General features: G+C 44.1%; 1 long non-coding RNA gene across 1 annotated transcript; it reads right to left on the reverse strand.

Moving 5' to 3' along the window:
• Positions 1-20,218: 20,218 nt before the first annotated feature.
• Positions 20,219-236,236, reverse strand: LOC307181175. The gene is made up of 3 exons (XR_013826069.1): positions 236,181-236,236; positions 132,900-132,985; positions 20,219-20,299 (listed from the first exon to the last, which is right to left on the reverse strand). It is a non-coding gene; the product is annotated as an uncharacterized lncRNA (long non-coding RNA).
• Between the last annotated feature and the right edge of the window lie 52,122 nt (positions 236,237-288,358).

Raw genomic sequence — 288,358 nt, forward strand, 5'->3', positions numbered from 1 at the left:
ACGAAATGGACTCAACACCGCATATTAAACGCCTAAGAATGTACCTGACTAGTAAGTATCTTAAAAACCTATGGATTGCTATGTCTCCGAAAGAGAATCAAGCATGTGTACAGGGGCATAAACGCAGCAGTGATAGGATTGGAGAGGTTCGGTGAGCAAATGAAGACCCTTTGAAGTCATATTGCATGGTATCCATTCCACGGGTCTTAACTCTCCAGGTTTAAGGTATTCTTCCTTCAGCTAAAACATGCATGTGGAACCCAAGTATGGTCAACCATGTGAACGGGAGACGTGTTCAAATATGTCTCAGTTTTCCTCCCCTGGTACTCGGGTGCAACATTCCAGACGCTTTACTAACACTCTCCCCAATTGGAGAGTCAGCGCCTTTAACCTCCTGTTTGGCCCAGTTTGCAATTTCTGCGGAAGATGAACAGGAATAGCGAGAACCAATGAGAGACTAGCTGGAGGTGTCTGGACGGGCAAATTTAACTCTCATTTCCCACCAGGAAAAGGAAATAACCAAAGGCTCAGCGTGCGGTGCCGGAACCAGATTAGGGCCTGAAGCCATCCTGCGGTGTTGCGGCCAGGTCACAAGAAAGCAAGTTGAAGAAAGGAGCTCAGGGGCACTGTAATGCACAAACCTGCAGAGTTATAAATGACAGCTATCGTCCAAAAATAGACTGAAGTAAGGCTGCCAAGAGGACTTGAAAGCGGGGCAGAATTGCAGGAAACCGATTTCAGGAGGTAGACTGGAATTGCATTGAAAGCATAGGAAAAGAGGCAGAACGTCCACAATGATGCACTTGGCCAAAAAGGGCGTATGCGTTTTTTCCTGAATATATTCAGGAAAAAACGCATACGCCCTTTTTGGCCAACCAAGCAAGCTTGCAAAGGAAATCTGCACTACAATGAAGTCTCACTTCCCCCCGGTCAAAAGGGCCATCTAAAAAAAGTGTAAAATCCAGAAAGGCAGGACAGGCCATTGAGAACTGGGAGCCTTGTTATGCTGATGGGCGGGATGTAAATTGCCAACAGACACTCGGGAGAAGTGTATGGTGTTTCCTGAAACATCTAAAAAACAAAGCAACAGAGCCTAGGGCACTTCCACTTATGGTCCTATAGCTTAGGGAAATTAAAATCAAAAAGACAAAGCCAACCCAAAGTTTGGAACGGCTCTGTTTACAAGAACCTCGTTTACAGTACAAGTTCAACATCGCAGAAAGTGAAAAATGGATAAAGAAGTTGTGGTATTTACTTACAAAGCAATATCACTCAGCAATGAATTCTATGTCATCAGGCCCTTAGCATCACAATGAGTGGATTCAGGTATGATGATTCTAACTGAAATAAGTCACACAGAAAAAGAAACATCATAAGATATCAGTAATACACGGAATGTAAACTTGGCTACACAGGAACTGAATTACAGAACAGAACAGGGTCTCAAATTTAGAAAACCAACTTATGCTTGCTTAAGGGGAAAGGTGAGTTGGGGTGCTGCATAAAACCAGAGATTGAAATGAGCACAGATAAAGTTCCTTAAGCCAAATATGGAATAGACAAGAGCTACTCCTTGCTCAACGAAATGGACTCAACACCCCATATTAAACGCCTAAGAATGTTCCTGACTAGTAAGTATCTTAAAACCTATGGATTGCTATGTCTCCGAAAGAGAATCAAGCATGTGTACAGGGGCATAAACGCAGCAGTGATAGGATTGGAGAGGTTCGGTGAGCAAATGAAGACCCTTTGAAGTCATATTGCATGGTACCCATTCCACGGGTTTCAACTACCCAGGTTTTAGGTATTCTTCCTTCAGCTAAAACATGCATGTGGAACCCAAGTATGATCAACCATGTGAACGGGAGACGTGTTCAAATATGTCTCAGTTTTCCTCCCCTGCTACTTGGGTGCAACATTCCAGACGCTTTACTAACACTCTCCCCACTTGGAGAGTCAGCGCCTTTAACCTCCTGTTTGGCCCAGTTTGCAATTTCTGTGGAAGATGAACAGGAATAGCGAGAACCAATGAGAGGCTAGCTGGAGGTGTCTGGACGGGCAAATTTAACTCTCATTTCCCACCAGGAAGAGGAAATAACCAAAGGCTCAGCGTGCCGTGCCGGAACCAGATTAGGGCCTGAAGCCATCCTGCGGTGTTGCGGCCAGGTCACAAGAAAGCAAGTTGAAGAAAGGAGCTCAGGGGCACTGTAATTCACAAACCTGCAGAGTTATAAATGACAGCTATCGTCCAAAAATAGACTGAAGTAAGGCTGCCAAGAGGACTTGAAAGCGGGGCAGCATTGCAGGAAACCGATTTCAGGAGGTAGACTGGAATTGCATTGAAAGCATAGGAAAAGAGGCAGAACGTCCACAATGATGCACTTGGCCAAAAAGGGCGTATGCGTTTTTTCCTGAATATATTCAGGGAAAAACGCATACGCCATTTTTGGCCAACCAAGCAAGCTTGCAAAGGAAATCTGCACTACAATGAAGTCTCACTTCCCCCCGGTCAAAAGGGCCATCTGAAAAAAGTGTAAAATCCAGAAAGGCAGGACAGGCCATGGAGAACTGGGAGCCTTGTTATGCTGATGGGCGGGATGTAAATTGCCAACAACCACTCGGGAGAAGTGTATGGTGTTTCCTGAAACATCTAAAAAACAAAGCAACAGAACCTAGGGCACTTCCACTTATGGTCCTATAGCTTAGGGAAATTAAAATCAAGAAGACACAGCCACCCCAAAGTTTGGGACGCCTCTGTTTACAAGAACCTCGTTTACAGTACAAGTTCAACATCGCAGAAAGTGAAAAATGGATAAAGAAGTTGTGGTATTTACTTACAAAGCAATATCACTCAGCAATGAAATCTGTGTCATCAGGCCCGTAGCAGCACAATGAGTGGATTCAGGTATGATGATTCTAACTGAAGTAAGTCACACAGAAAAAGAAACATCATAAGATATCAGTAATACACGGAATGTAAACTTGGCTACACAGGAACTGAATTACAGAACAGAACAGGGTCTCAAATTTAGAAAACCCACTTATGCTTGCTTAAGGGGAAAGGTGAGTTGGGGTGCTGCATAAAACCAGAGATTGAAATGAGCACAGATAAAGTTCCTTAAGCCAAATATGGAATAGACAAGAGCTACTCCTTGCTCAACGAAATGGACTCAACACCGCATATTAAACGCCTAAGAATGTACCTGACTAGTAAGTATCTTAAAACCTATGGATTGCTATGTCTCCGAAAGAGAATCAAGCATGTGTACAGGGGCATAAACACAGCAGTGATAAGATTGGAGAGGTTCGGTGAGCAAATGAAGACCCTTTGAAGTCATATTGCATGGTACCCATTCCACGGGTTTCAACTACCCAGGTTTAAGGTATTCTTCCTTCAGCTAAAACATGCATGTGGAACCCAAGTATGATCAACCATGTGAACGGGAGACGTGTTCAAATATGTCTCAGTTTTCCTCCCCTGGTACTCGGGTGCAACATTCCAGACGCTTTACTAACACTCTCCCCACTTGGAGAGTCAGCGCCTTTAACCTCCTGTTTGGCCCAGTTTGCAATTTCTGCGGAAGATGAACAGGAATAGCGAGAACCAATGAGAGGTTAGCTGGAGGTGTCTGGACGGGCAAATTTAACTCTCATTTCCCACCAGGAAGAGGAATTAACCAAAGGCTCAGCGTGCCGTACCGGAACCAGATTAGAGCCTGAAGCCATCCTGCGGTGTTGCGGCCAGCTCAAAAGAAAGCGAGTTGAAGAAAGGAGCTCAGGGGCACTGTAATTCACAAACCTGCAGACTTATAAATGACAGCTATCGTCCAAAAATAGACTGAAGTAAGGCTACCAAGAGGACTTGAAAGCGGGGCAGAATTGCAGGAAACTGATTTCAGGAGGTAGACTGGAATTGCATTGAAAGCATAGGAAAAGAGGCAGAACGTCCACAATGATGCACTTGGCCAAAAAGGGCGTATGCGTTTTTTCCTGAATATATTCAGGAAAAAACGCATACGCCCTTTTTGGCCAACCAAGCAAGCTTGCAAAGGAAATCTGCACTACAATGAAGTCTCACTTCCCCCGGTCAAAAGGGCCATCTGAAAAAAGTGTAAAATCCAGAAAGGCAGGACAGGCCATGGAGAACTGGGAGCCTTGTTATGCAGATGGGCGGGATGTAAATTGCCAACAACCACTCGGGAGAAGTGTATGGTGTTTCCTGAAACATCTAAAAAACAAAGCAACAGAACCTAGGGCACTTCCACTTATGGTCCTATAGCTTAGGGAAATTAAAATCAAAAAGACACAGCCACCCCAAAGTTTGGGATGCCTCTGTTTACAAGAACCTCGTTTACAGTACAAGTTCAACATCGCAGAAAGTGAAAAATGGATAAAGAAGTTGTGGTATTTACTTACAAAGCAATATCACTCAGCAATGAAATCTGTGTCATCAGGCCCTTAGCAGCACAACGAGTGGATTCAGGTATGATGATTCTAACTGAAGTAAGTCACACAGAAAAAGAAACATCATAAGATATCAGTAATACATGGAATGTAAACTTGGCTACACAGGAACTGAATTACAGAACAGAACAGGGTCTCAAATTTAGAAAACCAACTTATGCTTGCTTAAGGGTAAAGGTGAGTTGGGGTGCTGCATAAAACCAGAGATTGAAATGAGCACAGATAAAGTTCCTTAAGTCAAATATGGAATAGACAAGAGCTACTCCTTGCTCAACGAAATGGACTCAACACCGCATATTAAACGCCTAAGAATGTACCTGACTAGTAAGTATCTTAAAAACCTATGGATTGCTATGTCTCCAAAAGAGAATCAAGCATGTGTACAGGGGCATAAACGCAGCAGTGATAGGATTGGAGAGGTTCGGTGAGCAAATGAAGACCCTTTGAAGTCATATTGCATGGTACCCATTCCACGGGTCTTAACTCTCCAGGTTTAAGGTATTCTTCCTTCAGCTAAAACATGCATGTGGAACCCAAGTATGGTCAACCATGTGAACGGGAGACGTGTTCAAATATGTCTCAGTTTTCCTCCCCTGGTACTCGGGTGCAACATTCCAGACGCTTTACTAACACTCTCCCCAATTGGAGAGTCAGCGCCTTTAACCTCCTGTTTGGCCCAGTTTGCAATTTCTGCGGAAGATGAACAGGAATAGCGAGAACCAATGAGAGACTAGCTGGAGGTGTCTGGACGGGCAAATTTAACTCTCATTTCCCACCAGGAAAAGGAAATAACCAAAGGCTCAGCGTGCGGTGCCGGAACCAGATTAGGGCCTGAAGCCATCCTGCGGTGTTGCGGCCAGGTCACAAGAAAGCAAGTTGAAGAAAGGAGCTCAGGGGCACTGTAATGCACAAACCTGCAGAGTTATAAATGACAGCTATCGTCCAAAAATAGACTGAAGTAAGGCTGCCAAGAGGACTTGAAAGCGGGGCAGAATTGCAGGAAACCGATTTCAGGAGGTAGACTGGAATTGCATTGAAAGCATAGGAAAAGAGGCAGAACGTCCACAATGATGCACTTGGCCAAAAAGGGCGTATGCGTTTTTTCCTGAATATATTCAGGAAAAAACGCATACGCCCTTTTTGGCCAATCAAGCAAGCTTGCAAAGGAAATCTGCACTACAATGAAGTCTCACTTCCCCCCGGTCAAAAGGGCCATCTGAAAAAAGTGTAAAATCCAGAAAGGCAGGACAGGCCATGGAGAACTGGGAGCCTTGTTATGCTGATGGGTGGGATGTAAATTGCCAACAGACACTCGGGAGAAGTGTATGGTGTTTCCTGAAACATCTAAAAAACAAAGCAACAGAGCCTAGGGCACTGCCACTTATGGTCCTATAGCTTAGGGAAATTAAAATCAAAAAGACACAGCCACCCCAAAGTTTGGGACGCCTCTGTTTACAAGAACCTCGTTTACAGTACAAGTTCAACATCGCAGAAAGTGAAAAATGGATAAAGAAGTTGTGTTATTTACTTACAAAGCAATATCACTCAGCAATGAATTCTATGTCATCAGGCCCTTAGCATCACAATGAGTGGATTCAGGTATGATGATTCTAACTGAAATAAGTCACACAGAAAAAGAAACATCATAAGATATCAGTAATACACGGAATGTAAACTTGGCTACACAGGAACTGAATTACAGAACAGAACAGGGTCTCAAATTTAGAAAACCAACTTATGCTTGCTTAAGGGGAAAGGTGAGTTGGGGTGCTGCATAAAACCAGAGATTGAAATGAGCACAGATAAAGTTCCTTAAGCCAAATATGGAATAGACAAGAGCTACTCCTTGCTCAACGAAATGGACTCAAAACCCCATATTAAACCCCTAAGAATGTACCTGACTAGTAAGTATCTTAAAACCTATGGATTGCTATGTCTCCAAAAGAGAATCAAGCGTGTGTACAGGGGAATAAACACAGCAGTGATAGGATTGGAGAGGTTCGGTGAGCAAATGAAGACCCTTTGAAGTTATATTGCATGGTACCCATTACACGGGTCTCAACTCTCCAGTTTTTAGGTATTCTTCCTTCAGCTAAAACATGCATGTGGAACCCAGAGTATGATCAACCATGTGAACGGGAGACGTGTTCAAATATGTCTCAGTTTTCCTCCCCTGGTACTCGGGTGCAACATTCCAGACGCTTTACTAACACTCTCCCCACTTGGAGAGTCAGCGCCTTTAACCTCCTGTTTGGCCCAGTTTGCAATTTCTGCGGAAGATGAACAGGAATAGCGAGAACCAATGAGAGGCTAGCTGGAGGTGTCTGGACGGGCAAATTTAACTCTCATTTCCCACCAGGAAGAGGAATTAACCAAAGGCTCAGCATGCCGGGCCGGAACCAGATTAGAGCCTGAAGCCATCATGCGGTGTTGCAGCCAGGTCACAAGAAAGCGAGTTGAAGAAAGGAGCTCAGGGTCACTGTAATTCACAAACCTGCAGAGTTATAAATGACAGCTATCGTCCAAAAATAGACTGAAGTAAGGCTGCCAAGAGGACTTGAAAGCGGGGCAGAATTGCAGGAAACCGATTTCAGGAGGTAGACTGGAATTGCATTGAAAGCATAGGAAAAGAGGCAGAACGTCCACAATGATGCACTTGGCCAAAAAGGGCGTATGCGTTTTTTCCTGAATATATTCAGGAAAAAACGCATATGCCCTTTTTGGCCAACCAAGCAAGCTTGCAAAGGAAATCTGCACTACAATGAAGTCTCACTTCCCCCCGGTCAAAAGGGCCATCTGAAAAAAGTGTAAAATCCAGAAAGGCAGGACAGGCCATGGAGAACTGGGAGCCTTGTTATGCTGATGGGCGGGATGTAAATTGCCAACAACCACTCAGGATAAGTGTATGGTGTTTCCTGAAACATCTAAAAAACAAAGCAACAGAACCTAGGACACTTCCACTTATGGTCCTATAGCTTAGGGAAATTAAAATCAAAAAGACACAGCCACCCCAAAGTTTGGGACACCTCTGTTTACAAGAACCTCGTTTACAGTACAAGTTCAACATCGCAGAAAGTGAAAAATGGATAAAGAAGTTGTGGTATTTACTTACAAAGCAATATCACTCAGCAATGAAATCTGTGTCATCAGGCCCTTAGCAGCACAATGAGTGGATTCAGGTATGATGATTCTAACTGAAGTAAGTCACACAGAAAAAGAAACATCATAAGATATCAGTAATACACGGAATGTAAACTTGGCTACACAGGAACTGAATTACAGAACAGAACAGGGACTCAAATTTAGAAAACCAACTTATGCTTGCTTAAGGGTAAAGGTGAGTTGGGGTGCTGCATAAAACCAGAGATTGAAATGAGCACAGATAAAGTTCCTTAAGCCAAATATGGAATAGACAAGAGCTACTCCTTGCTCAACGAAATGGACTCAACACCGCATATTAAACGCCTAAGAATGTACCTGACTAGTAAGTATCTTAAAAACCTATGGATTGCTATGTCTCTAAAAGAGAATCAAGCATGTGTACAGGGGCATAAACGCAGCAGTGATAGGATTGGAGAAGTTCGGTGAGCAAATGAAGACCCTTTGAAGTCATATTGCATGGTACCCATTCCACGGGTCTTAACTCTCCAGGTTTAAGGTATTCTTCCTTCAGCTAAAACATGCATGTGGAACCCAAGTATGGTCAACCATGTGAACGGGAGACGTGTTCAAATATGTCTCAGTTTTCCTCCCCTGGTACTCGGGTGCAACATTCCAGACACTTTACTAACACTCTCCCGACTTGGAGAGTCAGTCCCTTTAACCTCCTGTTTGGCCCAGTTTGCAATTTCTGCGGAAGATGAACAGGAATAGCGAGAACCAATGAGAGACTAGCTGCAGGTGTCTGGACGGGCAAATTTAACTCTCATTTCCCACCAGGAAGAGGAAATAACCAAAGGCTCAGCGTGCCGTGCCGGAACCAGATTAGGGCCTGAAGCCATCCTGCGGTGTTGCGGCCAGGTCACAAGAAAGCGAGTTGAAGAAAGGAGCTCAGGGGCACTGTAATGCACAAACCTGCAGAGTTATAAATGACAGCTATCGTCCAAAAATAGACTGAAGTAAGGCTGCCAAGAGGACTTGAAAGCGGGGCAGAATTGCAGGAAACCGATTTCAGGAGGTAGACTGGAATTGCATTGAAAGCATAGGAAAAGAGGCAGAACGTCCACAATGATGCACTTGGCCAAAAAGGGCGTATGCGTTTTTTCCTGAATATATTCAGGAAAAAACGCATACGCCCTTTTTGGCCAACCAAGCAAGCTTGCAAAGGAAATCTGCACTACAATGAAGTCTCACTTCCCCCCGGTCAAAAGGGCCATCTGAAAAAAGTGTAAAATCCAGAAACGCAGGACAGGCCATGGAGAACTGGGAGCCTTGTTATGCTGATGGGCGGGATGTAAATTGCCAACAGACACTCGGGAGAAGTGTATGGTGTTTCCTGAAACATCTAAAAAACAAAGCAACAGAGCCTAGGGCACTGCCACTTATGGTCCTATAGCTTAGGGAAATTAAAATCAAAAAGACACAGCCACCCCAAAGTTTGGGACGCCTCTGTTTACAAGAACCTCGTTTACAGTACAAGTTCAACATCGCAGAAAGTGAAAAATGGATAAAGAAGTTGTGGTATTTACTTACAAAGCAATATCACTCAGCAATGAATTCTATGTCATCAGGCCCTTAGCATCACAATGAGTGGATTCAGGTATGATGATTCTAACTGAAATAAGTCACACAGAAAAAGAAACATCATAAGATATCAGTAATACACGGAATGTAAACTTGGCTACACAGGAACTGAATTACAGAACAGAACAGGGTCTCAAATTTAAAAAACCAACTTATGCTTGCTTAAGGGGAAAGGTGAGTTGGGGTGCTGCATAAAACCAGAGATTGAAATGAGCACAGATAAAGTTCCTTAAGCCAAATATGGAATAGACAAGAGCTACTCCTTGCTCAACGAAATGGACTCAAAACCCCATATTAAACCCCTAAGAATGTACCTGACTAGTAAGTATCTTAAAACCTATGGATTGCTATGTCTCCAAAAGAGAATCAAGCGTGTGTACAGGGGAATAAACACAGCAGTGATAGGATTGGAGAGGTTCGGTGAGCAAATGAAGACCCTTTGAAGTTATATTGCATGATACCCATTACACGTGTCTCAACTCTCCAGTTTTAAGGTATTCTTCCTTCAGCTAAAACATGCATGTGTAACCCAGAGTATGATCAACCATGTGAACGGGAGACGTGTTCAAATATGTCTCAGTTTTCCTCCCCTGATACTCGGGTGCAACATTCCAGACGCTTTACTAACACTCTCCCTACTTGGAGAGTCATTCCCTTTAACCTCCTGTTTGGCCCAGTTTGCAATTTCTGCGGAAGATGAACAGGAATAGCGAGAACCAATGAGAGGCTAGCTGGAGGTGTCTGGACGGGCAAATTTAACTCTCATTTCCCACCAGGAAGAGGAATTAACCAAAGGCTCAGCGTGCCGTGCCGGAACCAGATTAGGTCCTGAAGCCATCCTGCGGTGTTGCGGCCAGGTCACAAGAAAGCGAGTTGAAGAAAGGAGCTCAGGGGCACTGTAATTCACAAACCTGCAGAGTTATAAATGACAGCTATCGTCCAAAAATAGACTGAAGTAAGGCTGCCAAGAGGACTTGAAAGCGGGGCAGAATTGCAGGAAACCGATTTCAGGAGGTAGACTGGAATTGCATTGAAAGCATAGGAAAAGAGGCAGAACGTCCACAATGATGCACTTGGCCAAAAAGGGCGTATGCATTTTTTTTCCTGAATATATTCAGGAAAAAACGCATACGCCCTTTTTGGCCAACCAAGCAAGCTTGCAAAGGAAATCTGCACTACAATGAAGTCTCACTTCCCCCCGGTCAAAAGGGCCATCTGAAAAAAGTGTAAAATCCAGAAAGGCAGGACAGGCCATGGAGAACTGGGAGCCTTGTTATTCTGATGGGCGGGATGTAAATTGCCAACAACCACTCGGGAGAAGTGTATGGTGTTTCCTGAAACATCTAAAAAACAAAGCAACAGAGCCTAGGGCACTGCCACTTATGGTCCTATAGCTTAGGGAAATTAAAATCAAAAAGACACAGCCACCCCAAAGTTTGGGACGCCTCTGTTTACAAGAACCTCGTTTACAGTACAAGTTCAACATCGCAGAAAGTGAAAAATGGATAAAGAAGTTGTGGTATTTACTTACAAAGCAATATCACTCAGCAATGAATTCTATGTCATCAGGCCCTTAGCATCACAATGAGTGGATTCAGGTATGATGATTCTAACTGAAATAAGTCACACAGAAAAAGAAACATCATAAGATATCAGTAATACACGGAATGTAAACTTGGCTACACAGGAACTGAATTACAGAACAGAACAGGGTCTCAAATTTAAAAAACCAACTTATGCTTGCTTAAGGGGAAAGGTGAGTTGGGGTGCTGCATAAAACCAGAGATTGAAATGAGCACAGATAAAGTTCCTTAAGCCAAATATGGAATAGACAAGAGCTACTCCTTGCTCAACGAAATGGACTCAAAACCCCATATTAAACCCCTAAGAATGTACCTGACTAGTAAGTATCTTAAAACCTATGGATTGCTATGTCTCCAAAAGAGAATCAAGCGTGTGTACAGGGGAATAAACACAGCAGTGATAGGATTGGAGAGGTTCGGTGAGCAAATGAAGACCCTTTGAAGTTATATTGCATGATACCCATTACACGTGTCTCAACTCTCCAGTTTTAAGGTATTCTTCCTTCAGCTAAAACATGCATGTGTAACCCAGAGTATGATCAACCATGTGAACGGGAGACGTGTTCAAATATGTCTCAGTTTTCCTCCCCTGATACTCGGGTGCAACATTCCAGACGCTTTACTAACACTCTCCCTACTTGGAGAGTCATTCCCTTTAACCTCCTGTTTGGCCCAGTTTGCAATTTCTGCGGAAGATGAACAGGAATAGCGAGAACCAATGAGAGGCTAGCTGGAGGTGTCTGGACGGGCAAATTTAACTCTCATTTCCCACCAGGAAGAGGAATTAACCAAAGGCTCAGCGTGCCGTGCCGGAACCAGATTAGGTCCTGAAGCCATCCTGCGGTGTTGCGGCCAGGTCACAAGAAAGCGAGTTGAAGAAAGGAGCTCAGGGGCACTGTAATTCACAAACCTGCAGAGTTATAAATGACAGCTATCGTCCAAAAATAGACTGAAGTAAGGCTGCCAAGAGGACTTGAAAGCGGGGCAGAATTGCAGGAAACCGATTTCAGGAGGTAGACTGGAATTGCATTGAAAGCATAGGAAAAGAGGCAGAACGTCCACAATGATGCACTTGGCCAAAAAGGGCGTATGCGTTTTTTCCTGAATATATTCAGGAAAAAACGCATATGCCCTTTTTGGCCAACCAAGCAAGCTTGCAAAGGAAATCTGCACTACAATGAAGTCTCACTTCCCCCCGGTCAAAAGGGCCATCTGAAAAAAGTGTAAAATCCAGAAAGGCAGGACAGGCCATGGAGAACTGGGAGCCTTGTTATGCTGATGGGCGGGATGTAAATTGCCAACAACCACTCAGGATAAGTGTATGGTGTTTCCTGAAACATCTAAAAAACAAAGCAACAGAACCTAGGACACTTCCACTTATGGTCCTATAGCTTAGGGAAATTAAAATCAAAAAGACACAGCCACCCCAAAGTTTGGGACACCTCTGTTTACAAGAACCTCGTTTACAGTACAAGTTCAACATCGCAGAAAGTGAAAAATGGATAAAGAAGTTGTGGTATTTACTTACAAAGCAATATCACTCAGCAATGAAATCTGTGTCATCAGGCCCTTAGCAGCACAATGAGTGGATTCAGGTATGATGATTCTAACTGAAGTAAGTCACACAGAAAAAGAAACATCATAAGATATCAGTAATACACGGAATGTAAACTTGGCTACACAGGAACTGAATTACAGAACAGAACAGGGACTCAAATTTAGAAAACCAACTTATGCTTGCTTAAGGGTAAAGGTGAGTTGGGGTGCTGCATAAAACCAGAGATTGAAATGAGCACAGATAAAGTTCCTTAAGCCAAATATGGAATAGACAAGAGCTACTCCTTGCTCAACGAAATGGACTCAACACCGCATATTAAACGCCTAAGAATGTACCTGACTAGTAAGTATCTTAAAAACCTATGGATTGCTATGTCTCTAAAAGAGAATCAAGCATGTGTACAGGGGCATAAACGCAGCAGTGATAGGATTGGAGAAGTTCGGTGAGCAAATGAAGACCCTTTGAAGTCATATTGCATGGTACCCATTCCACGGGTCTTAACTCTCCAGGTTTAAGGTATTCTTCCTTCAGCTAAAACATGCATGTGGAACCCAAGTATGGTCAACCATGTGAACGGGAGACGTGTTCAAATATGTCTCAGTTTTCCTCCCCTGGTACTCGGGTGCAACATTCCAGACACTTTACTAACACTCTCCCGACTTGGAGAGTCAGTCCCTTTAACCTCCTGTTTGGCCCAGTTTGCAATTTCTGCGGAAGATGAACAGGAATAGCGAGAACCAATGAGAGACTAGCTGCAGGTGTCTGGACGGGCAAATTTAACTCTCATTTCCCACCAGGAAGAGGAAATAACCAAAGGCTCAGCGTGCCGTGCCGGAACCAGATTAGGGCCTGAAGCCATCCTGCGGTGTTGCGGCCAGGTCACAAGAAAGCGAGTTGAAGAAAGGAGCTCAGGGGCACTGTAATGCACAAACCTGCAGAGTTATAAATGACAGCTATCGTCCAAAAATAGACTGAAGTAAGGCTGCCAAGAGGACTTGAAAGCGGGGCAGAATTGCAGGAAACCGATTTCAGGAGGTAGACTGGAATTGCATTGAAAGCATAGGAAAAGAGGCAGAACGTCCACAATGATGCACTTGGCCAAAAAGGGCGTATGCGTTTTTTCCTGAATATATTCAGGAAAAAACGCATACGCCCTTTTTGGCCAACCAAGCAAGCTTGCAAAGGAAATCTGCACTACAATGAAGTCTCACTTCCCCCCGGTCAAAAGGGCCATCTGAAAAAAGTGTAAAATCCAGAAACGCAGGACAGGCCATGGAGAACTGGGAGCCTTGTTATGCTGATGGGCGGGATGTAAATTGCCAACAGACACTCCGGAGAAGTGTATGGTGTTTCCTGAAACATCTAAAAAACAAAGCAACAGAGCCTAGGGCACTGCCACTTATGGTCCTATAGCTTAGGGAAATTAAAATCAAAAAGACACAGCCACCCCAAAGTTTGGGACGCCTCTGTTTACAAGAACCTCGTTTACAGTACAAGTTCAACATCGCAGAAAGTGAAAAATGGATAAAGAAGTTGTGGTATTTACTTACAAAGCAATATCACTCAGCAATGAATTCTATGTCATCAGGCCCTTAGCATCACAATGAGTGGATTCAGGTATGATGATTCTAACTGAAATAAGTCACACAGAAAAAGAAACATCATAAGATATCAGTAATACACGGAATGTAAACTTGGCTACACAGGAACTGAATTACAGAACAGAACAGGGTCTCAAATTTAAAAAACCAACTTATGCTTGCTTAAGGGGAAAGGTGAGTTGGGGTGCTGCATAAAACCAGAGATTGAAATGAGCACAGATAAAGTTCCTTAAGCCAAATATGGAATAGACAAGAGCTACTCCTTGCTCAACGAAATGGACTCAAAACCCCATATTAAACCCCTAAGAATGTACCTGACTAGTAAGTATCTTAAAACCTATGGATTGCTATGTCTCCAAAAGAGAATCAAGCGTGTGTACAGGGGAATAAACACAGCAGTGATAGGATTGGAGAGGTTCGGTGAGCAAATGAAGACCCTTTGAAGTTATATTGCATGATACCCATTACACGTGTCTCAACTCTCCAGTTTTAAGGTATTCTTCCTTCAGCTAAAACATGCATGTGTAACCCAGAGTATGATCAACCATGTGAACGGGAGACGTGTTCAAATATGTCTCAGTTTTCCTCCCCTGATACTCGGGTGCAACATTCCAGACGCTTTACTAACACTCTCCCTACTTGGAGAGTCATTCCCTTTAACCTCCTGTTTGGCCCAGTTTGCAATTTCTGCGGAAGATGAACAGGAATAGCGAGAACCAATGAGAGGCTAGCTGGAGGTGTCTGGACGGGCAAATTTAACTCTCATTTCCCACCAGGAAGAGGAATTAACCAAAGGCTCAGCGTGCCGTGCCGGAACCAGATTAGGTCCTGAAGCCATCCTGCGGTGTTGCGGCCAGGTCACAAGAAAGCGAGTTGAAGAAAGGAGCTCAGGGGCACTGTAATTCACAAACCTGCAGAGTTATAAATGACAGCTATCGTCCAAAAATAGACTGAAGTAAGGCTGCCAAGAGGACTTGAAAGCGGGGCAGAATTGCAGGAAACCGATTTCAGGAGGTAGACTGGAATTGCATTGAAAGCATAGGAAAAGAGGCAGAACGTCCACAATGATGCACTTGGCCAAAAAGGGCGTATGCATTTTTTTTCCTGAATATATTCAGGAAAAAACGCATACGCCCTTTTTGGCCAACCAAGCAAGCTTGCAAAGGAAATCTGCACTACAATGAAGTCTCACTTCCCCCCGGTCAAAAGGGCCATCTGAAAAAAGTGTAAAATCCAGAAAGGCAGGACAGGCCATGGAGAACTGGGAGCCTTGTTATTCTGATGGGCGGGATGTAAATTGCCAACAACCACTCGGGAGAAGTGTATGGTGTTTCCTGAAACATCTAAAAAACAAAGCAACAGAGCCTAGGGCACTGCCACTTATGGTCCTATAGCTTAGGGAAATTAAAATCAAAAAGACACAGCCACCCCAAAGTTTGGGACGCCTCTGTTTACAAGAACCTCGTTTACAGTACAAGTTCAACATCGCAGAAAGTGAAAAATGGATAAAGAAGTTGTGGTATTTACTTACAAAGCAATATCACTCAGCAATGAATTCTATGTCATCAGGCCCTTAGCATCACAATGAGTGGATTCAGGTATGATGATTCTAACTGAAATAAGTCACACAGAAAAAGAAACATCATAAGATATCAGTAATACACGGAATGTAAACTTGGCTACACAGGAACTGAATTACAGAACAGAACAGGGTCTCAAATTTAAAAAACCAACTTATGCTTGCTTAAGGGGAAAGGTGAGTTGGGGTGCTGCATAAAACCAGAGATTGAAATGAGCACAGATAAAGTTCCTTAAGCCAAATATGGAATAGACAAGAGCTACTCCTTGCTCAACGAAATGGACTCAAAACCCCATATTAAACCCCTAAGAATGTACCTGACTAGTAAGTATCTTAAAACCTATGGATTGCTATGTCTCCAAAAGAGAATCAAGCGTGTGTACAGGGGAATAAACACAGCAGTGATAGGATTGGAGAGGTTCGGTGAGCAAATGAAGACCCTTTGAAGTTATATTGCATGATACCCATTACACGTGTCTCAACTCTCCAGTTTTAAGGTATTCTTCCTTCAGCTAAAACATGCATGTGTAACCCAGAGTATGATCAACCATGTGAACGGGAGACGTGTTCAAATATGTCTCAGTTTTCCTCCCCTGATACTCGGGTGCAACATTCCAGACGCTTTACTAACACTCTCCCTACTTGGAGAGTCATTCCCTTTAACCTCCTGTTTGGCCCAGTTTGCAATTTCTGCGGAAGATGAACAGGAATAGCGAGAACCAATGAGAGGCTAGCTGGAGGTGTCTGGACGGGCAAATTTAACTCTCATTTCCCACCAGGAAGAGGAATTAACCAAAGGCTCAGCGTGCCGTGCCGGAACCAGATTAGGTCCTGAAGCCATCCTGCGGTGTTGCGGCCAGGTCACAAGAAAGCGAGTTGAAGAAAGGAGCTCAGGGGCACTGTAATTCACAAACCTGCAGAGTTATAAATGACAGCTATCGTCCAAAAATAGACTGAAGTAAGGCTGCCAAGAGGACTTGAAAGCGGGGCAGAATTGCAGGAAACCGATTTCAGGAGGTAGACTGGAATTGCATTGAAAGCATAGGAAAAGAGGCAGAACGTCCACAATGATGCACTTGGCCAAAAAGGGCGTATGCATTTTTTTTCCTGAATATATTCAGGAAAAAACGCATACGCCCTTTTTGGCCAACCAAGCAAGCTTGCAAAGGAAATCTGCACTACAATGAAGTCTCACTTCCCCCCGGTCAAAAGGGCCATCTGAAAAAAGTGTAAAATCCAGAAAGGCAGGACAGGCCATGGAGAACTGGGAGCCTTGTTATTCTGATGGGCGGGATGTAAATTGCCAACAACCACTCGGGAGAAGTGTATGGTGTTTCCTGAAACATCTAAAAAACAAAGCAACAGAGCCTAGGGCACTTCCACTTATGGTCCTATAGCTTAGGGAAATTAAAATCAAAAAGACACAGCCACCCCAAAGTTTGGAACGGCTCTGTTTACAAGAACCTCGTTTACAGTACAAGTTCAACATCGCAGAAAGTGAAAAATGGATAAAGAACTTGTGGTACTTACGTACAATGCAGTATCACTCAGCAATGAAATCTATGTCATCAGGCCCGTAGCAGCATAATGAGTAGATTCAGGTACGATGATTCTAACTGAAATAAGTCACACAGAAAAAGAAACATCATAAGATATCAGTAATACACGGAATGTAAACTTGGCTACACAGGAACTGAATTCCAAAACACAACAGGGTCTCAAATTTAGAAAACCAACTTATGCTTGCTTAAGGGTAAAGGTGAGTTGGGTTGCTGCATAAAACCAGAGATTGAAATGAGCACAGATAAAGTTCCTTAAGCCAAATATGGAATAGACAAGAGCTACTCCTTGCTCAACGAAATGGAGTCAACACCCCATATTAAACGCCTAAGAATGTTCCTGACTAGTAAGTATCTTAAAACCTATGGATTGCTATGTCTCCAAAAGAGAATCAAGCATGTGTACAGGGGCATAAACGCAGCAGTGATAGGATTGGAGAGGTTCGGTGCGCAAATGAATACACTTTGAAGTCATATTGCATGGTACCCATTCCACGGGTTTCAACTACCCAGGTTTAAGGTATTCTTCCTTCAGCTAAAACATGCATGTGGAACCTAGAGTATGATCAACCATGTGATCGGGAGACGTGTTCAAATATGTCTCAGTTTTTGTACCCTGGTACTCGGGTGCAACATTCCAGACGCTTTACTAACGCTCTCCCGACTTGGAGAGTCAGTCCCTTTAACCTCCTGTTTGGCCCAGTTTGCAATTTCTGCAGAAGATGAACAGGAATAGCGAGAACCAATGAGAGACTAGCTGGAGGTGTCTGGACGGGCAAATTTAACTCTCATTTCCCACCAGGAAGAGGAATTAACCAAAGGCTCAGCGTGCCGTGCCGGAACCAGATTAGGTCCTGAAGCCATCCTGCGGTGTTGCGGCCAGGTCACAAGAAAGGGAGTTGAAGAAAGGAGCTCAGGGGCACTGTAATTCACAAACCTGCAGAGTTATAAATGACAGCTATCGTCCAAAAATAGACTGAAGTAAGGCTGCCAAGAGGACTTGAAAGCGGGGCAGAATTGCAGTAAACCGATTTCAGGAGGTAGACTGGAATTGCATTGAAAGCATAGGAAAAGAGGCAGAACGTCCACAATGATGCACTTGGCCAAAAAGGGCGTATGCGTTTTTTCCTGAATATATTCAGGAAAAAACGCATACGCCCTTTTTGGCCAACCAAGCAAGCTTGCAAAGGAAATCTGCACTACAATGAAGTCTCACTTCCCCCCGGTCAAAAGGGCCATCTGAAAAAAGTGTAAAATCCAGAAAGGCAGGACAGGCCATGGAGAACTGGGAGCCTTGTTATGCTGATGGGCGGGATGTAAATTGCCAACAACCACTCGGGAGAAGTGTATGGTGTTTCCTGAAACATCTAAAAAACAAAGCAACAGAACCTAGGGCACTTCCACTTATGGTCCTATAGCTTAGGGAAATTAAAATCAATAAGACACAGCCACCCCAAAGTTTGGGACGCCTCTGTTTACAAGAACCTCGTTTACAGTACAAGTTCAACATTGCAGAAAGTGAAAAATGGATAAAGAAGTTGTGGTATTTACTTACAAAGCAATATCACTCAGCAATGAAATCTGTGTCATCAGGCCCGTAGCAGCACAATGAGTGGATTCAGGTATGATGATTCTAACTGAAGTAAGTCACACAGAAAAAGAAACATCATAAGATATCAGTAATACACGGAATGTAAACTTGGCTACACAGGAACTGAATTACAGAACAGAACAGGGACTCAAATTTAGAAAACCAACTTATGCTTGCTTAAGGGTAAAGGTGAGTTGGGGTGCTGCATAAAACCAGAGATTGAAATGAGCACAGATAAAGTTCCTTAAGTCAAATATGGAATAGACAAGAGCTACTCATTGCTCTACGAAATGGACTCAACACCGCATATTAAACGCCTAAGAATGTACCTGACTAGTAAGTATCTTCAAACCTATGGATTGCTATGTCTCCGAAAGAGAATCAAGCATGTGTACAGGGGCATAAACGCAGCAGTGATAGGATTGGAGAGGTTCGGTGAGCAAATGAAGACCCTTTGAAGTCATATTGCATGGTACCCATTACACGGGTCTCAACTCTCCAGGTTTAAGGTATTCTTCCTTCAGCTAAAACATGCATGTGGAACCCAAGTATGATCAACCATGTGAACGGGAGACGTGTTCAAATATGTCTCAGTTTTCCTCCCCTGGTACTCGGGTGCAACATTCCAGACGCTTTACTAACACTCTCCCCACTTGGAGAGTCAGCGCCTTTAACCTCCTGTTTGGCCCAGTTTGCAATTTCTGCGGAAGATGAACAGGAATACCGAGAACCAATGAGAGACTAGCTGGAGGAGTCTGGACGGGCAAATTTAACTCTCATTTCCCACCAGGAAGAGGAAATAACCAAAGGCTCAGCGTGCCGTGCCGGAACCAGATTAGGGCCTGAAGCCATCCTGCGGTGTTGCGGCCAGGTCACAAGAAAGCAAGTTGAAGAAAGGAGCTCAGGGGCACTGTAATTCACAAACCTGCAGAGTTATAAATGACAGCTATCGTCCAAAAATAGACTGAAGTAAGGCTGCCAAGAGGACTTGAAAGCGGGGCAGAATTGCAGGAAACCGATTTCAGGAGGTAGACTGGAATTGCACTGAAAGCATAGGAAAAGAGGCAGAACGTCCACAATGATGCACTTGGCCAAAAAGGGCGTATGCGTTTTTTCCTGAATATATTCAGGAAAAAACGCATACGCCCTTTTTGGCCAACCAAGCAAGCTTGCAAAGGAAATCTGCACTACAATGAAGTCTCACTTCCCCTCGGTCAAAAGGGCCATCTGAAGAAAGTGTAAAATCCAGAAAGGCAGGACAGGCCATGGAGAACTGGGAGCCTTGTTAATCTGATGGGCGGGATGTAAATTGCCAACAACCACTCGGGAGAAGTATATGGTGTTTCCTGAAACATCTAAAAAACAAAGCAACAGAGCCTAGGGCAGTTCCACTTATGGTCCTATAGCTTAGGGAAATTAAAATCAAAAAGACACAGCCACCCCAAAGTTTAGAATGGCTCTGTTTACAAGAACCTCGTTTACAGTACAAGTTCAACATCGCAGAAAGTGAAAAATGGATAAAGAAGTTGTGGTATTTACTTACAAAGCAATATCACTCAGGAATGAAATCTATGTCATCAGGCCCTTAGCAGCACAATGAGTGGATTCAGGTATGATGATTCTAACTGAAATAAGTCACACAGAATAAGAAACATCATAAGATATCACTAATACACGGAATGTAAACTTGGCTACACAGGAACTGAATTCCAAAACAGAACAGGGTCTCAAATTTAGAAAATCAACTTATGCTTGCTTAAGTGTAAAGGTGAGTTGGGGTGCTGCATAAAACCAGAGATTGAAATGAGCACAGATAAAGTTCCTTAAGTCAAATATGGAATAGACAAGAGCTACTCCTGGCTCAACGAAATGGACTCAACACCGCATATTAAACGCCTAAGAATGTACCTGACTAGTAAGTATCTTAAAACCTATGGATTGCTATGTCTCCGAAAGAGAATCAAGCATGTGTACAGGGGCATAAACGCAGCAGTGATAGGATTGGAGAGGTTCGGTGAGCAAATGAAGACCCTTTGAAGTCATATTGCATGGTACCCATTCCACGGGTTTTAACTACCCAGGTTTAAGGTATTCTTCCTTCAGCTAAATCATGCATGTGGAACCTAGAGTATGATCAACCATGTGATCGGGAGACGTGTTCAAATATGTCTCAGTTTTCCTCCCCTGGTACTCGGGTACAACATTCCAGACGCTTTACTAACACTCTCCCGACTTGGAGAGTCAGTCCCTTTAACCTCCTGTTTGGCCCAGTTTGCAATTTCTGCGGAAGATGAACAGGAATAGCGAGAACCAATGAGAGGCTAGCTGGAGGTGTCTGGACGGGCAAATTTAACTCTCATTTCCCATCAGGAAGAGGAATTAACCAAAGGCTCAGCATGCCGTGCCGGAACCAGATTAGGGCCTGAAGCCATCCTGCGGTGTTGCGGCCAGCTCAAAAGAAAGCGAGTTGAAGAAAGGAGCTCAGGGGCACTGTAATTCACAAACCTGCAGAGTTATAAATGACAGCTATCGTCCAAAAATAGACTGAAGTAAGGCTGCCAAGAGGACTTGAAAGCGGGGCAGAATTGCAGGAAACCGATTTCAGGAGGTAGACTGGAATTGCATTGAAAGCATAGGAAAAGAGGCAGAACGTCCACAATGATGCACTTGGCCAAAAAGGGCGTATGCGTTTTTTCCTGAATATATTCAGGAAAAAACGCATACGCCCTTTTTGGCCAACCAAGCAAGCTTGCAAAGGAAATCTGCACTACAATGAAGTCTCACTTCCCCCCGGGCAAAAGGGCCATCTGAAAAAAGTGTAAAATCCAGAAAGGCAGGACAGGCCATGGAGAACTGGGAGCCTTGTTATGCTGATGGGTGGGATGTAAATTGCCAACAGACACTCGGGAGAAGTGTATGGTGTTTCCTGAAACATCTAAAAAACAAAGCAACAGAGCCTAGGGCACTGCCACTTATGGTCCTATAGCTTAGGGAAATTAAAATCAAAAAGACACAGCCACCCCAAAGTTTGGGACGCCTCTGTTTACAAGAACCTCGTTTACAGTACAAGTTCAACATCGCAGAAAGTGAAAAATGGATAAAGAAGTTGTGGTATTTACTTACAAAGCAATATCACTCAGCAATGAAATCTATGTCATCAGGCCCTTAGCATCACAATGAGTGGATTCAGGTATGATGATTCTAACTGAAATAAGTCACACAGAAAAAGAAACATCATAAGATATCAGTAATACACGGAATGTAAACTTGGCTACACAGGAACTGAATTACAGAACAGAACAGGGTCTCAAATTTAGAAAACCAACTTATGCTTGCTTAAGGGGAAAGGTGAGTTGGGGTGCTGCATAAAACCAGAGATTGAAATGAGCACAGATAAAGTTCCTTAAGTCAAATATGGAATAGACAAGAGCTACTCCTTGCTCAACGAAATGGACTCAACACCGCATATTAAACGCCTAAGAATGTACCTGACTAGTAAGTATCGGAAAACCTATTGATTGCTATGTCTCCAAAAGAGAATCAAGCATGTGTACAGGGGCATAAACGCAGCAGTGATAGGATTGGAGAGGTTCGGTGAGCAAATGAAGACCCTTTGAAGTCATATTGCATGGTACCCATTACACGGGTCTTAACTCTCCAGGTTTAAGTTATTCTTCCTTCAGCTAAAACATGCATGTGGAACCCAAGTATGATTAACCATGTGAACGGGAGACGTGTTCAAATATGTCTCAGTTTTCCTCCCCTGGTACTCGGGTGCAACATTCCAGACGCTTTACTAACACTCTCCCCACTTGGAGAGTCAGCGCCTTTAACCTCCAGTTTTGGCCCAGTTTGCAATTTCTGCGGAAGATGAACAGGAATAGCGAGAACCAATGAGAGACTAGCTGCAGGTGTCTGGACGGGCAAATTTAACTCTCATTTCCCACCAGGAAGAGGAAATAACCAAAGGCTCAGCGTGCCGTGCCGGAACCAGATTAGGGCCTGAAGCCATCCTGCGGTGTTGCGGCCAGGTCACAAGAAAGCGAGTTGAAGAAAGGAGCTCAGGGGCACTGTAATTCACAAACCTGCAGAGTTATAAATGACAGCTATCGTCCAAAAATAGACTGAAGTAAGGCTGCCAAGAGGACTTGAAAGCGGGGCAGAATTGCAGGAAACCGATTTCAGGAGGTAGACTGGAATTGCATTGAAAGCATAGGAAAAGAGGCAGAACGTCCACAATGATGCACTTGGCCAAAAAGGGCGTATGCGTTTTTTCCTGAATATATTCAGGAAAAAACGCATACGCCCTTTTTGGCCAACCAAGCAAGCTTGCAAAGGAAATCTGCACTACAATGAAGTCTCACTTCCCCCCGGTCAAAAGAGCCATCTGAAAAAAGTGTAAAATCCAGAAAGGCAGGACAGGCCATGGAGAACTGGGAGCCTTGTTATGCTGATGGGCGGGATGTAAATTGCCAACAACCACTCAGGATAAGTGTATGGTGTTTCCTGAAACATCTAAAAAACAAAGCAACAGAGCCTAGGGCACTGCCACTTATGGTCCTATAGCATAAGGAAATTAAAATCAAAAAGACACAGCCACCCCAAAGTTTGGGACGCCTCTGTTTACAAGAACCTCCTTTACAGTACAAGTTCAACATCTCAGAAAGTAAAAAATGGATAAAGAAGTTGTGGTATTTACTTACAAAGTAATATCACTCAGCAATGAAATCTGTGTCATCAGGCCCTTAGCAGCACAATGAGTGGATTCAGGTATGATGATTCTAACTGAAGTAAGTCACACAGAAAAAGAAACATCATAAGATATCAGTAATACACGGAATGTAAACTTGGCTACACAGGAACTGAATTCCAAAACAGAACAGGGTCTCAAATTTAGAAAACCAACTTATGCTTGCTTAAGGGGAAAGGTGAGTTGGGGTGCTGCATAAAACCAGAGATTGAAATGAGCACAGATAAAGTTCCTTAAGCCAAATATGGAATAGACAAGAGCTACTCCTTGCTCAACGAAATGGACTCAACACCGCATATTAAACGCCTAAGAATGTACCTGACTAGTAAGTATCTTCAAACCTATGGATTGCTATGTCTCCGAAAGAGAATCAAGCATGTGTACAGGGGCATAAACGCAGCAGTGATAGGATTGGAGAGGTTCGGTGAGCAAATGAAGACCCTTTGAAGTCATATTGCATGGTACCCATTACACGGGTCTCAACTCTCCAGGTTTAAGGTATTCTTCCTTCAGGTAAAACATGCATGTGGAACCCAAGTATGATCAACCATGTGAACGGGAGACGTGTTCAAATATGTCTCAGTTTTCCTCCCCTGGTACTCGGGTGCAACATTCCAGACGCTTTACTAACACTCTCCCCACTTGGAGAGTCAGTCCCTTTAACCTCCTGTTTGGCCCAGTTTGCAATTTCTGCGGAAGATGAACAGGAATACCGAGAACCAATGAGAGACTAGCTGGAGGAGTCTGGACGGGCAAATTTAACTCTCATTTCCCACCAGGAAGAGGAAATAACCAAAGGCTCAGCGTGCCGTGCCGGAACCAGATTAGGGCCTGAAGCCATCCTGCGGTGTTGCGGCCAGGTCACAAGAAAGCAAGTTGAAGAAAGGAGCTCAGGGGCACTGTAATTCACAAACCTGCAGAGTTATAAATGACAGCTATCGTCCAAAAATAGACTGAAGTAAGGCTGCCAAGAGGACTTGAAAGCGGGGCAGAATTGCAGGAAACCGATTTCAGGAGGTAGACTGGAATTGCACTGAAAGCATAGGAAAAGAGGCAGAACGTCCACAATGATGCACTTGGCCAAAAAGGGCGTATGCGTTTTTTCCTGAATATATTCAGGAAAAAACGCATACGCCCTTTTTGGCCAACCAAGCAAGCTTGCAAAGGAAATCTGCACTACAATGAAGTCTCACTTCCCCTCGGTCAAAAGGGCCATCTGAAAAAAGTGTAAAATCCAGAAAGGCAGGACAGGCCATGGAGAACTGGGAGCCTTGTTAATCTGATGGGCGGGATGTAAATTGCCAACAACCACTCGGGAGAAGTATATGGTGTTTCCTGAAACATCTAAAAAACAAAGCAACAGAACCTAGGGCACTTCCACTTATGGTCCTATAGCTTAGGGAAATTAAAATCAAAAAGACACAGCCACCCCAAAGTTTAGAATGGCTCTGTTTACAAGAACCTCGTTTACAGTACAAGTTCAACATCGCAGAAAGTGAAAAATGGATAAAGAAGTTGTGGTATTTACTTACAAAGCAATATCACTCAGCAATGAAATCTATGTCATCAGGCCCTTAGCAGCACAGTGAGTGGATTCAGGTATGATGATTCTAACTGAAATAAGTCACACAGAAAAAGAAACATCATAAGATATCACTAATACACGGAATGTAAACTTGGCTACACAGGAACTGAATTCCAAAACAGAACAGGGTCTCAAATTTAGAAAATCAACTTATGCTTGCTTAAGTGTAAAGGTCAGTTGGGGTGCTGCATAAAACCAGAGATTGAAATGAGCACAGATAAAGTTCCTTAAGTCAAATATGGAATAGACAAGAGCTACTCCTGGCTCAACGAAATGGACTCAACACCGCATATTAAACGCCTAAGAATGTACCTGACTAGTAAGTATCTTAAAACCTATGGATTGCTATGTCTCCGAAAGAGAATCAAGCATGTGTACAGGGGCATAAACGCAGCAGTGATAGGATTGGAGAGGTTCGGTGAGCAAATGAAGACCCTTTGAAGTCATATTGCATGGTACCCATTCCACGGGTTTCAACTACCCAGGTTTAAGGTATTCTTCCTTCAGCTAAAACATGCATGTGGAACCTAGAGTATGATCAACCATGTGATCGGGAGACGTGTTCAAATATGTCTCAGTTTTCCTCCCCTGGTACTCGGGTACAACATTCCAGACGCTTTACTAACACTCTCCCGACTTGGAGAGTCAGTCCCTTTAACCTCCTGTTTGGCCCAGTTTGCAATTTCTGCGGAAGATGAACAGGAATAGCGAGAACCAATGAGAGGCTAGCTGGAGGTGTCTGGACGGGCAAATTTAACTCTCATTTCCCATCAGGAAGAGGAATTAACCAAAGGCTCAGCATGCCGTGCCGGAACCAGATTAGGGCCTGAAGCCATCCTGCGGTGTTGCGGCCAGCTCAAAAGAAAGCGAGTTGAAGAAAGGAGCTCAGGGGCACTGTAATTCACAAACCTGCAGAGTTATAAATGACAGCTATCGTCCAAAAATAGACTGAAGTAAGGCTGCCAAGAGGACTTGAAAGCGGGGCAGAATTGCAGGAAACCGATTTCAGGAGGTAGACTGGAATTGCATTGAAAGCATAGGAAAAGAGGCAGAACGTCCACAATGATGCACTTGGCCAAAAAGGGCGTATGCGTTTTTTCCTGAATATATTCAGGAAAAAACGCATACGCCCTTTTTGGCCAACCAAGCAAGCTTGCAAAGGAAATCTGCACTACAATGAAGTCTCACTTCCCCCCGGTCAAAAGGGCCATCTGAAAAAAGTGTAAAATCCAGAAAGGCAGGACAGGCCATGGAGAACTGGGAGCCTTGTTATGCTGATGGGTGGGATGTAAATTGCCAACAGACACTCGGGAGAAGTGTATGGTGTTTCCTGAAACATCTAAAAAACAAAGCAACAGAGCCTAGGGCACTGCCACTTATGGTCCTATAGCTTAGGGAAATTAAAATCAAAAAGACACAGCCACCCCAAAGTTTGGGACGCCTCTGTTTACAAGAACCTCGTTTACAGTACAAGTTCAACATCGCAGAAAGTGAAAAATGGATAAAGAAGTTGTGGTATTTACTTACAAAGCAATATCACTCAGCAATGAAATCTATGTCATCAGGCCCTTAGCATCACAATGAGTGGATTCAGGTATGATGATTCTAACTGAAATAAGTCACACAGAAAAAGAAACATCATAAGATATCAGTAATACACGGAATGTAAACTTGGCTACACAGGAACTGAATTACAGAACAGAACAGGGTCTCAAATTTAGAAAACCAACTTATGCTTGCTTAAGGGGAAAGGTGAGTTGGGGTGCTGCATAAAACCAGAGATTGAAATGAGCACAGATAAAGTTCCTTAAGTCAAATATGGAATAGACAAGAGCTACTCCTTGCTCAACGAAATGGACTCAACACCGCATATTAAACGCCTAAGAATGTACCTGACTAGTAAGTATCGGAAAACCTATTGATTGCTATGTCTCCAAAAGAGAATCAAGCATGTGTACAGGGGCATAAACGCAGCAGTGATAGGATTGGAGAGGTTCGGTGAGCAAATGAAGACCCTTTGAAGTCATATTGCATGGTACCCATTACACGGGTCTTAACTCTCCAGGTTTAAGTTATTCTTCCTTCAGCTAAAACATGCATGTGGAACCCAAGTATGATCAACCATGTGAACGGGAGACGTGTTCAAATATGTCTCAGTTTTCCTCCCCTGGTACTCGGGTGCAACATTCCAGACGCTTTACTAACACTCTCCCCACTTGGAGAGTCAGCGCCTTTAACCTCCTGTTTGGCCCAGTTTGCAATTTCTGCGGAAGATGAACAGGAATAGCGAGAACCAATGAGAGACTAGCTGGAGGTTTCTGGACGGGCAAATTTAACTCTCATTTCCCACCAGGAAGAGGAAATAACCAAAGGCTCAGCGTGCCGTGCCGGAACCAGATTAGGGCCTGAAGCCATCCTGCGGTGTTGCGGCCAGGTCACAAGAAAGCGAGTTGAAGAAAGGAGCTCAGGGGCACTGTAATTCACAAACCTGCAGAGTTATAAATGACAGCTATCGTCCAAAAATAGACTGAAGTAAGGCTGCCAAGAGGACTTGAAAGCGGGGCAGAATTGCAGGAAACCGATTTCAGGAGGTAGACTGGAATTGCATTGAAAGCATAGGAAAAGAGGCAGAACGTCCACAATGATGCACTTGGCCAAAAAGGGCGTATGCGTTTTTTCCTGAATATATTCAGGAAAAAACGCATACGCCCTTTTTGGCCAACCAAGCAAGCTTGCAAAGGAAATCTGCACTACAATGAAGTCTCACTTCCCCCCGGTCAAAAGAGCCATCTGAAAAAAGTGTAAAATCCAGAAAGGCAGGACAGGCCATGGAGAACTGGGAGCCTTGTTATGCTGATGGGCGGGATGTAAATTGCCAACAGACACTCGGGAGAAGTGTATGGTGTTTCCTGAAACATCTAAAAAACAAAGCAACAGAGCCTAGGGCACTGCCACTTATGGTCCTATAGCATAGGGAAATTAAAATCAAAAAGACACAGCCACCCCAAAGTTTGGGACGCCTCTGTTTACAAGAACCTCCTTTACAGTACAAGTTCAACATCGCAGAAAGTAAAAAATGGATAAAGAAGTTGTGGTATTTACTTACAAAGCAATATCACTCAGCAATGAAATCTGTGTCATCAGGCCCTTAGCAGCACAATGAGTGGATTCAGGTATGATGATTCTAACTGAAGTAAGTCACACAGAAAAAGAAACATCATAAGATATCAGTAATACACGGAATGTAAACTTGGCTACACAGGAACTGAATTCCAAAACAGAACAGGGTCTCAAATTTAGAAAACCAACTTATGCTTGCTTAAGGGGAAAGGTGAGTTGGGGTGCTGCATAAAACCAGAGATTGAAATGAGCACAGATAAAGTTCCTTAAGCCAAATATGGAATAGACAAGAGCTACTCCTTGCTCAACGAAATGGACTCAACACCCCATATTAAATGCCTAAGAATGTACCTGACTAGTAAGTATCTTAAAACCTATGGATTGCTATGTGTCCAAAAGAGAATCAAGCGTGTGTACAGGGGCATAAACGCAGCAGTGATAGGATTGGAGAGGTTCGGTGAGCAAATGAAGACCCTTTGAAGTCATATTGCATGGTACCCATTCCACGGGTCTCAACTCTCCAGGTTTAAGGTATTCTTCCTTCAGCTAAAACATGCATGTGGAACCCAGAGTATGATCAACCATGTGAACGGGAGACGTGTTCAAATATGTCTCAGTTTTCGTACCCTGGTACTCGGGTCCAAAATTCCAGACGCTTTACTAACACTCTCCCGACTTGGAGAGTCAGTCCCTTTAACCTCCTGTTTGGCCCAGTTTGCAATTTCTGCGGAAGATGAACAGGAATAGCGAGAACCAATGAGAGACTAGCTGGAGGTGTCTGGACGGGCAAATTTAACTCTCATTTCCCACCAGGAAGAGGAATTAACCAAAGGCTCAGCGTGCCGTGCCGGAACCAGATTAGGGACTGAAGACATCCTGCGGTGTTGCGGCCAGGTCACAAGAAAGCAAGTTGAAGAAAGGAGCTCAGGGGCACTGTAATTCACAAACCTGCAGAGTTATAAATGACAGCTATCGTCCAAAAATAGACTGAAGTAAGGCTGCCAAGAGGACTTGAAAGCGGGGCAGAATTGCAGGAAACCGATTTCAGGAGGTAGACTGGAATTGCACTGAAAGCATAGGAAAAGAGGCAGAACGTCCACAATGATGCACTTGGCCAAAAAGGGCGTATGCGTTTTTTCCTGAATATATTCAGGAAAAAACGCATACGCCCTTTTTGGCCAACCAAGCAAGCTTGCAAAGGAAATCTGCACTACAATGAAGTCTCACTTCCCCTCGGTCAAAAGGGCCATCTGAAAAAAGTGTAAAATCCAGAAAGGCAGGACAGGCCATGGAGAACTGGGAGCCTTGTTAATCTGATGGGCGGGATGTAAATTGCCAACAACCACTCGGGAGAAGTATATGGTGTTTCCTGAAACATCTAAAAAACAAAGCAACAGAACCTAGGGCACTTCCACTTATGGTCCTATAGCTTAGGGAAATTAAAATCAAAAAGACACAGCCACCCCAAAGTTTAGAATGGCTCTGTTTACAAGAACCTCGTTTACAGTACAAGTTCAACATCGCAGAAAGTGAAAAATGGATAAAGAAGTTGTGGTATTTACTTACAAAGCAATATCACTCAGCAATGAAATCTATGTCATCAGGCCCTTAGCAGCACAGTGAGTGGATTCAGGTATGATGATTCTAACTGAAATAAGTCACACAGAAAAAGAAACATCATAAGATATCACTAATACACGGAATGTAAACTTGGCTACACAGGAACTGAATTCCAAAACAGAACAGGGTCTCAAATTTAGAAAATCAACTTATGCTTGCTTAAGTGTAAAGGTCAGTTGGGGTGCTGCATAAAACCAGAGATTGAAATGAGCACAGATAAAGTTCCTTAAGTCAAATATGGAATAGACAAGAGCTACTCCTGGCTCAACGAAATGGACTCAACACCGCATATTAAACGCCTAAGAATGTACCTGACTAGTAAGTATCTTAAAACCTATGGATTGCTATGTCTCCGAAAGAGAATCAAGCATGTGTACAGGGGCATAAACGCAGCAGTGATAGGATTGGAGAGGTTCGGTGAGCAAATGAAGACCCTTTGAAGTCATATTGCATGGTACCCATTCCACGGGTTTCAACTACCCAGGTTTAAGGTATTCTTCCTTCAGCTAAAACATGCATGTGGAACCTAGAGTATGATCAACCATGTGATCGGGAGACGTGTTCAAATATGTCTCAGTTTTCCTCCCCTGGTACTCGGGTACAACATTCCAGACGCTTTACTAACACTCTCCCGACTTGGAGAGTCAGTCCCTTTAACCTCCTGTTTGGCCCAGTTTGCAATTTCTGCGGAAGATGAACAGGAATAGCGAGAACCAATGAGAGGCTAGCTGGAGGTGTCTGGACGGGCAAATTTAACTCTCATTTCCCATCAGGAAGAGGAATTAACCAAAGGCTCAGCATGCCGTGCCGGAACCAGATTAGGGCCTGAAGCCATCCTGCGGTGTTGCGGCCAGCTCAAAAGAAAGCGAGTTGAAGAAAGGAGCTCAGGGGCACTGTAATTCACAAACCTGCAGAGTTATAAATGACAGCTATCGTCCAAAAATAGACTGAAGTAAGGCTGCCAAGAGGACTTGAAAGCGGGGCAGAATTGCAGGAAACCGATTTCAGGAGGTAGACTGGAATTGCATTGAAAGCATAGGAAAAGAGGCAGAACGTCCACAATGATGCACTTGGCCAAAAAGGGCGTATGCGTTTTTTCCTGAATATATTCAGGAAAAAACGCATACGCCCTTTTTGGCCAACCAAGCAAGCTTGCAAAGGAAATCTGCACTACAATGAAGTCTCACTTCCCCCCGGTCAAAAGGGCCATCTGAAAAAAGTGTAAAATCCAGAAAGGCAGGACAGGCCATGGAGAACTGGGAGCCTTGTTATGCTGATGGGTGGGATGTAAATTGCCAACAGACACTCGGGAGAAGTGTATGGTGTTTCCTGAAACATCTAAAAAACAAAGCAACAGAGCCTAGGGCACTGCCACTTATGGTCCTATAGCTTAGGGAAATTAAAATCAAAAAGACACAGCCACCCCAAAGTTTGGGACGCCTCTGTTTACAAGAACCTCGTTTACAGTACAAGTTCAACATCGCAGAAAGTGAAAAATGGATAAAGAAGTTGTGGTATTTACTTACAAAGCAATATCACTCAGCAATGAAATCTATGTCATCAGGCCCTTAGCATCACAATGAGTGGATTCAGGTATGATGATTCTAACTGAAATAAGTCACACAGAAAAAGAAACATCATAAGATATCAGTAATACACGGAATGTAAACTTGGCTACACAGGAACTGAATTACAGAACAGAACAGGGTCTCAAATTTAGAAAACCAACTTATGCTTGCTTAAGGGGAAAGGTGAGTTGGGGTGCTGCATAAAACCAGAGATTGAAATGAGCACAGATAAAGTTCCTTAAGTCAAATATGGAATAGACAAGAGCTACTCCTTGCTCAACGAAATGGACTCAACACCGCATATTAAACGCCTAAGAATGTACCTGACTAGTAAGTATCGGAAAACCTATTGATTGCTATGTCTCCAAAAGAGAATCAAGCATGTGTACAGGGGCATAAACGCAGCAGTGATAGGATTGGAGAGGTTCGGTGAGCAAATGAAGACCCTTTGAAGTCATATTGCATGGTACCCATTACACGGGTCTTAACTCTCCAGGTTTAAGTTATTCTTCCTTCAGCTAAAACATGCATGTGGAACCCAAGTATGATCAACCATGTGAACGGGAGACGTGTTCAAATATGTCTCAGTTTTCCTCCCCTGGTACTCGGGTGCAACATTCCAGACGCTTTACTAACACTCTCCCCACTTGGAGAGTCAGCGCCTTTAACCTCCTGTTTGGCCCAGTTTGCAATTTCTGCGGAAGATGAACAGGAATAGCGAGAACCAATGAGAGACTAGCTGGAGGTTTCTGGACGGGCAAATTTAACTCTCATTTCCCACCAGGAAGAGGAAATAACCAAAGGCTCAGCGTGCCGTGCCGGAACCAGATTAGGGCCTGAAGCCATCCTGCGGTGTTGCGGCCAGGTCACAAGAAAGCGAGTTGAAGAAAGGAGCTCAGGGGCACTGTAATTCACAAACCTGCAGAGTTATAAATGACAGCTATCGTCCAAAAATAGACTGAAGTAAGGCTGCCAAGAGGACTTGAAAGCGGGGCAGAATTGCAGGAAACCGATTTCAGGAGGTAGACTGGAATTACATTGAAAGCATAGGAAAAGAGGCAGAACGTCCACAATGATGCACTTGGCCAAAAAGGGCGTATGCGTTTTTTCCTGAATATATTCAGGAAAAAACGCATACGCCCTTTTTGGCCAACCAAGCAAGCTTGCAAAGGAAATCTGCACTACAATGAAGTCTCACTTCCCCCCGGTCAAAAGAGCCATCTGAAAAAAGTGTAAAATCCAGAAAGGCAGGACAGGCCATGGAGAACTGGGAGCCTTGTTATGCTGATGGGCGGGATGTAAATTGCCAACAGACACTCGGGAGAAGTGTATGGTGTTTCCTGAAACATCTAAAAAACAAAGCAACAGAGCCTAGGGCACTGCCACTTATGGTCCTATAGCATAGGGAAATTAAAATCAAAAAGACACAGCCACCCCAAAGTTTGGGACGCCTCTGTTTACAAGAACCTCCTTTACAGTACAAGTTCAACATCGCAGAAAGTAAAAAATGGATAAAGAAGTTGTGGTATTTACTTACAAAGCAATATCACTCAGCAATGAAATCTGTGTCATCAGGCCCTTAGCAGCACAATGAGTGGATTCAGGTATGATGATTCTAACTGAAGTAAGTCACACAGAAAAAGAAACATCATAAGATATCAGTAATACACGGAATGTAAACTTGGCTACACAGGAACTGAATTCCAAAACAGAACAGGGTCTCAAATTTAGAAAACCAACTTATGCTTGCTTAAGGGGAAAGGTGAGTTGGGGTGCTGCATAAAACCAGAGATTGAAATGAGCACAGATAAAGTTCCTTAAGCCAAATATGGAATAGACAAGAGCTACTCCTTGCTCAACGAAATGGACTCAACACCCCATATTAAATGCCTAAGAATGTACCTGACTAGTAAGTATCTTAAAACCTATGGATTGCTATGTGTCCAAAAGAGAATCAAGCGTGTGTACAGGGGCATAAACGCAGCAGTGATAGGATTGGAGAGGTTCGGTGAGCAAATGAAGACCCTTTGAAGTCATATTGCATGGTACCCATTCCACGGGTCTCAACTCTCCAGGTTTAAGGTATTCTTCCTTCAGCTAAAACATGCATGTGGAACCCAGAGTATGATCAACCATGTGAACGGGAGACGTGTTCAAATATGTCTCAGTTTTCGTACCCTGGTACTCGGGTCCAAAATTCCAGACGCTTTACTAACACTCTCCCGACTTGGAGAGTCAGTCCCTTTAACCTCCTGTTTGGCCCAGTTTGCAATTTCTGCGGAAGATGAACAGGAATAGCGAGAACCAATGAGAGACTAGCTGGAGGTGTCTGGACGGGCAAATTTAACTCTCATTTCCCACCAGGAAGAGGAATTAACCAAAGGCTCAGCGTGCCGTGCCGGAACCAGATTAGGGCCTGAAGCCATCCTGCGGTGTTGCGGCCAGGTCACAAGAAAGCGAGTTGAAGAAAGGAGCTCAGGGGCACTGTAATTCACAAACCTGCAGAGTTATAAATGACAGCTATCGTCCAAAAATAGACTGAAGTAAGGCTGCCAAGAGGACTTGAAAGCGGGGCAGAATTGCAGGAAACCGATTTCAGGAGGTAGACGGGAATTGCATTGAAAGCATAGGAAAAGAGGCAGAACGTCCACAATGATGCACTTGGCCAAAAAGGGCGTATGCGTTTTTTCCTGAATATATTCAGGAAAAAACGCATACGCACTTTTTGGCCAACCAAGCAAGCTTGCAAAGGAAATCTGCACTACAATGAAGTCTCACTTCCCCCCGGTCAAAAGGGCCATCTGAAAAAAGTGTAAAATCCAGAAAGGCAGGACAGGCCATGGAGAACTGGGAGCCTTGTTATGCTGATGGGCGGGATGTAAATTGCCAACAGACACTCGGGAGAAGTGTATGGTGTTTCCTGAAACATCTAAAAAACAAAGCAACAGAGCCTAGGGCACTGCCACTTATGGTCCTATAGCTTAGGGAAATTAAAATCAAAAAGACACAGCCACCCCAAAGTTTGGAACGGCTCTGTTTACAAGAACCTCGTTTACAGTACAAGTTCAACATCGCAGAAAGTGAAAAATGGATAAAGAAGTTGTGGTATTTACTTACAAAGCAATATCACTCAGCAATGAAATCTGTGTCATCAGGCCCGTAGCAGCACAATGAGTGGATTCAGGTATGATGATTCTAACTGAAATAAGTCACACAGAAAAGAAACATCATAAGATATCAGTAATACACGGAATGTAAACTTGGCTACACAGGAACTGAATTACAGAACAGAACAGGGACTCAAATTTAGAAAACCAACTTATGCTTGCTTAAGGGGAAAGGTGAGTTGGGGTGCTGCATAAAACCAGAGATTGAAATGAGCACAGATAAAGTTCCTTAAGTCAAATATGGAATAGACAAGAACTACTCCTTGCTCAACGAAATGGACTCAAAACCGCATATTAAACGCCTAAGAATGTACCTGACTAGTAAGTATCTTAAAACCTATGGATTGCTATGTCTCCGAAAGAGAATCACACATGTGTACAGGGGCATAAACGCAGCAGTGATAGGATTGGAGAGGTTCGGTGAGCAAATGAAGACCCTTTGAAGTCATATTGCATGGTACCCATTCAACGGGTTTCAACTACCCAGGTTTAAGGTATTCTTCCTTCAGCTAAAACATGCATGTGGAACCTAGAGTATGATCAACCATGTGATCGGGAGACGTGTTCAAATATGTCTCAGTTTTCGTACCCTGGTAATCGGGTGCAACATTCCAGACGCTTTACTAACACTCTCCCGACTTGGAGAGTCAGTCCCTTTAACCTCCTGTTTGGCCCAGTTTGCAATTTCTGCGGAAGATGAACAGGAATAGCGAGAACCAATGAGAGACTAGCTGGAGGTGTCTGGACGGGCAAATTTAACTCTCATTTCCCACCAGGAAGAGGAAATAACCAAAGGCTCAGCATGCCGTGCCGGAACCAGATTAGGGCGTGAAGCCATCCTGCGGTGTTGCGGCCAGGTCACAAGAAAGCGAGTTGAAGAAAGGAGCTCAGGGGCACTGTAATTCACAAACCTGCAGAGTTATAAATGACAGCTATCGTCCAAAAATAGACTGAAGTAAGGCTGCCAAGAGGACTTGAAAGCGGGGCAGAATTGCAGGAAACCGATTTCAGGAGGTAGACTGGAATTGCATTGAAAGCATAGGAAAAGAGGCAGAACGTCCACAATGATGCACTTGGCCAAAAAGGGCGTATGCGTTTTTTCCTGAATATATTCAGGAAAAAACGCATACGCCCTTTTTGGCCAACCAAGCAAGCTTGCAAAGGAAATCTGCACTACAATGAAGTCTCACTTCCCCCCGGTCAAAAGGGCCATCTGAAAAAAGTGTAAAATCCAGAAAGGCAGGACAGGCCATGGAGAACTGGGAGCCTTGTTATGCTGATGGGCGGGATGTAAATTGTCAACAGACACTTGGGAGAAGTGTATAGTGTTTCCTGAAACATCTAAAAAACAAAGCAACAGAGCCTAGGGCACTTCCACTTATGGTCCTATAGCTTAGGGAAATTAAAATCAAAAAGACACAGCCACCCCAATGTTTGGAACGGCTCTGTTTACAAGAACCTCGTTTACAGTACAAGTTCAACATCGCAGAAAGTGAAAAATGGATAAAGAATTTGTAGTATTCACTTACAAAGCAATATCACTCAGCAATGAAATCTGTGTCATCAGGCCCTTAGCATCACAATGAGTGGATTCAGGTATGATGATTCTAACTGAAATAAGTCACACAGAAAAAGAAACATCATAAGATATCACTAATACACGGAATGTAAACTTGGCTACACAGGAACTGAATTCCAAAACAGAACAGGGTCTCAAATTTAGAAAACCAACTTATGCTTGCTTAAGGGGAAAGGTGAGTTGGGGTGCTGCATAAAACCAGAGATTGAAATGAGCACAGATAAAGTTCCTTAAGCCAAATATGGAATAGACAAGAGCTACTCCTTGCTCAATGAAATGGACTCAACACCGCATATTAAACGCCTAAGAATGTACCTGACTAGTAAGTATCTTCAAACCTATGGATTGCTATGTCTCCGAAAGAGAATCAAGCATGTGTACAGGGGCATAAACGCAGCAGTGATAGGATTGGAGAGGTTCGGTGAGCAAATGAAGACCCTTTGAAGTCATATTGCATGGTACCCATTCCACGGGTTTCAACTACCCAGGTTTTAGGTATTCTTCCTTCAGCTAAAACATGCATGTGGAACCCAAGTATGATCAACCATGTGAACGGGAGACGTGTTCAAATATGTCTCAGTTTTCCTCCCCTGGTACTCGGGTGCAACATTCCAGACGCTTTACTAACACTCTCCCCACTTGGAGAGTCAGCGCCTTTAACCTCCTGTTTGGCCCAGTTTGCAATTTCTGCGGAAGATGAACAGGAATAGCGAGAACCAATGAGAGGCTAGCTGAAGGTGTCTGGACGGGCAAATTTAACTCTCATTTCCCACCAGGAAGAGGAAATAACCAAAGGCTCAGCGTGCCGTACCGGAACCAGATTAGGGCCTGAAGCCATCCTGCGGTGTTGCGGCCAGCTCAAAAGAAAGCGAGTTGAAGAAAGGAGCTCAGGGGCACTGTAATGCACAAACCTGCAGAGTTATAAATGACAGCTATCGTCCAAAAATAGACTGAAGTAAGGCTGCCAAGAGGACTTGAAAGCGGGGCAGAATTGCAGGAAACCGATTTCAGGAGGTAGACGGGAATTGCATTGAAAGCATAGGAAAAGAGGCAGAACGTCCACAATGATGCACTTGGCCAAAAAGGGCGTATGCGTTTTTTCCTGAATATATTCAGGAAAAAACGCATACGCCCTTTTTGGCCAACCAAGCAAGCTTGCAAAGGAAATCTGCACTACAATGAAGTCTCACTTCCCCCCGGTCAAAAGGGCCATCTGAAAAAAGTGTAAAATCCAGAAAGGCAGGACAGGCCATGGAGAACTGGGAGCCTTGTTATGCTGATGGGCGGGATGTAAATTGCCAACAGACACTCGGGAGAAGTGTATGGTGTTTCCTGAAACATCTAAAAAACAAAGCAACAGAGCCTAGGGCACTGCCACTTATGGTCCTATAGCTTAGGGAAATTAAAATCAAAAAGACACAGCCACCCCAAAGTTTGGAACGGCTCTGTTTACAAGAACCTCGTTTACAGTACAAGTTCAACATCGCAGAAAGTGAAAAATGGATAAAGAAGTTGTGGTATTTACTTACAAAGCAATATCACTCAGCAATGAAATCTGTGTCATCAGGCCCGTAGCAGCACAATGAGTGGATTCAGGTATGATGATTCTAACTGAAATAAGTCACACAGAAAAGAAACATCATAAGATATCAGTAATACACGGAATGTAAACTTGGCTACACAGGAACTGAATTACAGAACAGAACAGGGACTCAAATTTAGAAAACCAACTTATGCTTGCTTAAGGGGAAAGGTGAGTTGGGGTGCTGCATAAAACCAGAGATTGAAATGAGCACAGATAAAGTTCCTTAAGTCAAATATGGAATAGACAAGAACTACTCCTTGCTCAACGAAATGGACTCAAAACCGCATATTAAACGCCTAAGAATGTACCTGACTAGTAAGTATCTTAAAACCTATGGATTGCTATGTCTCCGAAAGAGAATCACACATGTGTACAGGGGCATAAACGCAGCAGTGATAGGATTGGAGAGGTTCGGTGAGCAAATGAAGACCCTTTGAAGTCATATTGCATGGTACCCATTCAACGGGTTTCAACTACCCAGGTTTAAGGTATTCTTCCTTCAGCTAAAACATGCATGTGGAACCTAGAGTATGATCAACCATGTGATCGGGAGACGTGTTCAAATATGTCTCAGTTTTCGTACCCTGGTAATCGGGTGCAACATTCCAGACGCTTTACTAACACTCTCCCGACTTGGAGAGTCAGTCCCTTTAACCTCCTGTTTGGCCCAGTTTGCAATTTCTGCGGAAGATGAACAGGAATAGCGAGAACCAATGAGAGACTAGCTGGAGGTGTCTGGACGGGCAAATTTAACTCTCATTTCCCACCAGGAAGAGGAAATAACCAAAGGCTCAGCATGCCGTGCCGGAACCAGATTAGGGCGTGAAGCCATCCTGCGGTGTTGCGGCCAGGTCACAAGAAAGCGAGTTGAAGAAAGGAGCTCAGGGGCACTGTAATTCACAAACCTGCAGAGTTATAAATGACAGCTATCGTCCAAAAATAGACTGAAGTAAGGCTGCCAAGAGGACTTGAAAGCGGGGCAGAATTGCAGGAAACCGATTTCAGGAGGTAGACTGGAATTGCATTGAAAGCATAGGAAAAGAGGCAGAACGTCCACAATGATGCACTTGGCCAAAAAGGGCGTATGCGTTTTTTCCTGAATATATTCAGGAAAAAACGCATACGCCCTTTTTGGCCAATCAAGCAAGCTTGCAAAGGAAATCTGCACTACAATGAAGTCTCACTTCCCCCCGGTCAAAAGAGCCATCTGAAAGAAGTGTAAAATCCAGAAAGGCAGGACAGGCCATGGAGAACTGGGAGCCTTGTTATGCTGATGGGCGGGATGTAAATTGCCAACAGACACTCGGGAGAAGTGTATGGTGTTTCCTGAAACATCTAAAAAACAAAGCAACAGAGCCTAGGGCACTGCCACTTATGGTCCTATAGCATAGGGAAATTAAAATCAAAAAGACACAGCCACCCCAAAGTTTGGGACGCCTCTGTTTACAAGAACCTCCTTTACAGTACAAGTTCAACATCGCAGAAAGTAAAAAATGGATAAAGAAGTTGTGGTATTTACTTACAAAGCAATATCACTCAGCAATGAAATCTGTGTCATCAGGCCCTTAGCAGCACAATGAGTGGATTCAGGTATGATGATTCTAACTGAAGTAAGTCACACAGAAAAAGAAACATCATAAGATATCAGTAATACACGGAATGTAAACTTGGCTACACAGGAACTGAATTCCAAAACAGAACAGGGTCTCAAATTTAGAAAACCAACTTATGCTTGCTTAAGGGGAAAGGTGAGTTGGGGTGCTGCATAAAACCAGAGATTGAAATGAGCACAGATAAAGTTCCTTAAGCCAAATATGGAATAGACAAGAGCTACTCCTTGCTCAACGAAATGGACTCAACACCCCATATTAAATGCCTAAGAATGTACCTGACTAGTAAGTATCTTAAAACCTATGGATTGCTATGTGTCCAAAAGAGAATCAAGCGTGTGTACAGGGGCATAAACGCAGCAGTGATAGGATTGGAGAGGTTCGGTGAGCAAATGAAGACCCTTTGAAGTCATATTGCATGGTACCCATTCCACGGGTCTCAACTCTCCAGGTTTAAGGTATTCTTCCTTCAGCTAAAACATGCATGTGGAACCCAGAGTATGATCAACCATGTGAACGGGAGACGTGTTCAAATATGTCTCAGTTTTCGTACCCTGGTACTCGGGTCCAAAATTCCAGACGCTTTACTAACACTCTCCCGACTTGGAGAGTCAGTCCCTTTAACCTCCTGTTTGGCCCAGTTTGCAATTTCTGCGGAAGATGAACAGGAATAGCGAGAACCAATGAGAGACTAGCTGGAGGTGTCTGGACGGGCAAATTTAACTCTCATTTCCCACCAGGAAGAGGAATTAACCAAAGGCTCAGCGTGCCGTGCCGGAACCAGATTAGGGCCTGAAGCCATCCTGCGGTGTTGCGGCCAGCTCACAAGAAAGCGAGTTGAAGAAAGGAGCTCAGGGGCACTGTAATTCACAAACCTGCAGAGTTATAAATGACAGCTATCGTCCAAAAATAGACTGAAGTAAGGCTGCCAAGAGGACTTGAAAGCGGGGCAGAATTGCAGGAAACCGATTTCAGGAGGTAGACGGGAATTGCATTGAAAGCATAGGAAAAGAGGCAGAACGTCCACAATGATGCACTTGGCCAAAAAGGGCGTATGCGTTTTTTCCTGAATATATTCAGGAAAAAACGCATACGCCCTTTTTGGCCAACCAAGCAAGCTTGCAAAGGAAATCTGCACTACAATGAAGTCTCACTTCCCCCCGGTCAAAAGGGCCATCTGAAAAAAGTGTAAAATCCAGAAAGGCAGGACAGGCCATGGAGAACTGGGAGCCTTGTTATGCTGATGGGCGGGATGTAAATTGCCAACAGACACTCAGGAGAAGTGTATGGTGTTTCCTGAAACATCTAAAAAACAAAGCAACAGAGCCTAGGGCACTGCCACTTATGGTCCTATAGCTTAGGGAAATTAAAATCAAAAAGACACAGCCACCCCAAAGTTTGGAACGGCTCTGTTTACAAGAACCTCATTTACAGTACAAGTTCAACATCGCAGAAAGTGAAAAATGGATAAAGAAGTTGTGGTATTTACTTACAAAGCAATATCACTCAGCAATGAAATCTGTGTCATCAGGCCCGTAGCAGCACAATGAGTGGATTCAGGTATGATGATTCTAACTGAAATAAGTCACACAGAAAAGAAACATCATAAGATATCAGTAATACACGGAATGTAAACTTGGCTACACAGGAACTGAATTACAGAACAGAACAGGGACTCAAATTTAGAAAACCAACTTATGCTTGCTTAAGGGGAAAGGTGAGTTGGGGTGCTGCATAAAACCAGAGATTGAAATGAGCACAGATAAAGTTCCTTAAGTCAAATATGGAATAGACAAGAACTACTCCTTGCTCAACGAAATGGACTCAAAACCGCATATTAAACGCCTAAGAATGTACCTGACTAGTAAGTATCTTAAAACCTATGGATTGCTATGTCTCCGAAAGAGAATCACACATGTGTACAGGGGCATAAACGCAGCAGTGATAGGATTGGAGAGGTTCGGTGAGCAAATGAAGACCCTTTGAAGTCATATTGCATGGTACCCATTCCACGGGTTTCAACTACCCAGGTTTAAGGTATTCTTCCTTCAGCTAAAACATGCATGTGGAACCTAGAGTATGATCAACCATGTGATCGGGAGACGTGTTCAAATATGTCTCAGTTTTCGTACCCTGGTAATCGGGTGCAACATTCCAGACGCTTTACTAACACTCTCCCGACTTGGAGAGTCAGTCCCTTTAACCTCCTGTTTGGCCCAGTTTGCAATTTCTGCGGAAGATGAACAGGAATAGCGAGAACCAATGAGAGACTAGCTGGAGGTGTCTGGACGGGCAAATTTAACTCTCATTTCCCACCAGGAAGAGGAAATAACCAAAGGCTCAGCATGCCGTGCCGGAACCAGATTAGGGCGTGAAGCCATCCTGCGGTGTTGCGGCCAGGTCACAAGAAAGCGAGTTGAAGAAAGGAGCTCAGGGGCACTGTAATTCACAAACCTGCAGAGTTATAAATGACAGCTATCGTCCAAAAATAGACTGAAGTAAGGCTGCCAAGAGGACTTGAAAGCGGGGCAGAATTGCAGGAAACCGATTTCAGGAGGTAGACTGGAATTGCATTGAAAGCATAGGAAAAGAGGCAGAACGTCCACAATGATGCACTTGGCCAAAAAGGGCGTATGCGTTTTTTCCTGAATATATTCAGGAAAAAACGCATACGCCCTTTTTGGCCAACCAAGCAAGCTTGCAAAGGAAATCTGCACTACAATGAAGTCTCACTTCCCCCCGGTCAAAAGGGCCATCTGAAAAAAGTGTAAAATCCAGAAAGGCAGGACAGGCCATGGAGAACTGGGAGCCTTGTTATGCTGATGGGCGGGATGTAAATTGCCAACAACCACTCGGGAGAAGTGTATGGTGTTTCCTGAAACATCTAAAAAACAAAGCAACAGAGCCTAGGGCACTTCCACTTATGGTCCTATAGCTTAGGGAAATTAAAATCAAAAAGACACAGCCACCCCAATGTTTGGAACGGCTCTGTTTACAAGAACCTCGTTTACAGTACAAGTTCAACATCGCAGAAAGTGAAAAATGGATAAAGAATTTGTAGTATTCACTTACAAAGCAATATCACTCAGCAATGAAATCTGTGTCATCAGGCCCTTAGCATCACAATGAGTGGATTCAGGTATGATGATTCTAACTGAAATAAGTCACACAGAAAAAGAAACATCATAAGATATCACTAATACACGGAATGTAAACTTGGCTACACAGGAACTGAATTCCAAAACAGAACAGGGTCTCAAATTTAGAAAACCAACTTATGCTTGCTTAAGGGGAAAGGTGAGTTGGGGTGCTGCATAAAACCAGAGATTGAAATGAGCACAGATAAAGTTCCTTAAGCCAAATATGGAATAGACAAGAGCTACTCCTTGCTCAATGAAATGGACTCAACACCGCATATTAAACGCCTAAGAATGTACCTGACTAGTAAGTATCTTCAAACCTATGGATTGCTATGTCTCCGAAAGAGAATCAAGCATGTGTACAGGGGCATAAACGCAGCAGTGATAGGATTGGAGAGGTTCGGTGAGCAAATGAAGACCCTTTGAAGTCATATTGCATGGTACCCATTCCACGGGTTTCAACTACCCAGGTTTTAGGTATTCTTCCTTCAGCTAAAACATGCATGTGGAACCCAAGTATGATCAACCATGTGAACGGGAGACGTGTTCAAATATGTCTCAGTTTTCCTCCCCTGGTACTCGGGTGCAACATTCCAGACGCTTTACTAACACTCTCCCCACTTGGAGAGTCAGCGCCTTTAACCTCCTGTTTGGCCCAGTTTGCAATTTCTGCGGAAGATGAACAGGAATAGCGAGAACCAATGAGAGGCTAGCTGAAGGTGTCTGGACGGGCAAATTTAACTCTCATTTCCCACCAGGAAGAGGAAATAACCAAAGGCTCAGCGTGCCGTACCGGAACCAGATTAGGGCCTGAAGCCATCCTGCGGTGTTGCGGCCAGCTCAAAAGAAAGCGAGTTGAAGAAAGGAGCTCAGGGGCACTGTAATGCACAAACCTGCAGAGTTATAAATGACAGCTATCGTCCAAAAATAGACTGAAGTAAGGCTGCCAAGAGGACTTGAAAGCGGGGCAGAATTGCAGGAAACCGATTTCAGGAGGTAGACGGGAATTGCATTGAAAGCATAGGAAAAGAGGCAGAACGTCCACAATGATGCACTTGGCCAAAAAGGGCGTATGCGTTTTTTCCTGAATATATTCAGGAAAAAACGCATACGCCCTTTTTGGCCAACCAAGCAAGCTTGCAAAGGAAATCTGCACTACAATGAAGTCTCACTTCCCCCCGGTCAAAAGGGCCATCTGAAAAAAGTGTAAAATCCAGAAAGGCAGGACAGGCCATGGAGAACTGGGAGCCTTGTTATGCTGATGGGCGGGATGTAAATTGCCAACAGACACTCGGGAGAAGTGTATGGTGTTTCCTGAAACATCTAAAAAACAAAGCAACAGAGCCTAGGGCACTGCCACTTATGGTCCTATAGCTTAGGGAAATTAAAATCAAAAAGACACAGCCACCCCAAAGTTTGGAACGGCTCTGTTTACAAGAACCTCGTTTACAGTACAAGTTCAACATCGCAGAAAGTGAAAAATGGATAAAGAAGTTGTGGTATTTACTTACAAAGCAATATCACTCAGCAATGAAATCTGTGTCATCAGGCCCGTAGCAGCACAATGAGTGGATTCAGGTATGATGATTCTAACTGAAATAAGTCACACAGAAAAGAAACATCATAAGATATCAGTAATACACGGAATGTAAACTTGGCTACACAGGAACTGAATTACAGAACAGAACAGGGACTCAAATTTAGAAAACCAACTTATGCTTGCTTAAGGGGAAAGGTGAGTTGGGGTGCTGCATAAAACCAGAGATTGAAATGAGCACAGATAAAGTTCCTTAAGTCAAATATGGAATAGACAAGAACTACTCCTTGCTCAACGAAATGGACTCAAAACCGCATATTAAACGCCTAAGAATGTACCTGACTAGTAAGTATCTTAAAACCTATGGATTGCTATGTCTCCGAAAGAGAATCACACATGTGTACAGGGGCATAAACGCAGCAGTGATAGGATTGGAGAGGTTCGGTGAGCAAATGAAGACCCTTTGAAGTCATATTGCATGGTACCCATTCCACGGGTTTCAACTACCCAGGTTTAAGGTATTCTTCCTTCAGCTAAAACATGCATGTGGAACCTAGAGTATGATCAACCATGTGATCGGGAGACGTGTTCAAATATGTCTCAGTTTTCGTACCCTGGTAATCGGGTGCAACATTCCAGACGCTTTACTAACACTCTCCCGACTTGGAGAGTCAGTCCCTTTAACCTCCTGTTTGGCCCAGTTTGCAATTTCTGCGGAAGATGAACAGGAATAGCGAGAACCAATGAGAGACTAGCTGGAGGTGTCTGGACGGGCAAATTTAACTCTCATTTCCCACCAGGAAGAGGAAATAACCAAAGGCTCAGCATGCCGTGCCGGAACCAGATTAGGGCGTGAAGCCATCCTGCGGTGTTGCGGCCAGGTCACAAGAAAGCGAGTTGAAGAAAGGAGCTCAGGGGCACTGTAATTCACAAACCTGCAGAGTTATAAATGACAGCTATCGTCCAAAAATAGACTGAAGTAAGGCTGCCAAGAGGACTTGAAAGCGGGGCAGAATTGCAGGAAACCGATTTCAGGAGGTAGACTGGAATTGCATTGAAAGCATAGGAAAAGAGGCAGAACGTCCACAATGATGCACTTGGCCAAAAAGGGCGTATGCGTTTTTTCCTGAATATATTCAGGAAAAAACGCATACGCCCTTTTTGGCCAACCAAGCAAGCTTGCAAAGGAAATCTGCACTACAATGAAGTCTCACTTCCCCCCGGTCAAAAGGGCCATCTGAAAAAAGTGTAAAATCCAGAAAGGCAGGACAGGCCATGGAGAACTGGGAGCCTTGTTATGCTGATGGGCGGGATGTAAATTGCCAACAACCACTCGGGAGAAGTGTATGGTGTTTCCTGAAACATCTAAAAAACAAAGCAACAGAACCTAGGGCACTTCCACTTATGGTCCTATAGCTTAGGGAAATTAAAATCAAAAAGACACAGCCACCCCAAAGTTTGGAACGGCTCCGTTTACAAGAACCTCGTTTACAGTACAAGTTCAACATCGCAGAAAGTGAAAAATGGATAAAGAAGTTGTGGTATTTACTTACAAAGCAATATCACTCAGCAATGAAATCTGTGTCATCAGGCCCTTAGCAGCACAATGAGTGGATTCAGGTATGATGATTCTAACTGAAGTAAGTCACACAGAAAAAGAAACATCATAAGATATCAGTAATACACGGAATGTAAACTTGGCTACACAGGAACTGAATTACAGAACAGAACAGGGTCTCAAATTTAGAAAACCAACTTATGCTTGCTTAAGGGTAAAGGTGAGTTGGGGTGCTGCATATAACCAGAGATTGAAATGAGCACAGATAAAGTTCCTTAAGTCAAATATGGAATAGACAAGAGCTACTCCTTGCTCAACGAAATGGACTCAACACCGCATATTAAACGCCTAAGAATGTACCTGACTAGTAAGTATCTTAAAACCTATGGATTGCTATGTCTCCGAAAGAGAATCAAGCATGTGTACAGGGGCATAAACGCAGCAGTGATAGGATTGGAGAGGTTCGGTGAGCAAATGAAGACCCTTTGAAGTCATATTGCATGGTACCCATTCCACGGGTTTCAACTACCCAGGTTTTAGGTATTCTTCCTTCAGATAAAACATGCATGTGGAACCCAGAGTATGATCAACCATGTGATCGGGAGACGTGTTCAAATATGTCTCAGTTTTCCTCCCCTGGTACTCGGGTGCAACATTCCAGACGCTTTACTAACACTCTCCCCACTTGGAGAGTCAGCGCCTTTAACCTCCTGTTTGGCACAGTTTGCAATTTCTGCGGAAGATGAACAGGAATAGCGAGAACCAATGAGAGGCTAGCTGGAGGTGTCTGGACGGGCAAATTTAACTCTCATTTCCCAACAGGAAGAGGAAATAACCAAAGGCTCAGCGTGCCGTACCAGAACCAGATTAGGGCCTGAAGCCATCCTGCGGTGTTGCGGCCAGCTCAAAAGAAAGCGAGTTGAAGAAAGGAGCTCAGGGGCACTGTAATTCACAAACCTGCAGAGTTATAAATGACAGCTATCGTCCAAAAATATACTGAAGTAAGGCTGCCAAGAGGACTTGAAAGCGGGGCAGAATTGCAGGAAACCGATTTCAGGAGGTAGACTGGAATTGCATTGAAAGCATAGGAAAAGAGGCAGAACGTCCACAATGATGCACTTGGCCAAAAAGGGCGTATGCGTTTTTTCCTGAATATATTCAGGAAAAAACGCATACGCCCTTTTTGGCCAACCAAGCAAGCTTGCAAAGGAAATCTGCACTACAATGAAGTCTCACTTCCCCCCGGTCAAAAGGGCCATCTGAAAAAAGTGTAAAATCCAGAAAGGCAGGACAGGCCATGGAGAACTGGGAGCCTTGTTATGCTGATGGGCGGGATGTAAATTGCCAACAACCACTCGGGAGAAGTGTATGGTGTTTCCTGAAACATCTAAAAAACAAAGCAACAGAACCTAGGGCACTTCCACTTATGGTCCTATAGCTTAGGGAAATTAAAATCAAAAAGACACAGCCACCCCAAAGTTTGGAACGGCTCTGTTTACAAGAACCTCGTTTACAGTACAAGTTCAACATCGCAGAAAGTGAAAAATGGATAAAGAACTTGTGGTATTTACTTACAAAGCAATATCACTCAGCAATGAAATCTGTGTCATCAGGCCCTTAGCATCACAATGAGTGGATTCAGGTATGATGATTCTAACTGAAATAAGTCACACAGAAAAAGAAACATCATAAGATATCAGTAATACACGGAATGTAAACTTGGCTACACAGGAACTGAATTCCAAAACAGAACAGGGTCTCAAATTTAGAAAACCAACTTATGCTTGCTTAAGGGGAAAGGTGAGTTGGGGTGCTGCATAAAACCAGAGATTGAAATGAGCACAGATAAAGTTCCTTAAGCCAAATATGGAATAGACAAGAGCTACTCCTTGCTCAACGAAATGGACTCAACACCGCATATTAAACGCCTAAGAATGTACCTGACTAGTAAGTATCTTCAAACCTATGGATTGCTATGTCTCCGAAAGAGAATCAAGCATGTGTACAGGGGCATAAACGCAGCAGTGATAGGATTGGAGAGGTTCGGTGAGCAAATGAAGACCCTTTGAAGTCATATTGCATGGTACCCATTCCACGGGTTTCAACTACCCAGGTTTTAGGTATTCTTCCTTCAGCTAAAACATGCATGTGGAACCCAAGTATGATCAACCATGTGAACGGGAGACGTGTTCAAATATGTCTCAGTTTTCCTCCCCTGGTACTCGGGTGCAACATTCCAGACGCTTTACTAACACTCTCCCCACTTGGAGAGTCAGCGCCTTTAACCTCCTGTTTGGCCCAGTTTGCAATTTCTGCGGAAGATGAACAGGAATAGCGAGAACCAATGAGAGACTAGCTGAAGGTGTCTGGACGGGCAAATTTTACTCTCATTTCCCACCAGGAAGAGGAAATAACCAAAGGCTCAGCGTGCCGTACCGGAACCAGATTAGGGCCTGAAGCCATCCTGCGGTGTTGCGGCCAGGTCACAAGAAAGCGAGTTGAAGAAAGGAGCTCAGGGGCACTGTAATTCACAAACCTGCAGAGTTATAAATGACAGCTATCGTCCAAAAATAGACTGAAGTAAGGCTGCCAAGAGGACTTGAAAGCGGGGCAGAATTGCAGGAAACCGATTTCAGGAGGTAGACTGGAATTGCATTGAAAGCATAGGAAAAGAGGCAGAACGTCCACAATGATGCACTTGGCCAAAAAGGGCGTATGCGTTTTTTCCTGAATATATTCAGGAAAAAACGCATACGCCCTTTTTGGCCAACCAAGCAAGCTTGCAAAGGAAATCTGCACTACAATGAAGTCTCACTTCCCCCCGGTCAAAAGGGCCATCTGAAAAAAGTGTAAAATCCAGAAAGGCAGGACAGGCCATGGAGAACTGGGAGCCTTGTTATGCTGATGGGCGGGATGTAAATTGCCAACAACCACTCGGGAGAAGTGTATGGTGTTTCCTGAAACATCTAAAAAACAAAGCAACAGAACCTAGGGCACTTCCACTTATGGTCCTATAGCTTAGGGAAATTAAAATCAAAAAGACACAGCCACCCCAAAGTTTGGAACGGCTCCGTTTACAAGAACCTCGTTTACAGTACAAGTTCAACATCGCAGAAAGTGAAAAATGGATAAAGAAGTTGTGGTATTTACTTACAAAGCAATATCACTCAGCAATGAAATCTGTGTCATCAGGCCCTTAGCAGCACAATGAGTGGATTCAGGTATGATGATTCTAACTGAAGTAAGTCACACAGAAAAAGAAACATCATAAGATATCAGTAATACACGGAATGTAAACTTGGCTACACAGGAACTGAATTACAGAACAGAACAGGGTCTCAAATTTAGAAAACCAACTTATGCTTGCTTAAGGGTAAAGGTGAGTTGGGGTGCTGCATATAACCAGAGATTGAAATGAGCACAGATAAAGTTCCTTAAGTCAAATATGGAATAGACAAGAGCTACTCCTTGCTCAACGAAATGGACTCAACACCGCATATTAAACGCCTAAGAATGTACCTGACTAGTAAGTATCTTAAAACCTATGGATTGCTATGTCTCCGAAAGAGAATCAAGCATGTGTACAGGGGCATAAACGCAGCAGTGATAGGATTGGAGAGGTTCGGTGAGCAAATGAAGACCCTTTGAAGTCATATTGCATGGTACCCATTCCACGGGTTTCAACTACCCAGGTTTAAGGTATTCTTCCTTCAGATAAAACATGCATGTGGAACCCAGAGTATGATCAACCATGTGATCGGGAGACGTGTTCAAATATGTCTCAGTTTTCCTCCCCTGGTACTCGGGTGCAACATTCCAGACGCTTTACTAACACTCTCCCCACTTGGAGAGTCAGCGCCTTTAACCTCCTGTTTGGCACAGTTTGCAATTTCTGCGGAAGATGAACAGGAATAGCGAGAACCAATGAGAGGCTAGCTGGAGGTGTCTGGACGGGCAAATTTAACTCTCATTTCCCAACAGGAAGAGGAAATAACCAAAGGCTCAGCGTGCCGTAGCAGAACCAGATTAGGGCCTGAAGCCATCCTGCGGTGTTGCGGCCAGCTCAAAAGAAAGCGAGTTGAAGAAAGGAGCTCAGGGGCACTGTAATTCACAAACCTGCAGAGTTATAAATGACAGCTATTGTCCAAAAATATACTGAAGTAAGGCTGCCAAGAGGACTTGAAAGCGGGGCAGAATTGCAGGAAACCGATTTCAGGAGGTAGACTGGAATTGCATTGAAAGCATAGGAAAAGAGGCAGAACGTCCACAATGATGCACTTGGCCAAAAAGGGCATATGCGTTTTTTCCTGAATATATTCAGGAAAAAACGCATACGCCCTTTTTGGCCAACCAAGCAAGCTTGCAAAGGAAATCTGCACTACAATGAAGTCTCACTTCCCCCCGGTCAAAAGGACCATCTGAAAAAAGTGTAAAATCCAGAAAGGCAGGACAGGCCATGGAGAACTGGGAGCCTTGTTATGCTGATGGGCGGGATGTAAATTGCCAACAACCACTCGGGAGAAGTGTATGGTGTTTCCTGAAACATCTAAAAAACAAAGCAACCGAACCTAGGGCACTTCCACTTATGGTCCTATAGATTAGGGAAATTAAAATCAAAAAGACACAGCCACCCCAAAGTTTGGAACGGCTCTGTTTACAAGAACCTCGTTTACAGTACAAGTTCAACATCGCAGAAAGTGAAAAATGGATAAAGAACTTGTGGTATTTACTTACAAAGCAATATCACTCAGCAATGAAATCTGTGTCATCAGGCCCTTAGCATCACAATGAGTGGATTCAGGTATGATGATTCTAACTGAAATAAGTCACACAGAAAAAGAAACATCATAAGATATCACTAATACACGGAATGTAAACTTGGCTACACAGGAACTGAATTCCAAAACAGAACAGGGTCTCAAATTTAGAAAACCAACTTAGGCTTGCTTAAGGGGAAAGGTGAGTTGGGTTGCTGCATAAAACCAGGGATTGAAATGAGCACAGATAAAGTTCCTTAAGCCAAATATGGAATAGACAAGAGCTACTCCTTGCTCAACGAAATGGACTCAACACCGCATATTAAACGCCTAAGAATGTACCTGACTAGTAAGTATCTTAAAACCTATGGATTGCTATGTCTCCGAAAGAGAATCAAGCATGTGTACAGGGGCATAAACGCAGCAGTGATAGGATTGGAGAGGTTCGGTGAACAAATGAAGACCCTTTGAAGTCATATTGCATGGTACCCATTCCACGGGTTTCAACTACCCAGGTTTTAGGTATTCTTCCTTCAGCTAAAACATGCATGTGGAACCCAAGTATGATCAACCATGTGAACGGGAGACGTGTTCAAATATGTCTCAGTTTTCCTCCCCTGGTACTCGGGTGCAACATTCCAGACGCTTTACTAACACTCTCCCCACTTGGAGAGTCAGCGCCTTTAACCTCCTGTTTGGCCCAGTTTGCAATTTCTGTGGAAGATGAACAGGAATAGCGAGAACCAATGAGAGGCTAGCTGGAGGTGTCTGGACGGGCAAATTTAACTCTCATTTCCCACCAGGAAGAGGAAATAACCAAAGGCTCAGCGTGCCGTACCGGAACCAGATTAGGGCCTGAAGCCATCCTGCGGTGTTGCGGCCAGGTCAAAAGAAAGCGAGTTGAAGAAAGGAGCTCAGGGGCACTGTAATTCACAAACCTGCAGAGTTATAAATGACAGCTATCGTCCAAAAATATACTGAAGTAAGGCTGCCAAGAGGACTTGAAACCGGGGCAGAATTGCAGGAAACCGATTTCAGGAGGTAGACTGGAATTGCATTGAAAGCATAGGAAAAGAGGCAGAACGTCCACAATGATGCACTTGGCCAAAAAGGGCGTATGCGTTTTTTCCTGAATATATTCAGGAAAAAACGCATACGCCCTTTTTGGCCAACCAAGCAAGCTTGCAAAGGAAATCTGCACTACAATGAAGTCTCACTTCCCTCCGGTCAAAAGGGCCATCTGAAAAAAGTGTAAAATCCAGAAAGGCAGGACAGGCCATGGAGAACTGGGAGCCTTGTTATGCTGATGGGCGGGATGTAAATTGCCAACAGACACTCGGGAGAAGTGTATGGTGTTTCCTGAAACATCTAAAAAACAAAGCAACAGAACCTAGGGCACTTCCACTTATGGTCCTATAGCTTAGGGAAATTAAAATCAAAAAGACACAGCCACCCCAAAGTTTGGAACGGCTCTGTTTACAAGAACCTCGTTTACAGTACAAGTTCAACATCGCAGAAAGTGAAAAATGGATAAAGAAGTTGTGGTATTTACTTACAAAGCAATATCACTCAGCAATGAAATCTGTGTCATCAGGCCCTTAGCAGCACAATGAGTGGATTCAGGTATGATGATTCTAACTGAAGTAAGTCACACAGAAAAAGAAACATCATAAGATATCAGTAATACACGGAATGTAAACTTGGCTACACAGGAACTGAATTACAGAACAGAACAGGGTCTCAAATTTAGAAAACCAACTTATGCTTGCTTAAGGGTAAAGGTGAGTTGGGGTGCTGCATAAAACCAGAGATTGAAATGAGCACAGATAAAGTTCCTTAAGTCAAATATGGAATAGACAAGAGCTACTCCTTGCTCAACGAAATGGACTCAACACCGCATATTAAACGCCTAAGAATGTACCTGACTAGTAAGTATCTTAAAACCTATGGATTGCTATGTCTCCGAAAGAGAATCAAGCATGTGTACAGGGGCATAAACGCAGCAGTGATAGGATTGGAGAGATTCGGTGAGCAAATGAAGACCCTTTGAAGTCATATTGCATGGTACCCATTCCACGGGTTTCAACTACCCAGGTTTTAGGTATTCTTCCTTCAGATAAAACATGCATGTGGAACCCAGAGTATGATCAACCATGTGATCGGGAGACGTGTTCAAATATGTCTCAGTTTTCCTCCCCTGGTACTCGGGTGCAACATTCCAGACGCTTTACTAACACTCTCCCCACTTGGAGAGTCAGCGCCTTTAACCTCCTGTTTGGCACAGTTTGCAATTTCTGCGGAAGATGAACAGGAATAGCGAGAACCAATGAGAGGCTAGCTGGAGGTGTCTGGACGGGCAAATTTAACTCTCATTTCCCAACAGGAAGAGGAAATAACCAAAGGCTCAGCGTGCCGTACCGGAACCAGATTAGGGCCTGAAGCCATCCTGCGGTGTTGCGGCCAGGTCAAAAGAAAGCGAGTTGATGAAAGGAGCTCAGGGGCACTGTAATTCACAAACCTGCAGAGTTATAAATGACAGCTATCGTCCAAAAATATACTGAAGTAAGGCTGCCAAGAGGACTTGAAACCGGGGCAGAATTGCAGGAAACCGATTTCAGGAGGTAGACTGGAATTGCATTGAAAGCATAGGAAAAGAGGCAGAACGTCCACAATGATGCACTTGGCCAAAAAGGGCGTATGCGTTTTTTCCTGAATATATTCAGGAAAAAACGCATACGCCCTTTTTGGCCAACCAAGCAAGCTTGCAAAGGAAATCTGCACTACAATGAAGTCTCACTTCCCTCCGGTCAAAAGGGCCATCTGAAAAAAGTGTAAAATCCAGAAAGGCAGGACAGGCCATGGAGAACTGGGAGCCTTGTTATGCTGATGGGCGGGATGTAAATTGCCAACAGACACTCGGGAGAAGTGTATGGTGTTTCCTGAAACATCTAAAAAACAAAGCAACAGAGCCTAGGGCACTGCCACTTATGGCCCTATAGCTTAGGGAAATTAAAATCAGAAGGACACAGCCATCCCAAAGTTTGGGACGGCTCTGTTTACAAGAACCTCGTTTACAGTACAAGTTCAACATCGCAGAAAGTGAAAAATGGATAAAGAAGTTGTGGTATTTACTTACAAAGCAATATCACTCAGCAATGAAATCTGTGTCATCAGGCCCTTAGCAGCACAATGAGTGGATTCAGGTATGATGATTCTAACTGAAGTAAGTCACACAGAAAAAGAAACATCATAAGATATCAGTAATACACGGAATGTAAACTTGGCTACACAGGAACTGAATTACAGAACAGAACAGGGTCTCAAATTTAGAAAACCAACTTATGCTTGCTTAAGGGTAAAGGTGAGTTGGGGTGCTGCATAAAACCAGAGATTGAAATGAGCACAGATAAAGTTCCTTAAGTCAAATATGGAATAGACAAGAGCTACTCCTTGCTCAACGAAATGGACTCAACACCGCATATTAAACGCCTAAGAATGTACCTGACTAGTAAGTATCTTAAAACCTATGGATTGCTATGTCTCCGAAAGAGAATCAAGCATGTGTACAGGGGCATAAACGCAGCAGTGATAGGATTGGAGAGATTCGGTGAGCAAATGAAGACCCTTTGAAGTCATATTGCATGGTACCCATTCCACGGGTTTCAACTACCCAGGTTTTAGGTATTCTTCCTTCAGATAAAACATGCATGTGGAACCCAGAGTATGATCAACCATGTGATCGGGAGACGTGTTCAAATATGTCTCAGTTTTCCTCCCCTGGTACTCGGGTGCAACATTCCAGACGCTTTACTAACACTCTCCCCACTTGGAGAGTCAGCGCCTTTAACCTCCTGTTTGGCACAGTTTGCAATTTCTGCGGAAGATGAACAGGAATAGCGAGAACCAATGAGAGGCTAGCTGGAGGTGTCTGGACGGGCAAATTTAACTCTCATTTCCCACCAGGAAGAGGAAATAACCAAAGGCTCAGCGTGCCGTACCGGAACCAGATTAGGGCCTGAAGCCATCCTGCGGTGTTGCGGCCAGGTCAAAAGAAAGCGAGTTGATGAAAGGAGCTCAGGGGCACTGTAATTCACAAACCTGCAGAGTTATAAATGACAGCTATCGTCCAAAAATATACTGAAGTAAGGCTGCCAAGAGGACTTGAAACCGGGGCAGAATTGCAGGAAACCGATTTCAGGAGGTAGACTGGAATTGCATTGAAAGCATAGGAAAAGAGGCAGAACGTCCACAATGATGCACTTGGCCAAAAAGGGCGTATGCGTTTTTTCCTGAATATATTCAGGAAAAAACGCATACGCCCTTTTTGGCCAACCAAGCAAGCTTGCAAAGGAAATCTGCACTACAATGAAGTCTCACTTCCCTCCGGTCAAAAGGGCCATCTGAAAAAAGTGTAAAATCCAGAAAGGCAGGACAGGCCATGGAGAACTGGGAGCCTTGTTATGCTGATGGGCGGGATGTAAATTGCCAACAGACACTCGGGAGAAGTGTATGGTGTTTCCTGAAACATCTAAAAAACAAAGCAACAGAGCCTAGGGCACTGCCACTTATGGCCCTATAGCTTAGGGAAATTAAAATCAGAAGGACACAGCCACCCCAAAGTTTGGGACGGCTCTGTTTACAAGAACCTCGTTTACAGTACAAGTTCAACATCGCAGAAAGTGAAAAATGGATAAAGAAGTTGTGGTATTTACTTACAAAGCAATATCACTCAGCAATGAAATCTATGTCATCAGGCCCTTAGCATCACAGTGAGTGGATGCAGGTATGATGATTCTAACTGAAATAAGTCACACAGAAAAAGAAACATCATAAGATATCAGTAATACACGGAATGTAAACTTGGCTACACAGGAACTGAATTACAGAACAGAACAGGGTCTCAAATTTAGAAAACCAACTTATGCTTGCTTAAGGGTAAAGGTGAGTTGGGGTGCTGCATAAAACCAGAGATTGAAATGAGCACAGATAAAGTTCCTTAAGTCAAATATGGAATAGACAAGAGCTACTCCTTGCTCAACGAAATGGACTCAACACCGCATATTAAACGCCTAAGAATGTACCTGACTAGTAAGTATCTTAAAACCTATGGATTGCTATGTCTCCGAAAGAGAATCAAGCATGTGTACAGGGGCATAAACGCAGCAGTGATAGGATTGGAGAGGTTCGGTGAGCAAATGAAGACCCTTTGAAGTCATTTTGCATGGTACCCATTACACGGGTCTGAACTCTCCAGGTTTAAGGTATTCTTCCTTCAGCTAAAACATGCATGTGGAACCCAAGTATGATCAACCATGTGAACGGGAGACGTGTTCAAATATGTCTCAGTTTTCCTTCCCTGGTACTCGGGTGCAACATTCCAGACGCTTTACTAACACTCTCCCCACTTGGAGAGTCAGTCCCTTTAACCTCCTGTTTGGCCCAGTTTGTAATTTCTGCGGAAGATGAACAGGAATAGCGAGAACCAATGAGAGGCTAGCTGGAGGTGTCTGGACGGGCAAATTTAACTCTCATTTCCCACCAGGAAGAGGAATTAACCAAAGGCTCAGCGTGCCGTACCGGAACCAGATTAGGGCCTGAAGCCATCCAGCGGTGTTGCGGCCAGGTCACAAGAAAGCGAGTTGAAGAAAGGAGCTCAGGGGCACTGTAATTCACAAACCTGCAGAGTTATAAATGACAGCTATCGTCCAAAAATAGACTGAAGTAAGGCTGCCAAGAGGACTTGAAAGCGGGGCAGAATTGCAGGAAACCGATTTCAGGAGGTAGACTGGAATTGCATTGAAAGCATAGGAAAAGAGGCAGAACGTCCACAATGATGCACTTGGCCAAAAAGGGCGTATGCGTTTTTTCCTGAATATATTCAGGAAAAAACGCATACGCCCTTTTTGGCCAACCAAGCAAGCTTGCAAAGGAAATCTGCACTACAATGAAGTCTCACTTCCCCCCGGTCAAAAGGGCCATCTGAAAAAAGTGTAAAATCCAGAAAGGCAGGACAGGCCATGGAGAACTGGGAGCCTTGTTATGCTGATGGGCGGGATGTAAATTGCCAACAGACACTCAGGAGAAGTGTATGGTGTTTCCTGAAACATCTAAAAAACAAAGCAACAGAGCCTAGGGCACTGCCACTTATGGTCCTATAGCTTAGGGAAATTAAAATCAAAAAGACACAGCCACCCCAAACTTTCGAATGGCTCTGTTTACAAGAACCTCTTTTACAGTACAAGTTCAACATCGCAGAAAGTGAAAAATGGATAAAGAAGTTGTGGTATTTACTTACAAAGCAATATCACTCAGCAATGAAATCTATGTCATCAGGCCCTTAGCAGCACAATGAGTGGATTCAGGTACGATGATTCTAACTGAAATAAGTCACACAGAAAAAGAAACATCATAAGATATCACTAATACACGGAATGTAAACTTGGCTACACAGGAACTGAATTACAGAACAGAACAGTGTCTCAAATTTAGAAAAGCAACTTATGCTTGCTTAAGGGGAAAGGTGAGTTGGGGTGCTGCATAAAACCAGAGATTGAAATGAGCACAGATAAAGTTCCTTAAGCCACATATGGAATAGACAAGATCTACTCCTTGCTCAACGAAATGGACTCAACACCCCATATTAAACGCCTAAGAATGTACCTGACTAGTAAGTATCTTAAAACCTATGGATTGCTATGTCTCCAAAAGAGAATCAAGCGTGTGTACAGGGGCATGAACGCAGCAGTGATAGGATTGGAGAGGTTCGGTGAGCAAATGAAGACCCTTTGAAGTCATATTGCATGGTACCCATTCCACGGGTCTCAACTCTCCAGGTTTAAGGTATTCTTCCTTCAGCTAAAACATGCATGTGGAACCCAGAGTATGATCAACCATGTGAACGGGAGACGTGTTCAAATATGTCTCAGTTTTCCACCCCTGGTACTCGGGTGCAACATTCCAGACGCTTTACTAACACTCTTCCGAATTGGAGAGTCAGTCCCTTTAACCTCCTGTTTGGCCCAGTTTGCAATTTCTGCGGAAGATGAACAGGAATAGGGAGAACCAATGAGAGACTAGCTGGAGGTGTCTGGACGGGCAAATTTAACTCTCATTTCCCACCAGGAAGAGGAATTAACCAAAGGCTCAGCGTGCCGTGCCGGAACCAGATTAGGGCCTGAAGCCATCCTGCGGTGTTGCGGCCAGGTCAAAAGAAAGCGAGTTGAAGAAAGGAGCTCAGGGGCACTGTAATTCACAAACCTGCAGAGTTATAAATGACAGCTATCGTCCAAAAATATACTGAAGTAAGGCTGCCAAGAGGACTTGAAACCGGGGCAGAATTGCAGGAAACCGATTTCAGGAGGTAGACTGGAATTGCATTGAAAGCATAGGAAAAGAGGCAGAACGTCCACAATGATGCACTTGGCCAAAAAGGGCGTATGCGTTTTTTCCTGAATATATTCAGGAAAAAACGCATACGCCCTTTTTGGCCAACCAAGCAAGCTTGCAAAGGAAATCTGCACTACAATGAAGTCTCACTTCCCTCCGGTCAAAAGGGCCATCTGAAAAAAGTGTAAAATCCAGAAAGGCAGGACAGGCCATGGAGAACTGGGAGCCTTGTTATGCTGATGGGCGGGATGTAAATTGCCAACAGACACTCGGGAGAAGTGTATGGTGTTTCCTGAAACATCTAAAAAACAAAGCAACAGAACCTAGGGCACTTCCACTTATGGTCCTATAGCTTAGGGAAATTAAAATCAAAAAGACACAGCCACCCCAAAGTTTGGAACGGCTCTGTTTACAAGAACCTCGTTTACAGTACAAGTTCAACATCGCAGAAAGTGAAAAATGGATAAAGAAGTTGTGGTATTTACTTACAAAGCAATATCACTCAGCAATGAAATCTGTGTCATCAGGCCCTTAGCAGCACAATGAGTGGATTCAGGTATGATGATTCTAACTGAAGTAAGTCACACAGAAAAAGAAACATCATAAGATATCAGTAATACACGGAATGTAAACTTGGCTACACAGGAACTGAATTACAGAACAGAACAGGGTCTCAAATTTAGAAAACCAACTTATGCTTGCTTAAGGGTAAAGGTGAGTTGGGGTGCTGCATAAAACCAGAGATTGAAATGAGCACAGATAAAGTTCCTTAAGTCAAATATGGAATAGACAAGAGCTACTCCTTGCTCAACGAAATGGACTCAACACCCCATATTAAACGCCTAAGAATGTACCTGACTAGTAAGTATCTTAAAACCTATGGATTGCTATGTCTCCGAAAGAGAATCAAGCATGTGTACAGGGGCATAAACGCAGCAGTGATAGGATTGGAGAGGTTCGGTGAGCAAATGAAGACCCTTTGAAGTCATATTGCATGGTACCCATTCCACGGGTCTCAAGTACCCAGGTTTAAGGTATTCTTCCTTCAGCTAAAACATGCATGTGGAACCCAGAGTATGATCAACCATGTAAACGGGAGACGTGTTCAAATATGTCTCAGTTTTCCTCCCCTGGTACTCGGGTGCAACATTCCAGACGCTTTACTAACACTCTTCCGACTTGGAGAGTGAGTCCCTTTAACCTCCTGTTTGGCCCAGTTTGCAATTTCTGCGGAAGATGAACAGGAATAGCGAGAACCAATGAGAGACTAGCTGGAGGTGTCTGGACGGGCAAATTTAACTCTCATTTCCCACCAGGAAGAGGAATTAACCAAAGGCTCAGCGTGCCGTGCCGGAACCAGATTAGGGCCTGAAGCCATCCTGCGGTGTTGCGGCCAGGTCACAAGAAAGCGAGTTGAAGAAAGGAGCTCAGGGGCACTGTAATTCACAAACCTGCAGAGTTATAAATGACAGCTATCGTCCAAAAATAGACTGAAGTAAGGCTGCCAAGAGGACTTGAAAGCGGGGCAGAATTGCAGGAAACCGATTTCAGGAGATAGACTGGAATTGCATTGAAAGCATAGGAAAAGAGGCAGAACGTCCACAATGATGCACTTGGCCAAAAAGGGCGTATGCGTTTTTTCCTGAATATATTCAGGAAAAAACGCATACGCCCTTTTTGGCCAACCAAGCAAGCTTGCAAAGGAAATCTGCACTACAATGAAGTCTCACTTCCCCCCGGTCAAAAGGGCCATCTGAAAAAAGTGTAAAATCCAGAAAGGCAGGACAGGCCATGGAGAACTGGGAGCCTTGTTATGCTGATGGGCGGGATGTAAATTGACAACAGACACTCGGGAGAAGTGTATGGTGTTTCCTGAAACATCTAAAAAACAAAGCAACAGAGCCTAGGGCACTGCCACTTATGGTCCTATAGCTTAGGGAAATTAAAATCAAAAAGACACAGCCACCCCAAACTTTTGAATGGCTCTGTTTACAAGAACCTCGTTTACAGTACAAGTTCAACATCGCAGAAAGTGAAAAATGGATAAAGAAGTTGTGGTATTTACTTACAAAGCAATATCACTCAGCAATGAAATCTATGTCATCAGGCCCTTAGCAGCACAATGAGTGGATTCAGGTATGATGATTCTAACTGAAATAAGTCACACAGAAAAAGAAACATCATAAGATATCACTAATACACGGAATGTAAACTTGGCTACACAGGAACTGAATTACAGAACAGAACAGGGTCTCAAATTTAGAAAACCAACTTATGCTTGCTTAAGGGTAAAGGTGAGTTGGGGTGCTGCATAAAACCAGAGATTGAAATGAGCACAGATAAAGTTCCTTAAGTCAAATATGGAATAGACAAGAGCTACTCCTTGCTCAACGAAATGGACTCAACACCGCATATTAAACGCCTAAGAATGTACCTGACTAGTAAGTATCTTAAAACCTATGGATTGCTATGTCTCCGAAAGAGAATCAAGCATGTGTACAGGGGCATAAACGCAGCAGTGATAGGATTGGAGAGGTTCGGTGAGCAAATGAAGACCCTTTGAAGTCATATTGCATGGTACCCATTCCACGGGTCTCAAGTACCCAGGTTTAAGGTATTCTTCCTTCAGCTAAAACATGCATGTGGAACCCAGAGTATGATCAACCATGTAAACGGGAGACGTGTTCAAATATGTCTCAGTTTTCCTCCCCTGGTACTCGGGTGCAACATTCCAGACGCTTTACTAACACTCTTCCGACTTGGAGAGTGAGTCCCTTTAACCTCCTGTTTGGCCCAGTTTGCAATTTCTGCGGAAGATGAACAGGAATAGCGAGAACCAATGAGAGACTAGCTGGAGGTGTCTGGACGGGCAAATTTAACTCTCATTTCCCACCAGGAAGAGGAATTAACCAAAGGCTCAGCGTGCCGTGCCGGAACCAGATTAGGGCCTGAAGCCATCCTGCGGTGTTGCGGCCAGGTCACAAGAAAGCGAGTTGAAGAAAGGAGCTCAGGGGCACTGTAATTCACAAACCTGCAGAGTTATAAATGACAGCTATCGTCCAAAAATAGACTGAAGTAAGGCTGCCAAGAGGACTTGAAAGCGGGGCAGAATTGCAGGAAACCGATTTCAGGAGATAGACTGGAATTGCATTGAAAGCATAGGAAAAGAGGCAGAACGTCCACAATGATGCACTTGGCCAAAAAGGGCGTATGCGTTTTTTCCTGAATATATTCAGGAAAAAACGCATACGCCCTTTTTGGCCAACCAAGCAAGCTTGCAAAGGAAATCTGCACTACAATGAAGTCTCACTTCCCCCCGGTCAAAAGGGCCATCTGAAAAAAGTGTAAAATCCAGAAAGGCAGGACAGGCCATGGAGAACTGGGAGCCTTGTTATGCTGATGGGCGGGATGTAAATTGACAACAGACACTCGGGAGAAGTGTATGGTGTTTCCTGAAACATCTAAAAAACAAAGCAACAGAGCCTAGGGCACTGCCACTTATGGTCCTATAGCTTAGGGAAATTAAAATCAAAAAGACACAGCCACCCCAAACTTTTGAATGGCTCTGTTTACAAGAACCTCGTTTACAGTACAAGTTCAACATCGCAGAAAGTGAAAAATGGATAAAGAAGTTGTGGTATTTACTTACAAAGCAATATCACTCAGCAATGAAATCTATGTCATCAGGCCCTTAGCAGCACAATGAGTGGATTCAGGTATGATGATTCTAACTGAAATAAGTCACACAGAAAAAGAAACATCATAAGATATCACTAATACACGGAATGTAAACTTGGCTACACAGGAACTGAATTACAGAACAGAACAGGGTCTCAAATTTAGAAAACCAACTTATGCTTGCTTAAGGGTAAAGGTGAGTTGGGGTGCTGCATAAAACCAGAGATTGAAATGAGCACAGATAAAGTTCCTTAAGTCAAATATGGAATAGACAAGAGCTACTCCTTGCTCAACGAAATGGACTCAACACCGCATATTAAACGCCTAAGAATGTACCTGACTAGTAAGTATCTTAAAACCTATGGATTGCTATGTCTCCGAAAGAGAATCAAGCATGTGTACAGGGGCATAAACGCAGCAGTGATAGGATTGGAGAGGTTCGGTGAGCAAATGAAGACCCTTTGAAGTCATATTGCATGGTACCCATTCCACGGGTCTCAAGTACCCAGGTTTAAGGTATTCTTCCTTCAGCTAAAACATGCATGTGGAACCCAGAGTATGATCAACCATGTAAACGGGAGACGTGTTCAAATATGTCTCAGTTTTCCTCCCCTGGTACTCGGGTGCAACATTCCAGACGCTTTACTAACACTCTTCCGACTTGGAGAGTGAGTCCCTTTAACCTCCTGTTTGGCCCAGTTTGCAATTTCTGCGGAAGATGAACAGGAATAGCGAGAACCAATGAGAGACTAGCTGGAGGTGTCTGGACGGGCAAATTTAACTCTCATTTCCCACCAGGAAGAGGAATTAACCAAAGGCTCAGCGTGCCGTGCCGGAACCAGATTAGGGCCTGAAGCCATCCTGCGGTGTTGCGGCCAGGTCACAAGAAAGCGAGTTGAAGAAAGGAGCTCAGGGGCACTGTAATTCACAAACCTGCAGAGTTATAAATGACAGCTATCGTCCAAAAATAGACTGAAGTAAGGCTGCCAAGAGGACTTGAAAGCGGGGCAGAATTGCAGGAAACCGATTTCAGGAGATAGACTGGAATTGCATTGAAAGCATAGGAAAAGAGGCAGAACGTCCACAATGATGCACTTGGCCAAAAAGGGCGTATGCGTTTTTTCCTGAATATATTCAGGAAAAAACGCATACGCCCTTTTTGGCCAACCAAGCAAGCTTGCAAAGGAAATCTGCACTACAATGAAGTCTCACTTCCCCCCGGTCAAAAGGGCCATCTGAAAAAAGTGTAAAATCCAGAAAGGCAGGACAGGCCATGGAGAACTGGGAGCCTTGTTATGCTGATGGGCGGGATGTAAATTGACAACAGACACTCGGGAGAAGTGTATGGTGTTTCCTGAAACATCTAAAAAACAAAGCAACAGAGCCTAGGGCACTGCCACTTATGGTCCTATAGCTTAGGGAAATTAAAATCAAAAAGACACAGCCACCCCAAACTTTCGAATGGCTCTGTTTACAAGAACCTCGTTTACAGTACAAGTTCAACATCGCAGAAAGTGAAAAATGGATAAAGAAGTTGTGGTATTTACTTACAAAGCAATATCACTCAGCAATGAAATCTATGTCATCAGGCCCTTAGCAGCACAATGAGTGGATTCAGGTACGATGATTCTAACTGAAATAAGTCACACAGAAAAAGAAACATCATAAGATATCACTAATACACGGAATGTAAACTTGGCTACACAGGAACTGAATTACAGAACAGAACAGGGTCTCAAATTTAGAAAAGCAACTTATGCTTGCTTAAGGGGAAAGGTGAGTTGGGGTGCTGCATAAAACCAGAGATTGAAATGAGCACAGATAAAGTTCCTTAAGCCACATATGGAATAGACAAGATCTACTCCTTGCTCAACGAAATGGACTCAACACCCCATATTAAAGGCCTAAGAATGTACCTGACTAGTAAGTATCTTAAAACCTATGGATTGCTATGTCTCCAAAAGAGAATCAAGCGTGTGTACAGGGGCATAAACGCAGCAGTGATAGGATTGGAGAGGTTCGGTGAGCAAATGAAGACCCTTTGAAGTCATATTGCATGGTAACCATTCCACGGGTCTCAACTCTCCAGGTTTAAGGTATTCTTCCTTCAGCTAAAACATGCATGTGGAACCCAGAGTATGATCAACCATGTGAACGGGAGACGTGTTCAAATATGTCTCAGTTTTCCACCCCTGGTACTCGGGTGCAACATTCCAGACGCTTTACTAACACTCTTCCGACTTGGAGAGTCAGTCCCTTTAACCTCCTGTTTGGCCCAGTTTGCAATTTCTGCGGAAGATGAACAGGAATAGCGAGAACCAATGAGAGACTAGCTGGAGGTGTCTGGACGGGCAAATTTAACTCTCATTTCCCACCAGGAAGAGGAATTAACCAAAGGCTCAGCGTGCCGTGCCGGAACCAGATTAGGGCCTGAAGCCATCCTGCGGTGTTGCGGCCAGGTCACAAGAAAGCGAGTTGAAGAAAGGAGCTCAGGGGCACTGTAATTCACAAACCTGCAGACTTATAAATGACAGCTATCGTCCAAAAATAGACTGAAGTAAGGCTGCCAAGAGGACTTGAAAGCGGGGCAGAATTGCAGGAAACCGATTTCAGGAGGTAGACTGGAATTGCATTGAAAGCATAGGAAAAGAGGCAGAACGTCCACAATGATGCACTTGGCCAAAAAGGGCGTATGCGTTTTTTCCTGAATATATTCAGGAAAAAACGCATACGCCCTTTTTGGCCAACCAAGCAAGCTTGCAAAGGAAATCTGCACTACAATGAAGTCTCACTTCCCCCCGGTCTAAAGGGCCATCTGAAAAAATTGTAAAATCCAGAAAGACAAGACAGGCCATGGAGAACTGGGAGCCTTGTTACGCTGATGGGCGGGATGTAAATTGCCAACAACCACTCGGGAGACGTGTATGGTGTTTCCTGAAACATCTAAAAAACAAAGCAACAGAACCTAGGGCACTTCCACTTATGGTCCTATAGCTTAGGGAAATTAAAATCAGAAGGACACAGCCTCCCCAAAGTTTGGGACGCCTCTGTTTACAAGAACCTCGTTTACAGTACAAGTTCAACATCGCAGAAAGTGAAAAATGGATAAAGAAGTTGTGGTATTTACTTACAAAGCAATATCACTCAGCAATGAAATCTATGTCATCAGGCCCTTAGCATCACAATGAGTGGATTCAGGTATGATGATTCTAACTGAAATAAGTCACACAGAAAAAGAAACATCATAAGATATCAGTAATACACGGAATGTAAACTTGGCTACACAGGAACTGAATTAAAGAACAGAACAGGGTCTCAAATTTAGAAAAGCAACTTATGCTTGCTTAAGGGGAAAGGTGAGTTGGGGTGCTGCATAAAACCAGAGATTGAAATGAGCACAGATAAAGTTCCTTAAGCCAAATATGGAATAGACAAGAGCTACTCCTTGCTCAACGAAATGGACTCAACACCCCATATTAAACGCCTAAGAATGTACCTGACTAGTAAGTATCTTAAAACCTATGGATTGCTATGTCTCCAAAAGAGAATCAAGCGTGTGTACAGGGGAATAAACGCAGCAGTGATAGGATTGGAGAGGTTCGGTGAGCAAATGAAGACCCTTTGAAGTCATATTGCATGGTACCCATTCCATGGGTCTCAAGTACCCAGGTTTAAGGTATTCTTCCTTCAGCTAAAACATGCATGTGGAACCCAGAGTATGATCAACCATGTAAACGGGAGACGTGTTCAAATATGTCTCAGTTTTCCTCCCCTGGTACTCGGGTGCAACATTCCAGACGCTTTACTAACACTCTTCCGACTTGGAGAGTCAGTCCCTTTAACCTCCTGTTTGGCCCAGTTTGCAATTTCTGCGGAAGATGAACAGGAATAGCGAGAACCAATGAGAGACTAGCTGGAGGTGTCTGGACGGGCAAATTTAACTCTCATTTCCCACCAGGAAGAGGAATTAACCAAAGGCTCAGCGTGCCGTGCCGGAACCAGATTAGGGCCTGAAGCCATCCTGCGGTGTTGCGGCCAGGTCACAAGAAAGCGAGTTGAAGAAAGGAGCTCAGGGGCACTGTAATTCACAAACCTGCAGAGTTATAAATGACAGCTATCGTCCAAAAATAGACTGAAGTAAGGCTGCCAAGAGGACTTGAAAGCGGGGCAGAATTGCAGGAAACCGATTTCAGGAGGTAGACTGGAATTGCATTGAAAGCATAGGAAAAGAGGCAGAACGTCCACAATGATGCACTTGGCCAAAAAGGGCGTATGCGTTTTTTCCTGAATATATTCAGGAAAAAACGCATACGCCCTTTTTGGCCAACCAAGCAAGCTTGGAAAGGAAATCTGCACTACAATGAAGTCTCACTTCCCCCCGGTCAAAAGGGCCATCTGAAAAAAGTGTAAAATCCAGAAAGGCAGGACAGGCCATGGAGAACTGGGAGCCTTGTTATGCTGATGGGCGGGATGTAAATTGCCAACAGACACTCGGGAGAAGTGTATGGTGTTTCCTGAAACATCTAAAAAACAAAGCAACAGAGCCTAGGGCACTTCCACTTATGGTCCTATAGCTTAGGGAAATTAAAATCAAAAAGACACAGCCACCCCAAAGTTTGGGACGCCTCTGTTTACAAGAACCCCGTTTACCGTACAATTTCAATATCACAGAAAGTGAAAAATGGATAAAGAACTTGTGGTACTTACGTACAATGCAGTATCACTCAGCAATGAAATCTATGTCATCAGGCCCGTAGCAGCATAATGAGTTGATTCAGGTACGATGATTCTAACTGAAATAAGTCACACAGAAAAAGAAACATCATAAGATATCACTAATACACGGAATGTAAACTTGGCTACACAGGATCTGCATTCCAAAACAGAACAGGGTCTCAAATTTAGAAAACCAACTTATGCTTGCTTAAGGGGAAAGGTGTGTTGGGGTGCTGCATAAAACCAGAGATTGAAATGAGCACAGATAAAGTTCCTTAAGCCAAATATGGAATAGACAAGAGCTACTCCTTGCTCAACGAAATGGACTCAAAACCCCATATTAAACGCCTAAGAATGTACCTGACTAGTAAGTATCTTAACACCTATGGATTGCTATGTCTCCAAAAGAGAATCAAGCATGTGTACAGGGGCATAAACGCAGCAGTGATAGGATTGGAGAGGTTCGGTGAGCAAATGAAGACCCTTTGAAGTCATATTGCATGGTACCCATTACACGGGTCTCAACTATCCAGGTTTAAGGTATTCTTCCTTCAGCTAAAACATGCATGTGGAACCTAGAGTATGATCAACCATGTGAACGGGAGACGTGTTCAAATATGTCTCAGTTTTCCTCCCCTGGTACTCGGGTGCAACATTCCAGACGCTTTACTAACACTCTCCCGACTTGGAGAGTCAGTCCCTTTAACCTCCTGTTTGGCCCAGTTTGCAATTTCTGCGGAAGATGAACAGGAATAGCGAGAACCAATGAGAGGCTAGCTGGAGGCGTCTGGACGGGCAAATTTAACTCTCATTTCCCACCAGGAAGAGGAATTAACCAAAGGCTCAGCATGCCGGGCCGGAACAAGATTAGGGCCTGAAGCCATCCTGTGGTGTTGCGGCCAGGTCACAAGAAAGCGAGTTGAAGAAAGGAGCTCAGGGGCACTGTAACTCACAAACCTGCAGAGTTATAAATGACAGCTATCGTCCAAAAATAGACTGAAGTAAGGCTGCCAAGAGGACTTGAAAGCGGGGCAGAATTGCAGGAAACCGATTTCAGGAGGTAGACTGGAATTGCATTGAAAGCATAGGAAAAGAGGCAGAACGTCCACAATGATGCACTTGGCCAAAAAGGGCGTATGCGTTTTTTCCTGAATATATTCAGGAAAAAACGCATACGCCCTTTTTGGCCAACCAAGCAAGCTTGCAAAGGAAATCTGCACTACAATGAAGTCTCACTTCCCCCCGGTCAAAAGGGCCATCTGAAAAAAGTGTAAAATCCAGAAAGGCAACAGGCCATGGAGAACTGGGAGCCTTGTTATGCTGATGGGCGGGATGTAAATTGCCAACAGACACTCTGGAGAAGTGTATGGTGTTTCCTGAAACATCTAAAAAACAAAGCAACAGAGCCTAGGGCACTTCCACTTATGGTCCTATAGCTTAGGGAAATTAAAATCAAAAAGACACAGCCAACCCAAAGTTTCGAACGGCTCTGTTTACACGAACCTCGTTTACAGTACAAGTTCAACATCGCAGAAAGTGAAAAATGGATAAAGAAGTTGTGGTATTTACCTACCAAGCAATATCACTCAGCAATGAAATCTGTGTCATCAGGCCCTTAGCAGCACAATGAGTGGATTCAGGTATGATGATTCTAACTGAAATAAGTCACACAGAAAAAGTAACATCATAAGATATCAGTAATACACGGAATGTAAAAATGGCTACACAGGAACTGAATTACAGAACAGAACAGGGTCTCAAATTTAGAAAAGCAACTTATGCTTGCTTAAGGGTAAAGGTGAGTTGGGGTGCTGCATAAAACCAGAGATTGAAATGAGCACAGATAAAGTTCCTTAAGTCAAATATGGAATAGACTAGAACTACTCCTTGCTCAACGAAATGGACTCAACACCGCATATTAAACGCCTAAGAATGTACCTGACTAGTAAGTATCTTAAAACCTATGGATTGCTATGTCTCCAAAAGAGAATCAAGCATGTGTACAGGGGCATAAACGCAGCAGTGATAGGATTGGAGAGGTTCGGTGAGCAAATGAAGACCCTTTGAAGTCATATTGCATGGTACCCATTACACGGGTCTTAACTCTCCAGGTTTAAGGTATTCTTCCTTCAGCTAAAACATGCATGTGGAACCTAGAGTATGATCAACCATGCGATCGGGAGACGTGTTCAAATATGTCTCAGTTTTCGTACCCTGGTACTCGGGTGCAACATTCCAGACGCTTTACTAACACTCTCCCCACTTGGAGAGTCAGTCCCTTTAACCTCCTGTTTGGCCCAGTTTGCAATTTCTGCGGAAGATGAACAGGAATAGCGGGAACCAATGAGAGGCTAGCTGGAGGTGTCTGGACGGGCAAATTTAACTCTCATTTCCCACCAGGAAGAGGAATTAACCAAAGGCTCACCATGCCGGGCCGGAACAAGATTAGGGCCTAAAGCCATCTTGCGGTGTTGCGACCAGGTCACAAGAAAGCGAGTTGAAGAAAGGAGCTCAGGGGCACTGTAATTCACAAACCTGCAGAGTTATAAATGACAGCTATCGTCCAAAAATAGACTGAAGTAAGGCTGCCAAGAGGACTTGAAAGCGGGGCAGAATTGCAGGAAACCGATTTCAGGAGGTAGACTGGAATTGCATTGAAAGCATAGGAAAAGAGGCAGAACGTCCACAATGATGCACTTGGCCAAAAAGGGCGTATGCGTTTTTTCCTGAATATATTCAGGAAAAAACGCATACGCCCTTTTTGGCCAACCAAGCAAGCTTGCAAAGGAAATCTGCACTACAATGAAGTCTCACTTCCCCCCGGTCAAAAGGGCCATCTGAAAAAAGTGTAAAATCCAGAAAGGCAGGACAGGCCATGGAGAACTGGGAGCCTTGTTATGCTGATGTGCGGGATGTAAATTGCCAACAACCACTCGGGAGAAGTGTATGGTGTTTCCTGAAACATCTAAAAAACAAAGCAACAGAGCCTAGGGCACTTCCACTTATGGTCCTATAGCTTAGGGAAATTAAAATCAAAAAGACACAGCCACCCCAAAGTTTGGAACGGCTCTGTTTACAAGAACCTCGTTTACAGTACAAGTTCAACATCGCAGAAAGTGAAAAATGGAGAAAGAAGTTGTGGTATTTACTTACAAAGCAATATCACTGAGCAATGAAATCTGTGTCATCAGGCCCTTAGCAGCACAATGAGTGGATTCAGGTATGATGATTCTAACTGAAATAAGTCACACAGAAAAAGAAACATCATAAGATATCAGTAATACACGGAATGTAAACTTGGCTACACAGGAACTGAATTACAGAACAGAACAGGTTCTCAAATTTAGAAAACCAACTTATGCTTGCTTAAGGGTAAAGGTGAGTTGGGGTGCTGCATAAAACCAGAGATTGAAATGAGCACAGATAAAGTTCCTTAAGCCAAATATGGAATAGACAAGAGCTACTCCTTGCTCAACGAAATGGACTCAACACCCCATATTAAACGCCTAAGAATGTACCTGACTAGTAAGTATCTTAAAACCTATGGATTGCTATGTCTCCGAAAGAGAATCAAGCATGTGTACAGGGGCATAAACGCAGCAGTGATAGGATTGGAGAGGTTCGGTGAGCAAATGAAGACCCTTTGAAGTCATATTGCATGGTACCCATTACACGGGTCTTAACTCTCCAGTTTTAAGGTATTCTTCCTTCAGCTAAAACATGCATGTGGAACCTAGAGTATGATCAACCATGCGATCGGGAGACGTGTTCAAATATGTCTCAGTTTTCGTACCCTGGTACTCGGGTGCAACATTCCAGACGCTTTACTAACACTCTCCCCACTTGGAGAGTCAGTCCCTTTAACCTCCTGTTTGGCCCAGTTTGCAATTTCTGCGGAAGATGAACAGGAATAGCGAGAACCAATGAGAGACTAGCTGGAGGTGTCTGGACAGGCAAATTTAACTCTCATTTCCCACCAGGAAGAGGAATTAACCAAAGGCTCAGCGTGCCGTGCCGGAACTAGATTAGGGCCTGAAGCCATCCTGCGGTGTTGCGGCCAGCTCACAAGAAAGCGAGTTGAAGAAAGGAGCTCAGGGGCACTGTAATTCACAAACCTGCAGAGTTATAAATGACAGCTATCGACCAAAAATAGACTGAAGTAAGGCTGCCAAGAGGACTTGAAAGCGGGGCAGAATTGCAGGAAACCGATTTCAGGAGGTAGACTGGAATTGCATTGAAAGCATAGGAAAAGAGGCAGAACGTCCACAATGATGCACTTGGCCAAAAAGGGCGTATGCGTTTTTTCCTGAATATATTCAGGAAAAAACGCATACGCCCTTTTTGGCCAACCAAGCAAGCTTGCAAAGGAAATCTGCACTACAATGAAGTTTCACTTCCCCCCGGTCAAAAGGGCCATCTGAAAAAAGTGTAAAATCCAGAAAGGCAGGACAGGCCATGGAGAACTGGGAGCCTTGTTATGCTGATGGGCGGGATGTAAATTGCCAACAACCACTCGGGAGAAGTGTATGGTGTTTCCTGAAACATCTAAAAAACAAAGCAACAGAGCCTAGGGCACTTCCACTTATGGTCCTATAGCTTAGGGAAATTAAAATCAAAAAGACACAGCCACCCCAAATTTGGGACTCCTCCGTTTACAAGAACCTCGTTTACCGTACAAGTTCAATATCACAGAAAGTGAAAAATGGATAAAGAACTTGTGGTACTTACGTACAATGCAGTATCACTCAGCAATGAAATCTATGTCATCAGGCCCGTAGCAGCATAATGAGTGGATTCAGGTACGATGATTCTAACTGAAATAAGTCACACAGAAAAAGAAACATCATAAGATATCACTAATACACGGAATGTAAACTTGGCTACACAGGAACTGCATTCCAAAACAGAACAGGGTCTCAAATTTAGAAAACCAACTTATGCTTGCTTAAGGGGAAAGGTGAGTTGGGGTGCTGCATAAAACCAGAGATTGAAATGAGCACAGATAAAGTTCCTTAAGCCAAATATGGAATAGACAAGAGCTACTCCTTGCTCAACGAAATGGACTCAAAACCCCATATTAAATGCCTAAGAATGTACCTGACTAGTAAGTATCTTAAAACCTATGGATTGCTATGTCTCCGAAAGAGAATCAAGCATGTGTACAGGGGCATAAACGCAGCAGTGATAGGATTGGAGAGGTTCGGTGAGCAAATGAAGACCCTTTGAAGTCATATTGCATGGTACCCATTCCACGGGTTTCAACTACACAGGTTTAAGGTATTCTTCCTTCAGCTAAAACATGCATGTGGAACCTAGAGTATGATCAACCATGTGATCGGGAGACGTGTTCAAATATGTCTCAGTTTTCCTCCCCTGGTACCCAGGTGCAACATTCCAGACGCTTTACTAACACTCTCCCCACTTGGAGAGTCAGTCCCTTTAACCTCCTGTTTGGCCCAGTTTGCAATTTCTGCGGAAGATGAACAGGAATAGCGAGAACCAATGAGAGGCTAGCTGGAGGTGTCTGGACGGGCAAATTTAACTCTCATTTCCCACCAGGAAGAGGAATTAACCAAAGGCTCACCATGCCGGGCCGGAACCAGATTAGGGCCTGAAGCCATCCTGCGGTGTTGCGGCCAGGTCACAAGAAAGCGAGTTGAAGAAAGGAGCTCAGGGGCACTGTAACTCACAAACCTGCAGAGTTATAAATGACAGCTATCGTCCAAAAATAGACTGAAGTAAGGCTGCCAAGAGGACTTGAAAGCGGGGCAGAATTGCAGGAAACCGATTTCAGGAGGTAGACTGGAATTGCATTGAAAGCATAGGAAAAGAGGCAGAACGTCCACAATGATGCACTTGGCCAAAAAGGGCGTATGCGTTTTTTCCTGAATATATTCAGGAAAAAACGCATACGCCCTTTTTGGCCAACCAAGCAAGCTTGCAAAGGAAATCTGCACTACAATGAAGTCTCACTTCCCCCCGGTCAAAAGGGCCATCTGAAAAAAGTGTAAAATCCAGAAAGGCAACAGGCCATTGAGAACTGGGAGCCTTGTTATGCTGATGGGCGGGATGTAAATTGCCAACAACCACTCGGGAGAAGTGTATGGTGTTTCCTGAAACATCTAAAAAACAAAGCAACAGAACCTAGGGCACTTCCACTTATGGTCCTATAGCTTAGGGAAATTAAAATCAAAAAGACACAGCCACCCCAAAGTTTCGAACGGCTCTGTTTACACGAACCTCGTTTACAGTACAAGTTCAACATCGCAGAAAGTGAAAAATGGATAAAGAAGTTGTGGTATTCACTTACAAAGCAATATCACTCAGCAATGAAATCTATGTCATCAGACCCTTAGCAGCACAATGAGTGGATTCAGGTATGATGATTCTAACTGAAGTAAGTCACACAGAAAAAGAAACATCATAAGATATCAGTAATACACGGAATGGAAACTTGGCTACAGAGGAACTGAATTACAGAACAGAACAGGGTCTCAAACTTAGAAAACCAACTTATGCTTGCTTAAGGGTAAAGGTGAGTTGGGGTGCTGCATAAAACCAGAGATTGAAATGAGCAGAGATAAAGTTCCTTAAGCCAAATATGGAATAGACAAGAGCTACTCCTTTCTCAACGAAATGGACTCAACACCGCATATTAAACGCCTAAGAATGTACCTGACTAGTAAGTATCTTAAAACCTATGGATTGCTATGTCTCCGAAGGGGAATCAAGCATGTGTACAGGGGCATAAACGCAGCAGTGATAGGATTGGAGAGGTTCGGTGAGCAAATGAAGACCCTTTGAAGTCATATTGCATGGTACCCATTCCACGGGTTTCAACTACCCAGGTTTTAGGTATTCTTCCTTCAGCTAAAACATGCATGTGGAACCCAGAGTATGATCAACCATGTGATCGGGAGACGTGTTCAAATATGTCTCAGTTTTCGTACCCTGGTACTCGGGTGCAAATTTCCAGACGCTTTACTAACACTCTCCCCACTTGGAGAGTCAGCACCTTTAACCTCCTGTTTGGCCCAGTTTGCAATTTCTGCGGAAGATGAACAGGAATAGCGAGAACCAATGAGAGGCTAGCTGGAGGTGTCTGGACGGGCAAATTTAACTCTCATTTCCCACCAGGAAGAGGAAATAACCAAAGGCTCAGCGTGCCGTGCCGGAACCAGATTAGGGCCTGAAGCCATCCTGCGGTGTTGCGGCCAGCTCACAAGAAAGCGAGTTGAAGAAAGGAGCTCAGGGGCACTGTAATTCACAAACCTGCAGAGTTATAAATGACAGCTATTGTCCAAAAATAGACTGAAGTAAGGCTGCCAAGAGGACTTGAAAGCGGGGCAGAATTGCAGGAAACCGATTTCAGGAGGTAGACTGGAATTGCATTGAAAGCATAGGAAAAGAGGCAGAACGTCCACAATGATGCACTTGGCCAAAAAGGGCGTATGCGTTTTTTCCTGAATATATTCAGGAAAAAACGCATACGCCCTTTTTGGCCAACCAAGCAAGCTTGCAAAGGAAATCTGCACTACAATGAAGTCTCACTTCCCGCCGGTCAAAAGGGCCATCTGAAAAAAGTGTAAAATCCAGAAAGGCAGGACAGGCCATGGAGAACTGGGAGCCTTGTTATGCTGATGGGCGGGATGTAAATTGCCAACAACCACTCGGGAGAAGTGTATGGTGTTTCCTGAAACATCTAAAAAACAAAGCAACAGAACCTAGGGCACTTCCACTTATGGTCCTATAGCTTAGGGAAATTAAAATCAAAAAGACACAGCCACCCCAAAGTTTGGAACGGCTCTGTTTACAAGAACCTCGTTTACAGTACAAGTTCAACATCGCAGAAAGTGAAAAATGGATAAAGAAGTTGTGGTATTCACTTACAAAGCAATATCACTCAGCAATGAAATCTATGTCATCAGGCCCTTAGCAGCACAATGAGTGGATTCAGGTATGATGATTCTAACTGAAATAAGTCACACAGAAAAAGAAACATCATAAGATATCAGTAATACACGGAATGTAAACTTGGCTACACAGGAACTGAATTACAGAACAGAACAGGGTCTCAAATTTAGAAAACCAACTTATGCTTGCTTAAGGGTAAAGGTGAGTTGGGGTGCTGCATAAAACCAGAGATTGAAATGAGCACAGATAAAGTTCCTTAAGCCAAATATGGAATAGACAAGAGCTACTCCTTGCTCAACGAAATGGACTCAACACCGCCTTTTTAACGCCTAAGAATGTACCTGACTTGTAAGTATCTTAAAACCTATGGATTGCTATGTCTCCGAAAGAGAATCAAGCATGTGCACAGGGGCATAAACGCAGCAGTGATAGGATTGGAGAAGTTCGGTGAGCAAATGAAGACCCTTTGAAGTCATATTGCATGGTACCCATTCCACGGGTTTCAACTACCCAGGTTTAAGGTATTCTTCCTTCAGCTAAAACATGCATGTGGAACCCAAGTATGATCAATCATGTGAATGGGAGACGTGTTCAAATATGTCTCAGTTTTCCTCCCCTGGTACTCGGGTGCAACATTCCAGACGCTTTACTAACACTCTCCCCACTTGGAGAGTCAGCGCCTTTAACCTCCTGTTTGGCCCAGTTTGCAATTTCTGCGGAAGATGAACAGGAATAGCGAGAACCAATGAGAGACTAGGTGGAGGTGTCTGGACGGGCAAATTTAACTCTCATTTCCCACCAGGAAGAGGAAATAACCAAAGGCTCAGCATGCCGTGCCGGAACTAGATTAGGGCCTGAAGCCATCCTGCGGTGTTGCGGCCAGCTCACAAGAAAGCGAGTTGAAGAAAGGAGCTCAGGGGCACTGTAATTCACAAACCTGCAGAGTTATAAATGACAGCTATCGACCAAAAATAGACTGAAGTAAGGCTGCCAAGAGGACTTGAAAGCGGGGCAGAATTGCAGGAAACCGATTTCAGGAGGTAGACTGGAATTGCATTGAAAGCATAGGAAAAGAGGCAGAACGTCCACAATGATGCACTTGGCCAAAAAGGGCGTATGCGTTTTTTCCTGAATATATTCAGGAAAAAACGCATACGCCCTTTTTGGCCAACCAAGCAAGCTTGCAAAGGAAATCTGCACTACAATGAAGTCTCACTTCCCCCCGGTCAAAAGGGCCATCTGAAAAAAGTGTAAAATCCAGAAAGGCAGGACAGGCCATGGAGAACTGGGAGCCTTGTTATGCTGATGGGCGGGATGTAAATTGCCAACAACCACTCGGGAGAAGTGTATGGTGTTTCCTGAAACATCTAAAAAACAAAGCAACAGAGCCTAGGGCACTTCCACTTATGGTCCTATAGCTTAGGGAAATTAAAATCAAAAAGACACAGCCACCCCAAATTTGGGACTCCTCCGTTTACAAGAACCTCGTTTACCGTACAAGTTCAATATCACAGAAAGTGAAAAATGGATAAAGAACTTGTGGTACTTACGTACAATGCAGTATCACTCAGCAATGAAATCTATGTCATCAGGCCCGTAGCAGCATAATGAGTGGATTCAGGTACGATGATTCTAACTGAAATAAGTCACACAGAAAAAGAAACATCATAAGATATCACTAATACACGGAATGTAAACTTGGCTATACAGGAACTGCATTCCAAAACAGAACAGGGTCTCAAATTTAGAAAACCAACTTATGCTTGCTTAAGGGGGAAGGTGAGTTGGGGTGCTGCATAAAACCAGAGATTGAAATGAGCACAGATAAAGTTCCTTAAGCCAAATATGGAATAGACAAGAGCTACTCCTTGCTCAACGAAATGGACTCAAAACCCCATATTAAACGCCTAAGAATGTACCTGACTAGTAAGTATCTTAAAACCTATGGATTGCTATGTCTCTGAAAGAGAATCAAGCATGTGTACAGGGGCATAAACGCAGCAGTGATAGGATTGGAGAGGTTCGGTGAGCAAATGAAGACCCTTTGAAGTCATATTGCATGGTACCCATTCCACGGGTTTCAACTACCCAGGTTTAAGGTATTCTTCCTTCAGCTAAAACATGCATGTGGAACCTAGAGTATGATCAACCATGTGATCGGGAGACGTGTTCAAATATGTCTCAGTTTTCCTCCCCTGGTACTCAGGTGCAACATTCCAGACGCTTTACTAACACTCTCCCCACTTGGAGAGTCAGTCCCTTTAACCTCCTGTTTGGCCCAGTTTGCAATTTCTGCGGAAGATGAACAGGAATAGCGAGAACCAATGAGAGGCTAGCTGGAGGTGTCTGGACGGGCAAATTTAACTCTCATTTCCCACCAGGAAGAGGAATTAACCAAAGGCTCACCATGCCGGGCCGGAACCAGATTAGGGCCTAAAGCCATCCTGCGGTGTTGCGGCCAGGTCACAAGAAAGCGAGTTGAACAACGGAGCTCAGGGGCACTGTAATTCACAAACCTGCAGAGTTATAAATGACAGCTATCGTCCAAAAATAGACTGAAGTAAGGCTGCCAAGAGGACTTGAAAGCGGGGCAGAATTGCAGGAAACCGATTTCAGGAGGTAGACTGGAATTGCATTGAAAGCATAGGAAAAGAGGCAGAACGTCCACAATGATGCACTTGGCCAAAAAGGGCGTATGCGTTTTTTCCTGAATATATTCAGGAAAAAACGCATACGCCCTTTTTGGCCAACCAAGCAAGCTTGCAAAGGAAATCTGCACTACAATGAAGTCTCACTTCCCCCGGTCAAAAGGGCCATCTGAAAAAAGTGTAAAATGCAGAAAGGCAGGACAGGCCATGGAGAACTGGGAGCCTTGTTATGCTGAAGGGCGGGATGTAAATTGCCAACAAACACTCGGGAGAAGTGTATGGTGTTTCCTGAAACATCTAAAAAACAAAGCAACAGAGCCTAGGGCACTGCCACTTATGGTCCTATAGCTTAGGGAATTTAAAATCAAAAAGACACAGCCACCCCAAAGTTTCGAACGGCTCTGTTTACAAGAACCTCGTTTACAGTACAAGTTCAACATCGCAGAAAGTGAAAAATGGATAAAATTTGTGGTATTTACTTACAAAGCAATATCACTCAGCAATGAAATCTGTGTCATCAGGCCCTTAGCAGCACAATGAGTGGATTCAGGTATGATGATTCTAACTGAAATAAGTCACACAGAAAAAGAAACATCATAAGATATCAGTAATACACGGAATGTAAACTTGGCTACACAGGAACTCAGTTACAAAACAGAACAGGGTCTCAAATTTAGAAAACCAACTTATGCTTGCTTAAGGGTAAAGGTGAGTTGGGGTGCTGCATAAAACCAGAGATTGAAATGAGCACAGATAAAGTTCCTTAAGCCAAATATGGAATAGACAAGAGCTACTCCTTGCTCAACGAAATGGACTCAACACCGCATATTAAACGCCTAAGAATGTACCTGACTAGTAAGTATGTTAAAACCTATGGATTGCTATGTCTCCGAAAGAGAATCAAGCATGTGTACAGGGGCATAAACGCAGCAGTGATAGGATTGGAGAGGTTCGGTAAGCAAATGAAGACCCTTTGAAGTCATATTGCATGGTACCCATTCCACGGCTTTCAAATATACAGGTTTAAGGTATTCTTCCTTCAGCTGAAACATGCATGTGGAACCCAGAGTATGATCAACCGTGTGAACGGGAGACGTGTTCAAATATGTCTCAGTTTTCCTCCCCTGGTACTCGGGTGCAACATTCCAGACCCTTTACTAACACTCTCCCCACTTGGAGAATCAGCGCCTTTAACCTCCTGTTTGGCCAAGTTTGCAATTTCTGCGGAAGATGAACAGCAATAAGGAGAACCAATGAGAGACTAGCTGGAGGTGTCTGGACGGGCAAATTTAACTCTCATTTCCCACCAGGAAGAGGAAATAACCAAAGGCTCAGCGTGCCGTGCCGGAACCATATTAGGGCCTGAAGCCATCCTGCGGTGTTGCGGCCAGCTCAAAAGAAAGCGAGTTGAAGAAAGGAGCTCAGGGTCTCTGTAATTCACAAACCTGCAGAGTTATAAATGACAGCTATCGTCCAAAAATATACTGAAGTAAGGCTGCCAAGAGGACTTGAAAGCGGGGCAGAATTGCAGGATACCGATTTCAGGAGGTAGACCGGAATTGCATTGAAAGCATAGGAAAAGAGGCAGAACGTCCACAATGATGCACTTTGCCAAAAGGGCGTATGCGTTTTTTCCTGAATATATTCAGGAAAAAACGCATACGCCCTTTTTGGCCAACCAAGCAAGCTTGCAAAGGAAATCTGCACTACAATGAAGTCTCACTTCCCCCCGGTCAAAAGGGCCATCTGAAAAAAGTGTAAAACCCAGAAAGGCAGGACAGGCCATGGAGAACTGGGAGCCTTGTTATGCTGATGGGCGGGATGTAAATTGCCAACAGACACTCGGGAGATGTGTATGGTGTTTCCTGAAACATCTAAAAAACAAAGCAACAGAGCCTAGGGCACTTCCACTTATGGTCCTATAGCTTAGGGAAATTAATATCAAAAAGACACAGCAACCCCAAAATTTGGGATGGCTCTTTTTACAGAAATCTCTTCTACGGCACAAGTTAAATATCCCAGAGAGCAAATAATGGATAAAGAAGTTGCGGTACTTATGTACAACAGAATACCACTCAGCAATGAAATCTATGTCACCAGGCCCGTACCAGCATAATGAGTGCATTGAGGCACGATGATTCTAAGTGAAATAAGTCACACAGAAAAAGAAACATCATAAGGTATCACTAATACACGGAATGTGAACTTGGCTACACATGAACTGAATTACAAAACAGAACAGGGTCTCAAGTTTAGAAAACCAACTTATGCCTGCTTAAGGGGGAAGGTGAGTTGGGGTGCTGCATAAAAGCAGAGTTTGAAATTAGCACAGATACCGTTCCATAAGCCAAATATGTAATAGACAAGAGCTACCCCTTGCTCAACGAAATGGATTCAACAATGAGGTATCACCTCACACCTGGTAGAATAGGCATCATTGAAAATCTACAAACAAAAAATGCTGGAAAGGGTGTGGAGAAAAGGAACCCTCTTCCACTATTGTTGGGAATATAAATTGATACAGTCATTATGGAGAACAATATGGAATTTCTTAGGAAACTAACAATAGAATTACCATATGATACAGCAATCCCAGTACTGGACATATACCCAGACAAAACCATAAATCAAAAAGAGTCATTCACCGCAATGTTCATTGCATCACTATTTACAATATCGAGGTAATGGAAGCAACCTAAATGCCCACAGACAGACGAATGCATAAAGCTGTGGTACATATATAAAATGGAATAATACTCAGCCATGAAAAGGAATGAAATTGGGTCATTTGTAGAGACGTCGATGGATCTAGAGACTGTCATACAGAGTGAAGTAAGTCAGAAAGAGAAAAACAAATCTTGTATATTCATGCATATATGTGGAACCTAGAAAAACTGTACAGATTAACCATTTTGCAAGGCATAAATAGAGCAACAGATGTAGACAACAAACGTATGGACAACAAGGGGGGAAAGCTGTTGGGGGGGTGGTGGTGGGAGGAGTTGAGAGACTGGGATTGGCATGTATACATTTATATGTATAAAATAGATAACCAATAAGAACCTGCTGTATAAAAATATAAAATAAAATTCAAAATTAAAAAGAAGTAAAATTTAAAAAATAAAACAGAAAAAACAATTATTCCCTGCACATACATGTATTTATATGAATAAATTATTTCCATGCTTATATCTGTAAATACAAAAAAGAGGAATAAAATCTACCTTGAACCAAAAACGAAAAAGAGAAAAAAAACACAGAACCCACCAGTTCCACAGAGGAAAACTGTATCAGGGCACTTGCTCCAGTTGTAAACAATTCTGAAGTTGGTCAGTGGTGGGGAATCGTCTCCCATTCAGCCAGCAGCCCCCACGCAACAAGCGTCCTCATTGCAAAGCTGGGGCACCGTGCCGAGGCATCTGTGAGTAAACGTGAGCTGAGCCCCAGGCCAGTTGCTGCTGAACTATTCCCACCCGTCCCAGGTAAAACACCTGAATATATACAAGGACTTGAAAGCCTAGAGGAAGGGCCATAGAGCCACACGAGTGACAGCATGCCGGCCGACTTGGTGCCTGCAGGCCAGCCAGGATGGTCCTGGCCCTGGGTGCTCTTCTGGAAGATTTCCATTTCCCTGCCTGAGATACCCGTCCTGTCCCTGCCCCCACTGCTTTTTTCCTTCCTCACCTCTGCCCAGGGAGAAATTCCAGCAGCAGGTATGGGTGACACATCCTCTTCTTTAGCAGGTGGCAGCCTGGCAACTGCTGCAGAAAGTCCAGCAGAGCCCCACTCACACTGGGCCACCCACAAAGCCGTGGCCTCTCACTCCCTCCCACCAGCCCAGCCCCGAGACTGCTGACAGGGCAGAGAAAATGGCGTCAGGCACGGCTGCAGGGGCTCTTGCTGCCTGGAGTGGTATTTATATTGATCTCAACCCAGGCACACCTGGGGAGGGCTGGCCGGCACGGTAAGGCTGCCCAGGTCAGCCAATCATCACCCCTCAGGGGCTCACAGTTGCAGAAAATGGAACTTGCTGAACCGGCCAGGTCCAAGGAACAGGTGTGGGCTCCTGAGAGTCAGGATAGACAAGGGGCTGCAGCTTTGGCTTGTTTTCTAATCATTTTATCTGGCCCATGAGTGGGAGACAACTTCAAGAAAACCCTCTCCTAATGAGAGGAACCCAGGAGTCAGGGAGAGGAGGGGTGGGTGGTGGTTGGAGACAGAGGCCTGGTGCCCCGGGTGCAGTGGAAGTCTCTGGAAGACCAGGTGGAGGGAGGCCTCACGGAGTGATGCCCAGGGTCACAGACTTGTCGCAGCTGCTGTTTGTTAGTTCAAGTCCTGCTCTGAGGTGCTCTGTGTCAGCTCTGAGCGACAGGTGAGCTGGGGGTGCTCTGCAATGAGGGCTATGTGCACGGTTCCTGTGTGCCCAGCCCTGCCACGGTACCTGCAAGGGTAGCTCTGTATCCTGGGAGGGGCCTGACCACGAGAGCCCCGTGGGCTGGGGTGGGGGTGGGGTACCTGCCCAGGTGAGCTCCATATTCTGGGATTGGTCTGACCACGAGAGCCCCATGGGCTGCTGGGGACCTGGTAAAGGATGTCAGGACAGTCAGTGAAGCCACCGAGGATATACCTCCAGTTGCTCCTAATTCCTACACCCTGCTGGTCATTCTACCAACCACCAGGACATGGTATTCTGTATTAGTCTTCAATGATGCCTTCTTTTGTATTCCATTAGTCCCAGAGTCACAAGAAATTTTGGCTTGTGAGTGGCAGGACTCAACATACAACTAAAACAATACTTCCGGGCCGTCTGGCCCCAAGGGTGCAAAAATTCCCACACCATCTTTGGGGAAAGCTTAGCTAAAGACCTAAAAGTTCTACCTCTGGAAAAGGAAACCCTCCTTCAATATGCAGACGACATTCTGATCACCAGCCCTACTAAGGAGGCCTCTGAACTACCAAGCCAATAAAGGATAGAAGTTGTCCAAGAAAAAGCTCAAATATCACAGACTGCGGTGACCTGCCTGGGCTTCATTCTCACAGAAGGTCAGAGAAGCCCATCCCAGGAAAGGGAAGAAACCATTTTCAGCCTTACCCCTTTCTAAAACTAGAAGACAGCTTAGGGGTTCCTGGGGAGGCCAGGGTTTGCTGCTTCTGGATCCCTAGCTACAGTCTACTAGCTGGGCCTCTATATGAAACACTGAAAGGAAAAGATGATGATCCTTTTGAATAGAATCCAGAAGTGGCCTTTCAAGAATGGAAAGAGCAGTCAATTCAGACCCTTGCCCTGGAACTCCCAATTTAGCTAAACCCTTTGACCTTTACATTCCCGGTGAAAGGTGAATCGCCATTGGAGAATTAGTGCAAAAACTGGGACCACTTGAAATGGAACAATGCAAGAATGCCATCCAGGTAGGATAAACTACGGTCACTAAGGGGCTTGGCCCACTGCCACATCTGGCCAAGATACTGGCGGTATCTAAAAACCTGGAAATCAGCAGCCCAAAAGGCCACCTCCCTCCTAAGGGAAAAGGACCCCACGTGGTGATCCTAACCACCAACCATGCCCTGAAGTTGCAGGGTTCGCTCCGTGGGCACACCGACCTCGAGTGAGGAGGCCCTCCAACTCCAACATCCAGAGAGATAACCGGGGGCAACAGGGCACCATGACGACTCGTGTGAACATCACTTGACCTGGAGTTTCTCTCATAAAACAACAAGAGTGTGTCCCAAAAGAGTAGACTACTGCTTGCAGGACTTACTGCACCCAGAGGGGAGCTAATAATCTTGGCGGGGGAACAGTATACCACACTGTCACCATAGAAAAGCCTACAGACACCGTGATGATGGTGGCCAATAAGACCGGCTGGACTCCTGTTTACTTCAAAAGGCTGTTGACTCAGTAGCCATCATGGTCCTTGGTCACCACTGACCCTGGACTGTCTGGGAGTTGAGCGGGCAGGGCTCTGACACCTGGTGCTGTTTGTACGTTAATTCAGGGGCCTAATTGAAGAAAGCGCAGACTACTGGTCAGAGCATCTAGGCTGGCAGAGACGGTCAGCCTAAGGTGGCCGAACAAATGTGGGGCGGGGTGAAACCGGCCCCCACAGCGTCTCTGCACATCTCTTTCCTGGACCCTTAAAGGTCATTAGAATCTATAACACTTCCAATGCTGGTGCTCAGGTGGACGAGCAGGGAGGCAGGGGTCCTGGGGACAATCAACGTCACCGGGAGGCTGCTGGGGAGAAGCTCTGACCCTCGCCCCAGGGTATGAGGGCTCCCAACTCAGCACTCAGCAGTTACAGAAGAAGGGTCTGCACCCTCAGCACTCCAAGAATGAGGAACGGGACAAAAGGCAGAGGAGGGGTTTGTCCCCAGCAAAGCCCATTAAAAATCCCTGGGAGATAAAAATAGAATCTGGGCAATAAAGTCAAGTCTAACCTTTTTTATCCTTTGTGCTTTGTCTAATTTCACGTGCTCCTAGGGTCCCGCATGCAGAGGTTCCACACCCGGCACTTCAGACCAGATTTTCTAGTGCAGAATGGCTGGGTCGACACCTCAGCTCCTGGGGCCCAGTGCAGACTCCACGATATAGAGCCTGAGCTACAGCCAACCCAGCCCTCGAGAGCTCCGCCGCCTCCCTCCCTCCCACTGACTCTGACAGGATCTCTACACAGCAGCCCAGCCCACAGCCCACGGGGTAGTGCATGCTCTCACCTCTCCATTCTCTGATCAAAATATAAAGTTTCCTTTGCTTGTGAACCAAACTCAGTCTCGATCTCTTGGCCCCAATGACACTGGGCAGGGGGACACTTGTTGGGGTCCACTCTGGAGGATCAATAACAGAAATTGAGACTATTGTAACCTCAATGAACAGATGTGTGAGCCAAACTGTAGTTAACATAGAACAGTGTATAAGGCTCGGGTAAAATAAGATGTTTTTAACACTTCCATTTGATATTTCCATCACTTTTTATAAGCAAGTTCAGTGAAAAGGTTTGTCTTATTTGTCAGGTCAATATTAGAGAAACGAAGTGATTTCTTTCCAAGGATGTACAGCTAATAATCTTGGTTAAACCTTCAATCTTGTTTTAAATGCTTTTCCATTGAAAATGATACCTCTCTTTCAGCTCCCCCATTTCTGAGAAGTATAAAATCTTATAATTTATTATTACCAAAGGGGAAAGGTGGGAGGAGGGATAAATTAACAGTTTGGAATGAACACATACACACTGCTATGTATAAAATAGATCATCAACAAGGAACTACTGTATAGCACAGGGAACTACACTCAACATTTTGCAATAACCTATAAGGGGAAATAATCTGAAAAAGAATAGATATTTTTATTGACATCATCTATCAATGACAGTTAAAGTGTAGCCTAAGGGAAGCTGGTGGTGAGTGCTTCTGACCCTGAAGACTTCAATCATCTAAAGTTTGGACTCTGCCTACTCCCCAAGGCCCTTAATGAACATATGTGTAGCCGTAGCTTAAAAACTTCCCCAGTTTGGGTTTTGGAGAGACACTGATTTTGAAAAAGCCCTGGTGTTCTCCTTACATGAATGGGACTCTTCCTACTGCTAAAACATGTCTGTCACACCCAGAGGATGGTATACCGTCTGATCGGGAAGAGTTTGGAAAAGGCATCTCATCTCCTCATCTCCTGGTGCTCGGGTTCACCCCTCCAGCGTCTTTACTAACAGTCTCCCCACTTGGAGATGTCAGCACTGTCAACATCCTGTTGCGTACAGTTTGGAATTTGTCCAGAGGATGAAGCGGAAGGATGAGGAACAATGAGAGACAAGTCCTAGGTGTTCAGACAGGCACATGTCACTCTAATTTCCAATCAGGAAGACGAATTGACCAAAGGCTAGGGTTGCCCATGGAAACAGTATAGGGCTTGAGGAAATCCCGCTGCTTTGTGGCCAGTTCCCATAAACACGAGTTGAACAATGGAACTCAGGGGCAGTAAAATTCACAAAACTGCAGAGTTGAAAATATCCATCACTGAAAAATGTCTTGAGGAAAGTCAGAGAAAAGGACTTGTAAGCAAGGGAGAATGGCAGGAAAGGGATTTGAGGAGGTAGAAAGGACTCGCCATTAAGCACAAGAAAAGGAGCTGAACATTGCCAACATTGCAGTTGGCCAAAAAGGGTGTATGCGTTCTTTTCTGTATATATTCAAGAAAAGGGCATACACTTTTTTAGCCAACCAAACAGGTGGGCACTGGAAGTCAATACTACAAAAGATATCACTTCGCATCAGTCAGAAGAGCCATCCTCATAAAGGGTAAACAACAGAAATGCAGGACAGGGCAACGAGAAGAGGGAGCCCTGTGAGACTTATAGTGGAAATGTATATTGCCAACGGCCATTCTGGAGAAGTGTATTGTGTTTACTAAAGCATCTAAAAAATGAGCTACAGAGCATAGGGCACTTGCACTCATGGGCGTATATCTTGGGAAAAACAAAAATCGAGAGGACACAGGCACCCCAATGTTTACCCCCTCTCTGTTTAAAAGATCCTCGACTAGGATATAACTTAAATGTCTCTGGAGGGAAAAAATGGATAGAGATGTGGTACTTAGGTAGAGTGGAATATTATTCAGCCTGGAAATCAATGAAATATGGCCAGTTGTAACGACTCCGGAGGAGTTACGTATGATCATTCTAAGTGACAGAATTCAAAAAGAAAAAGACACATATCATAAGATATCACTTAAAGGTGGAATCCAAAATGGCTACACATGAAATAAATTACAAAACAAAAACATAGTCAAATATGTAGAAAACACGCATAAGGCTGCTAAACGGGAAAGGTGGGGAGGGGTGAGGCATCATCCAGGAGGTTGAAATTAGCAAAGATACCATTCCAAATACCAAACTGATAATCAACAAGGCCTACACGGTAGCTAAAAGAACTGCACTCAGCACACTCAAGTCACCGGAAAAGAATATATACGACTGGTAAGAATCTGAAAAAGAATTTATTGATGTCTCTCTGTACGCGAATCAAGTGGATGTACAGCAGCAAGAAACAGAGCTTTGAAAATCAGCTGTAACCAATATAGTAATAAATTGAAAAAAATAAACGACAAAGAGACAGAGAAAACCTCTTACAACTTTTCCTCAGGGACGGTGATGCAACATGGATTGAACACATCTAGACCCACAGCAGGATGAGACATAAGGCTGGAAACTGTTTGCGCTAAGAGAAATGTGAGGTTGGGTGAGGAAATACACACCCTTTAAAGTAATACTACCTGGTACCCATTCAATGGGTCCCAAATCTGCAGGTTCAAGGGATCTTCCTACAGCTAAAACATGCATGGAAAACCCAGAGGACTGTACACCATGTGATCGGGAGATGTGTCTAAAATGCACCTCATTTATCCTCTCCTGGTGCTCCTGTTCACCATTCCAGCCACGCTACTTAGAATCTCCCCACTTGGAGAATCAGCACATTTAAACTTCTGTTTCACACATTTTGCAAATTGTGAGGAGGATGAACGGGAAGAGGGGGAACCAATGAGAGAAGAGTTGTAGGGGTTTGGACGGGCACATATCACTCTAATTTCCCATTAAGAATAAGAATTAAAGAAAGGCTCAGCCTGCCTCGCCGGAGCCAAAATAGGGCCTGAAGCAATCCTGCGGGTTTGAGGCCAGCTCACAAAAGAGCAACTTAAACAATGGAGCTCAGGGTCACTGCAATTCACAAACCTGCAGAGTTATAAATGAAAACTAACGTCCAAAAATATGTTGAGGTAAGGCAAAGAAGAGGATCTGAATGCAAGACAGAATTGCAAGAAACAGATTTCAAGAGATAGATTGGACTCGTCTTTAACGCACATGAAAAGCGGCAGAATTTCGACAATGATGCAGTTGGCCCAAAAGGGCGTATGCGTTTTTTCCTGATTATATCCAGGAAAAAACGCATACGCACTTTATGGGCAACGAAGCAAGCAAGCAATGCAAATGTGCACAACAAAGAAGTCTCACTTCCCACCGGTCAAAAGGGCCATCCTAAAAAATTGTAAAAACCAGAAATGCAGGACAGGCCATGGAGAACAGGGAGCCTTTATACGCTGATGGGCAGTGTGTGAACTGCCGAGAGCCACTCTGGAGAAGTGTATGGTGGTTCCTAAATCATCTAAAAAACAGAGCTACAGAGCATAGGACACTTCCAATCATGGGAGTATATCTAGGGAAGTCTAAAAATCAACAAGACACAAGCACACCACAGTTTAGGGCTACTCTGTTTACAAGAACCTCAACTTCAGTACACCTTAAATATCCCAGGAAAGAGAACAATGGATAAAGAAGATGTGGTACTTATGTACAATGGAATATCTCTTCACCATGAAATCAATGTAATAAGGCTAGTAGAAGGATAAAGAGTGGATTTAGGTCCGATAATACTACTTGAAATAAGTCAAACAGAAAAAGAAACATATCATAAGATATCACTTATAGAGGGAGGGTAAATATGGCTGCACAAGAAATGAATTACAGAACAGAACAGTGTCTCACATTTAGAAAACACACTTATGTCAGCTTAAGGGGAAAGGAGAGGTGGGGTGATGCATAAAACCAGAGTTTGAAATTAGCACAGATACCGTTCAATAAACCAAATAGGTATTAGACAAGATCTACACCTTGCTCAATGAACAGGCCTCAACACACCCTATACACCGCAGAGAAATATATCTGAGGAATAAGAATCTTAAAACCCATGTATTGATATATCTCCATAAGGGAATCAAGTGTGTGCAGAGCGGCACAAACACAGCAGTGAAAAGGAGCTAAACCCCATTATAGAAATAAATTTTAAAAACAAAACGCTGAAACAATGAAAGAGAGAAAAATTCTTACAAAATTCGCTCAGGGGCTGTGATGCAACCTGGATTGGCCACATATAAACCCACAGCTGGATAAGACATAAGGCTGGACACTTGGGGCTGACAGGATTGGTGAGCTTTGGTGAGCAACTGCCGAAAGTTTAATGCAATACTTCATGCTACTCAGTCCAAGGGTCCCAACACTCCAGGTTGAAGGGAATCTTCCTACAGCTAAACCATGCTTGGGAAACCCAGCAACTGGTATACCATATGATCGGGAAAGGTTTCTAAAACGCACCTCATTTTTCCTCTCCTGGGGCTCCGGATCGACATTCCAGCCGCTTTACTAACAACATCCCCACATGGAGTCAATGCCTTTAAGTTCTGGTATCGCACAGTCTGCAGTTAGTGCAGAGGATGAATGGGAATAGGGGGAACCAGTGAGAAACTAGCTGTAGCGGTTTCAATGGGCACATGTCACTCTAATATCACATCAGTAAGAAGAATTAACCAAAGGCACAGCAGGTGCCCCAGAAGAAAAATAGGGCTTCAAGGAATCCTGTGGTTATGGGGCAATACCACAAAAATAAGAGCTAAAAAATGGAGCTAAGGGCCACTGCAATTCAAAAACCTGCAGAGTTATAAAGGCCAACTAATTTTAAAAAATATATTGAGGTAAGGCTATGAAGAGGCATTGAAAGCAAGGCAGAATTGCAGGAAACCGATTTCAGGAGGTAGACTGGAATTGCATTGAAAGCATATGAAGAGAGTCAGAAACTCGACAATGATGCACTTGGCCAAAAAGGGTGTATGTGTTTTTTCCTGAATATATTCAGGAAAAAACGCATACGCACTTTTTGGCCAACCAAGCAAGCTTGCAAACGAAATCTGCACTACAATGAAGTCTCATTTCCACCTGGTCAAAAGGGCCATCTGAAAAAAGTGTAAAATCCATAAAGGCACGACAGGCCATGGAGAACTGGGAGCCTTCTTATGCTGATGGGTGGGATGTAAATTGCCAACAGCCACTCTGGAGAAGTGTATGGTGTTTCCTGAAACATCTAAAAAACAAAGCAACAGAACCTAGGGCACTTCCACTTATGGTCCTATAGCTTAGGGAAATTAAAATCAAAAAGACACAGCCACCCCAAAGTTTGGGACGGCTCTGTTTACAAGAACCTCGTTTACAGTACAAGTTCAATATCGCAGAAAGTGAAAAATGGATAAAGAACTTGTGGTACTTACGTACAATGCAATATCACTCAGCAATGAAATCTATGTCATCAGGCCCGTAACAGCATAATGAGTGGATTCAGGTATGATGATTCGAACTGAAATAAGTCACACAGAAAAGAAACATCATAAGGTATCACTAATACACAGAATGTGAACTTGGCTACACATGAACTGAATTACAAAACAGAACAGTGTCTCAAGTTTAGAAAACCAACTTATGCTTGCTTAAGGGGGAAGGTGAGTTGGGGTGCTGCATAAAACCAGAGATTGAAATGAGCACAGATAAAGTTCCTTAAGTCAAATATGGAATAGACAAGAGCTACTCCTTGCTCAACGAAATGGACTCAACACCCCATATTAAACGCCTAAGAATGTACCTGACTAGTAAGTATCTTAAAACCTATAGATTGCTATGTCTCCAAAAGAGAATCAAGCGTGTGTACAGGGGCATAAACGCAGCAGTGATAGGATTGGAGAGGTTCGGTGAGCACATGAAGACCCTTTGAAGTCATATTGCATGGTACCCATTACACGGGTCTCAACTCTCCAGGTTTAAGGTATTCTTCCTTCAGCTGAAACATGCATGTGGAACCCAGAGTATGATCAACCGTGTGAACGGGAGATGTGTTCAAATATGTCTCAGTTTTCCTCCCCTGGTACTCGGGTGCAACATTCCAGACGCTTTACTGACACTCTCCCCACTTGGAGAGTCAGCACCTTTAACCTCCTGTTTGGCCCCGTTTGCAATTTCTGCGGAAGATGAACAGGAATAGGGAGAACCAATGAGAGACTAGCTGGAGGTGTCTGGACGGGCAAATTTAACTCTCATTTCCCACCAGAAAGAGGAAATAACCAAAGGCTCAGCATGCCGTGCCGGAACCAGATTAGGGCCTGAAGCCATCCAGCGGTGTTGCAGCCAGCTCACAAGAAAACGAGTTGAAGAAAGGAGCTCAGGGGCACTGTAATTCACAAACCTGCAGAGTTATAAATGACAGCTATCGTCCAAAAATAGACTGAAGTAAGGCTGCCAAGAGGACTTGAAAGTGGGGCAGAATTGCAGGAAACCGATTTCAGGAGGTAGACTGCAATTGCACTGAAAGCATAGGAAAAGAGGCAGAACGTCCACAATGATGCACTTGGCCAAAAAGGGCGTATGCGTTTTTTCCTGAATATATTCAGGAAAAAACGCATACGCGCTTTTTGGCCAACCAAGCAAGCTTGCAAAGGAAATCTGCACTACAATGAAGTCTCACTTCCCCCCGGTCAAAAGGGCCATCTGAAAAAAGTGTAAAATCCAGAAAGGCAGAACAGGACATGGAGAACTGGGAGCCTTGTTATGCTGATGGGCGGGATGTAAATTGCCAACAACCACATGGGAGAAGTGTATGGTGTTTCCTGAAACATCGAGAAAACAAAGCAACAGAGCCTAGGGCACTTCCACTTATGGTCCTATAGCTTACGGAAATTAAAATCAAAAAGACACAGCCACCCCAAAATTTGGGACGGCTCTGTTTACAAGAACCTCGTTTACAGTACAAGTTCAACATCGCAGAAAGTGAAAAATGGATAAAGAAGTTGTGGTATTTACTTACAAAGCAATATCACTCAGCAATGAAATCTGTGTCATCAGGCCCTTAGCAGCACAATGAGTGGATTCAGGTATGATGATTCTAACTGAAGTAAGTCACACAGAAAAAGAAACATCTTAAGTTATCAGTAATACACGGAATGTAAACTTGGCTACACAGGAACTGAATTACAGAACAGAACAGGGTCTCAAATTTAGAAAACCAACTTATGCTTGCTTAAGGGGAAAGGTGAGTTGGGGTGCTGCATAAAACCAGAGATTGAAATGAGCACAGATAAAGTTCCTTAAGCCAAATATGGAATAGACAAGAGCTACTCCTTGCTCAACGAAATGGACTCAACACCGCATATTAAACGCCTAAGAATGTACCTGACTAGTAAGTATCTTAAAACCTATGGATTGCTATGTCTCCGAAAGAGAATCAAGCATGTGTACAGGGGCATAAACGCAGCAGTGATAGGATTGGAGAGGTTCGGTGAGCAAATGAAGACCCTTTGAAGTCATATTGCATGGTAACCTTTCCACGGGTTTCAACTACCCAGGATTTAGGTATTCTTCCTTCAGCTAAAACATGCATGTGGAACCCAGAGTATGATCAACCATGTGATCGGGAGACGTGTTCAAATATGTCTCAGTTTTCGTACCCTGGTACTCGGGTGCAACATTCCAGACACTTTACTAACACTCTCCCGACTTGGAGAGTCAGTCCCTTTAACCTCCTGTTTGGCCCAGTTTGCAATTTCTGCGGAAGATGAACAGGAATAGCGAGAACCAATGAGAGACTAGCTGGAGGTGTCTGGACGGGCAAATTTAACTCTCATTTCCCACCAGGAAGAGGAATTAACCAAAGGCTCAGCGTGCCGTGCCGGAACCAGATTAGGGCCTGAAGCCATCCTGCGGTGTTGCGGCCAGCTCACAAGAAAGCGAGTTGAAGAAAGGAGCTCAGGGGCACTGTAATTCACAAACCTGCAGAGTTATAAATGACAGCTATCGTCCAAAAATAGTCTGAAGTAAGGCTGCCAAGAGGACTTAAAAGCGGGGCAGCATTGCAGGAAACCGATTTCAGGAGGTAGACTGGAATTGCATTGAAAGCATAGGAAAAGAGGCAGAACGTCCACAATGATGCACTTGGCCAAAAAGGGCGTATGCGTTTTTTCCTGAATATATTCAGGAAAAACGCATACGCCCTTTTTGGCCAACCAAGCAAGCTTGCAAAGGAAATCTGCACTACAATGAAGTCTCACTTCCCCCCGGTCAAAAGGGCCATCTGAAAAAAGTGTAAACTCCAGAAAGGCAGGACAGGCCATGGAGAACTGGGAGCCTTGTTATGCTGATGGGCGGGATGTAAATTGCCAACAACCACTCGGGAGAAGTGTATGGTGTTTCCTGAAACATCTAAAAAACAAAGCAACAGAGCCTAGGGCACTTCCACTTATGGTCCTATAGATTAGGGAAATTAAAATCAAAAAGACACAGCCACCCCAAAGTTTGGAACGGCTCTGCTTACAAGAACCTCGTTTACAGTACAAGTTCAACATCGCAGAAAGTGAAAAATGGAGAAAGAAGTTGTGGTATTTACTTACAAAGCAATATCACTCAGCAATGAAATCTGTGTCATCAGGCCCTTAGCAGCACAATGAGTGGATTCAGGTATGATGATTCTAACTGAAATAAGTCACACAGAAAAAGAAACATCATAAGATATCAGTAATACACGGAATGTAAACTTGGCTACACAGGAACTGAATTACAGAACAGAACAGGGTCTCAAATTTAGAAAACCAACTTATTCTTGCTTAAGGGTAAAGGAGAGTTGGGGTGCTGCATAAAACCAGAGATTGAAATGAGCACAGATAAAGTTCCTTAAGCCAAATATGGAATAGACAAGAGCTACTCCTTGCTCAACGAAATGGACTCAACACCCCATATTAAACGCCTAAGAATGTACCTGACTAGTAAGTATCTTAAAACCTATGGATTGCTATGTCTCCGAAAGAGAATCAAGCATGTGTACAGGGGCATAAACGCAGCAGTGATAGGATTGGAGAGGTTCGGTGAGCAAATGAAGACCCTTTGAAGTCATATTGCATGGTACCCATTCCACGGGTTTCAACTACCCAGGTTTAAGGTATTCTTCCTTCAGCTAAAACATGCATGTGGAACCCAGAGTATGATCAACCATGTGATCGGGAGACGTGTTCAAATATGTCTCAGTTTTCCTCCCCTGGTACTCGGGTGCAACATTCCAGACGCTTTACTAACACTCTCCCCACTTGGAGAGTCAGCGCCTTTAACCTCCTGTTTGGCCCAGTTTGCAATTTCTGCGGAAGATGAACAGGAATAGCGAGAACCAATGAGAGGCTAGCTGGAGGTGTCTGGACGGGCAAATTTAACTCTCATTTCCCAACAGGAAGAGGAAATAACCAAAGGTTCAGCGTGCCGTACCGGAACCAGATTAGGGCCTGAAGCCATCCTGCGGTGTTGCGGCCAGCTCAAAAGAAAGCGAGTTGAAGAAAGGAGCTCAGGGGCACTGTAATTCACAAACCTGCAGAGTTATAAATGACAGCTATCGTCCAAAAATAGACTGAAGTAAGGCTGCCAAGAGGACTTGAAAGCGGGGCAGAATTGCAGGAAACCGATTTCAGGAGGTAGACTGGAATTGCATTGAAAGCATAGGAAAAGAGGCAGAACGTCCACAATGATGCACTTGGCCAAAAAGGGCGTATGCGTTTTTTCCTGAATATATTCAGGAAAAAACGCATACGCCCTTTTTGGCCAACCAAGCAAGCTTGCAAAGGAAATCTGCACTACAATGAAGTCTCACTTCCCCCCGGTCAAAAGGGCCATCTGAAAAAAGTGTAAAATCCAGAAAGGCAGGACAGGCCATGGAGAACTGGGAGCCTTGTTATGCTGATGGGCGGGATGTAAATTGCCAACAACCACTCGGGAGAAGTGTATGGTGTTTCCTGAAACATCTAAAAAACAAAGCAACAGAACCTAGGGCACTTCCACTTATGGTCCTATAGCTTAGGGAAATTAAAATCAAAAAGACACAGCCACCCCAAAGTTTGGAACGGCTCTGTTTACAAGAACCTCGTTTACAGTACAAGTTCAACATCGCAGAAAGTGAAAAATGGATAAAGAAGTTGTGGTATTTACTTACAAAGCAATATCACTCAGCAATGAAATCTGTGTCATCAGGCCCTTAGCAGCACTATGAGTGGATTCAGGTATGATGATTCTAACTGAAGTAAGTCACACAGAAAAAGAAACATCATAAGATATCAGTAATACACGGAATGTAAACGTGGCTACACAGGAACTGAATTACAGAACAGAACAGGGACTCAAATTTAGAAAACCAACTTATGCTTGCTTAAGGGTAAAGGTGAGTTGGGGTGCTGCATAAAACCAGAGATTGAAATGAGCACAGATAAAGTTCCTTAAGCCAAATATGGAATAGACAAGAGCTACTCCTTGCTCAACGAAATGGACTCAACACCCCATATTAAACGCCTAAGGATGTACCTGACTAGTAAGTATCTTAAAACCTATGGATTGCTATGTCTCCAAAAGAGAATCAAGCGTGTGTACAGGGGCATAAACGCAGCAGTGATAGGATTGGAGAGGTTCGGTGAGCAAATGAAGACCCTTTGAAGTCATATTGCATGGTACCCATTACACGGGTCTCAACTCTCCAGGTTTAAGGTATTCTTCCTTCAGCTAAAACATGCATGTGGAACCCAAGTATGATCAACCATGTGATCGGGAGACGTGTTCAAATATGTCTCAGTTTTCCTCCCCTGGTACTCGGGTGCAACATTCCAGACGCTTTACTAACACTCTCCCCACGTGGAGAGTCAGCGCCTTTAACCTCCTGTATGGCCCAGTTTGCAATTTCTGCGGAAGATGAACAGGAATAGCGAGAACCAATGAGAGACTAGCTGGAGGTGTCTGGACGGGCAAATTTAACTCTCATTTCCCACCAGGAAGAGGAAATAACCAAAGGCTCAGCGTGCCGTACTGGAACCAGATTAGGGCCTGAAGCCATCCTGCGGTGTTGCGGCCAGCTCAAAACAAAGCGAGTTGAAGAAAGGAGCTCAGGGGCACTGTAATTCACAAACCTGCAGAGTTATAAATGACAGCTATCGTCCAAAAATATACTGAAGTAAGGCTGCCAAGAGGACTTGAAAGCGGGGCAGAATTGCAGGAAACCGATTTCAGGAGGTAGACTGGAATTGCATTGAAAGCATAGGAAAAGAGGCAGAACGTCCACAATGATGCACTTGGCCAAAAAGGGCGTATGCGTTTTTTCCTGAATATATTCAGGAAAAAACGCATACGCGCTTTTTGGCCAACCAAGCAAGCTTGCAAAGGAAATCTGCACTACAATGAAGTCTCACTTCCCCCCAGTCAAAAGGGCCATCTGAAAAAAGTGTAAAATCCAGAAAGGCAGGACAGGCCATGGAGAACTGGGAGCCTTGTTATGCTGATGGGCAGGATGTAAATTGCCAACACACACTCGGGAGAAGTGTATGGTGTTTCCTGAAACATCTAAAAAACAAAGCAACAGAGCCTAGGGCACTGCCACTTATGGTCCTATAGCTTAGGGAAATTAAAATCAAAAAGACACAGCCACCCCAAAGTTTGGGACGCCTCTGTTTACAAGAACCTCGTTTACAGTACAAGTTCAACATCGCAGAAAGTGAAAAATGGATAAAGAAGTTGTGGTATTTACTTACAAAGCAATATCACTCAGCAATGAAATCTGTGTCATCAGGCCCTTAGCATCACAATGAGTGGATGCAGGTATGATGATTCTAACTGAAATAAGTCACACAGAAAATGAAACATCATAAGATATCAGTAATACACGGAATGTAAACTTGGCTACACAGGAACTGAATTACAGAACAGAACAGGGTCTCAAATTTAGAAAACCAACTTATGCTTGCTTAAGGGTAAAGGTGAGTTGGGGTGCTGCATAAAACCAGAGATTGAAATGAGCACAGATAAAGTTCCTTAAGTCAAATATGGAATAGACAAGAGCTACTCCTTGCTCAACGAAATGGACTCAACACCGCATATTAAACGCCTAAGAATGTACCTGACTAGTAAGTATCTTAAAACCTATGGATTGCTATGTCTCCGAAAGAGAATCAAGCATGTGTACAGGGGCATAAACGCAGAAGTGATAGGATTGGAGAGGTTCGGTGAGCAAATGAAGACCCTTTGAAGTCATATTGCATGGTACCCATTACACGGGTCTTAACTCTCCAGGTTTAAGGTATTCTTCCTTCAGCTAAAACATGCATGTGGAACCCAAGTATGATCAACCATGTGAACGGGAGACATGTTCAAATATGTCTCAGTTTTCCTCCCCTGGTACTCGGGTGCAACATTCCAGACGCTTTACTAACACTCTCCCCACTTGGAGAGTCAGCGCCTTTAACCTCCTGTTTGGCCCAGTTTGCAATTTCTGCGGAAGATGAACAGGAATAGCGAGAACCAATGAGAGGCTAGCTGGAGGTGTCTGGACGGGCAAATTTAACTCTCATTTCCCACCAGGAAGAGGAAATATCCAAAGGCTCAGCGTGCCGTACCGGAACCAGATTAGGGCTGAAGCCATCCTGCGGTGTTGCGGCCAGCTCACAAGAAAGCAAGTTTAAGAAAGGAGCTCAGGGGCACTGTAATTCACAAACCTGCAGAGTTATAAATGACAGCTATCGTCCAAAAATATACTGAAGTAAGGCTGCCAAGAGGACTTGAAAGCGGGGCAGAATTGCAGGAAACCGATTTCAGGAGGTAGACTGGAATTGTATGGAAAGCATAGGAAAAGAGGCAGAACGTCCACAATGATGCACTTGGCCAAAAAGGGCGTATGCGTTTTTTCCTGAATATATTCAGGAAAAAACGCATACGCCCTTTTTGGCCAACCAAGCAAGCTTGCAAAGGAAATCTGCACTACAATGAAGTCTCACTTCCCCCTGGTCAAAAGGGCCATCTGAAAAAAGTGTAAAATCCAGAAAGGCAGGACAGGCCATGGAGAACTGGGAGCCTTGTTATGCTGATGGGCGGGATGTAAATTGCCAACAACCACTCGGGAGAAGTGTATGGTGTTTCCTGAAACATCTAAAAAACAAAGCAACAGAACCTAGGGCACTTCCACTTATGGTCATATAGCTTAGGGAAATTAAAATCAAAAAGACACAGCCACCCCAAAGTTTGGAACGGCTCTGTTTACAAGAACCTCGTTTACAGTACAAGTTCAACATCGCAGAAAGTGAAAAATGGATAAAGAAGTTGTGGTATTTACTTACAAAGCAATATCACTCAGCAATGAAATCTGTGTCATCAGGCCCTTAGCAGCACAATGAGTGGATTCAGGTATGATGATTCTAACTGAAATAAGTCACACAGAAAAAGAAACATCATAAGATATCACTAATACACGGAATGTAAACTTGGCTACACAGGAACTGAATTACAGAACAGAACAGGGTCTCAAATTTAGAAAACCAACTTATGCTTGCTTAAGGGGAAAGGTGAGTTGGGGTGCTGCATAAAACCAGAGATTGAAATGAGCACAGATAAAGTTCCTTAAACCAAATATGGAATAGACTAGAGCTACTCCTTGCTCAATGAAATGGACTCAACACCCCATATTAAACGCCTAAGAATGTACCTGACTAGTAAGTATCTTAAAACCTATGGATTGCTATGTCTCCGAAAGAGAATCAAGCATGTGTACAGGGGCATAAACGCAGCAGTGATAGGATTGGAGAGGTTCGGTGAGCAAATGAAGACCCTTTGAAGTCATATTGCATGGTACCCATTCCACGGGTTTCAACTACCCAGGTTTAAGGTATTCTTCCTTCAGCTAAAACATGCATGTGGAACCCAGAGTATGATCAACCATGTGATCGGGAGACGTGTTCAAATATGTCTCAGTTTTCCTCCCCTGGTACTCGGGTGCAACATTCCAGACGCTTTACTAACACTCTCCCCACTTGGAGAGTCAGTCCCTTTAACCTCCTGTTTGGCCCAGTTTGCAATTTCTGCGAAAGATGAACAGGAATAGCGAGAACCAATGAGAGGCTAGCTGGAGGTGTCTGGACGGGCAAATTTAACTCTCATTTCCCAACAGGAAGAGGAAATAACCAAAGGTTCAGCGTGCCGTACCGGAACCAGATTAGGGCCTGAAGCCATCCTGCAGTGTTGCGGCCACCTCAAAAGAAACCGAGTTGAAGAAAGGAGCTCAGGGGCACTGTAATTCACAAACCTGCAGAGTTATAAATGACAGCTATCGTCCAAAAATAGACTGAAGTAAGGCTGCCAAGAGGACTTGAAAGCGGGGCAGAATTGCAGGAAACCGATTTCAGGAGGTAGACTGGAATTGCATTGAAAGCATAGGAAAAGAGGCAGAACGTCCACAATGATGCACTTGGCCAAAAAGGGCGTATGCGTTTTTTCCTGAATATATTCAGGAAAAAACGCATACGCCCTTTTTGGCCAACCAAGCAAGCTTGCAAAGGAAATCTGCACTACAATGAAGTCTCACTTCCCCCCGGTCAAAAGGGCCATCTGAAAAAAGTGTAAAATCCAGAAAGGCAGGACAGGCCATGGAGAACTGGGAGCCTTGTTATGCTGATGGGCGGGATGTAAATTGCCAACAACCACTCGGGAGAAGTGTATGGTGTTTCCTGAAACATCTAAAAAACAAAGCAACAGAACCTAGGGCACTTCCACTTATGGTCCTATAGCTTAGGGAAATTAAAATCAAAAAGACACAGCCACCCCAAAGTTTGGAACGGCTCTGTTTACAAGAACCTCGTTTACAGTACAAGTTCAACATCGCAGAAAGTGAAAAATGGATAAAGAAGTTGTGGTATTTACTTACAAAGCAATATCACTCAGCAATGAAATCTGTGTCATCAGGCCCTTAGCAGCACTATGAGTGGATTCAGGTATGATGATTCTAACTGAAGTAAGTCACACAGAAAAAGAAACATCATAAGATATCAGTAATACACGGAATGTAAACTTGGCTACACAGGAACTGAATTACAGAACAGAACAGGGACTCAAATTTAGAAAACCAACTTATGCTTGCTTAAGGGTAAAGGTGAGTTGGGGTGCTGCATAAAACCAGAGATTGAAATGAGCACAGATAAAGTTCCTTAAGCCAAATATGGAATAGACAAGAGCTACTCCTTGCTCAACGAAATGGACTCAACACCCCATATTAAACGCCTAAGGATGTACCTGACTAGTAAGTATCTTAAAACCTATGGATTGCTATGTCTCCAAAAGAGAATCAAGCGTGTGTACAGGGGCATAAACGCAGCAGTGATAGGATTGGAGAGGTTCGGTGAGCAAATGAAGACCCTTTGAAGTCATATTGCATGGTACCCATTACACGGGTCTCAACTCTCCAGGTTTAAGGTATTCTTCCTTCAGCTAACACATGCATGTGGAACCCAAGTATGATCAACCATGTGATCGGGAGACGTGTTCAAATATGTCTCAGTTTTCCTCCCCTGGTACTCGGGTGCAACATTCCAGACGCTTTACTAACACTCTCCCCACGTGGAGAGTCAGCGCCTTTAACCTCCTGTATGGCCCAGTTTGCAATTTCTGCGGAAGATGAACAGGAATAGCGAGAACCAATGAGAGACTAGCTGGAGGTGTCTGGACGGGCAAATTTAACTCTCATTTCCCACCAGGAAGAGGAAATAACCAAAGGCTCAGCGTGCCGTACTGGAACCAGATTAGGGCCTGAAGCCATCCTGCGGTGTTGCGGCCAGCTCAAAACAAAGCGAGTTGAAGAAAGGAGCTCAGGGGCACTGTAATTCACAAACCTGCAGAGTTATAAATGACAGCTATCGTCCAAAAATATACTGAAGTAAGGCTGCCAAGAGGACTTGAAAGCGGGGCAGAATTGCAGGAAACCGATTTCAGGAGGTAGACTGGAATTGCATTGAAAGCATAGGAAAAGAGGCAGAACGTCCACAATGATGCACTTGGCCAAAAAGGGCGTATGCGTTTTTTCCTGAATATATTCAGGAAAAAACGCATACGCGCTTTTTGGCCAACCAAGCAAGCTTGCAAAGGAAATCTGCACTACAATGAAGTCTCACTTCCCCCCAGTCAAAAGGGCCATCTGAAAAAAGTGTAAAATCCAGAAAGGCAGGACAGGCCATGGAGAACTGGGAGCCTTGTTATGCTGATGGGCAGGATGTAAATTGCCAACACACACTCGGGAGAAGTGTATGGTGTTTCCTGAAACATCTAAAAAACAAAGCAACAGAGCCTAGGGCACTGCCACTTATGGTCCTATAGCTTAGGGAAATTAAAATCAAAAAGACACAGCCACCCCAAAGTTTGGGAGGCCTCTGTTTACAAGAACCTCGTTTACAGTACAAGTTCAACATCGCAGAAAGTGAAAAATGGATAAAGAAGTTGTGGTATTTACTTACAAAGCAATATCACTCAGCAATGAAATCTGTGTCATCAGGCCCTTAGCATCACAATGAGTGGATGCAGGTATGATGATTCTAACTGAAATAAGTCACACAGAAAAAGAAACATCATAAGATATCAGTAATACACGGAATGTAAACTTGGCTACACAGGAACTGAATTACAGAACAGAACAGGGTCTCAAATTTAGAAAACCAACTTATGCTTGCTTAAGGGTAAAGGTGAGTTGGGGTGCTGCATAAAACCAGAGATTGAAATGAGCACAGATAAAGTTCCTTAAGTCAAATATGGAATAGACAAGAGCTACTCCTTGCTCAACGAAATGGACTCAACACCGCATATTAAACGCCTAAGAATGTACCTGACTAGTAAGTATCTTAAAACCTATGGATTGCTATGTCTCCGAAAGAGAATCAAGCATGTGTACAGGGGCATAAACGCAGCAGTGATAGGATTGGAGAGGTTCGGTGAGCAAATGAAGACCCTTTGAAGTCATATTGCATGGTACCCATTCCACGGGTCTCAACTCTCCAGGTTTAAGGTATTCTTCCTTCAGCTAAAACATGCATGTGGAACCCAAGTATGATCAACCATGTGAACGGCAGACGTGTTCAAATATGTCTCAGTTTTCCTCCCCTGGTACTCGGGTGCAACATTCCAGACGCTTTACTAACACTCTCCCCACTTGGAGAGTCAGCGCCTTTAACCTCCTGTTTGGCCCAGTTTGCAATTTCTGCGGAAGATGAACAGGAATAGCGAGAACCAATGAGAGGCTAGCTGGAGGTGTCTGGACGGGCAAATTTAACTCTCATTTCCCACCAGGAAGAGGAAATAACCAAAGGCTCAGCGTGCCGTACCGGAACCAGATTAAGGCCTGAAGCCATCCTGCGGTGTTGCGGCCAGCTCAAAAGAAAGCGAGTTGAAGAAAGGAGCTCAGGGGCATTGTAATTCACAAACCTGCAGAGTTATAAATGACAGCTATTGTCCAAAAATATACTGAAGTAAGGCTGCCAAGAGGACTTGAAAGCGGGGCAGAATTGCAGGAAACCGATTTCAGGAGGTAGACTGGAATTACATTGAAAGCATAGGAAAAGAGGCAGAACGTCCACAATGATGCACTTGGCCAAAAAGGGCGTATGCGTTTTTTCCTGAATATATTCAGGAAAAAACGCATACGTCCTTTTTGGCCAACCAAGCAAGCTTGCAAAGGAAATCTGCACGACAATGAAGTCTCACTTCCCCCCGGTCAAAAGGGCCATCTGAAAAAAGTGTAAAATCCAGAAAGGCAGGACAGGCCATGGAGAACTGGGAGCCTTGTTATGCTGATGGGCGGGATGTAAATTGCCAACAACCACTCGGGAGAAGTGTATGGTGTTTCCTGAAACATCTAAAAAACAAAGCAACAGAACCTAGGGCACTTCCACTTATGGTCCTATAGCTTAGGGAAATTAAAATCAAAAAGACACAGCCACCCCAAAGTTTGGAATGGCTCTGTTTACAAGAACCTCGTTTCCAGTACAAGTTCAACATCGCAGAAAGTGAAAAATGGATAAAGAAGTTGTGGTATTTACTTACAAAGCAATATCACTCAGCAATGAAATCTGTGTCATCAGGCCCTTAGCAGCACAATGAGTGGATTCAGGTATGATGATTCTAACTGAAGTAAGTCACACAGAAAAAGAAACATCATAAGATATCAGTAATACACGGAATGTAAACTTGGCTACACAGGAAATGAATTACAGAACAGAACAGGGACTCAAATTTAGAAAACCAACTTATGCTTGCTTAAGGGTAAAGGTGAGTTGGGGTGCTGCATAAAACCAGAGATTGAAATGAGCACAGATAAAGTTCCTTAAGCCAAATATGGAATAGACAAGAGCTACTCCTTGCTCAACGAAATGGACTCAACAACGCATATTAAACGCCTAAGAATGTACCTGACTTGTAAGTATCTTAAAACCTATGGATTGCTATGTCTCCAAAAGAGAATCAAGCATGTGTACAGGGGCATAAACGCAGCAGTGATAGGATTGGAGAGGTTGGGTGAGCAAATGAAGACCCTTTGAACTCATATTGCATGGTACCCATTCCACGTGTTTCAACTACCTAGGTTTAAGGTATTCTTCCTTCATCTAAAACATGCATGTGGAACCTAGAGTATGATCAACCATGTGATCAGGAGACGTGTTCAAATATGTCTCAGTTTTCCTTCCCTGGTACTCGGGTGCAACATTCCAGACGCTTTACTAACACTCTCCCGACTTGGAGAGTCAGTCCCTTTAACCTCCTGTTTGGCCCAGTTTGCAATTTCTGCGGAAGATGAACAGGAATAGCGAGAACCAATGGAGACTAGCTGGAGGTGTCTGGACGGGCAAATTTAACTCTCATTTCCTACCAGGAAGAGGAATTAACCAAAGGCTCAGCGTGCCATGCCAGAATCAGATTAGGGCCTGAAGCCATCCTGCGGTGTTGCGGCCAGCTCACAAGAAAGCGAGTTGAAGAAAGGAGCTCAGGGGCACTGTAATTCACAAACCTGCAGAGTTATAAATGACAGCTATCGTCCAAAAATAGACTGAAGTAAGGCTGCCAAGAGGACTTGAAAGCGGGGCAGAATTGCAGGAAACCGATTTCAGGAGGTAGACTGGAATTGCATTGAAAGCATAGGAAAAGAGGCAGAACGTCCACAATGATGCACTTGGCCAAAAAGGGCATATGCGTTTTTTCCTGAATATATTCAGGAAAAAACGCATATGCCCTTTTTGGCCAACCAAGCAAGCTTGCAAAGGAAATCTGCACTACAATGAAGTCTCACTTCCCCCCAGTCAAAAGGGCCATCTGAAAAAAGTGTAAAATCCAGAAAGGCAGGACAGGCCATGGAGAACTGGGAGCCTTGTTATGCTGATGGGCGGGATGTAAATTGCCAACAGACACTCGGGAGAAGTGTATGGTGTTTCCTGAAACATCTAAAAAACAAAGCAACAGAGCCTAGGGCACTGCCACTTATGGTCCTATAGCTTAGGGAAATTAAAATCAAAAAGACACAGCCACCCCAAAGTTTGGGACGCCTCTGTTTACAACAACCTCGTTTACAGTACAAGTTCAACATCGCAGAAAGTGAAAAATGGATAAAGAAGTTGTGGTATTTACTTACAAAGCAATATCACTCAGCAATGAAATCTATGTCATCAGGCCCTTAGCATCACAATGAGTGGATGCAGGTATGATGATTCTAACTGAAATAAGTCACACAGAAAATGAAACATCATAAGATATCAGTAATACATGGAATGTAAACTTGGCTACACAGGAACTGAATTACAGAACACAACAGGGTCTCAAATTTAGAAAACCAACTTATGCTTGCTTAAGGGTAAAGGTGAGTTGGGGTGCTGCATAAAACCAGAGATTGAAATGAGCACAGATAAAGTTCCTTAAGTCAAATATGGAATAGACAAGAGCTACTCCTTGCTCAACGAAATGGACTCAACACCGCATATTAAACGCCTAAGAATGTACCTGACTAGTAAGTATCTTAAAACCTATGGATTGCTATGTCTCCGAAAGAGAATCAAGCATGTGTACAGGGGCATAAACGCAGCAGTGATAGGATTGGAGAGGTTCGGTGAGCAAATGAAGACCCTTTTAAGTCATATTGCATGGTACCCATTCCACGGGTCTCAACTCTCCAGGTTTTAGGTATTCTTCCTTCAGCTAAAACATGCATGTGGAACCCAAGTATGATCAACCATGTGAACGGGAGACGTGTTCAAATATGTCTCAGTTTTCCTCCCCTGGTACTCGGGTGCAACATTCCAGACGCTTTACTAACACTCTCCCCACTTGGAGAGTCAGCGCCTTTAACCTCCTGTTTGGCCCAGTTTGCAATTTCTGCGGAAGATGAACAGGAATAGCGAGAACCAATGAGAGGCTAGCTGGAGGTGTCTGGATGGGCAAATTTAACTCTCATTTCCCACCAGGAAGAGGAAATAACCAAAGGCTCAGCGTGCCGTACCGGAACCAGATTAGGGCCTGAAGCCATCCTGCGGTGTTGCGGCCAGCTCAAAAGAAAGCGAGTTGAAGAAAGGAGCTCAGGGGCACTGTAATTCACAAACCTGCAGAGTTATAAATGACAGCTATCGTCCAAAAATAGACTGAAGTAAGGCTGCCAAGAGGACTTGAAAGCGGGGCAGAATTGCAGGAAACCGATTTCAGGATGTAGACTGGAATTGCATTGAAAGCATAGGAAAAGAGGCAGAACGTCCACAATGATGCACTTGGCCAAAAAGGGCGTATGCGTTTTTTCCTGAATATATTCAGGAAAAAACGCATACGCCCTTTTTGGCCAACAAAGCAATCTTGCAAAGGAAATCTGCACTACAATGAAGTCTCACTTCCCCCCAGTCAAAAGGGCCATCTGAAAAAAGTGTAAAATCCAGAAAGGCAGGACAGGCCATGGAGAACTGGGAGCCTTGTTATGCTGATGGGCGGGATGTAAATTGCCAACAGACACTCGGGAGAAGTGTATGGTGTTTCCTGAAACATCTAAAAAACATAGCAACAGAGCCTAGGGCACTGCCACTTATGGTCCTATAGATTAGGGAAATTAAAATCAAAAAGACACAGCCACCCCAAAGTTTGGGACGCCTCTGTTTACAAGAACCTCGTTTACAGTACAAGTTCAACATCGCAGAAAGTGAAAAATGGATAAAGAAGTTGTGGTATTTACTTACAAAGCAATATCACTCAGCAATGAAATCTGTGTCATCAGGCCCTTAGCATCACAATGAGTGGATGCAGGTATGATGATTCTAACTGAAATAAGTCACACAGAAAATGAAACATCATAAGATATCAGTAATACACGGAATGTAAACTTGGCTACACAGGAACTGAATTACAGAACAGAACAGGGTCTCAAATTTAGAAAACCAACTTATGCTTGCTTAAGGGGAAAGGTGAGTTGGGGTGCTGCATAAAACCAGAGATTGAAATGAGCACAGATAAAGTTCCTTAAGTCAAATATGGAATAGACAAGAGCTACTCCTTGCTCAACGAAATGGACTCAACACCGCATATTAAACGCCTAAGAATGTACCTGACTAGTAAGTATCTTAAAACCTATGGATTGCTATGTCTCCGAAAGAGAATCAAGCATGTGTACAGGGGCATAAACGCAGCAGTGATAGGATTGGAGAGGTTCGGTGAGCAAATGAAGACCCTTTGAAATCATATTGCATGGTACCCATTCCACGGGTATCAACTACTCAGGTTTAAGGTATTCTTCCTTCAGCTAAAACATGCATGTGGAACCTAGAGTATGATCAACCATGTGATCGGGAGACGTGTTCAAATATGTCTCAGTTTTCGTACCCTGGTACTCGGGTGCAACATTCCAGACGCTTTACTAACACTCTCCCGACTTGGAGAGTCAGTCCCTTTAACCTCCTGTTTGGCCCAGTTTGCAATTTCTGCGGAAGATGAACAGGAATAACGAGAACCAATGGAGACTAGCTGGAGGTGTCTGGACGGGCAAATTTAACTCTCATTTCCTACCACGAAGAGGAATTAACCAAAGGCTCAGCGTGCCATGCGAGAATCAGATTAGGGCCTGAAGCCATCCTGTGGTGTTGCGGCCAGCTCAAAAGAAAGCGAGTTGAAGAAAGGAGCTCAGGGGCACTGTAATTCACAAACCTGCAGAGTTATAAATGACAGCTATCGTCCAAAAATAGACTGAAGTAAGGCTGCCAAGAGGACTTGAAAGCGGGGCAGAATTGCAGGAAACCGATTTCAGGAGGTAGACTGGAATTGCATTGAAAGCATAGGAAAAGAGGCAGAACGTCCACAATGATGCACTTGGCCAAAAAGGGCGTATGCGTTTTTTCCTGAATATAATCAGGAAAAAACGCATACGCCCTTTTTGGCCAACCAAGCAAGCTTGCAAAGGAAATCTGCACTACAATGAAGTCTCACTTCCCCCCGGTCAAAAGGGCCATCTGAAAAAAGTGTAAAATCCAGAAAGGCAACAGGCCATTGAGCACTGGGTGCCTTGTTATGCTGATGGGCGGGATGTAAATTGCCAACAGACACTCGGGAGAAGTGTATGGTGTTTCCTGAAACATCTAAAAAACAAAGCAACAGAGCCTAGGGCACTTCCACTTATGGTCCTATAGCTTAGGGAAATTAAAATCAAAAAGACACAGCCACCCCAAAGTTTGGAACGGCTCTGTTTACAAGAACCTCATTTACAGTACAAGTTCAACATCGCAGAAAGTGAAAAATGGATAAAGAACTTGTGGTACTTACGTACAATGCAGTATCACTCAGCAATGAAATCTATGTCATCAGGCCCGTAGCAGCATAATGAGTAGATTCAGGTACGATGATTCTAACTGAAATAAGTCACACAGAAAAAGAAACATCATAAGATATCACTAATACACGGAATGTAAACTTGGCTACACAGGAACTGAATTCCAAAACAGAACAGGTTCTCAAATTTAGAAAACCAACTTATGCTTGCTTAAGGGGAAAGGTGAGTTGGGGTGCTGCATAAAACCAGAGATTGAAATGAGCACAGATAAAGTTCCTTAAGCCAAATATGGAATAGACAAGAGCTACTCCTTGCTCAACGAAATGGACTCAACACCCCATATTAAACGCCTAAGTATGTACCTGACTAGTAAGTATCTTAAAACCTATGGATTGCTATGTCTCCAAAAGAGAATCAAGCATGTGTACAGGGGAATAAACGCAGCAGTGATAGGATTGGAGAGGTTTAGTGAGCAAATGAAGACCCTTTGAAGTCATATTGCATGGTACCCATTCCACGGGTTTCAACTACCCAGGTTTAAGGTATTCTTCCTTCAGCTAAAACATGCATGTGGAACCTAGAGTATGATCAACCATGTGATCGGGAGACGTGTTCAAATATGTCTCAGTTTTCCTCCCCTGGTACTCGGGTGCAACATTCCAGACGCTTTACTAACACTCTCCCCACTTGGAGAGTCAGCGCCTTTAACCTCCTGTTTGGCCCAGTTTGCAATTTCTGCGGAAGATGAACAGGAATAGCGAGAACCAATGAGAGGCTAGCTGGAGGTGTCTGGACGGGCAAATTTAACTCTCATTTCCCACCAGGAAGAGGAAATAACCAAAGGCTCAGCGTGCCGTACCGGAACCAGATTAGGGCCTGAAGCCATCCTGCGGTGTTGCGGCCAGCTCACAAGAAAGCGAGTTGAAGAAAGGAGCTCAGGGGCACTGTAATTCACAAACCTGCAGAGTTATAAATGACAGCTATTGTCCAAAAATAGACTGAAGTAAGGCTGCCAAGAGGACTTGAAAACGGGGCAGAATTGCAGGAAACCGATTTCAGGAGGTAGACTGGAATTGCATTGAAAGCATAGGAAAAGAGGCAGAACGTCCACAATGATGCACTTGGCCAAAAAGGGCGTATGCGTTTTTTCCTGAATATAATCAGAAAAAAACGCATACGCCCTTTTTGGCCAACCAAGCAAGCTTGCAAAGGAAATCTGCACTACAATGAAGTCTCACTTCCCCCCGGTCAAAAGGGCCATCTGAAAAAAGTGTAAAATCCAGAAAGGCAGGACAGGCCATGGAGAACTGGGAGCCTTGTTATGCTGATGGGCGGGATGTAAATTGCCAACAGACACTCGGGAGAAGTGTATGGTGTTTCCTGAAACATCTAAAAAGCAAAGCAACAGAGCCTAGGGCACTGCCACTTATGGTCCTATAGATTAGGGAAATTAAAATCAAAAAGACACAGCCACCCCAAAGTTTGGAACGGCTCTGTTTACAAGAACCTCGTTTACAGTACAAGTTCAACATCGCAGAAAGTGAAAAATGGATAAAGAAGTTGTGGTATTTACTTACAAAGCAATATCACTCAGCAATGAAATCTGTGTCATCAGGTCCTTAGCAGCACAATGAGTGGATTCAGGTATGATGATTCTAACTGAAATAAGTCACACAGAAAAAGAAACATCATAAGATATCAGTAATACACGGAATGGAAACTTGGCTACACAGGAACTGAATTACAGAACAGAACAGAGTCTCAAATTTAGAAAACCAACTTATGCTTGTTTAAGGGTAAAGGTGAGTTGGGGTGCTGCATAAAACCAGAGATTGAAATGAGCACAGATAAAGTTCCTTAAGCCAAATATGGAATAGACAAGAGCTACTCCTTGCTCAACGAAATGGACTCAACACCCCATATTAAACGCCTAAGAATGTACCTGACTAGTAAGTATCTTCAAACCTATGGATTGCTATCTCTCCGAAAGAGAATCAAGCATGTGTACAGGGGCATAAACGCAGCAGTGATAGGATTGGAGAGGTTCGGTGAGCAAATGAAGACACTTTGAAGTCATATTGCATGGTACCCATTCCACGGGTTTCAACTACCCAGGTTTTAGGTATTCTTCCTTCAGCTAAAACATGCATGTGGAACCCAGAGTATGATCAACCATGTGATCGGGAGACGTGTTCAAATATGTCTCAGTTTTCGTACCCTGGTACTCGGGTGCAACATTCCAGACGCTTTACTAACACTCTCCCCACTTGGAGAGTCAGCGCCTTTAACCTCCTGTTTGGCCCAGTTTGCAATTTCTGCGGAAGATGAACAGGAATAGCGAGAACCAATGAGAGGCTAGCTGGAGGTGTCTGGACGGGCAAATTTAACTCTCATTTCCCACCAGGAAGAGGAAATAACCAAAGGCTCAGCGTGCCGTACTGGAACCAGATTAGGGCCTGAAGCCATCCTGCGCTGTTGCGGCCAGCTCACAAGAAAGCGAGTTGAAGAAAGGAGCTCAGGGGCACTGTAATTCACAAACCTGCAGAGTTATAAATGACAGCTATCGTCCAAAAATATACTGAAGTAAGGCTGCCAAGAGGACTTGAAAGCGGGGCAGAATTGCAGGAAACCGATTTCAGGAGGTAGACTGGAATTGCATTGAAAGCATAGGAAAAGAGGCAGAACGTCCACAATGATGCACTTGGCCAAAAAGGGCGTATGCGTTTTTTCCTGAATATATTCAGGAAAAAACGCATACGCCCTTTTTGGCCAACCAAGCAAGCTTGCAAAGGAAATCTGCACTACAATGAAGTCTCACTTCCCCCCGGTCAAAAGGGCCATCTGAAAAAAGTGTAAAATCCAGAAAGGCAGGACAGGCCATGGAGAACTGGGAGCCTTGTTATGCTGATGGGCGGGATGTAAATTGCCAACAACCACTCGGGAGAAGTGTATGGTGTTTCCTGAAACATCTAAAAAACAAAGCAACAGAACCTAGGGCACTTCCACTTATGGTCCTATAGATTAGGGAAATTAAAATCAAAAAGACACAGCCACCCCAAAGTTTGGAACGGCTCTGTTTACAAGAACCTCGTTTACAGTACAAGTTCAACATCGCAGAAAGTGAAAAATGGATAAAGAAGTTGTGGTATTTACTTACAAAGCAATATCACTCAGCAATGAAATCTGTGTCATCAGGCCCTTAGCAGCACAATGAGTGGATTCAGGTATGATGATTCTAACTGAAATAAGTCACACAGAAAAAGAAACATCATAAGATATCAGTAATACACGGAATGAAAACTTGGCTACACAGGAACTGAATTACAGAACAGAACAGGGTCTCAAATTTAGAAAACCAACTTATTCTTGCTTAAGGGTAAAGGTGAGTTGGGGTGCTGCATAAAACCAGAGATTGAAATGAGCACAGATAAAGTTCCTTAAGCCAAATATGGAATAGACAAGAGCTACTCCTTGCTCAACGAAATGGACTCAACACCCCATATTAAACGCCTAAGAATGTACCTGACTAGTAAGTATCTTAAAACCTATGGATTGCTATGTCTCCGAAAGAGAATCAAGCATGTGTACAGGGGCATAAACGCAGCAGTGATAGGATTGGAGAGGTTCGGTGAGCAAATGAAGACCCTTTGAAGTCATATTGCATGGTACCCATTCCACGGGTTTCAACTACCCAGGTTTAAGGTATTCTTCCTTCAGCTAAAACATGCATGTGGAACCTAGAGTATGATCAACCATGTGATTGGGAGACGTGTTCAAATATGTCTCAGTTTTCCTCCCCTGGTACTCGGGTGCAACATTCCAGACGCTTTACTAACACTCTCCCCACTTGGAGAGTCAGTCCCTTTAACCTCCTGTTTGGCCCAGTTTGCAATTTCTGCGGAAGATGAACAGGAATAGCGAGAACCAATGAGAGGCTAGCTGGAGGTGTCTGGACGGGCAAATTTAACTCTCATTTCCCACCAGGAAGAGGAATTAACCAAAGGCTCAGCGTGCCGTGCCGGAACCAGATTAGGGCCTGAAGCCATCCTGCGGTGTTGCGGCCAGCTCAAAAGAAAGCGAGTTGAAGAAAGGAGCTCAGGGGCACTGTAATTCACAAACCTGCAGAGTTATAAATGACAGCTATCGTCCAAAAATAGACTGAAGTAAGGCTGCCAAGAGGACTTGAAAGCGGGGCAGAATTGCAGGAAACCGATTTCAGGAGGTAGACTGGAATTGCATTGAAAGCATAGGAAAAGAGGCAGAACGTCCACAATGATGCACTTGGCCAAAAAGGGCATATGCGTTTTTTCCTGAATATATTCAGGAAAAAACGCATACGCCCTTTTTGGCCAACCAAGCAAGCTTGCAAAGGAAATCTGCACTACAATGAAGTCTCACTTCCCCCCGGTCAAAAGGGCCATCTGAAAAAAGTGTAAAATCCAGAAAGGCAGGACAGGCCATGGAGAACTGGGAGCCTTGTTATGCTGATGGGCGGGATGTAAATTGCCAACAACCACTTGGGAGAAGTGTATGGTGTTTCCTGAAACATCTAAAAAACAAAGCAACAGAGCCTAGGGCACTGCCACTTATGGTCCTATAGCTTAGGGAAATTAAAATCAAAAAGACACAGCCACCCCAAAGTTTGGGACGCCTCTGTTTACAAGAACCTCATTTACAGTACAAGTTCAACATCGCAGAAAGTGAAAAATGGATAAAGAACTTGTGGTACTTACGTACAATGCAGTATCACTCAGCAATGAAATCTATGTCATCAGGCCCGTAGTAGCATAATGAGTGGATTCAGGTACGATGATTCTAACTGAAATAAGTCACACAGAAAAAGAAACATCATAAGATATCACTAATACACGGAATGTAAACTTGGCTACACAGGAACTGCATTCCAAAACAGAACAGGGTCTCAAATTTAGAAAACCAACTTATGCTTGCTTAAGGGTAAAGGTGAGTTGGGGTGCTGCATAAAACCAGAGATTGAAATGAGCACAGATAAAGTTCCTTAAGCCAAATATGGAATAGACAAGAGCTACTCCTTGCTCAACGAAATGGACTCAAAACCCCATATTAAACCCCTAAGAATGTACCTGACTAGTAAGTATCTTAAAACCTATGGATTGCTATGTCTCCAAAAGAGAATCAAGCGTGTGTACAGGGGAATAAACGCAGCAGTGATAGGATTGGAGAGGTTCGGTGAGCAAATGAAGACCCTTTGAAGTCATATTGCATGGTACCCATTCCACGGGTTTCAACTACCCAGGTTTAAGGTATTCTTCCTTCAGCTAAAACATGCATATGGAACCCAAGTATGATCAACCACGTGAACGGGAGACGTGTTCAAATATGTCTCAGTTTTCCTCCCCTGGTACTCCGGTGCAACATTCCAGACGCTTTACTAACACTCTCCCCACTTGGAGAGTCAGTCCCTTTAACCTCCTGTTTGGCCCAGTTTGCAATTTCTGCGGAAGATGAACAGGAATAGCGAGAACCAATGAGAGGCTAGCTGGAGGTGTCTGGACGGGCAAATTTAACTCTCATTTCCCACCAGGAAGAGGAAATAACCAAAGGCTCAGTGTGCCGTACCGGAACCAGATTAGGGCCTGAAACCATCCTGCGGTGTTGCGGCCAGCTCACAAGAAAGCAAGTTGAAGAAAGGAGCTCAGGGGCACTGTAATTCACAAACCTGCAGAGTTATAAATGACAGCTATCGTCCAAAAATAGACTGAAGTAAGGCTGCCAAGAGGACTTGAAAGCGGGGCAGAATTGCAGGAAACCGATTTCAGGAGGTAGACTGGAATTGCATTGAAAGCATAGGAAAAGAGGCAGAACGTCCACAATGATGCACTTGGCCAAAAAGGGCGTATGCGTTTTTTCCTGAATATATTCAGGAAAAAACGCATACGCCCTTTTTGGCCAACCAAGCAAGCTTGCAAAGGAAATCTGCACTACAATGAAGTCTCACTTCCCCCCGGTCAAAAGGGCCATCTGAAAAAAGTGTAAAATCCAGAAAGGCAGGACAGGCCATGGAGAACTGGGAGCCTTGTTATGCTGATGGGCGGGATGTAAATTGAAAACAACCACTTGGGAGAAGTGTATGGTGTTTCCTGAAACATCTAAAAAACAAAGCAACAGAGCCTAGGGCACTGCCACTTATGGTCCTAAGGCTTAGGGAATTTAAAATCAAAAAGACACAGCCACCCCAAAGTTTGGAACGGCTCTGTTTACAAGAACCTCGTTTACAGTACAAGTTCAACATCGCAGAAAGTGAAAAATGGATAAAGAAGTTGTGGTATTTACTTACAAAGCAATATCACTCAGCAATGAAATCTGTGTCATCAGGCCCTTAGCAGCACAATGAGTGGATTCAGGTATGATGATTCTAACTGAAATAAGTCACACAGAAAAAGAAACATCATAAGATATCACTAATACACGGAATGGAAACTTGGCTACACAGGAACTGAATTACAGAACAGAACAGGGTCTCAAATTTAGAAAACCAACTTATGCTTGCTTAAGGGTAAAGGTGAGTTGGGGTGCTGCATAAAACCAGAGATTGAAATGAGCACAGATAAAGTTCCTTAAGCCAAATATGGAATAGACAAGAGCTACTCCTTGCTCAACGAAATGGACTCAAAACCCCATATTAAACCCCTAAGAATGTACCTGACTAGTAAGTATCTTAAAACCTATGGATTGCTATGTCTCCAAAAGAGAATCAAGCATGTGTACAGGGGCATAAACGCAGCAGTGATAGGATTGGAGAGGTTCGGAGAGCAAATGAAGACCCTTTGAAGTCATATTGCATGGTACCCATTCCACGGGTTTCAACTACCCAGGTTTAAGGTATTCTTCCTTCAGCTAAAACATGCATGTGGAACCTAGAGTATGATCAACCATGTGATTGGGAGACGTGTTCAAATATGTCTCAGTTTTCCTCCCCTGGTACTCGGGTGCAACATTCCAGACGCTTTACTAACACTCTCCCCACTTGGAGAGTCAGCGCCTTTAACCTCCTGTTTGGCCCAGTTTGCAATTTCTGTGGAAGATGAACAGGAATAGCGAGAACCAATGAGAGGCTAGCTGGAGGTGTCTGGACGGGCAAATTTAACTCTCATTTCCCAACAGGAAGAGGAAATAACCAAAGGCTCAGCGTGCCGTACCGGAACCAGATTAGGGCCTGAAGCCATCCTGTGGTGTTGCGGCCAGCTCAAAAGAAAGCGAGTTGAAGAAAGGAGCTCAGGGGCACTGTAATTCACAAACCTGCAGAGTTATAAATGACAGCTATCGTCCAAAAATAGACTGAAGTAAGGCTGCCAAGAGGACTTGAAAGCGGGGCAGAATTGCAGGAAACCGATTTCAGGAGGTAGACTGGAATTGCATTGAAAGCATAGGAAAAGAGGCAGAACGTCCACAATGATGCACTTGGCCAAAAAGGGCGTATGCGTTTTTTCCTGAATATATTCAGGAAAAAACGCATACGCCCTTTTTGGCCAACCAAGCAAGCTTGCAAAGGAAATCTGCACTACAATGAAGTCTCACTTCCCCCTGGTCAAAAGGGCCATCTGAAAAAAGTGTAAAATCCAGAAAGGCAGGACAGGCCATGGAGAACTGGGAGCCTTGTTATGCTGATGGGCGGGATGTAAATTGCCAACAACCACTCGGGAGAAGTGTATGGTGTTTCCTGAAACATCTAAAAAACAAAGCAACAGAACCTAGGGCACTTCCACTTATGGTCCTATAGCTTAGGGAAATTAAAATCAAAAAGACACAGCCACCCCAAAGTTTGGGACGCCTCTGTTTACAAGAACCTCGTTTACAGTACAAGTTCAACATCGCAGAAATTGAAAAATGGATAAAGAAGTTGTGGTATTCACTTACAAAGCAATATCACTCAGCAATGAAATCTCTGTCATCAGGCCCTTAGCAGCACAATGAGTGGATTCAGGTATGATGATTCTAACTGAAATAAGTCACACAGAAAAAGAAACATCATAAGATATCAGTAATACACGGAATGTAAAGTTGGCTACACAGGAACTGAATTACAGAACAGAACAGTGTCTCAAATTTAGAAAAACAACTTATGCTTGCTTAAGGGTAAAGGTGAGTTGGGGTGCTGCATAAAACCAGAGATTGAAATGAGCACAGATAAAGTTCCTTAAGCCAAATATGGAATAGACAAGAGCTACTCCTTGCTCAACGAAATGGACTCAACACCGCGTATTAAACGCCTAAGAATGTACCTGACTTGTAAGTATCTTAAAACCTATGGATTGTTATGTCTCCGAAAGAGAATCAAGCATGTGTACAGGGGCATAAACGCAGCAGTGATAGGATTGGAGAGGTTCGGTGAGCAAATGAAGACCCTTTGAAATCATATTACATGGTACCCATTCCACGGGTTTCAACTACCCAGGTTTAAAGTATTCTTCCTTCAGCTAAAACATGCATGTGGAACCTAGAGTATGATCAACCATGTGATCGGGAGACATGTTCAAATATGTCTCAGTTTTCCTCCCCTGGTACTCGGGTGCAACATTCCAGACGCTTTACTAACACTCTCCCCACTTGGAGAGTCAGTCCCTTTAACCTCCTGTTTGGCCCAGTTCGCAATTTCTGCGGAAGATGAACAGGAATAGCGAGAACCAATGAGAGACTAGCTGGAGGTGTCTGGACGGGCAAATTTAACTCTCATTTCCCACCAGGAAGAGGAATTAACCAAAGGCTCAGCGTGCCGGGCCGGAACCAGATTAGGGCCTGAAGCCATCCTGCGATGTTGCGACCAGGGCACAAGAAAGCGAGTTGAAGAAAGGAGCTCAGGGGCACTGTAATTCACAAACCTGCAGAGTTATAAATGACAGCTATTGTCCAAAAATAGACTGAAGTAAGGCTGCCAAGAGAACTTGAAAGCGGGGCAGAATTGCAGGATACCGATTTCAGGAGGTAGACTGGAGTTGCATTGAAAGCATAGGAAAAGAGGCAGAACGTCCACAATGATGCACTTGGCCAAAAAGGGCGTATGCGGTTTTTCCTGAATATATTCAGGAAAAAACGCATACGCCCTTTTTGGCCAACCAAGCAAGCTTGCAAAGGAAATCTGCACTACAATGAAGTCTCACTTCCCCTCGGTCAAAAGGGCCATCTGAAAAAAGTGTAAAATCCAGAAAGGCAGGACAGGCCATGGAGAACTGGGAGCCTTGTTATGCTGATGGGCGGGATGGAAATTGCCAACAACCACTCGGGAGAAGTGTATGGTGTTTCCTGAAACATCTAAAAAACAAAGCAACAGAACCTAGGGCACTTCCACTTATGGTCCTATAGCTTAGGGAAATTAAAATCAAAAAGACACAGCCACCCCAAAGTTTGGAACGGCTCTGTTTACAAGAACCTCGTTTACAGTACAAGTTCAACATCGCAGAAAGTGAAAAATGGATAAAGAAGTTGTGGTATTTACTTACAAAGCAATATCACACAGCAATGAAATCTGTGTCATCAGGCCCTTAGCAGCACAATGAGTGGATTCAGGTATGATGATTCTAACTGAAATAAGTCACACAGAAAAAGAAACATCATAAGATATCAGTAATACACGGAATGTAAACTTGGCTACACAGGAACTGAATTACAGAACAGAACAGGGTCTCAAATTTAGAAAACCAACTTATGCTTGCTTAAGGGGAAAGGTGAGTTGGGGTGCTGCATAAAACCAGAGATTGAAATGAGCACAGATAAAGTTCCTTAAGCCAAATATGGAATAGACAAGAGCTACTCCTTGCTCAACGAAATGGACTCAACACCCCATATTAAACGCCTAAGAATGTACCTGACTAGTAAGTATCTTAAAACCTATGGATTGCTATGTCTCCGAAAGAGAATCAAGCATGTGTACAGGGGCATAAACGCAGCAGTGATAGGATTGGAGAGGTTCGGTGAGCAAATGAAGACCCTTTGAAGTCATATTGCATGGTACCCATTCCACGGGTTTCAACTACCCAGGTTTAAGGTATTCTTCCTTCAGCTAAAACATGCATGTGGAACCTAGAGTATGATCAACCATGTGATCGGGAGACGTGTTCAAATATGTCTCAGTTTTCCTCCCCTGGTACTCGGGTGTAACATTCCAGACGCTTTACTAACACTCTCCCCACTTGGAGAGTCAGTCCCTTTAACCTCCTGTTTGGCCCAGTTTGCAATTTCTGCGGAAGATGAACAGGAATAGCGAGAACCAATGAGAGGCTAGCTGGAGGTGTCTGGACGGGCAAATTTAACTCTCATTTCCCACCAGGAAGAGGAAATAACCAAACGCTCAGCATGCCGGGCCGGAACCAGATTAGGGCCTGAAGCCATCCTGCGGTGTTGCGGCCAGGTCACAAGAAAGCGAGTTGAAGAAAGGAGCTCAGGGGCACTGTAATTCACAAACCTGCAGAGTTATAAATGACAGCTATCGTCCAAAAATAGACTGAAGTAAGGCTGCCAAGAGGACTTGAAAGCGGGGCATAATTGCAGGAAACCGATTTCAGGAGGTAGACTGGAATTGCATTGAAAGCATAGGAAAAGAGGCAGAACGTCCACAATGATGCACTTGGCCAAAAAGGGCGTATGCATTTTTTCCTGAATATATTCAGGAAAAAACGCATACGCCCTTTTTGGCCAACCAAGCAAGCTTGCAAAGGAAATCTGCACTACAATGAAGTCTCACTTCCCCCCGGTCAAAAGGGCCATCTGAAAAAAGTGTAAAATCCAGAAAGGCAGGACAGGCCATGGAGAACTGGGAGCCTTGTTATGCTGATGGGCGGGATGTAAATTGCCAACAACCACTCGGGAGAAGTGTATGGTGTTTCCTGAAACATCTAAAAAACAAAGCAACAGAGCCTAGGGCACTGCCACTTATGGTCCTATAGCTTAGGGAAATTAAAATCAAAAAGACACAGCCACCCCAAAGTTTGGAATGGCTCTGTTTAAAAGAACCTCGTTTACAGTACAAGTTCAACATCGCAGAAAGTGAAAAATGGATAAAGAAGTTGTGGTATTCACTAACAAAGCAATATCACTCAGCAATGAAATCTATGTACATCAGGCCCTTAGCAGCACAATGAGTGGATTCAGGTATGATGATTCTAACTGAAATAAGTCACACAGAAAAAGAAACATCATAAGATATCAGTAATACACGGAATGGAAACTTGGCTACACAGGAACTGAATTACAGAACAGAACAGGGTCTCAAATTTAGAAAACCAACTTATGCTTGCTTAAGGGGAAAGGTGAGTTGGGGTGCTGCATAAAACCAGAGATTGAAATGAGCACAGATAAAGTTCCTTAAGCCAAATATGGAATAGACAAGAGCTACTCCTTGCTCAACGAAATGGACTCAACACCGCATATTAAACGCCTAAGAATGTACCTGACTAGTAAGTATCTTAAAACCTATGGATTGCTATGTCTCCGAAAGAGAATCAAGCATGTGTACAGGGGCATAAACGCAGCAGTGATAGGATTGGAGAGGTTCGTGAGCAAATGAAGACCCTTTGAAGTCATATTGCATGGTACCCATTCCACGGGTTTCAACTACCCAGGTTTAAGGTATTCTTCCTTCAGCTAAAACATGCATATGGAACCTACAGTATGATCAACCATGTGAACGGGAGACGTGTTCAAATATGTCTCAGTTTTCGTACCCTGGTACTCGGGTGCAACATTCCAGACGCTTTACTAACACTCTCCCCACTTGGCGAGTCAGTCCCTTTAACCTCCTGTTTGGCCCAGTTTGCAATTTCTGTGGAAGATGAACAGGAATAGCGAGAACCAATGAGAGACTAGCTGGAGGTGTCTGGATGGGCAAATTTAACTCTCATTTCCCACCAGGAAGAGGAATTAACCAAAGGCTCAGCGTGCCATGCCGGAACCACATTAGGGCCTGAAGACATCCTGCGGTGTTGCGGCCAGCTCACAAGAAAGCGAGTTGAAGAAAGGAGCTCAGGGGCACTGTAATTCACAAACCTGCAGAGTTATAAATGATAGCTATCGTCCAAAAATAGACTGAAGTAAGGCTGCCAAGAGGACTTGAAAGCGGGGCAGAATTGCAGGAAACCGATTTCAGGAGGTAGACTGGAATTGCATTGAAAGCATAGGAAAAGAGGCAGAACGTCCACAATGATGCACTTGGCCAAAAAGGGCGTATGCGTTTTTTCCTGAATATATTCAGGAAAAAACGCATACGCCCTTTTTGGCCAACCAAGCAAGCTTGCAAAGGAAATCTGCACTACAATGAAGTCTCACTTCCCCCCGGTCAAAAGGGCCATCTGAAAAAAGTGTAAAATCCAGAAAGGCAGGACAGGCCATGGAGAACTGGGAGCCTTGTTATGCTGATGGGCGGGATGTAAATTGCCAACAACCACTTGGGAGAAGTGTATGGTGTTTCCTGAAACATCTAAAAAACAAAGCAACAGAGCCTAGGGCACTGCCACTTATGGTCCTAAGGCTTAGGGAATTTAAAACCAAAAAGACACAGCCACCCCAAAGTTTGGAACGGCTCTGTTTACAAGAACCTCGTTTACAGTACAAGTTCAACATCGCAGAAAGTGAAAAATGGATAAAGAAGTTGTGGTATTTACTTACAAAGCAATATCACTCAGCAATGAAATCTGTGTCATCAGGCCCTTAGCAGCACAATGAGTGGATTCAGGTATGATGATTCTAACTGAAATAAGTCACACAGAAAAAGACACATCATAAGATATCAGTAATACACGGAATGGAAACTTGGCTACACAGGAACTGAATTACAGAACAGAACAGGGTCTCAAATTTAGAAAACCAACTTATGCTTGCTTAAGGGTAAAGGTGAGTTGGGGTGCTGCATAAAACCAGAGATTGAAATGAGCACAGATAAAGTTCCTTAAGCCAAATATGGAATAGACAAGAGCTACTCCTTGCTCAACGAAATGGACTCAAAACCCCATATTAAACCCCTAAGAATGTACCTGACTAGTAAGTATCTTAAAACCTATGGATTGCTATGTCTCCAAAAGAGAATCAAGCATGTGTACAGGGGCATAAACGCAGCAGTGATAGGATTGGAGAGGTTCGGTGAGCAAATGAAGACCCTTTGAAGTCATATTGCATGGTACCCATTCCACGGGTTTCAACTACCCAGGTTTAAGGTATTCTTCCTTCAGCTAAAACATGCATGTGGAACCTAGAGTATGATCAACCATGTGATCGGGAGACGTTTTCAAATATGTCTCAGTTTTCCTCCCCTGGTACTCGGGTGCAACATTCCAGACGCTTTACTAACACTCTCCCCACTTGGAGAGTCAGCGCCTTTAACCTCCTGTTTGGCCCAGTTTGCAATTTCTGCGGAAGATGAACAGGAATAGTGAGAACCAATGAGAGGCTAGCTGGAGGTGTCTGGACGGGCAAATTTAACTCTAATTTCCCACCAGGAAGAGGAAATAACCAAAGGCTCAGCGTGCCGTACCGGAACCAGATTAGGGCCTGAAGCCATCCTGCGGTGTTGCGGCCAGCTCACAAGAAAGCGAGTTGAAGAAAGGAGCTCAGGGGCACTGTAATTCACAAACCTGCAGAGTTATAAATGACAGCTATCGTCCAAAAATAGACTGAAGTAAGGCTGCCAAGAGGACTTGAAAGCGGGGCAGAATTGCAGGAATCCGATTTCAGGAGGTAGACTGAAATTGCATTGAAAGCATAGGAAAAGAGGCAGAACGTCCACAATGATGCACTTGGCCAAAAAGGGCGTATGCGTTTTTTCCTGAATATATTCAGGAAAAAACGCATACGCCCTTTTTGGCCAACCAAGCAAGCTTGCCAAGGAAATCTGCACTACAATGAAGTCTCACTTCCCCCCGGTCAAAAGGGCCATCTGAAAAAAGTGTAAAATCCAGAAAGGCAGGACAGGCCATGGAGAACTGGGAGCCTTGTTATGCTGATGGGCGGGATGTAAATTGCCAACAACCACTAGGGAGAAGTGTATGGTGTTTCCTGAAATATCTAAAAAACAAAGCAACAGAACCTAGGGCACTTCCACTTATGGTCCTATAGCTTAGGGAAATTAAAATCAAAAAGACACAGCCACCCCAAAGTTTGGAACGGCTCTGTTTACAAGAACCTCGTTTACAGTACAAGTTCAACATCGCAGAAAGTGAAAAATGGATAAAGAAGTTGTGGTATTTACTTACAAAGCAATATCACTCAGCAATGAAATCTGTGTCATCAGGCCCTTAGCAGCACAATGAGTGGATTCAGGTATGATGATTCTAACTGAAGTAAGTCACACAGAAAAAGAAACATCATAAGATATCAGTAATACACGGAATGTAAACTTGGCTACACAGGAACTGAATTACAGAACAGAACAGGGTCTCAAATTTAGAAAACCAACTTATGCTTGCTTAAGGGGAAAGGTGAGTTGGGGTGCTGCATAAAACCAGAGATTGAAATGAGCACAGATAAAGTTCCTTAAGTCAAATATGGAATAGACAAGAGCTACTCCTTGCTCAACGAAATGGACTCAACACCGCATATTAAACGCCTAAGAATGTACCTGACTAGTAAGTATCTTAAAACCTATGGATTGCTATGTCTCCGAAAGAGAATCAAGCATGTGTACAGGGGCATAAACGCAGCAGTGATAGGATTGGAGAGGTTCGGTGAGCAAATGAAGACCCTTTGAAGTCATATTGCATGGTACCCATTCCACGGGTTTCAACTACCCAGGTTTTAGGTATTCTTCCTTCAGCTAAAACATGCATGTGGAACCCAGAGTATGATCAACCATGTGATCGGGAGACGTGTTCAAATATGTCTCAGTTTTCGTACCCTGGTAATCGGGTGCAACATTCCAGACGCTTTACTAACACTCTCCCGACTTGGAGAGTCAGTGTCTTTAACCTCCTGTTTGGCCCAGTTTGCAATTTCTGCGGAAGATGAACAGGAATAGCGAGAACCAATGAGAGACTAGCTGGAGGTGTCTGGACGGGCAAATTTAACTCTCATTTCCCACCAGGAAGAGGAATTAACCAAAGGCTCAGCGTGCCATGCCGGAACCACATTAGGGCCTGAAGACATCCTGCGGTGTTGCGGCCAGCTCACAAGAAAGCGAGTTGAAGAAAGGAGCTCAGGGGCACTGTAATTCACAAACCTGCAGAGTTATAAATGATAGCTATCGTCCAAAAATAGACTGAAGTAAGGCTGCCAAGAGGACTTGAAAGCGGGGCAGAATTGCAGGAAACCGATTTCAGGAGGTACACTGGAATTGCATTGAAAGCATAGGAAAAGAGGCAGAACGTCCACAATGATGCACTTGGCCAAAAAGGGCGTATGCGTTTTTTCCTGAATATATTCAGGAAAAAACGCATACGCCCTTTTTGGCCAACCAAGCAAGCTTGCAAAGGAAATCTGCACTACAATGAAGTCTCACTTCCCCCCGGTCAAAAGGGCCATCTGAAAAAAGTGTAAAATCCAGAAAGGCAGGACAGGCCATGGAGAACTGGGAGCCTTGTTATGCTGTTGGGCGGGATGTAAATTGCCAACAGACACTGGGGAGAAGTGTATGGTGTTTCCTGAAACATCTAAAAAACAAAGCAACAGAGCCTAGGGCACTGCCACTTATGGTCCTATAGCTTAGGGAAATTAAAATCAAAAAGACACAGACACCCCAAAGTTTGGGACGCCTCTGTTTACAAGAACCTCGTTTACAGTACAAGTTCAACATCGCAGAAAGTGAAAAATGGATAAAGAACTTGTGGTACTTACGTACAATGCAGTATCACTCAGCAATGAAATCTATGTCATCAGGCCCGTAGCAGCATAATGAGTGGATTCAGGTACGATGATTCTAACTGAAATAAGTCACACAGAAAAAGAAACATCATAAGATATCACTAATACACGGAATGTAAACTTGGCTACACAGGAACTGCATTCCAAAACAGAACAGGGTCTCAAATTTAGAAAACCAACTTATGCTTGCTTAAGGGTAAAGGTGAGTTGGGGTGCTGCATAAAACCAGAGATTGAAATGAGCACAGATAAAGTTCCTTAAGCCAAATATGGAATAGACAAGAGCTACTCCTTGCTCAACGAAATGGACTCAAAACCCCATATTAAACCCCTAAGAATGTACCTGACTAGTAAGTATCTTAAAACCTATGGATTGCTATGTCTCCAAAAGAGAATCAAGCGTGTGTACAGGGGAATAAACGCAGCAGTGATAGGATTGGAGAGGTTCGGTGAGCAAATGAAGACCCTTTGAAGTCATATTGCATGGTACCCATTCCACGGGTCTCAACTCTCCAGGTTTAAGGTATTCTTCCTTCAGCTAAAACATGCATGTGGAACCCAGAGTATGATCAACCATGTGAACGGGAGACGTGTTCAAATATGTCTCAGTTTTCCTCCCCTGGTACTCGGGTGCAACATTCCAGATGCTTTACTAACACTCTCCCCACTTGGAGAGTCAGTCCCTTTAACCTCCTGTTTGGCCCAGTTTGCAATTTCTGTGGAAGATGAACAGGAATAGCGAGAACCAATGAGAGGCTAGCTGGAGGTGTCTGGACGGGCAAATTTAACTCTCATTTCCCACCAGGAAGAGGAATTAACCAAAGGCTCAGCATGCCGGGCCGGAACCAGATTAGGGCCTGAAGCCATCCTGCGGTGTTGCGGCCAGGTCACAAGAAAGCGAGTTGAAGAAAGGAGCTCAGGGGCACTGTAATTCACAAACCTGCAGAGTTATAAATGACAGCTATCGTCAAAAATAGACTGAAGTAAGGCTACCAAGAGGACTTGAAAGCGGGGCAGAATTGCAGGAAACCGATTTCAGGAGGTAGACTGGAATTGCATTGAAAGCATAGGAAAAGAGGCAGAACGTCCACAATGATGCACTTGGCCAAAAAGGGCGTATGCGTTTTTTCCTGAATATATTCAGGAAAAAACGCATACGCCCTTTTTGGCCAACCAAGCAAGCTTGCAAAGGAAATCTGCACTACAATGAAGTCTCACTTCCCCCTGGTCAAAAGGGCCATCTGAAAAAAGTGTAAAATCCAGAAAGGCAGGACAGGCCATGGAGAACTGGGAGCCTTGTTATGCTGATGGGCGGGATGGAAATTGCCAACAACCACTCGGGAGAAGTGTATGGTGTTTCCTGAAACATCTAAAAAACAAAGCAACAGAACCTAGGGCACTTCCACTTATGGTCCTATAGCTTAGGGAAATTAAAATCAAAAAGACACAGCCACCCCAAAGTTTGGGACGCCTCTGTTTACAAGAACCTCGTTTACAGTACAAGTTCAACATCGCAGAAAGTGAAAAATGGATAAAGAAGTTGTGGTATTCACTTACAAAGCAATATCACTCAGCAATGAAATCTCTGTCATCAGGCCCTTAGCAGCACAATGAGTGGATTCAGGTATGATGATTCTAACTGAAATAAGTCACACAGAAAAAGAAACATCATAAGATATCAGTAATACACGGAATGTAAAGTTGGCTACACAGGAACTGAATTACAGAACAGAACAGTGTCTCAAATTTAGAAAAACAACTTATGCTTGCTTAAGGGTAAAGGTGAGTTGGGGTGCTGCATAAAACCAGAGATTGAAATGAGCACAGATAAAGTTCCTTAAGCCAAATATGGAATAGACAAGAGCTACTCCTTGCTCAACGAAATGGACTCAACACCGCGTATTAAACGCCTAAGAATGTACCTGACTTGTAAGTATCTTAAAACCTATGGATTGTTATGACTCCGAAAGAGAATCAAGCATGTGTACAGGGGCATAAACGCAGCAGTGATAGGATTGGAGAGGTTCGGTGAGCAAATGAAGACCCTTTGAAATCATATTACATGGTACCCATTCCACGGGTTTCAACTACCCAGGTTTAAAGTATTCTTCCTTCAGCTAAAACATGCATGTGGAACCTAGAGTATGATCAACCATGTGATCGGGAGACATGTTCAAATATGTCTCAGTTTTCCTCCCCTGGTACTCGGGTGCAACATTCCAGACGCTTTACTAACACTCTCCCCACTTGGAGAGTCAGTCCCTTTAACCTCCTGTTTGGCCCAGTTCGCAATTTCTGCGGAAGATGAACAGGAATAGCGAGAACCAATGAGAGACTAGCTGGAGGTGTCTGGACGGGCAAATTTAAATCTCATTTCCCACCAGGAAGAGGAATTAACCAAAGGCTCAGCGTGCCGGGCCGGAACCAGATTAGGGCCTGAAGCCATCCTGCGATGTTGCGACCAGGGCACAAGAAAGCGAGTTGAAGAAAGGAGCTCAGGGGCACTGTAATTCACAAACCTGCAGAGTTATAAATGACAGCTATTGTCCAAAAATAGACTGAAGTAAGGCTGCCAAGAGAACTTGAAAGCGGGGCAGAATTGCAGGAAACCGATTTCAGGAGGTAGACTGGAGTTGCATTGAAAGCATAGGAAAAGAGGCAGAACGTCCACAATGATGCACTTGGCCAAAAAGGGTGTATGCGTTTTTTCCTGAATATATTCAGGAAAAAACGCATACGCCCTTTTTGGCCAACCAAGCAAGCTTGCAAAGGAAATCTGCACTACAATGAAGTCTCACTTCCCCTCGGTCAAAAGGGCCATCTGAAAAAAGTGTAAAATCCAGAAAGGCAGGACAGGCCATGGAGAACTGGGAGCCTTGTTATGCTGATGGGCGGGATGGAAATTGCCAACAACCACTCGGGAGAAGTGTATGGTGTTTCCTGAAACATCTAAAAAACAAAGCAACAGAACCTAGGGCACTTCCACTTATGGTCCTATAGCTTAGGGAAATTAAAATCAAAAAGACACAGCCACCCCAAAGTTTGGAACGGCTCTGTTTACAAGAACCTCGTTTACAGTACAAGTTCAACATCGCAGAAAGTGAAAAATGGATAAAGAAGTTGTGGTATTTACTTACAAAGCAATATCACACAGCAATGAAATCTGTGTCATCAGGCCCTTAGCAGCACAATGAGTGGATTCAGGTATGATGATTCTAACTGAAATAAGTCACACAGAAAAAGAAACATCATAAGATATCAGTAATACACGGAATGTAAACTTGGCTACACAGGAACTGAATTACAGAACAGAACAGGGTCTCAAATTTAGAAAACCAACTTATGCTTGCTTAAGGGGAAAGGTGAGTTGGGGTGCTGCATAAAACCAGAGATTGAAATGAGCACAGATAAAGTTCCTTAAGCCAAATATGGAATAGACAAGAGCTACTCCTTGCTCAACGAAATGGACTCAACACCCCATATTAAACGCCTAAGAATGTACCTGACTAGTAAGTATCTTAAAACCTATGGATTGCTATGTCTCCGAAAGAGAATCAAGCATGTGTACAGGGGCATAAACGCAGCAGTGATAGGATTGGAGAGGTTCGGTGAGCAAATGAAGACCCTTTGAAGTCATATTGCATGGTACCCATTCCACGGGTTTCAACTACCCAGGTTTAAGGTATTCTTCCTTCAGCTAAAACATGCATGTGGAACCTAGAGTATGATCAACCATGTGATCGGGAGACGTGTTCAAATATGTCTCAGTTTTCCTCCCCTGGTACTCGGGTGTAACATTCCAGACGCTTTACTAACACTCTCCCCACTTGGAGAGTCAGTCCCTTTAACCTCCTGTTTGGCCCAGTTTGCAATTTCTGCGGAAGATGAACAGGAATAGCGAGAACCAATGAGAGGCTAGCTGGAGGTGTCTGGACGGGCAAATTTAACTCTCATTTCCCACCAGGAAGAGGAAATAACCAAAGGCTCAGCATGCCGGGCCGGAACCAGATTAGGGCCTGAAGCCATCCTGCGGTGTTGCGGCCAGGTCACAAGAAAGCGAGTTGAAGAAAGGAGCTCAGGGGCACTGTAATTCACAAACCTGCAGAGTTATAAATGACAGCTATCGTCCAAAAATAGACTGAAGTAAGGCTGCCAAGAGGACTTGAAAGCGGGGCATAATTGCAGGAAACCGATTTCAGGAGGTAGACTGGAATTGCATTGAAAGCATAGGAAAAGAGGCAGAACGTCCACAATGATGCACTTGGACAAAAAGGGCGTATGCGTTTTTTCCTGAATATATTCAGGAAAAAACGCATACGCCCTTTTTGGCCAACCAAGCAAGCTTGCAAAGGAAATCTGCACTACAATGAAGTCTCACTTCCCCCCGGTCAAAAGGGCCATCTGAAAAAAGTGTAAAATCCAGAAAGGCAGGACAGGCCATGGAGAACTGGGAGCCTTGTTATGCTGATGGGCGGGATGTAAATTGCCAACAGACACGCGGGAGAAATGTATGGTGTTTCCTGAAACATCTAAAAAACAAAGCAACAGAGCCTAGGGCACTTCCACTTATGGTCCTATAGGTTAGGGAAATTAAAATCAAAAAGACACAGCCACTCCAAAGTTTGGGATGCCTCTGTTTACAAGAACCTCGTTTACAGTACAAGTTCAACATCGCAGAAAGTGAAAAATGGATAAAGAAGTTGTGGTATTTACTTACAAAGCAATATCACTCAGCAATGAAATCTATGTCATCAGGCCCTTAGCAGCACAATGAGTGGATTCAGGTATGATGATTCTAACTGAAATAAATCACACAGAAAAAGAAACATCATAAGATATCAGTAATACACGGAATGGAACCTTGGCTACACAGGAACTGAATTACAGAACAGAACAGGGTCTCAAATTTAGAAAACCAACTTATTCTTGCTTAAGGGGAAAGGTGAGTTGGGGTGCTGCATAAAACCAGAGATTGAAATGAGCACAGATAAAGTTCCTTAAGCCAAATATGGAATAGACAAGAGCTACTCCTTGCTTAACGAAATGGACTCAACACCGCATATTAAACGCCTAAGAATGTACCTGACTAGTAAGTATCTTAAAACCTATGGATTGCTATGTCTCCGAAAGAGAATCAAGCATGTGTACAAGGGCATAAACGCAGCAGTGATAGGATTGGAGAGGTTCGTGAGCAAATGAAGACCCTTTGAAGTCATATTGCATGGTACCCATTACACGGGTCTTAACTCTCCAGGTTTAAGGTATTCTTCCTTCAGCTAAAACATGCATGTGGAACCCAAGTATGATCAACCATGTGAACGGGAGACGTGTTCAAATATGTCTCAGTTCTTCTCCCCTGGTACTCGGGTGCAACATTCCAGACGCTTTACTAACACTCTCCCCACTTGGAGAGTCAGTCCCTTTAACCTCCTGTTTGGCCCAGTTTGCAATTTCTGCGGAAGATGAACAGGAATAGCGAGAACCAATGAGAGGCTAGCTGGAGGTGTCTGGACGGGCAAATTTAACTCTTATTTCCCACCTGGAAGAGGAATTAACCAAAGGCTCAGCATGCCGGGCCGGAACCAGATTAGGGCCTGAAGCCATCCTGCGGTGTTGCGGCCAGGTCACAAGAAAGCGAGTTGAAGAAAGGAGCTCAGGGGCACTGTAATTCACAAACCTGCAGAGTTATAAATGACAGCTATCGTCCAAAAATAGACTGAAGTAAGGCTGCCAAGAGGACTTGAAAGCGGGGCAGAATTGCAGGAAACCGATTTCAGGAGGTAGACTGGAATTGCATTGAAAGCATAGGAAAAGAGGCAGAACGTCCACAATGATGCACTTGGCCAAAAAGGGCGTATGCATTTTTTCCTGAATATATTCAGGAAAAAACGCATACGCCCTTTTTGGCCAACCAAGCAAGCTTGCAAAGGAAATCTGCACTACAATGAAGTCTCACTTCCCCCCGGTCAAAAGGGCCATCTGAAAAAAGTGTAAAATCCAGAAAGGCAGGACAGGCCATGGAGAACTGGGAGCCTTGTTATGCTGATGGGCGGGATGTAAATTGCCAACAACCACTCGGGAGAAGTGTATGGTGTTTCCTGAAACATCTAAAAAACAAAGCAACAGAGCCTAGGGCACTGCCACTTATGGTCCTATAGCTTAGGGAAATTAAAATCAAAAAGACACAGCCACCCCAAAGTTTGGAATGGCTCTGTTTAAAAGAACCTCGTTTACAGTACAAGTTCAACATCGCAGAAAGTGAAAAATGGATAAAGAAGTTGTGGTATTCACTAACAAAGCAATATCACTCAGCAATGAAATCTATGTACATCAGGCCCTTAGCAGCACAATGAGTGGATTCAGGTATGATGATTCTAACTGAAATAAGTCACACAGAAAAAGAAACATCATAAGATATCAGTAATACACGGAATGGAAACTTGGCTACACAGGAACTGAATTACAGAACAGAACAGGGTCTCAAATTTAGAAAACCAACTTATGCTTGCTTAAGGGTAAAGGTGAGTTGGGGTGCTGCATAAAACCAGAGATTGAAATGAGCACAGATAAAGTTCCTTAAGCCAAATATGGAATAGACAAGAGCTACTCCTTGCTCAACGAAATGGACTCAACACCGCATATTAAACGCCTAAGAATGTACCTGACTAGTAAGTATCTTAAAACCTATGGATTGCTATGTCTCCGAAAGAGAATCAAGCATGTGTACAGGGGCATAAACGCAGCAGTGATAGGATTGGAGAGGTTCGTGAGCAAATGAAGACCCTTTGAAGTCATATTGCATGGTACCCATTCCACGGGTTACAACTACCCAGGTTTAAGGTATTCTTCCTTCAGCTAAAACATGCATATGGAACCTACAGTATGATCAACCATGTGAACGGGAGACGTGTTCAAATATGTCTCAGTTTTTGTACCCTGGTACTCGGGTGCAACATTCCAGACGCTTTACTAACACTCTCCCCACTTGGCGAGTCAGTCCCTTTAACCTCCTGTTTGGCCCAGTTTGCAATTTCTGTGGAAGATGAACAGGAATAGCGAGAACCAATGAGAGACTAGCTGGAGGTGTCTGGATGGGCAAATTTAACTCTCATTTCCCACCAGGAAGAGGAATTAACCAAAGGCTCAGCGTGCCATGCCAGAACCAGATTAGGGCCTGAAGACATCCTGCGGTGTTGCGGCCAGGTCACAAGAAAGCGAGTTGAAGAAAGGAGCTCAGGGGCACTGTAATTCACAAACCTGCAGAGTTATAAATGATAGCTATCGTCCAAAAATAGACTGAAGTAAGGCTGCCAAGAGGACTTGAAAGCGGGGCAGAATTGCAGGAAACCGATTTCAGGAGGTAGACTGGAATTGCATTGAAAGCATAGGAAAAGAGGCAGAACGTCCACAATGATGCACTTGGCCAAAAAGGGCGTATGCGTTTTTTCCTGAATATATTCAGGAAAAAACGCATACGCCCTTTTTGGCCAACCAAGCAAGCTTGCAAAGGAAATCTGCACTACAATGAAGTCTCACTTCCCCCCGGTCAAAAGGGCCATCTGAAAAAAGTGTAAAATCCAGAAAGGCAACAGGCCATTGAGAACTGGGAGCCTTGTTATGCTGATGGGCGGGATGTAAATTGCCAACAGACACTCGGGAGAAGTGTATGGTGTTTCCTGAAACATCTAAAAAACAAAGCAACAGAGCCTAGGGCACTTCCACTTATGGTCCTATAGCTTAGGGAAATTAAAATCAAAAAGACACAGCCACCCCAAAGTTTGGGACGCCTCCGTTTACAAGAACCTCGTTTACCGTACAAGTTCAATATCACAGAAAGTGAAAAATGGATAAAGAACTTGTGGTACTTACGTACAATGCAGTATCACTCAGCAATGAAATCTATGTCATCAGGCCCGTAGCAGCATAATGAGTGGATTCAGGTACGATGATTCTAACTGAAATAAGTCACACAGAAAAAGAAACATCATAAGATATCACTAATACACGGAATGTAAACTTGGCTACACAGGAACTGCATTCCAAAACAGAACAGGGTCTCAAATTTAGAAAACCAACTTATGCTTGCTTAAGGGGAAAGGTGAGTTGGGGTGCTGCATAAAACCAGAGATTGAAATGAGCACAGATAAAGTTCCTTAAGCCAAATATGGAATAGACAAGAGCTACTCCTTGCTCAACGAAATGGACTCAACACCGCATATTAAACGCCTAAGAATGTACCTGACTAGTAAGTATCTTAAAACCTATGGATTGCTATGTCTCCAAAAGAGAATCAAGCGTGTGTACAGGGGCATAAACGCAGCAGTGATAGGATTGGAGAGGTTCGGTGAGCAAATGAAGACCCTTTGAAGTCATATTGCATGGTACCCATTACACGGGTTTCAACTACCCAGGTTTAAGGTATTCTTCCTTCAGCTAAAACATGCATGTGGAACCTAGAATATGATCAACCATGTGATCGGGAGACGTGTTCAAATATGTCTCAGTTTTCCTCCCCTGGTACTCGGGTGCAACATTCCAGAAGCTTTACTAACACTCTCCCCACTTGGAGAGTCAGCGCCTTTAACCTCCTGTTTGGCCCAGTTTGCAATTTCTGCGGAAGATGAACAGGAATAGCGAGAACCAATGAGAGGCTAGCTGGAGGTGTCTGGACGGGCAAATTTAACTCTCATTTCCCACCAGGAAGAGGAAATAACCAAAGGCTCAGTGTGCCGTGCCGGAACCAGATTAGGGCCTGAAGCCATCCTGCGGTGTTGCGGCCAGCTCACAAGAAAGCGAGTTGAAGAAAGGAGCTCAGGGGCACTGTAATTCACAAACCTGCAGAGTTATAAATGACAGCTATCGTCCAAAAATAGACTGAAGTAAGGCTGCCAAGAGGACTTGAAAGTGGGGCAGAATTGCAGGAAACCGATTTCAGGAGGTAGACTGGAATTGCATTGAAAGCATAGGAAAAGAGGCAGAACGTCCACAATGATGCACTTGGCCAAAAAGGGCGTATGCGTTTTTTCCTGAATATATTCAGGAAAAAACGCATACGCCCTTTTTGGCCAACCAAGCAAGCTTGCAAAGGAAATCTGCACTACAATGAAGTCTCACTTCCCCCCGGTCAAAAGGGCCATCTGAAAAAAGTGTAAAATCCAGAAAGGCAGGACAGGCCATGGAGAACTGGGAGCCTTGTTATGCTGATGGGCGGGATGTAAATTGCCAACAACCACTCGGGAGAAGTGTATGGTGTTTCCTGAAACATCTAAAAAACAAAGCAACAGAGCCTAGGTCACTTCCACTTATGGTCCTATAGCTTAGGGAATTTAAAATCAAAAAGACACAGCCACCCCAAAGTTTTGAACGGCTCTGTTTACAAGAACCTCGTTTACAGTACAAGTTCAACATCGCAAAAAGTGAAAAATGGATTAAAAAGTTGTGGTATTTACTTACAAAGCAATATCACTCAGCAATGAAATCTGTGTCATCAGGCCCTTAGCAGCACAATGAGTGGATTCAGGTATGATGATTCTAACTGAAATAAGTCACACAGAAAAAGAAACATCATAAGATATCAGTAATACACGGAATGGAAACTTGGCTACACAGGAACTGAATTACAGAACAGAACAGGGTCTCAAATTTAGAAAACCAACTTATGCTTGCTTAAGGGTAAAGGTGAGTTGGGGTGCTGCATAAAACCAGAGATTGAAATGAGCACAGATAAAGTTCCTTAAGCCAAATATGGAATAGACAAGAGTTACTCCTTGCTCAACGAAATGGACTCAACACCGCATATTAAACGCCTAAGAATGTACCTGACTAGTAAGTATCTTACAACCTATGGATTGCTATGTCTCTGAAACAGAATCAAGCATGTATACAGGGGCATAAACGCAGCAGTGATAGGATTGGAGAGGTTCGGTGAGCAAATGAAGACCCTTTGAAGTCATATTGCATGGTACCCATTACACGGGACTTAACTCTCCAGGTTTAAGGTATTCTTCCTTCAGCTAAAACATGCATGTGGAACCCAAGTATGATCAACCATGTGAACGGGAGACGTGTTCAAATATGTCTCAGTTTTCCTCCCCTGGTACTCGGGTGCAACATTCCAGACGCTTTACTAACACTCTCCGCACTTGGAGAGTCAGCGCCTTTAACCTCCTGTTTGGCCCAGTTTGCAATTTCTGCGGAAGTTGAACAGGAATAGCGAGAACCAATGAGAGGCTAGCTGGAGGTGTCTGGACGGGCAAATTTAACTCTCATTTCCCACAAGGAAGAGGAATTAACGAAAGGCTCAGCATGCCGGGCCGGAACCAGATTAGGGCCTGAAGCCAACCTGCGGTGTTGCGGCCAGGTCACAAGAAAGCGAGTTGAAGAAACGAGCTCAGGGGCACTGTAATTCACAAACCTGCAGAGTTATAAATGACAGCTATCGTCCAAAAATAGACTGAAGTAAGGCTGCCAAGAGGACTTGAAAGCGGGGCAGAATTGCAGGAAACCGATTTCAGGAGGTAGACTGGAATTGCATTGAAAGCATAGGAAAAGAGGCAGAACGTCCACAACGATGCACTTGGCCAAAACGGGCGTATGCGTTTTTTCCTGAATATATTCAGGAAAAAACGCATACGCCCTTTTTGGCCAACCAAGCAAGCTTGCAAAGGAAATCTGCACTACAATGAAGTCTCACTTCCCCCCGGTCAAAAGGGCCATCTGAAAAAAGTGTAAAATCCAGAAAGGCAGGACAGGCCATGGAGAACTGGGAGCCTTGTTATGCTGATGGGCGGGATGTAAATTGCCAACATCCACTGGGGAGAAGTGTATGGTGTTTCCTGAAACATCTAAAAAACAAAGCAACAGAACCTAGGGCACTTCCACTTATGGTCCTATAGCTTAGGGAAATTAAAATCAAAAAGACACAGCCACCCCAAAGTTTGGAACGGCTCTGTTTACAAGAACCTCGTTTACAGTACAAGTTCAACATCGCAGAAAGTGAAAAATGGATAAAGAAGTTGTGGTATTTACTTAAAAAGCAATATCACTCAGCAATGAAATCTGTGTCACAAGGCCCTTAGCAGCATAATGAGTGGATTCAGGTACGATGATTCTAACTGAAATAAGTCACACAGAAAAAGAAACATCATAAGATATCACTAATACACGGAATGTAAACTTGGCTACACAGGAACTGCATTCCAAAACAGAACAGGGTCTCAAATTTAGAAAACCAACTTATGCTTGCTTAAGGGGAAAGGTGAGTTGGGGTGCTGCATAAAACCAGAGATTGAAATGAGTACAGATAAAGTTCCTTAAGCCAAATATGGAATAGACAAGAGCTACTCCTTGCTCAACGAAATGGACTCAACACCCCATATTAAACGCCTAAGAATGTACCTGACGAGTAAGTATCTTAAAACCTATGGATTGCTATGTCTCCAAAAGAGAATCAAGCGTGTGTACAGAGGTATAAACGCAGCAGTGATAGGACTGGAGAGGTTCGGTGAGCAAATGAAGACCCTTTGAAGTCATATTGCATGGTACCCATTACACGGGTCTCAACTCTCCAGGTTTAAGGTATTCTTCCTTCAGCTATAACATGCATGTGGAACCCAGAGTATGATCAACCATGTGAACGGGAGACGTGTTCAAATATGTCTCAGTTTTCCTCCCCTGGTACTCGGGTGCAACATTCCAGACGCTTTACTAACACTCTCCCCACTTGGAGAGTCAGCGCCTTTAACCTCCTGTTTGGCCCAGTTTGCAATTTCTGCGGAAGATGAACAGGAATAGCGAGAACCAATGAGAGGCTAGCTGGAGGTGTCTGGACGGGCAAATTTAACTCTCATTTCCCACCAGGAAGAGGAAATAACCAAAGGCTCAGCGTGCCGTGCCGGAACCAGATTAGGGCCTGAAGCCATCATGCGGTGTTGCGGCCAGCTCAAAAGAAAGCGAGTTGAAGAAAGGAGCTCAGGGGCACTGTAATTCACAAACCTGCAGAGTTATAAATGACAGCTATCGTCCAAAAATAGACTGAAGTAAGGCTGCCAAGAGGACTTGAAAGCGGGGCAGAATTGCAGGAAACCGATTTCAGGAGGTAGACTGGAATTGCATTGAAAGCATAGGAAAAGAGGCAGAACGTCCACAATGATGCACTTGGCCAAAAAGGGCGTATGCGTTTTTTCCTGAATATATTCAGGAAAAAACGCATACGCCCTTTTTGGCCAACCAAGCAAGCTTGCAAAGGAAATCTGCACTACAATGAAGTCTCACTTCCCCCGGTCAAAAGGGCCATCTGAAAAAAGTGTAAAATGCAGAAAGGCAGGACAGGCCATGGAGAACTGGGAGCCTTGTTATGCTGAAGGGCGGGATGTAAATTGCCAACAAACACTCGGGAGAAGTGTATGGTGTTTCCTGAAACATCTAAAAAACAAAGCAACAGAGCCTAGGGCACTGCCACTTATGGTCCTATAGCTTAGGGAATTTAAAATCAAAAAGACACAGCCACCCCAAAGTTTGGAACGGCTCTGTTTACAAGAACCTCGTTTACAGTACAAGTTCAACATCGCAGAAAGTGAAAAATGGATAAAATTTGTGGTATTTACTTACAAAGCAATATCACTCAGCAATGAAATCTGTGTCATCAGGCCCTTAGCAGCACAATGAGTGGATTCAGGTATGATGATTCTAACTGAAATAAGTCACACAGAAAAAGAAACATCATAAGATATCAGTAATACACGGAATGTAAACTTGGCTACACAGGAACTCAGTTACAAAACAGAACAGGGTCTCAAATTTAGAAAACCAACTTATGCTTGCTTAAGGGGAAAGGTGAGTTGGGGTGCTGCATAAAACCAGAGATTGAAATGAGCACAGATAAAGTTCCTTAAGCCAAATATGGAATAGACAAGAGCTACTCCTTGCTCAACGAAATGGACTCAACACCGCATATTAAACGCCTAAGAATGTACCTGACTAGTAAGTATCTTAAAACCTATGGATTGCTATGTCTCCGAAAGAGAATCAAGCATGTGTACAGGGGCATAAACGCAGCAGTGATAGGATTGGAGAGGTTCGGTAAGCAAATGAAGACCCTTTGAAGTCATATTGCATGGTACCCATTCCACGGCTTTCAAATACACAGGTTTAAGGTATTCTTCCTTCACCTAAAACATGCATGTGGAACCCAAGTATGATCAACCATGTGAACGGGAGACGTGTTCAAATATGTCTCAGTTTTCCTCCCCTGGTACTCAGGTACAACATTCCAGACGCTTTACTAACACTCTCCCGACTTGGAGAGTCAGTCCCTTTAACCTCCTGTTTGGCCCAGTTTGCAATTTCTGTGGAAGATGAACAGGAATAGCGACAACCAATGAGAGACTAGCTGGAGGTGTCTGGACGGGCAAATTTAACTCTCATTTCCCACCAGGAAGAGGAAATAACCAAAGGCTCAGCATGCCGTGCCGGAACCAGATTAGGGCCTGAAGCCATCCCGCGGTGTTGCGGCCAGGTCACAAGAAAGCGAGTTGAAGAAAGGAGCTCAGGGGCAGTGTAATTCACAAACCTGCAGAGTTATAAATGACAGCTATCGTCCAAAAATAGACTGAAGTAAGGCTGCCAAGAGGACTTGAAAGCGGGGCAGAATTGCAGGAAACCGATTTCAGGAGGTAGACTGGAATTGCATTGAAAGCATAGGAAAAGAGGCAGAACGTCCACAATGATGCACTTGGCCAAAAAGGGCGTATGCGTTTTTTCCTGAATATATTCAGGAAAAAACGCATACGCCCTTTTTGGCCAACCAAGCAAGCTTGCAAAGGAAATCTGCACTACAATGAAGTCTCACTTCCCCCCGGTCAAAAGGGCCATCTGAAAAAAGTGTAAAATCCAGAAAGGCAGGACAGGCCATGGAGAACTGGGAGCCTTGTTATGCTGATGGGCGGGATGGAAATTGCCAACAACCACTCGGGAGAAGTGTATGGTGTTTCCTGAAACATCTAAAAAACAAAGCAACAGAGCCTAGGTCACTTCCACTTATGGTCCTATAGCTTAGGGAAATTAAAATCAAAAAGACACAGCCACCCCAAAGTTTGGAACGGCTCTGTTTACAAGAACCTCGTTTACAGTACAAGTTCAACATCGCAGAAAGTGAAAAATGGATAAAGAACTTGTGGTACTTACGTACAATGCAGTATCACTCAGCAATGAAATCTATGTCATCAGGCCCGTAGCAGCATAATGAGTGGATTCAGGTACGATGATTCTAACTGAAATAAGTCACACAGAAAAAGAAACATCATAAGATATCACTAATACACGGAATGTAACCTTGGCTACACAGGAATTGCATTCCAAAACAGAACAGGGTCTCAAATTTAGAAAACCAACTTATGCTTGCTTAAGGGGAAAGGTGAGTTGGGGTGCTGCATAAAACCAGAGATTGAAATGAGCACAGATAAAGTTCCTTAAGCCAAATATGGAATAGACAAGAGCTACTCCTTGCTCAACGAAATGGACTCAAAACCCCATATTAAACGCCTAAGAATGTACCTGACTAGTAAGTATCTTAAAACCTATGGATTGCTATGCCTCCAAAAGAGAATCAAGCATGTGTACAGGGGCATAAACGCAGCAGTGATAGGATTGGAGAGGTTCGGTGAGCAAATGAAGACCCTTTGAAGTCATATTGCATGGTACCCATTCCACGGGTTTCAACTACCCAGGTTTAAGGTATTCTTCCTTCAGCTAAAACATGCATGTGGAACCTAGAGTATGATCAACCATGTGATCGGGAGACGTGTTCATATATGTCTCAGTTTTTGTATCCTGGTACTCGGGTGCAACATTCCAGACGCTTTACTAACACTCTCCCCACTTGGAGAGTCAGTCCCTTTAACCTCCTGTTTGGCCCAGTTTGCAATTTCTGTGGAAGATGAACAGGAATAGCGAGAACCAATGAGAGACTAGCTGGAGGTGTCTGGATGGGCAAATTTAACTCTCATTTCCCACCAGGAAGAGGAATTAACCAAAGGCTCAGTGTGCCCTGCCGGAACCAGATTAGGGCCTGAAGCCATCCTGCGGTGTTGCGGCCAGCTCAAAAGAAAGCGAGTTGAAGAAAGGAGCTCAGGGGCACTGTAATTCACAAACCTGCAGAGTTATAAATGACAGCTATCGTCCAAAAATAGACTGAAGTAAGGCTGCCAAGAGGACTTGAAAGCGGGGCAGAATTGCAGGAAACCGATTTCAGGAGGTAGACTGGAATTGCATTGAAAGCATAGGAAAAGAGGCAGAACGTCCACAATGATGCACTTGGCCAAAAAGGGCGTATGCGTTTTTTACTGAATATATTCAGGAAAAAACGCATACGCCCTTTTTGGCCAACCAAGCAAGCTTGCAAAGGAAATCTGCACTACAATGAAGTCTCACTTCCCCCCGGTCAAAAGGGCCATCTGAAAAAAGTGTAAAATCCAGAAAGGCAGGACAGGCCATTGAGAACTGGGAGCCTTGTTATGCTGAAGGGCGGGATGTAAATTGCCAACAAACACTCGGGAGAAGTGTATGGTGTTTCCTGAAACATCTAAAAAACAAAGCAACAGAGCCTAGGGCACTTCCACTTATGGTCCTATAGCTTAGGGAATTTAAAATCAAAAAGACACAGCCACCCCAAAGTTTCGAACGGCTCTGTTTACAAGAACCTCGTTTACAGTACAAGTTCAACATCGCAGAAAGTGAAAAATGGATAAAAAAGTTGTGGTATTTACTTACAAAGCAATATCACTCAGCAATGAAATCTGTGTCATCAGGCCCTTAGCAGCACAATGAGTGGATTCAGGTATGATGATTCTAACTGAAATAAGTCACACAGAAAAAGAAACATCATAAGATATCAGTAATACACGGAATGTAAACTTGGCTACACAGGAACTCAGTTACAAAACAGAACAGGGTCTCAAATTTAGAAAACCAACTTATGCTTGCTTAAGGGTAAAGGTGAGTTGGGGTGCTGCATAAAACCAGAGATTGAAATGAGCACAGATAAAGTTCCTTAAGCCAAATATGGAATAGACAAGAGCTACTCCTTGCTCAACGAAATGGACTCAACACCGCATATTAAACGCCTAAGAATGTACCTGACTAGTAAGTATGTTAAAACCTATGGATTGCTATGTCTCCGAAAGAGAATCAAGCATGTGTACAGGGGCATAAACGCAGCAGTGATAGGATTGGAGAGGTTCGGTGAGCCAATGAAGCCCCTTTGAAATCATATTGCATGGTACCGATTCCACGGGTTTCAACTACCCAGGTTTTAGGTATTCTTCCTTCAGCTAAAACATGCATGTGGAACCTAGAGTATGATCAACCATGAGATCGGGAGACGTGTTCAAATATGTCCCAGTTTTCGTACCCTGGTACTCGGGTGCAACATTCCAGACGCTTTACTAACACTCTCCCGACTTGGAGAGTCAGTCCCTTTAACCTCCTGTTTGGCCCAGTTTGCAATTTCTGCGGAAGATGAACAGGAATAGCGAGAACCAATGAGAGGCTAGCTGGAGGTGTCTGGACGGGCAAATTTAACTCTCATTTCCCACCAGGAAGAGGAATTAACCAAAGGCTCAGCGTGCCGTGCCGGAACCAGATTAGGGCCTGAAGCCATCCTGCGGTGTTACGGCCAGCTCAAAAGAAAGCGAGTTGAAGAAAGGAGCTCAGGGGCACTGTAATTCACAAACCTGCAGAGTTATAAATGACAGCTATCGTCCAAAAAGAGACTGAAGTAAGGCTGCCAAGAGGACTTGATAGCGGGGCAGAATTGCAGGAAACCGATTTCAGGAGGTAGACTGGAATTGCATTGAAAGCATAGGAAAAGAGGCAGAACGTCCACAATGATGCACTTGGCCAAAAAGGGCGTATGCGTTTTTTCCTGAATATATTCAGGAAAAAACGCATACGCCCTTTTTGGCCAACCAAGCAAGCTTGCAAAGGAAATCTGCACTACAATGAAGTCTCACTTCCCCCCGGTCAAAAGGGCCATCTGAAAAAAGTGTAAAATCCAGAAAGGCAACAGGCCATTGAGAACTGGGAGCCTTGTTATGCTGATGGGCGGGATGTAAATTGCCAACAGACACTTGGGAGAAGTGTATGGTGTTTCCTGAAACATCTAAAAAACAAAGCAACAGAGCCTAGGGCACTTCCACTTATGGTCCTATAGCTTAGGGAATTTAAAATCAAAAAGACACAGCCACCCCAAAGTTTCGAACAGCTCTGTTTACAAGAACCTCGTTTACAGTACAAGTTCAACATCGCAGAAAGTGAAAAATGGATAAAAAAGTTGTGGTATTTACTTACAAAGCAATATCACTCAGCAATGAAATCTGTGTCATCAGGCCCTTAGCAGCACAATGAGTGGATTCAGGTATGATGATTCTAACTGAAATAAGTCACACAGAAAAAGAAACATCATAAGATATCAGTAATACATGGAATGTAAACTTGGCTACACAGGAACTGAATTACAGAACAGAACAGGGTCTCAAATTTAGAAAACCAACTTATGCTTGCTTAAGGGGAAAGGTGAGTTGGGGTGCTGCATAAAACCAGAGATTGAAATGAGCACAGATAAAGTTCCTTAAGCCAAATATGGAATAGACAAGAGCTACTCCTTGCTCAACAAAATGGACTCAACACCGCATATTAAACGCCTAAGAATGTACCTGACTAGTAAGTATCTTAAAACCTATGGATTGCTATGCCTCCAAAAGAGAATAAAGCATGTGTACAGGGGCAAAAACGCAGCAGTGATAGGATTGGAGAGGTTCGGTGAGCAAATGAAGACCCTTTGAAGTCATATTGCATGGTACCCATTCCACGGGTCTCAACTCTCCAGGTTTAAGGTATTCTTCCTTCAGCTAAAACATGCATGTGGAACCCAGAGTATGATCAACCATGTGAACGGGAGACGTGTTCAAATATGTCTCAGTTTTCCTCCCCTGGTACTCGGGTGCAACATTCCAGACGCTTTACTAACACTCTCCCCACTTGGAGAGTCAGCGCCTTTAACCTCCTGTTTGGCACAGTTTGCAATTTCTGCGGAAGATGAACAGGAATAGCGAGAACCAATGAGAGGCTAGCTGGAGGTGTCTGGACGGGCAAATTTAACTCTCATTTCCCACCAGGAAGAGGAAATAACCAAAGGCTCAGCGTGCCGTACTGGAACCAGATTAGGGCCTGAAGCCAGCCTGCGGTGTTGCGGCCAGCTCAAAAGAAAGCGAGTTGAAGAAAGGAGCTCAGGGGCACTGTAATTCACAAACCTGCAGAGTTATAAATGACAGCTATCGTCCCAAAATATACTGAAGTAAGGCTGCCAAGAGGACTTGAAAGCGGAGCAGAATTGTAGGAAACCGATTTCAGGAGGTGGACTGGAATTGCATTGAAAGCATAGGAAAAGAGGCAGAACGTCCACAATGATGCACTTGGCCATAAAGGGCGTATGCGTTTTTTCCTGAATATATTCAGGAAAAAACGCATACGCCCTTTTTGGCCAACCAAGCAAGCTTGCAAAGGAAATCTGCACTACAATGAAGTCTCACTTCCCCCTGGTCAAAAGGGCCATCTGAAAAAAGTGTAAAATCCAGAAAGGCAGGACAGGCCATGGAGAACTGGGAGCCTTGTTATGCTGATGGGCGGGATGTAAATTGCCAACAACCACTCGGGAGAAGTGTATGGTGTTTCCTGAAACATCTAAAAAACAAAGCAACAGAACCTAGGGCACTTCCACTTATGGTCCTATAGCTTAGGGAAATTAAAATCAAAAAGACACAGCCACCCCAAAGTTTGGAACGGCTCTGTTTACAAGAACCTCGTTTACAGTACAAGTTCAACATCGCAGAAAGTGAAAAATGGATAAAGAAGTTGTGGTATTTACTTACAAAGCAATATCACGCAGCAATGAAATCTGTGTCATCAGGCCCTTAGCAGCACAATGAGTGGATTCAGGTATGATGATTCTAACTGAAATAAGTCACACAGAAAAAGAAACATCATAAGATATCAGTAATACACGGAATGGAAACTTGGCTACAAAGGAACTGAATTACAGAACAGAACAGGGTCTCAAATTTAGAAAACCAACTTATGCTTGCTTAAGGGTAAAGGTGAGTTGGGGTGCTGCATAAAACCAGAGATTGAAATGAGCACAGATAAAGTTCCTTAAGCCAAATATGGAATAGACAAGAGCTACTCCTTGCTCAACGAAATGGACTCAACACCCCATATTAAACGCCTAAGAATGTACCTGACTAGTAAGTATCTTAAAACCTATGGATTGCTATGTCTCCGAAAGAGAATCAAGCATGTGTACAGGGGCATAAACACAGCAGTGATAGGATTGGAGAGGTTCGTGAGCAAATGAAGACCCTTTGAAGTCATATTGCATGGTACCCATTCCACAGGTTTCAGCTACCCAGGTTTAAGGTATTCTTCCTTCATCTAAAACATGCATGTGGAACCTAGAGTATGATCAACCATGTGATCGGGAGACGTGTTCAAATATGTCTCAGTTTTCGTACCCTGGTACTGGGGTGCAACATTCCAGACGCTTTACTAACACTCTCCCCACTTGGAGAGTCAGTCCCTTTAACCACCTGTTTGGCCCAGTTTGCAATTTCTGTGGAAGATGAACAGGAATAGCGAGAACCAATGAAAGACTAGCTGGAGGTGTCTGGATGGGCAAATTTAACTCTCATTTCCCACCAGGAAGAGGAATTAACCAAAGGCTCAGCGTGCCATGCCGGAACCAGATTAGGGCCTGAAGCCATCCTGCGGTGTTGCGGCCAGGTCACAAGAAAGCGAGTTGAAGAAAGGAGCTCAGGGGCACTGTAATTCACAAACCTGCAGAGTTATAAATGACAGCTATCGTCCAAAAATAGACTGAAGTAAGGCTGCCAAGAGGACTTGAAAGCGGGGCAGAATTGCAGGAAACCGATTTCAGGAGGTAGACTGGAATTGCATTGAAAGCATAGGAAAAGAGGCAGAACGTCCACAATGATGCACTTGGCCAAAAAGGGCGTATGCGTTTTTTCCTGAATATATTCAGGAAAAAACGCATACGCCCTTTCTGGCCAACCAAGCAAGCTTGCAAAGGAAATCTGCACTACAATGAAGTCTCACTTCCACCCGGTCAAAAAGGCCATCTGAAAAAAGTGTAAAATCCAGAAAGGCACAACAGGCCATGGAGAACTGGGAGCCTTCTTATGCTGATGGGCGGGATGTAAATTGCCAACAGCCACTCTGGAGAAGTGTATGGTGTTTCCTGAAACATCTAAAAAACAAAGCAACAGAGCCTAGGGCACTTCCACTTATGGTCCTATAGCTTAGGGAAATTAAAATCAAAAAGACACAGCCACCCCAAAGTTTGGGACGGCTCTGTTTACAAGAACCTCGTTTACGGTACAAGTTCAATATCACAGAAAGTGAAAAATGGATAAAGAACTTGTGGTACTTACGTACAATGCAATATCACTCAGCAATGAAATCTATGTCATCAGGCCCGTAGCAGCATAATGAGTGGATTCAGGTATGATGATTCGAACTGAAATAAGTCACACAGAAAAGAAACATCATAAGGTATCACTAATACACAGAATGTGAACTTGGCTACACATGAACTGAATTACAAAACAGAACAGTGTCTCAAGTTTAGAAAACCAACTTACGCTTGCTTAAGGGGGAAGGTGAGTTGGGGTGCTGCATAAAACCAGAGATTGAAATGAGCACAGATAAAGTTCCTTAAGCCAAATATGGAATAGACAAGAGCTACTCCTTGCTCAACGAAATGGACTCAACACCCCATATTAAACGCCTAAGAATGTACCTGACTAGTAAGTATCTTAAAACCTATGGATTGCTATGTCTCCGAAAGAGAATCAAGCATGTGTACAGGGGCATAAACGCAGCAGTGATAGGATTGGAGAGGTTCGGTGAGCAAATGAAGACCCTTTGAAGTCATATTGCATGGTACCCATTCCACGGGTTTCAACTACCCAGGTTTAAGGTATTCTTCCTTCAGCTAAAACATGCATATGGAACCTAGAGTATGATCAACCATGTGATCGGGAGACGTGTTCAAATATGTCTCAGTTTTCGTACCCTGGTACTCGGGTGTAACATTCCAGACGCTTTACTAACACTCTCCCCACTTGGAGAGTCAGCGCCTTTAACCTCCTGTTTGGCCCAGTTTGCAATTTCTGCGGAAGATGAACAGGAATAGGGAGAACCAATGAGAGACTAGCTGGAGGTGTCTGGACGGGCAAATTTAACTCTCATTTCCCACCAGGAAGAGGAAATAACCAAAGGCTCAGCGTGCCGTGCCGGAACCAGATTAGGGCCTGAAGCGATCCTGCAGTGTTGCGGCCAGCTCAAAAGAAAGCGAGTTGAAGAAATGAGCTCAGGGTCTCTGTAATTCACAAACCTGCAGAGTTATAAATGACAGCTATCGTCCAAAAATAGACTGAAGTAAGGCTGCCAAGAGGATTTGAAAGCGGGGCAGAATTGCAGGAAACCGATTTCAGGAGGTAGACTGGAATTGCATTGAAAGCGTAGGAAAAGAGGCAGAACGTCCACAATGATGCACTTTGCCAAAAGGGAATATGCGTTTTTTCCTGAATATATTCAGGAAAAAACGCATACGCCCTTTTTGGCCAACCAAGCAAGCTTGCAAAGGAAATCTGCACTACAATGAAGTCTCACTTCCCCCCGGTCAAAAGGGCCATCAGAATAAAGTGTAAAATCCAGAAAGGCAGGACAGGCCATGGAGAACTGGGAGCCTTGTTATGCTGATGGGCGGGATGTAAATTGCCAACAGACACTTGGGAGAAGTGTATGGTGTTTCCTGAAACATCTAAAAAACAAAGCAACAGAGCCTAGGGCACTTCCACTTATGGTCCTATAGCTTAGGGAAATTAATATCAAAAAGACACAGCAACCCCAAAATTTGGGACGGCTCTTTTTACAGGAATCTCTTCTCCGGCACAAGTTAAATATCCCAGAGAGCAAATAATGGATAAAGAAGTTGCGGTACTTCTGTACAACAGAATACCACTCAGCAATGAAATCTATGTCACCAGGCCCGTACCAGCATAATGAGTGGATTGAGGCACGATGATTCTAAGTGAAATAAGTCACACAGAAAAAGAAACATCATAAGGTATCACTAATACACGGAATGTGAACTTGGCTACACATGAACTGAATTACAAAACAGAACAGGGTCTCAAGTTTAGAAAACCAACTTATGCCTGCTTAAGGGGGAAGGTGAGTTGGGGTGCTGCATAAAAGCAGAGTTTGAAATTAGCACAGATACCGTTCCATAAGCCAAATATGTAATAGACAAGAGCTACCCCTTGCTCAACGAAATGGATTCAACAATGAGGTATCACCTCACACCTGGTAGAATAGGCATCATTGAAAATCTACAAACAAAAAATGCTGGAAAGGGTCTGGAGAAAAGGAACCCTCTTCCACTATTGTTGGGAATATAAATTGATACAGTCATTATGGAGAACAATATGGAATTTCTTAAGAAACTAACAATAGAATTACCATATGATACAGCAATCCCAGTACTGGACATATACCCAGACAAAACCATAAATCAAAAAGAGTCATTCACCGCAATGTTCATTGCATCACTATTTACAATATCGAGGTAATGGAAGCAACCTAAATGCCCACAGACAGACGAATGCATAAAGCTGTGGTACATATATAAAATGGAATATTACTAAGCCATGAAAAGGAATGAAATTGGGTCATTTGTAGAGACGTCGATGGATCTAGAGACTGTCATACAGAGTGAAGTAAGTCAGAAGGAGAAAAACAAATCTTGTATATTCATGCATATATGTGGAACCTAGAAAAACTGTACAGATTAACCATTTTGCAAGGCATAAATAGAGCAACAGATGTAGACAACAAACGTATGGACAACAAGGGGGGAAAGCTGTTGGGGGGGTGGTGGTGGGAGGAGTTGAGAGACTGGGATTGGCATGTATACATTTATATGTATAAAATAGATAACCAATAAGAACCTGCTGTATAAAAATATAAAATAAAATTCAAAATTAAAAAGAAGTAAAATTTAAAAAATAAAACAGAAAAAACAATTATTCCCTGCACATACATGTATTTATATGAATAAATTATTTCCATGCTTATATCTGTAAATACAAAAAAGAGGAATAAAATCTACCTTGAACCAAAAACGAAAAAGAGAAAAAAAACACAGAACCCACCAGTTCCACAGAGGAAAACCGTATCAGGGCACTTGCTCCAGTTGTAAACAATTCTGAAGTTGGTCAGTGGTGGGGAATCGTCTCCCATTCAGCCAGCAGCCCCCACGCAACAAGCGTCCTCATTGCAAAGCTGGGGCACCGTGCCGAGGCATCTGTGAGTAAACGTGAGCTGAGCCCCAGGCCAGTTGCTGCTGAACTATTCCCACCCGTCCCAGGTAAAACACCTGAATATATACAAGGACTTGAAAGCCTAGAGGAAGGGCCATAGAGCCACACGAGTGACAGCATGCCGGCCGACTTGGTGCCTGCAGGCCAGCCAGGATGGTCCTGGCCCTGGGTGCTCTTCTGGAAGATTTCCATTTCCCTGCCTGAGATACCCGTCCTGTCCCTGCCCCCACTGCTTTTTTCCTTCCTCACCTCTGCCCAGGGAGAAATTCCAGCAGCAGGTATGGGTGACACATCCTCTTCTTTAGCAGGTGGCAGCCTGGCAACTGCTGCAGAAAGTCCAGCAGAGCCCCACTCACACTGGGCCACCCACAAAGCCGTGGCCTCTCACTCCCTCCCACCAGCCCAGCCCCGAGACTGCTGACAGGGCAGAGAAAATGGCGTCAGGCACGGCTGCAGGGGCTCTTGCTGCCTGGAGTGGTATTTATATTGATCTCAACCCAGGCACACCTGGGGAGGGCTGGCCGGCACGGTAAGGCTGCCCAGGTCAGCCAATCATCACCCCTCAGGGGCTCACAGTTGCAGAAAATGGAACTTGCTGAACCGGCCAGGTCCAAGGAACAGGTGTGGGCTCCTGAGAGTCAGGATAGACAAGGGGCTGCAGCTTTGGCTTGTTTTCTAATCATTTTATCTGGCCCATGAGTGGGAGACAACTTCAAGAAAACCCTCTCCTAATGAGAGGAACCCAGGAGTCAGGGAGAGGAGGGGTGGGTCGTGGTTGGAGACAGAGGCCTGGTGCCCCGGGTGCAGTGGAAGTCTCTGGAAGACCAGGTGGAGGGAGGCCTCACGGAGTGATGCCCAGGGTCACAGACCTGTCGCAGCTGCTGTTTGTTAGTTCAAGTCCTGCTCTGAGGTGCTCTGTGTCAGCTCTGAGCGACAGGTGAGCTGGGGGTGCTCTGCAATGAGGGCTATGTGCACGGTTCCTGTGTGCCCAGCCCTGCCACGGTACCTGCAAGGGTAGCTCTGTATCCTGGGAGGGGCCTGACCACGAGAGCCCCATGGGCTGGGGTGGGGGTGGGGTACCTGCCCAGGTGAGCTCCATATTCTGGGATTGGTCTGACCACGAGAGCCCCATGGGCTGCTGGGGACCTGGTAAAGGATGTCAGGACAGTCAGTGAAGCCACCGAGGATATACCTCCAGTTGCTCCTAATTCCTACACCCTGCTGGTCATTCTACCAACCACCAGGACATGGTATTCTGTATTAGTCTTCAATGATGCCTTCTTTTGTATTCCATTAGTCCCAGAGTCACAAGAAATTTTGGCTTGTGAGTGGCAGGACTCAACATACAACTAAAACAATACTTCCGGGCCGTCTGGCCCCAAGGGTGCAAAAATTCCCACACCATCTTTGGGGAAAGCTTAGCTAAAGACCTAAAAGTTCTACCTCTGGAAAAGGAAACCCTCCTTCAATATGCAGACGACATTCTGATCACCAGCCCTACTAAGGAGGCCTCTGAACTACCAAGCCAATAAAGGATAGAAGTTGTCCAAGAAAAAGCTCAAATATCACAGACTGCGGTGACCTGCCTGGGCTTCATTCTCACAGAAGGTCAGAGAAGCCCATCCCAGGAAAGGGAAGAAACCATTTTCAGCCTTACCCCTTTCTAAAACTAGAAGACAGCTTAGGGGTTCCTGGGGAGGCCAGGGTTTGCTGCTTCTGGATCCCTAACTACAGTCTACTAGCTGGGCCTCTATATGAAACACTGAAAGGAAAAGATGATGATCCTTTTGAATAGAATCCAGAAGTGGCCTTTCAAGAATGGAAAGAGCAGTCAATTCAGACCCTTGCCCTGGAACTCCCTAATTTAGCTAAACCCTTTGATCTTTACAATCCCGGTGAAAGGTGAATCGCCATTGGAGAATTAGTGCAAAAACTGGGACCACTTGAAATGGAACAATGCAAGAATGCCATCCAGGTAGGATAAACTACGGTCACTAAGGGGCTTGGCCCACTGCCACATCTGGCCAAGATACTGGCGGTATCTAAAAACCTGGAAATCAGCAGCCCAAAAGGCCACCTCCCTCCTAAGGGAAAAGGACCCCACGTGGTGATCCTAACCACCAACCATGCCCTGAAGTTGCAGGGTTCGCTCCGTGGGCACACCGACCTCGAGTGAGGAGGCCCTCCAACTCCAACATCCAGAGAGATAACCGGGGGCAACAGGGCACCATGACGACTCGTGTGAACATCACTTGACCTGGAGTTTCTCTCATAAAACAACAAGAGTGTGTCCCAAAAGAGTAGACTACTGCTTGCAGGACTTACTGCACCCAGAGGGGAGCTAATAATCTTGGCGGGGGAACAGTATACCACACTGTCACCATAGAAAAGCCTACAGACACCGTGATGATGGTGGCCAATAAGACCGGCTGGACTCCTGTTTACTTCAAAAGGCTGTTGACTCAGTAGCCATCATGGTCCTTGGTCACCACTGACCCTGGACTGTCTGGGAGTTGAGCGGGCAGGGCTCTGACACCTGGTGCTGTTTGTACGTTAATTCAGGGGCCTAATTGAAGAAAGCGCAGACTACTGGTCAGAGCATCTAGGCTGGCAGAGACGGTCAGCCTAAGGTGGCCGAACAAATGTGGGGCGGGGTGAAACCGGCCCCCACAGCGTCTCTGCACATCTCTTTCCTGGACCCTTAAAGGTCATTAGAATCTATAACACTTCCAATGCTGGTGCTCAGGTGGACGAGCAGGGAGGCAGGGGTCCTGGGGACAATCAACGTCACCGGGAGGCTGCTGGGGAGAAGCTCTGACCCTCGCCCCAGGGTATGAGGGCTCCCAACTCAGCACTCAGCAGTTACAGAAGAAGGGTCTGCACCCTCAGCACTCCAAGAATGAGGAACGGGACAAAAGGCAGAGGAGGGGTTTGTCCCCAGCAAAGCCCATTAAAAATCCCTGGGAGATAAAAATAGAATCTGGGCAATAAAGTCAAGTCTAACCTTTTTTATCCTTTGTGCTTTGTCTAATTTCACGTGCTCCTAGGGTCCCGCATGCAGAGGTTCCACACCCGGCACTTCAGACCAGATTTCCTAGTGCAGAATGGCTGGGTCGACACCTCAGCTCCTGGGGCCCAGTGCAGACTCCACGATATAGAGCCTGAGCTACAGCCAACCCGGCCCTCGAGAGCTCCGCCGCCTCACTCCCTCCCACTGACTCTGACAGGATCTCTACACAGCAGCCCAGCCCACAGCCCACGGGGTAGTGCATGCTCTCACCTCTCCATTCTCTGATCAAAATATAAAGTTTCCTTTGCTTGTGAACCAAACTCAGTCTCGATCTGTTGGCCCCAATGACACTGGGCAGGGGGACACTTGTTGGGGTCCACTCTGGAGGATCAGTAACAGAAATTGAGACTATTGTAACCTCAATGAACAGATGTGTGAGCCAAACTGTAGTTAACATAGAACAGTGTATAAGGCTCGGGTAAAATAAGATGTTTTTAACACTTCCATTTGATATTTCCATCACTTTTTATAAGCAAGTTCAGTGAAAAGGTTTGTCTTATTTGTCAGGTCAATATTAGAGAAACGAAGTGATTTCTTTCCAAGGATGTACAGCTAATAATCTTGGTTAAACCTTCAATCTTGTTTTAAATGCTTTTCCATTGAAAATGATACCTCTCTTTCAGCTCCCCCATTTCTGAGAAGTATAAAATCTTATAATTTATTATTACCAAAGGGGAAAGGTGGGAGGAGGGATAAATTAACAGTTTGGAATGAACACATACACACTGCTATGTATAAAATAGATCATCAACAAGGAACTACTGTATAGCACAGGGAACTACACTCAACATTTTGCAATAACCTATAAGGGGAAATAATCTGAAAAAGAATAGATATTTTTATTGACATCATCTATCAATGACAGTTAAAGTGTAGCCTAAGGGAAGCTGGTGGTGAGTGCTTCTGACCCTGAAGACTTCAATCATCTAAAGTTTGGACTCTGCCTACTTCCCAAGGCCCTTAATGAACATATGTGTAGCCGTAGCTTAAAAACTTCCCCAGTTTGGGTTTCGGGGAGACACTGATTTTGAAAAAGCCCTGGTGTTCTCCTTACATGAATGGGACTCTTCCTACTGCTAAAACATGTCTGTCACACCCAGAGGATGGTATACCATCTGATCGGGAAGAGTTTGGAAAAGGCATCTTATCTCCTCATCTCCTGGTGCTCGGGTTCACCCCTCCAGCGTCTTTACTAACAGTCTCCCCACTTGGAGATGTCAGCACTGTCAACATCCTGTTGCGTACAGTTTGGAATTTGTCCAGAGGATGAAGCGGAAGGATGAGGAACAATGAGAGACAAGTCCTAGGTGTTCAGACAGGCACATGTCACTCTAATTTCCAATCAGGAAGACGAATTGACCAAAGGCTAGGGTTGCCCATGGAAACAGTATAGGGCTTGAGGAAATCCCGCTGCTTTGTGGCCAGTTCCCATAAACACGAGTTGAACAATGGAACTCAGGGGCAGTAAAATTCACAAAACTGCAGAGTTGAAAATATCCATCACTGAAAAATGTCTTGAAGAAAGTCAGAGAAAAGGACTTGTAAGCAAGGGAGAATGGCAGGAAAGGGATTTGAGGAGGTAGAAAGGACTCGCCATTAAGCACAAGAAAAGGAGCTGAACATTGCCAACATTGCAGTTGGCCAAAAAGGGTGTATGCGTTCTTTTCTGTATATATTCAAGAAAAGGGCATACACTTTTTTAGCCAACCAAACAGGTGGGCACTGGAAGTCAATACTACAAAAGATATCACTTCGCATCAGTCAGAAGAGCCATCCTCATAAAGCGTAAACAACAGAAATGCAGGACAGGGCAACGAGAAGAGGGAGCCCTGTGAGACTTATAGTGGAAATGTATATTGCCAACGGCCATTCTGGAGAAGTGTATTGTGTTTACTAAAGCATCTAAAAAATGAGCTACAGAGCATAGGGCACTTGCACTCATGGGCGTATATCTTGGGAAAAACAAAAATCGAGAGGACACAGGCACCCCAATGTTTACCCCCTCTCTGTTTAAAAGATCCTCGACTAGGATATAACTTAAATGTCTCTGGAGGGAAAAAATGGATAGAGATGTGGTACTTAGGTAGAGTGGAATATTATTCAGCCTGGAAATCAATGAAATATGGCCAGTTGTAACAACTCCGGAGGAGTTACGTATGATCATTCTAAGTGACAGAATTCAAAAAGAAAAAGACACATATCATAAGATATCACTTAAAGGTGGAATCCAAAATGGCTACACATGAAATAAATTACAAAACAAAAACATAGTCAAATATGTAGAAAACACGCATAAGGCTGCTAAACGGGAAAGGTGGGGAGGGGTGAGGCATCATCCAGGAGGTTGAAATTAGCAAAGATACCATTCCAAATACCAAACTGATAATCAACAAGGCCTACACGGTAGCTAAAAGAACTGCACTCAGCACACTCAAGTCACCGGAAAAGAATATATACGACTGGTAAGAATCTGAAAAAGAATTTATTGATGTCTCTCTGTACGTGAATCAAGTGGATGTACAGCAGCAAGAAACAGAGCTTTGAAAATCAGCTGTAACCAATATAGTAATAAATTGAAAAAAATAAACGACAGAGAGACAGAGAAAACCTCTTACAACTTTTCCTCAGGGACGGTGATGCAACATGGATTGAACACATCTAGACCCACAGCAGGATGAGACATAAGGCTGGAAACTGTTTGCGCTAAGAGAAATGTGAGGTTGGGTGAGGAAATGCACACCCTTTAAAGTAATACTACCTGGTACCCATTCAATGGGTCCCAAATCTGCAGGTTCAAGGGATCTTTCTACAGCTAAAACATGCATGGAAAACCCAGAGGACTGTACACCATGTGATCGGGAGATGTGTCTAAAATGCACCTCATTTATCCTCTCCTGGTGCTCCTGTTCACCATTCCAGCCACGCTACTTAGAATCTCCCCACTTGGAGAATCAGCACATTTAAACTTCTGTTTCACACATTTTGCAAATTGTGAGGAGGATGAACGGGAAGAGGGGGAACCAATGAGAGAAGAGTTGTAGGGGTTTGGACGGGCACATATCACTCTAATTTCCCATTAAGAGTAAGAATTAAAGGAAGGCTCAGCCTGCCTCGCCGGAGCCAAAATAGGGCCTGAAGCAATCCTGCGGGTTTGAGGCCAGCTCACAAAAGAGCAACTTAAACAATGGAGCTCAGGGTCACTGCAATTCACAAACCTGCAGAGTTATAAATGAAAACTAACGTCCAAAAATATGTTGAGGTAAGGCAAAGAAGAGGATCTGAATGCAAGACAGAATTGCAAGAAACAGATTTCAAGAGATAGATTGGACTCGTCTTTAACGCACATGAAAAGCGGCAGAATTTCGACAATGATGCAGTTGGCCCAAAAGGGCGTATGCGTTTTTTCCTGATTATATCCAGGAAAAAACGCATACGCACTTTATGGGCAACGAAGCAAGCAAGCAATGCAAATGTGCACAACAAAGAAGTCTCACTTCCCACCGGTCAAAAGGGCCATCCTAAAAAATTGTAAAAACCAGAAATGCAGGACAGGCCATGGAGAACAGGGAGCCTTTATACGCTGATGGGCAGTGTGTGAACTGCCGAGAGCCACTCTGGAGAAGTGTATGGTGGTTCCTAAATCATCTAAAAAACAGAGCTACAGAGCATAGGACACTTCCAATCATGGGAGTATATCTAGGGAAGTCTAAAAATCAACAAGACACAAGCACACCACAGTTTAGGGCTACTCTGTTTACAAGAACCTCAACTTCAGTACACCTTAAATATCCCAGGAAAGAGAACAATGGATAAAGAAGATGTGGTACTTATGTACAATGGAATATCTCTTCACCATGAAATCAATGTAATAAGGCTAGTAGAAGGATAAAGAGTGGATTTAGGTCCGATAATACTACTTGAAATAAGTCAAACAGAAAAAGAAACATATCATAAGATATCACCTATAGAGGGAGGGTAAATATGGCTGCACAAGAAATGAATTACAGAACAGAACAGTGTCTCACATTTAGAAAACACACTTATGTCAGCTTAAGGGGAAAGGAGAGGTGGGGTGATGCATAAAACCAGAGTTTGAAATTAGCACAGATACCGTTCAATAAACCAAATAGGTATTAGACAAGATCTACACCTTGCTCAATGAACAGGCCTCAACACACCCTATACACCGCAGAGAAATATATCTGAGGAATAAGACTCTTAAAACCCATGTATTGATATATCTCCATAAGGGAATCAAGTGTGTGCAGAGTGGCACAAACACAGCAGTGAAAAGGAGCTAAACCCCATTATAGAAATAAATTTTAAAAACAAAACGCTGAAACAATGAAAGAGAGAAAAATTCTTACAAAATTCGCTCAGGGGCTGTGATGCAACCTGGATTGACCACATATAAACCCACAGCTGGATAAGACATAAGGCTGGACACTTGGGGCTGACAGGATTGGTGAGCTTTGGTGAGCAACTGCCGAAAGTTTAATGCAATACTTCATGCTACTCAGTCCAAGGGTCCCAACACTCCAGGTTGAAGGGAATCTTCCTACAGCTAAACCATGCTTGGGAAACCCAGCGACTGGTATACCATATGATCGGGAAAGGTTTCTAAAACGCACCTCATTTTTCCTCTCCTGGGGCTCCGGATCGACATTCCAGCCGCTTTACTAACAACATCCCCACATGGAGTCAATGCCTTTAAGTTCTGGTATCGCACAGTCTGCAGTTAGTGCAGAGGATGAATGGGAATAGGGGGAACCAGTGAGAAACTAGCTGTAGCGGTTTCAATGGGCACATGTCACTCTAATATCACATCAGTAAGAAGAATTAACCAAAGGCACAGCAAGGTGCCCCAGAAGAAAAATAGGGCTTCAAGGAATCCTGTGGTTATGGGGCAAGACCACAAAAATAAGAGCTAAAAAATGGAGCTAAGGGCCACTGCAATTCAAAAACCTGCAGAGTTATAAAGGCCAACTATTTTTAAAAAATATATTGAGGTAAGGCTATGAAGAGGCATTGAAAGCAAGGCAGAATTGCAGGAAACCGATTTCAGGAGGTAGACTGGAATTGCATTGAAAGCATATGAAGAGAGTCAGAAACTCGACAATGATGCACTTGGCCAAAAAGGGCGTATGCGTTTTTTCCTGAATATATTCAGGAAAAAACGCATACGCACTTTTTGGCCAACCAAGCAAGCTTGCAAAGGAAATCTGCACTACAATGAAGTCTCACTTCCCCCCGGTCAAAAGGGCCATCTGAAAAAAGTGTAAAATCCAGAAAGGCACAACAGGCCATGGAGAACTGGGAGCCTTCTTATGCTGATGGGCGGATGTAAATTGCCAACAGCCACTCTGGAGAAGTGTATGGTGTTTCCTGAAGCATCTAAAAAACAAAGCAACAGAGCCTAGGGCACTTCCACTTATGGTCCTATAGCTTAGGGAAATTAAAATCAAAAAGACACAGCCACCCCAAAGTTTGGGACGGCTCTGTTTACAAGAACCTCGTTTACGGTACAAGTTCAATATCGCAGAAAGTGAAAAATGGATAAAGAACTTGTGGTACTTACGTACAATGCAATATCACTCAGCAATGAAATCTATGTCATCAGGCCCTTAGCAGCACAATGACTGGATTCAGGTATGATGATTCGAACTGAAATAAGTCACACAGAAAAGAAACATCATAAGGTATCACTAATACACAGAATGTGAACTTGGCTACACATGAACTGAATTACAAAACAGAACAGTGTCTCAAGTTGAGAAAACCAACTTACGCTTGCTTAAGGGGGAAGGTGAGTTGGGGTGCTGCATAAAACCAGAGATTGAAATGAGCACAGATAAAGTTCCTTAAGCCAAATATGGAATAGACAAGAGCTACTCCTTGCTCAACGAAATGGACTCAACACCCCATATTAAACGCCTAAGAATGTACCTGACTAGTAAGTATCTTAAAACCTATGGATTGCTATGTCTCCGAAAGAGAATCAAGCGTGTGTACAGGGGCATAAACGCAGCAGTGATAGGATTGGAGAGGTTCGGTGAGCAAATGAAGACCCTTTGAAGTCATATTGCATGGTACCCATTCCACGGGTCTCAACTCTCCAGGTTTAAGGTATTCTTCCTTCAGCTAAAACATGCATGTGGAACCCAGAGTATGATCAACCGTGTGAACGGGAGACGTGTTCAAATATGTCTCAGTTTTCCTCCCCTGGTACTCGGGTGCAACATTCCAGACCCTTTCCTAACACTCTCCCAACTTGGAGAGTCAGTGCCTTTAACCTCCTGTTTGGCCCAGTTTGCAATTTCTGCGGAAGATGAACAGGAATAGGGAGAACCAATGAGAGACTAGCTGGAGGTGTCTGGACGGGCAAATTTAACTCTCATTTCCCACCAGGAAGAGGAAATAACCAAAGGCTCAGCGTGCCGTGCCGGAACCAGATTAGGGCCTGAAGCCATCCTGCGGTGTTGCGGCCAGCTCAAAAGAAAGCGAGTTGAAGAAATGAGCTCAGGGTCTCTGTAATTCACAAACCTGCAGAGTTATAAATGACAGCTATCGTCCAAAAATAGACTGAAGTAAGGCTGCCAAGAGGACTTGAAAGCGGGGCAGAATTGCAGGATTCCGATTTCAGGAGGTAGACTGGAATTGCATTGATAGCGTAGGAAAAGAGGCAGAACGTCCACAATGATGCACTTTGCCTAAAGGGCATATGCGTTTTTTCCTGAATATATTCAGGAAAAAACGCATACGCCCTTTTTGGCCAACCAAGCAAGCTTGCAAAGGAAATCTGCACTACAATGAAGTCTCACTTCCCCCCGGTCAAAAGGGCCATCAGAATAAAGTGTAAAATCCAGAAAGGCAGGACAGGCCATGGAGAACTGGGAGCCTTGTTATGCTGATGGGCGGGATGTAAATTGCCAACAGACACTTGGGAGAAGTGTATGGTGTTTCCTGAAACATCTAAAAAACAAAGCAACAGAGCCTAGGGCACTTCCACTTATGGTCCTATAGCTTAGGGAAATTAATATCAAAAAGACACAGCAACCCCAAAATTTGGGACGGCTCTTTTTACAGGAATCTCTTCTCCGGCACAAGTTAAATATCCCAGAGAGCAAATAATGGATAAAGAAGTTGCGGTACTTCTGTACAACAGAATACCACTCAGCAATGAAATCTATGTCACCAGGCCCGTACCAGCATAATGAGTGGATTGAGGCACGATGATTCTAAGTGAAATAAGTCACACAGAAAAAGAAACATCATAAGGTATCACTAATACACGGAATGTGAACTTGGCTACACATGAACTGAATTACAAAACAGAACAGGGTCTCAAGTTTAGAAAACCAACTTATTCCTGCTTAAGGGGGAAGGTGAGTTGGGGTGCTGCATAAAAGCAGAGTTTGAAATTAGCACAGATACCGTTCCATAAGCCAAATATGTAATAGACAAGAGCTAACCCTTGCTCAACGAAATGGATTCAACAATGAGGTATCACCTCACACCTGGTAGAATAGGCATCATTGAAAATCTACAAACAAAAAATGCTGGAAAGGGTCTGGAGAAAAGGAACCCTCTTCCACTATTGTTGGGAATATAAATTGATACAGTCATTATGGAGAACAATATGGAATTTCTTAAGAAACTAACAATAGAATTACCATATGATACAGCAATCCCAGTACTGGACATATACCCAGACAAAACCATAAATCAAAAAGAGTCATTCACCGCAATGTTCATTGCATCACTATTTACAATATCGAGGTAATGGAAGCAACCTAAATGCCCACAGACAGACGAATGCATAAAGCTGTGGTACATATATAAAATGGAATATTACTAAGCCATGAAAAGGAATGAAATTGGGTCATTTGTAGAGACGTCGATGGATCTAGAGACTGTCATACAGAGTGAAGTAAGTCAGAAGGAGAAAAACAAATCTTGTATATTCATGCATATATGTGGAACCTAGAAAAACTGTACAGATTAACCATTTTGCAAGGCATAAATAGAGCAACAGATGTAGACAACAAACGTATGGACAACAAGGGGGGAAAGCTGTTGGGGGGGTGGTGGTGGGAGGAGTTGAGAGACTGGGATTGGCATGTATACATTTATATGTATAAAATAGATAACCAATAAGAACCTGCTGTATAAAAATATAAAATAAAATTCAAAATTAAAAAGAAGTAAAATTTAAAAAATAAAACAGAAAAAACAATTATTCCCTGCACATACATGTATTTATATGAATAAATTATTTCCATGCTTATATCTGTAAATACAAAAAAGAGGAATAAAATCTACCTTGAACCAAAAACGAAAAAGAGAAAAAAAACACAGAACCCACCAGTTCCACAGAGGAAAACTGTATCAGGGCACTTGCTCCAGTTGTAAACAATTCTGAAGTTGGTCAGTGGTGGGGAATCGTCTCCCATTCAGCCAGCAGCCCCCACGCAACAAGCGTCCTCATTGCAAAGCTGGGGCACCGTGCCGAGGCATCTGTGAGTAAACGTGAGCTGAGCCCCAGGCCAGTTGCTGCTGAACTATTCCCACCCGTCCCAGGTAAAACACCTGAATATATACAAGGACTTGAAAGCCTAGAGGAAGGGCCATAGAGCCACACGAGTGACAGCATGCCGGCCGACTTGGTGCCTGCAGGCCAGCCAGGATGGTCCTGGCCCTGGGTGCTCTTCTGGAAGATTTCCATTTCCCTGCCTGAGATACCCGTCCTGTCCCTGCCCCCACTGCTTTTTTCCTTCCTCACCTCTGCCCAGGGAGAAATTCCAGCAGCAGGTATGGGTGACACATCCTCTTCTTTAGCAGGTGGCAGCCTGGCAACTGCTGCAGAAAGTCCAGCAGAGCCCCACTCACACTGGGCCACCCACAAAGCCGTGGCCTCTCACTCCCTCCCACCAGCCCAGCCCCGAGACTGCTGACAGGGCAGAGAAAATGGCGTCAGGCATGGCTGCAGGGGCTCTTGCTGCCTGGAGTGGTATTTATATTGATCTCAACCCAGGCACACCTGGGGAGGGCTGGCCGGCACGGTAAGGCTGCCCAGGTCAGCCAATCATCACCCCTCAGGGGCTCACAGTTGCAGAAAATGGAACTTGCTGAACCGGCCAGGTCCAAGGAACAGGTGTGGGCTCCTGAGAGTCAGGATAGACAAGGGGCTGCAGCTTTGGCTTGTTTTCTAATCATTTTATCTGGCCCATGAGTGGGAGACAACTTCAAGAAAACCCTCTCCTAATGAGAGGAACCCAGGAGTCAGGCAGAGGAGGGGTGGGTGGTGGTTGGAGACAGAGGCCTGGTGCCCCGGGTGCAGTGGAAGTCTCTGGAAGACCAGGTGGAGGGAGGCCTCACGGAGTGATGCCCAGGGTCACAGACCTGTCGCAGCTGCTGTTTGTTAGTTCAAGTCCTGCTCTGAGGTGCTCTGTGTCAGCTCTGAGCGACAGGTGAGCTGGGGGTGCTCTGCAATGAGGGCTATGTGCACGGTTCCTGTGTGCCCAGCCCTGCCACGGTACCTGCAAGGGTAGCTCTGTATCCTGGGAGGGGCCTGACCACGAGAGCCCCGTGGGCTGGGGTGGGGGTGGGGTACCTGCCCAGGTGAGCTCCATATTCTGGGATTGGTCTGACCACGAGAGCCCCATGGGCTGCTGGGGACCTGGTAAAGGATGTCAGGACAGTCAGTGAAGCCACCGAGGATATACCTCCAGTTGCTCCTAATTCCTACACCCTGCTGGTCATTCTACCAACCACCAGGACATGGTATTCTGTATTAGTCTTCAATGATGCCTTCTTTTGTATTCCATTAGTCCCAGAGTCACAAGAAATTTTGGCTTGTGAGTGGCAGGACTCAACATACAACTAAAACAATACTTCCGGGCCGTCTGGCCCCAAGGGTGCAAAAATTCCCACACCATCTTTGGGGAAAGCTTAGCTAAAGACCTAAAAGTTCTACCTCTGGAAAAGGAAACCCTCCTTCAATATGCAGACGACATTCTGATCACCAGCCCTACTAAGGAGGCCTCTGAACTACCAAGCCAATAAAGGATAGAAGTTGTCCAAGAAAAAGCTCAAATATCACAGACTGCGGTGACCTGCCTGGGCTTCATTCTCACAGAAGGTCAGAGAAGCCCATCCCAGGAAAGGGAAGAAACCATTTTCAGCCTTACCCCTTTCTAAAACTAGAAGACAGCTTAGGGGTTCCTGGGGAGGCCAGGGTTTGCTGCTTCTGGATCCCTAACTACAGTCTACTAGCTGGGCCTCTATATGAAACACTGAAAGGAAAAGATGATGATCCTTTTGAATAGAATCCAGAAGTGGCCTTTCAAGAATGGAAAGAGCAGTCAATTCAGACCCTTGCCCTGGAACTCCCTAATTTAGCTAAACCCTTTGATCTTTACAATCCCGGTGAAAGGTGAATCGCCATTGGAGAATTAGTGCAAAAACTGGGACCACTTGAAATGGAACAATGCAAGAATGCCATCCAGGTAGGATAAACTACGGTCACTAAGGGGCTTGGCCCACTGCCACATCTGGCCAAGATACTGGCGGTATCTAAAAACCTGGAAATCAGCAGCCCAAAAGGCCACCTCCCTCCTAAGGGAAAAGGACCCCACGTGGTGATCCTAACCACCAACCATGCCCTGAAGTTGCAGGGTTCGCTCCGTGGGCACACCGACCTCGAGTGAGGAGGCCCTCCAACTCCAACATCCAGAGAGATAACCGGGGGCAACAGGGCACCATGACGACTCGTGTGAACATCACTTGACCTGGAGTTTCTCTCATAAAACAACAAGAGTGTGTCCCAAAAGAGTAGACTACTGCTTGCAGGACTTACTGCACCCAGAGGGGAGCTAATAATCTTGGCGGGGGAACAGTATACCACACTGTCACCATAGAAAAGCCTACAGACACCGTGATGATGGTGGCCAATAAGACCGGCTGGACTCCTGTTTACTTCAAAAGGCTGTTGACTCAGTAGCCATCATGGTCCTTGGTCACCACTGACCCTGGACTGTCTGGGAGTTGAGCGGGCAGGGCTCTGACACCTGGTGCTGTTTGTACGTTAATTCAGGGGCCTAATTGAAGAAAGCGCAGACTACTGGTCAGAGCATCTAGGCTGGCAGAGACGGTCAGCCTAAGGTGGCCGAACAAATGTGGGGCGGGGTGAAACCGGCCCCCACAGCGTCTCTGCACATCTCTTTCCTGGACCCTTAAAGGTCATTAGAATCTATAACACTTCCAATGCTGGTGCTCAGGTGGACGAGCAGGGAGGCAGGGGTCCTGGGGACAATCAACGTCACCGGGAGGCTGCTGGGGAGAAGCTCTGACCCTCGCCCCAGGGTATGAGGGCTCCCAACTCAGCACTCAGCAGTTACAGAAGAAGGGTCTGCACCCTCAGCACTCCAAGAATGAGGAACGGGACAAAAGGCAGAGGAGGGGTTTGTCCCCAGCAAAGCCCATTAAAAATCCCTGGGAGATAAAAATAGAATCTGGGCAATAAAGTCAAGTCTAACCTTTTTTATCCTTTGTGCTTTGTCTAATTTCACGTGCTCCTAGGGTCCCGCATGCAGAGGTTCCACACCCAGCACTTCAGACCAGATTTCCTAGTGCAGAATGGCTGGGTCGACACCTCAGCTCCTGGGGCCCAGTGCAGACTCCACGATATAGAGCCTGAGCTACAGCCAACCCGGCCCTCGAGAGCTCCGCCGCCTCCCTCCCTCCCACTGACTCTGACAGGATCTCTACACAGCAGCCCAGCCCACAGCCCACGGGGTAGTGCATGCTCTCACCTCTCCATTCTCTGATCAAAATATAGAGTTTCCTTTGCTTGTGAACCAAACTCAGTCTCGATCTGTTGGCCCCAATGACACTGGGCAGGGGGACACTTGTTGGGGTCCACTCTGGAGGATCAGTAACAGAAATTGAGACTATTGTAACCTCAATGAACAGATGTGTGAGCCAAACTGTAGTTAACATAGAACAGTGTATAAGGCTCGGGTAAAATAAGATGTTTTTAACACTTCCATTTGATATTTCCATCACTTTTTATAAGCAAGTTCAGTGAAAAGGTTTGTCTTATTTGTCAGGTCAATATTAGAGAAACGAAGTGATTTCTTTCCAAGGATGTACAGCTAATAATCTTGGTTAAACCTTCAATCTTGTTTTAAATGCTTTTCCATTGAAAATGATACCTCTCTTTCAGCTCCCCCATTTCTGAGAAGTATAAAATCTTATAATTTATTATTACCAAAGGGGAAAGGTGGGAGGAGGGATAAATTAACAGTTTGGAATGAACACATACACACTGCTATGTATAAAATAGATCATCAACAAGGAACTACTGTATAGCACAGGGAACTACACTCAACATTTTGCAATAACCTATAAGGGGAAATAATCTGAAAAAGAATAGATATTTTTATTGACATCATCTATCAATGACAGTTAAAGTGTAGCCTAAGGGAAGCTGGTGGTGAGTGCTTCTGACCCTAAAGACTTCAATCATCTAAAGTTTGGACTCTGCCTACTTCCCAAGGCCCTTAATGAACATATGTGTAGCCGTAGCTTAAAAACTTCCCCAGTTTGGGTTTCGGGGAGACACTAATTTTGAAAAAGCCCTGGTGTTCTCCTTACATGAATGGGACTCTTCCTACTGCTAAAACATGTCTGTCACACCCAGAGGATGGTATACCATCTGATCGGGAAGAGTTTGGAAAAGGCATCTCATCTCCTCATCTCCTGGTGCTCGGGTTCACCCCTCCAGCGTCTTTACTAACAGTCTCCCCACTTGGAGATGTCAGCACTGTCAACATCCTGTTGCGTACAGTTTGGAATTTGTCCAGAGGATGAAACGGAAGGATGAGGAACAATGAGAGACAAGTCCTAGGTGTTCAGACAGGCACATGTCACTCTAATTTCCAATCAGGAAGACGAATTGACCAAAGGCTAGGGTTGCCCATGGAAACAGTATAGGGCTTGAGGAAATCCCGCTGCTTTGTGGCCAGTTCCCATAAACACGAGTTGAACAATGGAACTCAGGGGCAGTAAAATTCACAAAACTGCAGAGTTGAAAATATCCATCACTGAAAAATGTCTTGAGGAAAGTCAGAGAAAAGGACTTGTAAGCAAGGGAGAATGGCAGGAAAGGGATTTGAGGAGGTAGAAAGGACTCGCCATTAAGCACAAGAAAAGGAGCTGAACATTGCCAACATTGCCAACATTGCAGTTGGCCAAAAAGGGTGTATGCGTTCTTTTCTGTATATATTCAAGAAAAGGGCATACACTTTTTTAGCCAACCAAACAGGTGGGCACTGGAAGTCAATACTACAAAAGATATCACTTCGCATCAGTCAGAAGAGCCATCCTCATAAAGCATAAACAACAGAAACGCAGGACAGGGCAACGAGAAGAGGGAGCCCTGTGAGACTTATAGTGGAAATGTATATTGCCAACGGCCATTCTGGAGAAGTGTATTGTGTTTACTAAAGCATCTAAAAAATGAGCTACAGAGCATAGGGCACTTGCACTCATGGGCGTATATCTTGGGAAAAACAAAAATCGAGAGGACACAGGCACCCCAATGTTTACCCCCTCTCTGTTTAAAAGATCCTCGACTAGGATATAACTTAAATGTCTCTGGAGGGAAAAAATGGATAGAGATGTGGTACTTAGGTAGAGTGGAATATTATTCAGCCTGGAAATCAATGAAATATGGCCAGTTGTAACAACTCCGGAGGAGTTACGTATGATCATTCTAAGTGACAGAATTCAAAAAGAAAAAGACACATATCATAAGATATCACTTAAAGGTGGAATCCAAAATGGCTACACATGAAATAAATTACAAAACAAAAACATAGTCAAATATGTAGAAAACACGCATAAGGCTGCTAAACGGGAAAGGTGGGGAGGGGTGAGGCATCATCCAGGAGGTTGAAATTAGCAAAGATACCATTCCAAATACCAAACTGATAATCAACAAGGCCTACACGGTAGCTAAAAGAACTGCACTCAGCACACTCAAGTCACCGGAAAAGAATATATACGACTGGTAAGAATCTGAAAAAGAATTTATTGATGTCTCTCTGTACGTGAATCAAGTGGATGTACAGCAGCAAGAAACAGAGCTTTGAAAATCAGCTGTAACCAATATAGTAATAAATTGAAAAAAATAAACGACAGAGAGACAGAGAAAACCTCTTACAACTTTTCCTCAGGGACGGTGATGCAACATGGATTGAACACATCTAGACCCACAGCAGGATGAGACATAAGGCTGGAAACTGTTTGCGCTAAGAGAAATGTGAGGTTGGGTGAGGAAATGCACACCCTTTAAAGTAATACTACCTGGTACCCATTCAATGGGTCCCAAATCTGCAGGTTCAAGGGATCTTCCTACAGCTAAAACATGCATGGAAAACCCAGAGGACTGTACACCATGTGATCGGGAGATGTGTCTAAAATGCACCTCATTTATCCTCTCCTGGTGCTCCTGTTCACCATTCCAGCCACGCTACTTAGAATCTCCCCACTTGGAGAATCAGCACATTTAAACTTCTGTTTCACACATTTTGCAAATTGTGAGGAGGATGAACGGGAAGAGGGGGAACCAATGAGAGAAGAGTTGTAGGGCTTTGGACGGGCACATATCACTCTAATTTCCCATTAAGAATAAGAATTAAAGAAAGGCTCAGCCTGCCTCGCCGGAGCCAAAATAGGGCCTGAAGCAATCCTGCGGGTTTGAGGCCAGCTCACAAAAGAGCAACTTAAACAATGGAGCTCAGGGTCACTGCAATTCACAAACCTGCAGAGTTATAAATGAAAACTAACGTCCAAAAATATGTTGAGGTAAGGCAAAGAAGAGGATCTGAATGCAAGACAGAATTGCAAGAAACAGATTTCAAGAGATAGATTGGACTCGTCTTTAACGCACATGAAAAGCGGCAGAATTTCGACAATGATGCAGTTGGCCCAAAAGGGCGTATGCATTTTTTCCTGATTATATCCAGGAAAAAACGCATACGCACTTTATGGGCAACGAAGCAAGCAAGCAATGCAAATGTGCACAACAAAGAAGTCTCACTTCCCACCGGTCAAAAGGGCCATCCTAAAAAATTGTAAAAACCAGAAATGCAGGACAGGCCATGGAGAACAGGGAGCCTTTATACGCTGATGGGCAGTGTGTGAACTGCCGAGAGCCACTCTGGAGAAGTGTATGGTGGTTCCTAAATCATCTAAAAAACAGAGCTACAGAGCATAGGACACTTCCAATCATGGGAGTATATCTAGGGAAGTCTAAAAATCAACAAGACACAAGCACACCACAGTTTAGGGCTACTCTGTTTACAAGAACCTCAACTTCAGTACACCTTAAATATCCCAGGAAAGAGAACAATGGATAAAGAAGATGTGGTACTTATGTACAATGGAATATCTCTTCACCATGAAATCAATGTAATAAGGCTAGTAGAAGGATAAAGAGTGGATTTAGGTCCGATAATACTACTTGAAATAAGTCAAACAGAAAAAGAAACATATCATAAGATATCACTTATAGAGGGAGGGTAAATATGGCTGCACAAGAAATGAATTACAGAACAGAACAGTGTCTCACATTTAGAAAACACACTTATGTCAGCTTAAGGGGAAAGGAGAGGTGGGGTGATGCATAAAACCAGAGTTTGAAATTAGCACAGATACCGTTCAATAAACCAAATAGGTATTAGACAAGATCTACACCTTGCTCAATGAACAGGCCTCAACACACCCTATACACCGCAGAGAAATATATCTGAGGAATAAGAATCTTAAAACCCATGTATTGATATATCTCCATAAGGGAATCAAGTGTGTGCAGAGCGGCACAAACACAGCAGTGAAAAGGAGCTAAACCCCATTATAGAAATAAATTTTAAAAACAAAACGCTGAAACAATGAAAGAGAGAAAAATTCTTACAAAATTCGCTCAGGGGCTGTGATGCAACCTGGATTGACCACATATAAACCCACAGCTGGATAAGACATAAGGCTGGACACTTGGGGCTGACAGGATTGGTGAGCTTTGGTGAGCAACTGCCGAAAGTTTAATGCAATACTTCATGCTACTCAGTCCAAGGGTCCCAACACTCCAGGTTGAAGGGAATCTTCCTACAGCTAAACCATGCTTGGGAAACCCAGCGACTGGTATACCATATGATCGGGAAAGGTTTCTAAAACGCACCTCATTTTTCCTCTCCTGGGGCTCCGGATCGACATTCCAGCCGCTTTACTAACAACATCCCCACATGGAGTCAATGCCTTTAAGTTCTGGTATCGCACAGTCTGCAGTTAGTGCAGAGGATGAATGGGAATAGGGGGAACCAGTGAGAAACTAGCTGTAGCGGTTTCAATGGGCACATGTCACTCTAATATCACATCAGTAAGAAGAATTAACCAAAGGCACAGCAAGGTGCCCCAGAAGAAAAACAGGGCTTCAAGGAATCCTGTGGTTATGGGGCAAGACCACAAAAATAAGAGCTAAAAAATGGAGCTAAGGGCCACTGCAATTCAAAAACCTGCAGAGTTATAAAGGCTAACTATTTTTAAAAAATATATTGAGGTAAGGCTATGAAGAGGCATTGAAAGCAAGGCAGAATTGCAGGAAACCGATTTCAGGAGGTAGACAGGAATTGCATTGAAAGCATATGAAGAGAGTCAGAAACTCGACAATGATGCACTTGGCCAAAAAGGGCGTATGCGTTTTTTCCTGAATATATTCAGGAAAAAACGCATACGCACTTTTTGGCCAACCAAGCAAGCTTGCAAAGGAAATCTGCACTACAATGAAGTCTCACTTCCACCCGGTCAAAAGGGCCATCTGAAAAAAGTGTAAAATCCAGAAAGGCACAACAGGCCATGGAGAACTGGGAGCCTTCTTATGCTGATGGGCGGGATGTAAATTGCCAACAGCCACTCTGGAGAAGTGTATGGTGTTTCCTGAAACATCTAAAAAACAAAGCAACAGAGCCTAGGGCACTTCCACTTATGGTCCTATAGCTTAGGGAAATTAAAATCAAAAAGACACAGCCACCCCAAAGTTTGGGACGGCTCTGTTTACAAGAACCTCGTTTACGGTACAAGTTCAATATCACAGAAAGTGAAAAATGGATAAAGAACTTGTGGTACTTACGTACAATGCAATATCACTCAGCAATGAAATCTATGTCATCAGGCCCGTAGCAGCATAATGAGTGGATTCAGGTATGATGATTCGAACTGAAATAAGTCACACAGAAAAGAAACATCATAAGGTATCACTAATACACAGAATGTGAACTTGGCTACACATGAACTGAATTACAAAACAGAACAGTGTCTCAAGTTTAGAAAACCAACTTACGCTTGCTTAAGGGGGAAGGTGAGTTGGGGTGCTGCATAAAACCAGAGATTGAAATGAGCACAGATAAAGTTCCTTAAGCCAAATATGGAATAGACAAGAGCTACTCCTTGCTCAACAAAATGGACTCAACACCGCATATTAAACGCCTAAGAATGTACCTGACTAGTAAGTATCTTAAAACCTATGGATTGCTATGTCTCCGAAAGAGAATCAAGCGTGTGTACAGGGGCATAAACGCAGCAGTGATAGGATTGGAGAGGTTCGGTGAGCAAATGAAGACCCTTTGAAGTCATATTGCATGGTACCCATTCCACGGGTCTCAACTCTCCAGGTTTAAGGTATTCTTCCTTCAGCTAAAACATGCATGTGGAACCCAGAGTATGATCAACCGTGTGAACGGGAGACGTGTTCAAATATGTCTCAGTTTTCCTCCCCTGGTACTCGGGTGCAACATTCCAGACCCTTTACTAACACTCTCCCAACTTGGAGAGTCAGCGCCTTTAACCTCCTGTTTGGCCCAGTTTGCAATTTCTGCGGAAGATGAACAGGAATAGGGAGAACCAATGAGAGACTAGCTGGAGGTGTCTGGACGGGCAAATTTAACTCTCATTTCCCACCAGGAAGAGGAAATAACCAAAGGCTCAGCGTGCCGTGCCGGAACCAGATTAGGGCCTGAAGCGATCCTGCAGTGTTGCGGCCAGCTCAAAAGAAAGCGAGTTGAAGAAATGAGCTCAGGGTCTCTGTAATTCACAAACCTGCAGAGTTATAAATGACAGCTATCGTCCAAAAATAGACTGAAGTAAGGCTGCCAAGAGGATTTGAAAGCGGGGCAGAATTGCAGGATACCGATTTCAGGAGGTAGACTGGAATTGCATTGAAAGCGTAGGAAAAGAGGCAGAACGTCCACAATGATGCACTTTGCCAAAAGGGAATATGCGTTTTTTCCTGAATATATTCAGGAAAAAACGCATACGCCCTTTTTGGCCAACCAAGCAAGCTTGCAAAGGAAATCTGCACTACAATGAAGTCTCACTTCCCCCCGGTCAAAAGGGCCATCAGAATAAAGTGTAAAATCCAGAAAGGCAGGACAGGCCATGGAGAACTGGGAGCCTTGTTATGCTGATGGGCGGGATGTAAATTGCCAACAGACACTTGGGAGAAGTGTATGGTGTTTCCTGAAACATCTAAAAAACAAAGCAACAGAGCCTAGGGCACTTCCACTTATGGTCCTATAGCTTAGGGAAATTAATATCAAAAAGACACAGCAACCCCAAAATTTGGGACGGCTCTTTTTACAGGAATCTCTTCTCCGGCACAAGTTAAATATCCCAGAGAGCAAATAATGGATAAAGAAGTTGCGGTACTTCTGTACAACAGAATACCACTCAGCAATGAAATCTATGTCACCAGGCCCGTACCAGCATAATGAGTGGATTGAGGCACGATGATTCTAAGTGAAATAAGTCACACAGAAAAAGAAACATCATAAGGTATCACTAATACACGGAATGTGAACTTGGCTACACATGAACTGAATTACAAAACAGAACAGGGTCTCAAGTTTAGAAAACCAACTTATGCCTGCTTAAGGGGGAAGGTGAGTTGGGGTGCTGCATAAAAGCAGAGTTTGAAATTAGCACAGATACCGTTCCATAAGCCAAATATGTAATAGACAAGAGCTACCCCTTGCTCAACGAAATGGATTCAACAATGAGGTATCACCTCACACCTGGTAGAATAGGCATCATTGAAAATCTACAAACAAAAAATGCTGGAAAGGGTCTGGAGAAAAGGAACCCTCTTCCACTATTGTTGGGAATATAAATTGATACAGTCATTATGGAGAACAATATGGAATTTCTTAAGAAACTAACAATAGAATTACCATATGATACAGCAATCCCAGTACTGGACATATACCCAGACAAAACCATAAATCAAAAAGAGTCATTCACCGCAATGTTCATTGCATCACTATTTACAATATCGAGGTAATGGAAGCAACCTAAATGCCCACAGACAGACGAATGCATAAAGCTGTGGTACATATATAAAATGGAATATTACTAAGCCATGAAAAGGAATGAAATTGGGTCATTTGTAGAGACGTCGATGGATCTAGAGACTGTCATACAGAGTGAAGTAAGTCAGAAGGAGAAAAACAAATCTTGTATATTCATGCATATATGTGGAACCTAGAAAAACTGTACAGATTAACCATTTTGCAAGGCATAAATAGAGCAACAGATGTAGACAACAAACGTATGGACAACAAGGGGGGAAAGCTGTTGGGGGGGTGGTGGTGGGAGGAGTTGAGAGACTGGGATTGGCATGTATACATTTATATGTATAAAATAGATAACCAATAAGAACCTGCTGTATAAAAATATAAAATAAAATTCAAAATTAAAAAGAAGTAAAATTTAAAAAATAAAACAGAAAAAACAATTATTCCCTGCACATACATGTATTTATATGAATAAATTATTTCCATGCTTATATCTGTAAATACAAAAAAGAGGAATAAAATCTACCTTGAACCAAAAACGAAAAAGAGAAAAAAAACACAGAACCCACCAGTTCCACAGAGGAAAACCGTATCAGGGCACTTGCTCCAGTTGTAAACAATTCTGAAGTTGGTCAGTGGTGGGGAATCGTCTCCCATTCAGCCAGCAGCCCCCACGCAACAAGCGTCCTCATTGCAAAGCTGGGGCACCGTGCCGAGGCATCTGTGAGTAAACGTGAGCTGAGCCCCAGGCCAGTTGCTGCTGAACTATTCCCACCCGTCCCAGGTAAAACACCTGAATATATACAAGGACTTGAAAGCCTAGAGGAAGGGCCATAGAGCCACACGAGTGACAGCATGCCGGCCGACTTGGTGCCTGCAGGCCAGCCAGGATGGTCCTGGCCCTGGGTGCTCTTCTGGAAGATTTCCATTTCCCTGCCTGAGATACCCGTCCTGTCCCTGCCCCCACTGCTTTTTTCCTTCCTCACCTCTGCCCAGGGAGAAATTCCAGCAGCAGGTATGGGTGACACATCCTCTTCTTTAGCAGGTGGCAGCCTGGCAACTGCTGCAGAAAGTCCAGCAGAGCCCCACTCACACTGGGCCACCCACAAAGCCGTGGCCTCTCACTCCCTCCCACCAGCCCAGCCCCGAGACTGCTGACAGGGCAGAGAAAATGGCGTCAGGCACGGCTGCAGGGGCTCTTGCTGCCTGGAGTGGTATTTATATTGATCTCAACCCAGGCACACCTGGGGAGGGCTGGCCGGCACGGTAAGGCTGCCCAGGTCAGCCAATCATCACCCCTCAGGGGCTCACAGTTGCAGAAAATGGAACTTGCTGAACCGGCCAGGTCCAAGGAACAGGTGTGGGCTCCTGAGAGTCAGGATAGACAAGGGGCTGCAGCTTTGGCTTGTTTTCTAATCATTTTATCTGGCCCATGAGTGGGAGACAACTTCAAGAAAACCCTCTCCTAATGAGAGGAACCCAGGAGTCAGGCAGAGGAGGGGTGGGTGGTGGTTGGAGACAGAGGCCTGGTGCCCCGGGTGCAGTGGAAGTCTCTGGAAGACCAGGTGGAGGGAGGCCTCACGGAGTGATGCCCAGGGTCACAGACCTGTCGCAGCTGCTGTTTGTTAGTTCAAGTCCTGCTCTGAGGTGCTCTGTGTCAGCTCTGAGCGACAGGTGAGCTGGGGGTGCTCTGCAATGAGGGCTATGTGCACGGTTCCTGTGTGCCCAGCCCTGCCACGGTACCTGCAAGGGTAGCTCTGTATCCTGGGAGGGGCCTGACCACGAGAGCCCCATGGGCTGGGGTGGGGGTGGGGTACCTGCCCAGGTGAGCTCCATATTCTGGGATTGGTCTGACCACGAGAGCCCCATGGGCTGCTGGGGACCTGGTAAAGGATGTCAGGACAGTCAGTGAAGCCACCGAGGATATACCTCCAGTTGCTCCTAATTCCTACACCCTGCTGGTCATTCTACCAACCACCAGGACATGGTATTCTGTATTAGTCTTCAATGATGCCTTCTTTTGTATTCCATTAGTCCCAGAGTCACAAGAAATTTTGGCTTGTGAGTGGCAGGACTCAACATACAACTAAAACAATACTTCCGGGCCGTCTGGCCCCAAGGGTGCAAAAATTCCCACACCATCTTTGGGGAAAGCTTAGCTAAAGACCTAAAAGTTCTACCTCTGGAAAAGGAAACCCTCCTTCAATATGCAGACGACATTCTGATCACCAGCCCTACTAAGGAGGCCTCTGAACTACCAAGCCAATAAAGGATAGAAGTTGTCCAAGAAAAAGCTCAAATATCACAGACTGCGGTGACCTGCCTGGGCTTCATTCTCACAGAAGGTCAGAGAAGCCCATCCCAGGAAAGGGAAGAAACCATTTTCAGCCTTACCCCTTTCTAAAACTAGAAGACAGCTTAGGGGTTCCTGGGGAGGCCAGGGTTTGCTGCTTCTGGATCCCTAACTACAGTCTACTAGCTGGGCCTCTATATGAAACACTGAAAGGAAAAGATGATGATCCTTTTGAATAGAATCCAGAAGTGGCCTTTCAAGAATGGAAAGAGCAGTCAATTCAGACCCTTGCCCTGGAACTCCCTAATTTAGCTAAACCCTTTGATCTTTACAATCCCGGTGAAAGGTGAATCGCCATTGGAGAATTAGTGCAAAAACTGGGACCACTTGAAATGGAACAATGCAAGAATGCCATCCAGGTAGGATAAACTACGGTCACTAAGGGGCTTGGCCCACTGCCACATCTGGCCAAGATACTGGCGGTATCTAAAAACCTGGAAATCAGCAGCCCAAAAGGCCACCTCCCTCCTAAGGGAAAAGGACCCCACGTGGTGATCCTAACCACCAACCATGCCCTGAAGTTGCAGGGTTCGCTCCGTGGGCACACCGACCTCGAGTGAGGAGGCCCTCCAACTCCAACATCCAGAGAGATAACCGGGGGCAACAGGGCACCATGACGACTCGTGTGAACATCACTTGACCTGGAGTTTCTCTCATAAAACAACAAGAGTGTGTCCCAAAAGAGTAGACTACTGCTTGCAGGACTTACTGCACCCAGAGGGGAGCTAATAATCTTGGCGGGGGAACAGTATACCACACTGTCACCATAGAAAAGCCTACAGACACCGTGATGATGGTGGCCAATAAGACCGGCTGGACTCCTGTTTACTTCAAAAGGCTGTTGACTCAGTAGCCATCATGGTCCTTGGTCACCACTGACCCTGGACTGTCTGGGAGTTGAGCGGGCAGGGCTCTGACACCTGGTGCTGTTTGTACGTTAATTCAGGGGCCTAATTGAAGAAAGCGCAGACTACTGGTCAGAGCATCTAGGCTGGCAGAGACGGTCAGCCTAAGGTGGCCGAACAAATGTGGGGCGGGGTGAAACCGGCCCCCACAGCGTCTCTGCACATCTCTTTCCTGGACCCTTAAAGGTCATTAGAATCTATAACACTTCCAATGCTGGTGCTCAGGTGGACGAGCAGGGAGGCAGGGGTCCTGGGGACAATCAACGTCACCGGGAGGCTGCTGGGGAGAAGCTCTGACCCTCGCCCCAGGGTATGAGGGCTCCCAACTCAGCACTCAGCAGTTACAGAAGAAGGGTCTGCACCCTCAGCACTCCAAGAATGAGGAACGGGACAAAAGGCAGAGGAGGGGTTTGTCCCCAGCAAAGCCCATTAAAAATCCCTGGGAGATAAAAATAGAATCTGGGCAATAAAGTCAAGTCTAACCTTTTTTATCCTTTGTGCTTTGTCTAATTTCACGTGCTCCTAGGGTCCCGCATGCAGAGGTTCCACACCCAGCACTTCAGACCAGATTTCCTAGTGCAGAATGGCTGGGTCGACACCTCAGCTCCTGGGGCCCAGTGCAGACTCCACGATATAGAGCCTGAGCTACAGCCAACCCGGCCCTCGAGAGCTCCGCCGCCTCCCTCCCTCCCACTGACTCTGACAGGATCTCTACACAGCAGCCCAGCCCACAGCCCACGGGGTAGTGCATGCTCTCACCTCTCCATTCTCTGATCAAAATATAGAGTTTCCTTTGCTTGTGAACCAAACTCAGTCTCGATCTGTTGGCCCCAATGACACTGGGCAGGGGGACACTTGTTGGGGTCCACTCTGGAGGATCAGTAACAGAAATTGAGACTATTGTAACCTCAATGAACAGATGTGTGAGCCAAACTGTAGTTAACATAGAACAGTGTATAAGGCTCGGGTAAAATAAGATGTTTTTAACACTTCCATTTGATATTTCCATCACTTTTTATAAGCAAGTTCAGTGAAAAGGTTTGTCTTATTTGTCAGGTCAATATTAGAGAAACGAAGTGATTTCTTTCCAAGGATGTACAGCTAATAATCTTGGTTAAACCTTCAATCTTGTTTTAAATGCTTTTCCATTGAAAATGATACCTCTCTTTCAGCTCCCCCATTTCTGAGAAGTATAAAATCTTATAATTTATTATTACCAAAGGGGAAAGGTGGGAGGAGGGATAAATTAACAGTTTGGAATGAACACATACACACTGCTATGTATAAAATAGATCATCAACAAGGAACTACTGTATAGCACAGGGAACTACACTCAACATTTTGCAATAACCTATAAGGGGAAATAATCTGAAAAAGAATAGATATTTTTATTGACATCATCTATCAATGACAGTTAAAGTGTAGCCTAAGGGAAGCTGGTGGTGAGTGCTTCTGACCCTGAAGACTTCAATCATCTAAAGTTTGGACTCTGCCTACTTCCCAAGGCCCTTAATGAACATATGTGTAGCCGTAGCTTAAAAACTTCCCCAGTTTGGGTTTCGGGGAGACACTGATTTTGAAAAAGCCCTGGTGTTCTCCTTACATGAATGGGACTCTTCCTACTGCTAAAACATGTCTGTCACACCCAGAGGATGGTATACCATCTGATCGGGAAGAGTTTGGAAAAGGCATCTTATCTCCTCATCTCCTGGTGCTCGGGTTCACCCCTCCAGCGTCTTTACTAACAGTCTCCCCACTTGGAGATGTCAGCACTGTCAACATCCTGTTGCGTACAGTTTGGAATTTGTCCAGAGGATGAAGCGGAAGGATGAGGAACAATGAGAGACAAGTCCTAGGTGTTCAGACAGGCACATGTCACTCTAATTTCCAATCAGGAAGACGAATTGACCAAAGGCTAGGGTTGCCCATGGAAACAGTATAGGGCTTGAGGAAATCCCGCTGCTTTGTGGCCAGTTCCCATAAACACAAGTTGAACAATGGAACTCAGGGGCAGTAAAATTCACAAAACTGCAGAGTTGAAAATATCCATCACTGAAAAATGTCTTGAGGAAAGTCAGAGAAAAGGACTTGTAAGCAAGGGAGAATGGCAGGAAAGGGATTTGAGGAGGTAGAAAGGACTCGCCATTAAGCACAAGAAAAGGAGCTGAACATTGCCAACATTGCAGTTGGCCAAAAAGGGTGTATGCGTTCTTTTCTGTATATATTCAAGAAAAGGGCATACACTTTTTTAGCCAACCAAACAGGTGGGCACTGGAAGTCAATACTACAAAAGATATCACTTCGCATCAGTCAGAAGAGCCATCCTCATAAAGCGTAAACAACAGAAACGCAGGACAGGGCAACGAGAAGAGGGAGCCCTGTGAGACTTATAGTGGAAATGTATATTGCCAACGGCCATTCTGGAGAAGTGTATTGTGTTTACTAAAGCATCTAAAAAATGAGCTACAGAGCATAGGGCACTTGCACTCATGGGCGTATATCTTGGGAAAAACAAAAATTGAGAGGACACAGGCACCCCAATGTTTACCCCCTCTCTGTTTAAAAGATCCTCGACTAGGATATAACTTAAATGTCTCTGGAGGGAAAAAATGGATAGAGATGTGGTACTTAGGTAGAGTGGAATATTATTCAGCCTGGAAATCAATGAAATATGGCCAGTTGTAACAACTCCGGAGGAGTTACGTATGATCATTCTAAGTGACAGAATTCAAAAAGAAAAAGACACATATCATAAGATATCACTTAAAGGTGGAATCCAAAATGGCTACACATGAAATAAATTACAAAACAAAAACATAGTCAAATATGTAGAAAACACGCATAAGGCTGCTAAACGGGAAAGGTGGGGAGGGGTGAGGCATCATCCAGGAGGTTGAAATTAGCAAAGATACCATTCCAAATACCAAACTGATAATCAACAAGGCCTACACGGTAGCTAAAAGAACTGCACTCAGCACACTCAAGTCACCGGAAAAGAATATATACGACTGGTAAGAATCTGAAAAAGAATTTATTGATGTCTCTCTGTACGTGAATCAAGTGGATGTACAGCAGCAAGAAACAGAGCTTTGAAAATCAGCTGTAACCAATATAGTAATAAATTGAAAAAAATAAACGACAGAGAGACAGAGAAAACCTCTTACAACTTTTCCTCAGGGACGGTGATGCAACATGGATTGAACACATCTAGACCCACAGCAGGATGAGACATAAGGCTGGAAACTGTTTGCGCTAAGAGAAATGTGAGGTTGGGTGAGGAAATGCACACCCTTTAAAGTAATACTACCTGGTACCCATTCAATGGGTCCCAAATCTGCAGGTTCAAGGGATCTTCCTACAGCTAAAACATGCATGGAAAACCCAGAGGACTGTACACCATGTGATCGGGAGATGTGTCTAAAATGCACCTCATTTATCCTCTCCTGGTGCTCCTGTTCACCATTCCAGCCACGCTACTTAGAATCTCCCCACTTGGAGAATCAGCACATTTAAACTTCTGTTTCACACATTTTGCAAATTGTGAGGAGGATGAACGGGAAGAGGGGGAACCAATGAGAGAAGAGTTGTAGGGCTTTGGACGGGCACATATCACTCTAATTTCCCATTAAGAATAAGAATTAAAGAAAGGCTCAGCCTGCCTCGCCGGAGCCAAAATAGGGCCTGAAGCAATCCTGCGGGTTTGAGGCCAGCTCACAAAAGAGCAACTTAAAAAATGGAGCTCAGGGTCACTGCAATTCACAAACCTGCAGAGTTATAAATGAAAACTAACGTCCAAAAATATGTTGAGGTAAGGCAAAGAAGAGGATCTGAATGCAAGACAGAATTGCAAGAAACAGATTTCAAGAGATAGATTGGACTCGTCTTTAACGCACATGAAAAGCGGCAGAATTTCGACAATGATGCAGTTGGCCCAAAAGGGCGTATGCGTTTTTTCCTGATTATATCCAGGAAAAAACGCATACGCACTTTATGGGCAACGAAGCAAGCAAGCAATGCAAATGTGCACAACAAAGAAGTCTCACTTCCCACCGGTCAAAAGGGCCATCCTAAAAAATTGTAAAAACCAGAAATGCAGGACAGGCCATGGAGAACAGGGAGCCTTTATACGCTGATGGGCAGTGTGTGAACTGCCGAGAGCCACTCTGGAGAAGTGTATGGTGGTTCCTAAATCATCTAAAAAACAGAGCTACAGAGCATAGGACACTTCCAATCATGGGAGTATATCTAGGGAAGTCTAAAAATCAACAAGACACAAGCACACCACAGTTTAGGGCTACTCTGTTTACAAGAACCTCAACTTCAGTACACCTTAAATATCCCAGGAAAGAGAACAATGGATAAAGAAGATGTGGTACTTATGTACAATGGAATATCTCTTCACCATGAAATCAATGTAATAAGGCTAGTAGAAGGATAAAGAGTGGATTTAGGTCCGATAATACTACTTGAAATAAGTCAAACAGAAAAAGAAACATATCATAAGATATCACTTATAGAGGGAGGGTAAATATGGCTGCACAAGAAATGAATTACAGAACAGAACAGTGTCTCACATTTAGAAAACACACTTATGTCAGCTTAAGGGGAAAGGAGAGGTGGGGTGATGCATAAAACCAGAGTTTGAAATTAGCACAGATACCGTTCAATAAACCAAATAGGTATTAGACAAGATCTACACCTTGCTCAATGAACAGGCCTCAACACACCCTATACACCGCAGAGAAATATATCTGAGGAATAAGAATCTTAAAACCCATGTATTGATATATCTCCATAAGGGAATCAAGTGTGTGCAGAGCGGCACAAACACAGCAGTGAAAAGGAGCTAAACCCCATTATAGAAATAAATTTTAAAAACAAAACGCTGAAACAATGAAAGAGAGAAAAATTCTTACAAAATTCGCTCAGGGGCTGTGATGCAACCTGGATTGACCACATATAAACCCACAGCTGGATAAGACATAAGGCTGGACACTTGGGGCTGACAGGATTGGTGAGCTTTGGTGAGCAACTGCCGAAAGTTTAATGCAATACTTCATGCTACTCAGTCCAAGGGTCCCAACACTCCAGGTTGAAGGGAATCTTCCTACAGCTAAACCATGCTTGGGAAACCCAGCGACTGGTATACCATATGATCGGGAAAGGTTTCTAAAACGCACCTCATTTTTCCTCTCCTGGGGCTCCGGATCGACATTCCAGCCGCTTTACTAACAACATCCCCACATGGAGTCAATGCCTTTAAGTTCTGGTATCGCACAGTCTGCAGTTAGTGCAGAGGATGAATGGGAATAGGGGGAACCAGTGAGAAACTAGCTGTAGCGGTTTCAATGGGCACATGTCACTCTAATATCACATCAGTAAGAAGAATTAACCAAAGGCACAGCAAGGTGCCCCAGAAGAAAAACAGGGCTTCAAGGAATCCTGTGGTTATGGGGCAAGACCACAAAAATAAGAGCTAAAAAATGGAGCTAAGGGCCACTGCAATTCAAAAACCTGCAGAGTTATAAAGGCTAACTATTTTTAAAAAATATATTGAGGTAAGGCTATGAAGAGGCATTGAAAGCAAGGCAGAATTGCAGGAAACCGATTTCAGGAGGTAGACAGGAATTGCATTGAAAGCATATGAAGAGAGTCAGAAACTCGACAATGATGCACTTGGCCAAAAAGGGCGTATGCGTTTTTTCCTGAATATATTCAGGAAAAAACGCATACGCACTTTTTGGCCAACCAAGCAAGCTTGCAAAGGAAATCTGCACTACAATGAAGTCTCACTTCCACCCGGTCAAAAGGGCCATCTGAAAAAAGTGTAAAATCCAGAAAGGCACAACAGGCCATGGAGAACTGGGAGCCTTCTTATGCTGATGGGCGGGATGTAAATTGCCAACAGCCACTCTGGAGAAGTGTATGGTGTTTCCTGAAACATCTAAAAAACAAAGCAACAGAGCCTAGGGCACTTCCACTTATGGTCCTATAGCTTAGGGAAATTAAAATCAAAAAGACACAGCCACCCCAAAGTTTGGGACGGCTCTGTTTACAAGAACCTCGTTTACGGTACAAGTTCAATATCACAGAAAGTGAAAAATCGATAAAGAACTTGTGGTACTTACGTACAATGCAATATCACTCAGCAATGAAATCTATGTCATCAGGCCCGTAGCAGCATAATGAGTGGATTCAGGTATGATGATTCGAACTGAAATAAGTCACACAGAAAAGAAACATCATAAGGTATCACTAATACACAGAATGTGAACTTGGCTACACATGAACTGAATTACAAAACAGAACAGTGTCTTAAGTTTAGAAAACCAACTTACGCTTGCTTAAGGGGGAAGGTGAGTTGGGGTGCTGCATAAAACCAGAGATTGAAATGAGCACAGATAAAGTTCCTTAAGCCAAATATGGAATAGACAAGAGCTACTCCTTGCTCAACGAAATGGACTCAACACCCCATATTAAACGCCTAAGAATGTACCTGACTAGTAAGTATCTTAAAACCTATGGATTGCTATGTCTCCGAAAGAGAATCAAGCGTGTGTACAGGGGCATAAACGCAGCAGTGATAGGATTGGAGAGGTTCGGTGAGCAAATGAAGACCCTTTGAAGTCATATTGCATGGTACCCATTCCACGGGTCTCAACTCTCCAGGTTTAAGGTATTCTTCCTTCAGCTAAAACATGCATGTGGAACCCAGAGTATGATCAACCGTGTGAACGGGAGACGTGTTCAAATATGTCTCAGTTTTCCTCCCCTGGTACTCGGGTGCAACATTCCAGACCCTTTACTAACACTCTCCCAACTTGGAGAGTCAGCGCCTTTAACCTCCTGTTTGGCCCAGTTTGCAATTTCTGCGGAAGATGAACAGGAATAGGGAGAACCAATGAGAGACTAGCTGGAGGTGTCTGGACGGGCAAATTTAACTCTCATTTCCCACCAGGAAGAGGAAATAACCAAAGGCTCAGCGTGCCGTGCCGGAACCAGATTAGGGCCTGAAGCGATCCTGCAGTGTTGCGGCCAGCTCAAAAGAAAGCGAGTTGAAGAAATGAGCTCAGGGTCTCTGTAATTCACAAACCTGCAGAGTTATAAATGACAGCTATCGTCCAAAAATAGACTGAAGTAAGGCTGCCAAGAGGATTTGAAAGCGGGGCAGAATTGCAGGATACCGATTTCAGGAGGTAGACTGGAATTGCATTGAAAGCGTAGGAAAAGAGGCAGAACGTCCACAATGATGCACTTTGCCAAAAGGGAATATGCGTTTTTTCCTGAATATATTCAGGAAAAAACGCATACGCCCTTTTTGGCCAACCAAGCAAGCTTGCAAAGGAAATCTGCACTACAATGAAGTCTCACTTCCCCCCGGTCAAAAGGGCCATCAGAATAAAGTGTAAAATCCAGAAAGGCAGGACAGGCCATGGAGAACTGGGAGCCTTGTTATGCTGATGGGCGGGATGTAAATTGCCAACAGACACTTGGGAGAAGTGTATGGTGTTTCCTGAAACATCTAAAAAACAAAGCAACAGAGCCTAGGGCACTTCCACTTATGGTCCTATAGCTTAGGGAAATTAATATCAAAAAGACACAGCAACCCCAAAATTTGGGACGGCTCTTTTTACAGGAATCTCTTCTCCGGCACAAGTTAAATATCCCAGAGAGCAAATAATGGATAAAGAAGTTGCGGTACTTCTGTACAACAGAATACCACTCAGCAATGAAATCTATGTCACCAGGCCCGTACCAGCATAATGAGTGGATTGAGGCACGATGATTCTAAGTGAAATAAGTCACACAGAAAAAGAAACATCATAAGGTATCACTAATACACGGAATGTGAACTTGGCTACACATGAACTGAATTACAAAACAGAACAGGGTCTCAAGTTTAGAAAACCAACTTATGCCTGCTTAAGGGGGAAGGTGAGTTGGGGTGCTGCATAAAAGCAGAGTTTGAAATTAGCACAGATACCGTTCCATAAGCCAAATATGTAATAGACAAGAGCTACCCCTTGCTCAACGAAATGGATTCAACAATGAGGTATCACCTCACACCTGGTAGAATAGGCATCATTGAAAATCTACAAACAAAAAATGCTGGAAAGGGTCTGGAGAAAAGGAACCCTCTTCCACTATTGTTGGGAATATAAATTGATACAGTCATTATGGAGAACAATATGGAATTTCTTAAGAAACTAACAATAGAATTACCATATGATACAGCAATCCCAGTACTGGACATATACCCAGACAAAACCATAAATCAAAAAGAGTCATTCACCGCAATGTTCATTGCATCACTATTTACAATATCGAGGTAATGGAAGCAACCTAAATGCCCACAGACAGACGAATGCATAAAGCTGTGGTACATATATAAAATGGAATATTACTAAGCCATGAAAAGGAATGAAATTGGGTCATTTGTAGAGACGTCGATGGATCTAGAGACTGTCATACAGAGTGAAGTAAGTCAGAAGGAGAAAAACAAATCTTGTATATTCATGCATATATGTGGAACCTAGAAAAACTGTACAGATTAACCATTTTGCAAGGCATAAATAGAGCAACAGATGTAGACAACAAACGTATGGACAACAAGGGGGGAAAGCTGTTGGGGGGGTGGTGGTGGGAGGAGTTGAGAGACTGGGATTGGCATGTATACATTTATATGTATAAAATAGATAACCAATAAGAACCTGCTGTATAAAAATATAAAATAAAATTCAAAATTAAAAAGAAGTAAAATTTAAAAAATAAAACAGAAAAAACAATTATTCCCTGCACATACATGTATTTATATGAATAAATTATTTCCATGCTTATATCTGTAAATACAAAAAAGAGGAATAAAATCTACCTTGAACCAAAAACGAAAAAGAGAAAAAAAACACAGAACCCACCAGTTCCACAGAGGAAAACCGTATCAGGGCACTTGCTCCAGTTGTAAACAATTCTGAAGTTGGTCAGTGGTGGGGAATCGTCTCCCATTCAGCCAGCAGCCCCCACGCAACAAGCGTCCTCATTGCAAAGCTGGGGCACCGTGCCGAGGCATCTGTGAGTAAACGTGAGCTGAGCCCCAGGCCAGTTGCTGCTGAACTATTCCCACCCGTCCCAGGTAAAACACCTGAATATATACAAGGACTTGAAAGCCTAGAGGAAGGGCCATAGAGCCACACGAGTGACAGCATGCCGGCCGACTTGGTGCCTGCAGGCCAGCCAGGATGGTCCTGGCCCTGGGTGCTCTTCTGGAAGATTTCCATTTCCCTGCCTGAGATACCCGTCCTGTCCCTGCCCCCACTGCTTTTTTCCTTCCTCACCTCTGCCCAGGGAGAAATTCCAGCAGCAGGTATGGGTGACACATCCTCTTCTTTAGCAGGTGGCAGCCTGGCAACTGCTGCAGAAAGTCCAGCAGAGCCCCACTCACACTGGGCCACCCACAAAGCCGTGGCCTCTCACTCCCTCCCACCAGCCCAGCCCCGAGACTGCTGACAGGGCAGAGAAAATGGTGTCAGGCACGGCTGCAGGGGCTCTTGCTGCCTGGAGTGGTATTTATATTGATCTCAACCCAGGCACACCTGGGGAGGGCTGGCCGGCACGGTAAGGCTGCCCAGGTCAGCCAATCATCACCCCTCAGGGGCTCACAGTTGCAGAAAATGGAACTTGCTGAACCGGCCAGGTCCAAGGAACAGGTGTGGGCTCCTGAGAGTCAGGATAGACAAGGGGCTGCAGCTTTGGCTTGTTTTCTAATCATTTTATCTGGCCCATGAGTGGGAGACAACTTCAAGAAAACCCTCTCCTAATGAGAGGAACCCAGGAGTCAGGCAGAGGAGGGGTGGGTGGTGGTTGGAGACAGAGGCCTGGTGCCCCGGGTGCAGTGGAAGTCTCTGGAAGACCAGGTGGAGGGAGGCCTCACGGAGTGATGCCCAGGGTCACAGACCTGTCGCAGCTGCTGTTTGTTAGTTCAAGTCCTGCTCTGAGGTGCTCTGTGTCAGCTCTGAGCGACAGGTGAGCTGGGGGTGCTCTGCAATGAGGGCTATGTGCACGGTTCCTGTGTGCCCAGCCCTGCCACGGTACCTGCAAGGGTAGCTCTGTATCCTGGGAGGGGCCTGACCACGAGAGCCCCATGGGCTGGGGTGGGGGTGGGGTACCTGCCCAGGTGAGCTCCATATTCTGGGATTGGTCTGACCACGAGAGCCCCATGGGCTGCTGGGGACCTGGTAAAGGATGTCAGGACAGTCAGTGAAGCCACCGAGGATATACCTCCAGTTGCTCCTAATTCCTACACCCTGCTGGTCATTCTACCAACCACCAGGACATGGTATTCTGTTAGTCTTCAATGATGCCTTCTTTTGTATTCCATTAGTCCCAGAGTCACAAGAAATTTTGGCTTGTGAGTGGCAGGACTCAACATACAACTAAAACAATACTTCCGGGCCGTCTGGCCCCAAGGGTGCAAAAATTCCCACACCATCTTTGGGGAAAGCTTAGCTAAAGACCTAAAAGTTCTACCTCTGGAAAAGGAAACCCTCCTTCAATATGCAGACGACATTCTGATCACCAGCCCTACTAAGGAGGCCTCTGAACTACCAAGCCAATAAAGGATAGAAGTTGTCCAAGAAAAAGCTCAAATATCACAGACTGCGGTGACCTGCCTGGGCTTCATTCTCACAGAAGGTCAGAGAAGCCCATCCCAGGAAAGGGAAGAAACCATTTTCAGCCTTACCCCTTTCTAAAACTAGAAGACAGCTTAGGGGTTCCTGGGGAGGCCAGGGTTTGCTGCTTCTGGATCCCTAACTACAGTCTACTAGCTGGGCCTCTATATGAAACACTGAAAGGAAAAGATGATGATCCTTTTGAATAGAATCCAGAAGTGGCCTTTCAAGAATGGAAAGAGCAGTCAATTCAGACCCTTGCCCTGGAACTCCCTAATTTAGCTAAACCCTTTGATCTTTACAATCCCGGTGAAAGGTGAATCGCCATTGGAGAATTAGTGCAAAAACTGGGACCACTTGAAATGGAACAATGCAAGAATGCCATCCAGGTAGGATAAACTACGGTCACTAAGGGGCTTGGCCCACTGCCACATCTGGCCAAGATACTGGCGGTATCTAAAAACCTGGAAATCAGCAGCCCAAAAGGCCACCTCCCTCCTAAGGGAAAAGGACCCCACGTGGTGATCCTAACCACCAACCATGCCCTGAAGTTGCAGGGTTCGCTCCGTGGGCACACCGACCTCGAGTGAGGAGGCCCTCCAACTCCAACATCCAGAGAGATAACCGGGGGCAACAGGGCACCATGACGACTCGTGTGAACATCACTTGACCTGGAGTTTCTCTCATAAAACAACAAGAGTGTGTCCCAAAAGAGTAGACTACTGCTTGCAGGACTTACTGCACCCAGAGGGGAGCTAATAATCTTGGCGGGGGAACAGTATACCACACTGTCACCATAGAAAAGCCTACAGACACCGTGATGATGGTGGCCAATAAGACCGGCTGGACTCCTGTTTACTTCAAAAGGCTGTTGACTCAGTAGCCATCATGGTCCTTGGTCACCACTGACCCTGGACTGTCTGGGAGTTGAGCGGGCAGGGCTCTGACACCTGGTGCTGTTTGTACGTTAATTCAGGGGCCTAATTGAAGAAAGCGCAGACTACTGGTCAGAGCATCTAGGCTGGCAGAGACGGTCAGCCTAAGGTGGCCGAACAAATGTGGGGCGGGGTGAAACCGGCCCCCACAGCGTCTCTGCACATCTCTTTCCTGGACCCTTAAAGGTCATTAGAATCTATAACACTTCCAATGCTGGTGCTCAGGTGGACGAGCAGGGAGGCAGGGGTCCTGGGGACAATCAACGTCACCGGGAGGCTGCTGGGGAGAAGCTCTGACCCTCGCCCCAGGGTATGAGGGCTCCCAACTCAGCACTCAGCAGTTACAGAAGAAGGGTCTGCACCCTCAGCACTCCAAGAATGAGGAACGGGACAAAAGGCAGAGGAGGGGTTTGTCCCCAGCAAAGCCCATTAAAAATCCCTGGGAGATAAAAATAGAATCTGGGCAATAAAGTCAAGTCTAACCTTTTTTATCCTTTGTGCTTTGTCTAATTTCACGTGCTCCTAGGGTCCCGCATGCAGAGGTTCCACACCCAGCACTTCAGACCAGATTTCCTAGTGCAGAATGGCTGGGTCGACACCTCAGCTCCTGGGGCCCAGTGCAGACTCCACGATATAGAGCCTGAGCTACAGCCAACCCGGCCCTCGAGAGCTCCGCCGCCTCCCTCCCTCCCACTGACTCTGACAGGATCTCTACACAGCAGCCCAGCCCACAGCCCACGGGGTAGTGCATGCTCTCACCTCTCCATTCTCTGATCAAAATATAGAGTTTCCTTTGCTTGTGAACCAAACTCAGTCTCGATCTGTTGGCCCCAATGACACTGGGCAGGGGGACACTTGTTGGGGTCCACTCTGGAGGATCAGTAACAGAAATTGAGACTATTGTAACCTCAATGAACAGATGTGTGAGCCAAACTGTAGTTAACATAGAACAGTGTATAAGGCTCGGGTAAAATAAGATGTTTTTAACACTTCCATTTGATATTTCCATCACTTTTTATAAGCAAGTTCAGTGAAAAGGTTTGTCTTATTTGTCAGGTCAATATTAGAGAAACGAAGTGATTTCTTTCCAAGGATGTACAGCTAATAATCTTGGTTAAACCTTCAATCTTGTTTTAAATGCTTTTCCATTGAAAATGATACCTCTCTTTCAGCTCCCCCATTTCTGAGAAGTATAAAATCTTATAATTTATTATTACCAAAGGGGAAAGGTGGGAGGAGGGATAAATTAACAGTTTGGAATGAACACATACACACTGCTATGTATAAAATAGATCATCAACAAGGAACTACTGTATAGCACAGGGAACTACACTCAACATTTTGCAATAACCTATAAGGGGAAATAATCTGAAAAAGAATAGATATTTTTATTGACATCATCTATCAATGACAGTTAAAGTGTAGCCTAAGGGAAGCTGGTGGTGAGTGCTTCTGACCCTGAAGACTTCAATCATCTAAAGTTTGGACTCTGCCTACTTCCCAAGGCCCTTAATGAACATATGTGTAGCCGTAGCTTAAAAACTTCCCCAGTTTGGGTTTCGGGGAGACACTGATTTTGAAAAAGCCCTGGTGTTCTCCTTACATGAATGGGACTCTTCCTACTGCTAAAACATGTCTGTCACACCCAGAGGATGGTATACCATCTGATCGGGAAGAGTTTGGAAAAGGCATCTTATCTCCTCATCTCCTGGTGCTCGGGTTCACCCCTCCAGCGTCTTTACTAACAGTCTCCCCACTTGGAGATGTCAGCACTGTCAACATCCTGTTGCGTACAGTTTGGAATTTGTCCAGAGGATGAAGCGGAAGGATGAGGAACAATGAGAGACAAGTCCTAGGTGTTCAGACAGGCACATGTCACTCTAATTTCCAATCAGGAAGACGAATTGACCAAAGGCTAGGGTTGCCCATGGAAACAGTATAGGGCTTGAGGAAATCCCGCTGCTTTGTGGCCAGTTCCCATAAACACAAGTTGAACAATGGAACTCAGGGGCAGTAAAATTCACAAAACTGCAGAGTTGAAAATATCCATCACTGAAAAATGTCTTGAGGAAAGTCAGAGAAAAGGACTTGTAAGCAAGGGAGAATGGCAGGAAAGGGATTTGAGGAGGTAGAAAGGACTCGCCATTAAGCACAAGAAAAGGAGCTGAACATTGCCAACATTGCAGTTGGCCAAAAAGGGTGTATGCGTTCTTTTCTGTATATATTCAAGAAAAGGGCATACACTTTTTTAGCCAACCAAACAGGTGGGCACTGGAAGTCAATACTACAAAAGATATCACTTCGCATCAGTCAGAAGAGCCATCCTCATAAAGCGTAAACAACAGAAATGCAGGACAGGGCAACGAGAAGAGGGAGCCCTGTGAGACTTATAGTGGAAATGTATATTGCCAACGGCCATTCTGGAGAAGTGTATTGTGTTTACTAAAGCATCTAAAAAATGAGCTACAGAGCATAGGGCACTTGCACTCATGGGCGTATATCTTGGGAAAAACAAAAATCGAGAGGACACAGGCACCCCAATGTTTACCCCCTCTCTGTTTAAAAGATCCTCGACTAGGATATAACTTAAATGTCTCTGGAGGGAAAAAATGGATAGAGATGTGGTACTTAGGTAGAGTGGAATATTATTCAGCCTGGAAATCAATGAAATATGGCCAGTTGTAACAACTCCGGAGGAGTTACGTATGATCATTCTAAGTGACAGAATTCAAAAAGAAAAAGACACATATCATAAGATATCACTTAAAGGTGGAATCCAAAATGGCTACACATGAAATAAATTACAAAACAAAAACATAGTCAAATATGTAGAAAACACGCATAAGGCTGCTAAACGGGAAAGGTGGGGAGGGGTGAGGCATCATCCAGGAGGTTGAAATTAGCAAAGATACCATTCCAAATACCAAACTGATAATCAACAAGGCCTACACGGTAGCTAAAAGAACTGCACTCAGCACACTCAAGTCACCGGAAAAGAATATATACGACTGGTAAGAATCTGAAAAAGAATTTATTGATGTCTCTCTGTACGTGAATCAAGTGGATGTACAGCAGCAAGAAACAGAGCTTTGAAAATCAGCTGTAACCAATATAGTAATAAATTGAAAAAAATAAACGACAGAGAGACAGAGAAAACCTCTTACAACTTTTCCTCAGGGACGGTGATGCAACATGGATTGAACACATCTAGACCCACAGCAGGATGAGACATAAGGCTGGAAACTGTTTGCGCTAAGAGAAATGTGAGGTTGGGTGAGGAAATGCACACCCTTTAAAGTAATACTACCTGGTACCCATTCAATGGGTCCCAAATCTGCAGGTTCAAGGGATCTTCCTACAGCTAAAACATGCATGGAAAACCCAGAGGACTGTACACCATGTGATCGGGAGATGTGTCTAAAATGCACCTCATTTATCCTCTCCTGGTGCTCCTGTTCACCATTCCAGCCACGCTACTTAGAATCTCCCCACTTGGAGAATCAGCACATTTAAACTTCTGTTTCACACATTTTGCAAATTGTGAGGAGGATGAACGGGAAGAGGGGGAACCAATGAGAGAAGAGTTGTAGGGGTTTGGACGGGCACATATCACTCTAATTTCCCATTAAGAATAAGAATTAAAGAAAGGCTCAGCCTGCCTCGCCGGAGCCAAAATAGGGCCTGAAGCAATCCTGCGGGTTTGAGGCCAGCTCACAAAAGAGCAACTTAAACAATGGAGCTCAGGGTCACTGCAATTCACAAACCTGCAGAGTTATAAATGAAAACTAACGTCCAAAAATATGTTGAGGTAAGGCAAAGAAGAGGATCTGAATGCAAGACAGAATTGCAAGAAACAGATTTCAAGAGATAGATTGGACTCGTCTTTAACGCACATGAAAAGCGGCAGAATTTCGACAATGATGCAGTTGGCCCAAAAGGGCGTATGCGTTTTTTCCTGATTATATCCAGGAAAAAACGCATACGCACTTTATGGGCAACGAAGCAAGCAAGCAATGCAAATGTGCACAACAAAGAAGTCTCACTTCCCACCGGTCAAAAGGGCCATCCTAAAAAATTGTAAAAACCAGAAATGCAGGACAGGCCATGGAGAACAGGGAGCCTTTATACGCTGATGGGCAGTGTGTGAACTGCCGAGAGCCACTCTGGAGAAGTGTATGGTGGTTCCTAAATCATCTAAAAAACAGAGCTACAGAGCATAGGACACTTCCAATCATGGGAGTATATCTAGGGAAGTCTAAAAATCAACAAGACACAAGCACACCACAGTTTAGGGCTACTCTGTTTACAAGAACCTCAACTTCAGTACACCTTAAATATCCCAGGAAAGAGAACAATGGATAAAGAAGATGTGGTACTTATGTACAATGGAATATCTCTTCACCATGAAATCAATGTAATAAGGCTAGTAGAAGGATAAAGAGTGGATTTAGGTCCGATAATACTACTTGAAATAAGTCAAACAGAAAAAGAAACATATCATAAGATATCACTTATAGAGGGAGGGTAAATATGGCTGCACAAGAAATGAATTACAGAACAGAACAGTGTCTCACATTTAGAAAACACACTTATGTCAGCTTAAGGGGAAAGGAGAGGTGGGGTGATGCATAAAACCAGAGTTTGAAATTAGCACAGATACCGTTCAATAAACCAAATAGGTATTAGACAAGATCTACACCTTGCTCAATGAACAGGCCTCAACACACCCTATACACCGCAGAGAAATATATCTGAGGAATAAGAATCTTAAAACCCATGTATTGATATATCTCCATAAGGGAATCAAGTGTGTGCAGAGCGGCACAAACACAGCAGTGAAAAGGAGCTAAACCCCATTATAGAAATAAATTTTAAAAACAAAACGCTGAAACAATGAAAGAGAGAAAAATTCTTACAAAATTCGCTCAGGGGCTGTGATGCAACCTGGATTGACCACATATAAACCCACAGCTGGATAAGACATAAGGCTGGACACTTGGGGCTGACAGGATTGGTGAGCTTTGGTGAGCAACTGCCGAAAGTTTAATGCAATACTTCATGCTACTCAGTCCAAGGGTCCCAACACTCCAGGTTGAAGGGAATCTTCCTACAGCTAAACCATGCTTGGGAAACCCAGCGACTGGTATACCATATGATCGGGAAAGGTTTCTAAAACGCACCTCATTTTTCCTCTCCTGGGGCTCCGGATCGACATTCCAGCCGCTTTACTAACAACATCCCCACATGGAGTCAATGCCTTTAAGTTCTGGTATCGCACAGTCTGCAGTTAGTGCAGAGGATGAATGGGAATAGGGGGAACCAGTGAGAAACTAGCTGTAGCGGTTTCAATGGGCACATGTCACTCTAATATCACATCAGTAAGAAGAATTAACCAAAGGCACAGCAAGGTGCCCCAGAAGAAAAATAGGGCTTCAAGGAATCCTGTGGTTATGGGGCAAGACCACAAAAATAAGAGCTAAAAAATGGAGCTAAGGGCCACTGCAATTCAAAAACCTGCAGAGTTATAAAGGCCAACTATTTTTAAAAAATATATTGAGGTAAGGCTATGAAGAGGCATTGAAAGCAAGGCAGAATTGCAGGAAACCGATTTCAGGAGGTAGACAGGAATTGCATTGAAAGCATATGAAGAGAGTCAGAAACTCGACAATGATGCACTTGGCCAAAAAGGGCGTATGCGTTTTTTCCTGAATATATTCAGGAAAAAACGCATACGCCCTTTTTGGCCAACCAAGCAAGCTTGCAAAGGAAATCTACACTACAATGAAGTCTCACTTCCCCCCGGTCAAAAGGGCCATCTGAAAAAAGTGTAAAATCCATAAAGGCACGACAGGCCATGGAGAACTGGGAGCCTTCTTATGCTGATGGGCGGGATGTAAATTGCCAACAGCCACTCTGGAGAAGTGTATGGTGTTTCCTGAAACATCTAAAAAACAAAGCAACAGAGCCTAGGGCACTTCCACTTATGGTCCTATAGCTTAGGGAAATTAAAATCAAAAAGACACAGCCACCCCAAAGTTTGGGACGGCTCTGTTTACAAGAACCTCGTTTACGGTACAAGTTCAATATCGCAGAAAGTGAAAAATGGATAAAGAACTTGTGGTACTTACGTACAATGCAATATCACTCAGCAATGAAATCTATGTCATCAGGCCCGTAGCAGCATAATGAGTGGATTCAGGTATGATGATTCGAACTGAAATAAGTCACACAGAAAAGAAACATCATAAGGTATCATTAATACACAGAATGTCGACTTGGTTACACATGAACTGAATTACAAAACAGAACAGTGTCTCAAGTTTACAAAACCAACTTATGCTTGCTTAAGGGGGAAGGTGAGTTGGGGTGCTGCATAAAACCAGAGATTGAAATGAGCACAGATAAAGTTCCTTAAGCCAAATATGGAATAGACAAGAGCTACTCCTTGCTCAACGAAATGGACTCAACACCCCATATTAAACGCCTAAGAATGTACCTGACTAGTAAGTATCTTAAAACCTATGGATTGCTATGTCTCCAAAAGAGAATCAAGCGTGTGTACAGGGGCATAAACGCAGCAGTGATAGGATTGGAGAGGTTCGGTGAGCAAATGAAGACCCTTTGAAGTCATATTGCATGGTACCCATTCCACGGGTCTCAACTCTCCAGGTTTAAGGTATTCTTCCTTCAGCTAAAACATGCATGTGGAACCCAGAGTATGATCAACCGTGTGAACGGGAGACGTCTTCAAATATGTCTCAGTTTTCCTCCCCTGGTACTCGGGTGCAACATTCCAGACGCTTTACTAACACTCCCAACTTGGAGAGTCAGTGCCTTTAACCTCCTGTTTGGCCCAGTTTGCAATTTCTGCGGAAGATGAACAGGAATAGCGAGAACCAATGGGAGGCTAGCTGGAGGTGTCTGAACGGGCAAATTTAACTCTCATTTCCCACAAGGAAGAGGAATTAACCAAAGGCTCAGCATGCCGGGCCGGAACCAGATTAGGGCCTGAAGCCATCCTGCGGTGTTGCGGCCACCTCACAAGAAAGCGAGTTGAAGAAAGGAGCTCAGGGGCACTTTAATTCACAAACCTGCAGAGTTATAAATGACAGCTATTGTCCAAAAATACACTGAAGTAAGGCTGCCAACAGGACTTGAAAGCGGGGCAGAATTGCAGGAAACCGATTTCAGGAGGTAGACTGGAATTGCATTGAAAGCATAGGAAAAGAGGCAGAACGTCCACAATGATGCACTTGGCCAAAAAGGGCGTATGCGGTTTTTCCTGAATATATTCAGGAAAAAACGCATACGCCCTTTTTGGCCAACCAAGCAAGCTTGCAAAGGAAATCTGCACTACAATGAAGTCTCACTTCCCCCCGGTCAAAAGGGCCATCTGAAAAAAGTGTAAAATCCAGAAAGGCAGGACAGGCCATGGAGAACTGGGAGCCTTGTTATGCTGATGGGCTGGATGTAAATTGCCAACAGACACTTGGGAGAAGTGTATGGTGTTTCCTGAAACATCTAAAAAACAAAGCAACAGAGCCTAGGGCACTTCCACTTATGGTCCTATAGCTTAGGGAAATTAAAATCAAAAAGACACAGCCACCCCAAAGTTTGGAACGGCTCTGTTTACAAGAACCTCGTTTACAGTACAAGTTCAACATCGCAGAAAGTGAAAAATGGATAAAGAAGTTGTGGTATTCACTTACAAAGCAATATCACTCAGCAATGAAATCTATGTCATCAGGTCCTTAGCAGCACAATGAGTGGATTCAGGTATGATGATTCTAACTGAAATAAGTCACACAGAAAAAGAAACATCATAAGATATCAGTAATACACGGAATTTAAACTTGGCTACACAGGAACTGAATTACAGAACAGAACAGGGTCTCAAATTTAGAAAACCAACTTATGCTTGCTTAAGGGGAAAGGTGAGTTGGGGTGCTGCATAAAACCAGAGATTGAAATGAGCACAGATAAAGTTCCTTAAGCCAAATATGGAATAGACAAGAGCTACTCCTTGCTCAACGAAATGGACTCAACACCGCATATTAAACGCCTAAGAATGTACCTGACTAGTAATTATCTTAAAACCTATGGATTGCTATGTCTCCGAAAGAGAATCAAGCATGTGTACAGGGGCATAAACGCAGCAGTGATAGGATTGGAGAGGTTCGGTGAGCAAATGAAGACCCTTTGAAGTCATATTGCATGGTACCCATTCCACGGGTTTCAACTACCCAGGTTTAAGGTATTCTTCCTTCAGCTAAAACATGCATGTGGAACCTAGAGTATGATCAACCATGTGATCAGGAGACGTGTTCAAATATGTCTCAGTTTTCGTACCCTGGTATTTGGGTGCAACATTCCAGACACTTTACTAACACTCTCCCGACTTGGAGAGTCAGTCCCTTTAACCTCCTGTTTGGCCCAGTTTGCAATTTCTGCGGAAGATGAACAGGAATAGTGAGAACCAATGAGAGACTAGCTGGAGGTGTCTGGATGGGCAAATTTAACTCTCATTTCCCACCAGGAAGAGGAATTAACCAAAGGCTCAACGTGCCGTGCCGGAACCAGATTAGGGCCTGAAGCCATCCTGCGGTGTTGCGGCCAGGTCACAAGAAAGCGAGTTGAAGAAAGGAGCTCAGGGGCACTGTAATTCACAAACCTGCAGAGTTATAAATGACAGCTATCGTCCAAAAATAGACTGAAGTAAGGCTGCCAAGAGGACTTGAAAGCGGGGCAGAATTGCAGGAAACCGATTTCAGGAGGTAGACTGGAATTGCATTGAAAGCATAGGAAAAGAGGCAGAACGTCCACAATGATGCACTTGGCCAAAAAGGGCGTATGCGTTTTTTCCTGAATATATTCAGGAAAAAACGCATACGCCCTTTTTGGCCAACCAAGCAAGCTTGCAAAGGAAATCTGCACGACAATGAAGTCTCACTTCCCCCCGGTCAAAAGGGCCATCTGAAAAAAGTGTAAAATCCAGAAAGGCAGGACAGGCCATGGAGAACTGGGAGCCTTGTTATGCTATTGGGCGGGATGTAAATTGCCAACAGACACTCGGGTGAAGTGTATGGTGTTTCCTGAAACATCTAAAAAACAAAGCAACAGAGCCTAGGGCACTTCCACTTATGGTCCTATAGCTTAGGGAAATTAAAATCAAAAAGACACAGCCACCCCAAAGTTTGGGACGCCTCTGTTTACAAGAACCTCGTTTACCGTACAAGTTCAATATCACAGAAAGTGAAAAATGGATAAAGAACTTGTGGTACTTACGTACAATGCAGTATCACTCAGCAATGAAATCTATGTCATCAGGCCCGTAGCAGCATAATGAGTGGATTCAGGTACGATGATTCTAACTGAAATAAGTCACACAGAAAAAGAAACATCATAAGATATCAGTAATACACGGAATGGAAACTTGGCTACACAGGAACTGAATTACAGAACAGAACAGGGTCTCAAATTTAGAAAACCAACTTATGCTTGCTTAAGGGGAAAGGTGAGTTGGGGTGCTGCATAAAACCAGAGATTGAAATGAGCACAGATAAAGTTCCTTAAGCCAAATATGGAATAGACAAGAGCTACTCCTTGCTCAACGAAATGGACTCAACACCGCATATTAAACGCCTAAGAATGTACCTGACTAGTAAGTATCTTAAAACCTATAGATTGCTATGTCTCCGAAAGAGAATCCAGCATGTGTACAGGGGCATAAACGCAGCAGTGATAGGATTGGAGAGGTTCGGTGAGCAAATGAAGACCCTTTGAAGTCATATTGCATGGTACCCATTCCACGGGTTTCAACTACCCAGGTTTTAGGTATTCTTCCTTCAGCTAAAACATGCATGTGGAACCCAGAGTATGATCAACCATGTGATCGGGAGACGTGTTCAAATATGTCTCAGTTTTCCTCCCCTGGTACTCGGGTGCAACATTCCAGACGCTTTACTAACACTCTCCCCACTTGGAGAGTCAGCGCCTTTAACCTCCTGTTTGGCCCAGTTTGCAATTTCTGCGGAAGATGAACAGGAATAGCGAGAACCAATAAGAGGCTAGCTGGAGGTGTCTGGACGGGCAAATTTAACTCTCATTTCCCACCAGGAAGAGGAAATAACCAAAGGCTCAGCGGGCCGTACCGGAACCAGATTAGGGCCTGAAGCCATCCTGCGGTGTTGCGGCCAGCTCAAAAGAAAGCGAGTTGAAGAAAGGAGCTCAGGGGCACTGTAATTCACAAACCTGCAGAGTTATAAATGACAGCTATCGTCCAAAAATAGACTGAAGTAAGGCTGCCAAGAGGACTTGAAAGCGGGGCAGAATTGCAGGAAACCGATTTCAGGAGGTAGACTGGAATTGCATTGAAAGCATAGGAAAAGAGGCAGAACATCCACAATGATGCACTTGGCAAAAAAGGGCGTATGCGTTTTTTCCTGAATATATTCAGGAAAAAACGCATACGCCCTTTTTGGCCAACCAAGCAAGCTTACAAAGGAAATCTGCACTACAATGAAGTCTCACTTCCCCCTGGTCAAAGGGGCCATCTGAAAAAAGGGTAAAATCCAGAAAGGCAGGACAGGCCATGGAGAACTGGGAGCCTTGTTATGCTGATGGGCGGGATGTAAATTGCCAACAACCACTCGGGAGAAGTGTATGGTGTTTCCTGAAACATCTAAAAAACAAAGCAACAGAGCCTAGGCACTTCCAATTATGGTCCTATAGCTTAGGGAATTTATAATCAAAAAGACACAGCCACCCCAAATTTTGGAACGGCTCTGTTTACAAAAACCTCGTTTACAGTACAAGTTCAACATCGCAGAAAGTGAAAAATGGATAAAAAAGTTGTGGTATTTACTTACAAAGCAATATAACTCAGCAATGAAATCTGTGTCATCAGGCCCTTAGCAGCACAATGAGTGGATTCAGGTATGATGATTCTAACTGAAATAAGTCACACAGAAAAAGAAACATCATAAGATATCAGTAATACACGGAATGTAAACTTGGCTACACAGGAACTGAATTACAGAACAGAACAGGGTCTCAAATTTAGAAAACCAACTTATGCTTGCTTAAGGGTAAAAGTGAGTTTGGGTGCTGCATAAAACCAGAGATTGAAATGAGCACAGATAAAGTTCCTTAAGCCAAATATGGAATAGACAAGAGTTACTCCTTGCTCAATGAAATGGACTCAACACCCCATATTAAACGCCTAAGAATGTACCTGACTAGTAAGTATCTTAAAACCTATGGATTGCTATGTCTCCGAAAGAGAATCAAGCATGTGTACAGGGGCATAAACGCAGCAGTGATAGGATTGGAGAGGTTCGGTGAGCAAATGAAGACCCTTTGAAGTCATATTGCATGGTACCCATTCCACGGGTTTCAACTACCCAGGTTTAAGGTATTCTTCCTTCAGCTAAAACATGCATGTGGAACCTAGAGTATGATCAACCATGTGATCGGGAGACGTGTTCAAATATGTCTCAGTTTTCGTACCCTGGTACTCGGGTGCAACATTCCAGACGCTTTACTAACACTCTCCCCACTTGGAGAGTCAGCGCCTTTAACCTCCTGTTTGGCCCAGTTTGCAATTTCTGCGGAAGATGAACAGGAATAGCGAGAACCAATGAGAGGCTAGCTGCAGGTGTCTGGACGGGCAAATTTAACTCTCATTTCCCACCAGGAAGAGGAAATAACCAAAGGCTCAGCGGGCCGTACCGTAACCAGATTAGGGCCTGAAGCCATCCTGCGGTGTTGCGGCCAGCTCAAAAGAAAGCGAGTTGAAGAAAGGAGCTCAGGGGCACTGTAATTCACAAACCTGCAGAGTTATAAATGACAGCTATCGTCCAAAAATAGACTGAAGTAAGGCTGCCGAGAGGACTTGAAAGCGGGGCAGAATTGCAGGAAACCGATTTCAGGAGGTAGACTGGAATTGCATTGAAAGCATAGGAAAAGAGGCAGAACGTCCACAATGATGCACTTGGCCAAAAAGGGCGTATGCGTTTTTTCCTGAATATATTCAGGAAAAAACGCATACGCCCTTTTTGGCCAATCAAGCAAGCTTGCAAAGGAAATCTGCACTACAATGAAGTCTCACTTCCCCCCGGTCAAAAGGGCCATCTGAAAAAAGTGTAAAATCCAGAAAGGCAGGACAGGCCATGGAGAACTGGGAGCCTTGTTATGCTGATGGGCGGGATGTAAATTGCCAACAACCACTCGGGAGAAGTGTATGGTGTTTCCTGAAACATCTAAAAAACCAAGCAACAGAGCCTAGGGCACTTCCACTTATGGTCCTATAGCTTAGGGAAATTAAAATCAAAAAGACACAGCCACCCCAAAGTTTGGGACGCCTCCGTTTACAAGAACCTCGTTTACCGTACAAGTTCAATATCACAGAAAGTGAAAAATGGATAAAGAACTTGTGGTACTTACGTACAATGCAGTATCACTCAGCAATGAAATCTATGTCATCAGGCCCGTAGCAGCATAATGAGTGGATTCAGGTACGATGATTCTAACTGAAATAAGTCACACAGAAAAAGAAACATCATAAGATATCACTAATACACGGAATGTAAACTTGGCTACACAGGAACTGCATTTCAAAACAGAACAGGGTCTCAAATTTAGAAAACCAACTTATGCTTGCTTAAGGGGAAAGGTGAGTTGGGGTGCTGCATAAAACCAGAGATTGAAATGAGCACAGATAAAGTTCCTTAAGCCAAATATGGAGTAGACAAGAGCTACTCCTTGCTCAACGAAATGGACACAAAACCCCATATTAAACGCCTAAGAATGTACCTGACTAGTAAGTATCTTAAAACCTATGGATTGCTATGTCTCCAAAAGAGAATCAAGCGTGTGTACAGGGGCATACATGCAGCAGTGATAGGAATGGAGAGGTTCGGTGAGCAAATGAAGACCCTTTGAAGTCATATTGCACGGTACCGATTCCACGGGTCTCAACTCTCCAGGTTTAAGGTACTCTTCCTTCAGCTAAAACATGCATGTGGAACCCAGAGTATGATCAACCATGTGAACGGGAGACGTGTTCAAATATGTCTCAGTTTTCCTACCCTGGTACTCGGGTTCAACACTCCAGACTCTTTACTAACACTCTCCCGACTTGGAGAGTCAGTCCCTTTAACCTCCTGTTTGGCCCAGTTTGCAATTTCTGCGGAAGATGAACAGGAATAGCGAGAACCAATGAGAGGCTAGCTGCAGGTGTCTGGACGGGCAAATTTAACTCTCATTTCCCACCAGGAAGAGGAATTAACCAAAGGCTCAGCATGCCGGGCAGAAACCAGATTAGGGCCTGAAGCCATCCTGTGGTGTTGCGGCCAGCTCACAAGAAAGCGAGTTGAAGAAAGGAGCTCAGGGGCACTGTAATTCACAAACCTGCAGAGTTATAAATGACAGCTATCGTCCAAAATATACTGAAGTAAGGCTGCCAAGAGGACTTGAAAGCGGGGCAGAATTGCAGGAAACCGATTTCAGGAGGTAGACTGGAATTGCATTGAAAGCATAGGAAAAGAGGCAGAACGTCCACAATGATGCACTTGGCCAAAAAGGGCGTATGCGTTTTTTCCTGAATATAATCAGGAAAAAACGCATACGCACTTTTTGGCCAACCAAGCAAGCTTGCAAAGGAAATCTGCACTACAATGAAGTCTCACTTCCCCCCGGTCAAAAGGGCCATCTGAAAAAAGTGTAAAATCCAGAAAGGCAGGACAGGCCATGGAGAACTGGGAGCCTTGTTATGCTGATAGGCGGGATGTAAATTGCCAACAGACACTCGGGAGAAGTGTATGGTGTTTCCTGAAACATCTAAAAAACAAAGCAACAGAGCCTAGGGCACTGCCACTTATGGTCCTATAGCTTAGGGAAATTAAAATCAAAAAGACACAGCCACCCCAAAGTTTGGGACGCCTCTGTTTACAAGAACCTCGTTTACAGTACAAGTTCAACATCGCAGAAAGTGAAAAATGGATAAAGAAGTTGTGGTATTTACTTACAAAGCAATATCACTCAGCAATGAAATCTATGTCATCAGGCCCTTAGCAGCACAATGAGTGGATTCAGGTATGATGATTCTAACTGAAATAAGTCACACAGAAAAAGAAACATCATAAGATATCAGTAATACACGGAATGTATACTTGGCTACCCAGGAACTGAATTACAGAACAGAACAGGGTCTCAAATTTAGAAAACCAACTTATGCTTGCTTAAGGGGAAAGGTGAGTTGGGGTGCTGCATAAAACCAGAGATTGAAATGAGCACAGATAAAGTTCCTTAAGCCAAATATGGAATAGACAAGAGCTACTCCTTGCTCAAAGAAATGGACTCAACACCGCATATTAAACGCCTAAGAATGTACCTGACTAGTAATTATCTTAAAACCTATGGATTGCTATGTCTCCGAAAGAGAATCAAGCATGTGTACAGGGGCATAAACGCAGCAGTGATAGGATTGGAGATGTTCAGTGAGCAAATGAAGACCCTTTGAAGTCATATTGCATGGTACCCATTCCACGGGTCTCAACTCTCCAGGTTTAAGGTATTCTTCCTTCAGCTAAAACATGCATGTGGAACCCAGAGTATGATCAACCATGTGATCGGGAGACGTGTTCAAATATGTCTCAGTTTTCGTACCCTGGTACTCGGGTGCAACATTCCAGATGCTTTACTAACACTCTCCCGACTTGGAGAGTCAGTCCCTTTAACCTCCTGTTTGGCCCAGTTTGCAATTTCTGTGGAAAATGAACAGGAATAGCGAGAACCAATGAGAGACTAGCTGGAGGTGTCTGGATGGGCAAATTTAACTCTCATTTCCCACCAGGAAGAGGAATTAACCAAAGGCTCAGCGTGCCGTGCCAGAACCAGATTAGGGCCTGAAGACATCCTGCGGTGTTGCGGCCAGGTCACAAGAAAGCGAGTTGAAGAAAGGAGCTCAGGGGCACTGTAATTCACAAACCTGCAGAGTTATAAATGACAGCTATCGTCCAAAAATATACTGAAGTAAGGCTGCCAAGAGGACTTGAAAGCGGGGCAGAATTACAGGAAACTGATTTCAGGAGGTAGACTGGAATTGCATGGAAAGCATAGGAAAAGAGGCAGAACGTCCACAATGATGCACTTGGCCAAAAAGGGCGTATGCGTTTTTTCCTGAATATATTCAGGAAAAAACGCATACGCCCTTTTTGGCCAACCAAGCAAACTTGCAAAGGAAATCTGCACTACAATGAAGTCTCACTTCCCCCCGGTCAAAAGGGCCATCTGAAAAAAGTGTAAAATCCAGAAAGGCAGGACAGGCCATGGAGAACTGGGAGCCTTGTTATGCTGATGGGCGGGATGTAAATTGCCAACAGACACTCAGGAGAAGTGTATGGTGTTTCCTGAAACATCTAAAAAACAAAGCAACAGAGCCTAGGGCACTTCCACTTATGGTCCTATAGCTTAGGGAAATTAAAATCAAAAAGACACAGCCACCCCAAAGTTTGGAACGGCTCTGTTTACAAGAACCTCGTTTACAGTACAAGTTCAACATCGCAGAAAGTGAAAAATGGATAAAGAAGTTGTGGTATTTACTTACAAAGCAATATCACCAAGCAATGAAATCTGTGTCATCAGGCCCTTAGCAGCACAATGAGTGGATTCAGGTATGATGATTGTAACTGAAATAAGTCACACAGAAAAAGAAACATCATAAGATATCAGTAATACACGGAATGTAAACTTGGCTACACAGGAACTGAATTACAGAACAGAACAGGGTCTCAAATTTAGAAAACCAACTTATGCTTGCTTAAGGGGAAAGGTGAGTTGGGGTGCTGCATAAAACCAGAGATTGAAATGAGCACAGATAAAGTTCCTTAAGCCAAATATGGAATAGACAAGAGCTACTCCTTGCTCAACGAAATGGACTCAACACCCCATATTAAACGCCTAAGAATGTACCTGACTAGTAAGTATCTTAAAACCTATGGATTGCTATGTCTCCGAAAGAGAATCAAGCGTGTGTACAGGGGCATAAACGCAGCAGTGATAGGATTGGAGAGGTTCGGTGAGCAAATGAAGACCCTTTGAAGTCATATTGCATGGTACCCATTACACGGGTCTCAACTCTCCAGGTTTAAGGTATTCTTCCTTAAGCTAAAACATGCATGTGGAACCCAGAGTATGATCAACCATGTGATCGGGAGACGTGTTCAAATATGTCTCAGTTTTTGTACCCTGGTACTCGGGTTCAACATTCCAGATGCTTTACTAACACTCTCCCGACTTGGAGAGTCAGTCCCTTTAACCTCCTGTTTGGCCCAGTTTGCAATTTCTGTGGAAGATGAACAGGAATAGCGAGAACCAATGAGAGACTAGCTGGAGGTGTCTGGATGGGCAAATTTAACTCTCATTTCCCACCAGGAAGAGGAATTAACCAAAGGCTCAGCGTGCCGTGCCAGAACCAGATTAGGGCCTGAAGCCATCCTGCGGTGTTGCGGCCAGGTCACAAGAAAGCGAGTTGAAGAAAGGAGCTCAGGGGCACTGTAATTCACAAACCTGCAGAGTTATAAATGACAGCTATCGTCCAAAAATAGACTGAAGTAAGGCTGCCAAGAGGACTTGAAAGCGGGGCAGAATTGCAGGAAACCGATTTCAGGAGGTAGACTGGAATTGCATTGAAAGCATAGGAAAAGAGGCAGAACGTCCACAATGATGCACTTGGCCAAAAAGGGCGTATGCGTTTTTTCCTGAATATATTCAGGAAAAAACGCATACGCCCTTTTTGGCCAATCAAGCAAGCTTGCAAAGGAAATCTGCACTACAACGAAGTCTCACTTCCCCCCGGTCAAAAGGGCCATCTGAAAAAAGTGTAAAATCCAGAAAGGCAGGACAGGCCATGGAGAACTGGGAGCCTTGTTATGCTGATGGGCGGGATGTAAATTGCCAACAACCACTCCGGAGAAGTGTATGGTGTTTCCTGAAACATCTAAAAAACAAAGCAACAGAGCCTAGGGCACTTCCACTTATGGTCCTATAGCTTAGGGAAATTAAAATCAAAAAGACACAGCCACCCCAAAGTTTGGGACGCCTCCGTTTACAAGAACCTCGTTTACCGTACAAGTTCAATATCACAGAAAGTGAAAAATGGATAAAGAACTTGTGGTACTTACGTACAATGCAGTATCACTCAGCAATGAAATCTATGTCATCAGGCCCGTAGCAGCATAATGAGTGGATTCAGGTACGATGATTCTAACTGAAATAAGTCACACAGAAAAAGAAACATCATAAGATATCACTAATACACGGAATGTAAACTTGGCTACACAGGAACTGCATTCCAAAACAGAACAGGGTCTCAAATTTAGAAAACCAACTTATGCTTGCTTAAGGGGAAAGGTGAGTTGGGGTGCTGCATAAAACCAGAGATTGAAATGAGCACAGATAAAGTTCCTTAAGCCAAATATGGAATAGACAAGAGCTACTCCTTGCTCAACGAAATGGACTCAAAACCCCATATTAAACGCCTAAGAATGTACCTGACTAGTAAGTATCTTAAAACCTATGGATTGCTATGTCTCCAAAAGAGAATCAAGCGTGTGTACAGGGGCATAAATGCAGCAGTGATAGGATTGGAGAGGTTCGGTGAGCAAATGAAGACCCTTTGAAGTCATATTGCACGGTACCCATTCCACGGGTCTCAACTCTCCAGGTTTAAGGTATTCTTCCTTCAGCTAAAAGATGCATGTGGAACCCAGAGTATGATCAACCATGTGATCGGGAGACGTGTTCAAATATGTCTCAGTTTTCGTACCCTGGTACTCGGGTGCAACATTCCAGATGCTTTACTAACACTCTCCCGACTTGGAGAGTCAGTCCCTTTAACCTCCTGTTTGGCCCAGTTTGCAATTTCTGTGGAAGATGAACAGGAATAGCGAGAACCAATGAGAGACTAGCTGGAGGTGTCTGGATGGGCAAATTTAACTCTCATTTCCCACCAGGAAGAGGAATTAACCAAAGGCTCAGCGTGCCATGCCAGAACCAGATTAGGGCCTGAAGCCATCCTGCGGTGTTGCGGCCAGGTCACAAGAAAGCGAGTTGAAGAAAGGAGCTCAGGGGCACTGTAATTCACAAACCTGCAGAGTTATAAATGACAGCTATCGTCCAAAAATAGACTGAAGTAAGGCTGCCAAGAGGACTTGAAAGCGGGGCAGAATTGCAGGAAACCGATTTCAGGAGGTAGACTGGAATTGCATTGAAAGCATAGGAAAAGAGGCAGAACGTCCACAATGATGCACTTGGCCAAAAAGGGCGTATGCCTTTTTTCCTGAATATATTCACGAAAAAACGCATACGCCCTTTTTGGCCAACCAAGCAAGCTTGCAAAGGAAATCTGCACTACAATGAAGTCTCACTTCCCCCCGGTCAAAAGGGCCATCTGAAAAAAGTGTAAAATCCAGAAAGGCAGGACAGGCCATGGAGAACTGGGAGCCTTGTTATGCTGATGGGCGGGATGTAAATTGCCAACAACCACTCCGGAGAAGTGTATGGTGTTTCCTGAAACATCTAAAAAACAAAGCAACAGAGCCTAGGGCACTTCCACTTATGGTCCTATAGCTTAGGGAAATTAAAATCAAAAAGACACAGCCACCCCAAAGTTTGGGACGCCTCCGTTTACAAGAACCTCGTTTACCGTACAAGTTCAATATCACAGAAAGTGAAAAATGGATAAAGAACTTGTGGTAATTACGTACAATGCAGTATCACTCAGCAATGAAATCTATGTCATCAGGCCCGTAGCAGCATAATGAGTGGATTCAGGTACGATGATTCTAACTGAAATAAGTCACACAGAAAAAGAAACATCATAAGATATCACTAATACACGGAATGTAAACTTGGCTACACAGGAACTGCATTCCAAAACAGAACAGGGTCTCAAATTTAGAAAACCAACTTATGCTTGCTTAAGGGGAAAGGTGAGTTGGGGTGCTGCATAAAACCAGAGATTGAAATGAGCACAGATAAAGTTCCTTAAGCCAAATATGGAATAGACAAGAGCTACTCCTTGCTCAACGAAATGGACTCAAAACCCCATATTAAACGCCTAAGAATGTACCTGACTAGTAAGTATCTTAAAACCTATGGATTGCTATGTCTCCAAAAGAGAATCAAGCGTGTGTACAGGGGCATAAATGCAGCAGTGATAGGATTGGAGAGGTTCGGTGAGCAAATGAAGACCCTTTGAAGTCATATTGCACGGTACCCATTCCACGGGTCTCAACTCTCCAGGTTTAAGGTATTCTTCCTTCAGCTAAAAGATGCATGTGGAACCCAGAGTATGATCAACCATGTGATCGGGAGACGTGTTCAAATATGTCTCAGTTTTCGTACCCTGGTACTCGGGTGCAACATTCCAGATGCTTTACTAACACTCTCCCGACTTGGAGAGTCAGTCCCTTTAACCTCCTGTTTGGCCCAGTTTGCAATTTCTGTGGAAGATGAACAGGAATAGCGAGAACCAATGAGAGACTAGCTGGAGGTGTCTGGATGGGCAAATTTAACTCTCATTTCCCACCAGGAAGAGGAATTAACCAAAGGCTCAGCGTGCCGTGCCAGAACCAGATTAGGGCCTGAAGCCATCCTGCGGTGTTGCGGCCAGGTCACAAGAAAGCGAGTTGAAGAAAGGAGCTCAGGGGCACTGTAATTCACAAACCTGCAGAGTTATAAATGACAGCTATCGTCCAAAAATAGACTGAAGTAAGGCTGCCAAGAGGACTTGAAAGCGGGGCAGAATTGCAGGAAACCGATTTCAGGAGGTAGACTGGAATTGCATTGAAAGCATAGGAAAAGAGGCAGAACGTCCACAATGATGCACTTGGCCAAAAAGGGCGTATGCCTTTTTTCCTGAATATATTCACGAAAAAACGCATACGCCCTTTTTGGCCAACCAAGCAAGCTTGCAAAGGAAATCTGCACTACAATGAAGTCTCACTTCCCCCCGGTCAAAAGGGCCATCTGAAAAAAGTGTAAAATCCAGAAAGGCAGGACAGGCCATGGAGAACTGGGAGCCTTGTTATGCTGATGGGCGGGATGTAAATTGCCAACAACCACTCCGGAGAAGTGTATGGTGTTTCCTGAAACATCTAAAAAACAAAGCAACAGAGCCTAGGGCACTTCCACTTATGGTCCTATAGCTTAGGGAAATTAAAATCAAAAAGACACAGCCACCCCAAAGTTTGGGACGCCTCCGTTTACAAGAACCTCGTTTACCGTACAAGTTCAATATCACAGAAAGTGAAAAATGGATAAAGAACTTGTGGTAATTACGTACAATGCAGTATCACTCAGCAATGAAATCTATGTCATCAGGCCCGTAGCAGCATAATGAGTGGATTCAGGTACGATGATTCTAACTGAAATAAGTCACACAGAAAAAGAAACATCATAAGATATCACTAATACACGGAATGTAAACTTGGCTACACAGGAACTGCATTCCAAAACAGAACAGGGTCTCAAATTTAGAAAACCAACTTATGCTTGCTTAAGGGGAAAGGTGAGTTGGGGTGCTGCATAAAACCAGAGATTGAAATGAGCACAGATAAAGTTCCTTAAGCCAAATATGGAATAGACAAGAGCTACTCCTTGCTCAACGAAATGGACTCAAAACCCCATATTAAACGCCTAAGAATGTACCTGACTAGTAAGTATCTTAAAACCTATGGATTGCTATTTCTCCAAAAGAGAATCAAGCGTGTGTACAGGGGCATAAATGCAGCAGTGATAGGATTGGAGAGGTTCGGTGAGCAAATGAAGACCCTTTGAAGTCATATTGCACGGTACCCATTCCACGGGTCTCAACTCTCCAGGTTTAAGGTATTCTTCCTTCAGCTAAAACATGCATGTGGAACCCAGAGTATGATCAACCATGTGAACGGGAGACGTGTTCAAATATGTCTCAGTTTTCGTACCCTGGTACTCGGGTGCAACACTCCAGACTCTTTACTAACACTCTCCCGACTTGGAGAGTCAGTCCCTTTAACCTCCTGTTTGGCCCAGTTTGCAATTTCTGCGGAAGATGAACAGGAATAGCGAGAACCAATGAGAGGCTAGCTGAAGGTGTCTGGACGGGCAAATTTAACTCTCATTTCCCACCAGGAAGAGGAATTAACCAAAGGCTCAGCATGCCGGGCCGGAACCAGATTAGGGCCTGAAGCCATCCTGCGGTGTTGCGGCCAGCTCACAAGAAAGCGAGTTGAAGAAAGGAGCTCAGGGGCACTGTAATTCACAAATCTGCAGAGTTATAAATGACAGCTATCGTCCAAAAATAGACTGAAGTAAGGCTGCCAAGAGGACTTGAAAGCGGGGCAGAATTGCAGGAAACCGATTTCAGGAGGTAGACTGGAATTGCATTGAAAGCATAGGAAAAGAGGCAGAACGTCCACAATGATGCACTTGGCCAAAAAGGGCGTATGCGTTTTTTCCTGAATATATTCAGGAAAAAACGCATACGCCCTTTTCGGCAAACGAAGCAAACTTGCAAAGGAAATCTGCACTACAATGAAGTCTCACTTCCCCCCGGTCAAAAGGGCCATCTGAAAAAAGTGTAAAATCCAGAAAGGCAGGACAGGCCATGGAGAACTGGGAGCCTTGTTATGCTGATGGGCGGGATGTAAATTGCCAACAGACACTCAGGAGAAGTGTATGGTGTTTCCTGAAACATCTAAAAAACCAAGCAACAGAGCCGAGGGCACTTGCGCTTATGGTCCTATAGCTTAGGGAAATTAAAATCAAAAAGACACAGCCACCCCAAAGTTTGGAACGGCTCTGTTTACAAGAACCTCGTTTACAGTACAAGTTCAACATCGCAGAAAGTGAAAAATGGATAAAGAAGTTGTGGTATTTACTTACAAAGCAATATCACTCAGCAATGAAATCTGTGTCATCAGGCCCTTAGCAGCACAATGAGTGGATTCAGGTATGATGATTCTAACTGAAATAAGTCACACAGAAAAAGAAACATCATAAGATATCACTAATACACGGAATGTAAACTTGGCTACACAGGAACTGCATTCCAAAACAGAACAGGGTCTCAAATTTAGAAAACCAACTTATGCTTGCTTAAGGGGAAAGGTGAGTTGGGGTGCTGCATAAAACCAGAGATTGAAATGAGCACAGATAAAGTTCCTTAAGCCAAATATGGAATAGACAAGAGCTACTCCTTGCTCAACGAAATGGACTCAACACCGCATATTAAACGCCTAAGAATGTACCTGACTAGTAAGTATCTTAAAACCTATGGATTGCTATGTCTCCGAAAGAGAATCAAGCATGTGTACATGGGCATAAATGCAGCAGTGATAGGATTGGAGGGGTTCGTGAGCAAATGAAGACCCTTTGAAGTCATATTGCATGGTACCCATTACACGGGTCTCAACTCTCCAGGTTTAAGGTATTCTTCCTTCAGCTAAAACATGCATGTGGAACCCAGAGTATGATCAACCATGTGAACGGGAGACGTGTTCAAATATGTCTCAGTTTTCCTCCCCTGGTACTCGGGTGCAACATTCCAGACGCTTTACTAACACTCTCCCCACTTGGAGAGTCAGTCCCTTTAACCTCCTGTTTGGCCCAGTTTGCAATTTCTGTGGAAGATGAACAGGAATAGCGAGAACCAATGAAAGAATAGCTGGAGGTGTCTGGACGGGCAAATTTAACTCTCATTTCCCACCAGGAAGAGGAATTAACCAAAGGCTCAGCGTGCCGTGCCAGAACCAGATTAGGGCCTGAAGACATCCTGCGGTGTTGCGGCCAGGCCACAAGAAAGCGAGTTGAAGAAAGGAGCTCAGGGGCACTGTAATTCACAAACCTGCAGAGTTATAAATGACAGCTATCGTCCAAAAATAGACTGAAGTAAGGCTGCCAAGAGGACTTGAAAGCGGGGCAGAATTGCAGGAAACCGATTTCAGGAGGTAGACTGGAATTGCATTGAAAGCATAGGAAAAGAGGCAGAACGTCCACAATGATGCACTTGGCCAAAAAGGGCGTATGCGTTTTTTCCTGAATATATTCAGGAAAAAACGCATACGCCCTTTTCGGCCAACCAAGCAAACTTGCAAAGGAAATCTGCACTACAATGAAGTCTCACTTCCCCCCGGTCAAAAGGGCCATCTGAAAAAAGTGTAAAATCCAGAAAGGCAGGACAGGCCATGGAGAACTGGGAGCCTTGTTATGCTGATGGGCGGGATGTAAATTGCCAACAGACACTCAGGAGAAGTGTATGGTGTTTCCTGAAACATCTAAAAAACCAAGCAACAGAGCCGAGGGCACTTGCGCTTATGGTCCTATAGCTTAGGGAAATTAAAATCAAAAAGACACAGCCACCCCAAAGTTTGGGACGCCTCCGTTTACAAGAACCTCGTTTACCGTACAAGTTCAATATCACAGAAAGTGAAAAATGGATAAAGAACTTGTGGTACTTACGTACAATGCAGTATCACTCAGCAATGAAATCTATGTCATCAGGCCCGTAGCAGCATAATGAGTGGATTCAGGTACGATGATTTTAACTGAAATAAGTCACACAGAAAAAGAAACATCATAAGATATCACTAATACACGGAATGTAAACTTGGCTACACAGGAACTGCATTCCAAAACAGAACAGGGTCTCAAATTTAGAAAACCAACTTATGCTTGCTTAAGGTGAAAGGTGAGTTGGGGTGCTGCATAAAACCAGAGATTGAAATGAGCACAGATAAAGTTCCTTAAGCCAAATATGGAATACACAAGAGCTACTCCTTGCTCAACGAAATGGACACAAAACCCCATATTAAACGCCTAAGAATGCACCTGACTAGTAAGTATCTTAAAACCTATGGATTGCTATGTCTCCGAAAGAGAATCAAGCATGTGTACAGGGGCATAAACGCAGCAGTGATAGGATTGGAGAGGTTCGTGAGCAAACGAAGACCCTTTGAAGTCATATTGCATGGTACCCATTCCACGGGTTTCAACTACCCAGGTTTAAGGTATTCTTCCTTCATCTAAAACATGCATGTGGAACCTAGAGTATAATCAACCATGTGATCGGGAGACGTGTTCAAATATGTCTCAGTTTTCGTACCCTGGTACTCGGGTGCAACATTCCAGACGCTTTACTAACACTCTCCCCACTTGGAGAGTCAGTCCCTTTAACTTCCTGTTTGGCCCAGTTTGCAATTTCTGTGGAAGATGAACAGGAATAGCGAGAACCAATGAAAGACTAGCTGGAGGTGTCTGGATGGGCAAATATAACTCTCATTTCCCACCAGGAAGAGGAATTAACCAAAGGCTCAGCGTGCCGTGCCAGAACCAGATTAGGGCCTGAAGACATCCTGCGGTGTTGCGGCCAGGTCACAAGAAAGCGAGTTGAAGAAAGGAGCTCAGGGGCACTGTAATTCACAAACCTGCAGAGTTATAAATGACAGCTATCGTCCAAAAATAGACTGAAGTAAGGCTGCCAAGAGGACTTGAAAGCAGGGCAGAATTGCAGGAAACCGATTTCAGGAGGTAGACTGGAATTGCATTGAAAGCATAGGAAAAGAGGCAGAACGTCCACAATGATGCACTTGGCCAAAAAGGGCGTATGCGTTTTTTCCTGAATATATTCAGGAAAAAACGCATACGCCCTTTTTGGCCAACCAAGCAAGCTTGCAAAGGAAATCTGCACTACAATGAAGTCTCACTTCCCCCCGGTCAAAAGGGCCATCTGAAAAAAGTGTAAAATCCAGAAAGGCAGGACAGGCCATGGAGAACTGGGAGCCTTGTTATGCTGATGGGCGGGATGTAAATTGCCAACAACCACTTGGGAGAAGTGTATGGTGTTTCCTGAAACATCTAAAAAACAAAGCAACAGAACCTAGGGCACTTCCACTTATGGTCCTATAGCTTAGGGAAATTAAAATCAAAAAGACACAGCCACCCCAAAGTTTGGAACGGCTCTGTTTACAAGAACCTCGTTTACAGTACAAGTTCAACATCGCAGAAAGTGAAAAATGGATAAAGAAGTTGTGGTATTTACTTACAAAGCAATATCACTCAGCAATGAAATCTGTGTCATCAGGCCCTTAGCATCACAATGAGTGGATTCAGGTATGATGATTCTAACTGAAATAAGTCACACAGAAAAAGAAACATCATAAGATATCAGTAATACACGGAATGTAAACTTGGCTACACAGGAACTGAATTACAGAACAGAACAGGGTCTCAAATTTAGAAAACCAACTTATGCTTGCTTAAGGGGAAAGGTGAGTTGGGGTGCTGCATAAAACCAGAGATTGAAATGAGCACAGATAAAGTTCCTTAAGCCAAATATGGAATAGACAAGAGCTACTCCTTGCTCAACGAAATGGACTCAACACCGCATATTAAACGCCTAAGAATGTACCTGACTAGTAAGTATCTTAAAACCTATGGATTGCTATGTCTCCGAAAGAGAATCAAGCATGTGTACATGGGCATAAATGCAGCAGTGATAGGATTGGAGGTGTTCGTGAGCAAATGAAGACCCTTTGAAGTCATATTGCATGGTACCCATTCCACGGGTCTCAACTCTCCAGGTTTAAGGTATTGTTCCTTCAGCTAAAACATGCATGTGGAACCTAGATTATGATCAACCATGTGATCGGGAGACGTGTTCAAATATGTCTCAGTTTTCGTACCCTGGTACTCGGGTTCAACATTCCAGACGCTTTACTAACACTCTCCCCACTTGGAGAGTCAGTCCCTTTAACCTCCTGTTTGGCCCAGTTTGCAATTTCTGTGGAAGATGAACAGGAATAGCGAGAACCAATGAGAGACTAGCTGGAGGTGTCTGGATGGGCAAATATAACTCTCATTTCCCACCAGTAAGAGGAATTAACCAAAGGCTCAGCGTGCCGGGCCAGAACTAGATTAGGGCCTGAAGACATCCTGCGGTGTTGCGGCCAGGTCACAAGAAAGCGAGTTGAAGAAAGGAGCTCAGGGGCACTGTAATTCACAAACCTGCAGAGTTATAAATGACAGCTATCGTCCAAAAATAGACTGAAGTAAGGCTGCCAAGAGGACTTGAAAGCGGGGCAGAATTGCAGGAAACCGATTTCAGGAGGTAGACTGGAATTGCATTGAAAGCATAGGAAAAGAGGCAGAACGTCCACAATGATGCACTTGGCCAAAAAGGGCGTATGCGTTTTTTCCTGAATATATTCAGGAAAAAACGCATACGCCCTTTTTGGCCAACCAAGCAAGCTTGCAAAGGAAATCTGCACTACAATGAAGTCTCACTTCCCCCCGGTCAAAAGGGCCATCTGAAAAAAGTGTAAAATCCAGAAAGGCAGGACAGGCCATGGAGAACTGGGAGCCTTGTTATGCTGATGGGCGGGATGTAAATTGCCAACAACCACTTGGGAGAAGTGTATGGTGTTTCCTGAAACATCTAAAAAACAAAGCAACAGAACCTAGGGCACTTCCACTTATGGTCCTATAGCTTAGGGAAATTAAAATGAAAAAGACACAGCCACCCCAAAGTTTGGAACGGCTCTGTTTACAAGAACCTCGTTTACAGTACAAGTTCAACATCGCAGAAAGTGAAAAATGGATAAAGAAGTTGTGGTATTTACTTACAAAGCAATATCACTCAGCAATGAAATCTGTGTCATCAGGCCCTTAGCATCACAATGAGTGGATTCAGGTATGATGATTCTAACTGAAATAAGTCACACAGAAAAAGAAACATCATAAGATATCAGTAATACACGGAATGTAAACTTGGCTACACAGGAACTGAATTACAGAACAGAACAGGGTCTCAAATTTAGAAAACCAACTTATGCTTGCTTAAGGGGAAAGGTGAGTTGGGGTGCTGCATAAAACCAGAGATTGAAATGAGCACAGATAAAGTTCCTTAAGCCAAATATGGAATAGACAAGAGCTACTCCTTGCTCAACGAAATGGACTCAACACCGCATATTAAACGCCTAAGAATGTACCTGACTAGTAAGTATCTTAAAACCTATGGATTGCTATGTCTCCGAAAGAGAATCAAGCATGTGTACATGGGCATAAATGCAGCAGTGATAGGATTGGAGGGGTTCGTGAGCAAATGAAGACCCTTTGAAGTCATATTGCATGGTACCCATTCCACGGGTCTCAACTCTCCAGGTTTAAGGTATTGTTCCTTCAGCTAAAACATGCATGTGGAACCTAGATTATGATCAACCATGTGATCATGAGACGTGTTCAAATATGTCTCAGTTTTCGTACCCTGGTACTCGGGTTCAACATTCCAGACGCTTTACTAACACTCTCCCCACTTGGAGAGTCAGTCCCTTTAACCTCCTGTTTGGCCCAGTTTGCAATTTCTGTGGAAGATGAACAGGAATAGCGAGAACCAATGAGAGACTAGCTGGAGGTGTCTGGATGGGCAAATTTAACTCTCATTTCCCACCAGGAAGAGGAATTAACCAAAGGCTCAGCATGCCGTGCCGGAACCAGATTAGGGCCTATAGACATCCTGCGGTGTTGCGGCCAGGTCACAAGAAAGCGAGTTGAAGAAAGGAGCTCAGGGGCACTGTAATTCACAAACCTGCAGAGTTATAAATGACAGCTATCGTCCAAAAATAGACTGAAGTAAGGCTGCCAAGAGGACTTGAAAGCGGGGCAGAATTGCAGGAAACCGATTTCAGGAGGTAGACTGGAATTGCATTGAAGGCATAGGAAAAGAGGCAAAACGTCCACAATGATGCACTTGGCCAAAAAGGGCGTATGCGTTTTTTCCTGAATATATTCAGGAAAAAACGCATACGCCCTTTTTGGCCAACCAAGCAAACTTGCAAAGGAAATCTGCACTACAATGAAGTCTCACTTCCCCCCGGTCAAAAGGGCCATCTGAAAAAAGTGTAAAATCCAGAAAGGCAGGACAGGCCATGGAGAACTGGGAGCCTTGTTATGCTGATGGGCGGGATGTAAATTGCCAACAGACACTCAGGAGAAGTGTATGGTGTTTCCTGAAACATCTAAAAAACCAAGCAACAGAGCCGAGGGCACTTGCGCTTATGGTCCTATAGTTTAGGGAAATTAAAATCAAAAAGACACAGCCACCCCAAAGTTTGGGACGCCTCCGTTTACAAGAACCTCGTTTACCGTACAAGTTCAATATCACAGAAAGTGAAAAATGGATAAAGAACTTGTGGTACTTACGTACAATGCAGTATCACTCAGCAATGAAATCTATGTCATCAGGCCCGTAGCAGCATAATGAGTGGATTCAGGTACGATGATTCTAACTGAAATAAGTCACACAGAAAAAGAAACATCATAAGATATCACTAATACACGGAATGTAAACTTGGCTACACAGGAACTGCATTCCAAAACAGAACAGGGTCTCAAATTTAGAAAACCAACTTATGCTTGCTTAAGGTGAAAGGTGAGTTGGGGTGCAGCATAAAACCAGAGATTGAAATGAGCACAGATAAAGTTCCTTAAGCCAAATATGGAATACACAAGAGCTACTCCTTGCTCAACGAAATGGACACAAAACCACATATTAAACGCCTAAGAATGTACCTGACTCGTAAGTATCTTAAAACCTATGGATTGCTATGTCTCCGAAAGAGAATCAAGCATGTGTACATGGGCATAAATGCAGCAGTGATAGGATTGGAGGGGTTCGTGAGCAAATGAAGACCCTTTGAAGTCATATTGCATGGTACCCATTCCACGGGTCTCAACTCTCCAGGTTTAAGGTATTGTTCCTTCAGCTAAAACATGCATGTGGAACCTAGATTATGATCAACCATGTGATCGGGAGACGTGTTCAAATATGTCTCAGTTTTCGTACCCTGGTACTCGGGTTCAACATTCCAGACGCTTTACTAACTCTCTCCCCACTTGGAGAGTCAGTCCCTTTAACCTCCTGTTTGGCCCAGTTTGCAATTTCTGCGGAAGATGAACAGGAATAGCGAGAACCAATGAGAGGCTAGCTGGAGGTGTCTGGACGGGCAAATTCAACTCTCATTTCCCACCAGGAAGAGGAATTAACCAAAGGCTCAGCATGCCGGGCCGGAACCAGATTAGGGCCTGAAGCCATCCTGCGGTGTTGCGGCCAGGTCACAAGAAAGCGAGTTGAAGAAAGGAGCTCAGGGGCACTGTAATTCACAAACCTGCAGAGTTATAAATGACAGCTATCGTCCAAAAATAGACTGAAGTAAGGCTGCCAAGAGGACTTGAAAGCGGGGCAGAATTGCAGGAAACCGATTTCAGGAGGTAGACTGGAATTGCATTGAAAGCATAGGAAAAGAGGCAGAACGTCCACAATGATGCACTTGGCCAAAAAGGGCGTATGCGTTTTTTCCTGAATATATTCAGGAAAAAACGCATACGCCCTTTTTGGCCAACCAAGCAAGCTTGCAAAGGAAATCTGCACTACAATGAAGTCTCACTTCCCCCCGGTCAAAAGGGCCATCTGAAAAAAGGGTAAAATCCAGAAAGGCAGGACAGGCCATGGAGAACTGGGAGCCTTGTTATGCTGATGGGCGGGATGTAAATTGCCAACAACCACTTGGGAGAAGTGTATGGTGTTTCCTGAAACATCTAAAAAACAAAGCAACAGAACCTAGGGCACTTCCACTTATGGTCCTATAGCTTAGGGAAATTAAAATCAAAAAGACACAGCCACCCCAAAGTTTGGAACGGCTCTGTTTACAAGAACCTCGTTTACAGTACAAGTTCAACATCGCAGAAAGTGAAAAATGGATAAAGAAGTTGTGGTATTTACTTACAAAGCAATATCACTCAGCAATGAAATCTGTGTCATCAGGCCCTTAGCATCACAATGAGTGGATTCAGGTATGATGATTCTAACTGAAATAAGTCACACAGAAAAAGAAACATCATAAGATATCAGTAATACACGGAATGTAAACTTGGCTACACAGGAACTGAATTACAGAACAGAACAGGGTCTCAAATTTAGAAAACCAACTTATGCTTGCTTAAGGGGAAAGGTGAGTTGGGGTGCTGCATAAAACCAGAGATTGAAATGAGCACAGATAAAGTTCCTTAAGCCAAATATGGAATAGACAAGAGCTACTCCTTGCTCAACGAAATGGACTCAACACCGCATATTAAACGCCTAAGAATGTACCTGACTAGTAAGTATCTTAAAACCTATGGATTGCTATGTCTCCGAAAGAGAATCAAGCATGTGTACATGGGCATAAATGCAGCAGTGATAGGATTGGAGGTGTTCGTGAGCAAATGAAGACCCTTTGAAGTCATATTGCATGGTACCCATTCCACGGGTCTCAACTCTCCAGGTTTAAGGTATTGTTCCTTCAGCTAAAACATGCATGTGGAACCTAGATTATGATCAACCATGTGATCGGGAGACGTGTTCAAATATGTCTCAGTTTTCGTACCCTGGTACTCGGGTTCAACATTCCAGACGCTTTACTAACACTCTCCCCACTTGGAGAGTCAGTCCCTTTAACCTCCTGTTTGGCCCAGTTTGCAATTTCTGTGGAAGATGAACAGGAATAGCGAGAACCAATGAGAGACTAGCTGGAGGTGTCTGGATGGGCAAATATAACTCTCATTTCCCACCAGTAAGAGGAATTAACCAAAGGCTCAGCGTGCCGGGCCAGAACTAGATTAGGGCCTGAAGACATCCTGCGGTGTTGCGGCCAGGTCACAAGAAAGCGAGTTGAAGAAAGGAGCTCAGGGGCACTGTAATTCACAAACCTGCAGAGTTATAAATGACAGCTATCGTCCAAAAATAGACTGAAGTAAGGCTGCCAAGAGGACTTGAAAGCGGGGCAGAATTGCAGGAAACCGATTTCAGGAGGTAGACTGGAATTGCATTGAAAGCATAGGAAAAGAGGCAGAACGTCCACAATGATGCACTTGGCCAAAAAGGGCGTATGCGTTTTTTCCTGAATATATTCAGGAAAAAACGCATACGCCCTTTTTGGCCAACCAAGCAAGCTTGCAAAGGAAATCTGCACTACAATGAAGTCTCACTTCCCCCCGGTCAAAAGGGCCATCTGAAAAAAGTGTAAAATCCAGAAAGGCAGGACAGGCCATGGAGAACTGGGAGCCTTGTTATGCTGATGGGCGGGATGTAAATTGCCAACAACCACTTGGGAGAAGTGTATGGTGTTTCCTGAAACATCTAAAAAACAAAGCAACAGAACCTAGGGCACTTCCACTTATGGTCCTATAGCTTAGGGAAATTAAAATGAAAAAGACACAGCCACCCCAAAGTTTGGAACGGCTCTGTTTACAAGAACCTCGTTTACAGTACAAGTTCAACATCGCAGAAAGTGAAAAATGGATAAAGAAGTTGTGGTATTTACTTACAAAGCAATATCACTCAGCAATGAAATCTGTGTCATCAGGCCCTTAGCATCACAATGAGTGGATTCAGGTATGATGATTCTAACTGAAATAAGTCACACAGAAAAAGAAACATCATAAGATATCAGTAATACACGGAATGTAAACTTGGCTACACAGGAACTGAATTACAGAACAGAACAGGGTCTCAAATTTAGAAAACCAACTTATGCTTGCTTAAGGGGAAAGGTGAGTTGGGGTGCTGCATAAAACCAGAGATTGAAATGAGCACAGATAAAGTTCCTTAAGCCAAATATGGAATAGACAAGAGCTACTCCTTGCTCAACGAAATGGACTCAACACCGCATATTAAACGCCTAAGAATGTACCTGACTAGTAAGTATCTTAAAACCTATGGATTGCTATGTCTCCGAAAGAGAATCAAGCATGTGTACATGGGCATAAATGCAGCAGTGATAGGATTGGAGGGGTTCGTGAGCAAATGAAGACCCTTTGAAGTCATATTGCATGGTACCCATTCCACGGGTCTCAACTCTCCAGGTTTAAGGTATTGTTCCTTCAGCTAAAACATGCATGTGGAACCTAGATTATGATCAACCATGTGATCATGAGACGTGTTCAAATATGTCTCAGTTTTCGTACCCTGGTACTCGGGTTCAACATTCCAGACGCTTTACTAACACTCTCCCCACTTGGAGAGTCAGTCCCTTTAACCTCCTGTTTGGCCCAGTTTGCAATTTCTGTGGAAGATGAACAGGAATAGCGAGAACCAATGAGAGACTAGCTGGAGGTGTCTGGATGGGCAAATTTAACTCTCATTTCCCACCAGGAAGAGGAATTAACCAAAGGCTCAGCATGCCGTGCCGGAACCAGATTAGGGCCTATAGACATCCTGCGGTGTTGCGGCCAGGTCACAAGAAAGCGAGTTGAAGAAAGGAGCTCAGGGGCACTGTAATTCACAAACCTGCAGAGTTATAAATGACAGCTATCGTCCAAAAATAGACTGAAGTAAGGCTGCCAAGAGGACTTGAAAGCGGGGCAGAATTGCAGGAAACCGATTTCAGGAGGTAGACTGGAATTGCATTGAAGGCATAGGAAAAGAGGCAAAACGTCCACAATGATGCACTTGGCCAAAAAGGGCGTATGCGTTTTTTCCTGAATATATTCAGGAAAAAACGCATACGCCCTTTTTGGCCAACCAAGCAAACTTGCAAAGGAAATCTGCACTACAATGAAGTCTCACTTCCCCCCGGTCAAAAGGGCCATCTGAAAAAAGTGTAAAATCCAGAAAGGCAGGACAGGCCATGGAGAACTGGGAGCCTTGTTATGCTGATGGGCGGGATGTAAATTGCCAACAGACACTCAGGAGAAGTGTATGGTGTTTCCTGAAACATCTAAAAAACCAAGCAACAGAGCCGAGGGCACTTGCGCTTATGGTCCTATAGTTTAGGGAAATTAAAATCAAAAAGACACAGCCACCCCAAAGTTTGGGACGCCTCCGTTTACAAGAACCTCGTTTACCGTACAAGTTCAATATCACAGAAAGTGAAAAATGGATAAAGAACTTGTGGTACTTACGTACAATGCAGTATCACTCAGCAATGAAATCTATGTCATCAGGCCCGTAGCAGCATAATGAGTGGATTCAGGTACGATGATTCTAACTGAAATAAGTCACACAGAAAAAGAAACATCATAAGATATCACTAATACACGGAATGTAAACTTGGCTACACAGGAACTGCATTCCAAAACAGAACAGGGTCTCAAATTTAGAAAACCAACTTATGCTTGCTTAAGGTGAAAGGTGAGTTGGGGTGCAGCATAAAACCAGAGATTGAAATGAGCACAGATAAAGTTCCTTAAGCCAAATATGGAATACACAAGAGCTACTCCTTGCTCAACGAAATGGACACAAAACCACATATTAAACGCCTAAGAATGTACCTGACTCGTAAGTATCTTAAAACCTATGGATTGCTATGTCTCCGAAAGAGAATCAAGCATGTGTACATGGGCATAAATGCAGCAGTGATAGGATTGGAGGGGTTCGTGAGCAAATGAAGACCCTTTGAAGTCATATTGCATGGTACCCATTCCACGGGTCTCAACTCTCCAGGTTTAAGGTATTGTTCCTTCAGCTAAAACATGCATGTGGAACCTAGATTATGATCAACCATGTGATCGGGAGACGTGTTCAAATATGTCTCAGTTTTCGTACCCTGGTACTCGGGTTCAACATTCCAGACGCTTTACTAACTCTCTCCCCACTTGGAGAGTCAGTCCCTTTAACCTCCTGTTTGGCCCAGTTTGCAATTTCTGCGGAAGATGAACAGGAATAGCGAGAACCAATGAGAGGCTAGCTGGAGGTGTCTGGACGGGCAAATTCAACTCTCATTTCCCACCAGGAAGAGGAATTAACCAAAGGCTCAGCATGCCGGGCCGGAACCAGATTAGGGCCTGAAGCCATCCTGCGGTGTTGCGGCCAGGTCACAAGAAAGCGAGTTGAAGAAAGGAGCTCAGGGGCACTGTAATTCACAAACCTGCAGAGTTATAAATGACAGCTATCGTCCAAAAATAGACTGAAGTAAGGCTGCCAAGAGGACTTGAAAGCGGGGCAGAATTGCAGGAAACCGATTTCAGGAGGTAGACTGGAATTGCATTGAAAGCATAGGAAAAGAGGCAGAACGTCCACAATGATGCACTTGGCCAAAAAGGGCGTATGCGTTTTTTCCTGAATATATTCAGGAAAAAACGCATACGCCCTTTTTGGCCAACCAAGCAAGCTTGCAAAGGAAATCTGCACTACAATGAAGTCTCACTTCCCCCCGGTCAAAAGGGCCATCTGAAAAAAGGGTAAAATCCAGAAAGGCAGGACAGGCCATGGAGAACTGGGAGCCTTGTTATGCTGATGGGCGGGATGTAAATTGCCAAGAACCACTTGGGAGAAGTGTATGGTGTTTCCTGAAACAACTAAAAAACAAAGCAACAGAACCTAGGGCACTTCCACTTATGGTCCTATAGCTTAGGGAAATTAAAATGAAAAAGACACAGCCACCCCAAAGTTTGGGACGCCTCCGTTTACAAGAACCTCGTTTACCGTACAAGTTCAATATCACAGAAAGTGAAAAATGGATAAAGAACTTGTGGTACTTACGTACAATGCAGTATCACTCAGCAATGAAATCTATGTCATCAGGCCCGTAGCAGCATAATGAGTGGATTCAGGTACGATGATTCTAACTGAAATAAGTCACACAGAAAAAGAAACATCATAAGATATCACTAATACACGGAATGTAAACTTGGCTACACAGGAACTGCATTCCAAAACAGAACAGGGTCTCAAATTTAGAAAACCAACTTATGCTTGCTTAAGGTGAAAGGTGAGTTGGGGTGCAGCATAAAACCAGAGATTGAAATGAGCACAGATAAAGTTCCTTAAGCCAAATATGGAATACACAAGAGCTACTCCTTGCTCAACGAAATGGACACAAAACCACATATTAAACGCCTAAGAATGTACCTGACTCGTAAGTATCTTAAAACCTATGGATTGCTATGTCTCCAAAAGAGAATCAAGCATGTGTACATGGGCATAAATGCAGCAGTGATAGGATTGGAGGGGTTCGTGAGCAAATGAAGACCCTTTGAAGTCATATTGCATGGTACCCATTCCACGGGTCTCAACTCTCCAGGTTTAAGGTATTCTTCCTTCAGCTAAAACATGCATGTGGAACCTAGATTATGATCAACCATGTGATCGGGAGACGTGTTCAAATATGTCTCAGTTTTCGTACCCTGGTACTCGGGTTCAACATTCCAGACGCTTTACTAACTCTCTCCCCCCTTGGAGAGTCAGTCCCTTTAACCTCCTGTTTGGCCCAGTTTGCAATTTCTGCGGAAGATGAACAGGAATAGCGAGAACCAATGAGAGGCTAGCTGGAGGTGTCTGGACGGGCAAATTCAACTCTCATTTCCCACCAGGAAGAGGAATTAACCAAAGGCTCAGCATGCCGGGCCGGAACCAGATTAGGGCCTGAAGCCATCCTGCGGTGTTGCGGCCAGGTCACAAGAAAGCGAGTTGAAGAAAGGAGCTCAGGGGCACTGTAATTCACAAACCTGCAGAGTTATAAATGACAGCTATCGTCCAAAAATAGACTGAAGTAAGGCTGCCAAGAGGACTTGAAAGTGGGGCAGAATTGCAGGAAACCGATTTCAGGAGGTAGACTGGAATTGCATTGAAAGCATAGGAAAAGAGGCAGAACGTCCACAATGATGCACTTGGCCAAAAAGGGCGTATGCGTTTTTTCCTGAATATATTCAGGAAAAAACGCATACGCCCTTTTTGGCCAACCAAGCAAGCTTGCAAAGGAAATCTGCACTACAATGAAGTCTCACTTCCCCCCGGTCAAAAGGGCCATCTGAAAAAAGGGTAAAATCCAGAAAGGCAGGACAGGCCATGGAGAACTGGGAGCCTTGTTATGCTGATGGGCGGGATGTAAATTGCCAAGAACCACTTGGGAGAAGTGTATGGTGTTTCCTGAAACAACTAAAAAACAAAGCAACAGAACCTAGGGCACTTCCACTTATGGTCCTATAGCTTAGGGAAATTAAAATGAAAAAGACACAGCCACCCCAAAGTTTGGAACAGCTCTGTTTACAAGAACCTCGTTTACAGTACAAGTTCAACATCGCAGAAAGTGAAAAATGGATAAAGAAGTTGTGGTATTTACTTACAAAGCAATATCACTCAGCAATGAAATCTGTGTCATCAGGCCCTTAGCAGCACAATGAGTGGATTCAGGTATGATGATTCTAACTGAAATAAGTCACACAGAAAAAGAAACATCATAAGATATCACTAATACACGGAATGTAAACTTGGCTACACAGGAACTGCATTCCAAAACAGAACAGGGTCTCAAATTTAGAAAACCAACTTATGCTTGCTTAAGGGGAAAGGTGAGTTGGGGTGCTGCATAAAACCAGAGATTGAAATGAGCACAGATAAAGTTCCTTAAGCCAAATATGGAATAGACAAGAGCTACTCCTTGCTCAACGAAATGGACTCAAAACCCCATATTAAACGCCTAAGAATGTACCTGACTAGTAAGTATCTTAAAACCTATGGATTGCTATGTCTCCAAAAGAGAATCAAGCGTGTGTACAGGGGCATAAACGCAGCAGTGATAGGATTGGAGAGGTTCGGTGAGCAAATGAAGACCCTTTGAAGTCATATTGCATGGTACCCATTACACGGGTCTCAACTCTCCAGGTTTAAGGTATTCTTCCTTCAGCTAAAACATGCATGCGGAACCCAGAGTATGATCAACCATGTGAACGGGAGACGTGTTCAAATATGTCTCAGTTTTCCTCCCCTGGTACTCGGGTGCAACATTCCAGACGCTTTACTAACACTCTCCCGACTTGGAGAGTCAGTCCCTTTAACCTCCTGTTTGGCCCAGTTTGCAATTTCTGCGGAAGATGAACAGGAATAGCGAGAACCAATGAGAGGCTAGCTGGAGGTGTCTGGACGGGCAAATTCAACTCTCATTTCCCACCAGGAAGAGGAATTAACCAAAGGCTCAGCATGCCGGGCCGGAACCAGATTAGGGCCTGAAGCCATCCTGCGGTGTTGCGGCCAGGTCACAAGAAAGCGAGTTGAAGAAAGGAGCTCAGGGGCACTGTAATTCACAAACCTGCAGAGTTATAAATGACAGCTATCGTCCAAAAATAGACTGAAGTAAGGCTGCCAAGAGGACTTGAAAGTGGGGCAGAATTGCAGGAAACCGATTTCAGGAGGTAGACTGGAATTGCATTGAAAGCATAGGAAAAGAGGCAGAACGTCCACAATGATGCACTTGGCCAAAAAGGGCGTATGCGTTTTTTCCTGAATATATTCAGGAAAAAACGCATACGCCCTTTTTGGCCAACCAAGCAAGCTTGCAAAGGAAATCTGCACTACAATGAAGTCTCACTTCCCCCCGGTCAAAAGGGCCATCTGAAAAAAGGGTAAAATCCAGAAAGGCAGGACAGGCCATGGAGAACTGGGAGCCTTGTTATGCTGATGGGCGGGATGTAAATTGCCAAGAACCACTTGGGAGAAGTGTATGGTGTTTCCTGAAACAACTAAAAAACAAAGCAACAGAACCTAGGGCACTTCCACTTATGGTCCTATAGCTTAGGGAAATTAAAATGAAAAAGACACAGCCACCCCAAAGTTTGGAACAGCTCTGTTTACAAGAACCTCGTTTACAGTACAAGTTCAACATCGCAGAAAGTGAAAAATGGATAAAGAAGTTGTGGTATTTACTTACAAAGCAATATCACTCAGCAATGAAATCTGTGTCATCAGGCCCTTAGCAGCACAATGAGTGGATTCAGGTATGATGATTCTAACTGAAATAAGTCACACAGAAAAAGAAACATCATAAGATATCACTAATACACGGAATGTAAACTTGGCTACACAGGAACTGCATTCCAAAACAGAACAGGGTCTCAAATTTAGAAAACCAACTTATGCTTGCTTAAGGGGAAAGGTGAGTTGGGGTGCTGCATAAAACCAGAGATTGAAATGAGCACAGATAAAGTTCCTTAAGCCAAATATGGAATAGACAAGAGCTACTCCTTGCTCAACGAAATGGACTCAAAACCCCATATTAAACGCCTAAGAATGTACCTGACTAGTAAGTATCTTAAAACCTATGGATTGCTATGTCTCCAAAAGAGAATCAAGCGTGTGTACAGGGGCATAAACGCAGCAGTGATAGGATTGGAGAGGTTCGGTGAGCAAATGAAGACCCTTTGAAGTCATATTGCATGGTACCCATTACACGGGTCTCAACTCTCCAGGTTTAAGGTATTCTTCCTTCAGCTAAAACATGCATGTGGAACCCAGAGTATGATCAACCATGTGAACGGGAGACGTGTTCAAATATGTCTCAGTTTTCCTCCCCTGGTACTCGGGTGCAACATTCCAGACGCTTTACTAACACTCTCCCGACTTGGAGAGTCAGTCCCTTTAACCTCCTGTTTGGCCCAGTTTGCAATTTCTGCGGAAGATGAACAGGAATAGCGAGAACCAATGAGAGGCTAGCTGGAGGTGTCTGGACGGGCAAATTCAACTCTCATTTCCCACCAGGAAGAGGAATTAACCAAAGGCTCAGCATGCCGGGCCGGAACCAGATTAGGGCCTGAAGCCATCCTGCGGTGTTGCGGCCAGGTCACAAGAAAGCGAGTTGAAGAAAGGAGCTCAGGGGCACTGTAATTCACAAACCTGCAGAGTTATAAATGACAGCTATCGTCCAAAAATAGACTGAAGTAAGGCTGCCAAGAGGACTTGAAAGCGGGGCAGAATTGCAGGAAACCGATTTCAGGAGGTAGACTGGAATTGCATTGAAAGCATAGGAAAAGAGGCAGAACGTCCACAATGATGCACTTGGCCAAAAAGGGCGTATGCGTTTTTTCCTGAATATATTCAGGAAAAAACGCATACGCCCTTTTTGGCCAACCAAGCAAGCTTGCAAAGGAAATCTGCACTACAATGAAGTCTCACTTCCCCCCGGTCAAAAGGGCCATCTGAAAAAAGTGTAAAATCCAGAAAGGCAGGACAGGCCATGGAGAACTGGGAGCCTTGTTATGCTGATGGGCGGGATGTAAATTGCCAAGAACCACTTGGGAGAAGTGTATGGTGTTTCCTGAAACAACTAAAAAACAAAGCAACAGAACCTAGGGCACTTCCACTTATGGTCCTATAGCTTAGGGAAATTAAAATCAAAAAGACACAGCCACCCCAAAGTTTGGAACGGCTCTGTTTACAAGAACCTCGTTTACAGTACAAGTTCAACATCGCAGAAAGTGAAAAATGGATAAAGAAGTTGTGGTATTTACTTACAAAGCAATATCACTCAGCAATGAAATCTGTGTCATCAGGCCCTTAGCAGCACAATGAGTGGATTCAGGTATGATGATTCTAACTGAAATAAGTCACACAGAAAAAGAAACATCATAAGATATCACTAATACACGGAATGTAAACTTGGCTACACAGGAACTGCATTCCAAAACAGAACAGGGTCTCAAATTTAGAAAACCAACTTATGCTTGCTTAAGGGGAAAGGTGAGTTGGGGTGCTGCATAAAACCAGAGATTGAAATGAGCACAGATAAAGTTCCTTAAGCCAAATATGGAATAGACAAGAGCTACTCCTTGCTCAACGAAATGGACTCAAAACCCCATATTAAACGCCTAAGAATGTACCTGACTAGTAAGTATCTTAAAACCTATGGATTGCTATGTCTCCAAAAGAGAATCAAGCGTGTGTACAGGGGCATAAACGCAGCAGTGATAGGATTGGAGAGGTTCGGTGAGCAAATGAAGACCCTTTGAAGTCATATTGCATGGTACCCATTACACGGGTCTCAACTCTCCAGGTTTAAGGTATTCTTCCTTCAGCTAAAACATGCATGTGGAACCCAGAGTATGATCAACCATGTGAACGGGAGACGTGTTCAAATATGTCTCAGTTTTCCTCCCCTGGTACTCGGGTGCAACATTCCAGACGCTTTACTAACACTCTCCCGACTTGGAGAGTCAGTCCCTTTAACCTCCTGTTTGGCCCAGTTTGCAATTTCTGCGGAAGATGAACAGGAATAGCGAGAACCAATGAGAGGCTAGCTGGAGGTGTCTGGACGGGCAAATTCAACTCTCATTTCCCACCAGGAAGAGGAATTAACCAAAGGCTCAGCATGCCGGGCCGGAACCAGATTAGGGCCTGAAGCCATCCTGCGGTGTTGCGGCCAGGTCACAAGAAAGCGAGTTGAAGAAAGGAGCTCAGGGGCACTGTAATTCACAAACCTGCAGAGTTATAAATGACAGCTATCGTCCAAAAATAGACTGAAGTAAGGCTGCCAAGAGGACTTGAAAGCGGGGCAGAATTGCAGGAAACCGATTTCAGGAGGTAGACTGGAATTGCATTGAAAGCATAGGAAAAGAGGCAGAACGTCCACAATGATGCACTTGGCCAAAAAGGGCGTATGCGTTTTTTCCTGAATATATTCAGGAAAAAACGCATACGCCCTTTTTGGCCAACCAAGCAAGCTTGCAAAGGAAATCTGCACTACAATGAAGTCTCACTTCCCCCCGGTCAAAAGGGCCATCTGAAAAAAGGGTAAAATCCAGAAAGGCAGGACAGGCCATGGAGAACTGGGAGCCTTGTTATGCTGATGGGCGGGATGTAAATTGCCAAGAACCACTTGGGAGAAGTGTATGGTGTTTCCTGAAACAACTAAAAAACAAAGCAACAGAACCTAGGGCACTTCCACTTATGGTCCTATAGCTTAGGGAAATTAAAATCAAAAAGACACAGCCACCCCAAAGTTTGGAACGGCTCTGTTTACAAGAACCTCGTTTACAGTACAAGTTCAACATCGCAGAAAGTGAAAAATGGATAAAGAAGTTGTGGTATTTACTTACAAAGCAATATCACTCAGCAATGAAATCTGTGTCATCAGGCCCTTAGCAGCACAATGAGTGGATTCAGGTATGATGATTCTAACTGAAATAAGTCACACAGAAAAAGAAACATCATAAGATATCACTAATACACGGAATGTAAACTTGGCTACACAGGAACTGCATTCCAAAACAGAACAGGGTCTCAAATTTAGAAAACCAACTTATGCTTGCTTAAGGGGAAAGGTGAGTTGGGGTGCTGCATAAAACCAGAGATTGAAATGAGCACAGATAAAGTTCCTTAAGCCAAATATGGAATAGACAAGAGCTACTCCTTGCTCAACGAAATGGACTCAAAACCCCATATTAAACGCCTAAGAATGTACCTGACTAGTAAGTATCTTAAAACCTATGGATTGCTATGTCTCCAAAAGAGAATCAAGCGTGTGTACAGGGGCATAAACGCAGCAGTGATAGGATTGGAGAGGTTCGGTGAGCAAATGAAGACCCTTTGAAGTCATATTGCATGGTACCCATTACACGGGTCTCAACTCTCCAGGTTTAAGGTATTCTTCCTTCAGCTAAAACATGCATGTGGAACCCAGAGTATGATCAACCATGTGAACGGGAGACGTGTTCAAATATGTCTCAGTTTTCCTCCCCTGGTACTCGGGTGCAACATTCCAGACGCTTTACTAACACTCTCCCGACTTGGAGAGTCAGTCCCTTTAACCTCCTGTTTGGCCCAGTTTGCAATTTCTGCGGAAGATGAACAGGAATAGCGAGAACCAATGAGAGGCTAGCTGGAGGTGTCTGGACGGGCAAATTCAACTCTCATTTCCCACCAGGAAGAGGAATTAACCAAAGGCTCAGCATGCCAGGCCGGAACCAGATTAGGGCCTGAAGCCATCCTGCGGTGTTGCGGACAGGTCACAAGAAAGCGAGTTGAAGAAAGGAGCTCAGGGGCACTGTAATTCACAAACCTGCAGAGTTATAAATGACAGCTATCGTCCAAAAATAGACTGAAGTAAGGCTGCCAAGAGGACTTGAAAGCGGGGCAGAATTGCAGGAAACCGATTTCAGGAGGTAGACTGGAATTGCATTGAAAGCATAGGAAAAGAGGCAGAACGTCCACAATGATGCACTTGGCCAAAAAGGGCGTATGCGTTTTTTCCTGAATATATTCAGGAAAAAACGCATACGCCCTTTTTGGCCAACCAAGCAAGCTTGCAAAGGAAATCTGCACTACAATGAAGTCTCACTTCCCCCCGGTCAAAAGGGCCATCTGAAAAAAGGGTAAAATCCAGAAAGGCAGGACAGGCCATGGAGAACTGGGAGCCTTGTTATGCTGATGGGAGGGATGTAAATTGCCAAGAACCACTTGGGAGAAGTGTATGGTGTTTCCTGAAACAACTAAAAAACAAAGCAACAGAACCTAGGGCACTTCCACTTATGGTCCTATAGCTTAGGGAAATTAAAATGAAAAAGACACAGCCACCCCAAAGTTTGGAACGGCTCTGTTTACAAGAACCTCGTTTACAGTACAAGTTCAACATCGCAGAAAGTGAAAAATGGATAAAGAAGTTGTGGTATTTACTTACAAAGCAATATCACTCAGCAATGAAATCTGTGTCATCAGGCCCTTAGCAGCACAATGAGTGGATTCAGGTATGATGATTCTAACTGAAATAAGTCACACAGAAAAAGAAACATCATAAAATATCACTAATACACGGAATGTAAACTTGGCTACACAGGAACTGCATTCCAAAACAGAACAGGTTCTAAAATTTAGAAAACCAACTTATGCTTGCTTAAGGGGAAAGGTGAGTTGGGGTGCTGCATAAAACCAGAGATTGAAATGAGCACAGATAAAGTTCCTTAAGCCAAATATGGAATAGACAAGAGCTACTCCTTGCTCAAAGAAATGGACTCAACACCGCATATTAAACGCCTAAGAATGTACCTGACTAGTAAGTATCTTAAAACCTATGGATTGCTATGTCTCCGAAAGAGAATCAAGCATGTGTACATGGGCATAAATGCAGCAGTGATAGGATTGGAGGGGTTCGTGAGCAAATGAAGACCCTTTGAAGTCATATTGCATGGTACCCATTCCACGGGTCTCAACTCTCCAGGTTTAAGGTATTGTTCCTTCAGCTAAAACATGCATGTGGAACCTAGATTATGATCAACCATGTGATCGGGAGACGTGTTCAAATATGTCTCAGTTTTCGTACCCTGGTACTCGGGTTCAACATTCCAGACGCTTTACTAACACTCTCCCCACTTGGAGAGTCAGTCCCTTTAACCTCCTGTTTGGCCCAGTTTGCAATTTCTGTGGAAGATGAACAGGAATAGCGAGAACCAATGAGAGACTAGCTGGAGGTGTCTGGATGGGCAAATTTAACTCTCATTTCCCACCAGGAAGAGGAATTAACCAAAGGCTCAGCGTGCCGTGCCGGAACAAGATTAGGTCCTGTAGACATCCTGCGGTGTTGTGGCCAGGTCACAAGAAAGCGAGTTGAAGAAAGGAGCTCAGGGGCACTGTAATTCACAAACCTGCAGAGTTATAAATGACAGCTATCGTCCAAAAATAGACTGAAGTAAGGCTGCCAAGAGGACTTGAAAGCGGGGCAGAATTGCAGGAAACCGATTTCAGGAGGTAGACTGGAATTGCATTGAAGGCATAGGAAAAGAGGCAGAACGTCCACAATGATGCACTTGGCCAAAAAGGGCGTATGCGTTTTTTCCTGAATATATTCAGGAAAAAACGCATACGCCCTTTATGGCCAACCAAGCAAACTTGCAAAGGAAATCTGCACTACAATGAAGTCTCACTTCTCCCCGGTCAAAAGGGCCATCTGAAAAAAGTGTAAACTCCAGAAAGTCAGGACAGGCCATGGAGAACTGGGAGCCTTGTTATGCTGATGGGCGGGATGTAAATTGCCAACAGACACTCAGGAGAAGTGTATGGTGTTTCCTGAAACATCTAAAAAACAAAGCATCAGAGCCTAGGGCACTTCCACTTATGGTCCTATAGCTTAGGGAAATTAAAATGAAAAAGACACAGCCACCCCAAATTTTGGAACGGCTCTGTTTACAAGAACCTCGTTTACAGTACAAGTTCAACATCGCAGAAAGTGAAAAATGGATAAAAAAGTTGTGGTATTTACTTACAAAGCAATATCACTCAGCAATGAAATCTGTGTCAGCAGGCCCTTAGCAGCACAATGAGTGGATTCAGGTATGATGATTCTAACTGAAATAAGTCACACAGAAAAAGAAACATCATAAGATATCACTAATACACGGAATGTATACTTGGCTACACAGGAACTGCATTCCAAAACAGAACCGGGTCTCAAATTTAGAAAACCAACTTATGCTTGCTTAAGGGGAAAGGTGAGTTGGGGTGCTGCATAAAACCAGAGATTGAAATGAGCACAGATAAAGTTCCTTAAGCCAAATATGGAATAGACAAGAGCTACTCCTTGCTCAACGAAATGGACTCAAAACCCCATATTAAACGCCTAAGAATGTACCTGACTAGTAAGTATCTTAAAACCTATGGATTGCTATGTCTCCAAAAGAGAATCAAGCGTGTGTACAGGGGCATAAACGCAGCAGTGATAGGATTGGAGAGGTTCGGTGAGCAAATGAAGACCCTTTGAAGTCATATTGCATGGTACCCATTACACGGGTCTCAACTCTCCAGGTTTAAGGTATTCTTCCTTCAGCTAAAACATGCATGTGGAACCCAGAGTATGATCAACCATGTGAACGGGAGACGTGTTCAAATATGTCTCAGTTTTCCTCCCCTGGTACTCGGGTGCAACATTCCAGACGCTTTACTAACACTCTCCCGACTTGGAGAGTCAGTCCCTTTAACCTCCTGTTTGGCCCAGTTTGCAATTTCTGCGGAAGATGAACAGGAATAGCGAGAACCAATGAGAGGCTAGCTGGAGGTGTCTGGACGGGCAAATTCAACTCTCATTTCCCACCAGGAAGAGGAATTAACCAAAGGCTCAGCATGCCGGGCCGGAACCAGATTAGGGCCTGAAGCCATCCTGCGGTGTTGCGGCCAGGTCACAAGAAAGCGAGTTGAAGAAAGGAGCTCAGGGGCACTGTAATTCACAAACCTGCAGAGTTATAAATGACAGCTATCGTCCAAAAATAGACTGAAGTAAGGCTGCCAAGAGGACTTGAAAGCGGGGCAGAATTGCAGGAAACCGATTTCAGGAGGTAGACTGGAATTGCATTGAAAGCATAGGAAAAGAGGCAGAACGTCCACAATGATGCACTTGGCCAAAAAGGGCGTATGCGTTTTTTCCTGAATATATTCAGGAAAAAACGCATACGCCCTTTTTGGCCAACCAAGCAAGCTTGCAAAGGAAATCTGCACTACAATGAAGTCTCACTTCCCCCCGGTCAAAAGGGCCATCTGAAAAAAGGGTAAAATCCAGAAAGGCAGGACAGGCCATGGAGAACTGGGAGCCTTGTTATGCTGATGGGCGGGATGTAAATTGCCAAGAACCACTTGGGAGAAGTGTATGGTGTTTCCTGAAACAACTAAAAAACAAAGCAACAGAACCTAGGGCACTTCCACTTATGGTCCTATAGCTTAGGGAAATTAAAATCAAAAAGACACAGCCACCCCAAAGTTTGGAACGGCTCTGTTTACAAGAACCTCGTTTACAGTACAAGTTCAACATCGCAGAAAGTGAAAAATGGATAAAGAAGTTGTGGTATTTACTTACAAAGCAATATCACTCAGCAATGAAATCTGTGTCATCAGGCCCTTAGCAGCACAATGAGTGGATTCAGGTATGATGATTCTAACTGAAATAAGTCACACAGAAAAAGAAACATCATAAGATATCACTAATACACGGAATGTAAACTTGGCTACACAGGAACTGCATTCCAAAACAGAACAGGGTCTCAAATTTAGAAAACCAACTTATGCTTGCTTAAGGGGAAAGGTGAGTTGGGGTGCTGCATAAAACCAGAGATTGAAATGAGCACAGATAAAGTTCCTTAAGCCAAATATGGAATAGACAAGAGCTACTCCTTGCTCAACGAAATGGACTCAAAACCCCATATTAAACGCCTAAGAATGTACCTGACTAGTAAGTATCTTAAAACCTATGGATTGCTATGTCTCCAAAAGAGAATCAAGCGTGTGTACAGGGGCATAAACGCAGCAGTGATAGGATTGGAGAGGTTCGGTGAGCAAATGAAGACCCTTTGAAGTCATATTGCATGGTACCCATTACACGGGTCTCAACTCTCCAGGTTTAAGGTATTCTTCCTTCAGCTAAAACATGCATGTGGAACCCAGAGTATGATCAACCATGTGAACGGGAGACGTGTTCAAATATGTCTCAGTTTTCCTCCCCTGGTACTCGGGTGCAACATTCCAGACGCTTTACTAACACTCTCCCGACTTGGAGAGTCAGTCCCTTTAACCTCCTGTTTGGCCCAGTTTGCAATTTCTGCGGAAGATGAACAGGAATAGCGAGAACCAATGAGAGGCTAGCTGGAGGTGTCTGGACGGGCAAATTCAACTCTCATTTCCCACCAGGAAGAGGAATTAACCAAAGGCTCAGCATGCCAGGCCGGAACCAGATTAGGGCCTGAAGCCATCCTGCGGTGTTGCGGACAGGTCACAAGAAAGCGAGTTGAAGAAAGGAGCTCAGGGGCACTGTAATTCACAAACCTGCAGAGTTATAAATGACAGCTATCGTCCAAAAATAGACTGAAGTAAGGCTGCCAAGAGGACTTGAAAGCGGGGCAGAATTGCAGGAAACCGATTTCAGGAGGTAGACTGGAATTGCATTGAAAGCATAGGAAAAGAGGCAGAACGTCCACAATGATGCACTTGGCCAAAAAGGGCGTATGCGTTTTTTCCTGAATATATTCAGGAAAAAACGCATACGCCCTTTTTGGCCAACCAAGCAAGCTTGCAAAGGAAATCTGCACTACAATGAAGTCTCACTTCCCCCCGGTCAAAAGGGCCATCTGAAAAAAGGGTAAAATCCAGAAAGGCAGGACAGGCCATGGAGAACTGGGAGCCTTGTTATGCTGATGGGAGGGATGTAAATTGCCAAGAACCACTTGGGAGAAGTGTATGGTGTTTCCTGAAACAACTAAAAAACAAAGCAACAGAACCTAGGGCACTTCCACTTATGGTCCTATAGCTTAGGGAAATTAAAATGAAAAAGACACAGCCACCCCAAAGTTTGGAACGGCTCTGTTTACAAGAACCTCGTTTACAGTACAAGTTCAACATCGCAGAAAGTGAAAAATGGATAAAGAAGTTGTGGTATTTACTTACAAAGCAATATCACTCAGCAATGAAATCTGTGTCATCAGGCCCTTAGCAGCACAATGAGTGGATTCAGGTATGATGATTCTAACTGAAATAAGTCACACAGAAAAAGAAACATCATAAAATATCACTAATACACGGAATGTAAACTTGGCTACACAGGAACTGCATTCCAAAACAGAACAGGTTCTAAAATTTAGAAAACCAACTTATGCTTGCTTAAGGGGAAAGGTGAGTTGGGGTGCTGCATAAAACCAGAGATTGAAATGAGCACAGATAAAGTTCCTTAAGCCAAATATGGAATAGACAAGAGCTACTCCTTGCTCAAAGAAATGGACTCAACACCGCATATTAAACGCCTAAGAATGTACCTGACTAGTAAGTATCTTAAAACCTATGGATTGCTATGTCTCCGAAAGAGAATCAAGCATGTGTACATGGGCATAAATGCAGCAGTGATAGGATTGGAGGGGTTCGTGAGCAAATGAAGACCCTTTGAAGTCATATTGCATGGTACCCATTCCACGGGTCTCAACTCTCCAGGTTTAAGGTATTGTTCCTTCAGCTAAAACATGCATGTGGAACCTAGATTATGATCAACCATGTGATCGGGAGACGTGTTCAAATATGTCTCAGTTTTCGTACCCTGGTACTCGGGTTCAACATTCCAGACGCTTTACTAACACTCTCCCCACTTGGAGAGTCAGTCCCTTTAACCTCCTGTTTGGCCCAGTTTGCAATTTCTGTGGAAGATGAACAGGAATAGCGAGAACCAATGAGAGACTAGCTGGAGGTGTCTGGATGGGCAAATTTAACTCTCATTTCCCACCAGGAAGAGGAATTAACCAAAGGCTCAGCGTGCCGTGCCGGAACAAGATTAGGTCCTGTAGACATCCTGCGGTGTTGTGGCCAGGTCACAAGAAAGCGAGTTGAAGAAAGGAGCTCAGGGGCACTGTAATTCACAAACCTGCAGAGTTATAAATGACAGCTATCGTCCAAAAATAGACTGAAGTAAGGCTGCCAAGAGGACTTGAAAGCGGGGCAGAATTGCAGGAAACCGATTTCAGGAGGTAGACTGGAATTGCATTGAAGGCATAGGAAAAGAGGCAGAACGTCCACAATGATGCACTTGGCCAAAAAGTGCGTATGCGTTTTTTCCTGAATATATTCAGGAAAAAACGCATACGCCCTTTATGGCCAACCAAGCAAACTTGCAAAGGAAATCTGCACTACAATGAAGTCTCACTTCTCCCCGGTCAAAAGGGCCATCTGAAAAAAGTGTAAACTCCAGAAAGGCAGGACAGGCCATGGAGAACTGGGAGCCTTGTTATGCTGATGGGCGGGATGTAAATTGCCAACAGACACTCAGGAGAAGTGTATGGTGTTTCCTGAAACATCTAAAAAACAAAGCATCAGAGCCTAGGGCACTTCCACTTATGGTCCTATAGCTTAGGGAAATTAAAATGAAAAAGACACAGCCACCCCAAATTTTGGAACGGCTCTGTTTACAAGAACCTCGTTTACAGTACAAGTTCAACATCGCAGAAAGTGAAAAATGGATAAAAAAGTTGTGGTATTTACTTACAAAGCAATATCACTCAGCAATGAAATCTGTGTCAGCAGGCCCTTAGCAGCACAATGAGTGGATTCAGGTATGATGATTCTAACTGAAATAAGTCACACAGAAAAAGAAACATCATAAGATATCACTAATACACGGAATGTAAACTTGGCTACACAGGAACTGCATTCCAAAACAGAACAGGGTCTCAAATTTAGAAAACCAACTTATGCTTGCTTAAGGGGAAAGGTGAGTTGGGGTGCTGCATAAAACCAGAGATTGAAATGAGCACAGATAAAGTTCCTTAAGCCAAATATGGAATAGACAAGAGCTACTCCTTGCTCAACGAAATGGACTCAACACCGCATATTAAACGCCTAAGAATGTACCTGACTAGTAAGTATCTTAAAACCTATGGATTGCTATGTCTCCGAAAGAGAATCAAGAATGTGTACAGGGGCATAAACGCAGCAGTGATAGGATTGGAGAGGTTCGGTGAGCAAATGAAGACCCTTTGAAGTCATATTGCATGGTACCCATTCCACGGGTTTCAAATACCCAGGTTTAAGGTATTCTTCCTTCAGCTAAAACATGCATGTGGAACCTAGAGTATGATCAACCATGTGATCGGGAGACGTGTTCAAATATGTCTCAGTTTTCGTACCCTGGTACTCGGGTGCAACATTCCAGACGCTTTACTAACACTCTCCCCACTTGGAGAGTCAGCGCCTTTAACCTCCTGTTTGGCACAGTTTCCAATTTCTGCGGAAGATGAACAGGAATAGCGAGAACCAATGAGAGGCTAGCTGGAGATGTCTGGACGGGCAAATTTAACTCTCATTTCCCACCAGGAAGAGGAAATAACCAAAGGCTCAGCGTGCCGTACCGGAACCAGATTAGGGCCTGAAGCCATCCTGCGGTGTTGCAGCCAGCTCAAAAGAAAGCGAGTTGAAGAAAGGAGCTCAGGGGCACTGTAATTCACAAACCTGCAGAGTTATAAATGACAGCTATCGTCCAAAAATAGACTGAAGTAAGGCTGCCAAGAGGACTTGAAAGCGGGGCAGAATTGCAGGAAACCGATTTCAGGAGGTAGACTGGAATTGCATTGAAAGCATAGGAAAAGAGGCAGAACGTCCACAATGATGCACTTGGCCAAAAAGGGCGTATGCGTTTTTTCCTGAATATATTCAGGAAAAAACGCATACGCCCTTTTTGGCCAACCAAGCAAGCTTGCAAAGGAAATCTGCACTACAATGAAGTCTCACTTCCCCCCGGTCAAAAGGGCCATCTGATAAAAGTGTAAAATCCAGAAAGGCAGGACAGGCCATGGAGAACTGGGAGCCTTGTTATGCTGATGGGCGGGATGTAAATTGCCAAGAACCACTTGGGAGAAGTGTATGGTGTTTCCTGAAACAACTAAAAAACAAAGCAACAGAACCTAGGGCACTTCCACTTATGGTCCTATAGCTTAGGGAAATTAAAATCAAAAAGACACAGCCACCCCAAAGTTTGGAACGGCTCTGTTTACAAGAACCTCGTTTACAGTACAAGTTCAACATCGCAGAAAGTGAAAAATGGATAAAGAAGTTGTGGTATTTACTTACAAAGCAATATCACTCAGCAATGAAATCTGTGTCAACAGGCCCTTAGCAGCACAATGAGTGGATTCAGGTATGATGACTCTAACTGAATTAAGTCACACAGAAAAAGAAACATCATAAGATATCAGTAATACATGGAATGGAAACTTGGCTACACAGGAACTGAATTACAGAACAGAACAGGGTCTCAAATTTAGAAAACTAACTTATGCTTGCTTAAGGGGAAAGGTGAGTTGGGGTGCTGCATAAAACCAGAGATTGAAATGAGCACAGATAAAGTTCCTTAAGCCAAATATGGAATAGACAAGAGCTACTCCTTGCTCAACGAAATGGACTCATCACCCCATATTAAACGCCTAAGAATGTACCTGACTAGTAAGTATCTTAAAACCTATGGATTGCTATGTCTCCGAAAGAGAATCAAGCATGTGTACAGGGGCATAAACGCAGCAGTGATAGGATTGGAGAGGTTCGTGAGCAAATGAAGACCCTTTGAAGTCATATTGCATGGTACCCATTCCACGGGTTTCAACTACCCAGGTTTAAGGTATTCTTCCTTCAGCTAAAACATGCATGTGGAACCTAGAGTATGATCAACCATGTGATCGGGAGACGTGTTCAAATATGTCTCAGTTTTCGTACCCTGGTACTCGGGTGCAACTTTCCAGACGCTTTACTAACACTCTCCCGACTTGGAGAGTCAGTCCCTCTAACCTCCTGTTTGGCCCAGTTTGCAATTTCTGTGGAAGATGAACAGGAATAGCGAGAACCAATGAAAGAATAGCTGGAGGTGTATGGATGGGCAAATTTAACTCTCATTTCCCACCAGGAAGAGGAATTAACCAAAGGCTCAGCGTGCCGTGCCAGAACCAGATTAGGGCCTGAAGACATCCTGCGGTGTTGCGGCCAGGCCACAAGAAAGCGAGTTGAAGAAAGGAGCTCAGGGGCACTGTAATTCACAAACCTGCAGAGTTATAAATGACAGCTATCGTCCAAAAATATACTGAAGTAAGGCTGCCAAGAGGACTTGAAAGCGGGGCAGAATTGCAGGAAACCGATTTCAGGAGGTAGACTGGAATTGCATTGAAAGCATAGGAAAAGAGGCAGAACGTCCACAATGATGCACTTGGCCAAAAAGGGCGTATGCGTTTTTTCCTGAATATATTCAGGAAAAAACGCATACGCCCTTTTTGGCCAACCAAGCAAACTTGCAAAGGAAATCTGCACTACAATGAAGTCTCACTTCCCCCCGGTCAAAAGGGCCATCTGAAAAAAGTGTAAAATCCAGAAAGGCAGGACAGGCCATGGAGAACTGGGAGCCTTGTTATGCTGATGGGCGGGATGTAAATTGCCAACAGACACTCAGGAGAAGTGTATGGTGTTTCCTGAAACATCTAAAAAACAAAGCAACAGAGCCGAGGGCACTTGTGCTTATGGTCCTATAGCTTAGGGAAATTAAAATCAAAAAGACACAGCCACCCCAAAGTTTGGGACGCCTCCGTTTACAAGAACCTCGTTTACCGTACAAGTTCAATATCACAGAAAGTGAAAAATGGATAAAGAACTTGTGGTACTTACGTACAATGCAGTATCACTCAGCAATGAAATCTATGTCATCAGGCCCGTAGCAGCATAATGAGTGGATTCAGGTACGATGATTCTAACTGAAATAAGTCACACAGAAAAAGAAACATCATAAGATATCACTAATACACGGAATGTAAACTTGGCTACACAGGAACTGCATTCCAAAACAGAACAGGGTCTCAAATTTAGAAAACCAACTTATGCTTGCTTAAGGTGAAAGGTGAGTTGGGGTGCTGCATAAAACCAGAGATTGAAATGAGCACAGATAAAGTTCCTTAAGCCAAATATGGAATACACAAGAGCTACTCCTTGCTCAACGAAATGGACACAAAACCCCATATTAAACGCCTAAGAATGCACCTGACTAGTAAGTATCTTAAAACCTATGGATTGCTATGTATAAGAAAGAGAATCAAGCATGTGTACAGGGGCATAAACGCAGCAGTGATAGGACTGGAGAGGTTCGTGAGCAAATGAAGACCCTTTGAAGTCATATTGCATGGTACCCATTCCACGGGTTTCAACTCTCCAGGTTTAAGGTATTCTTCCTTCAGCTAAAACATGCATGTGGAAACCAGAGTATGATCAACCATGTGAACGGGAGACGTGTTCAAATATGTCTCAGTTTTCCTCCCCTGGTACTCGGGTGCAACATTCCAGACGCTTTACTAACACTCTCTCGACTTGGAGAGTCAGTCCCTTTAACCTCCTGTTTGGCCCAGTTTGCAATTTCTGCGGAAGATGAACGGGAATAGCGAGAACCAATGAGAGGCTAGCTGGAGGTGTCTGGACGGGCAAATTCAACTCTCATTTCCCACCAGGAAGAGCAATTAACCAAAGGCTCAGCGTGCCGTGCCGGAACCAGATTAGGGCCTGAAGCCATACTGCGGTGTTGCGGCCAGGTCACAAGAAAGCGAGTTGAAGAAAGGAGCTCAGGAGCACTGTAATTCACAAACCTGCAGAGTTATAAATGACAGCTATCGTCCAAAAATAGACTGAAGTAAGGCTGCCAAGAGGACTTGAAAGCGGGGCAGAATTGCAGGAAACCGATTTCAGGAGGTAGACTGGAATTGCATTGAAAGCATAGGAAAAGAGGCAGAACGTCCACAATGATGCACTTGGCCAAAAAGGGCGTATGCGTTTTTTCCTGAATATATTCAGGAAAAAACGCATACGCACTTTTTGGCCAACCAAGCAAGCTTGCAAAGGAAATCTGCACTACAATGAAGTCTCACATCCCCCCGGTCAAAAGGGCCATCTGAAAAAAGTGTAAAATCCAGAAAGGCAGGACAGGCCATGGAGAACTGGGAGCCTTGTTATGCTGATGGGCGGAATGTAATTTGCCAACAACCACTCGGGAGAAGTGTATGGTGTTTCCTGAAACATCTAAAAAACAAAGCAACAGAACCTAGGGCACTTCCACTTATGGTCCTATAGCTTTGGGAAATTAAAATCAAAAAGACACAGCCACCCCAAAGTTTGGAACGGCTCTGTTTACAAGAACCTCGTTTACAGTACAAGTTCAACATCGCAGAAAGTGAAAAATGGATAAAGAAGTTGTGGTATTTACTTACAAAGCAATATCACTCAGCAATGAAATCTGTGTCTTCAGGCCCTTAGCAGCACAATGAGTGGATTCAGGTATGATGATTCTAACTGAAATAAGTCACACAGAAAAAGAAACATCATAAGATATCACTAATACACGGAATGTAAACTTGGCTACACAGGAACTGCATTCCAAAACAGAACAGGGTCTCAAATTTAGAAAACCAACTTATGCTTGCTTAAGGGGAAAGGTGAGTTGGGGTGCTGCATAAAACCAGAGATTGAAATGAGCACAGATAAAGTTCCTTAAGCCAAATATGGAATAGACAAGAGCTACTCCTTGCTCAACGAAATGGACTCAAAACCCCATATTAAACGCCTAAGAATGTACCTGACTAGTAAGTATCTTAAAACCTATGGATTGCTATGTCTCCAAAAGAGAATCAAGCGTGTGTACAGGGGCATAAACGCAGCAGTGATAGGATTGGAGAGGTTCGGTGAGCAAATGAAGACCCTTTGAAGTCATATTGCATGGTACCCATTACACGGGTCTCAACTCTCCAGGTTTAAGGTATTCTTCCTTCAGCTAAAACATGCATGTGGAACCCAGAGTATGATCAACCATGTGAACGGGAGACGTGTTCAAATATGTCTCAGTTTTCCTCCCCTGGTACTCGGATGCAACATTCCAGACGCTTTACTAACACTCTCCCGACTTGGAGAGTCAGTCCCTTTAACCTCCTGTTTGGCCCAGTTTGCAATTTCTGCGGAAGATGAACAGGAATAGCGAGAGCCAATGAGAGACTAGCTGGAGGTGTCTGGACGAGCAAATTTAACTCTCATTTCCCACCAGGAAGAGGAAATAACCAAAGGCTCAGCATGCCGTACCGGAACCAGATTAGGGCCTGAAGCCATCCTGCGGTGTTGCGGCCAGCTCAAAAGAAAGCGAGTTGAAGAAAGGAGCTCAGGGGCACTGTAATTCACAAACCTGCAGAGTTATAAATGACAGCTATCGTCCAAAAATATACTGAAGTAAGGCTGCCAAGAGGACTTGAAAGCGGGGCAGAATTGCAGGAAACCGATTTCAGGAGGTAGACTGGAATTGCATTGAAAGCATAGGAAAAGAGGCAGAACGTCCACAATGATGCACTTGGCCAAAAAGGGTGTATGCGTTTTTTCCTGAATATATTCAGGAAAAAACGCATACGCACTTTTTGGCCAACCAAGCAAGCTTGCAAAGGAAATCTGCACTACAATGAAGTCTCACTTCCCCCCGGTCAAAAGGGCCATCTGAAAAAAGTGTAAAATCCAGAAAGGCAGGACAGGCCATGGAGAACTGGGAGCCTTGTTATGCTGAAGGGCGGGATGTAAATTGCCAACAAACACTCGGGAGAAGTGTATGGTGTTTCCTGAAACATCTAAAAAACAAAGCAACAGAGCCTAGGGCACTTCCACTTATGGTCCTATAGCTTAGGGAATTTAAAATCAAAAAGACACAGCCACCCCAAAGTTTGGAACGGCTCTGTTTACAAGAACCTCGTTTACAGTACAAGTTCAACATCACAGAAAGTGAAAAATGGATAAAGAAGTTGTGGTATTTACTTACAAAGCAATATCACTCAGCAATGAAATCTGTGTCATCAGGCCCTTAGCACCACAATGAGTGGATTCAGGTATGATGATTCTAACTGAAATAAGTCACACAGAAAAAGAAACATCATAAGATATCAGTAATACACGGAATGTAAACTTGGCTACACAGGAACTGAATTACAGAACAGAACAGGGTCTCAAATTTAGAAAACCAACTTATGCTTGCTTAAGGGTAAAGGTGAGTTGGCGTGCTGCATAAAACCAGAGATTGAAATGAGCACAGATAAAGTTCCTTAAGCCAAATATGGAATAGACAAGAGCTACTCCTTGCTCAACGAAATGGACTCAACACCGCATATTAAACGCCTAAGAATGTACCTGACTAGTAAGTATCTTAAAACCTATGGATTGCTATGTCTCCGAAAGAGAATCAAGCATGTGTACAGGGGCATAAACGCAGCAGTGATAGGATTGGAGAGGTTCGTGAGCAAATGAAGACCCTTTGAAGTCATATTGCATGGTACCCATTCCACGGGTTTCAACTACCCAGGTTTAAGGTATTCTTCCTTCAGCTAAAACATGCATGTGGAACCTAGAGTATGATCAACCATGTGATCGGGAGACGTGTTCAAATATGTCTCAGTTTTCGTACCCTGGTACTCGGGTGCAACTTTCCAGACGCTTTACTAACACTCTCCCGACTTGGAGAGTCAGTCCCTCTAACCTCCTGTTTGGCCCAGTTTGCAATTTCTGTGGAAGATGAACAGGAATAGCGAGAACCAATGAAAGAATAGCTGGAGGTGTATGGATGGGCAAATTTAACTCTCATTTCCCACCAGGAAGAGGAATTAACCAAAGGCTCAGCGTGCCGTGCCAGAACCAGATTAGGGCCTGAAGACATCCTGCGGTGTTGCGGCCAGGCCACAAGAAAGCGAGTTGAAGAAAGGAGCTCAGGGGCACTGTAATTCACAAACCTGCAGAGTTATAAATGACAGCTATCGTCCAAAAATATACTGAAGTAAGGCTGCCAAGAGGACTTGAAAGCGGGGCAGAATTGCAGGAAACCGATTTCAGGAGGTAGACTGGAATTGCATTGAAAGCATAGGAAAAGAGGCAGAACGTCCACAATGATGCACTTGGCCAAAAAGGGCGTATGCGTTTTTTCCTGAATATATTCAGGAAAAAACGCATACGCCCTTTTTGGCCAACCAAGCAAACTTGCAAAGGAAATCTGCACTACAATGAAGTCTCACTTCCCCCCGGTCAAAAGGGCCATCTGAAAAAAGTGTAAAATCCAGAAAGGCAGGACAGGCCATGGAGAACTGGGAGCCTTGTTATGCTGATGGGCGGGATGTAAATTGCCAACAGACACTCAGGAGAAGTGTATGGTGTTTCCTGAAACATCTAAAAAACAAAGCAACAGAGCCGAGGGCACTTGTGCTTATGGTCCTATAGCTTAGGGAAATTAAAATCAAAAAGACACAGCCACCCCAAAGTTTGGGACGCCTCCGTTTACAAGAACCTCGTTTACCGTACAAGTTCAATATCACAGAAAGTGAAAAATGGATAAAGAACTTGTGGTACTTACGTACAATGCAGTATCACTCAGCAATGAAATCTATGTCATCAGGCCCGTAGCAGCATAATGAGTGGATTCAGGTACGATGATTCTAACTGAAATAAGTCACACAGAAAAAGAAACATCATAAGATATCACTAATACACGGAATGTAAACTTGGCTACACAGGAACTGCATTCCAAAACAGAACAGGGTCTCAAATTTAGAAAACCAACTTATGCTTGCTTAAGGTGAAAGGTGAGTTGGGGTGCTGCATAAAACCAGAGATTGAAATGAGCACAGATAAAGTTCCTTAAGCCAAATATGGAATACACAAGAGCTACTCCTTGCTCAACGAAATGGACACAAAACCCCATATTAAACGCCTAAGAATGCACCTGACTAGTAAGTATCTTAAAACCTATGGATTGCTATGTCTCAGAAAGAGAATCAAGCATGTGTACAGGGGCATAAACGCAGCAGTGATAGGACTGGAGAGGTTCGTGAGCAAATGAAGACCCTTTGAAGTCATATTGCATGGTACCCATTCCACGGGTTTCAACTCTCCAGGTTTAAGGTATTCTTCCTTCAGCTAAAACATGCATGTGGAACCCAGAGTATGATCAACCATGTGAACGGGAGACGTGTTCAAATATGTCTCAGTTTTCCTCCCCTGGTACTCGGGTGCAACATTCCAGACGCTTTACTAACACTCTCTCGACTTGGAGAGTCAGTCCCTTTAACCTCCTGTTTGGCCCAGTTTGCAATTTCTGCGGAAGATGAACGGGAATAGCGAGAACCAATGAGAGGCTAGCTGGAGGTGTCTGGACGGGCAAATTCAACTCTCATTTCCCACCAGGAAGAGCAATTAACCAAAGGCTCAGCGTGCCGTGCCGGAACCAGATTAGGGCCTGAAGCCATACTGCGGTGTTGCGGCCAGGTCACAAGAAAGCGAGTTGAAGAAAGGAGCTCAGGAGCACTGTAATTCACAAACCTGCAGAGTTATAAATGACAGCTATCGTCCAAAAATAGACTGAAGTAAGGCTGCCAAGAGGACTTGAAAGCGGGGCAGAATTGCAGGAAACCGATTTCAGGAGGTAGACTGGAATTGCATTGAAAGCATAGGAAAAGAGGCAGAACGTCCACAATGATGCACTTGGCCAAAAAGGGCGTATGCGTTTTTTCCTGAATATATTCAGGAAAAAACGCATACGCACTTTTTGGCCAACCAAGCAAGCTTGCAAAGGAAATCTGCACTACAATGAAGTCTCACTTCCCCCCGGTCAAAAGGGCCATCTGAAAAAAGTGTAAAATCCAGAAAGGCAGGACAGGCCATGGAGAACTGGGAGCCTTGTTATGCTGATGGGCGGAATGTAATTTGCCAACAACCACTCGGGAGAAGTGTATGGTGTTTCCTGAAACATCTAAAAAACAAAGCAACAGAACCTAGGGCACTTCCACTTATGGTCCTATAGCTTTGGGAAATTAAAATCAAAAAGACACAGCCACCCCAAAGTTTGGAACGGCTCTGTTTACAAGAACCTCGTTTACAGTACAAGTTCAACATCGCAGAAAGTGAAAAATGGATAAAGAAGTTTTGGTATTTACTTACAAAGCAATATCACTCAGCAATGAAATCTGTGTCATCAGGCCCTTAGCAGCACAATGAGTGGATTCAGGTATGATGATTCTAACTGAAATAAGTCACACAGAAAAAGAAACATCATAAGATATCACTAATACACGGAATGTAAACTTGGCTACACAGGAACTGCATTCCAAAACAGAACAGGGTCTCAAATTTAGAAAACCAACTTATGCTTGCTTAAGGGGAAAGGTGAGTTGGGGTGCTGCATAAAACCAGAGATTGAAATGAGCACAGATAAAGTTCCTTAAGCCAAATATGGAATAGACAAGAGCTACTCCTTGCTCAACGAAATGGACTCAAAACCCCATATTAAACGCCTAAGAATGTACCTGACTAGTAAGTATCTTAAAACCTATGGATTGCTATGTCTCCAAAAGAGAATCAAGCGTGTGTACAGGGGCATAAACGCAGCAGTGATAGGATTGGAGAGGTTCGGTGAGCAAATGAAGACCCTTTGAAGTCATATTGCATGGTACCCATTACACGGGTCTCAACTCTCCAGGTTTAAGGTATTCTTCCTTCAGCTAAAACATGCATGTGGAACCCAGAGTATGATCAACCATGTGAACGGGAGACGTGTTCAAATATGTCTCAGTTTTCCTCCCCTGGTACTCGGGTGCAACATTCCAGACGCTTTACTAACACTCTCCCGACTTGGAGAGTCAGTCCCTTTAACCTCCTGTTTGGCCCAGTTTGCAATTTCTGCGGAAGATGAACAGGAATAGCGAGAACCAATGAGAGGCTAGCTGGAGGTGTCTGGACGGGCAAATTCAACTCTCATTTCCCACCAGGAAGAGGAATTAACCAAAGGCTCAGCATGCCGGGCCGGAACCAGATTAGGGCCTGAAGCCATCCTGCGGTGTTGCGGCCAGCTCACAAGAAAGCGAGTTGAAGAAAGGAGCTCAGGGGCACTGTAATTCACAAACCTGCAGAGTTATAAATGACAGCTATCGTCCAAAAATAGACTGAAGTAAGGCTGCCAAGAGGACTTGAAAGCGGGGCAGAATTGCAGGAAACCGATTTCAGGAGGTAGACTGGAATTGCATTGAAAGCATAGGAAAAGAGGCAGAACGTCCACAATGATGCACTTGGCCAAAAAGGGTGTATGCGTTTTTTCCTGAATATATTCAGGAAAAAACGCATACGCCCTTTTTGGCCAACCAAGCAAGCTTGCAAAGGAAATCTGCACTACAATGAAGTCTCACTTCCCCCCGGTCAAAAGGGCCATCTGAAAAAAGTGTAAAATCCAGAAAGGCAGGACAGGCCATGGAGAACTGGGAGCCTTGTTATGCTGAAGGGCGGGATGTAAATTGCCAACAAACACTCGGGAGAAGTGTATGGTGTTTCCTGAAACATCTAAAAAACAAAGCAACAGAGCCTAGGGCACTTCCACTTATGGTCCTATAGCTTAGGGAATTTAAAATCAAAAAGACACAGCCACCCCAAAGTTTGGAACGGCTCTGTTTACAAGAACCTCGTTTACAGTACAAGTTCAACATCACAGAAAGTGAAAAATGGATAAAGAAGTTGTGGTATTTACTTACAAAGCAATATCACTCAGCAATGAAATCTGTGTCATCAGGCCCTTAGCAGCACAATGAGTGGATTCAGGTATGATGATTCTAACTGAAATAAGTCACACAGAAAAAGAAACATCATAAGATATCAGTAATACACGGAATGTAAACTTGGCTACACAGGAACTGAATTACAGAACAGAACAGGGTCTCAAATTTAGAAAACCAACTTATGCTTGCTTAAGGGTAAAGGTGAGTTGGCGTGCTGCATAAAACCAGAGATTGAAATGAGCACAGATAAAGTTCATTAAGCCAAATATGGAATAGACAAGAGCTACTCCTTGCTCAACGAAATGGACTCAACACCGCATATTAAACGCCTAAGAATGTACCTGACTAGTAAGTATCTTAAAACCTATGGATTGCTATGTCTCCAAAAGAGAATCAAGCGTGTGTACAGGGGCATAAACGCAGCAGTGATAGGATTGGAGAGGTTCGGTGAGCAAATGAAGACCCTTTGAAGTCATATTGCATGGTACCCATTCCACGGGTTTCAACTACCCAGGTTTAAGGTATTCTTCCTTCAGCTAAAACATGCATGTGGAACCCAGAGTATGATCAACCATGTGAACGGGAGACGTGTTCAAATATGTCTCAGTTTTCCTCCCCTGGTACTCGGGTGCAACATTCCAGACGCTTTACTAACACTCTCCCGACTTGGAGAGTCAGTCCCTTTAACCTCCTGTTTGGCCCAGTTTGCAATTTCTGCGGAAGATGAACAGGAATAGCGAGAACCAATGAGAGGCTAGCTGGAGGTGTCTGGACGGGCAAATTCAACTTTCATTTCCCACCAGGAAGAGGAATTAACCAAAGGCTCAGCATGCCGGGCCGGAACCAGATTAGGGCCTGAAGCCATCCTGCGGTGTTGCGGCCAGGTCACAAGAAAGCGAGTTGAAGAAAGGAGCTCAGGGGCACTGTAATTCACAAACCTGCAGAGTTATAAATGACAGCTATCGTCCAAAAATAGACTGAAGTAAGGCTGCCAAGAGGACTTGAAAGCGGGGCAGAATTGCAGGAAACCGATTTCAGGAGGTAGACTGGAATTGCATTGAAAGCATAGGAAAAGAGGCAGAACGTCCACAATGATGCACTTGGCCAAAAAGGGCGTATGCGTTTTTTCCTGAATATATTCAGGAAAAAACGCATACGCCCTTTTTGGCCAACCAAGCAAGCTTGCAAAGGAAATCTGCACTACAATGAAGTCTCACTTCCCCCCGGTCAAAAGGGCCATCTGAAAAAAGGGTAAAATCCAGAAAGGCAGGACAGGCCATGGAGAACTGGGAGCCTTGTTATGCTGATGGGCGGGATGTAAATTGCCAACAGACACTCAGGAGAAGTGTATGGTGTTTCCTGAAACATCTAAAGAACAAAGCAACAGAGCCTAGGGCACTTCCACTTATGGTCCTATAGCTTAGGGAATTTAAAATCAAAAAGACACAGCCACCCCAAAGTTTGGAACGGCTCTGTTTACAAGAACCTCGTTTACAGTACAAGTTCAACATCGCAGAAAGTGAAAAATGGATAAAAAAGTTGTGGTATTTACTTACAAAGCAATATCACTCAGCAATGAAATCTGTGTCATCAGGCCCTTAGCAGCACAATTGGTGGATTCAGGTATGATGATTCTAACTGAAATAAGTCACACAGAAAAAGAAACATCATAAGATATCACTAATACACGGAATGTAAACTTGGCTACACAGGAACTGCATTCCAAAACAGAAAAGGGTCTCAAATTTAGAAAACCAACTTATGCTTGCTTAAGGGGAAAGGTGAGTTGGGGTGCTGCATAAAACCAGAGATTGAAATGAGCACAGATAAAGTTCCTTAAGCCAAATATGGAATAGACAAGAGCTACTCCTTGCTCAACGAAATGGACTCAAAACCCCATATTAAACGCCTAAGAATGTACCTGACTAGTAAGTATCTTAAAACCTATGGATTGCTATGTCTCCAAAAGAGAATCAAGCGTGTGTACAGGGGCATAAACGCAGCAGTGATAGGATTGGAGAGGTTCGGTGAGCAAATGAAGACCCTTTGAAGTCATATTGCATGGTACCCATTACACGGGTCTCAACTCTCCAGGTTTAAGGTATTCTTCCTTCAGCTAAAACATGCATGTGGAACCCAGAGTATGATCAACCATGTGAACGGGAGACGTGTTCAAATATGTCTCAGTTTTCCTCCCCTGGTACTCGGGTGCAACATTCCAGACGCTTTACTAACACTCTCCCCACTTGGAGAGTCAGTCCCTTTAACCTCCTGTTTGGCCCAGTTTGCAATTTCTGCGGAAGATGAACAGGAATAGCGAGAACCAATGAGAGGCTAGCTGGAGGTGTCTGGACGGGCAAATTCAACTCTCATTTCCCACCAGGAAGAGGAATTAACCAAAGGCTCATCATGCCGGGCCGGAACCAGATTAGGGCCTGAAGCCATCCTGCGGTGTTGCGGCCAGCTCACAAGAAAGCGAGTTGAAGAAAGGAGCTCAGGGGCACTGTAATTCACAAACCTGCAGAGTTATAAATGACAGCTATCGTCCAAAAATAGACTGAAGTAAGGCTGCCAAGAGGACTTGAAAGCGGGGCAGAATTGCAGGAAACCGATTTCAGGAGGTAGACTGGAATTGCATTGAAAGCATAGGAAAAGAGGCAGAACGTCCACAATGATGCACTTGGCCAAAAAGGGCGTATGCGTTTTTTCCTGAATATATTCAGGAAAAAACGCATACGCCCTTTTTGGCCAACCAAGCAAGCTTGCAAAGGAAATCTGCACTACAATGAAGTCTCACTTCCCCCGGTCAAAAGGGCCATCTGAAAAAAGTGTAAAATCCAGAAAGGCAGGACAGGCCATGGAGAACTGGGAGCCTTGTTATGCTGATGGGCGGGATGTAAATTGCCAAGAACCACTTGGGAGAAGTGTATGGTGTTTCCTGAAACAACTAAAAAACAAAGCAACAGAACCTAGGGCACTTCCACTTATGGTCCTATAGCTTAGGGAAATTAAAATGAAAAAGACACAGCCACCCCAAAGTTTGGAACGGCTCTGTTTACAAGAACCTAGTTTACAGTACAAGTTCAACATCGCAGAAAGTGAAAAATGGATAAAGAAGTTGTGGTATTTACTTACAAAGCAATATCACTCAGCAATGAAATCTGTGTCATCAGGCCCTTAGCAGCACAATGAGTGGATTCAGGTATGATGATTCTAACTGAAATAAGTCACACAGAAAAAGAAACATCATAAGATATCACTAATACACGGAATGTAAACTTGGCTACACAGGAACTGCATTCCAAAACAGAACAGGGTCTCAAATTTAGAAAACCAACTTATGCTTGCTTAAGGGGAAAGGTGAGTTGGGGTGCTGCATAAAACCAGAGATTGAAATGAGCACAGATAAAGTTCCTTAAGCCAAATATGGAATAGACAAGAGCTACTCCTTGCTCAATGAAATGGACTCAAAACCCCATATTAAACGCCTAAGAATGTACCTGACTAGTAAGTATCTTAAAACCTATGGATTGCTATGTCTCCAAAAGAGAATCAAGCGTGTGTACAGGGGCATAAACGCAGCAGTGATAGGATTGGAGAGGTTCGGTGAGCAAATGAAGACCCTTTGAAGTCATATTGCATGGTACCCATTACACGGGTCTCAACTCTCCAGGTTTAAGGTATTCTTCCTTCAGCTAAAACATGCATGTGGAACCCAGAGTATGATCAACCATGTGAACGGGAGACGTGTTCAAATATGTCTCAGTTTTCCTCCCCTGGTACTCGGATGCAACATTCCAGACGCTTTACTAACACTCTCCCGACTTGGAGAGTCAGTCCCTTTAACCTCCTGTTTGGCCCAGTTTGCAATTTCTGCGGAAGATGAACAGGAATAGCGAGAGCCAATGAGAGACTAGCTGGAGGTGTCTGGACGAGCAAATTTAACTCTCATTTCCCACCAGGAAGAGGAAATAACCAAAGGCTCAGCATGCCGTACCGGAACCAGATTAGGGCCTGAAGCCATCCTGCGGTGTTACGGCCAGCTCAAAAGAAAGCGAGTTGAAGAAAGGAGCTCAGGGGCACTGTAATTCACAAACCTGCAGAGTTATAAATGACAGCTATCGTCCAAAAATATACTGAAGTAAGGCTGCCAAGAGGACTTGAAAGCGGGGCAGAATTGCAGGAAACCGATTTCAGGAGGTAGACTGGAATTGCATTGAAAGCATAGGAAAAGAGGCAGAACGTCCACAATGATGCACTTGGCCAAAAAGGGTGTATGCGTTTTTTCCTGAATATATTCAGGAAAAAACGCATACGCACTTTTTGGCCAACCAAGCAAGCTTGCAAAGGAAATCTGCACTACAATGAAGTCTCACTTCCCCCCGGTCAAAAGGGCCATCTGAAAAAAGTGTAAAATCCAGAAAGGCAGGACAGGCCATGGAGAACTGGGAGCCTTGTTATGCTGAAGGGCGGGATGTAAATTGCCAACAAACACTCGGGAGAAGTGTATGGTGTTTCCTGAAACATCTAAAAAACAAAGCAACAGAGCCTAGGGCACTTCCACTTATGGTCCTATAGCTTAGGGAATTTAAAATCAAAAAGACACAGCCACCCCAAAGTTTGGAACGGCTCTGTTTACAAGAACCTCGTTTACAGTACAAGTTCAACATCACAGAAAGTGAAAAATGGATAAAGAAGTTGTGGTATTTACTTACAAAGCAATATCACTCAGCAATGAAATCTGTGTCATCAGGCCCTTAGCAGCACAATGAGTGGATTCAGGTATGATGATTCTAACTGAAATAAGTCACACAGAAAAAGAAACATCATAAGATATCAGTAATACACGGAATGTAAACTTGGCTACACAGGAACTGAATTACAGAACAGAACAGGGTCTCAAATTTAGAAAACCAACTTATGCTTGCTTAAGGGTAAAGGTGAGTTGGCGTGCTGCATAAAACCAGAGATTGAAATGAGCACAGATAAAGTTCATTAAGCCAAATATAGAATAGACAAGAGCTACTCCTTGCTCAACGAAATGGACTCAACACCGCATATTAAACGCCTAAGAATGTACCTGACTAGTAAGTATCTTAAAACCTATGGATTGCTATGTCTCCAAAAGAGAATCAAGCGTGTGTACAGGGGCATAAACGCAGCAGTGATAGGATTGGAGAGGTTCGGTGAGCAAATGAAGACCCTTTGAAGTCATATTGCATGGTACCCATTCCACGGGTTTCAACTACCCAGGTTTAAGGTATTCTTCCTTCAGCTAAAACATGCATGTGGAACCCAGAGTATGATCAACCATGTGAACGGGAGACGTGTTCAAATATGTCTCAGTTTTCCTCCCCTGGTACTCGGGTGCAACATTCCAGACGCTTTACTAACACTCTCCCGACTTGGAGAGTCAGTCCCTTTAACCTCCTGTTTGGCCCAGTTTGCAATTTCTGCGGAAGATGAACAGGAATAGCGAGAACCAATGAGAGGCTAGCTGGAGGTGTCTGGACGGGCAAATTCAACTTTCATTTCCCACCAGGAAGAGGAATTAACCAAAGGCTCAGCATGCCGGGCCGGAACCAGATTAGGGCCTGAAGCCATCCTGCGGTGTTGCGGCCAGGTCACAAGAAAGCGAGTTGAAGAAAGGAGCTCAGGGGCACTGTAATTCACAAACCTGCAGAGTTATAAATGACAGCTATCGTCCAAAAATAGACTGAAGTAAGGCTGCCAAGAGGACTTGAAAGCGGGGCAGAATTGCAGGAAACCGATTTCAGGAGGTAGACTGGAATTGCATTGAAAGCATAGAAAAGAGGCAGAACGTCCACAATGATGCACTTGGCCAAAAAGGGCGTATGCGTTTTTTCCTGAATATATTCAGGAAAAAACGCATACGCCCTTTTTGGCCAACCAAGCAAGCTTGCAAAGGAAATCTGCACTACAATGAAGTCTCACTTCCCCCCGGTCAAAAGGGCCATCTGAAAAAAGGGTAAAATCCAGAAAGGCAGGACAGGCCATGGAGAACTGGGAGCCTTGTTATGCTGATGGGAGGGATGTAAATTGCCAACAGACACTCAGGAGAAGTGTATGGTGTTTCCTGAAACATCTAAAAAACAAAGCAACAGAGCCTAGGGCACTTCCACTTATGGTCCTATAGCTTAGGGAATTTAAAATCAAAAAGACACAGCCACCCCAAAGTTTGGAACGGCTCTGTTTACAAGAACCTCGTTTACAGTACAAGTTCAACATCGCAGAAAGTGAAAAATGGATAAAAAAGTTGTGGTATTTACTTACAAAGCAATATCACTCAGCAATGAAATCTGTGTCATCAGGCCCTTAGCAGCACAATGAGTGGATTCAGGTATGATGATTCTAACTGAAATAAGTCACACAGAAAAAGAAACATCATAAGATATCAGTAATACACGGAATGTACCTTGGCTACACAGGAACTGAATTACAGAACAGAACAGGGTCTCAAATTTAGAAAACCAACTTATGCTTGCTTAAGGGGAAAGGTGAGTTGGGGTGCTGCATAAAACCAGAGATTGAAATGAGCACAGATAAAGTTCCTTAAGCCAAATATGGAATAGACAAGAGCTACTCCTTGCTCAACGAAATGGACTCAACACCCCATATTAAACGCCTAAGAATGTACCTGACTAGTAAGTATCTTAAAACCTATGGATTGCTATGTCTCCAAAAGAGAATCAAGCATGTGTACAGGGGCATAAACGCAGCAGTGATAGGATTGGAGAGGTTCGGTGAGCAAATGAAGACCCTTTGAAGTCATATTACATGGTACCCATTCCACGGGTTTCAAATACCCAGGTTTAAGGTATTCTTCCTTCAGCTAAAACATGCATGTGGAACCTAGAGTATGATCAACCATGTGATCGGGAGACGTGTTCAAATATGTCTCAGTTTTCGTACGCGGGTACTCGGGTGCAACATTCCAGACGCTTTACTAACACTCTCCCGACTTGGAGAGTCAGTCCCTTTAACCTCCTGTTTGGCCCAGTTTGCAATTTCTGCGGAAGATGAACAGGAATAGCGAGAGCCAATGAGAGACTAGCTGGAGGTGTCTGGACGAGCAAATTTAACTCTCATTTCCCACCAGGAAGAGGAAATAACCAAAGGCTCAGCATGCCGTACCGGAACCAGATTAGGGCCTGAAGCCATCCTGCGGTGTTGCGGCCAGCTCAAAAGAAAGCGAGTTGAAGAAAGGAGCTCAGGGGCACTGTAATTCACAAACCTGCAGAGTTATAAATGACAGCTATCGTCCAAAAATATACTGAAGTAAGGCTGCCAAGAGGACTTGAAAGCGGGGCAGAATTGCAGGAAACCGATTTCAGGAGGTAGACTGGAATTGCATTGAAAGCATAGGAAAAGAGGCAGAACGTCCACAATGATGCACTTGGCCAAAAAGAGTGTATGCGTTTTTTCCTGAATATATTCAGGAAAAAACGCATACGCACTTTTTGGCCAACCAAGCAAGCTTGCAAAGGAAATCTGCACTACAATGAAGTCTCACTTCCCCCCGGTCAAAAGGGCCATCTGAAAAAAGTGTAAAATCCAGAAAGGCAGGACAGGCCATGGAGAACTGGGAGCCTTGTTATGCTGAAGGGCGGGATGTAAATTGCCAACAAACACTCGGGAGAAGTGTATGGTGTTTCCTGAAACATCTAAAAAACAAAGCAACAGAGCCTAGGGCACTTCCACTTATGGTCCTATAGCTTAGGGAATTTAAAATCAAAAAGACACAGCCACCCCAAAGTTTGGAACGGCTCTGTTTACAAGAACCTCGTTTACAGTACAAGTTCAACATCACAGAAAGTGAAAAATGGATAAAGAAGTTGTGGTATTTACTTACAAAGCAATATCACTCAGCAATGAAATCTGTGTCATCAGGCCCTTAGCAGCACAATGAGTGGATTCAGGTATGATGATTCTAACTGAAATAAGTCACACAGAAAAAGAAACATCATAAGATATCAGTAATACACGGAATGTAAACTTGGCTACACAGGAACTGAATTACAGAACAGAACAGGGTCTCAAATTTAGAAAACCAACTTATGCTTGCTTAAGGGTAAAGGTGAGTTGGCGTGCTGCATAAAACCAGAGATTGAAATGAGCACAGATAAAGTTCATTAAGCCAAATATGGAATAGACAAGAGCTACTCCTTGCTCAACGAAATGGACTCAACACCGCATATTAAACGCCTAAGAATGTACCTGACTAGTAAGTATCTTAAAACCTATGGATTGCTATGTCTCCAAAAGAGAATCAAGCGTGTGTACAGGGGCATAAACGCAGCAGTGATAGGATTGGAGAGGTTCGGTGAGCAAATGAAGACCCTTTGAAGTCATATTGCATGGTACCCATTCCACGGGTTTCAACTACCCAGGTTTAAGGTATTCTTCCTTCAGCTAAAACATGCATGTGGAACCCAGAGTATGATCAACCATGTGAACGGGAGACGTGTTCAAATATGTCTCAGTTTTCCTCCCCTGGTACTCGGGTGCAACATTCCAGACGCTTTACTAACACTCTCCCGACTTGGAGAGTCAGTCCCTTTAACCTCCTGTTTGGCCCAGTTTGCAATTTCTGCGGAAGATGAACAGGAATAGCGAGAACCAATGAGAGGCTAGCTGGAGGTGTCTGGACGGGCAAATTCAACTTTCATTTCCCACCAGGAAGAGGAATTAACCAAAGGCTCAGCATGCCGGGCCGGAACCAGATTAGGGCCTGAAGCCATCCTGCGGTGTTGCGGCCAGGTCACAAGAAAGCGAGTTGAAGAAAGGAGCTCAGGGGCACTGTAATTCACAAACCTGCAGAGTTATAAATGACAGCTATCGTCCAAAAATAGACTGAAGTAAGGCTGCCAAGAGGACTTGAAAGCGGGGCAGAATTGCAGGAAACCGATTTCAGGAGGTAGACTGGAATTGCATTGAAAGCATAGAAAAGAGGCAGAACGTCCACAATGATGCACTTGGCCAAAAAGGGCGTATGCGTTTTTTCCTGAATATATTCAGGAAAAAACGCATACGCCCTTTTTGGCCAACCAAGCAAGCTTGCAAAGGAAATCTGCACTACAATGAAGTCTCACTTCCCCCCGGTCAAAAGGGCCATCTGAAAAAAGGGTAAAATCCAGAAAGGCAGGACAGGCCATGGAGAACTGGGAGCCTTGTTATGCTGATGGGCGGGATGTAAATTGCCAACAGACACTCAGGAGAAGTGTATGGTGTTTCCTGAAACATCTAAAAAACAAAGCAATAGAGCCTAGGGCACTTCCACTTATGGTCCTATAGCTTAGGGAATTTAAAATCAAAAAGACACAGCCACCCCAAAGTTTGGAACGGCTCTGTTTACAAGAACCTCGTTTACAGTACAAGTTCAACATCGCAGAAAGTGAAAAATGGATAAAAAAGTTGTGGTATTTACTTACAAAGCAATATCACTCAGCAATGAAATCTGTGTCATCAGGCCCTTAGCAGCACAATGAGTGGATTCAGGTATGATGATTCTAACTGAAATAAGTCACACAGAAAAAGAAACATCATAAGATATCAGTAATACACGGAATGTACCTTGGCTACACAGGAACTGAATTACAGAACAGAACAGGGTCTCAAATTTAGAAAACCAACTTATGCTTGCTTAAGGGGAAAGGTGAGTTGGGGTGCTGCATAAAACCAGAGATTGAAATGAGCACAGATAAAGTTCCTTAAGCCAAATATGGAATAGACAAGAGCTACTCCTTGCTCAACGAAATGGACTCAACACCCCATATTAAACGCCTAAGAATGTACCTGACTAGTAAGTATCTTAAAACCTATGGATTGCTATGTCTCCAAAAGAGAATCAAGCATGTGTACAGGGGCATAAACGCAGCAGTGATAGGATTGGAGAGGTTCGGTGAGCAAATGAAGACCCTTTGAAGTCATATTACATGGTACCCATTCCACGGGTTTCAAATACCCAGGTTTAAGGTATTCTTCCTTCAGCTAAAACATGCATGTGGAACCTAGAGTATGATCAACCATGTGATCGGGAGACGTGTTCAAATATGTCTCAGTTTTCGTACGCGGGTACTCGGGTGCAACATTCCAGACGCTTTACTAACACTCTCCCGACTTGGAGAGTCAGTCCCTTTAACCTCCTGTTTGGCCCAGTTTGCAATTTCTGCGGAAGATGAACAGGAATAGCGAGAGCCAATGAGAGACTAGCTGGAGGTGTCTGGACGAGCAAATTTAACTCTCATTTCCCACCAGGAAGAGGAAATAACCAAAGGCTCAGTGTGCCGTGCCGGAACCAGATTAGGGCCTGAAGCCATCCTGCGGTGTTGCGGCCAGCTCAAAAGAAAGCGAGTTGAAGAAAGGAGCTCAGGGGCACTGTAATTCACAAACCTGCAGAGTTATAAATGACAGCTATCGTCCAAAAATAGACTGAAGTAAGGCTGCCAAGAGGACTTGAAAGCGGGGCAGAATTGCAGGAAACCGATTTCAGGAGGTAGACTGGAATTGCATTGAAAGCATAGGAAAAGAGGCAGAACGTCCACAATGATGCACTTGGCCAAAAAGGGCGTATGCGTTTTTTCCTGAATATATTCAGGAAAAAACGCATACGCCCTTTTTGGCCAACCAAGCAAGCTTGCAAAGGAAATCTGCACTACAATGAAGTCTCACTTCCCCCCGGTCAAAAGGGCCATCTGAAAAAAGTGTAAAATCCAGAAAGGCAGGACAGGCCATGGAGAACTGGGAGCCTTGTTATGCTGATGGGCGGGATGTAAATTGCCAACAACAACTCGGGAGAAGTGTATGGTATTTCCTGAAACATCTAAAAAACAAAGCAACAGAACCTAGGGCACTTCCACTTATGGTCCTATAGCTTAGGGAAATTAAAATCAAAAAGACACAGCCACCCCAAAGTTTGGAACGGCTCTGTTTACAAGAACCTCATTTACAGTACAAGTTCAACATCGCAGAAAGTGAAAAATGGATAAAGAAGTTGTGGTATTTACTTACAAAGCAATATCACTCAGCAATGAAATCTGTGTCATCAGGCCCTTAGCAGCACAATGAGTGGATTCAGGTATGATGATTCTAACTGAAATAAGTCACACAGAAAAAGAAACATCATAAGATATCAGTAATACACGGAATGTAAACTTGGCTACACAGGAACTGAATTACAGAACAGAACAAGGTCTCAAATTTAGAAAACCAACTTATGCTTGCTTAAGGGGAAAGGTGAGTTGGGGTGCTGCATAAAACCAGAGATTGAAATGAGTACAGATAAAGTTCCTTAAGCCAAATATGGAATAGACAAGAGCTACTCCTTGCTCAACGAAATGGACTCAACACCGCATATTAAACGCCTAAGAATGTACCTGACTAGTAAGTATCTTAAAACCTATGGATTGCTATGTCTCCGAAAGAGAATCAAGCATGTGTACAGGGGCATAAACGCAGCAGTGATAGGATTGGAGAGGTTCGGTGAGCAAATGAAGACCCTTTGAAGTCATATTGCATGGTACCCATTCCACGGGTTTCAACTACCCAGGTTTTAGGTATTCTTCCTTCAGCTAAAACATGCATGTGGAACCCAAGTATGATCAACCATGTGAATGGGAGACGTGTTCAAATATGTCTCAGTTTTCCTCCCCTGGTACTCGGGTGCAACATTCCAGACGCTTTACTAACACTCTCCCCACTTGGAAAGTCAGCGCCTTTAACCTCCTGTTTGGCCCAGTTTGCAATTTCTGCGGAAGATGAACAGGAATAGCGAGAACCAATGAGAGGCTAGCTGGAGGTGTCTGGACGGGCAAATTTAACTCTCATTTCCCACCAGGAAGAGGAAATAACCAAAGGCTCAGTGTGCCGTGCCGGAACCAGATTAGGGCCTGAAGCCATCCTGCGGTGTTGCGGCCAGGTCACAAGAAAGCGAGTTGAAGAAAGGAGCTCAGGGGCACTGTAATTCACAAACCTGCAGAGTTATAAATGACAGCTATCGTCCAAAAATAGACTGAAGTAAGGCTGCCAAGAGGACTTGAAAGCGGGGCAGAATTGCAGGAAACCGATTTCAGGAGGTAGACTGGAATTGCATTGAAAGCATAAGAAAAGAGGCAGAACGTCCACAATGATGCACTTGGCCAAAAAGGGCGTATGCGTTTTTTCCTGAATATATTCAGGAAAAAACGCATACGCCCTTTTTGGCCAACCAAGCAAGCTTGCAAAGGAAATCTGCACTACAATGAAGTCTCACTTCCCCCCGGTCAAAAGGGCCATCTGAAAAAAGTGTAAAATCCAGAAAGGCAGGACAGGCCATGGAGAACTGGGAGCCTTGTTATGCTGATGGGCGGTATGTAAATTGCCAACAACCACTCAGGAGAAGTGTATGGTGTTTCCTGAAACATCTAAAATACAAAGCAACAGACCCTACGGCACTTCCACTTATGGTCCTATAGCTTAGGGAATTTAAAATCAAAAAGACACAGCCACCCCAAAGTTTCGAACGGCTCTGTTTACAAGAACCTCGTTTACAGTACAAGTTCAACATCGCAGAAATTGAAAAATGGATAAAGAAGTTGTGGTATTTACTTACAAAGCAATATCACTCAGCAATGAAATCTGTGTCATCAGGCCCTTAGCAGCACAATGAGTGGATTCAGGTATGATGATTCTAACTGAAATAAGTCACACAGAAAAAGAAACATCATAAGATATCAGTAATACACGGAATGTAAACTTGGCTACACAGGAACTGAATTGCAGAACAGAACAGGGTCTCAAATTTAGAAAACCAACTTATGCTTGCTTAAGGGGAAAGGTGAGTTGGGGTGCTGCATAAAGCCAGAGATTGAAATGAGCACAGATAAAGTTCCTTAAGCCAAATATGGAATAGGCAAGAGCTACTCCTTGCTCAACGAAATGGACTCAACACCGCATATTAAACGCCTAAGAATGTACCTGACTAGTAAGTATCTTAAAACCTATTGATTGCTATGTCTCCGAAAGAGAATCAAGCATGTGTACAGGGGCATAAACGCAGCAGTGATAGGATTGGAGAGGTTCGGTGAGCAAATGAAGACCCTTTGAAGTCATATTGCATGGTACCCATTCCACGGGTTTCAAATACCCAGGTTTAAGGTATTCTTCCTTCAGCTAAAACATGCATGTGGAACCTAGAGTATGATCAACCATGTGATCGGGAGACGTGTTCAAATATGTCTCAGTTTTCGTACCCTGGTACTCGGGTGCAACATTCCAGACGCTTTACTAACACTCTCCCCACTTGGAGAGTCAGTCCCTTTAACCTCCTGTTTGGCCCAGTTTGCAATTTCTGCGGAAGATGAACAGGAATAGCGACAACCAATGAGAGACTAGCTGGAGGTGTCTGGACGGGCAAATTTAACTCTCATTTCCCACCAGGAAGAGGAATTAACCAAAGGCTCAGCGTGCCGTACCGGAACCAGATTAGGGCCTGAAGCCATCCTGCGGTGTTGCGGCCAGCTCACAAGAAAGCGAGTTGAAGAAAGGAGCTCAGGGGCACTGTAATTCACAAACCTGCAGAGTTATAAATGACAGCTATCGTCCAAAAATAGACTGAAGTAAGGCTGCCAAGAGGACTTGAAAGCGGGGCAGAATTGCAGGAAACCGATTTCAGGAGGTAGACTGGAATTGCATTGAAAGCATAGGAAAAGAGGCAGAACGTCCACAATGATGCACTTGGCCAAAAAGGGCGTATGCGTTTTTTCCTGAATATATTCAGGAAAAAACGCATACGCCCTTTTTGGCCAACCAAGCAAGCTTGCACAGGAAATCTGCACTACAATGAAGTCTCACTTCCCCCCGGTCAAAAGGGCCATCTGAAAAAAGTGTAAACTCCAGAAAGGCAGGACAGGCCATGGAGAACTGGGAGCCTTGTTATGCTGATGGGCGGGATGTAAATTACCAACAGACACTCAGGAGAAGTGTATGGTGTTTCCTGAAACATCTAAAAAACAAAGCAACAGAGCCTAGGGCACTGCCACTTATGGTCCTATAGCTTAGGGAAATTAAAATCAAAAAGACACAGCCACCCCAAAGTTTGGGACGCCTCTGTTTACAAGAACCTCGTTTACAGTACAAGTTCAACATCGCAGAAAGTGAAAAATGGATAAAGAAGTTGTGGTACTTACTTACAAAGCAATATCACTCAGCAATGAAATCTGTGTCATCAGGCCCTTAGCAGCACAATGAGTGGATTCAGGTATGATGATTCTAACTGAAATAAGTCACACAGAAAAAGAAACATCATAGGATATCACTAATACACGGAATGTAAACTTGGCTACACAGGAACTGAATTACAGAACAGAACAGGGTCTCAAATTTAGAAAACCAACTTATGCTTGCTTAAGGGGAAAGGTGAGTTGGGGTGCTGCATAAAACCAGAGATTGAAATGAGCACAGATAAAGTTCCTTAAGCCAAATATGGAATAGACAAGAGCTACTCCTTGCTCAACGAAATGGTCTCAACACCCCATATTAAACGCCTAAGAATGTACCTGACTAGTAAGTATCTTAAAACCTATGGATTGCTATGTCTCCGAAAGAGAATCAAGCATGTGTACAGGGGCATAAACGCAGCAGTGATAGGATTGGAGAGGTTCGGTGAGCAAATGAAGACCCTTTGAAGTGATATTGCATGGTACCCATTCCACGGGTTTCAACTACCCAGGTTTTAGGTATTCTTCCTTCAGCTAATACATGCATGTGGAACCTAGATTATGATCAACCATGTGATCGGGAGACGTGTTCAAATATGTCTCAGTTTTCCTCCCCTGGTACTCGGGTGCAACATTCCAGACGCTTTACTAACACTCTCCCCACTTGGAAAGTCAGCGCCTTTAACCTCCTGTTTGGCCCAGTTTGCAATTTCTGCGGAAGATGAACAGGAATAGCGAGAACCAATGAGAGGCTAGCTGGAGGTGTCTGGACGGGCAAATTTAACTCTCATTTCCCACCAGGAAGAGGAAATAACCAAAGGCTCAGTGTGCCGTGCCGGAACCAGATTAGGGCCTGAAACCATCCTGCGGTGTTGCGGCCAGCTCACAAGAAAGCGAGTTGAAGAAAGGAGCTCAGGGGCACTGTAATTCACAAACCTGCAGAGTTATAAATGACAGCTATCGTCCAAAAATAGACTGAAGTAAGGCTGCCAAGAGGACTTGAAAGCGGGGCAGAATTGCAGGAAACCGATTTCAGGAGGTAGACTGGAATTGCATTGAAAGCATAGGAAAAGAGGCAGAACGTCCACAATGATGCACTTGGCCAAAAAGGGCGTATGCGTTTTTTCCTGAATATATTCAGGAAAAAACGCATACGCCCTTTTTGGCCAACCAAGCAAGCTTGCAAAGGAAATCTGCACTACAATGAAGTCTCACTTCCCCCCGGTCAAAAGGGCCATCTGAAAAAAGTGTAAAATCCAGAAAGGCAGGACAGGCCATGGAGAACTGGGAGCCTTGTTATGCTGATGGGCGGGATGTAAATTGCCAACAACCACTCTGGAGAAGTGTATGGTGTTTCCTGAAACATCTAAAAGACAAAGCAACAGAACCTAGGGCACTTCCACTTATGGTCCTATAGCTTAGGGAAATTAAAATCAAAAAGACACAGCCACCCCAAAGTTTGGAACGGCTCTGTTTACAAGAACCTCATTTACAGTACAAGTTCAACATCGCAGAAAGTGAAAAATGGATAAAGAAGTTGTGGTATTTACTTACAAAGCAATATCACTCAGCAATGAAATCTGTGTCATCAGGCCCTTAGCAGCACAATGAGTGGATTCAGGTATGATGATTCTAACTGAAATAAGTCACACAGAAAAAGAAACATCATAAGATATCAGTAATACACGGAATGTAAACTTGGCTACACAGGAACTGAATTACAGAACAGAACAAGGTCTCAAATTTAGAAAACCAACTTATGCTTGCTTAAGGGGAAAGGTGAGTTGGGGTGCTGCATAAAACCAGAGATTGAAATGAGTACAGATAAAGTTCCTTAAGCCAAATATGGAATAGACAAGAGCTACTCCTTGCTCAACGAAATGGACTCAACACCGCATATTAAACGCCTAAGAATGTACCTGACTAGTAAGTATCTTAAAACCTATGGATTGCTATGTCTCCGAAAGAGAATCAAGCATGTGTACAGGGGCATAAACGCAGCAGTGATAGGATTGGAGAGGTTCGGTGAGCAAATGAAGACCCTTTGAAGTCATATTGCATGGTACCCATTCCACGGGTTTCAACTACCCAGGTTTTAGGTATTCTTCCTTCAGCTAAAACATGCATGTGGAACCCAAGTATGATCAACCATGTGAATGGGAGACGTGTTCAAATATGTCTCAGTTTTCCTCCCCTGGTACTCGGGTGCAACATTCCAGACGCTTTACTAACACTCTCCCCACTTGGAAAGTCAGCGCCTTTAACCTCCTGTTTGGCCCAGTTTGCAATTTCTGCGGAAGATGAACAGGAATAGCGAGAACCAATGAGAGGCTAGCTGGAGGTGTCTGGACGGGCAAATTTAACTCTCATTTCCCACCAGGAAGAGGAATTAACCAAAGGCTCAGCGTGCCGTGCCGGAACCAGATTAGGGCCTGAAGACATCCTGCGGTGTTGCGGCCAGGTCACAAGAAAGCGAGTTGAAGAAAGGAGCTCAGGGGCACTGTAATTCACAAACCTGCAGAGTTATAAATGACAGCTATCGTCCAAAAATACACTGAAGTAAGGCTGCCAAGAGGACTGGAAAGCGGGGCAGAATTGCAGGAAACCGATTTCAAGAGGTAGACTGGAATTGCACTGAAAGCATAGGAAAAGAGGCAGAACGTCCACAATGATGCACTTGGCCAAAAAGGGCGTATGCGTTTTTTCCTGAACATATTCAGGAAAAAACGCATACGCCCTTTTTGACCAACCAAGCAAACTTGCAAAGGAAATCTGCACTACAATGAAGTCTCACTTCCCCCTGGTCAAAAGGGCCATCTGAAAAAAGTGTAAAATCCAGAAAGGCAGGACAGGCCATGGAGAACTGGGAGCCTTGTTATGCTGATGGGCGGGATGTAAATTGCCAAGAACCACTTGGGAGAAGTGTATGGTGTTTCCTGAAAAATCTAAAAAACAAAGCAACAGAACCTAGGGCACTTCCACTTATGGTCCTATAGCTTAGGGAAATTAAAATCAAAAAGACACAGCCACCCCAAAGTTTGGAACGGCTCTGTTTACAAGAACCTCATTTACAGTACAAGTTCAACATCGCAGAAAGTGAAAAATGGATAAAGAAGTTGTGGTATTTACTTACAAAGCAATATCACTCAGCAATGAAATCTGTGTCATCAGGCCCTTAGCAGCACAATGAGTGGATTCAGGTATGATGATTCTAACTGAAATAAGTCACACAGAAAAAGAAACATCATAAGATATCAGTAATACACGGAATGTAAACTTGGCTACACAGGAACTGAATTACAGAACAGAACAGGGTCTCAAATTTAGAAAACCAACTTATGCTTGCTTAAGGGTAAAGGTGAGTTCGGGTGCTGCATAAAACCAGAGATTGAAATGAGCACAGATAAAGTTCCTTAAGCCAAATATGGAATAGACAAGAGCTACTCCTTGCTCAACGAAATGGACTCAACACCGCATATTAAACGCCTAAGAATGTACCTGACTAGTAAGTATCTTAAAACCTATGGATTGCTATGTCTCCGAAAGAGAATCAAGCATGTGTACAGGGGCATAAACGCAGCAGTGATAGGATTGGAGAGGTTCGGTGAGCAAATGAAGACCCTTTGAAGTCATATTGCATGGTACCCATTCCACGGGTTTCAACTACCCAGGTTTTAGGTATTCTTCCTTCAGCTAAAACATGCATGTGGAACCCAGAGTATGATCATCCGTGTGAACGGGAGACGTGTTCAAATATGTCTCAGTTTTCCTCCCCTGGTACTCGGGTGCAACATTCCAGACGCTTTACTAACACTCTCCCGACTTGGAGAGTCATCGCCTTTAACCTCCTGTTTGGCCCAGTTTGCAATTTCTGTGGAAGATGAACAGGAATAGCGAGAACCAATGAGAGACTAGCTGGAGGTGTCTGGACGGGCAAATTTAACTCTCATTTCCCACCAGGAAGAGGAAATAACCAAAGGCTCAGCGTGCCGTGCCGGAACCAGATTAGGGCCTGAAGCCATCCTGTGGTGTTGCGGCCAGCTCACAAGAAAGCGAGTTGAAGAAAGAGCTCAGGGGCACTGTAATTCACAAACCTGCAGAGTTATAAATGACAGCTATCGTCCAAAAATAGACTGAAGTAAGGCTGCCAAGAGGACTTGAAAGCGGGGCAGAATTGCAGGAAACCGATTTCAGGAGGTAGACTGGAATTGCATTGAAAGCATAGGAAAAGAGGCAGAACGTCCACAATGATGCACTTGGCAAAAAAGGGCGTATGCGTTTTTTCCTGAATATATTCAGGAAAAAACGCATACGCCCTTTTTGGCCAACCAAGCAAGCTTGCAAAGGAAATCTGCACTACAATGAAGTCTCACTTCCCACCGGTCAAAAGGGCCATCTGAAAAAAGTGTAAAATCCAGAAAGGCAGGACAGGCCATGGAGAACTGGGAGCCTTGTTATGCTGATGGGCGGGATGTAAATTGCCAACAACCACTTTGGAGAAGTGTATGGTGTTTCCTGAAACATCTAAAAAACAAAGCAACAGAACCTAGGGCACTTCCACTTATGGTCCTATAGCTTAGGGAAATTAAAATCAAAAAGACACAGCCACCCCAAAGTTTGGAACGGCTCTGTTTACAAGAACCTCATTTACAGTACAAGTTCAACATCGCAGAAAGTGAAAAATGGATAAAGAAGTTGTGGTATTTACTTACAAAGCAATATCACTCAGCAATGAAATCTGTGTCATCAGGCCCTTAGCAGCACAATGAGTGGATTCAGGTATGATGATTCTAACTGAAATAAGTCACACAGAAAAAGAAACATCATAAGATATCACTAATACACGGAATGTAAACTTGGCTACACAGGAACTGAATTACAGAACAGAACAGGGTCTCAAATTTAGAAAACCAACTTATGCTTGCTTAAGGGGAAAGGTGAGTTCGGGTGCTGCATAAAACCAGAGATTGAAATGAGCACAGATAAAGTTCCTTAAGCCAAATATGGAATAGACAAGAGCTACTCCTTGCTCAACGAAATGGACTCAACACCGCATATTAAACGCCTAAGAATGTATCTGACTAGTAAGTATCTTAAAACCTATGGATTGCTATGTCTCCAAAAGAGAATCAAGCATGTGTACAGGGGCATAAACGCAGCAGTGATAGGATTGGAGAGGTTCGGTGAGCAAATGAAGACCCTTTGAAGTCATATTACATGGTACCCATTCCACGGGTTTCAACTACCCAGGTTTTAGGTATTCTTCCTTCAGCTAAAACATGCATGTGGAACCCAGAGTATGATCATCCGTGTGAACGGGAGACGTGTTCAAATATGTCTCAGTTTTCCTCCCCTGGTACTCGGGTGCAACATTCCAGACGCTTTACTAACACTCTCCCGACTTGGAGAGTCATCGCCTTTAACCTCCTGTTTGGCCCAGTTTGCAATTTCTGTGGAAGATGAACAGGAATAGCGAGAACCAATGAGAGATTAGCTGGAGGTGTCTGGACGGGCAAATTTAACTCTCATTTCCCACCAGGAAGAGGAAATAACCAGAGGCTCAGCGTGCCGTGCCGGAACCAGATTAGGGCCTGAAGTCATCCTGCGGTGTTGCAGCCAGCTCACAAGAAAGCGAGTTGAAGAAAGGAGCTCAGGGGCACTGTAATTCACAAACCTGCAGAGTTATAAATGACAGCTATCGTCCAAAAATAGACTGAAGTAAGGCTGCCAAGAGGACTTGAAAGCGGGGCAGAATTGCAGGAAACCGATTTCAGGAGGTAGACTGGAATTGCATTGAAAGCATAGGAAAAGAGGCAGAACGTCCACAATGATGCACTTGGCCAAAAAGGGCGTATGCGTTTTTTCCTGAATATATTCAGGAAAAAACGCATACGCCCTTTTTGGCCAACCAAGCAAGCTTGCAAAGGAAATCTGCACTACAATGAAGTCTCACTTCCCCCCGGTCAAAAGGGCCATCTGAAAAAAGTGTAAAATCCAGAAAGGCAGGACAGGCCATGGAGAACTGGGAGCCTTGTTATGCTGATGGGCGGGATGTAAATTACCAACAGACACTCAGGAGAAGTGTATGGTGTTTCCTGAAACATCTAAAAAACAAAGCAACAGAGCCTAGGGCACTGCCACTTATGGTCTTATAGCTTAGGGAAATTAAAATCAAAAAGACACAGCCACCCCAATGTTTGGGACGCCTCTGTTTACAAGAACTTCGTTTACAGTACAAGTTCAACATCGCAGAAATTGAAAAATGGATAAAGAAGTTGTGGTATTTACTTACAAAGCAATATCACTCAGCAATGAAATCTGTGTCATCAGGCCCTTAGCAGCACAATGAGTGGATTCAGGTATGATGATTCTAACTGAAATAAGTCACACAGAAACAGAAACATCATAAGATATCAGTAATACACGGAATGTAAACTTGGCTACACAGGAACTGAATTACAGAACAGAACAGGGTCTCAAATTTAGAAAACCAACTTATGCTTGCTTAAGGGGAAAGGTGAGTTGGGGTGCTGCATAAAACCAGAGATAGAAATGAGCACAGATAAAGTTCCTTAAGCCAAATATGGAATAGACAAGAGCTACTCCTTGCTCAACGAAATGGACTCAACACCGCATATTAAACGCCTAAGAATGTACCTGACTAGTAAGTATCTTAAAACCTATGGATTGCTATGTCTCCGAAAGAGAATCAAGCATGTGTACAGGGGCATAAACGCAGCAGTGATAGGATTGGAGTGTGCGGTGAGCAAATGAAGACCCTTTGAAGTCATATTGCATGGTACCCATTCCACGGGTTTCAACTACCCAGGTTTTAGGTATTCTTCCTTCAGCTAAAACATGCATGTGGAACCCAAGTATGATCAACCATGTCAATGGGAGACGTGTTCAAATATGTCTCAGTTTTCCTCCCCTGGAACTCGGGTGCAACATTCCAGACGCTTTACTAACACTCTCCCCACTTGGAGAGTCAGGGCCTTTAACCTCCTGTTTGGCCCAGTTTGCAATTTCTGCGGAAGATGAACAGGAATAGCGAGAACCAATGAGAGGCTAGCTGGAGGTGTCTGGACGGGCAAATTTAACTCTCATTTCCCACCAGGAAGAGGAAATAACCAAAGGCTCAGTGTGCCGTGCCGGAACCAGATTAGGGCCTGAAGCCATCCTGCAGTGTTGCGGCCAGCTCAAAAGAAAGCGAGTTGAAGAAAGGAGCTCAGGGGCACTGTAATTCACAAACCTGCAGAGTTATAAATGACAGCTATCATCCAAAAATAGACTGAAGTAAGGCTGCCAAGAGGACTTGAAAGCGGTGCAGAATTGCAGGAAACCGATTTCAGGAGGTAGACTGGAATTGCATTGAAAGCATAGGAAAAGAGGCAGAACGTCCACAATGATGCACTTGGCCAAAAAGGGCATATGTGTTTTTTCCTGAATATATTCAGGAAAAAACGCATACGCCCTTTTTGGCCAACCAAGCAAGCTTGCAAAGAAATCTGTACTACAATGAAGTCTCACTTCCCCCGGGTCAAAAGGGCCATCTGAAAAAAGGGTAAAATCCAGAAAGGCAGGACAGGCCATGGAGAACTGGGAGCCTTGTTATGCTGATGGGCGGGATGTAAATTGCCAACAGACACTCAGGATAAGTGTATGGTGTTTCCTGAAACATCTAAAAAACAAAGCAACAGAACCTAGGGCACTTCCACTTATGGTCCTATAGCTTAGGGAAATTAAAATCAAAAAGACACAGCCACCTCAAAGTTCAGAATGGCTCTGTTTACAAGAACCTCGTTTACAGTACAAGATCAACATCGCAGAAAGTGAAAAATGGATAAAGAAGTTGTGGTATTTACTTACAAAGCAATATCACTCAGCAATGAAATCTGTGTCATCAGGCCCTTAGCAGCACAATGAGTGGATTCAGGTATGATGATTCTAACTGAAATAAGTCACACAGAAAAAGAAACATCATAAGATATCAGTAATACACGGAATGTAAACTTGGCTACACAGGAACTGAATTACAGAACAGAACAGGTTCTCAAATTTAGAAAACCAACTTATGCTTGCTTAAGGGGAAAGGTGAGTTGGGGTGCTGCATAAAACCAGAGATTGAAATGAGCACAGATAAAGTTCCTTAAGCCAAATATGGAATAGACAAGAGCTACTCCTTGCTCAACGAAATGGACTCAACACCGCATATTAAACGCCTAAGAATGTACCTGACTAGTAAGTATCTTAAAACCTATGGATTGCTATGTCTCCGAAAGAGAATCAAGCATGTGTACAGGGGCATAAACGCAGCAGTGATAGGATTGGAGATGTTCGGTGAGCAAATGAAGACCCTTTGAAGTCATATTGCATTGTACCCATTCCATGGTTTTCAACTACCCAGGTTTTAGGTATTCTTCCTTCAGCTAAAACATGCATGTGGAACCCAGAGTATGATCAACCATGTGATCGGGAGACGTGTTCAAATATGTCTCAGTTTTCGTACCCTGGTACTCGGGTGCAACATTCCAGACGCTTTACTAACACTCTCCCGACTTGGAGAGTCAGTCCCTTTAACCTCCTGTTTGGCCCAGTTTGCAATTTCTGTGGAAGATGAACAGGAATAGCGAGAACCAATGAGAGACTAGCTGGAGGTGTCTGGATGGGCAAATTTAACTCTCATTTCCCACCAGGAAGAGGAATTAACCAAAGGCTCAGCGTGTCGTGCCAGAACCAGATTAGGGCCTGAAGCCATCCTGCGGTGTTGCGGCCAGGTCACAAGAAAGCGAGTTGAAGAAAGGAGCTCAGGGGCACTGTAATTCACAAACCTGCAGAGTTATAAATGACAGCTATCGTCCAAAAATAGACTGAAGTAAGGCTGCCAAGAGGACTTGAAAGCGGGGCAGAATTGCAGGAAACCGATTTCAGGAGGTAGACTGGAATTGCATTGAAAGCATAGGAAAAGAGGCAGAACGTCCACAATGATGCACTTGGCCAAAAAGGGCGTATGCCTTTTTTCCTGAATATATTCAGGAAAAAACGCATACGCCCTTTTTGGCCAACCAAGCAAACTTGCAAAGGAAATCTGCACTACAATGAAGTCTCACTTCCCCCCGGTCAAAAGGGCCATCTGAAAAAAGTATAAAATCCAGAAAGGCAGGACAGGCCATGGAGAACTGGGAGCCTTGTTATGCTGATGGGCGGGATGTAAATTGCCAACAGACACTCAGGAGAAGTGTATGGTGTTTCCTGAAACATCTAAAAAACAAAGCAACAGAGCCTAGGGCACTTCCACTTATGGTCCTATAACTTAGGGAAATTAAAATCAAAAAGACACAGCAACCCCAAAGTTTGGGACGCCTCCATTTACAAGAACCTCGTTTACCGTACAAGTTCAATATCACAGAAAGTGAAAAATGGATAAAGAACTTGTGGTACTTACGTACAATGCAGTATCACTCAGCAATGAAATCTATGTCATCAGGCCCGTAGCAGTATAATGAGTGGATTCAGGTACGATGATTCTAACTGAAATAAGTCACACAGAAAAAGAAATATCATAAGATATCACTAATACACGGAATGTATACTTGGCTACACAGGAACTGCATTCCAAAACAGAACCGGGTCTCAAATTTAGAAAACCAACTTATGCTTGCTTAAGGGGAAAGGTGAGTTGGGGTGCTGCATAAAACCAGAGATTGAAATGAGCACAGATAAAGTTCCTTAAGCCAAATATGGAATAGACAAGAGCTACTCCTTGCTCAACGAAATGGACTCAACACCGCATATTAAACGCCTAAGAATGTACCTGACTAGTAAGTATCTTAAAACCTATAGATTGCTATGTCTCCGAAAGAGAATCAAGCATGTGTACAGGGGCATAAACGCAACAGTGATAGGATTGGAGAGGTTCGGTGAGCAAATGAAGACCCTTTGAAGTCATATTGCATGGTACCCATTCCACGGGTTTCAACTACCCAGGTTTTAGGTATTCTTCCTTCAGCTAAAACATGCATGTGGAACCCAGAGTATGATCAACCATGTGATCGGGAGACGTGTTCAAATATGTCTCAGTTTTCCTCCCCTGGTACTCGGGTGCAACATTCCAGACGCTTTACTAACACTCTCCCCACCTGGAGAGTCCGCGCCTTTAACCTCCTGTTTGGCCCAGTTTGCAATTTCTGCGGAAGATGAACAGGAATAGCGAGAACCAATGAGAGGCTAGCTGGAGGTGTCTGGACGGGCAAATTTAACTCTCATTTCCCACCAGGAAGAGGAAATAACCAGAGGCTCAGCGTGCCGTGCCGGAACCAGATTAGGGCCTGAAGCTATCCTGCGGTGTTGCGGCCAGCTCACAAGAAAGCGAGTTGAAGAAAGGAGCTCAGGGGCACTGTAATTCACAAACCTGCAGAGTTATAAATGACAGCTATCGTCCAAAAATATACTGAAGTAAGGCTGCCAAGAGGACTTGAAAGCGGGGCAGAATTGCAGGAAACCGATTTCAGGAGGTAGACTGGAATTGCATTGAAAGCATAGGAAAAGAGGCAGAACGTCCACAATGATGCACTTGGCCAAAAAGGGCGTATGCGTTTTTTCCTGAATATATTCAGGAAAAAACGCATACGCCCTTTTTGGCCAACCAAGCAAGCTTGCAAAGGAAATCTGCACTACAATGAAGTCTCACTTCCCCCCGGTCAAGAGGGCCATCTGAAAAAAGTGTAAAATCCAGAAAGGCAGGACAGGCCATGGAGAACTGGGAGCCTTGTTATGCTGATGGGCGGGATGTAAATTGCCAACAACCACTGGGGAGAAGTGTATGGTGTTTCCTGAAACATCTAAAAAACAAAGCAACAGAACCTAGGGCACTTCCACTTATGGTCCTATAGCTTAGGGAAATTAAAATCAAAAAGACACAGCCACCCCAAAGTTTGGAACGGCTCTGTTTACAAGAACCTCGTTTACCGTACAAGTTCAACATCGCAGAAAGTGAAAAATGGATAAAGAAGTTGTGGTATTTACTTACAAAGCAATATCACTCAGCAATGAAATCTGTGTCATCAGGCCCTTAGCAGCACAATGAGTGGATTCAGGTATGATGATTCTAACTGAAATAAGTCACACAGAAAAAGAAACATCATAAGATATCAGTAATACACGGAATGTAAACTTGGCTACACAGGAACTGAATTACAGAACAGAACAGGGTCTCAAATTTAGAAAACCAACTTATGCTTGCTTAAGGGGAAAGGTGAGTTGGGGTGCTGCATAAAACCAGAGATTGAAATGAGCACAGATAAAGTTCCTTAAGCCAAATATGGAATAGACAAGAGCTACTCCTTGCTCAACGAAATGGACTCAACACCGCATATTAAACGCCTAAGAATGTACCTGACTAGTAAGTATCTTAAAACCTATGGATTGCTATGTCTCCGAAAGAGAATCAAGCATGTGTACAGGGGCATAAACGCAGCTGTGATAGGATTGGAGAGGTTCTGTGAGAAAATGAAGACCCTTTGAAGTCATATTGCACGGTACCCATTCCACGGCTTTCACCTACCCAGGTTTAAGGTATTCTTCCTTCAGCTAAAACATGCATGTGGAACCTAGAATATGATCAACCATGTGATCGGGAGACGTGTTCAAATATGTCTCAGTTTTCGTACCCTGGTACTCGGGTGCAACATTCCAGACGCTTTACTAACACTCTCCCGACTTGGAGAGTCAGTCCCTTTAACCTCCTGTTTGGCCCAGTTTGCAATTTCTGCGGAAGATGAACAGGAATAGCGAGAACCAATGAGAGGCTAGCTGGAGGTGTCTGAACGGGCAAATTTAACTCTCATTTCCCACCAGGAAGAGGAATTAACCAAAGGCTCAGCGTGCCATGCCGGAACCAGATTAGGGCCTGAAGCCATCCTGCGGTGTTGCGGCCAGGTCACAAGAAAGCGAGTTGAAGAAAGGAGCTCAGGGGCACTGTAATTCACAAACCTGCAGAGTTATAAATGACAGCTATCGTCCAAAAATAGACTGAAGAAAGGCTGCCAAGAGGACTGGAATGCGGGGCAGAATTGCAGGAAACCGATTTCAGGAGGTAGACAGGAATTGCATTGAAAGCATAGGAAAAGAGGCAGAACGTCCACAATGATGCACTTGGCCAAAAAGGGCGTATGCGTTTTTTCCTGAACATATTCAGGAAAAAACGCATACGCCCTTTTTGGCCAACCAAGCAAACTTGCAAAGGAAATCTGCACTACAATGAAGTCTCACTTCCCCCCGGTAAAAAGGGCCATCTGAAAAAAGTGTAAAATCCAGAAAGGCAGGACAGGCCATGGAGAACTGGGAGCCTTGTTATGCTGATGGGCGGGATGTAAATTGCCAACAGACACTCAGGAGAAGTGTATGGTGTTTCCTGAAACATCTAAAAAACAAAGCAACAGAGCCTAGGGCACTTCCACTTATGGTCCTATAGCTTAGGGAAATTAAAATCAAAAAGACACAGCCACCCCAAAGTTTGGGACGCCTCTGTTTACAAGAACCTCGTTTACCGTACAAGTTCAATATCACAGAAAGTGAAAAATGGATAAAGAACTTGTGGTACTTACGTACAATGCAGTATCACTCAGCAATGAAATCTATGTCATCAGGCCCGTAGCAGCATAATGAGTGGATTCAGGTACGATGATTCTAACTGAAATAAGTCACACAGAAAAAGAAACATCATAAGATATCACTAATACACGGATTGTAAACTTGGATACAGAGGAACTGAATTACAGAACAGAACAGGTTCTCAAATTTAGAAAACCAACTTATGCTTGCTTAAGGGGAAAGGTGAGTTGGGGTGCTGCATAAAACCAGAGATTGAAATGAGCACAGATAAAGTTCCTTAAGCCAAATATGGAATAGACAAGAGCTACTCCTTGCTCAAAGAAATGGACTCAACACCGCATATTAAACGCCTAAGAATGTACCTGACTAGTAAGTATCTTAAAACCTAGGGATTGCTATGTCTCCGAAAGAGAATCAAGCATGTGTACAGGGGCATAAACGCAGCAGTGATAGGATTGGAGAGGTTCGGTGAGCAAATGAAGACCCTTTGAAGTCATATTGCATGGTACCCATTCCACGGGTTTCAACTACCCAGGTTTTAGGTATTCTTCCTTCAGCTAAAACATGCATGTGGAACCCAGAGTATGATCAACCATGAGATCGGGAGACGTGTTCAAATATGTCTCAGTTTTCCTCCCCTGGTACTCGGGTGCAACATTCCAGACGCTTTACTAACACTCTCCCCACTTGGAGAGTCAGCGCCTTTAACCTCCTGTTTGGCCCAGTTTGCAATTTCTGCGGAAGATGAACAGGAATAGCGAGAACCAATGAGAGACTAGCTGGAGGTGTCTGGACGGGCAAATTTAACTCTCATTTCCCACCAGGAAGAGGAAATAACCAGAGGCTCAGCGTGCCGTGCCGGAACCAGATTAGGGCCTGAAGCTATCCTGCGGTGTTGCGGCCAGCTCACAAGAAAGCGAGTTGAAGAAAGGAGCTCAGGGGCACTGTAATTCACAAACCTGCAGAGTTATAAATGACAGCTATCGTCCAAAAATAGACTGAAGTAAGGCTGCCAAGAGGACTTGAAAGCGGGGCAGAATTGCAGGAAACCGATTTCAGGAGGTAGACTGGAATTGCATTGAAAGCATAGGAAAAGAGGCAGAACGTCCACAATGATGCACTTGGCCAAAAAGGGCGTATGCGTTTTTTCCTGAATATATTCAGGAAAAAACGCATACGCCCTTTTTGGCCAACCAAGCAAGCTTGCAAAGGAAATCTGCACTACAATGAAGTCTCACTTCCCCCGGGTCAAAAGGGCCATCTGAAAAAAGTGTAAAATCCAGAAAGGCAGGACAGGCCATGGAGAACTGGGAGCCTTGTTATGCTGATGGGCGGGATGTAAATTGCCAACAACCACTCGGGAGAAGTGTATGGTGTTTCCTGAAACATCTAAAAAACAAAGCAACAGAACCTAGGGCACTTCCACTTATGGTCCTATAGCTTAGGGAAATTAAAATCAAAAAGACACAGCCACCCCAAAGTTTGGAACGGCTCTGTTTACAAGAACCTCATTTACAGTACAAGTTCAACATCGCAGAAAGTGAAAAATGGATAAAGAAGTTGTGGTATTTACTTACAAAGCAATATCACTCAGCAATGAAATCTGTGTCATCAGGCCCTTAGCAGCACAATGAGTGGATTCAGGTATGATGATTCTAACTGAAATAAGTCACACAGAAAAAGAAACATCATAAGATATCAGTAATACACGGAATGTAAACTTGGCTACACAGGAACTGAATTACAGAACAGAACAGGGTCTCAAATTTAGAAAACCAACTTATGCTTGCTTAAGGGGAAAGGTGAGTTGGGGTGCTGCATAAAACCAGAGATTGAAATGAGCACAGATAAAGTTCCTTAAGCCAAATATGGAATAGACAAGAGCTACTCCTTGCTCAACGAAATGGACTCAACACCGCATATTAAACGCCTAAGAATGTACCTGACTAGTAAGTATCTTAAAACCTATGGATTGCTATGTCTCCGAAAGAGAATCAAGCATGTGTACAGGGGCATAAACGCAGCTGTGATAGGATTGGAGAGGTTCGGTGAGAAAATGAAGACCCTTTGAAGTCATATTGCACGGTACCCATTCCACGGGTCTCAACTCTCCAGGTTTAAGGTATTCTTCCTTCAGCTAAAACATGCATGTGGAACCCAGAGTATGATCAACCATGAGATCGGGAGACGTGTTCAAATATGTCTCAGTTTTCCTCCCCTGGTACTCGGGTGCAACATTCCAGACGCTTTACTAACACTCTCCCCACTTGGAGAGTCAGCGCCTTTAACCTCCTGTTTGGCCCAGTTTGCAATTTCTGCGGAAGATGAACAGGAATAGCGAGAACCAATGAGAGACTAGCTGGAGGTGTCTGGACGGGCAAATTTAACTCTCATTTCCCACCAGGAAGAGGAATTAACCAAAGGCTCAGCGTGCCGTGCCGGAACCAGATTAGGGCCTGAAGCCATCCTGCGGTGTTGCGGCCAGGTCACAAGAAAGCGAGTTGAAGAAAGGAGCTCAGGGGCACTGTAATTCACAAACCTGCAGAGTTATAAATGACAGCTATCGTCCAAAAATACACTGAAGTAAGGCTGCCAAGAGGACTGGAAAGCGGGGCAGAATTGCAGGAAACCGATTTCAAGAGGTAGACTGGAATTGCATTGAAAGCATAGGAAAAGAGGCAGAACGTCCACAATGATGCACTTGGCCAAAAAGGGCGTATGCGTTTTTTCCTGAACATATTCAGGAAAAAACGCATACGCCCTTTTTGACCAACCAAGCAAACTTGCAAAGGAAATCTGCACTACAATGAAGTCTCACTTCCCCCCGGTCAAAAGGGCCATCTGAAAAAAGTGTAAAATCCAGAAAGGCAGGACAGGCCATGGAGAACTGGGAGCCTTGTTATGCTGATGGGCGGGATGTAAATTGCCAACAGACACTCGGGAGAAGTGTATGGTGTTTCCTGAAACATCTAAAAAACAAAGCAACAGAGCCTAGGGCACTTCCACTTATGGTCCTATAGCTTAGGGAAATTAAAATCAAAAAGACACAGCCACCCCAAAGTTTGGGACGCCTCTGTTTACAAGAACCTCGTTTACCGTACAAGTTCAATATCACAGAAAGTGAAAAATGGATAAAGAACTTGTGGTACTTACGTACAATGCAGTATCACTCAGCAATGAAATCTATGTCATCAGGCCCGTAGCAGCATAATGAGTGGATTCAGGTACGATGATTCTAACTGAAATAAGTCACACAGAAAAAGAAACATCATAAGATATCACTAATACACGGATTGTAAACTTGGATACACAGGAACTGAATTACAGAACAGAACAGGTTGTCAAATTTAGAAAACTAACTTATGCTTGCTTAAGGGGAAAGGTGAGTTGGGGTGCTGCATAAAACCAGAGATTGAAATGAGCACAGATAAAGTTCCTTAAGCCAAATATGGAATAGACAAGAGCTACTCCTTGCTCAAAGAAATGGACTCAACACCGCATATTAAACGCCTAAGAATGTACCTGACTAGTAAGTATCTTAAAACCTAGGGATTGCTATGTCTCCGAAAGAGAATCAAGCATGTGTACAGGGGCATAAACGCAGCAGTGATAGGATTGGAGAGGTTCGGTGAGCAAATGAAGACCCTTTGAAGTCATATTGCATGGTACCCATTCCACGTGTTTCAACTACCCAGGTTTTAGGTATTCTTCCTTCAGCTAAAACATGCATGTGGAACCCAGAGTATGATAAACCATGTGATCGGGAGACGTGTTCAAATATGTCTCAGTTTTCCTCCCCTGGTACTCGGGTGCAACATTCCAGACGCTTTACTAACACTCTCCCCACTTGGAGAGTCAGCGCCTTTAACCTCCTGTTTGACCCAGTTTGCAATTTCTGCGGAAGATGAACAGGAATAGCGAGAACCAATGAGAGACTAGCTGGAGGTGTCTGGACGGGCAAATTTAACTCTCATTTCCCACCAGGAAGAGGAATTAACCAAAGGCTCTGCGTGCCGTGCCGGAACCAGATTAGGGCCTGAAGACATCCTGCGGTGTTGCGGCCAGGTCACAAGAAAGCGAGTTGAAGAAAGGAGCTCAGGGGCACTGTAATTCACAAACCTGCAGAGTTATAAATGACAGCTATCGTCCAAAAATATACTGAAGTAAGGCTGCCAAGAGGACTTGAAAGCGGGGCAGAATTGCAGGAAACCGATTTCAGGAGGTAGACTGGAATTGCATTGAAAGCATAGGAAAAGAGGCAGAACGTCCACAATGATGCACTTGGCCAAAAAGGGCGTATGCGTTTTTTCCTGAATATATTCAGGAAAAAACGCATACGCCCTTTTTGGCCAACCAAGCAAGCTTGCAAAGGAAATCTGCACTACAATGAAGTCTCACTTCCCCCCGGTCAAAAGGGCCATCTGAAAAAAGTGTAAAATCCAGAAAGGCAGGACAGGCCATGGAGAACTGGGAGCCTTGTTATGCTGATGGGCGGGATGTAAATTGCCAACAACCACTCGGGAGAAGTGTATGGTATTTCCTGAAACATCTAAAAAACAAAGCAACAGAACCTAGGGCACTTCCACTTATGGTCCTATAGCTTAGGGAAATTAAAATCAAAAAGACACAGCCACCCCAAAGTTTGGAACGGCTCTGTTTACAAGAACCTCATTTACAGTACAAGTTCAACATCGCAGAAAGTGAAAAATGGATAAAGAAGTTGTGGTATTTACTTACAAAGCAATATCACTCAGCAATGAAATCTGTGTCATCAGGCCCTTAGCAGCACAATGAGTGGATTCAGGTATGATGATTCTAACTGAAATAAGTCACACAGAAAAAGAAACATCATAAGATATCAGTAATACACGGAATGTAAACTTGGCTACACAGGAACTGAATTACAGAACAGAACAAGGTCTCAAATTTAGAAAACCAACTTATGCTTGCTTAAGGGGAAAGGTGAGTTGGGGTGCTGCATAAAACCAGAGATTGAAATGAGTACAGATAAAGTTCCTTAAGCCAAATATGGAATAGACAAGAGCTACTCCTTGCTCAACGAAATGGACTCAACACCGCATATTAAACGCCTAAGAATGTACCTGACTAGTAAGTATCTTAAAACCTATGGATTGCTATGTCTCCGAAAGAGAATCAAGCATGTGTACAGGGGCATAAACGCAGCAGTGATAGGATTGGAGAGGTTCGGTGAGCAAATGAAGACCCTTTGAAGTCATATTGCATGGTACCCATTCCACGGGTTTCAACTACCCAGGTTTTAGGTATTCTTCCTTCAGCTAAAACATGCATGTGGAACCCAAGTATGATCAACCATGTGAATGGGAGACGTGTTCAAATATGTCTCAGTTTTCCTCCCCTGGTACTCGGGTGCAACATTCCAGACGCTTTACTAACACTCTCCCCACTTGGAAAGTCAGCGCCTTTAACCTCCTGTTTGGCCCAGTTTGCAATTTCTGCGGAAGATGAACAGGAATAGCGAGAACCAATGAGAGGCTAGCTGGAGGTGTCTGGACGGGCAAATTTAACTCTCATTTCCCACCAGGAAGAGGAAATAACCAAAGGCTCAGTGTGCCGTGCCGGAACCAGATTAGGGCCTGAAGCCATCCTGCGGTGTTGCGGCCAGGTCACAAGAAAGCGAGTTGAAGAAAGGAGCTCAGGGGCACTGTAATTCACAAACCTGCAGAGTTATAAATGACAGCTATCGTCCAAAAATAGACTGAAGTAAGGCTGCCAAGAGGACTTGAAAGCGGGGCAGAATTGCAGGAAACCGATTTCAGGAGGTAGACTGGAATTGCATTGAAAGCATAAGAAAAGAGGCAGAACGTCCACAATGATGCACTTGGCCAAAAAGGGCGTATGCGTTTTTTCCTGAATATATTCAGGAAAAAACGCATACGCCCTTTTTGGCCAACCAAGCAAGCTTGCAAAGGAAATCTGCACTACAATGAAGTCTCACTTCCCCCCGGTCAAAAGGGCCATCTGAAAAAAGTGTAAAATCCAGAAAGGCAGGACAGGCCATGGAGAACTGGGAGCCTTGTTATGCTGATGGGCGGTATGTAAATTGCCAACAACCACTCAGGAGAAGTGTATGGTGTTTCCTGAAACATCTAAAATACAAAGCAACAGACCCTACGGCACTTCCACTTATGGTCCTATAGCTTAGGGAATTTAAAATCAAAAAGACACAGCCACCCCAAAGTTTCGAACGGCTCTGTTTACAAGAACCTCGTTTACAGTACAAGTTCAACATCGCAGAAATTGAAAAATGGATAAAGAAGTTGTGGTATTTACTTACAAAGCAATATCACTCAGCAATGAAATCTGTGTCATCAGGCCCTTAGCAGCACAATGAGTGGATTCAGGTATGATGATTCTAACTGAAATAAGTCACACAGAAAAAGAAACATCATAAGATATCAGTAATACACGGAATGTAAACTTGGCTACACAGGAACTGAATTGCAGAACAGAACAGGGTCTCAAATTTAGAAAACCAACTTATGCTTGCTTAAGGGGAAAGGTGAGTTGGGGTGCTGCATAAAACCAGAGATTGAAATGAGCACAGATAAAGTTCCTTAAGCCAAATATGGAATAGGCAAGAGCTACTCCTTGCTCAACGAAATGGACTCAACACCGCATATTAAACGCCTAAGAATGTACCTGACTAGTAAGTATCTTAAAACCTATTGATTGCTATGTCTCCGAAAGAGAATCAAGCATGTGTACAGGGGCATAAACGCAGCAGTGATAGGATTGGAGAGGTTCGGTGAGCAAATGAAGACCCTTTGAAGTCATATTGCATGGTACCCATTCCACGGGTTTCAAATACCCAGGTTTAAGGTATTCTTCCTTCAGCTAAAACATGCATGTGGAACCTAGAGTATGATCAACCATGTGATCGGGAGACGTGTTCAAATATGTCTCAGTTTTCGTACCCTGGTACTCGGGTGCAACATTCCAGACGCTTTACTAACACTCTCCCCACTTGGAGAGTCAGTCCCTTTAACCTCCTGTTTGGCCCAGTTTGCAATTTCTGCGGAAGATGAACAGGAATAGCGACAACCAATGAGAGACTAGCTGGAGGTGTCTGGACGGGCAAATTTAACTCTCATTTCCCACCAGGAAGAGGAATTAACCAAAGGCTCAGCGTGCCGTACCGGAACCAGATTAGGGCCTGAAGCCATCCTGCGGTGTTGCGGCCAGCTCACAAGAAAGCGAGTTGAAGAAAGGAGCTCAGGGGCACTGTAATTCACAAACCTGCAGAGTTATAAATGACAGCTATCGTCCAAAAATAGACTGAAGTAAGGCTGCCAAGAGGACTTGAAAGCGGGGCAGAATTGCAGGAAACCGATTTCAGGAGGTAGACTGGAATTGCATTGAAAGCATAGGAAAAGAGGCAGAACGTCCACAATGATGCACTTGGCCAAAAACGGCGTATGCGTTTTTTCCTGAATATATTCAGGAAAAAACGCATACGCCCTTTTTGGCCAACCAAGCAAGCTTGCACAGGAAATCTGCACTACAATGAAGTCTCACTTCCCCCCGGTCAAAAGGGCCATCTGAAAAAAGTGTAAACTCCAGAAAGGCAGGACAGGCCATGGAGAACTGGGAGCCTTGTTATGCTGATGGGTGGGATGTAAATTACCAACAGACACTCAGGAGAAGTGTATGGTGTTTCCTGAAACATCTAAAAAACAAAGCAACAGAGCCTAGGGCACTGCCACTTATGGTCCTATAGCTTAGGGAAATTAAAATCAAAAAGACACAGCCACCCCAAAGTTTGGGACGCCTCTGTTTACAAGAACCTCGTTTACAGTACAAGTTCAACATCGCAGAAAGTGAAAAATGGATAAAGAAGTTGTGGTACTTACTTACAAAGCAATATCACTCAGCAATGAAATCTGTGTCATCAGGCCCTTAGCAGCACAATGAGTGGATTCAGGTATGATGATTCTAACTGAAATAAGTCACACAGAAAAAGAAACATCATAAGATATCACTAATACACGGAATGTAAACTTGGCTACACAGGAACTGAATTACAGAACAGAACAGGGTCTCAAATTTAGAAAACCAACTTATGCTTGCTTAAGGGGAAAGGTGAGTTGGGGTGCTGCATAAAACCAGAGATTGAAATGAGCACAGATAAAGTTCCTTAAGCCAAATATGGAATAGACAAGAGCTACTCCTTGCTCAACGAAATGGTCTCAACACCCCATATTAAACGCCTAAGAATGTACCTGACTAGTAAGTATCTTAAAACCTATGGATTGCTATGTCTCCGAAAGAGAATCAAGCATGTGTACAGGGGCATAAACGCAGCAGTGATAGGATTGGAGAGGTTCGGTGAGCAAATGAAGACCCTTTGAAGTGATATTGCATGGTACCCATTCCACGGGTCTCAACTCTCCAGGTTTTAGGTATTCTTCCTTCAGCTAATACATGCATGTGGAACCTAGATTATGATCAACCATGTGATCGGGAGACGTGTTCAAATATGTCTCAGTTTTCCTCCCCTGGTACTCGGGTGCAACATTCCAGACGCTTTACTAACACTCTCCCCACTTGGAAAGTCAGCGCCTTTAACCTCCTGTTTGGCCCAGTTTGCAATTTCTGCGGAAGATGAACAGGAATAGCGAGAACCAATGAGAGGCTAGCTGGAGGTGTCTGGACGGGCAAATTTAACTCTCATTTCCCACCAGGAAGAGGAAATAACCAAAGGCTCAGTGTGCCGTGCCGGAACCAGATTAGGGCCTGAAACCATCCTGCGGTGTTGCGGCCAGCTCACAAGAAAGCGAGTTGAAGAAAGGAGCTCAGGGGCACTGTAATTCACAAACCTGCAGAGTTATAAATGACAGCTATCGTCCAAAAATAGACTGAAGTAAGGCTGCCAAGAGGACTTGAAAGCGGGGCAGAATTGCAGGAAACCGATTTCAGGAGGTAGACTGGAATTGCATTGAAAGCATAGGAAAAGAGGCAGAACGTCCACAATGATGCACTTGGCCAAAAAGGGCGTATGCGTTTTTTCCTGAATATATTCAGGAAAAAACGCATACGCCCTTTTTGGCCAACCAAGCAAGCTTGCAAAGGAAATCTGCACTACAATGAAGTCTCACTTCCCCCCGGTCAAAAGGGCCATCTGAAAAAAGTGTAAAATCCAGAAAGGCAGGACAGGCCATGGAGAACTGGGAGCCTTGTTATGCTGATGGGCGGGATGTAAATTGCCAACAACCACTCTGGAGAAGTGTATGGTGTTTCCTGAAACATCTAAAAGACAAAGCAACAGAACCTAGGGCACTTCCACTTATGGTCCTATAGCTTAGGGAAATTAAAATCAAAAAGACACAGCCACCCCAAAGTTTGGAACGGCTCTGTTTACAAGAACCTCATTTACAGTACAAGTTCAACATCGCAGAAAGTGAAAAATGGATAAAGAAGTTGTGGTATTTACTTACAAAGCAATATCACTCAGCAATGAAATCTGTGTCATCAGGCCCTTAGCAGCACAATGAGTGGATTCAGGTATGATGATTCTAACTGAAATAAGTCACACAGAAAAAGAAACATCATAAGATATCAGTAATACATGGAATGTAAACTTGGCTACACAGGAACTGAATTACAGAACAGAACAAGGTCTCAAATTTAGAAAACCAACTTATGCTTGCTTAAGGGGAAAGGTGAGTTGGGGTGCTGCATAAAACCAGAGATTGAAATGAGTACAGATAAAGTTCCTTAAGCCAAATATGGAATAGACAAGAGCTACTCCTTGCTCAACGAAATGGACTCAACACCGCATATTAAACGCCTAAGAATGTACCTGACTAGTAAGTATCTTAAAACCTATGGATTGCTATGTCTCCGAAAGAGAATCAAGCATGTGTACAGGGGCATAAACGCAGCAGTGATAGGATTGGAGAGGTTCGGTGAGCAAATGAAGACCCTTTGAAGTCATATTGCATGGTACCCATTCCACGGGTTTCAACTACCCAGGTTTTAGGTATTCTTCCTTCAGCTAAAACATGCATGTGGAACCCAAGTATGATCAACCATGTGAATGGGAGACGTGTTCAAATATGTCTCAGTTTTCCTCCCCTGGTACTCGGGTGCAACATTCCAGACGCTTTACTAACACTCTCCCCACTTGGAAAGTCAGCGCCTTTAACCTCCTGTTTGGCCCAGTTTGCAATTTCTGCGGAAGATGAACAGGAATAGCGAGAACCAATGAGAGGCTAGCTGGAGGTGTCTGGACGGGCAAATTTAACTCTCATTTCCCACCAGGAAGAGGAATTAACCAAAGGCTCAGCGTGCCGTGCCGGAACCAGATTAGGGCCTGAAGACATCCTGCGGTGTTGCGGCCAGGTCACAAGAAAGCGAGTTGAAGAAAGGAGCTCAGGGGCACTGTAATTCACAAACCTGCAGAGTTATAAATGACAGCTATCGTCCAAAAATACACTGAAGTAAGGCTGCCAAGAGGACTGGAAAGCGGGGCAGAATTGCAGGAAACCGATTTCAAGAGGTAGACTGGAATTGCATTGAAAGCATAGGAAAAGAGGCAGAACGTCCACAATGATGCACTTGGCCAAAAAGGGCGTATGCGTTTTTTCCTGAACATATTCAGGAAAAAACGCATACGCCCTTTTTGACCAACCAAGCAAACTTGCAAAGGAAATCTGCACTACAATGAAGTCTCACTTCCCCCTGGTCAAAAGGGCCATCTGAAAAAAGTGTAAAATCCAGAAAGGCAGGACAGGCCATGGAGAACTGGGAGCCTTGTTATGCTGATGGGCGGGATGTAAATTGCCAAGAACCACTTGGGAGAAGTGTATGGTGTTTCCTGAAAAATCTAAAAAACAAAGCAACAGAACCTAGGGCACTTCCACTTATGGTCCTATAGCTTAGGGAAATTAAAATCAAAAAGACACAGCCACCCCAAAGTTTGGAACGGCTCTGTTTACAAGAACCTCATTTACAGTACAAGTTCAACATCGCAGAAAGTGAAAAATGGATAAAGAAGTTGTGGTATTTACTTACAAAGCAATATCACTCAGCAATGAAATCTGTGTCATCAGGCCCTTAGCAGCACAATGAGTGGATTCAGGTATGATGATTCTAACTGAAATAAGTCACACAGAAAAAGAAACATCATAAGATATCAGTAATACACGGAATGTAAACTTGGCTACACAGGAACTGAATTACAGAACAGAACAGGGTCTCAAATTTAGAAAACCAACTTATGCTTGCTTAAGGGTAAAGGTGAGTTCGGGTGCTGCATAAAACCAGAGATTGAAATGAGCACAGATAAAGTTCCTTAAGCCAAATATGGAATAGACAAGAGCTACTCCTTGCTCAACGAAATGGACTCAACACCGCATATTAAACGCCTAAGAATGTACCTGACTAGTAAGTATCTTAAAACCTATGGATTGCTATGTCTCCGAAAGAGAATCAAGCATGTGTACAGGGGCATAAACGCAGCAGTGATAGGATTGGAGAGGTTCGGTGAGCAAATGAAGACCCTTTGAAGTCATATTGCATGGTACCCATTCCACGGGTTTCAACTACCCAGGTTTTAGGTATTCTTCCTTCAGCTAAAACATGCATGTGGAACCCAGAGTATGATCATCCGTGTGAACGGGAGACGTGTTCAAATATGTCTCAGTTTTCCTCCCCTGGTACTCGGGTGCAACATTCCAGACGCTTTACTAACACTCTCCCGACTTGGAGAGTCATCGCCTTTAACCTCCTGTTTGGCCCAGTTTGCAATTTCTGTGGAAGATGAACAGGAATAGCGAGAACCAATGAGAGACCAGCTGGAGGTGTCTGGACGGGCAAATTTAACTCTCATTTCCCACCAGGAAGAGGAAATAACCAAAGGCTCAGCGTGCCGTGCCGGAACCAGATTAGGGCCTGAAGCCATCCTGTGGTGTTGCGGCCAGCTCACAAGAAAGCGAGTTGAAGAAAGAGCTCAGGGGCACTGTAATTCACAAACCTGCAGAGTTATAAATGACAGCTATCGTCCAAAAATAGACTGAAGTAAGGCTGCCAAGAGGACTTGAAAGCGGGGCAGAATTGCAGGAAACCGATTTCAGGAGGTAGACTGGAATTGCATTGAAAGCATAGGAAAAGAGGCAGAACGTCCACAATGATGCACTTGGCCAAAAAGGGCGTATGCGTTTTTTCCTGAATATATTCAGGAAAAAACGCATACGCCCTTTTTGGCCAACCAAGCAAGCTTGCAAAGGAAATCTGCACTACAATGAAGTCTCACTTCCCACCGGTCAAAAGGGCCATCTGAAAAAAGTGTAAAATCCAGAAAGGCAGGACAGGCCATGGAGAACTGGGAGCCTTGTTATGCTGATGGGCGGGATGTAAATTGCCAACAACCACTTTGGAGAAGTGTATGGTGTTTCCTGAAACATCTAAAAAACAAAGCAACAGAACCTAGGGCACTTCCACTTATGGTCCTATAGCTTAGGGAAATTAAAATCAAAAAGACACAGCCACCCCAAAGTTTGGAACGGCTCTGTTTACAAGAACCTCATTTACAGTACAAGTTCAACATCGCAGAAAGTGAAAAATGGATAAAGAAGTTGTGGTATTTACTTACAAAGCAATATCACTCAGCAATGAAATCTGTGTCATCAGGCCCTTAGCAGCACAATGAGTGGATTCAGGTATGATGATTCTAACTGAAATAAGTCACACAGAAAAAGAAACATCATAAGATATCACTAATACACGGAATGTAAACTTGGCTACACAGGAACTGAATTACAGAACAGAACAGGGTCTCAAATTTAGAAAACCAACTTATGCTTGCTTAAGGGGAAAGGTGAGTTCGGGTGCTGCATAAAACCAGAGATTGAAATGAGCACAGATAAAGTTCCTTAAGCCAAATATGGAATAGACAAGAGCTACTCCTTGCTCAACGAAATGGACTCAACACCGCATATTAAACGCCTAAGAATGTATCTGACTAGTAAGTATCTTAAAACCTATGGATTGCTATGTCTCCAAAAGAGAATCAAGCATGTGTACAGGGGCATAAACGCAGCAGTGATAGGATTGGAGAGGTTCGGTGAGCAAATGAAGACCCTTTGAAGTCATATTACATGGTACCCATTCCACGGGTTTCAACTACCCAGGTTTTAGGTATTCTTCCTTCAGCTAAAACATGCATGTGGAACCCAGAGTATGATCATCCGTGTGAACGGGAGACGTGTTCAAATATGTCTCAGTTTTCCTCCCCTGGTACTCGGGTGCAACATTCCAGACGCTTTACTAACACTCTCCCGACTTGGAGAGTCATCGCCTTTAACCTCCTGTTTGGCCCAGTTTGCAATTTCTGTGGAAGATGAACAGGAATAGCGAGAACCAATGAGAGATTAGCTGGAGGTGTCTGGACGGGCAAATTTAACTCTCATTTCCCACCAGGAAGAGGAAATAACCAGAGGCTCAGCGTGCCGTGCCGGAACCAGATTAGGGCCTGAAGTCATCCTGCGGTGTTGCAGCCAGCTCACAAGAAAGCGAGTTGAAGAAAGGAGCTCAGGGGCACTGTAATTCACAAACCTGCAGAGTTATAAATGACAGCTATCGTCCAAAAATAGACTGAAGTAAGGCTGCCAAGAGGACTTGAAAGCGGGGCAGAATTGCAGGAAACCGATTTCAGGAGGTAGACTGGAATTGCATTGAAAGCATAGGAAAAGAGGCAGAACGTCCACAATGATGCACTTGGCCAAAAAGGGCGTATGCGTTTTTTCCTGAATATATTCAGGAAAAAACGCATACGCCCTTTTTGGCCAACCAAGCAAGCTTGCAAAGGAAATCTGCACTACAATGAAGTCTCACTTCCCCCCGGTCAAAAGGGCCATCTGAAAAAAGTGTAAAATCCAGAAAGGCAGGACAGGCCATGGAGAACTGGGAGCCTTGTTATGCTGATGGGCGGGATGTAAATTACCAACAGACACTCAGGAGAAGTGTATGGTGTTTCCTGAAACATCTAAAAAACAAAGCAACAGAGCCTAGGGCACTGCCACTTATGGTCTTATAGCTTAGGGAAATTAAAATCAAAAAGACACAGCCACCCCAATGTTTGGGACGCCTCTGTTTACAAGAACCTCGTTTACAGTACAAGTTCAACATCGCAGAAATTGAAAAATGGATAAAGAAGTTGTGGTATTTACTTACAAAGCAATATCACTCAGCAATGAAATCTGTGTCATCAGGCCCTTAGCAGCACAATGAGTGGATTCAGGTATGATGATTCTAACTGAAATAAGTCACACAGAAACAGAAACATCATAAGATATCAGTAATACACGGAATGTAAACTTGGCTACACAGGAACTGAATTACAGAACAGAACAGGGTCTCAAATTTAGAAAACCAACTTATGCTTGCTTAAGGGGAAAGGTGAGTTGGGGTGCTGCATAAAACCAGAGATAGAAATGAGCACAGATAAAGTTCCTTAAGCCAAATATGGAATAGACAAGAGCTACTCCTTGCTCAACGAAATGGACTCAACACCGCATATTAAACGCCTAAGAATGTACCTGACTAGTAAGTATCTTAAAACCTATGGATTGCTATGTCTCCGAAAGAGAATCAAGCATGTGTACAGGGGCATAAACGCAGCAGTGATAGGATTGGAGTGTGCGGTGAGCAAATGAAGACCCTTTGAAGTCATATTGCATGGTACCCATTCCACGGGTTTCAACTACCCAGGTTTTAGGTATTCTTCCTTCAGCTAAAACATGCATGTGGAACCCAAGTATGATCAACCATGTCAATGGGAGACGTGTTCAAATATGTCTCAGTTTTCCTCCCCTGGAACTCGGGTGCAACATTCCAGACGCTTTACTAACACTCTCCCCACTTGGAGAGTCAGGGCCTTTAACCTCCTGTTTGGCCCAGTTTGCAATTTCTGCGGAAGATGAACAGGAATAGCGAGAACCAATGAGAGGCTAGCTGGAGGTGTCTGGACGGGCAAATTTAACTCTCATTTCCCACCAGGAAGAGGAAATAACCAAAGGCTCAGTGTGCCGTGCCGGAACCAGATTAGGGCCTGAAGCCATCCTGCAGTGTTGCGGCCAGCTCAAAAGAAAGCGAGTTGAAGAAAGGAGCTCAGGGGCACTGTAATTCACAAACCTGCAGAGTTATAAATGACAGCTATCATCCAAAAATAGACTGAAGTAAGGCTGCCAAGAGGACTTGAAAGCGGGGCAGAATTGCAGGAAACCGATTTCAGGAGGTAGACTGGAATTGCATTGAAAGCATAGGAAAAGAGGCAGAACGTCCACAATGATGCACTTGGCCAAAAAGGGCATATGTGTTTTTTCCTGAATATATTCAGGAAAAAACGCATACGCCCTTTTTGGCCAACCAAGCAAGCTTGCAAAGAAATCTGTACTACAATGAAGTCTCACTTCCCCCGGGTCAAAAGGGCCATCTGAAAAAAGGGTAAAATCCAGAAAGGCAGGACAGGCCATGGAGAACTGGGAGCCTTGTTATGCTGATGGGCGGGATGTAAATTGCCAACAGACACTCAGGATAAGTGTATGGTGTTTCCTGAAACATCTAAAAAACAAAGCAACAGAACCTAGGGCACTTCCACTTATGGTCCTATAGCTTAGGGAAATTAAAATCAAAAAGACACAGCCACCTCAAAGTTCAGAATGGCTCTGTTTACAAGAACCTCGTTTACAGTACAAGATCAACATCGCAGAAAGTGAAAAATGGATAAAGAAGTTGTGGTATTTACTTACAAAGCAATATCACTCAGCAATGAAATCTGTGTCATCAGGCCCTTAGCAGCACAATGAGTGGATTCAGGTATGATGATTCTAACTGAAATAAGTCACACAGAAAAAGAAACATCATAAGATATCAGTAATACACGGAATGTAAACTTGGCTACACAGGAACTGAATTACAGAACAGAACAGGTTCTCAAATTTAGAAAACCAACTTATGCTTGCTTAAGGGGAAAGGTGAGTTGGGGTGCTGCATAAAACCAGAGATTGAAATGAGCACAGATAAAGTTCCTTAAGCCAAATATGGAATAGACAAGAGCTACTCCTTGCTCAACGAAATGGACTCAACACCGCATATTAAACGCCTAAGAATGTACCTGACTAGTAAGTATCTTAAAACCTATGGATTGCTATGTCTCCGAAAGAGAATCAAGCATGTGTACAGGGGCATAAACGCAGCAGTGATAGGATTGGAGATGTTCGGTGAGCAAATGAAGACCCTTTGAAGTCATATTGCATTGTACCCATTCCATGGTTTTCAACTACCCAGGTTTTAGGTATTCTTCCTTCAGCTAAAACATGCATGTGGAACCCAGAGTATGATCAACCATGTGATCGGGAGACGTGTTCAAATATGTCTCAGTTTTCGTACCCTGGTACTCGGGTGCAACATTCCAGACGCTTTACTAACACTCTCCCCACTTGGAGAGTCAGTCCCTTTAACCTCCTGTTTGGCCCAGTTTGCAATTTCTGTGGAAGATGAACAGGAATAGCGAGAACCAATGAGAGACTAGCTGGAGGTGTCTGGATGGGCAAATTTAACTCTCATTTCCCACCAGGAAGAGGAATTAACCAAAGGCTCAGCGTGTCGTGCCAGAACCAGATTAGGGCCTGAAGCCATCCTGCGGTGTTGCGGCCAGGTCACAAGAAAGCGAGTTGAAGAAAGGAGCTCAGGGGCACTGTAATTCACAAACCTGCAGAGTTATAAATGACAGCTATCGTCCAAAAATAGACTGAAGTAAGGCTGCCAAGAGGACTTGAAAGCGGGGCAGAATTGCAGGAAACCGATTTCAGGAGGTAGACTGGAATTGCATTGAAAGCATAGGAAAAGAGGCAGAACGTCCACAATGATGCACTTGGCCAAAAAGGGCGTATGCCTTTTTTCCTGAATATATTCAGGAAAAAACGCATACGCCCTTTTTGGCCAACCAAGCAAACTTGCAAAGGAAATCTGCACTACAATGAAGTCTCACTTCCCCCCGGTCAAAAGGGCCATCTGAAAAAAGTATAAAATCCAGAAAGGCAGGACAGGCCATGGAGAACTGGGAGCCTTGTTATGCTGATGGGCGGGATGTAAATTGCCAACAGACACTCAGGAGAAGTGTATGGTGTTTCCTGAAACATCTAAAAAACAAAGCAACAGAGCCTAGGGCACTTCCACTTATGGTCCTATAACTTAGGGAAATTAAAATCAAAAAGACACAGCAACCCCAAAGTTTGGGACGCCTCCATTTACAAGAACCTCGTTTACCGTACAAGTTCAATATCACAGAAAGTGAAAAATGGATAAAGAACTTGTGGTACTTACGTACAATGCAGTATCACTCAGCAATGAAATCTATGTCATCAGGCCCGTAGCAGTATAATGAGTGGATTCAGGTACGATGATTCTAACTGAAATAAGTCACACAGAAAAAGAAATATCATAAGATATCACTAATACACGGAATGTATACTTGGCTACACAGGAACTGCATTCCAAAACAGAACCGGGTCTCAAATTTAGAAAACCAACTTATGCTTGCTTAAGGGGAAAGGTGAGTTGGGGTGCTGCATAAAACCAGAGATTGAAATGAGCACAGATAAAGTTCCTTAAGCCAAATATGGAATAGACAAGAGCTACTCCTTGCTCAACGAAATGGACTCAACACCGCATATTAAACGCCTAAGAATGTACCTGACTAGTAAGTATCTTAAAACCTATAGATTGCTATGTCTCCGAAAGAGAATCAAGCATGTGTACAGGGGCATAAACGCAACAGTGATAGGATTGGAGAGGTTCGGTGAGCAAATGAAGACCCTTTGAAGTCATATTGCATGGTACCCATTCCACGGGTTTCAACTACCCAGGTTTTAGGTATTCTTCCTTCAGCTAAAACATGCATGTGGAACCCAGAGTATGATCAACCATGTGATCGGGAGACGTGTTCAAATATGTCTCAGTTTTCCTCCCCTGGTACTCGGGTGCAACATTCCAGACGCTTTACTAACACTCTCCCCACCTGGAGAGTCCGCACCTTTAACCTCCTGTTTGGCCCAGTTTGCAATTTCTGCGGAAGATGAACAGGAATAGCGAGAACCAATGAGAGGCTAGCTGGAGGTGTCTGGACGGGCAAATTTAACTCTCATTTCCCACCAGGAAGAGGAAATAACCAGAGGCTCAGCGTGCCGTGCCGGAACCAGATTAGGGCCTGAAGCTATCCTGCGGTGTTGCGGCCAGCTCACAAGAAAGCGAGTTGAAGAAAGGAGCTCAGGGGCACTGTAATTCACAAACCTGCAGAGTTATAAATGACAGCTATCGTCCAAAAATATACTGAAGTAAGGCTGCCAAGAGGACTTGAAAGCGGGGCAGAATTGCAGGAAACCGATTTCAGGAGGTAGACTGGAATTGCATTGAAAGCATAGGAAAAGAGGCAGAACGTCCACAATGATGCACTTGGCCAAAAAGGGCGTATGCGTTTTTTCCTGAATATATTCAGGAAAAAACGCATACGCCCTTTTTGGCCAACCAAGCAAGCTTGCAAAGGAAATCTGCACTACAATGAAGTCTCACTTCCCCCCGGTCAAGAGGGCCATCTGAAAAAAGTGTAAAATCCAGAAAGGCAGGACAGGCCATGGAGAACTGGGAGCCTTGTTATGCTGATGGGCGGGATGTAAATTGCCAACAACCACTGGGGAGAAGTGTATGGTGTTTCCTGAAACATCTAAAAAACAAAGCAACAGAACCTAGGGCACTTCCACTTATGGTCCTATAGCTTAGGGAAATTAAAATCAAAAAGACACAGCCACCCCAAAGTTTGGAACGGCTCTGTTTACAAGAACCTCGTTTACCGTACAAGTTCAACATCGCAGAAAGTGAAAAATGGATAAAGAAGTTGTGGTATTTACTTACAAAGCAATATCACTCAGCAATGAAATCTGTGTCATCAGGCCCTTAGCAGCACAATGA

The sequence above is a fragment of the Stenella coeruleoalba genome (assembly GCF_951394435.1).
Source record: "Stenella coeruleoalba genome assembly, contig: scaffold_151, whole genome shotgun sequence".
NCBI lineage: Eukaryota > Metazoa > Chordata > Mammalia > Artiodactyla > Delphinidae > Stenella > Stenella coeruleoalba.